Source organism: Amblyomma mixtum, chromosome 3, assembly GCF_055824585.1.
Source record: "Amblyomma mixtum isolate Tamu chromosome 3, ASM5582458v1, whole genome shotgun sequence".
In the NCBI taxonomy this organism is placed as follows: Eukaryota; Metazoa; Arthropoda; class Arachnida; order Ixodida; family Ixodidae; genus Amblyomma; species Amblyomma mixtum.
The window spans coordinates 310228282-310432439 of record NC_143014.1 but is presented as its reverse complement, the minus strand read 5'-3'; the positions used below and the strand labels follow the sequence as shown (position 1 = coordinate 310432439).

The 204158-nt window shown below is 45.8% G+C and overlaps 5 protein-coding genes, 1 non-coding gene and 1 pseudogene across 9 annotated transcripts; 4 read left to right on the top strand and 3 right to left on the bottom strand.

Moving 5' to 3' along the window:
- Nucleotides 1-22078: 22078 nt before the first annotated feature.
- On the bottom strand, nucleotides 22079-75527 carry LOC149355578 (peptidyl-prolyl cis-trans isomerase-like 3). The gene is made up of 7 exons (XM_089583913.1): nucleotides 75518-75527; nucleotides 69628-69698; nucleotides 54547-54621; nucleotides 51422-51515; nucleotides 47375-47442; nucleotides 38312-38430; nucleotides 22079-25185 (listed from the first exon to the last, which is right to left on the bottom strand). Exons 4-7 carry the CDS (start codon nucleotides 51507-51509, stop codon nucleotides 25059-25061), a joined length of 402 nt encoding a protein of 133 aa, XP_089440039.1. The 5' UTR covers nucleotides 51510-51515; nucleotides 54547-54621; nucleotides 69628-69698; nucleotides 75518-75527; the 3' UTR covers nucleotides 22079-25058.
- On the top strand, nucleotides 28758-28829 carry TRNAT-CGU (transfer RNA threonine (anticodon CGU)). Its single transcript has one exon. It is a non-coding gene; the product is annotated as a tRNA-Thr (tRNA).
- O-fut1 (O-fucosyltransferase 1) lies at nucleotides 62100-101128 on the bottom strand. Its single transcript, XM_089583912.1, has 9 exons — nucleotides 100684-101128; nucleotides 93500-93615; nucleotides 90636-90759; nucleotides 86208-86376; nucleotides 83846-84038; nucleotides 81563-81694; nucleotides 77679-77780; nucleotides 75518-75759; nucleotides 62100-69698 (listed from the first exon to the last, which is right to left on the bottom strand). The coding sequence occupies exons 1-8, from the start codon at nucleotides 100796-100798 to the stop codon at nucleotides 75544-75546; spliced, it is 1167 nt and encodes a 388-aa protein (XP_089440038.1). The 5' UTR covers nucleotides 100799-101128; the 3' UTR covers nucleotides 62100-69698; nucleotides 75518-75543.
- A 1478-nt stretch (nucleotides 101129-102606) lies between these two features.
- LOC149355576 (uncharacterized) lies at nucleotides 102607-103768 on the top strand. The gene has a single exon (XM_089583911.1). It carries the CDS (start codon nucleotides 102831-102833, stop codon nucleotides 103608-103610), a length of 780 nt encoding a protein of 259 aa, XP_089440037.1. The 5' UTR covers nucleotides 102607-102830; the 3' UTR covers nucleotides 103611-103768.
- A 502-nt stretch (nucleotides 103769-104270) lies between these two features.
- LOC149355575 (serine/threonine-protein phosphatase 2A activator-like) lies at nucleotides 104271-143311 on the top strand. Of its 3 annotated transcripts, none has more exons than XM_089583909.1 (11): nucleotides 104271-104418; nucleotides 104836-104901; nucleotides 104988-105070; nucleotides 111858-111944; nucleotides 113187-113312; nucleotides 116419-116536; nucleotides 126372-126471; nucleotides 132905-133029; nucleotides 135022-135122; nucleotides 137762-137869; nucleotides 142949-143311. In XM_089583909.1, exons 2-11 carry the CDS (start codon nucleotides 104895-104897, stop codon nucleotides 143036-143038), a joined length of 945 nt encoding a protein of 314 aa, XP_089440035.1. In that variant the 5' UTR covers nucleotides 104271-104418; nucleotides 104836-104894; the 3' UTR covers nucleotides 143039-143311. The 3 variants fall into 3 exon arrangements, with proteins under 3 accessions (XP_089440035.1, XP_089440034.1, XP_089440033.1); XM_089583908.1 differs by having other exon boundaries at nucleotides 104276-104418; nucleotides 104831-104901; XM_089583907.1 differs by lacking the exon at nucleotides 104271-104418 and having other exon boundaries at nucleotides 104451-104901.
- Nucleotides 143312-167408: 24097 nt separating this feature from the next.
- LOC149355574 (ankyrin repeat and SOCS box protein 8-like) lies at nucleotides 167409-181764 on the bottom strand. The gene is made up of 3 exons (XM_089583910.1): nucleotides 181039-181764; nucleotides 173109-173357; nucleotides 167409-168041 (listed from the first exon to the last, which is right to left on the bottom strand). Exons 1-3 carry the CDS (start codon nucleotides 181276-181278, stop codon nucleotides 167655-167657), a joined length of 876 nt encoding a protein of 291 aa, XP_089440036.1. The 5' UTR covers nucleotides 181279-181764; the 3' UTR covers nucleotides 167409-167654.
- A 349-nt stretch (nucleotides 181765-182113) lies between these two features.
- LOC149355573 (peroxynitrite isomerase THAP4-like) lies at nucleotides 182114-202019 on the top strand (annotated as a pseudogene). The gene is made up of 4 exons (XR_016291543.1): nucleotides 182114-182362; nucleotides 182445-184760; nucleotides 189030-191176; nucleotides 192424-202019. The product of XR_016291543.1 is annotated as a peroxynitrite isomerase THAP4-like (transcript).
- The last annotated feature ends 2139 nt before the right edge of the window (nucleotides 202020-204158 follow it).

Below are 204158 nucleotides of genomic sequence, written 5' to 3'. Positions count from 1 at the left end.
TTTCATCCGGGTCTTCAGATAACCCGAAAACCATGAAGTTTGCGCGCCTACTCCTGTCCTCTAAATCAGTGACTTTCGCTTGAAGTTTGTTTAGTGTCTCTTCAATGCTCGCGATTCGTGCTACGCTGTTTTCTGAGTCAGCGAACTTGGAGGTGAAGTCAGACATAAGTTTTTCCAGATTTGCCTGCTGTGCTCGAAGGGCTGCAACATCATCTGTTAGCTTATTCTGACCAGCCAGCAGTTGTTTTAGAAGATCTTTGGCACTGGGGTCCCCCGTATTTGGGCCGGGATTTAACTCGACATCCCCGCACAGAATGAGCTTGCACACGCTAAACACTTCACAGGCAATAGAAATGCACTGACGTGGGCACGGCAAAACCAAGAGACAGGCGCAATCACTCTTAATAGTGCCATAATAATCACTGACCTTCATGAAGCAGAGGAAGCGCATGTTAGGCCACATGCTAGTTCTTGGCCCGCCGTGCCGACCGAACTCGAAGGCTTGCAGATCCTCTTTTATAAAAGAGCTCGATCACGTCACGCCGCTGGTAGACGGCGCTGAACTTGTGATGTCATGATGTACAAGAAAGGAGCAACAGGGCGTTGCTGATACAGACGAAGCAGCCGAGCTTGCACCATACTTTGGTTCATCTTGCTGCGATGGCGTTCCGGCAAAGCCAACCAGAAAAACGTACATGAAGCAGAGGAAGCGGATGTTAGGCCACATGCTAGTGCTTGGCCCGCCGTGTCCACTTTTAAACGCTAATGAGCCCGTGTTCGCCACTCTTTAACAGCACTCAGAAATTATGGCGCTACTGGCGACAGCACCCTTACTACAGGAGAGAATGTCTCGATCGGCGGTGATGCAATGGAATGCTCGAGGTCTGCGAGGCCGCCTAGCGGATTTCCGGCAGAGGATTTTCAAGTACCGACTTCCTGTGCTTATAATATATGAGCCGAGTATCACATCCCCTTTTGGACTGTCCGGTTATGAGAATTTTCTCTCTGAAGCGGCTGGGCATTTGAGCAAGGTACTACTATGCGTCCGCCGCGACCTCACTTACGTTCGGAATCAAATTCCTGGGGGCAGTAGCAACGAGCAATCACTGTAACTTTGAATGCGCGCCCAATCTCTATTACTTGGCGTCCTACGACTGAAATCGCTACTCGACAGGGTTTCAGAGCCCCATATTGTAGTAGTAGGAGTTTTCAATGCGCATCACCATTGCTGGGGAAGCGCCGTTACGAACGTTCCAGGACGGGATATCCCCACGTTCAAAGACAGTGCAGGTCTTGTCTCGCTCAATAATGGCACGCCGACCTTTTCGAGCGGGACTACCTACAGCAGCTGCCTGGGGCTGGAATCTGAACCCAGGCTCCTCTCGTCGTCCGCAACGTGGTGTGCTGATATTGAAACGTATGGTAGTGACCACATACCAACGTATGTGCAGCTGCGGTGTTTTCACCGTCTTCCCCATGCCAAAATACGCTGCACCGACTGGAGTGCTTTCAGCATTGTTCTAGAAAAGAGCTGTGAGAACCACGCTAACCCAACAGATGCGGAGCAGCCTATTATTGCGGGCATGCAAGACACAACGCACATCTCTGTGCCCAGTTCCACAGCTCCAGTGGATGTGATCGACGCGCCGCTTCGGGCGATTCGTCAGCGCGCAGAAAGAAAGTACCGAAGGACAAAGGATGTCTCAGAGGCTCCGGGCCTCTCGACGTGCCCAGAAGCAAATACAGCGCTATTTGGAGAATCTAGGCAGACAACGGTGGCGGTCATTTTGCAACAGATTGGATCCCCGTAAACCACTCTACAAAATCTGGCTCGTCGTCCGAGCACTCCCGAAATTTCCCCAGAAGCACCACCCTTTCCCTGCACTGACACTTTATGAAAAACGGCAAGGACTAGAGGTCGTGGAGGATTTTTGTTCCAGAATTGAAGGAAGCGCTTTTTCCCCTCGGCAGGATCGAATGGTTTCTCCCCCAAACGACGATCGCCTGCACATTTCCTTCACAAGTCAACAACTGAAAGCAGTGCTTTCTGCTTGTACGCATCCTGCGTCCCCAGGACCTGATGGAATCACATACAGCGCGTTTCGTCATCTGGGTCCACAGGTAATAGAAGCCCTCTTAACACTGTTCAACCAGTCTTGGGCCCCTGCCACAGTTGCAAAACAGTGGAAAAGAAGCCGCATTGTGGCCTTGCTGAAACCAGGAATATCGCCACTCGACTTAACATCCTACAGACCAGTACCTCTTGCAAGTTGTATTGGCAAGACGATGGAGCGTATGGTGTTAGCCCGTCTAGAATGATTCCTTGAAAAACGTGGACTATACCCTTCCACAATGACGGGTTTCCGCAAAGGCCGGTCTGCCATCGAGTGTATTTGATCTTGTGTCGACAGTATAGAACATCAAATACGCCGTCACAGGCTGAATGCTGCTCTTTTCCTCGACATCAAGGGCGCATTCGATAATGTTCAGCACGATGCAGTATTAAATGATCTCGAAGAATGTGGTATAGGTGAACGTCTGCACAATTGTATTGCAAAATATTTGACCAACCGAACAGTATATACATGGAGACTCATGAGGAACACCATGTTGCACATGGTGATCCTCAGCGAGCAGTGCTCAGTCCAACGTTGTTTAATCTCATGTTATCGGCCTTTTCAAACAACTACCGAACACTGTTTCGATATCCGCCTACGCAGACAAGATTTGCATATGGTCATCAAGTGTCACGCGTCCCCAAGTGCAAGCAAGATTGCAAGGTTTGGTTTCCATTACGTCTGCGTACTTGCGCCGTCAGGGGCTTGAACTTTCACCAACTAAAGGCGTAGCATTGGCTTTCACACGCAAGTTAATGGCGTGGTATCCGGTCACAAGCGGGGGACAAATTGTTGCATACGTAACGCCTCACAAATTCTTAGATGTTACGATAGACCGTGACCTGTCCTGGACTAAGCACAATTCTTTGCACAAGGAAAAAATTGGCTGTGCTTTGACCAATGACATTCCCGAGTAGATCTGCGGAAGCAAGGGCGCGGCAATCGCAGCGGCGGCGGCATCTCAGGGGGCACTTTCTGTCCAAAGTGCGTAGAGGTGAAAGCGTTTTCCGCACCACTTTGACTGCCTCTGTGGCACTGGTGACGTCACCACTGGCTGACGTCACACATAATCAAGTACTAATTATTAAATAATTACAAATTTAAGATTACCGGCTAATTACTGATTACTAATTAACTGCTAATTGATGAAGCTTAAGCTTCGCCTTTAGGAGTGGAAAGCGATAGCGTGTTGTAGCGCTGCCAGGGAGTCCACGGAACGCCACCACCCGTTCGGCGCGATGCCTTGCCCTTTGAACGCAACGCTTTTTGAGGAAAAGAAATGACGCAGTAATTCTCTGTCATCTCAGTGGACACCTGAACCGCACCGTACAGGAAGGAAGGAAGTCTTTGTGCAAGAAGAACGAGAGAGAGGGACCGTAATGAAGAAAATGAAAATTGTATTCGAGGAAAGGAAATTCCGCAGTAACTTTCTCACACTCGCTCCTCGCGCATGCGCAGCTTTCCGGGGCTCCGCGAAATCGCTCACACCTAGCGTAGTGTTGCTTCCGCAAAAAAAGCTCGACTCCTTTGCAAGCATTGTGATGCTTGCGGTGTATGGCAGGGAAATCCTGGGGTCCCTCTGAGCGATCTTTACTTCACGTGTACCAGGCGCTGGTACTCGGTCTTCTCAGATACAGTGCACCCGTTCTCTCGGGGGTCAGACTATCAGGCGTGCGTGCGCTTGAAAGCGCGCAGGCTCGTGCTTTAAGAGTATGCTTGGGTTTGCCACGTGCAACTTCTATATGGGGCACATTTTACGAGGCCCGCGCCTGCCCAGCAAGAATTTATTTTAAACAGGAGCCAATCGTGAGCATTTGCGACATCTGACCAGGCATCGCCATCACCCCCTGACTAATATTAGTGCTGTGCGTCCAGATTCAGCCTTTTCCAAAGTCCTCTGGATGCAGTGCTATGCGGTGCCTACGAACTACATGCCACACCAGATTCTAGAGGTGCCACTTTGGGCAGTATACCGAAACACTATATACGTACAATTCCAGGGATAACAAAGAAGACGCACGTCCCAATAGTCTGTCTAGAACAGGTGGCGCTGTCATACATTGCATCTATGTATGGTGACTCCCAGCTAGTTTTTGTGGACGGATCCGTGACGATCACCTCTTCAGCTGCAGGGCTAACAGTGCAAGGAAATGCCTTATGTCCCCGTTGCGGGCTAATACATAAAGCGTCATCTACGGACATCGAATTGACAGCCATACGACAGGCCGTCCGTTATATTGGTCACCAGTCAGCGCACCAATGGACTATATTCTCGGCATTACAGATCGGCATTACAGGTCATACAAACTTATGTAAGAGCAAGGGCATGCGAGCAGCTGGTTCAACAGATTGTGCTTTTGCTAGCTGAGACTTTTCACCGCGGCCATATGATAGAGCTTCAGTGGATACCGAGCAATAGCGGCATAGCGGGTAACGAGCGTGCTGATGCCGAGGCTCGGCTGGCACAGGATGATGGTGCTTTCATTGAAATAGCTTTTTCCGAATCTGACATTGGAGCCTTGCTAGCGCATCTAATGCAAGCCGCAATGCAGTTGCACTGGGACGATTCAAACCATCGACAGGACCGTGTCTGTAAGCTTGACGCCAGCCCACGATTTCATCTGCCATCTAATGTAATGCGATGTCAAGGGACTTCATTCTATCGGTTACGGCTTGGCGTTGCCTACACCCAACACTACGATAACAAGATCGGAATCGAAACTAACCCAAATTGCGTACAGTGCCACACTGCAGAGACTATTGCACACCTTGTTTGCGAGAGCCCGAACTACACTGATGAGAGGAGAACATTGGAAGCGACCGTGAGACAACTGGACAATCGCCCTCCCTCTGAAGAAACTCTTCTAGGCGCCAGGGCGAAACGTGCTGATTAATGGCGTGTGACGAAGGCGGTGCTAGAGTTTTTGTGTAAAACAGGTTTTGATACCCGTTTGTGACCCCCCGTGAACTACCTACGGTTTACTCAGTTTACATGGTTTACATTTGTGTTTTCATGTTAATGACATGCATCGGTGTGCGTGTTCAAGACATAAGTTTCACGTGCGTCTACTCATCGCTATAGGAGTGCCAGCCAGTATGGGTGTGCTTGTGGACATCACCAATGAAACTTATTGTAATATGCCATCATCAACCTTCATTCACACATTCCCTTTCCTACCTTTTCCCCAGAGTGCAGTAGCAGGCCTGGGCCATGTTACCATCGGCCGACCTCTCCTTCTTTTCCTCTCATTAAAATTCCTTTCACTCTCAAATGCCTTCTTAAGTTCATCAAAACACCATGAGGCCAAGGAGTTTTTTAAAGCAGTAGTTGATCACAGGCATTCTCTAATTCTCCTGACACGAATTAAGCGAGCTGTCGAACCGACATCAGCAGTCCTTGAAGTGGCTGCAAAAAGGCGAATAGTGTTTTTTGAATTCTGAAAAAATTTCCCCTGTGCTTCTCGACAGGGCACCAGAACAGTAGTGTTCCGAGATTCCTTTGGCAGCCGTGTGCCGGCGCACGTCCATGCCGGTAAATAAGTATCGGCGGCCTTGGCAAGTGGAAGTGGTCCGAATAGGTCGACCTGGACCGTATCAAAGCGGCCGTCGAGTGGAAGAAGTCTTTTTTTTTTAATTCTGACCTCATCGAGCCAACCCAGAGCTCGAGCCTTTCTGTCACGCGGCTCGTGTCACTTCGTCTTCGTTGCGCGATCTCATCGTCCAGACGTGGCGCTGCTACAGACCATTCTGGGCCGCTCCTTAAGTGCTCTGGTCAGAACCAGTTGACCACCGGACACCGCATGCTGACTCGCCTGGAGGAGCTACGCGTCTTCCACAGGCTGCTGGGGGAAGCCCAGGGGATGCAGATGGCCAACCCAGGACTGGTGGCAGCGTGCCACGACGTGGCGTGCCAGCTGTCGGTGCTGCTCCTTCTGCTGCAGTTAGGGGTGCTGCCAGACCAAACGGTGAGCGAGCGCTGCCTAGCCTACCCGTACACCGCCCTCCAGACCTGGTGCCAGAAGGCCAGGAGTGACCGGGGCAGGGAACTGCTCGTGGGCATCGTACATATACAGCCGGCCCTTGGAGATGGGGCCGGCCCCGGCAGTTCCGTGCGACTCGGCTACCCAACACCAAGCATTCACAGGGCCACTGACGTCTATCTCGTACGTGGTTTCGAGCCTTGGGCGGCGCACGTCCTCACCTACTACCTCCTGCTGCACATCTGCGCCATCATCTTCCACCACCATCCGCCGGTGAAAGAAAAGCTGAAGCGCTTCCCGTCTGCGTCTGACCTCAGCATTGACGTTGGGAGACTTGTCCAGGGCACCTGGCATCCCGATCATGGCAACTATGAGGAAGGGAGGAAGAGCCTGCTCCAGGCGCAGAAGGAAGCCAGTGCTGAACTGCGGCTGCTTTTGGGCGCCCTGTGGGGCCCCACCGTGCACCTGCTCCTCCAGAGCAAGCCCCCGCTGGCCATGCGCTGCCTCGACCACCTGCAGGTGGCCTCCACACCCGAGCAGATGGCACTGGAGCTGGACGTGCTGCTGATCAAGTGTCCAGTCGTCGAACACCTTGAGCTAGTCCGCACGCAAGGCCACCTCCCTAGCCTGGAGCAGCTGCTGCGAAGTATTATGGCACTGACCGGGAAATCGAAATTGCGGGAAGCCCGTGAGCAGGTGGCGCTTCTGCAAGTGCCATTATCTGCCACGGACGAAGAGCACCTGGTCAGCTGCTTCCGGGAACTGGCCGAGCCTACCGGGATTTGCCACGTGGTGCTGCACTTTCCGCAGTGCCGACGTCCCCATTCCGCTCTGCCACTGACCGGCTGCGTTCTGGACCTGTTTCTGGAGGGGAGGACGCAGCGTTCATGCCCTCCCGAGGTGCGACAGAAGGTGTCCACCACGTTGGAGCTCGTGCAGAACTTCATGCAATCGATGCCACTGCGACCATCGCAGCTGAATACAGCAGCACGCGGGCGAAACCAGTCTGGTGCACCAGTGCAATACCTCGGGATTGTGCCCACTCGTGTGCCTCACAAGGGCACCACTTCCCACCTGACAACGGTGGTGGCTGCTGTGAAGGTCACCATGAATGCTGCAGAGGCCTCAAAGCCGCCCGCTACGGCGTCTGCTCCCGACAGGGTGGCTGAGAGTGAATCGTGTGCCTCAATGTCTACCCCGGCTGTCAACCACTGTACCCCGCAAAGTTTGCTGGAGGACGCGGTATCGATTCTGTGCACGTTTACCGTCACTCTGTGGGAGGGTCATCAACGACGGACCATATCCACGGTGAATCCATCAACAAGCGCACCTGGCTCCATCCTGAAGTGGCGACCCGTGGACTTCCCACCTGTTTCCACGCCAGTTCTTCGTAGGGGCTCCAGTGAAGAACGTGCTCACACCTCTCCGACGTCCACAGAACTCTGCAAGGACGTCCAGCCAATGCCAGCAGATCTATCTATACGGAGGCTCAGATTTGCCATGTCACATTCGGACAGTTCGAGAGCAAGCCCTGACCTCCACACCACTTGCCAGACCCTAGAAGACTACTCCATGCTGTCTATGCCTGAAGTGCGGGCAAGTGGCGAAGAGGAGGCGAGCCATTCAAGGAAGACAGAAATCTCCAATGACCGATCCAGCCAGTTCATGACTCGCAAGGACACAGGTAGCGACAATTCTGGCACAGATATGCAAAACAGCACTCCGGGACCAGCAAGCTCTCCAGAGTCGACGCCAAAGCAGCCTCGTCCCAGTCTGCTCCCAGTGTGCAACCCAGTAGTGCCGACCGGAACGCAGATGAGAACAAGGATCCGGGACTGGGAGCTGGTCAGAGACCTTCACTCGAAAGCAACGCGCTGCTGCCTGAGTTCCTGATTCAAGAGGCTGTAAGCTACCTGCACTCGCCCCCTGCATCCATTTCAGGTGTCGCCAGGCCTGCACATCCAGAAACCAAGGACACACTATATAAGCCAGCGTCTGCAGCTGTAGCACCGAACCCTGCAGAGAGTGTGGAGACGCAGGATAAAGAAGACCCGGATGGAACGCCACTTATGGACAGCTATGAGGACACGGTTCCTAAAGCCAAGGTTCGGCCACATTGCCCGCCACATGGACCAGAATTGAGCAGAGTCTATGTGGTGATGGCGCCTCAGGAAGAAAAGGCAGTACCGAGGTCGGCTGCTGCTGCCGCTACTGCTGCTGCTGTTGCTGCGGCTGCGGCTACTGCTGCTGATGCTGCTGCTACTGCTGCTGCTGCGGTTACTGCTGCTGCTGCTGCGGCTACTGTTGCTGCGGCTGCGGCTATTGCTGCGGCTATTGCTGCGGTTATTGCTGCTGTTGCTGCTGCTGCTGCGGCTACTGTTGCTGCTGATGCTGCTGGTACTGCTGTTGCTGCTGCTGCGGCTACTGCTGCTGCTGATGCCACTGCTGCTGCTGCTGCGGCTGAACACGTTGGGACTGCGAAGTTCAGCACTGCACGTGTCGACACTGTGCAGTTTGGCAATGCACAGTTCGGCACTCCACATGTTAACGCTTCACACGTCGGCGCTCCGCACGTTGGTGCTGAAAACATCGGTTTTCACTTTGAAAACACAAAACTTTAAAGACAAATCTCTACCAGTCAATGAGCCTTTTGGCTTTGTTCCAACTGTGGAAAATACCCTTCTTGAAGCTGGGGAGGACTTTTAGCGCAATTCATATGTTTAGAATATACGCGGCATATTACATTGTATTTTAAGCTTATTTTCAACTAATATCTAGGAAATACGTTCCGGAAATTTCTTGCTCGGAATTCGTAATATATTCTTAAAATTTGTTGAAATATTTCACCTAAAGCATGCTTCTATCGTCATGTTTCAAATGGTGAAAAAAATATGCGGTTTTAGCATGTCAATATAATAAAACTACTTTCCTAATCATGAAATTAAGTCGTCCGTAGTATACCTCGGGTCCAAAAATGGGCAGTCTTCGTACACATATATGCAGAACGCTTCAATCTGCCATGGAGCAATATAGCCCTCGAAATCTTGTTTCGAGAAACAGAACTTGATAGCAGTAGACCGGCGATTCCGTGTTTGGAACCTCCGGGCCCGAACCTGGCAGCGAAAAGGAGCCCGACTCGCAGGGCTGGCCGGCTCCAATAGGCACCCATGTAAGATTGGTTGACAGTACTGACCGATGCCTTACGCAAGCTGCGACGAGCAGTACGGTTCTAGATCGCCCGCAGATTCGAACCCGACCAGCGTCGTTGAAAGGGCAAAGCCGTGCTGCCTCTGCGCCTCTTCTGGCCCATAGACTGCAGGGCCTGCTTGCGGGCGACTCACTCAAATCCCGCGCCTCTCGATCACCCTTCCTCTCCTGAGTGGGACAGGGGGAACCGGGTTACGTGGTGGAGCCTATTTAAGGGAGAGCCTGACCGCCGAGGTAGCCTCTTGATTCCTGCTCCGGAGACCCCCTGACCCTCTGCCACGACGACACCTGACCTCCCCCCTGCCGCGACACCACGTGAGAATAAACCACTTTATTCCTAAAACTTGGCTCGAGTCCCTGTCTGTGCGTCCTCGCGCCAGGGAATCGCCCAAAAGAATTACGCTCCCATTCGGGAGCTGCTAGACTCGATCCCCATTGCTACCCTGTGCCCAGTGGTCTTCTGATGGGAGCAAGACTCCCCCACGCCTGGTGCTCGGCTTTCCTGGGCTGAAGTGCTTGGGAAAAGGGTCCTGGAAGAAACCGTAGCGTTGAAGGGTCAGTTACTCGTTCCACCATCAAACTGAAATCCGTCCTGTGCGGTACAGCCCACTTGTGGCCCTTTTAGAGCGCAGCTCTTTGGCGTCCGTTCCTGGGTTTCGCGTCGTCGTCGGCCTCGTAACCAGCTCCGCCCCCAATGTCACGCTTTTCAATTGGTCGAAATGCTCGTGACGTCACAGTGCGCGAATTTCAAATGGGGCCAATTGTACTTTGGCTAGTAACCATGCAACCAATCAAAGGGATCGTATAGTGATGCTGCAACTAAGTTGGACTGAGTTTAGTTAATTGCTTAATTAATCAATTAGCCTAATTAATATAGAGGAGAATGAAGAGGTCAGAAGAAAAGAAAGACGCGCGCCGCAGCGACAACAGCGTCCGCGGAAGGAGACGCTGCTGAAAAAAAAACAGACAAGTACGAAGCCGCGTTCCCTCCACCACCACGCACTTCCCCACTCAGTAAGACGTTGCTCGTTTCATATACGTTGTGTCGAACATCCTAGACAGTTCCAACAATTGACAGGTTAATGACAGAACACGATGGATAGAAATACAATAATATAAATATGAAATAGCCTAATTAACCTTTCTAGTTAGACCGCATAAATCAATAAAACCGAGAACGAAATTGGTCGAGTTGGGGAATCGAACCAGGGTCTCCGGAATGCGATACGAGCACGCTAGCCACTCCGTAATGCCAGCTGAATGGTTTGGAATGAACAAAGGCGCGTCTAGCTAATACGGCGTCTTCGTTCACTCCCATCTTCCCCCTTTCCCTTACGGCGAGGTGCAGGTGTCCACCCAGATATGCGAGAGAGATACATTTCCTTTCCTCAAAAAATAAATTTACCGTCCAGCAAGGCGTACAGCCGAATTGGCGATGGCGCTCTGTGGACTCCCTGGCAGCGTTGCAAGACGCTGTCGCGTTCCACTCTTACAGGCGAAGCTTAACATGTTAACCACACATCAGTAACACACGCAGACAGCCAATGGACGCGTCATTCGCTGGCAGCACTTGATTCATCATTCACAACCACATTCGTGACAGAATGCTGTACTAAGGCTTTCGCCTTGCACCACTTTAGTCGCCAAAGTGACTCCTAATTTTAGAGCGCAGCTCTTTGGCGTCCGTTCCTGGGTTTCGCGTCGTCGTCGGCCTCGTAACCAGCTCCGCCCCCCTTTCATCCCCCCAGCGCTAGCAGCGACCGACTGATAACGACCGACTGATACCGCTGGATGCCGCTGACGCCGCTAGAGAGTCAAGATAACGTGACTGCATAGAACACCGTCGCCGCCATGCAGAAAGAGGAGGAAAGGGTCCCCCCCCCCCCTGTTCTTGTGTGGCGGATAGGGTGCTCTTCAGTTGCCGACGCGCCGGTTATTTCACGTAGGCCCCGGCACGTCGACGAATACGTGACCACCTTCCCACGGCTAGACCTGGTTCTTAGCGCTGCGGAAGCGAGGGTATCATATTGTTTGTGTCGGCATCGGCGGCGTTGTCCCTGAAACCAACTCCGCAGCTGGGGTTGACTCACTATCGAAAAGGTGAAACAGCTTATTTGCTGCGCTCAAATTTCGCATTAGGAAGTAACGTAATCGTCGGTAATTTTATTTTATAGCATCGCTCATGTGGCATTTAACACAATATCCGTAACTACCGTCTCTTTATTTAATCATGTCGCTCAAAAACGAGGCCATGTTTCTTGCTGTTGGGGCGGATTGAAGTGCGAGAAGGAAACCGAGCAGACAAAGTGTGCGTGCGTGCGTGTGTGTGTGTGTGTGTGCGTGTGTGCGTGCGTGCGTGTGTGGTTCGCGCTCTAGTACATGCGCTGACCGCAGTGGCCCGGGCCGCAAAGATCAGAAATAAATCAGAGAGCTGTTGGAAGATTAGCACTAAGGGCCCACGGCAAAACCACAAACGAGGCAGTACAGGCGGATATGGGCCGGGCATCGTTCGAAGGACGGGAAGCTCAGAGTAAAATATTATACGAAGAATGTCTGAGGAAATTGGAGGATAACAGGTGGGCAGCTAAGGTATATGAATAGTTCTATAGAAACAGCGTTGACTTACAATGGCTGAAAAGGGCTAGGAAACTAACGAGTAATAATGCAGGACACTGGAACGGATAAATAAAGGGCTTTAAAGGACAGGAATCGTGCATGATGGAGGATTGAAAAGGTGTTAAATAAGGATGGACAGCTGGACGACTTGGTAATAATTCATTGTGGGTGGTACAGCGCCACAGGGTGGGCTTTGCCACATGTCAGATGAGTGGCGATAGTTCTACTTTCTTGATTTTGCTTGTCAAAGTGCTCGATGCTCTGTCATATCACGTGGTTTTCATGTATAGATGTTTGATCTTCTCAATAAAAAATTTTGTTGCGGGTCACCGCTCGTCTGCGTTCTTCTTGCTTTTGTCCGTCCTCTAGTTCGCGCTTTACCACCCACAATGAATTGGAAAGGTTACCACAGAATGGTAAGCTCACGAATTAGCTTAGAGTCGAGGAGGGAACGAAAGAAACTAGTGAAGCGGAAGCGTATTGACGAGTTAGGGATAACAGGGAAAGGGATCCAGGATATTGCTGCAGGACAGACAGTCGGCTTTAACACAGGAAGGCGATATTAATGTTCAAACAATTAACGATAATCTCGCAGCTATCATTAGGAAGTGTGCAGTAGAAGTAGTCGGGTTCGATCGGATATCGGCAAGCTGTCTCAGGAGACGAAAGATCTGATAAAGAAACGCCACAACATGAAACCGCCTAACACTACGGACAGAATAGAACTGGCAGAGCTATCAAAGTTAATAAATAAGCGCAAGGTAGTCGACATCAGGAAGTTTAAGATGGAGAGAATAGAGCATGCTCTAAAGAACGAATGTAGCCTAAAAGCGGCGAAGAGAAAACTAGGCGTAGGTAAAGCCAGATGTATGCTTTAAGAGACAAAGACAAAAATTTCATTAGCAACATGGACATGATAAGTAGAGCAGCCGAAGAGTTCTACACAAATAAATGTAGTAGCTAATGTAATCTGAACGTAAATGAGAGAGGCAGCAGCGCACGGCAATGGGACATCTCTCCAGTAACGAAAGAGGAAGGAAAGAAAGCCTTAGAAGCAATGTAGAAGCTCGATTTCCCTCGATTTAGAAGCTCGATTTCCCAGCTAACAGGTCCCCTGTCGTTGCGTCGTCCAATTTGTCAGAATATACCCCACTACTACTCCTTTTCTTCTATAAATGCTCCTCTTTCCAGCAGTTCACCGCCTGTGCCTTGGCCACTCCCCCGTAGTGGGTATGTGCCATTTTATTTGAGGCCAACCAACCAACCAGCTGGTGAGGATAAGGTAACAGCAAATCTGTTGAAGGACGGAGGGGAGATTGGCTGGGAAAACTAGCCACCCTGTATACGCAATGCCTTATGATCTCGAGCGTTCCAGAAGGTTGGAAGAACACTAACATTGTCTTAATTCATAAGAAAGGAGACGTCAAGGAATTGAAAAATTACTGACCGATCGGCTTACTGTCCGTTGCCTACAAGGTATTTGCTAAGGTAATCGCTAATCGAGTCAGGACAACCTTAGACTTCAAACAGCAAATGACGAGGCAGGTTCATATACTTAAAAATGCAGTGAAGAGGAATCTGAACTCGTCTTTTTGCCGCGGGAACTCTATCTATATGTTCCGAGCATTCTTAGAAACTCCGATTTATTGCCCTGTGTGGCCGATTTCCCTAATTAAATCGAATTAACGTCCGGCTCCCGCCTTTATTTTTTTTAATTCTCCCCGTACGGTGGGCGGAGTGGACCAACGCGTGGGGTGCCTTTCACCCAGCTCCGTGGAGGCTTGCCGCTGTGCCATTGGCGGAGTAATGCGTAGTAATCCGTAGACGCAAATAGTACGCGCGTATTTTTATTTCTGCGGGCTTATTTTGCGGCTATATTATCTGCGAATGAAACTATTTATTCACGGATACCTAAAAAACAAAATAAAAGCGAAAGCAAAGCCTCCACGGAGCTGGCTGCAAGGCACTCCACGCGTTGGTCGACTCCGCCCACCGTACGGGGAGAATTCAAAAAATAAAGGCGGGAGCCGGACGTTAATTCGATTTAATTAGGGAAATCGGCCACACAGGGCAATCAATCGAAGTTTCTAATAATGCCCAGAACGTGTAGATCGAATTCCCGCGGCAAAAAGACAAGTTCAGATACCTCTTCAGTGCACCTTTAAGTCAAGCGAAAAACAAGGACAAAGTGAGCGAGAAAACAGCCCACGTCTTGTCTTCTCGCTCGCTTTGTCCTTGTTTCTCGCGCGACTTGAGTACGAATCGCCACCAACTTGCCCCGTTCTGATGAGGCAGGCTTTCGTATAGGATACTCAACAATATAGACCATATTCACACTATCAGTCAGGTGGTAGAGAAATGTGCACAATATAAGCAACCCCTATATATAACCTTTGGTGATTACAAGAAGGCATTTGACTCAGTGGAAACAGCAGTCATGCAGGCACTGCAGAATCAGGGTGTGGAAGAATCTTATGTGAAAAGACTGGAAGATATCTAAAACGACTGCAAGCTATCATAGTCCTCTATAAAATCATTGCAGCTGTAACAGGCTTCGTGTTTACATCATGTAATTACGTAAACATAAGAAAACAGAAGTGAACGCAAAAACTACAAAATAAATTCTATTGCATCTCAACCTCCAGAAAGTTCCGCGGTGAGCGGGGCAGCGTCCGACTGACTCTGAATGGCGTTCTTGTGCGCTCGGCGCGAACAGGAGATCACGGACGGCAGCGGCAGTGGCTCTGTCTCGTATGAGCTCTTATATATAATATATCACAAATAAAATTCCAATAAGGAAAGGTGTCAGACAGGGTGACACGATCTCGCCAATGCTCTTCATCGCCTGTTTACGGGAGGTGTTCCGAGGCCTGGATACAGTTGGGGATAACAGTTAATGGAGAACACCCGAGTAATCTGCCATTCGCTAATCTGCCATCGGCGGCCTTGGCAAGTGGAAGTGGTCCGAATAGGTCGACCTGGACCGTATCAAAGCGGCCGTCGAGTGGAAGAAGTCTTTTTTTTTTATTCTGACCTCATCGAGCCAACCCAGAGCCCCAGCCTTTGCGTCACGCGGCTCGTGTCGCTTCGTCTTTCTCGCGCGATCCCATCGTCCAGACGTGGCGCTGCTACAGACCGTTCTGGGCCGCTCCTTGAGTGATCTGGTCAGAACGAGGCGTCGACCCGACACCGCATGCTGACTCGCCTGGAGGAGCTACGCGTCTTCCTCAGGCTGCTGGGGGAATCCGAAGGGATGCAGATGGCCAACCCAGGACTGGTGGCAGCGTGCCACGACGTGGCGGGCCTGCTGTCGGTGCTGCTCTTTCTGCTGCAGTCCGAGGTGCTGCCAGAACAAACGGTGAGCGAGCGCTGCCTGGCCTACCCGTACACCGCCCTCCAGACCTGGTGCCAGAAGGCCAGGAGTGACCGGGGCAGGAAACTGCTCGTGGACATCGCGCATGTAGAGCCGGCCATGGGTGATGCGGCCTGCCCCAACAGTTCCCTGCGACTGGGCTACCCGACACCAAGCAACCACAGGGCCACCGACATCTATCTCGTACGTGGTTTCGAGCACTGGGTGCCTCACGTCGTCACCTACTGCCTCCTGCTGCACATATCAGCCATCATCTTCCAGGATTATCCTCTGGTCAAGGAAAAGCTGAAGCGCTTCCCGTCTGCATCTGACCTCAGCATTGACGTGGGGAGACTTGTCCAGGGCACCTGGCATCCCGATCATGGCAACTATGAGGAAGGGAGGAAGAGCCTGCTCCAGGCGCAGAAGGAAGCCAGTGCTGAACTGCGGCTGCTTTTGGGCGCCCTGTGGGGCCCCACCGTGCACCTGCTGCTCCGGAGCAAGCCCCCGCTGGCCATGCGCTGCCTCGACCACCTTCAGGTGGCCTCCACACCCGAGCAGATGGCACTGGAGCTGGACGTGCTGCTGGCCAACTGTCCAGTCGTCGAACAACTTGAGCCAGTCCGCACGCAAGGCCACCTCTCCAGCCTGGAGCAGCTGCTGCGATGCATTATGGCACTGACCGGGAAATCGAAATTGTGGGAAGCCCGTGAGCAGGTGGCGCTTCTTCTGCAAGTGCCATTATCTGCCACGGACGAAGAGCACCTGGTCAGCTGCTTCCGGGAACTGGCCGAGCCTACCGGGATTTTCCACGTGGTGCTGCACTTTCTGCAGTGCCGACGTCCCCATTCCGCTCTGCCACTGCACGACTGCCTTCTGGAGCTGTTTCTGGAGGGAAGGACGCAGCGGTCGTACCCTTCCGAGGTGCGGCAGGTGTTCACCACGTTGGAGCTCTTGCAGAACTTCATGCAGTCGATGCCACTACGAGCATCGGAGCTGAATACAGCAGCACGCAGGCGAAACCACTCTGGTGCACCAGTGCAATACCTCGAGATTGTGCCCACTCGTGTGTCTCACAAGGGCACCACTCCCCACCTGACAACGGTGGTGGCTGCTGTGAAGGCAACCATGAATGCTGCAGTGGCATCAAAGCCAGCCGCTATGGCATCTGCTCCCGACAGGGTGGCTGAGAGTGAATCGTGTGCCTCAATGTCTACTCAGACTGCCAGCCAGTGTACCCCGCAAAGTCGGCTGCAGGAGGATGCAGTATCGACCCGGTGCACGTCTCCCACCACTCTGTGGGAAAGTTATCAACGACTGATCACCTCCGCGGCACAGCCATCAACAAGCACACCGGCCTCCTTCCTGAAGCAGCGTCCCGTTGACCTCCCACCTGTTGTTGCCACGCCAGTTCTTCGTAGGAGCGTCGGAGAACATGCTGACACCTGTCCGACGCCCACAGAACTCGGCGAGAACGTCCAGTCAACACTAGCAGATCTATTGGTTCGGAGGCTTAGATGTGCCACGTCAGATTCGGGCTGTTCGGGAGCGAGCCCTGACCTTCACACCACTGGCCAGATACTAGAATACTACTGCATGCTGTCTCTGCCTGAGGTGCGGGCAAGTGGCGAAGAGGAGGCAAGCCATTCAAAGGAGACAGGAATGTCCAGTGACCGATCCAGCCAGTTCATGACGCTAACGGACAGTGGCAGCGACGATTCTGGCATTGATCTGCAATACAGCACTCCGGGACAGTCTCGCTCTCCAGAGCCGATACCAAAGCAGCCTGGCCCCAGTTTGAAGCCTCCTCCCAGAGCGCAACCCAGAAGTGCCGACCGGAATAGAGATGAGAACAAGGCTCCGGGACCGGGAGCTGGTCAGACATCTTCCCCCGAGAGAAACTCGCTGCCAGAGTTCCTGATTCAAGAGGCTGCCAGGTGCCTGCACTCTTCCCCTGCAGCAATTTCAGCTGTCGCCTGGCCTGCTCAGCCAGAACCCATTTACACACTATCTCAGCCAGCGCCTGCAGCTGTGGCACCAAACCCTGCAGAGAGCGCGGAGACGCCAGACGAAGAGGACCTGGATGGAACACCACTTACGGACAGATATGAGGACACGGTTCTTGAAACCAAGATTCAGCCAGAGTGCCCGCCACATGGAGCAGATTTGTGTAGAGGCCCTGTGGCGACGGCACCCGAGGAAGAGAAGGCAGTACCCAGGTCGGCTGCTGCTGCCGCTACTGCTGCTGTTGCTGCTACTGCTGCCGCTGTTGCTGGGGCTGCACACGTTGGGTCTGCGCAGTTCAACACTGCACAGGCTGTTAGTACTTCACGCGTTGGCGCTCCACACGTCGGTACTGAAAACATCGGTTTTCACTTTGAAGACACAAACTTTAAAGACAAATCCCTACCTGTCAACGAGTCTTTTGGCTTCGTTCCAATTGTGGACAATCTTGAAGCTGGGGAGGACTTTAAGCGCAATTAATACGTTTAGAATATACGCAGGATATTATATTGTATTTTAAACATATTTTGAAGTAATAATATCTAGGAAATATCTTCCATAAATTTCTTGCTCGGTATTCGAAATATATTAAAATTTGTCGAAATATTTCACCTAATGCATGCTTCCACCATCACATTTCAAATGCGTGAAAAATATATATGCACTTTTAGCACGTTGGCAATATAATAAAACTGTACTTTCCTAAACATGAAATGAAGTCCTCCGACTTGGTCCCGACTTGCAGGGCCGGCCGGCTCCTTTAGGCATCCATGTAAGTATTGGTTGACACTTCCACACCTGACTGATGCCTTACGGAAGTTGCGACTAGCAATACAGTTCTAGATCGCCCACAGATTCGAACCCGAGCAGTCCCGCACTAGTGCGACAATTTGATGTACTCAACAGTGTGTACTATCAGCGTCAAATGAAACGCGAACAAAACACCTGAAACGCGAGCACAAAAAATCAAGCATATTAGAGGCTGGAGGTGAAACACAGGCGTGGCCTATTAACATTTCAGAAGAGCGGTCTTTTTGGCTTCGATGGGAAAATCAACTGGTAATGTATTTTGCCTCCCTAGTATATCTGCGAGTTGGCCTGTTCGCGTTTCAATTTGCTTTTTCGCGTTCCAGTTGATGCTGATAGTACATGTGCGTTTAAAAATTCTTCGCTGAAACAACCAGTATATGGATGCATAGCACATGTCAGATTTATAGTAGTCAAGAAAATGTCCTTTAGTTCTTGGCTAGCTATTTCAAAACTGATAATCTTTATGGGCGATCTTATATATGCAGCCCGCTGGCAAGGTGCAAGCAAGAACGAAGTTTTTGACAACAGGCACTGTTTCCTGTCACTGCATTTATAAACACTACACAAATTCTCAAGTCCGCGCATTACAAATGACAACCTGCATGTTAAACAGCGAGTACAAAAAAAAAGTCTGGGGAAAGGTAGGCACTCAACTTCAAATTAAATTTTATTCTCAGACATCACTCACTGGCGCAGAACTCTGATTAAAATTCAGTTCTCAGTCGAGTGTTTCTTGTCGGCTTTGCAATAGCTGCATGCATTTTCCATGCTAGCACCAAGAGCTTATGTACAAACTCGCTCTCCAACTAGCATATTTTTCCTTGGAAAGAAGCCATATATTTACTCAGTTACATAATCTTCTTTAAAAGCTTCACTAGAGGCTTTCACACACTAGCAAAGCACCTTGCTAATGAAATTCATATGTGCCCTTTGCAGCAGCCAGCCTGTCCGGCTTCCCTTGTGCAGCCCATTTGTGCAGCCTGCCAGTGCATGCAGAACCTCCAAGACACGTAACCCGGTTGAGAGTTATTCGGTAAAGGTTTTATGTACGAAGCAATAACGCGCTTGGAAAATTACAGTGCAACATGGGACAGGACACCAACGTAAGGGCAGCGCCCACATATTTTCTGCTCTTGTGTCCATTTAACTCCATATGCACACAACAAACTCTGTGACAATACCTGTATTCAGAAATTCAGAGAATCAGTGCCAATAGACCCTTACCTCAGCCCAGCTACTAGCAATGCTCTAAAGGCAGATCGGTTGGGCAAATTGTCAGGCTACACTTTCCTACAACTGCAAAAGAATGAAGCAGGGTCAAATCATTTGTGTTAGTTTGTTCATTACGCAGCCAGGCAAATTTAACAGTAATATAATGCACACAGAAATGACAGCCACATATCTGGTGAATGTCCTATTTCTTGCAACAAGCAATGAAGCACAAGGAAGTGCATGTTGCGGTGCGCTGGTGCCAGCAGTTTGAGTTGGGTGTCAATATCACATTACACTGAACTTCCTGCACCCCACATGCGCTTTGTTTCGGTTTCTGGGCAGAAGACAATGTACTTTCTCCCACTGCAGGCCTTTAGAGAATGACTTTTTCTTCATTTACAAAACTGACATGGCATAGTATTATCCATGGCTGCAAAATACCCATTGAGACTAACTGCCTACTCTTGATTAAAATATTACTGATGAATTTATTTAAATAAAATATAATTAACATGGTTTTCAAACAAGTGACATCTGTTGCAGCTGGCAGTTTGTTCCTAAAAAAATTTTGTTTCAACCAAACTATTTTGAGAAACTTGAAAGCACTGCCCTGTTGTTATGAGCAAGGGTAGACCTATAAGCCAGTGAACAAACTCTTGGTATTGGGAGGATGCCCACTCTGGTGCGAAGCAGCATGGCCACTTTGCCTGAGTGACTCCAGTGGTGATCATTAGTTGCCAGCAGGCCTGCAACCACCATGCTCAACAGCATGTTTCTTCTTGTGCAGTTGTTAATTAGCTTTTCCTCTGGACACATGCCAGCATTGTGCATAAATTCACTAATGCCTGTGGAATTCTTCAAGTCAGCAAGGAATCTACTAGCTAGGAAACCGGCAATGTTATTGATTTCCAGACAATGACATATGCTGTCACAACAGTTGCCACGCCACCTTCCTAGTGACATCACACTCTGGGGTCAATTCATACCCAGCAGTGTCTGATCGTACTTTCAGTAGTCAAGATGGCAGCCAGCCTGCAATCATGCTCAACAAGCACGCAGTTCCTCTCTGGCCTTAAGTTGACCTCAGTTAATCTTCTCCCTCTCTCTTCTGAAGTTAGTTACTATTTGGTGGATGCCAGGTTGTCAGAGTTACAGAGTTTGTCCTGTGCTGTTGTCTGGTCCAAAATGATTGAAAATTGCATTTTCTGCTTACCTATCCTTTTTGTTAACATAGGGCAAAATCCTAGGCCTATTGACCTGACCTGCAGTGACAGACACCAATAGTAAAACATCTGTTACAACATCAACTGAACATGACCTCCTTCTCAGTATCCTCGATGGCTAGAAAGAAATCATTAATCATATAAAAGGATCCACAACAAAAGCTGTCCTGACAGACATATGAGCGCAATACAAAGCTAGGACTGCTTGTCTCAAATTGACCTCTGCTTGCTTGTAGCCACTAATGAAAATGTCATGGCTTTACACCTTTGGTTCACGAATATGAAATTCACGTAGATACTATCACACAAGGATCGATAACGCCACAGCTTCCATCCCACATAAAGATGATGTACTTTGAAGCTGTGGAAACAATATTACCATTTATGGCCTTGAAGAACTAGCAGATGGAAGCCTGGCGTTGCTGCGTGACACTATAACCAGCAACTTTTTAAAAGTAAATTGAATGTAACAGTTCATGGAATAGAGAGATGCCACAAGCTTAGTGTGAATTACTCTAACATAATGCGACCAACTATTGTCAAGCTTAGCGGTTACTATGAAAAACTTTTTCTCTTAAAGAACTGATCAAAGCAGGAGGATTCTGGGCTTATGTTACGGATTTCTCGCAGAAAGTGTGCCATTAAAAAAATGTCGTGGGACAGCACTAAAATACCGGGTGTCCAAGCTAAATGTAACCACCCTTTTAAAAAAGATGAAGTGTTCTAGTCCCGGGAAACCAAGTGAGTGTTGTTCAGTCGTGTGGCCTAGTCTTCAGTATTTTTCGTTCTTCAAAGTTAATTAGTTAAGCTTAATTAGCTAACTTTTTAATTATTGACTTCAGGAAGAAAGTGTCAGTGAAAAAGTTTTAGATCGCCTCAAAAAACTAGTAGTAGTGCCGTTTCCGTCAAGGTACGATTTACGTAGCTTTACTTATTGGCCTTAAAAGATGGTTGTGACGTGACCAGCTGCTCACTCACATCTCTGCCCCAATGTGCACCCAAAGACTCATCGACGAGAGGACTTCAGAAAAAACAGGATTTTATTCTCTAAGGCGCGTCTTGGGACGCTGAAGTGGTGCCATTGCCCCGTGGAAGCTTTTCCTTATTATGCGAGTTACAGTTAAAGGCCGGTAAAAAAACTACTTTACGTAAATAGTACCTTGCTACAAATGTTTCATTCAGATGTTTTTCAAAGCGATCTACAACTTTTCCATTGAAACTCTGTTCCTCAAGTCAATAATTAAAAAATGAGCTAATTAAGCTTAACTAAGTTAACCTTGAAGAATGAAAAATACTGCAGACTAGGTCACGCGACTAAATAACCCTCAGTTGGTTTCAGATGGCTAAGACATCCAGTGTTCTTTTAAAAGCATGGTTACATTTAGCTGGGATACCTGGTATATAGGAACTATAGTGGCAGCGAATGGAAAGCTTTACGTGCGGTATGAAGGAAGACAGGGTAGCCACTTAAAACCATGTAAAAACTTACCCGTTGAAGTTCTTGAATGCTAAATGTATAAGCATTGTAAATAAAGCTGCAGACCTAAAATACATGACTTCTGTTCATGACTATGATGTGATGGCATTTATTGCAACTTGGCTGCACAGTGCGGTTTATGACAGTAAATTTTTCCACCTGACTGTGGTGTACATCATCGCGATCACAGCAGTAGCAGCAGCATTGTGCTGAAAGTTGTGTGCATGAATGGTCCAACTGGCATTGAGCGTCTGCTTTTCAAGATACTCTATAGTTAACACTGCAGAGCGGCTGGCATTGTTTACAAACCGCCAGGTTACAATTTAGAAGTGCAACAGCATTTGAAAACTTACATTACCAGCAGTGTGAACAACACCAAGCCTAATTTGTATGGCAATTACAGTCTTCTAGGTATTGGTTTGGTTTATTAAGGTTTAACGTCCCAAAGCGACTCAGGCTATGAGGGACGCCGTAGTGAAGGACTCCAAAAATTTCGGCCACCTGGAGTTCTTTAACGTGCACTGACAATGCACAGTACATGGGCCTCTAGAATTTCGCGGCCGGGATTGAACCCGCGTCTTTTGGGCCAGCAGCTGAGCACTTTAACCACTGAGCCACCGCGGTGGGTCTTCTGGGTATTGGTTGGTTGGTTGGTTTATGGGGTTTAACGTCCCAAAGCGACTCAGGCTATGAGAGACACCGTAGTGGAGGGCTCCGGAAATTTCGACCACCTGGGGTTCTTTAACGTGCACTGACATCGCACAGTACACGGGCCTCTAGAATTTCTCCTCCAAAGAAATTCTAGCCGCCGCGGCCGGGATCGAACCCGCATCTTCTGGGTCAGCAGCCGAGCACCATAACCACTGAGCCACCGCGGCGGCCCTCTTCTTCTTCTTCTGGGTATTGATTGGTCTGTTTTCTGCTGGCAGTGATATCTCCTACAATGAAGAGCTCACTAACAGTGCCTTTTGCTTTGATTTGAATCAGTTGGTCAATGATTACGCACATATTCAGAGTAACAGCATGTATGTTTTAGATCTCGTCTTCATAAGAAGTCCAGTGCAGTGGCATTGATAGTATTTTAGTTCATAAAGCTGTCTCAGTTCAATTTAGCTCAATGACAAATTTGCTCAATGTAACGAGCGTGCCAGTTTTTGTATTATAGATAGGTTGAAAATATCATTTTATCAATTTTTATGCAGTGCTAGTATCATTCTCATGACACTAGCACTTAATGTAATTGAAGTTCAAAAACATAGTTCGTGCCTGTTTTTCTCTTCGTACCTTTCAAGCTGAAGAAAACAAAAGACTCTAATCCTTGGATTACAAGAGAAGTCGGCAGAAACATATCATGGTGATAAATTTCAAGCACTGATTGAACTTTGTTGAGATCTCTTACTGGGGTGGTATTCTCCCGGTGTCGCCTTTTGCGACATGTCGCATTAGGGCGGGGCCTAAAAAAGTGCGTACAGTTGCTCGAAGAAACGCAAAACGCCACCGGCACTTTCGTCGGCGGTGCTTTCATTCACTCCGAGAAGCAACAATATACCACTGCTGATTCACTAGCAGCAGTAGTTTCGTATCTTTGATAGCAAGAATATTTGCCATCACATGACGTCTAATGTTCAAAAAATGCTTGCAAATTTAATATAAACTCGCTTTACTTCATTGAAGTCTAAAAACACCGCGAAAAAGCTCCAAATCTATTTTTGTTTCCTTCCGGATGGTTGTCCTAGGTTTCGGCTGCGTTTCGGGCAGTTGCAGACGGTAGCAGTGTAGCTGAAAGTCCCATTAGGCTTGCGCGCTCCATAATCGAGAGCGTATCTCAAAAACTAGGCTGAATTGCAGCTTAAACTTTATCGTCGAAGCAAGGTAAGTCATAGCGAAAAGCAACAACACCAGCAGTTGCCGGTAAACATGCCGACCGGAATCGCAAGGACTGCTGAGTTGGCTGAAGCGGGCGGTTCTCGCTTGGAAGGACGGCGCCATGTTTTCACGCTAAGGGCGCAAAAGCCGCAACTGCCGATTGCGGTCATACGCTAACACTATTTCCCCATTAGCATTCTGCGCATGCGCACTCGGGACCCGCTATTCCGCTATGCACGCAATTACGCAAAGCTCGCAATACTAAAACTCCCTTATGTTCAGTTGTAGGTTTGTAAAAGTCGTCACATTGCTTTAAATCCTCTTTGGCTCGTGCAGACACTGTTTCGTTGCACTGACGTGCATTAAAACGCCTTGAAGGGTCATGTAGATGCGAGCGCAAGCGCTGCCAAGGCCATCTCGTCGCAGCGGGCAACGTCTGCTTCGTCGTCTGTTTACGACGGTGCAAAGTAAGTTCGCATGGCGAGTGGCAGTCCGGCTCAGCAGACGGTAGCCACAGTGCTGTGCTCTTCGACAGCCGGTAATGCCGCCGACAAGATTCGCCGGCCAAGGCAAACTGGTCGCGATGTCCGCGGACACGCCACTCTTCTTCGCACCTCAAAAACCAGGCAAGGAGAGTGGGATCCATGGCGTCTAGTATCAATTTCGTAGCCCGTCGCCCGCGCGAATCGCTTCAGCGCATTCCGTTGTTTGACTAAGCGTAGTTAATTGGGGCGACGTCATGATGACGTAGCAAGAAGGCGGATCCGTGTCGTCACGCCGCCGTCACCGCGGCTCGAGCCAATCAGAGAAGAGCGAATGCGACATGTCGCAAAAGGCGACACCGGGAGAATACCACCCCTGTAGTTTGGTTGTTCAGAGTTCACTGCACCTTCACCACTGAGTTTATTTCATGTATAGTTTCCTTTTCAACGCTGCCTTTGATCTCAGACTTCTGGAATTTGCCTTAATGAGTGCTGATGTCATTTCCATCCTGTTACAGCCCCTGTATTGAGGCTAGCAGTAGAGTAAATAAATAAGTGAAGTAAATAAATTTCAGTGCTTCTGCTGTATTACAAAATGGAAGTAGAGACTAGCACCCAAAAGAGGCACACACAAGAAGCACAGAACGTGACGCATCAATGCAAACAGATTGGGAATGAACCCACAGCCTTCTGTATGCCCTGTTCCCATTTCCTATAGTGCGAAAGGGTTGGCATGAATAGTGACAGAGTTGAGCTTCACATCACGAAGTGGACAGTAGTTCTTCGGATTAACGGGAACCTTTTCAAGCTCTTCGAGTGTGTCCATGCCATCGATGACTCTGAAATGTGCAGGAAGTACAGACATTTAGAATTAGAAAACTGGAAAATCACTTCTTCAGGGCACATCTGAACAGTGGAAAGTGTTCCTGTCATCTCCATTTAAAATCCTCACAAAACAAGAGGCAACTGCTGCTCCTTACAAAGCAAAACATGCCAACTTCTTCACGGAAATTCTCATTACACCAGCTAAGTATATATGCCGATGACCCAGCAACTCTTTGAAATTGAGTTTTAAAACTACAAATCAATAGTCTGCATGCTCCATGCTCTAAAGTTGTCAGCAGACACCATCTCAAAGAGTTTTAGAGTCACGGGGCTGTCAGACACCATGAATTGCACAGAGGACGACCGACCAGCTTTGGGAGCGCGCCAATGAGGCAAGCTCGTCCAACAGGGGTGACAGTGCCGATAAGCTGAGCTCATCTGATGGCGATTAGTGCGAAAGCGGCGATAATTGGTTAAATAAAATGTTCGCATCTGTCGCCAGCTTTTAAATTATCTGACACAGTAGTTGCAGTGGCACCACAGTGTGTTAATGTGTAGCTATAAACCTGATTCGTGTATAACCTGTACCTGAGAAAATTTGATGAAAAAAGGTGCAGCTTATACACGAGTACATACGGTACATCCCTGTTGGCTGCTCGTAGCAAGGGTCTCAGCAAGAATATGACCGCCCTGGAGAGCCTGAAAATTGCCACGGCAGGCTCTCCTTCAAAAAAATAAATGTGCATCACACAGCTTTTAAGAAATAAATGACACTTTTGGTGGACTTAATATGTCTGGCCGTTATAGGGAGAGTTCACTTACTGCGAACTTCGGATATAACGAACAGTATCTGCATGACTGTCAGGTTCGTTACAAGTGGGCTCGACTGTACTTTTTTTTTTACTGATCTTGTACAGTGGCTACAATATTCATGCCACTATTGGAGTCAATAGCAGTTGTGTAAAGAAATCTAATATAACAATGGCAATGGAAGAGGAAGTAGTAGAGGAAAATGAGAGGTGAGGATCAAGTAACTGGAGATACAGTGAAGGGTGATGCAGATTTTGCTTATGAAACCTTGCAACTTTGCGCACACAATGGCTTGTCACCTTAACCCTTTGTGGCGTGTGGGGTCAAATTTAATCCACCTTCTGCGTTGGCTTTCAGTACACCTAAATAAATACAGGATACATTCTAACTGAGTTTGTTTGTTTGGTGCTAGCAGCTCATGAATGAAATGAAGAGCTTTTTTTATAGTTCTTAGAACTTTCATTTGATGACAGCAGGATCAAGAGCAGTTTGACTTGGCACGGCTTGGAGTTTGGCAAGCGCAAGTTTATGTCTGGACGCCGTCAGTTCTGCTTCTTTTCAGACATGTCTGGTAAGCTTCTCCATATCCCGTTTTTGACGTCAATACATCTAAGTTCTAAAAAAAAATTAGCACCACGTGATGACAGGTACAGACTCACTGGGCTAACACGTGAATTGATGCATGCCAGCAGACAACCTACATGCGATTTAGATTGCTGCTGGGCCATCAGCTAATAAATGAGAACACATTCAGGCAATGAAAAAATGCTGAAGTATTCAGGAACAACAAAAATGGTGCACTGCCTATGCTTAGGCACGAACCACTACGCCCCGCGCAGCTCGTCGGGAAAAAGGCCCCGCTGGTGCTCCACTAAATGGAAGGAAGCACATGCCAACTATGAGTGTGAAACATGCCACGTCCCACTCTGCATCCAGTGCTTTACACCTTTTCACAAAGGAAACTACTGGTTTCAACACACAGAGATGTATATGTAAATACAAGGAGAGGCAAGAAGAGGCTGATACTCGTCAGGCATCCGTGCCTTTTTGCAAGCCTCTTGGACAAACCTGTACACTTGTATTTCGTCTGCCTGGAATAAACTTTCAACTTTCAACTTTAAATGATTTTTCATGGTACCCTGAATGCAGCCAGGAATCATTTTACCCCCACTTTTTCAGAGCCACTACTGCACTAAGGGGTCATATTTGACCCACTCTCTTTAGTGCTGCTACCTGACATGCGAGGTTGGGAATTGTGCTAAAAGTATTATTTTGGCCAAATGTTACTCATTGGTGTCCACTCAAGCGCAGTCATAAAGCTACAAAGGAAAGCTATACAGCTTCCTCTTTTGCTTTGCATAAATCACGGGACCACAATTCATACAAAATTTTTATGCGAAATTTATTGCACCCTACAAGGGGTTAAGTGAACCCGATGCATGAAAGAATGCTAACATAATATTAAGCAATCAAAAAGGGCAATGTCAAATATGGAAAAAATTATATACTGATTACCTTACTATCAGTTGCTTACAAGATATTTACTGAGGCAACTACTAATAGGATTAAAGAAATAGTAGGTTTTAACCAACCAAGGGAACAGGTTGGTTTTTGGAAAGGGCATTCTATGACAGACCCCAATAACGCCACTGATCAGGTTGTAAAGGAATGCACAGAATGCAGAATGCAAGACGTCCCTCCATAAAGCATTCTCAAATTACAAGACGACATTTGATTCAGCTAAAACATCAGCAATCATGTAGGCATTGTAAAACCAGGGTGTGAAGGAAGTCCATGTCAATACACTACAGGGGTGGTCTAATAAGATTCCCCAACCAATTCCATGCCACTTCTGAATTTCCTGCCCTTCAAAATTAGCTGAAGTGACGCTGCACTTCATGTTTGCTCTTGGTCATTGGCTGAAGCCTTCAGCGTGACGTTCAGCCAATGGCAAAGGGTGGGAAATTAAAAAATGTAATCAATTCAGGAAGGAATGGCACAATATAACAACCCAGATTATCTACAGGGACTCACTGCATAGCCACCCTAGCCCTTCACAAGAGGCATGAAAGAATGCTTTCCAGAAAGGGTGTCATGCAAGGGGGCACAATATCTCCACTGTCATTCACTGCATGCTTACAAGGTGTATTCGAGGATCGGATTGGGCAAAAACTAGGTGTGAGATTGAATGCAAAAAATCTTGGCAATCTCCAATTTGCTGATGACACAGCTCTCCTAAGTCATTCAGGGGGTGAACCGCAGTTCACGCTTGAGGACCTGAACAGAGTGCAACAGTAGGCTTAAAAGTTAATATTAACAAAACTAACGTGGGTTCGGATCCCACCAGCGGCATGTGGTTGTTTTTTCTTCTGCTTTTCTAATCAATTAGCTTTAAGCGATGACATATTCAGTAATATTCTAAATTGATCAACACCACAAAATAAATTAATTAATTTTAAAAAAAATCCCCTGTGCCCCTTGGTTTCTGTGGCTGTTGGCTTCTGTCATATTTTCAACGAGCCCCTCATTCCCCTTCCTTGTTTGCTTAATTGCTTAGCGAGGGCCTCGATTCTGGCAGCCTTGATGCCTTAGGAAGCATAAGAGGGTTCTCACACAGCTTCCACCCTCTCCGTTCGATGACGTTCTACGTCACACCTGCGGTAACTCAGGACGTTCTACGTCCGCCGCTTATGAACGTGGGTGGCGCTGATGAACACTCTCAAGGTTAGGTTATTTGTAAACATAAATACCCCCGAAAGCAGAAGGTTTGACAGCCGTCGCCGTAGCTCAGAGGTAGAGCACCGGACTCGTAATTCGGAGGTCGTGGGTTCGGATCCCACCGGCGGCATGTGGTTGTTTTTTCTTCTGCTTTTCTAATAAATTAGCTTTAAGCGATGACATATTCAGTAATATTCTAAATTGATCAACACCACAAAATAAATTAATTAATTAAAAAAAAAAATTCCCCTGTGCCCCTTGGTTTCTGTGGCTGTTGGCTTCTGTCGTATAATAGTCTGGGTAGGCAGTGATCGATTACGATTAAGCAGTCGGAATTAGTAAGGGGGATTTATTTAGTGCAGATGGTGACAAGAGATCCCAGCCACGAGAAAGAAGCCAACAGATGACTAACAATGGGTTGCAGTACCAGGCAAGTTATGAATAGGAGCTTACTGATATCCCACGAAATATAAGTACATAGCAGCTTTATGCTGCCAGTACTCACCATACAGTAGATTACAGAACAAACTCCACTTAATGATATCAGAGCAGAAATCGAGAGAAACGAAATAGACCTGGGTTGGACATGTAATGCAGCGGGCAGGCAACCAATGGTCTGTCGGGGTTAATAGAGTAGATGCCAAGGGAAGCATAACGTAGCCACGCCAACAGAAAGTCAGATGGAGAGATGAGAATAGAAAGTTTGCAGGGATGGGCGGCCGTGTCTCACATGGGACAGGGTTAACTGAAGGGATATGGGAGAGGCCTCTCTCTTCCTGCAGTACACCACACAGATGGGACAATGATGATGATGATGATGAAGCGGCATCTTGATTCAGTTGCACTTGTTTTTGTTTCTTTGTTGCATTCCACTGAGGAGGAGGCACACAAAAGCATACCTCACAGTAAAATTTAATTTGTTATTTTGTGCATCATCACCCTATGCCACCTCTTACACTTGCATCTTGTACATGTTTCCTTCAGCAGCAGAGCCATGCAAAGGTAGACACCACTCACCAACAAGTGCCAAAATGATACAAGAAACGCTGTACTCCCAATCAGTCTACATCTGGCATGCAAAACATACTCAGCAATGCAAAATGTACCCAACTGTTGCCCACCACGAACACAGCTACACTGCACTAAAATCACTCTTGAGGCAGTACCAACGCAAGCAGCTATACAACACAAAAACATAGCCCAAGTGACTTTTCCATTTCATATCAATACAACCTAACATGAGTGTTGTTCATGTAGCTTTTAACGCAATAGTGTTAAGGGTCCTGTTCAGCGGAAGAAGCGGCCTCGTCCTGCCAGCATTGGGCAGTAAAACTTTTGCCACACATGATGCCACGAGAAATGAGACGCCATGCAAGGATCTGTGGAGTGAAAGTGATTAAAAAACATTCCATGTAATGCAAATTGAAGGTTGCCGCATGTCTCAAATGATGTAACTTTAAAAAGTAAATGATTTCCGCTTAAAGAAAAGTTTCAAGAATTTTAGTCGGGATTCGAAACTGCAACCCTTGGGTTGCGAGTTAGACACACTACCCTTAGGCCACGCAGGCACGTTTGCACGGCTTGGGTGCAAGTCGGGGGTTTATATGCATGCCATGCAGTCTTCCACGTGAAGTGCTGTTTTATGACTGTACGGTAACGGGTATGTGTGTAATTACAAGAGTTATAATTAAGGAAGCAGTAATTAAAGAAGTAGCAAAGAACATGTTGGCATTTCATATCCTCTTTGCTTGATGCGGCATAGTGGTGGCCACTGGAAAACCCCCGCAATTTGATGTATGCCGCTGCCCCAACAGATGGCGTGTGAGCAGTGTAAAGTGTGCGTCGTCTTTGTTTGATTTCTCAGTGTGCGGAACCTGTGTCCAAAAGAGCACAGTCCGTGTCTGCGAAGTGATATGCAAAGAGGACTGCAGGCTGCTGAAGGGACCCATTAACGCTACCGCGTCATATACTTAAAGTGGAGCTTAAGTGTCCCCTGAATTTTTTACGCAATGGCAATGCAAAAATGCATGGTCAGCAAAGAAGACAGGCACTTGCAGAGATACATCGCCAATCAGCCAATGCACTTTTGCCTTCTGCGTGTTTTGCCACAAGGACAGTGCAGAGTTGGAGGCAATGAAACTGAGGAGAAATTAAAAGCAGCGCTCACACAACGGAGCTCACCAGAACTCCCTCCCCAGCACCGAGAGGAACGTCACTGTTACAGATAAACAGCTGTCTAAAAGTAGTGAGGCCTGCAAAGTTGCCAGGCGTACAAAGAAAACGCTGCTAAAAGCAAGGAGACCCAAGCCAGGGATGCTTTGCACTGGCTAGGTAAAAAGGCGTGTTCCCTCCTGTGCCAAAATTTAAGTCAGTGCTACATCTCTTGATTAATTGGGTTGTTCATAGAAGGTTGCGGCCAAGTACTACACCAGGGTGGCCAAATCCTGCTCTGGTGAGGAAGTGCGCTGTCGGTTCTGGTCACGGAGATCAGGCTGCACTCCAGGCCTGGTTATGCAATTCCATCGACACGCGTTTTTTTTTTTAAATCCGGTGGAGAATTGCATGGCACCGGGATTCGAAACCCAGTCCTCTTGCACGCGAGGCGGATGCTCTACCTCTACGCCACCGCTGCCCACTTGAAGGCTAGCTTAGCAGTGCTGTTGGAGGAATTAGCAGGTATTAATTGGGATGTCATAGGGCTTAGCGAGGTTAGGAGGACAGATGAGGCGTATACAGTACTAAAGGGCGGGCACGTACTGTGTTATCGTGGATTAGCAGATAGGCGAAAACTAGATGTGGGATTCCTCATCAATCAGGATATAGCTGGCAACATAGAGGAGTTTTATAGTATTAACGAGAGGGTGGCAGCTATCGTAATTAGGCTTAATAAGAGGTACAAGCTGAAGGTGGTGCAGGCCTACGTGGCTACATCAAGCCATGATGACCAGGTCACTAAATGCTTCTATGAAGATGGGGAATCGGCAATGACCAAAGTAAAATCACAGTACACTGTACTGATGGGCGACTACAATGCGAAGGTAGGCAAGAAGCAGGCTGGAGACCAGGCAGTAGGCGACTATGGGATAGGTTCTAGGAATAGCAGGGGAGAGTTAATAGTGGAGTTCACAGATAGAAACAATTTACGGATCATGAATACCTTCTTCCGCAAACGAGCCAACAGGAAGTGGACGTGGAAGAGCCCCAATGGTGAGACAAAAAATGAAATAGACTTCATACTGGGCACTCACCCTGGCATCATAGAGGATGTGGAGGTCCTCGGAAAGGTCCGTTGTAGCGACCACAGAATGGAAAAAGGTCTCGCATTAGCTTAGATTTGAAAAGGGAACGGAGGAAACTAGTGAAGCAGAAATCTATTAACGAGTTAGCATTAAGAGGGAAGGTAGAGGAATTCAGGATTTCGCTGCAGAACAGATTTTCCGTTTTAACTGAAGAAGACGACCGTAGTGTTGAAACAATGAACGATAATCTCACAGCTATCGTTACAGAGTGTGCCGCAGAAGTAGGTGGTAGGATGGTTCGACAGGATACCGGCAATCTATCTCAGGAGACTAAAGATCTGATTAAGAAACGCCAAAGCATGAGGACGTCTAACTGCACAGACAGAATAGAACAAGCGGAGCTATCAAAGTTAATAAATAAGCGCAAGGTAGCCGACATAACCACCTACTTCTGCTACTTCTGCTACCACCTACTTCTGCGGCACACTCTGTAACGATAGCTGTGAGATTATCGTTCATTGTTTCAACATTACGGTCGTCTTCTTCAGTTAACCCTTTCACTGTCACGGACGTACCGGTACGTTTTCGCGCTTCCCCCCCACAGTGTCACTGACGTACCGGTACGTTCTCTATCGTGCGTTCAAAATTTCACGCTTGAGCGCAAAGCTGACGCTCTTGGACTAGCTGCGCCATCTGTTGAATCTTTCTACAAGTTCGTATTTTCGCCCCTTACTGTTTTGGTACTTGTACTGAAGAGTACGGAGCGACTGCGATCCCACCCCTCTCTCTTTGCTGAGTGGCGCGGTCGCTCCGCGTTCGCCGGATCATGACACGCGCGTGTGGTTATGGGTCCAAGGGTTGTTCTGCCATCTGCCGCTGTTTTGGAGGTTTTTATTTTTCTTCTGTCGGCGTGTGAGCTACGGCGCTTCAAGTTCAAGGGCGCGCGCCGTTGCCACTCCGACAGTCAAAGAGACTGACACATGACTCAATCGCTGCTTTCGCTCTCTCGTTGCACCCTCGCTTGCGGCTGGAAGCAGCAAAAGCAAAGCTCCTCAACTTTGTTTTAACCTTTTTCCATCTCTCTCTCTCTTATCTTTATTACACAGCGTCCCATTTCTCTCCGTTTTGTGGGCCACTGAAAGCACACCCCCGCTGCGCGCGGTTACTTTCGGATATGGCTGACCGCGTGGGACTTTCCTCTGTGCATTGGAGCGGTGGCTCTTCCGATTCTAAATACGAGCCGAGCTCGGATTCGGACTCTGACAGTGTCTCATCCGAGGAAGAGGCGGGTTCCGCATCGTCTGATTCTGACGTTGAAACGGCGGGACCAGCATCCCGGAAGTGTGCGACACTGGGGGTGCGTCATGGGCAGAAACACCCGACAGCGAAAGGGTTAAAACGGAAAATTTGTTCTGCAGCGAAATCCTGAATTCCTCTACCTTCCCTCTTACCGCTAACTCGTTAATAGCCTTCTGCTTCACTGGTTTCCGCATACGGTGATGTTCTCCGAACTCCCCGACTAGCTATCAAAGAAGCCAAGCACGTGTTCCTAAATAACACACTGCCATCACTCCTTTCTACTAATCCATCTAAGTTCTGGAACATTATCAGGCCCAAAGAACGAACAATCATCCAACTTTCTGATAGTGCTGGGAATACAATGACAACTGAAGAATGCTGTACTGCCTTAAACCTTGCCTTTGCAAAATCGTTTTCTCATTGTTTCTTCGATGTTGCTCCTGAAGTGCTTAAGTACGACTTCTTTCCTATGGACCCCATTGTCATTGATTTCGCTGGCATTGTGAAGTTAATCCAGAGCCTCAACTTATCGTCCAGTTGCAGTGTCGACAACATCAATTCGAAGTTTTTGAAGAACACTTCTGTTTATTTCAGCATATATTTAGCGCACCTTTTCACCCAGTCTCTCGAACACGCCACAATGCCGAATGACTGGAAGGTAGTGAGGGTGGTTCCACTCTTCAAGCAAGGTAATCCGAATTCTCCCCTTAACTACAGACCAATTTCATCAACAAGCATTCTTTGCAAACTTCTAGAGCACATTATATATTCCAACCTCACTTCTTTTTTGGAAAGTAACTCTTTCTTAAGCTCCTGTCAGCACGGGTTCCGAAAACATTTTTCTTGCGTGACTCAACTCTTATCTTTTACTAATATCCTAGCGTCGTCTTTAGATACTGGTTTACTAACCGACTGCATCTTTCTTGACTTCGCTAAGGCTTTTGATAAGGTATCTCATCAATTACTCCTCCTTAAAATGAGTTTCCTAAATATTGACCCTAATCTTCTTAAATGGATTGAATGTTTCTTGACTAACCGCACCCAGTTTGTATCAGCTAACGACTCTCTATCATCCCCATGTGCTGTGACATCTGGTGTTCTCCAAGGCTCTGTTCTGGGTCCTTTACTTTTTTTGATATATATTAATGACCTTCCAATTGGCATTAACTCTTCCGTTAAGCTTTTTGCTGATGACTGTGTTCTTTTTCGTGCAATACATAACATTAACGACAGTTCCCTCCTTCAGTCCGATCTTGATAAAGTCTTAATTTGGTGTCAGAGATGGTCTATGGTTCTCAATCCATCAAAGTGCAAAATTATGTCCATCTCATGCCAATCTAACCCGTCTAAAACATTCGATGGCAAGATTAATGGAGTTTAATTAGAGAACGTTTCATCTTATAGATATCTGGGTGCTCACATCACTAACAACCTGTCCTGGCGCATGCACATAGAATATGTTATTAACAATGCAAACCGTGCCCTTGGCTACATACGCAGAAACTTCACTCAGGCTCCATCCCATTTGAAGTTACTTTTATATCAGACACTAATACAGCCAAAGCTAGAATATACATCATCAATACGGGACCCCGCACAACTCACTTTAATCAATGCTATAGAATCTGTTCAGAATCGGTCAGCTCGCTTCATCCTTTCCAACTATTCTCGCACGGCTAGTGTTTCTTTAATGAAAACTAATCTTGGTCCGACTAACCTCGCAGTTCGCAGAAATATTTCACGCCTCAGTCTTTTCCACAGCATTTTCTTTCATAACGAGACACTAAAAGAGGAATTTTTTTTTTATACACCATCATACGTGTCATCACGTGTTGATCATCCACATAAAGTTTTCATCCCACTTGTAAAACGAATGTGCTTTTTAATTATTTCTTACCAAAGACTAGCACTGCATGGAACCACCTTCCACCCTTCCACCTTCCGCCTGCATTGAAGACGCGTCATCTTTCAGGGCACTTATCACCAAGCATATCATCGAACAAGCGTCTGCATCATGATTTTTTGCATTTTGCCTGTACTTTTTACTATGTATTTTGTTTTCTTTTTTCACCCACCCCCTCTATAACTGTGGGCCCTGTGGGTATTGTAATAAATAAATAAGTAAAGAAATAAATAAATAAGGAACTTTGACATGGAGAAAATCAAGCATGCTCTAAAGAATGGAGATAGCCTAAAAGCAATGAAGAAAAAACTTGGTATAGGTAAAAACTAGATCTATGCGCTAAGAGACAAAGAGGGCAATGTTATTAGCAATATGAATAGGATAGTTAAAGGAGCCGAAGATTTTTACACAAACCTATACAGTAGCAAATGTAATCAGAACGTTACTGAGAGAAGCAGTAGGGCACAGCAATGGGACATCCCGCCAGTAACGAAGGAGGAAGTAAAGAAAGCCTTGGGAGCAATGCAAAGGGGGAAAGCAGCTGGTGAGGATCAGATAACAGTGGATTTGTTGAAGGACGCAGGAGAGATTGTGCTAGAAAAACTTGCCATCCTGTATACGCAATGCTTTGCCACCTCGAGCGTACCAGAAGCTTGGAAGAACGCTAACATTATCTTAATTCATAAGAAAGGAGACATCAAGGACTTGAAGAATTACAGACCGATTAGCTTACTGTCCGTTGCCTACAAGGTATTTGCTAAGGTAATCGCTAATAGAGCCAGGACAACCCTAGACTTCAATCAACCAAATGATCAGGTAGGCCTTCTCGTAAAGGGTACTCGACAATAGAACATATTCACGCCATCAATCAGGTGATAGAGATATGCGGAGTATATACTAACCAACCCCTATATATAGCCTTCATTGATTACAAGAAAGCATTTACCTCGGTGGAAACCTTGGCTGTCATGCAGACATTGCTGAATTAGGGTGTAGAAGACTGTTAAGTGAAAATATTGGAAGATATTTATAACCATTGCACAGCTACCATAGTTCTCCATAAAGTCAGCAATAAAATTCCAATAAGGAAAGGTGTCAGGCAGGGAGACACGATCTCGCCAATGCTATTCACCGCCTGTTTACAGGAAGTATTCCGGGGCGTGAAATGGGCACAGTTGAGGGTAAGAGTTAATGTAGAATACCTAAATAATTTGCGATTTGCTGATGACATTGCTTTGCTAAGTCACTCAAGACATGAACTGCAAAGCGTGATCAATGAGTTAGACAGCCAGAGCAGAACGATAGGGCTAAAAATTAACATGCACAAAACCAAAGTAATGTTCAACAGTCTAGCAAGGGAACAGCAGTTCGCAATTGGTAGCGAGGTACTGGAAGTAGTAAGGGAATATGTCTGCTTAGGGCAGGTAGTTACCGCTGATCCGAATCATGAGAGGGAAATAACCAGAAGAATAAGAATGGGGTGGAGCGCATATGGCAGGTTCTCTCAGATATTGAATGGCAGTTTGCCAATATCCCTCCAGAGAAAAGTATACAACAGCTGTATCTTACCGGTACTCACCTATGGGGCAGAAACGTGGAGGCTAACAAAGAGGGTTCAGCTTAAGTTAAGGACAACACAGAGAGCTATGGGAAGAAAAATAATAGGTGTAACGTTAAGAGATCGGAAGTGGGCGGAGTGGGTGAGGGAACAAACGCGAGTTAATGACATCCTAGTCGAAATCAAGAGGGAAGAAGTGGGCTTGGGCAGAGCATGTAATGCGAAGGCAAAATAACCGGTGGTCCTTAAAGGTGCGCTGAAGAGGAATCTGAACTCATCTTTTTGCCGCGGGAACTCGATCTACACGTTCCTAGCATTCTTAGAAACTGCGACTTAATGCCCTGTGTGGCCGATTTCCCTAATTAAATCGAATTAACGCCCGGCTCCTGCCTTTTTTTTTTAATTCTTCCTCGTACGGTCGGCGGAGTCGACCAACGCGGGGAGTGCCTTTCACCCAGTCCCGTGGTGGCTTGCCGCTCTGCCATCGGCGGAGTAATACGTAGTAGTCCGTAGAAGCAAATAGTCCGCGCATATTTTTATTTCAGCGGGTTTGTTTTGCGGTTATATTATCTGCAAATGAAACTATTTATTCACGGAAACCTAAAAAACAAAATAAAGTGAAAGCAAAGCCTCCACGGAGCTGGTTTAAAGGCACTCCACGCGTTGGTCGACTCCGCCCACCGTACAGGGAGAATTCAAAAAATAAAGGCGGGAGCCGGACGTTAATTCGATTTAATTAGGGAAATCGGCCACACAGGGCAATACGTCGAAGTTTCTAAGAATGCTCGGAACGTGTAGATCGAGTTCCCGCGGCAAAAAGACGAGTGCAGATTCCTCTTCAGTGCACCTTTAAAGGTATTGGAGTGGATTCCAAGGGGAGGCAAACGTAGCAGGGGGCGGCAGAAAGTTAGGTGGGCGGATGAGATTAAGAAGTTTGCGGGGACACGGTGGCCGCAACTGGCAAAGGACAGGGTTAATTGGAGAGACATGGGAGAGGCCTTTGCCCTGCAGTGGGCATAGTCAGGCTGATGATGATGATGACATCTCTTGAATATGTGATATTCCTGTCACGTGACGCCCCAGTGTGAATACTGCTTCAGAAGTTTGTTTGAAGCCGCACCTTTCCAATGGGTTCACAACAGAACGGCTGCTGCACCACTTTTCTCCTGAACATCATATGCAGCACAGCCAGTTTCAGCTGCAGCCCACAGCCTGGCTTCAATCCATTCTCGCACAGCTTTGGGGCCAAGTACTTAGCACACTAGGCTGGCAACCTCACAGAAATGGGCTTAGTCCTCACGAATAGCTAGTATTTTCAGTCATGGTTGTGAGCTGACACATTAGGCTCCTGAGTGGAATCACATGCAAACATCTCAAACACACAAGAGAAATGAGATCAGCCAGGACCCCCCACGTGTTCCCTCTCAAACATTATTCAGGTTACGTTCTGGAGGCCTACTTGCCCAGCTGAAAAATTATTTTGAGGACCAGCTCACCATGACCACAAATTCAGCCCCAAAGGAGATGAATTCCTCAAACTTTCAACCCTACGGATGCTGTTTCACACAAATCAAGCTTTATAAGGATCTGTGCAAGGATTTGAAAGAGCATACTTTCCAAAGACGGTGTACTTGAGGTCCAAATGTGGCTGCTTGGCGTACGTGATGAAGAACTGTGATGCATTGGTGTTGGGCCCATTGTTTGCCATGGAGACCACTCCCCGCACATTGTGCTGCAAAGTCAACAAGCGGTCAGCATGTCTCTAGGTGCTGGCAACATTGTCGGACACTCCTCTAAGAGCAGCACAGACTACTCACACGTCCCACAAGCAGTGACTAGAAAATGGGGGTACAGAACATTTTAGTGCGAGTTGAGAGGATATAGAGTAGTGCCTGTTCCATCTTATCTTACTCATGTGACATGTGCTGCGGTGTGTTACTGCCGAAGCACAACACTCCTAGCCTGCCTATGTACAGAACTGCTGGCAAATTCTTCAGCTACATGCAAATGAGAAAGTTATATTTAGCAGCATGCCACAATGTCACAAATTTCATTCAGAAAGCGCAACTACCTGAGCTGAATCCACGAAAAACTGAAATGAAAGTCAATATGACCCATTAATTTTTCCTGCTTTATGTGATTTGTAATGCTCAACTAGCCAATAAACATTAAACAAACAACTCTGTTTCAGAAATGTATTTTCTTACACATGAAGCCATCCAATATACACATTAGGTGACTCTGAAGGTGTCACGGAATTATCAGTCACCAAATGGTTGAACACATCCAAAAGTGGGAGTGAACAAACAAACACAGACAGTCCACTAGCAAAACAACCTGTGTACATGACGCAAATACTTTATGTAGAAATTCTAAGAGTGAAAAAAGGAAATACAGAGCAGCTATAGCCATAAATGTAACTATCAACCAAGTTCACTACCAACCAAGTTCACTGCTACTCCTGTCTGTATTATCAGATACAGCCTAACTGTATTAATTTTACATCAGTCAAATCAGCTGCTCCTTTCCATAGTAACCATGCTTTACAGGGCAGACAAAGGCTTCTTATTTCATCTTAAAGCATCAAATATCGAATGATTTGAGCCAGAAAGAATTGGGTAGATTAGAAGATTGACCAGTTCCATTATGAGGACACTGCCTGTGCTGCACATCCCACCTACTACGCCACCTGCGGCAACAGCAAAGAAAAAATTATTCTGAAAAGGGCACAGCACATATGCCTACTGTGCACCATTGTCAACTACCGTATTAACTCGCATAATCTGCACACTTTTTTTCTTTAAATTAGGGCTTCAAAATGTGACTGTGCAAATTACACGAACATTTTCTGAACATGTCCTAAAAAGCTACAAAGGTCATAATGCACAATACATACTGCATGTTGCAGTTTATACGTAGACCCCCCATCTTGCACCCTTCATTGGGAAAAAATAAAAAAAGTTGACTCAAAATATAAGATGCATACCCCCTCCCGCCCCGCCCTGCCCCAGGTTATGTAGCTCCCCATGGGATAGCATGACGGCGTGTGCATAGCTCAAAGCAACAAACGCACAGCAATACAATCACAAAGCCAGCAGTGGGAGGCAGAGGAGTTAACGGGCAATAAAACGGCACTGTCGTGAGCGGCCCAGCTGACTAGCGGCAAACCGAACAGCAAACGGTTCAGTAGTTTTGGTTTTGGGCACGTATGCAACTAACTGTTCGTCTCGGAAAGCAACTGCCAGCGCAAGCGAGCCAGGTAAATGGCGCATAATTCGTGCCTTCGCCACTCGCGTATTCGCAACCGCACCTGGCGATGCGGCCATGCCGATCTTCCCAAGCCTGCCTCGCGCACACCCACGTACATGCTGGTGATTTGGTGCAGCAAAGAGCGTGGAATATGTAGAAGTTTTTTTTACAAAAATATGGGTAAAAAGTACAGCGTGCGCAAATTACGTGCGGGTGCAAATCACACATACAAAAGGTGGCTGTGTGAACTTGTTGGTTCATGACTAGGGCACTAAAACAGAGGAGAAGACAAAACGAAGGCAACGACAGCACCTGTTGTTTTCTTCATCACGTCTTTAGCCCTGTTTTCACGCCCCAACCATTGCGAAAGCTGAGGAAAGGCTTTTAAAAACATTGGGGAAGCTTTTTTTGTTGTTAATCAGGTATGGAATGCATGAATTATATTATACCAAACTTTAATGTGATCCAGGTCTCAATATATGAATGCATTTTCAGATCTTGTGCGGTTGGGGTATGAGTTGATTTTATCAGCCGCATTTTGCATGCTTTTAAAGCGAGGTAAACTTGCTTTAATTTGGTCTAGTTGAGGCATGCAGAAACGGCTGGAATGCCTTCGAATCGAGGAATGTTTCAGAAATTTGCTGCCCCTGTTTTACTTCAAATGAAAGTCTTACTTTTCTTGCGACGTTAGTAGTAGTTTGTAGTAATGGTTTTGCACTGTGCAATCTGGTTAGGATCGTGAACAGCAACCACAGGCCCTTGCTCACAGTTTTGCCTGAGCTGCAGCTGGTCGTTACTGCAGTGGAGTGTTGTAGTAGTAAGTGCTCCATGTCCAGACTCACATAGCTGCTCATACGCCAGGACGGTTAGTGCTTATATCAGAGTAACTAGTGGTACTACAGGCAGCTGTGTTCCTCTGTAGTACCACTAGTTACTCTGATATAAGCACTAACCGTCCTGGCGTATGAGCAGCTATGTGAGTCTGGACATGGAGCACTTACTACTACAACACTCCACTGCAGTAACGACCAGCTGCAGCTCAGGCAAAACTGTGAGCAAGGGCCTGTGGTTGCTGTTCACGATCCTAACCAGATTGCACAGTGCAAAACCATTACTACAAACTACTACTAACGTCGCAAGAAAAGTAAGACTTTCATTTGAAGTAAAACAGGGGCAGCAAATTTCTGAAACATTCCTCGATTCGAAGGCATTCCAGCCGTTTCTGCATGCCTCAACTAGACCAAATTAAAGCAAGTTTACCTCGCTTTAAAAGCATGCAAAATGCGGCTGATAAAATCAACTCATACCCCAACCGCACAAGATCTGAAAATGCATTCATATATTGAGACCTGGATCACATTAAAGTTTGGTATAATATAATTCATGCATTCCATACCTGATTAACAACAAAAAAAGCTTCCCCAATGTTTTTAAAAGCCTTTCCTTAGTAAGCACATAATCTGAGGCACCCCATTACACAATGACAAATGCTGAAGTTCTGAGGTGTCAGCTTGTTAATCACAACAGCGATACTTGGCAACTAGAATTACAAAGTTCAAGAGGAAGTGCAAGGTACGACTATAATTTATGCCAACTCCAGTATTGACGCTATTACACACCAACATCACAGCAATCAGGAATACACCTGGAACCAGTGATCAAAAATAGTACTAATGCATTTTTCATGAGCCATGTCATGTGTATAAAATAGAAGGAACAAACAAATGTCTGGAGTTATTGTCTTTGTGGCTTAAGGGGGGACACTGGTCAAAAAATAACCGAAAAATTGATTTTCAGAAAATGACATTTGTGGAATCTACAGCTATTATTTTCGAACTGTACCAATTTTTTCCTTCAAGAAATCAGCATTTTTACCATAATATCTAGTTCAGATCATTGTGTTGGCTGAATTTATGCAGGAGCAGACAATTTAATGCTGTGAAAATTTTGGACATCTGGCTGTCTTAGTATGTCAATATCTCAACATCTAGGACAGATAGAGATGTCATATTCTTTGCTAAGGGAAGCTGAAGGCACAGTGTGTGCAATAATCGAAGCAGATTTGTTCAGTCGCACTTCAAGAATTTATAATTTTGCAATGTTTATCGATGCATTACATTCACACCTTGAATATTGATATTCCAAGTGCTGTAAAATTACTGAGGGTAAAATGGAAAAATGGTTTTGATTACTGCACTCTTTACTCATCATACTATATAGCCATGGATTAAAAATGATTTTTTATCGAGCAGTTTTTTTTGCACCAAGGTACTAATGAATGACTAATTAAAATTAGTTATATTGGGAACAGACTAATTTATGAGAAAGGTAATTTCATTGTTGAAATCAGTATAAAAAACTGAGCAAGGTGGTACAGTTTCAGTAGGATTGGACTAAAGATAAGGAAAATAGGTCTAAGACAACTGTCCCCCCTTAAGTTGTAAAATAAAAACTGCAATGTATATAATTTCCAGACCTACAGACAAATATACAAGCATGCAGGTAGAGCAATGCAACCTGAAGACCGGGACCTAGAACACATAGGGGCAGAAAAACTGTGATTCAATGAACACCGGTAAGAGGTGCAGCCATCCTTCACACACTGTTGGATACTCAAGACAGTAGAGCACCTCTCTGCGTATCATCCAGAGCAAGCCACATCCCTCAAACAAACACACTCAGCACTGAGGTCATGGGCAGGCGTTTTATGAAATACGGAACTGCGAAACTCTTTCATATTTTTGTTAGTTCAGGCGTTTAAAAACAAACAAAAATAGTCACATTCTTTCCAAACAAAATTAATCTGCTTGATGGGCTGGCACTACACACCTCATGCAAACTTTTGGTTTGGTTGGTTTGGTTTGTGGGGTTTAACGTCCCAAAGCAACTAAGGCTATGAGAGACGCCGTAGTGGAGGGCTCTGGAAATTTCGACCACCTGGGGTTCTTTAACGTGCACTGACATCGCACAGTACATGGGCCTCCAGAATTTCTCCTCCAAAGAAATTCCAGCTGCCGCGGCCGGGATCGAACCCGCGTCTTTCGGGTCAGCAGCCGAGCACCATAACCACTGAGCCACCGCGGCGGCTCATGCAAACTTTTGCTTTACCGATTAAACGCTAATAAAATTTGGGACTGCCAGAGAATTTGTGCAGGCCAGGCTGAGTAATAAGGAGAATGCCAAAAGAAAGCTTCAGTGAGAAAATAGAGTCCCAAGATTGCAAATACGCTACCCTTAACCGAAAACAGAGCTCAGGTAAGTCAGAAAACTGCATAAGAGAAAAATACTGTACCGACACCGCTTGAGAATTCCAGAAAAGGCAACTGGTCAAGTGAATTCCCTGGCCCCGACTGGCTCATCACTTTCATATGGAACACTATTTTGACGAGGATGGGAAGTACAGCATTGAAATGAGAAAGCAGCACAGTGGGTGCCGTTGGGATATGAAAATGCAAAGTGCAAATGGCTCTGCATGCCACCTATTTGGCCTGCATGGAGCCGTCACGCACAGGAACTTACAAGCCAAGCACAATACCTCTGGGTTATTTGTGCTCTTTTGCAAACAGTGAGGCCCCTGTTGTAAATGGAAGGCGATAACTGGGCTTCACAGCCAACAGTACGCTGGCAGTATCTCAAGATAAACATCGTAACAAAAGCGCGTGTGAATGGTGGAAAAGCCGATTTCTTTTCACCAGTTTTCTCTTACTGGTCAGGATATTTGCTGTTCTGTCTGACTCACCAGAGGGAAAACATTGTAAAAATGATGCGAGAGCACCAGTGTTTTGTGGGGCTGTGGATGGGAAAGAAATCGGGAACTTCATTCGCGATTTTCTCCACAATGTATGGTCACCTTTCAAGCTGACAAAACCCTGGCAGTGTTCCGGGCGGGTAATCTAACAATCCAGCATACTTTCTTTCTTCTGATTTTTACCTGTAGTGCCCTAACGGCCAAGTTCATAAAGCCCATATTCAAATTCCACAGCTATGTAGACAGCGGCGGCAGCCGCAATTAGGTTGCATGAGAATGGTGAGTGTGGCCAGTTGGCAAGTCATCCTGAGAAGGAATAGCACACATAAGTGACAAAGAAAGGACGCACTGTTGCTGTGTGCTCCGCCCTTTCTCTGTGTGCACTGTTCGTCCTCAAGGTCTAGAGTCGCGCTTTATTTGTCTTGCCCGTGGCAAAAGAAACATCATGAAGTGACACTGCGTACTGTCTGCCTAGAAAGGTTTAAGGGGGTATGAGGGGATCGAAGGTGACTTTTCTATTTTTCGACTTAGAGCAATGAAATTTGGCAGACTGGCTTAAAACAGCATCAAACAATCAGATGTAAAGTTTCACAATGACAGCTTCAGTAGGTTCCCTTTTATCATTGTTATATGTTGTCCCCATGTTGCTTGCTTGTGGAAAGCCTAGCATGACAAAAAAAAAACAGGCTACAGGTCTGCAAATGCTTTTAATATTTACTAAGAATATTTGCTCTTTTTTATAAAAGACACAATATGCACCTTCTCTCTATGTTTAGAATGTATCATGCCATAATTACCATGTAATAAAAACATGTGAGCCTAAATGGTAAATCTGAGTCTGTCTCGATGCAGACCACATTTCAGTGATCACAACAAAACAAATGGGGTAAAAATCCATGCACCCAATGCTATGCTATGCTTTCCACAAGCAAGGTATTAAGCTCAAACAAACTTTCGAGAAAACAAGCCTGAAAGTTTTAAGCTAGCACACACTGTCTATGTGCAGATGCCGACAAATATATTAATTTGGAGTGCTTAAAGTTTATTTTTGGGTGAAATATTTCAGGAAACAGTGTTGGAGATGACAAAAAGTGTACTTTTCAAAAATCGTCTTTTTTCACAATTTTTGCGATCTGATCCCCACATCCCCCCTTAAATGTGCAAAGCAATGCCAGCACCACTTTTATGTTCAAAATTACTAAGCAAAAATCATTTCTATAGCTCGAGAGTCACTCAAATTCATAACTACTATAGGCCACTCATTGCAGTGCCCATGCCATAAATACTGTAAATTTGTTGTTGTTGTTAGTGCCTATCTATTAATAAAATTAAATATGGAAGGAACAGATGTTGCCAGCCACGGCATCTGCCATCGAAACCTGGAGCACCTGAGCTGTGGCTAGCGGGAACAAAAGGACAGGGAGAGGGAAAGAAAGGGGGGAGCAATAGTAAAGAAGGGTAGAGGCAGGGCAGCAATATACATGGTGAACAAATACAGGATATTGAAATACAGTAAATTTGTGCCTTTTACCGTTTTTCGTACATAGTTATGAGACTAGGGCTCTGACAACTGTTGCAAGTCTAAGGAACTGTGTCTGCTTACAGCGGCTAGCTCTCTGCTTAGATGTCACAGCAACCTGCTGGAAAACTGTAGCAATACTAGGAAACAGGCTTCACAGACCATTTAACCCCAACATGCTGTCAACACACTAGAGGAAAAGTCGGTGTCCTAAATTCCACTGGGTGCCACAGTGCAACAGCAGAAATATAATGGCACCCTCTGCGATTACTAGTTCCCCACCTTGCCACTGCCACAAGCACAGCCACACTACTTAAATGCAGCAATACAGTGGGTAGTGATATTAGTAGCCACACAAGTGTGAGGACACAGTCAGAGGAAAGGTGCCGATGACTGTCTAATGAGCAATGTCATGCAAGCTGGACCACTGCAGCATTTCTTTTGCCCATGGAGCAATGCACACACAAGGCCCTATGCACACGGAGTGAATAAAGAAAATGCGACAGAGGAAGCACACACGGCAGTAAAATACGCACTACTGTGACACAGAGCCAATACGACAAAGGCTCTCAGTTTCTCACAATTCTGTGAAAAATCGCAGACTCAAGCATTTTTCGTGCAACTGTGTTTCTACAGCCACATTCTCTTTTTTAATGCTACTGTCACAGGCCTCAGCAGGAATGACAGTACGATGAAGAAATTAATGTTTTACCTTATTTGCACAAATATAACACTAGGGGGAGTCTGGGAACTCATGGGAATTTTAGAAGAACTATTATTATGACTATAATTCAATCTTAAACTATTCAGGCTAACACGAGGTCCCCCCCACCAAGAAACAAAGACAGCGCACTAAAATACAGAATCGGCAGATAAAACACAGAAGCAGCAGTAGCTGCCGCTACTTGGTGTTTCGAGCTGCCCAGTCCTACGCGCACCCTTCTCTCTTTTCCCTACTCCATCCAACTCCTTCAGTACCTCCTCTTCTTCAACGACCCAGACCACCTTCTCCCTATATTCATAGCCACCTCCTCCTTAGCACTTGCACATAGCGTGCTTCACCCCAAGATCTCTGAAAAGCTGGCTTCTCCTACGAGCTCTCATGACATGTGGTGAAGGTCCCTTTAGCTACCTTGAAAAGCTCGGGAAAAAAAATTCGCACAACATCGATACCATGGTTCACATTCTGAAGCATTACGAATTTAAAACTTTCCGCCTCAGAAAGTTAGGGGCCTTAAATATGACTAGGAGTCAGCTGAGCCTACATAAAAGACATGAACGAGTGTGCCTTCCTCAACGTGCTTCTTTGCAAGAGCAATCTCTATAGGACTAACCAAAAAGCAGCTAGCCAATACCACTCAAAACAAAACTCTAACTGTAACCAATGCACCTTACCAGGACTCACCTATAAGGCCAAAACTTAGAGGCTAACAAAAGATTAGAAGTGGAATTAAGAGCACCGCAGGCAGAAATTAAAAGTAAAATGGTTTATGGTTTTATGAGGTTTGAACGTTCCAAAGCGACTCAGGCTATGAGGGACACTGCAGTGGAGGGCTCCGGAAATTTCGACCACCTGGGGTTCTTTAATGTGCACTGACATCGCACAGTGCATGGGTCTCTGGAATTTTGCCTCCATCGAAATTCGATTGCTGTGGCTGGGATCGAATCCATGTCTTTTGGGTCAGAAGAAGAGCACCATAAGGACTGAGCCACCATGGCGGCCATTAAAGTAAAAATGACAGGTTTGATGTTAATGACAGGTTTAATGTGTTAACAGCATGGAGCTTAGAACAAATGGTATTTTGATTATTTCGGTTGAAATTAATTACAGGAAATAGACATGGGCAGGACATCTAGTGCACAGAACTGACGACCAGTGGTCTGGACAAGTGGGAGAGAGGTACAAAGAGAAAGAAGACGTTAACCGAGAGCAGACACGAGTGAGGAGGGACAGAGACAATTCACAGGGACAGGGACAGTTCAGGGCAAAAATAAATGGCAGGACACTGCAAGAGGTCTCCGCCCTGTAGTGTGCTACTCTTGGCTGATGAAGAACCAGAAGACTAGAAATGGTAACAAGCAACCAGACTGAAAAGAATCCCTTACTATCAGTGCAGCTTCACAAAGAGAAACACAAGTTGGTAAAAGGAGTAGCAATACCTTTAGGTCATCACGAAGTTCATCTGCAAACTTGACACCCCAAATGCTTTCGCCTCCTTTGCCAGTGCCTGAAGGGAAAGACCAGCATCAGGCATCAGTCACTTTTTCATGCAATACAGCCAAGCTATTTTTGCATACCACATTTCATACAGATGCTACTCATGCCATTTATTTTTTTTCCTAGTGAGTAAAAAAGATATAAAGCTGTACAAAGAACCCACTTTACAGCATATTTCTCAAACTGCAGCCACATTACCAGCTTTCACACCGGTGACTTACTGCAAAACCTAATTTTCATAGCTAACCAAGCCAAAATTCCACCATGTGCACTACTTGGTCACTGGGTAGTAGTGCCTGACATTTACCTTCTACAAGTGCATGCATATGCTTGGCTTATTGGGGCTTAACGTCTCAAAGCGACTCAGGCTATGAGGGACGCCGTAGTGAAGGGCTCCGGAAATTTCAACCACCTGGGGTTATTGAACGTGCACTGACATCGCACAGCACACGGGCATCCAGAATTTTGCCTCCATCGAAATTCGATTGCCGCGGCCGGGATCGAACCCGTGTCTTTTGGGCCAGCAGCCGAGCGCCGTATCCACTGAGCCACCGTGGCGGGGTATGCATATGCAGTCACAGCTTTCAGACTTCTGCACATTATTTTGAATTACTAGTTTTCAATTACTCACTGACTGTATTTTCCAATAAATGCTTTCCATTTCACCAATAGTCAAAAACTAACGAGTTCAGAACATTTAATGGCCCGGGAACCACCCAGCAAATCCTTTCACAGCAGCAGTTCTTAAAGTGGGATCCATGAACTCTTTAGGGTCTTGAAATTAATAACAGTTGAAAAAAAATTAACAGTTGTACTAATATATACCTGGACTAAAGATTTTTTTATTTCAACAGTTGTACTATTATATATCTGGACTAAAGAATTTTTATTGCACATACCTCAGTGCAGGAACTTCCAACTGCAACAGCACTTCATCTTTCCTCACATGCAGACTAAATGTGGGGAACGTATACATCCTTCGTTTGTTTCGTTGTATACATCCTCGTAGCCCGAGTCACTTCGGGCTACGAGGGACGCCGTAGTGGAGGGCTCTGGATAATTTTGACTACCTGGGGTTCTTTAGTGTGCACTGAGACTGCATAGTACATGGGCCTCTAGCATTTCGCTTCTGCCGAAATGCAACCACCGCAGCCGGGATTGAACCCGCATCCTTAGTTTCGGGTCAGTACCCAAGCACCCTAACCAGCAAGTCACCACAATGGCATGAATATGTCCTTTAATGTTTAACAGTTTGCCTAATGAAATATTTCTTTTAACCAGCCAAAAACTTGTGAAAAAAACTATTCATGAACTGTAGTGTTCATAGTAGCTTTTTGCAACGGTTGAAAGTTTTAATTAGCTGTTTGGTATGAATGGTTGTTTCTTCTTGCATCTGAAAAACATTTTGTATAACAAGTGTCCCAGCTAAATTTAGCCAAAGATTAAAAATACACCGAGGCAAGATAGGTGGAGGCGACTTCAACTGTGCTGTTGATCACTGTATGTAGTTATTCAGCATTTCTGCATTTTGTTCAACTAAATAATTAAATAAATCAAAAAGAATTAACTTTTAAGCTATTTGTGAATTTGTTAACATAGCTGCATTCGACTATGCCCCTTTCACAGTTTTCGCTCTGTCACATTTATGACGCCATCGAACGTGGAGACGTTCACGAGTTCCACATTTGAGAGCGCTGCTGTCGCGGCATGCAAGCACATGGTCATGTGGGATTTTTCACTTTCTTTTCACCACTAAAAAAACACATCCAAAGCAGACATCGAAACAAAAACTGGTGGATTGGGCATTTTTCGGCACGCTGTACAATTTGGCACCAGAATTTTCTCCCAAAACGCAATAGCTAAAACGTTTTTCTGCAATCTATTTAGTTTGTTGAAAAAAATATACAACTACTCTGAGTAACTACCTACAATGGTCGACAACATGGTTGAAGTTGCCTTCACCTATTATTCGTCGATATATTCAAGAGCTCTGCTAGAGAGTGCGGAACTGGTATCTAATGCAGGAGTTAACGTAAATGACAATAAAAATGGCATCACAAAAATTGACTCCACACTTCCAAAATAACGACTCATTAATTCCGGGATTCTGTACCCAATACAGCAGAACTTCATCAAGGCACATTTTGCTTAAGCAACAGGGCCACTTAAGACGTAGTTGCATGAAATCTCTGGTTTGGTTTCCATTAAACCTCATACATTTGGCGCCCGCTTATGGCGTACTGGCTTATTGCAAACGTCCAGGATAGCGCTTAGCTAAAATCGCGCACCAGGCTGTACGTAAAGCATCCTTAAAACTACTGCAGCTGTCATTGCTGTGTTACTGGCTGACTGGCGCTGCTGTACAGCTGTGATTCAGCTGCATTATGCTGCACTGTCGTGATTTATAATTTATCTGATACCCACACCGTTATTTGGCATTACAATGATGAGGGGGGGTGGGGGGTTACAAAGGGGAAAGTACAGTGCACACATTAAAAGGCAATGCAAATACACACCACAGTCAGCTACACGAAGAACTAAAAGCTTTGGGTAAATAAATATAAATTAGGCAGAGAGTGAAAACATGAACACTTTTCCATCACTACACCATTGGTGTCATTGGTGGCATTGGTTTGGTTTGGTTTATAGGGGTTTAACATCCCAAAGCAACTCAGGCTATGAGAGACGACGTAGTGAAGGGCTCTGGAAATTTCGACCACCTGGGGTTCTTTAACGTGCACTGACATCGCACAGCGCACGGGCCTCTAGAATTTCGCCTTCATCGAAATTCAGCCGCTGCGGCCGGGATCGAACCCGCGTCTTTCGGGCCAGCAGTCGAGCGCCATAACCACTCAGCCACCACGGCGGGTTATTGGTGGCATTGGTGTGATTTTGGTGTTGCCATGGGTTGCGCTCTTTCTGTGTGCAGTCCTTCCCAAGTGGCATTATTCCCCAGCACATCTTGTGTCGGACTGAAGCTCCCAAGTGTTGAACATGAAGAAGCTTGGCATTATCCAGAATATCAAGCATGGGAAAAAGAAATGTGTGGTGGCTCGTGGGTGGGACCTTCCACTAACATCAGTGTGTGGAATGTGGAAGAAGAGAGAGCCTTGTTCCACACTACACACAATGCTAGCTAGTGCAGCCTCAAAGGCCGCACTATTAGCTGCGATGCCATCTCAGAGGAAGACAAAAATAGCGGAGGTCTCTTGTCCAAAGTGAATAGGTTTGGTTTATGTGGTTTAACGTCCCAAAGCAACTAAGGCTATGAGAGACGCCGTAGTGGAGGGCTCCGGAAATTTCGACCACCTGGGGTTCTTTAACGTGCACTGACATCGCACAGTACACGGGCCTCTAGAATTTCTCCTCCAAAGAAATTCTAGCCGCCGCGGCCGGGATCGAACCCGCGTCTTTCGGGACAGCAGCCGAGCACCATAACCGCTGAGCCACCGCGGCGGCCGCTCCAAAAGTGAATAAAAGCTCCCATTAATCCGTAGGTGCCTTCCTTAATGTATGGCATGTCTCATGCTTTATCAGGTAGGTGGAAATATTTAAGCTATTTTCAGCCAGGGAATACTAGGGCTTTGCGCATAGTTTTCTGCAGTCCCGCGAAGTAAGCCTTAATGAGGTTTCACTATACCAGTTAAAAACCTCAAGCCCAGTAAAGTTCTCACTTTTCATCTGTCTACACAAATTCCTATTCAAACTTTTAGAACTGATGCAACTTGTAGAGCACCCAATGAGAACAGTTTTCCTTTCCCAATGTCATGTTACCTGTTTGTAAAATACAAGTGCAACAATAACCCCTATTGTGAAACATTTACTTCTGTAGGCAATTGTTGTCTTGCCTTGAACTTTCTTTATGCATTGCTTCCATGAATACACTACATATAAGGAAAAGTGTGCTATCTTGCTTGAATGAGAAGGCCACACCTTAGTGGTGATAATGATTACGAGAGGTGAAGGACAACTTGTTCTTGAAAGTTCACCTGTGGGGTCACCTGTCTGTACCATGAAGCCCTTGATGTTCCGATGAAAGATGCAGCCATTGTAATAGTCGGAAGCACATAGTGCCATGAAGTTCTGCAAGACACAAATGGTCAGACAGAAACTCTGTTACACATGCAATTCTGCTCCTGAGGATTATGGTCTGAACTAGTTGGTTCATTGTTTTTCGCCGACAGATTACCACAGTGCTATGGAACACGGACACAAGAAGAATACACGCGAAGGAACCATGATGAAAAGAATTACTCAGTGCCTACCGTAACTGCATCTACTTTGGAGCTGCATAATGCAGCAAAACTACTCATTCAGGCAACAATTACAGTATTAATTGATGAATTTTGATGCGCACAATGAGCTGTGTGGAACGCCATGGCGACGAGCTCCAGATTAATTTTGGCCACCTGAAGTTTTTTACTGTGCCCCAAAATCACAGTACGCAGGCATTTTTGCATTTCTCCCCCACTAAAAGCAGCCAAAATCAAACTCGCATGTCATCAACTACATACGAACGCAAGCTACTGAATTATGTTCACTAGGTTCTGCAACAGGTACATCCAGCAACACTCCTTTCCTTTTCCTTACACATCTGATGTTATCACCTCACTGCAGAAAACAGTTTCTACAACCACTACACTGTGACGCCAGCACTAACGCTGCCTGTATAATTGGGAAGAGGTTGCCACATGATGCCGTTACTATAGACGGTTTTGACGCTTGTAAACAAACCCGCCTTTTCTGATGATGACAGTGAGCCCCAAAGGGCTTCTTCTGGCTGACGAAAATCCAGTGCTGCTGGCACTGTGTTTGAATTTGTCCATTGCAGATGTGACCGGGCCTGAGGCTTTTCTTTTTCCTGCGTTCATCATCTGCTTGAAGTGCTGAGTGAATATTTCTACCAACTTGACTACGCAGAGCAGAGACGCTACCGGGACTGCTAATGTGTCTGAAACCTTCCACGGCACAATAACACTACAGTGAACCCACAGTTTGGAACACAGTGGGGAAAATAATGCCTGCTTGAAGATCACCACCACCTGTGATGTGGAAGGTGTTGCCGTACCCTTGTATCACAGTGTTTCTCGGTAAGCAGTGGCCATGTGTTGCTCCCCTAGGTTTCTTCTCCTTGGTTTTGAAAAATTTCAAAGCATGGCCCTTTCCACTCTCACAACAAATTGAATAAATGCACCTAGGTTGTCACTGACATTACAGATACACATTGCAAGCCCCTTTCCTGAATACCTGCCATGAACGCTGCGTTGCTGCACACTAGTGTTGGGTTTGCTTGGTTTTGCCTGTACAAAATGCATTCTGCAACAGACAGATGCAGCAGGAGATCTGATAAAGTAATTCCATTTTGTTTGGCTGAGTAATTCACGCTCGATTCACCTAATGTAAGGTCATCAAGCTGGACGCAGAAGGTAAGGCCATGCAAAACAGCAGCATTCCATTTGCAGTCATGTTTCTCTGACTGATATGCACACTACTTATATGCAGTGTTGTCGTGGATTTGCCAGAGAATCTAATACACAATGTGTTTTAACCTAGCGGGTGTTACATCTGCTGCAGAGTTTCCAAAGTGAAGTGGGGGAAAAAGACGCAGCAGAGACGTCTACATTTATCAGTGCAAGTGCCTCAACCTGGAGGACGTAGCTGTGCCCACTTGTTATACCCAACCTCATATCAGAAGTTAATGGGGGCATGGTTGCACTGTTGCCAGAGCAAAAAGCGTTTGTCAAAACAGTCTACAGATAGCTTGCACATGATGTCATAGGTGCCATGATGGCGAACCATGCATAGCTTCAGCAGTGCAGGCCAGACAGGTTTTGATAAGCGGATTTAGAAATGCGCACCTTCTCACAGTGCTCCTGGTTCGCCAGCACAGTGGCTGCTCTGACAATGGTGCAAGCTATGTACTGAAGTCGCATATGGGACGCATTTTACACAGTAGCTGGCAGTGGCACTTCACAAATCTCCATGACAGCTGTCGCACTTAACACATGTAAAACCTCACACACATCAATGTCATTCCATTTTGCTGTACATATTATATTTGTATTATTGATACTGCAACCCCGTTTCTGGGACATTAGCAAGGTGTGGGAAGAAACATATACACAGTAACACAGTGGCAAAAAGTACAAACTAAACACAGAAGTTGAAGCAAACAAGATATTTAAAAGTACCACATACAAGTACAACTATAGAATAAATAGCAGAAATCTAAAAAAAAAAAAAAAGCCTATACACAGAATACAGAAGTACAAAAGTGCAAAATAACCATGCAAGTTCAAGCAGAGAAAAATGCAGTGTCATATTTAATCCATAGGTCTATTTAGGTGAGGTGTGAAAATAGTGCCAGGTTTGGCTGCAAAATGACACCGTTCACGACGTGAACGCAGTGAATCATTGTTCTAAGACAAAAAGGGTACATGAAACAATTACTGTGTGTGGAAGGGTGCTATACTTTTTGCATGCCTTTGTCTAGTGACACCGAGATGAGCAAGGAATTACCTTTTTTAGGTCTACCGCGTAGTAACCATTAACTGATACGCGAATTTTAGCCGGGAAACGCGACTTCTTCGTGGCACTGGCGGTAGATTAGCTCTGGCCTCAAGATCAGACACAGAAGATCGTCTCAAGTTTTTGAATACAAACGGAGCAGCCCTTCTCTGTACACCCTCGACCTTACGTTAGTGCCAGTAACGAGATCCCATATAACAGCAGCATAGGCAAAACAATTTTTTTACATTCGAGGAGACGAACATAGGCGGTCGAAGGTTTGAACCAACTTCTAACAGTGCAAAAGTGAGGTTGTCATGTAATTCTCATTAAAAACTGCTTTCTTAAAGTTAATTTTCATTTCCCATGCATATGACAGCAAAACATACTGTTTAACACCTGTTGATTAGAAGCAGTTGCAATATCAGAATAAACAACACAATCACCAGCATACAGCTGAGGTGGTGAGCTACCTTTTCGAGCATTTTTTTTTTTAAACGAACGATCAGCATACGCTACAACCTTCGCTTTGAAACACAAAAGATGTAGATCATAAAAATCATTAAGAAGTAATCGAAGGCTAAACTCTGTGCCTGTAAACACCTACCTCAGCTGCCTTCGGACATGCTTCGCAAAACAGCTCTATCTTGATGTCACCCAGATCAGTGTGCAGTGTAACTGACTGCAATGAAAGAACAAAACAAAAACTTAAACTCTCTGTTTCCAGAATAACACACTGACGAAAGAGTTCACGGCCCACAACTGTGCCACTTAAATTACGCACCATTCTACTCCAGCATTCATTCAGACGAAAACGAGGAAGGAAAGAGCATGGAAAGAACTATGCTCTGTACCGTGTACGTTTCTGCGCATGCGCGAGGAGAAAACAGCGGGAGAAAAAGCCTAAAAAACTAGCGAACATAACAAAGTGTTTTTTTTTTGTGTTGAAAGTTTTTTTTTGCACTAACTAAGCAGTCATTCCTTTTTTATATATAGTTAGCGATGCCGACCGCAGCTATTTTTCATTTTATGCTTTTCCGAACACCCAGTTTCGCAGCTCCGCAAAAAAAAGTGGCTTCAGTGGCGCTTACGCGAACTAACGGCGCTGCAGTCGAGTCTTGCTTCTGGCACAGCGCATCGTCTGCTACACGCGGAGCGCACACTCTTCTTTGGAACGAAGTAACAACTTGGCTGTACAGCAGTGGTAATAAAAGCTATGGTCATAAAATTTGAAAGGAATATTAAAGATAGACGCAGCTTGCATTAGAGTTAAAAATTAGTTTTAAATTTTGAAGCAATATTTTTATTCTTGTTTTTTACTTTTTTATACGTTTGTACCTTTTCTTTAAGATCTACTACCCACAGAGTGTTCCAATTTTGTACAAAGGTAGCAATAAATGCTTCACAGAAGTGGAACTAGAATTATGTTCCGCCAACAAAAAGCAGACTTGTTACGTATTTTTGCTTTTGCCGATGTGTGAAATTGCCACTTATGACTGGTCTTTTTATGCTAGGAAAAATAAAAATGCACCTAGGCTATTTATTCTAGTTCCAGTTATGTAACTGCCACTAATTAACACAGCAGAGAAATTTTGTTGGCTTATGCTTTACAGTTCGTGAGAAAAAGGTACACAAACTTCCAAAAATGTTATGAGAAAAACGCCGGTAAAGTCTTTGAAAACATTTTTATTCTTCAAAAATTCCCTGCTGTAATCTCTTGAAGCGGCAGCATCGCCATACTCTTTCTCTTTTTTTTCTTCGGTCCTATATTTCCTGTTTTGCTTCAGATCTCAGCTTGAAATTATTTTTTTTTTACCCTCCGTCTGTCTATAGATGCTAGCGTTGACACACACAAAGGTCCAGGGGTGGCTCCCAAATGTTTCAGCAGCCTTACTCGTGCTACATTTCCATCATTATAGCGTGCAGTCGCATTATCGACAGCTGTCTCAACTGTTTTGAGACTGACAGAGATGCTTTTGGGACATCACACCCAAATCAATTGTTAGTACATTGATTGTAAAACATTTTATTCGCCGGGAAGAGCTTGGCAAGAGGTCGCGTTAAGTGGTCGAGAGTACATAGCCCTCGACGACTTTGTCAGCCCACTCCACCGCCAAAACTTGCGTTCTGGGGTCAGAGCTAGCCAGCACGGTCTCCCACCGCTCGAGAGAAGGAGCTGTAACTAGATCACCCGGAGGTGGCTCTATTTTGCAGTCCCACAGGATGTGATCGTAGGTAGCACGTTGGCCACAGTGTTTGCAGTTTGGGTTGTAAAGATCTGGATAAATGCGCGCGAGGAGTGATGGGGTGCGTATCGATCTCGTCTGTAGACGACGCCACGTAACCTCTTGTTCTTTACTAAGTCTTTTGTCTGGAGGGGGGAAAATTCTCCTCTCTAGTTTCGACAGCACAACAGGACAGCGTCAAAGCTTGGCGCGCAGCTATAAACAGAGGAGCAACAGGAGGAACCCTAGTGGCATAAAAATGTACTACTCACAAGAATAAATTCAATACCGAAACCGGAACCTTCAGACTTTCTGCACGTAACGGAAACGAAGAGACTGCGTCGAGATACATCACTTTTCCTGTCAACGTGTCGAAGAAAAAGGACAACAAAAATATTTTTCTAACAGCGAATACCAAAGTGTAATATATTTTCTGAACGATAAAGAAATTCTCTATCAGATGGTTGAAAGATCTCAAAAGTGAATTTTTTGACCAAACAAAGTCTCACCCCACCTTAACACGAATGCCGCGAAAGTCCTCCGGTGTCCTCTTTTACGTGTGTCTCGCGAACCTGAAGGTGATCGCTTTCGTGACGGCCGAATAGAGCAATAATATTTTCCCTGGTCAGGCAATCCCTCATTCTCCTTAAAAAGTGGAGTTGAAGGATACAGGATGAAAGAGCGAAATAACCTCATTCGCTTCGTTTGATTGTTTTGCAAACATAAACTGCGGCAGAGCATTTTATCCGAGTACATTCACCCTAAACTGACTATATTTATTTATTTATTTATTAGTTACCTGCATCGCCCCGCAGAGCATTACAGCAGGGGGGGTACAGACTTCATCATAGGTATAAAAACAATTATTGCAGTGCATGGAAAAATGCATCATTAGATGTGGTACAAACACCTTCATTGATTTCGATTGCACATTTCTGTCCGGCGCTTGCGAGCATTCGCATGACGCATTTTCTTCCTTGCGATTCTCTAGATGAGAGGAGGAGTGTGTGGACATGCGATTTAGAAGGAGGCCTAGGTACTGGCCTGGCTCACATGCAGTGCTTGCCGGTACAGCGCGCAGTAACAAGGCTTTTGAAACCGGCCGAGTCCCTCCGCTCTGTCCCCGAGTTACGGTAGAGGTGCGAATAACGAATGTTGTTGAGAAAGCAGTAGAGATTAGGTCATTGTTGATTTACCAGAAGCGTTTGAAGTTCCTCTCGAAAGTATATGTATTGAGTGAAATTAACGAATTAAAATAATTTTCCTGGCAAGTTAATTGTACAGTTGGGAACATAAGTAAACGGAGCCCGCCATTCCGTTTAAAGTGCAATTATGCCTTCACTATTGGAAATGAAACATTAATCTTTGTCCATGAGAAAGCGCACAAAATTAACATCCGCTATATACCATAGCTGCAATTGCAGTTCGGAACTCGCGAAGGACGTTAGAAGGCATGCTCCGTCTACCTTTGTCCACACCTCCTAATGCTTACTACCGCGTTTTTTTCGTTAGTGCTACCCAATACACGTCTCGGAAAGCCAGCATCCATCTTCTTGTGGGAGCGTTTAATTTTGTCTTCAGAAAATGTCAGCGCTTAGTGACGCGTTTCTATTCTTCGCGCCCAACGACTGCCCTAATCTCCGGTGATAAGTTCGTTTTCGCTCACAAACCACTGAGACGTTGCACCGAGAAGACAAAAGTGGATGTTTATAATTGTTGTCGCACCAGTATCAGTTTGCGAGATCACTAATTCCGGGATTGACGCTTAGCAGCTGAGGAACTGGCCGATTAAAATAAGGTTCATTAAAGCTAGTGCAGTATGAAGAACATACGTATTACAGCTGGGAGTTATATAGTGACGGCGGCTGCTTGTTCCGATTTTAAACAGCAATAATAGCTTCCTTCCTTCAATCACATTTTGAAGATGTTGAAACCAATATCGGATGCCTAGGTGTGAAGGGAAAACATACATTATGTAGTGCAAAAAAAACATATTACAGTTCATTTCACACATTTAGAAGAATTAGAAGATATCAGAGTAGCTTTTGTCTTCCTCCGGAATGGTTGCAAAGTGCGCATGGAAGACGTAGAAGATGGAAATGGGTCCTAGAGTACGCAGGCGAAAGCTAGTCAGCCGCGCAACGTCCTACAGGACACTCGATATCTGGCACCAGCTGATTTTGGGAGTGAAAGTGTAGAGGAAAAATTCCACTATGGCTCATTTGATTGTTCAAACAAATTACCGAAATTTCCTCGGCAACATACAACCATATCATTAGACTCCTGTCATTAGCTCCTCGCCCTGGGAGCTTTTGTGATGAATTTGGCATCTTTGATCCACATAGAAGCATTAGTCGTGCAGTTTTCTAAGAATTGTACAAGGAACTATACGCACTGCGTGCATACAGTGAGCGCACGCTTTAAAACCTCTACAGCGGCAGTTCTCTCATACACACGTCCCACTTACACGAACTGCTGTTCTATGCATGTTTGAGATTTTCACGGTGGTCACAGCGTGCATTACCTTAGCATTACAGTGCATTCTGCACCTTTCTCTGAAGGTGCAAGATACCCAAAGAACATGTCTTTGACCCTGAATGATAAGCAATGAAAACGGACATTAGGCTCACAGCCAGAGCTGGCAGCAAATACTCACGATTTAAAAGCATCTCTTCGATGTAGGATAGAGGAGAGCTAAATGAAAAACTAGAAAAGAAAGACCCCCCCGCGAGCATGGTTGGTTTTTTTGGGATAAGAGGTGGCGCATTATCTGTCTCACATATCTCGGAAAGAAAGGTGGAAAGAGGTGCCGTAGTGGAGGTCTCTCGACCACCTGGGGATCTTTAACGTGCACCGACATCGCACAGCACACGGGCGACTTTTGCATTCCGCCTCCATCGAAACGCTGCGGGTGCATGGTTACGCTGCCTCTCCTTGTCAAGTTTTGTTAAGGCAGTAGCAGACGACAGCACTTAACTGGAAGCAAGACTCGACTGCAGCACTGTTAGTTCTCATGACCTCCACTGGGGCCACATTTCAACCGCTGGCCGGCGAGATGGGAAGCAACGAAAAGGGTTATGCGTAATTCGCCTGCTAGCTACTTCCTGTTCCAATTCTTTTCCACTGCTCGCCTGTTTCATAGCAGTCGCCGTAGTACAGTCTCTGCCAAAAGTAACCAGGCTGCATGGCTTGCTTCTCATCCGTATAGTAGAGCCCTCACGGCTTCCCTAAAGATAAAAAAGTTATTTGAAGGTGAGGACAGGGGTTCTCCTTACCATACAGAGATTTAGAGCTTGTGGACTGGCACAATAGCTTTAATATAAGACTGAGATGCAAACCGTGCAGCCTGGTCACTTTTGGCAAAGACTGTACATGCTGGCATCGTTTATTCACTAATATCTGTGCTTCAACATCACTAATTGCACCAGAGCTCTCTAGACTGCACAGAATCGTCATAAGACCAGTGTGTGCTTCGTATGTGCATGATAGGAGCACAGAAATAGACAATCCCCAAAGGTCGGCGTTGCCTGTTAATTATGCATGTGAACCAGTCCAATGCATTTGACGCATCACGATGTAATGAAACCTGTGCAATCGAGCGCATGGTTGTTTCACGTGCATTTGAATGAGTTAAACGCATCAGTCAATAGAAATTCGTTGTTCTGCACCCCAGCGCGATTTGGTGAATCGAGTTAACGATAAATATATTTTCCTCACTACCCGTCGGCTTGTAAATGACTCGTATACATACCACAGCGCGCACTGCGCATCTCAGAAGTTTGGTCCCACTGTTGTTTTGGTTGCACTGCAGCCCACATTTTGTGTGATAACAGAGGGGTTGAGGAGCTCTGAATCTTGGGCTTGTTCATTCGCAATAAGCTCAGTCCGGGAGGAAGGCCACAAAACGAGTATACTGAATCTCCTGGTTGCCACCTCTAACGCGAGGTTGTCTGCACTAGGGGTGCTCAACTCCTACTAGGAGCTACAAGCCCACCTCGTGAACCACGCTTTCCCATGGTAGTTGACATCTGCAAACCCCGACATTGCAAGCATGATGACTGCTGTCTTCTGACTGTTCATAGCAATAATAAGCGCGGCATGAATTGAAATGCATACGTTTCCTTAAAAGCTATAGTTTAACCCTTTGCGGTCCCTAGTCCGGCCCCTCCCAACAGCATAACACGGCCGTTCCAGTCTGCTGTCGGGCACCGCCCGACACCGCTTTTCCACAGTTGAATTGTGCGCCTTTTCCTCACTACGCACGATGCACCATCTCTGAAACTGCGTGCCACTCAAATATTACTGAAAGACTTGGACACATAGAGAAATACCAAAAATAAACACTCCATGAGCTGTAGCGCAGTTGTTTTCTTTCGTGGTGCTGAAAACTAGCGAAATAATTTCAGACCGGAATGGTCGTATAGTAGGTAATGCTGCAAAGGGCTAAAGAACTATGGAGGTTTTAAAAGCTATCCACAAAATAAGAGTGCCGACATTTATTGCATATATCCAAAACTGTTTTTTTGCCTGTGACAGCACTGCACCACTGTTAGCGTAGTGGCCATCCGTCTTTCCAAACCATCCCAAAAGATAATGAAAATTCTCTGGAATAACAGCAAAGTGCAACAAAAATACACATGAGTGAGACACACTCGTGAGCATTTTTCATGTTGCACTAAGTTGTTATCCCAGAGAATGAAGCACCAACTAGTCCAGCAAAAAAGTTTTACATGAGGTTATGAAAAAGCTGGGTTAAACTGTGCGAGAAACAGTGGCTAGCTGCAAGAGAAAAAAAATTAAGGCACCTGGAATTTATACCAACAGAAATCTACCAAAACTGCTAGCTCTGCACTTGTTCCTGTCACCACAGGGGTACATCTACAAGAATATGCCAGTTTTTTTAAACATATCTTGAAACAGTGCAAAGGACACCAAAAAAGACACAAGAGGATATATAATAAGGGAGTAATTACTCATTGACATCCACCCGAGTGCAGCCATACGGCTACAAAGGAAAGCCACACAGCCTTCTCAGAATTTTTGTAGTTAAAGAAAAATTCGTCCTAGTCTGGGGTTCGAACCCGGGACCACCGCTTCACCGGAGCAGTCGCTCTACCAACTGAGCTAACCGGGATGGCAAGCTTACAGTACGGCGAGAGCGAATTGATCAATAACTCAAAGTGGGAACTGTGTTGGTCCATTATTACAAATCTACTCCACCTTGGGGGATTCCCCTAAATATTTGACCAACAAGAGGATGTACACAGCACTGTGTCTGTCCTCTCATGTCTTTGTCCGCGGCCTTTGAGCTGTTTCAAGATATGAAAGACCAGCTAGCAAATGCTTCCGACAGAAGTATCCAGGTGACAAGGCTTGGTCTTGAATGCAGCCATGTGTGAAATTTTTGGAAAACAAAAGCCGGGTAAATCTGCGAGTAAGAGCAAAGAATGACCCAGTGATCAGTGCACAACAAGACATGAGCGGCTTTTTTTTTTTTTTTTGCGGTAGAATGCTGCATCAAGAGCAGGCACGCTCAACTTCGAATTTCAATTCATTCTTTCTGCAAGTTGGTTGGTTTATAGGGGTTCAACGTTCCAAAGTGACTCAGGCTGCGAGGGATGCCGCAGTGAAGGGCACCAGAAATTCTGGCCATCCGGGGTTCTTTAACGGGCGCTGACATCGCACAGTCCACGTCCCTCTAGAATTATGCCTCCATCGAAATTCGACCGCCACGGCTGGGATCGAACCCGCGTCATTCGGGTCAGCAGCCGAGCGCCATAACCACTGAGCCACCGCGGCGGCTTCTTCTTTTTGCAAGAACTGCCGTATCCTAGTGAATGAGTATGTTTGCTAAGGCGAGCAGTGCTGAGAGATTTGAATAGACCATGTATTATACTACAAACACTCCTTGCTAAAGAAATGTGGACCTAGTGACTAGCTTACAACAGATTATCTGACAAGGCGAGTGTCTTTAATTTGCATGGAAGCACTTTGGTACAGAATGATGCCACTTTGCACACAGGCTAGCCACTGCAATTTCATACAAGGAAAAAAAAAAAAAAAAAAAACCTACAGTGCAACGACAGCAATTATAAACTTTTGCAGACAAGCAAGCTGAAGGTCAAATAAAATCCAGTAGCAAATATAAGAGGTAAGAACACTGTATCAGTCTTGGACAGACAGCACCAAACCCACACAAGATGGAAACACAAAAATAGGTTCGAAAAAAAAAAAAAAAGTTTACACACACATGTGCAGAACCGGAAAATACCCATAAAAACGACATGGTGAAACAAAATTAAGATAACCTTGCTTACCTTCACGAGTGGGAGCCAAGAAGAAATTTACCTTCCACTTGGCCTTTGCTCTTGAAGGTAAGTCGAAGGGAATGCTAAAGTAAAGTCATGAAACGCGGCCAAAGAGATTTTTAAAAGCTGAGAGGTTACGTAATGTGACCGCAAAACAGCAGTAAAGCATCACTCGATATATGAGTATTTGAGCAGAAGAGACTATGAAACTAGAAATAAAAGCACATGGAAAAGTGCCAGTCATTAATACAGTCGTTGTGCTAAACCACTTCACAGCTGCATGAACTTCAAAATAACACAGAAAACAATTATCACTAGTACAGTACACCACTCAAAAATACATAACAGGACCAGAAAATAGAATATGTCAGTCATCTTGGAGAAGCACTGTAAACATCTGCAATTCCACACAACAGTGTTCCTTTAAACACAAGAAAAAACAGTCACCACTTGCCAACTAAGCTCATCAGCCGGCTCTTCGCTCTTTCTGCTTTAAAATATGCGACACTCGTCTTCAACTAAGCTAATGTTTTTTGTAAAAGGTCTAACCAGCAAATTTTAAGGACCCAAATTTCTTACCGCCACAATATCCATTATTATGATACATCTGTTAAACATGACATGAAAATTTTTAGGATGCATTTCGCAATCTGTGGACATTTGTTTTTCCGTACCCCAATGCTTCAGAAACCATGGCAAGTGCAGCCAGCAGAGATTTGACTCCAGTAAAAAAGACAAAGTGAAAGCAAATGTGGCTCCAGCCGCAAGAAAGCAAGTGCCTACTCAATAATGGATTGCAATCGTGGCACAAGCCTTGAGGACTATATTCCATTGCTAATATGCTAATATATACAAAGCAGCAGTGGGCCTAGTGGTGTGAGCATCCGCCTCGTATGTGGGAGGTGTGGGGTTCGATCCCCAGTGCCACCGGGTATACCCACCAGTTTCTGATGGATACAAGCTTTCCCTTGGCCTTGTGCTTGGCTTATTTAGGGCGAGATGCTTGGGAAATGGGTCTTTGACCCCAGTTTCTGTAGACAAAAATACCTTGTGCCATGGCATTCATTGGCCAAAGTGGCCCTCATTATCATCATCATCATCACCATGCATACAAAATCCCTGGAGTGCATCACCATGCAACGACGCCTGCTACTACCCTGCTGTTTCAATCACTGATGCGAAGGCATCGCCATTTTTTGAGCACAAACTCTCTTTACACAGCACAGAAGAGAGAACGGATGCTAAAAAAACCATGACAAACGCTTTTTAAAACAAATACCCCAATGTATTTGACAAGAGATAAGCAATGTATATGGTTATGTAGTCACATGGTGCAGATACACTGTTAGTGGAAAAGTTTTATGCAGAACATTACAGGAATTTATGCAATGTGTGGCGTAAACTTAAAATTAGAACTGCTCCTTGAACCAGCAATGGTGTGCCTGATTTTATCAATATATACCACAACATCTCTTCATTTACACCGTTCTCTTGCAACATGCTTTGGTAGCTGTCAGTTAGTTTAGAAAGATCCCTATCTTTTGCTGCATCAAATACAGCACTAGAGTTCTTTTTTTTCTCAGCTGGAGCTTCTCTACTAATGGCAGTTCAATACTGGGATGTCATGAGCTTTACACCGTCTGGTCATAACATCAATGCAACACATCCAATAAATACAATATATCAAACAACGATAATGGCCGCTCAACAAACGCAGGACAATGGAGGTAGCTGATCACTGACTGTGCATCCAAGTAGCTTTCAAGCTGCTAGAGGATAATTCTCGCCCAAAAGCCTAGACATCCACAAATCCTAAAAGTGCTTAATTCAATCTGCTTCAATTCCCTCCTTGAAAGACTCCCAAGAGCATGTTTTCTACAAAGTGCGCATGTACAGCGTAGAACTTCACCTAACATGCCCGCCATGAACAGAAAATTTCAAGTGTGGGTCTCAAGAGTGAGCGAACGGCCAGAGGTGCTTTGTGAAGCCCGGAGAAGTGACAGCCACAAAAACCTGGGGAATACAGTTTCATGTTTTTATTCTATTTAGTCCACTTCTTCAGAGCGCCAATATTATGCACCAACCCTCCCATCTAACAGCTCTTCTGAAAGTAAGATATGACTGCTATATGTCAACATCAAAGCCTTCTAAACAAACGAGATGTGCGTTAAGTATACCACTCACAAGAGTGCTCCTTTGGCACAAGCTCTTCTCAATCCACTCTTTCGATAAAGTCAGAAAGATACCATACTCAGCACAGTACAAAGAGATGGCACGCACAGAGCAAGCCTCACAAGTACAGTACTAGTTAAAAGACCAAGGGTAATGTCTACAGTGGCAAGTAGTAAAGCAGTAACATGAATTTCGTGCACAGCTAATACTATGCATTTCATCTGATATCAAGTGGCCTTAATAAACTGTGCAGAACACTTTACACCTAAACTCTCAATCTACAGTAAAAAATTTAATTCAGTAAGTGAAGGTTAGCATTCGTCAAATCACAGCACATTTGGCATTAAAAAAAAAACTTAGCAAAAAAAAAAGAAAAAAACAGGCTAAACTTATTATGCGTCAATTGCAATGCTGAAGATAGGAAATATTCGGAGTTTCTGTAACAGTGATGAAAGAATATTTTCACATTTATGATATCAAAATGAATGAATAATGCCATTTTTAACTTGGGTTTGAGCTGAATAGCACTATTCAGCAACGTTTACGTAGTATTAAAGTGTGACAGACAGCATTTGCTCTTCTGCATTTATGAAAAACGTGATGGAACCTTATAGTATAAGCTAACCCAAGCTGAACAGAACAATCTAAAATATAGGAATGTGCACAAGCATACAGACACGGATACCGAATAAAAATTGAGACAAACATAAATAGGGAAACTGAAAAAAAAAAAATTCCCCTCTCTTTAATGCCCAAATTACGAAGAAATTAAGAAAAAATTCATTACCCCCGCATTATGCTAGCTAATGTACCCACAATCAAAAACAAATCTGAAAAATTTGTTAGTGCTGCTAAAATTTGACAAATCAGCATGTTATGGATTCTAAACAATAGAGAATTTGTCCATTCTGTGCATCTAATTTGAACTGTGGAAGAACCAAATGGAAGACCTTGAACCAACCCGAAGGCCCAGAGACAGGAGACAATTATTTCATTGAACAAATGTCTTCCCCTTTTTCCCACAAAAGTTATCAGAAAACGAGAGACAAGTTGTTGAATTCTGGCTGGAACATGCACCCTCTTCACACAGACTTCTCACAGTGATGCCAAACAATTTGATTAGAAAGTGCTGGCTACTGAGAACATGTTGACATTAGCGAATTCCATGAACTACAGTGCGTATTAACAGATTAATTATGGTATATACGCGAGTTTCAGCAGATGCCACAGCTCACAGTCAGAGATCCGTGCAGTGGCACATGTGCAGAGTGTTGCGAGACAGACTCCTGACAACTCTCAGCCTCTTGACAAAAACTTTTAACTGCGTTTAAAAAGTCCTATAAAATCCAATAACCTGCCAATGAGCTATCCACACCGCTGAGAACAAGTGGGCTGCTACTAACCAAGTAAGCTCTAGGCCATGCAGCGCATGTAGGGCCCAGGGGAGCTCTTGGGCTTAGTGCTTGAGCAGTGCACTGCCCTGGAAACAGACCTCCCCCGTCAAAATAAAAAATTTGGATCCCACTCTGGGAAGCAGATTTCTGTCGAGTGGGGTTGCGCATGATTGCTACTGAAGCTGGTCACGTAGCAATTTTAAATCTGCAGAGATCTTTGACCCTTGTTGACTTGGTCAGGGTCGAAATTGCACACGTGACAGTGGCATTCACATTGTGCTATATTTCCTATTACGGCATATCAGGTGGCCTCGACTGGCTGCAATGCAACATGGATGAGTTGCACAGCCAGAGAGCCAGTCAGCAAGCCTGCGTGCAAGAACGAAACTACGGTCGATTCCCTTTGCAGAGACAATTGTATTGAAACGTTTGTTTTTTAGTATCAGCCTTGTTATATTTTGAAATGTACAATTTGTCTTTTAATACCGTCTATCACAACACATACTATTTGTGACAATTTGTGTTACATTGTTACTTCCACTGTTGTACCCCTCCTGTGTAGTGCCCACTCGGGCCTTTAGAGTAATTGAATAAATAAAGCCGCCACTGTTGCTGCAATGGCCGCTGCAACAGCAAATAAACTTTTCACCTTGAGAGAACTCCAACAAAACCTGCGTGAGTATATTTTTTGAGGAATACCGTATTTACTCGCATAATGATCGCACTTTTTTTTTTTTAAATTGACGCAAATTTAGGGGTGCGATCATTACGCGGGGTAAATTATTAACAAAAAATTTTTGAGCCCTGAAAACGCAAACAAGTTGCAGGTCAGACTACCCTTGTCACTCGGGGAACTCGGGCGCGCTACCCGTGACGTCGCCTAACACTGTTATCGCGAGCTCGGCGAACTCGGCTTACCTCGTTAATCGATAAGATAAGAGTGCGAAGAGCGCACGAGCTGGCCCGCTTCAAGAGCGTACTTTCTTCGCACTAAATCACATTCCAAGAGCAACGCATCAAAATAGGCAGTGTGTGTAGTGCTGCGCGACGGCGCTTTTATGCAGCCTTCGATCTCAACCAATGGCGCAGCAACAGCGTAACAGCAACGTCCCGCGGTGCTCAAGTTACGCATTTTACCGCCGTTACCCTGAAAAATGTCCGGTCCCTGCCGCATCGTTAAAGTAGGCGACAAATTCGGAACGCTCGCAGCACCAGATTCAATGAGCGTACCGCAATGATGCCGCCCGCGAACGCGGCGAACGACAGCGCTCTGTACTCCCTAGTCGTCGCTAGACCTAACTTGTTTCGTATCGAAGCCACAGTGGACGGCGCTTCTGAACTGACCAGCGCTATAATGAATGGTCTACTTATAATGCTGCCTTACTGACAACCTAATTGCTTCGTATTAAAAGAAATACATACGATCGATTTCAGCGACGCCTTAGCAGCGGAGCTGGCGTGCAAGCAGATAGGGTCACTCGCGCTGCAATGGCGGCAGCTGCTACGCGGCTGCAAACGTAAAACAAGCTTGTATTGCAGTTATTACTCCTACCAGCAACTCTGTACAGGCCAGCAATCCTCAAGGCAGATTCATTTTTGACGTTGCCGTATCCAAAGGCTTATTATTTACGAGAACAATAAAGTTTAACCGGATCACCGCGTCACTTCGTTGCACCGCAACCCAGAACGGTGGCGAGCCTTGCGACAACGGCGAACCGTGATTCGAGATTACCGCAGATAAGTTTGGTATCAGCGATTAAGCATAACCGCATTTAGACTGCCCGTGTGACTGCAGGTCCGCCAACAGGCGGCTACCGCTGCAATGCTGACAGAGCAAGATGGTCATCTGCACGTGCCATCAGTCAGACAGATAGTAAGTACGATCATCGTCGGCTAGACTCGACATCGTCGACAAATTGCAGCGGCAAGTTCAGAGTGCGATCACTATGCGGGGAATAAAAAAAAATTGAATTTTGCGAACAAAATTTGGTGGTGCGATCATTATGCGAGTAAATACGGTAACTGCCGTGTAGTTTTCTTTCAGGCATGCGTGAACAAACTTGCCCATTAGACTTCCGGAGGTCCCCACATTTTTCACTCCAAATTTTACTGAAGGAGCCGAGTGTCCAGTATGCTGGTGGCCAGGTAATATGTTGGCTTTGGTTGTGGCCTCAGACACTCCCAACACGTACGAATGCTGCACCAACTCTGAGCTCATCTTTCGGTGGACTTAAATTTACTTGCAAGTTTTACTGCAGCAGTGATGCAATTACTCCACGAAAAATGCCCCAGTATAGATCATTGATTAAAAGCAGACCTGAAGGTATCATCATCATCATCAGCCTGACTACGCCCACTGCAGGGCACAGGCCTCTCCCATGTCTCTCCAATTAACCCTGTCCTTTGCCAGCTGCCGCCACCGTATCCCCGCAAACTTCAGAATCTCATCCGCCCACCTAACTTCCTGCCGCCCCCTGCTACGCTTGCCTTCTCGTGGAATCCACCATCCGTTACCCTTAAGGACCAGCGGTTATCTTGCGTTCACATTACGTGCCCTGCCCAAGCCCATTTCTTCCTCTTGATTACCTAACTAGAAAGCTAAGAACTAAGAATTTCATGTGCCCAAAAGTGCACCACTCTGGTCAATGAGCAGTATCCACAGCGTCGCACGAATGGCACCAAGTGGGCAAGCTGTGCCCGCAAGCAGTGACAAGCTTTGCCAATAACTGCGTTACATTGACAGAGGTGCACAAACATACACCAGAGGCATTAAAACTGCTGAAACCAAAACTCCAGTGCCCACGACTAGTATGTCCAAACTCCTGCTAGAGCAGCTGAACGTTCACCAACCACATCAGTGCTGAGTGCAGCGGTGGCAGCTCCAAAGTGCTGCGTGTGGGTTGACAAAAATTTCCTGCTTTCTTTTACCATTTTGCTTTTATTTTGGATAGTTTGAAGGCTTGCTAAAATCGCATATTTCTCTCTGTCCAATCTCTTCGATGCATTTTTACAACTACTGCTGCAAACAACGCTGAATGCAAATGCAACAAGTGGTGCAAGGCGCATCCCCCCATCTCTAGACATGTCTAGAAGGCCTAACGCTTGCATCATCACTGCCCCAGCCCTTAATTTGAGTGCATACTGATGCAATCTCGGTTACCGTTATCAGGATGACGTGGCAAATCTTGTTTCATGCATAAGTAGAAGCCCTGTTTGCTGCTCACCCACTGAAAGCCACTTCCCTTGTGGTGTCACCCCTCTCTCACGTGCTCCCACAACAGTTGCAAAAAAACAGGTTTTGGCCACGAGCAACAGGCTGTCATCCACAGAGCCAAGAAAATTCAAACCCCTGAATGCCTCTGTCAGGTGCGAAACATTCTGGCTGAGACAAAATGAGTTCACAAATGTCCCACGCTCACTTCAGTACAATGCATAGGGTCTCGTGTCGCAATACGGTGCTGGACACCCTCCCAGAGGCACTGTGGTGAGAAAAACATGCACACAACCGGGCTGGAAGCTGCTACGCTGAAACGCCGCCATCACAGTCCAGGGAGGCCAAAACAGACGCTGCTGAAAGTGGCCCACACACCTCTGGGGTGGGAGTAGCTGACTTGGTCTGCTCCTCGGCACACACCACATCACAGTGAAGTCCTCCAGCACCTGGAAAACAAAGTTCAGGCCACAGCAGCTTATGTTCAACATTATGTACAGCGCGAAAAACGAAGACAGGGGAAGAAACATGCAAACAAACAAGCGCTGACTGGGTGAGTTGGTGAACGTTCAACATTATGTACAGTATTATGTATTCCACACAACTGTGGAATTATTTTGCTTAGTTTTGCTATATACTTGTGTTGCTATAATGTTGACAACGCTTGTTTGTTTGCGTGTTTATCCCCCGTCTTTGTTTTTCGCGCTGTACATAATGTTGAACGTTCACCAACTTGCCCAGTTTTCGGTTCTGCAGCCTATGTGTAACTAGCCACACTCAAAAATAATCGTTAGTTCCACTGTACTGGCAATCAGTATGGTGGTGCAATCTGTTGAAACACATAGTGACAAAGGGCTGTCTGGCCGGCGAGCCAAGCAGTTTTACTTTCGTTTGTTTCCCCTGGCTTGCCAAGAGCTTAGAGGTTTACATGGCACAAAGGAACCAACAGCACTCATGCTACGAGCCAGTGCAAACTGGGGCACAAGCTGGGGACTTCATTTGTGATTTTCTCAGCAAATGCAGCCACTCTTTTATGCAGAAAAATGTTCCTGAAGGCTAATCTATCAGTCTAGCTTAGCTTCTTGTTTCCATTGAGAGGGAACAATACCCTGAAGAGTGAACTTTTGAACCGCTTGCTCGATTTCATTGAAACTTGCTGGGGATAGCTTATATCACTGCTGGGATCATCCCTACCAAATTTCATTATTCTGGAATAAGTATGAAGCACGCTATGCAGCCTTTACGACAACGATGACTATGCCTTTTTAGGAAAAAACTATCGTTCAGAAAATAAGCGCAATTTTCCCAATTATCTGTGTTATGTGGCCTCAAGAATGTCCACAGCACACAACTGTGGAATTATTTTGCTTAGTTTTGCTATATCTTAAAAGAATCCTACTGTATACATAGGGGGTGGACTTTTCAGTATTTATTTTTCGACAATTAGTGGACTTTTTTTGGCCTTTATTTCGTAACACCATTTTCGGTTTTTGTCAGTGAAATATGTGATGCCCCTGTGCCGTTGAAAGTGACGTGCAGCTTATATTAACTTTTTTTTTAAAACCAGCTGCTCATGTAGTAGTACGTACCACATAAATGGCCGTCTTAAAAGCTGCCTCAATTTGCACAAGAAGGTCATACAGTTTCAACAAAAAGTAAAAATGCCAAAGTTAAATGACTAAGCAGCTAGACAACAAGACGTAAGTGTAAGTTCAGTCTTAAAAAGGTCAATTTCACGTTCTGGTAGCACTCTGCGCTAAACGAGAGGACCGTGCACCCTGTTCTCCCCCACGCTGAGGCAGCGATGCAACTGCTGCTTAACACTTTCAATACCGCGCCCACTGGGCATCGTTAGCCCGCTAACGATCATTTCATGCCCAGATTTCAGAACCTTCTGCGTTGCTAATGACCACGCTGCAGATACAGCTTGTAAGCAAGGAACTAAAGTGTTGATTCCGATGTAGTTTTCTTCTGTCCCGCGAGGGGACACTTCCTAACTCGCTGTGAAGAAATGAGGACGCAGACCTGTGCTCATTGCCCGCCATGTTGCCCGCAGATGACGGCTTTGCCGCTCGACTTTGGAGCCTTCCGTGTTGCTTACAGGCACAATGCGCATCTGGCTTGTAGCCAGAGAACTGAAGTTTTGTTTCCGATATATTTTTTTTTGCCCCTGCAAAACGACATTTTTTTAAACATGCTTCGAAGGTGCGGTACCATCAAAGTCGCTTGGCAGCCTCGAAATGTATGCCACGTGCTCTTAAACATAGCAAATCTCAGGACTCCGTTTCATCTGCGAGTGATTTAATCGACGACCTGTGCAACAAGCCTGAAAATGTTGCAAGGCGCTGAAGATGATTCAGTTTTCACATCGGTAATGATGGAAACCAGCCTGAAACACAGGCGGCCACGCTCCGATGCACAACGATAGCGTTTCCAGTTATTGTTTTGAAGCAAGAATACTATTCAGGATAGAAATGATTTTTTTTCGCAGATAGTGGCCAATAGAGTAACAAACCTTTTGCATATTTCAGAAAATTTTAAACATTTTGTTCTTTTTAAATACAAGCGTGTGTTTGCAAGTTTTGTTCAATTTTTTTCTTACAATCTCGTATTTAGCAAATAAAACTTTTTGCTGCAACATGCAATTTGTTGTTTCAACTTATATGAATAGAAAGCACCATTATTCAGCTCTGTTTTTGGGTACTGCAATAAATATTGAATGCAATAGTTTTACAGAAAAAAAAAAATGTACTGAAACCTTCAGAAAATGGTCATTTTTCCCATGGTATGGAAAGAGTTAACCCTAGCAGAAGCCAGAACACGACACCTTCGTGTCGTTTATGCATAGTTTCAAATTGGCGGTTGCTTGTTATGGTTCCAAAAGTTTTCAAAGTCCTTACATGCAATGTAAAAACCTACTTAACGAAGCGACGGCCCCAAGTCGGTGATAATTCTCAGCAGACAGCACTATGCTAGCCAGTAACAGTGGCTAGGAGTATTTTTCAGCAAGGCTCTTGATTTTCTGACATGTGCAGTCTAGTTGTTCCCTGCTGGTTCCACCACAAAGCATCATGCCTGTCGCAACAGTGCGCTGTGTACAGTGCGTGTTCCTGTCCCACGCTCGGTAATGATGTTCCCATATACCTCATCAGGAACTCATGTCTTCCCTGCACCTGTCATGCAACTCTGCAAATGCTTCAGGAAAGTGATTTGGCACCTAGTTCGTTTGTGATTTGGTGCAAAGGTATGGCATTAGGTCAGACGCTCCTATTTGCAACAGCGTACCAGAGTTCATGAATCAATGCCTTATAACTCACAGCCACTGTAGTACTAAATTTTTAAAACATCTCTGTCTCACCACGTTCCTGATTCTATCACTTTCTTAATGATCTACTGTGACCTTGAGACTGGTATTGAACAGCCAGTTATTTGTGACATGCATGCCAGAAATCCTGACCTTTTTCGGTTAAAACTGAATTTCAAAAAATTTATTCGGCGTACTTTTATCAGTGTTTTTCAGTTTAAACCAAAAAGTCCAACTCCCATGTATCAAGAATTACATTGGTTTTTCATTTCCACCACTTTCTTATAGCTCATTGTCTTAGTACGAAGAACAGGAAAAAAAAACAGACAAACTGAGCGCACAGTTGTGTTCCTAACAAAATTTTGCTTCAGAAAGCCTACTACAATGCTAATATTATCAATACTGGAATGATAGTTTTCCCAAGCTGACAGTTTACTGAAAAAAAAAAAAAAAACACAGAAAACGAGAACAATGGGCTCACAAGATTAGAAATCACCCCACTTTAATTGCAGCGGTCCACTGTTCAAGAAAACCCACTGGCAGAATAATGTAAATTAGCAGGGATGGTCCCAGCAGTGATATAAATCAACCCTGCAAGTTTTAGTGAAATTGAGCAAGCGGTTCAAAAGGTCGCTCTTTAGGGCAGTGTACCCCCTTCAGTACTTCCCTTCAGTTTCTCTTTAAGAAGGCTCACCACCTGCAAGACAACTCAGATTTGAACTTTTTTTCTGCCGATAGACGGCAGCACTTAAGTACCACAAAAAGGAGGTAACTTCTATTTCCCCTCCAGGTGTGTAAATTCCACCGCGTTACTAAAGTATTAATTCTTCCGCGCACAAAAAGTAGAGCCCAGAACTTTCTACGGACATGCGGCCAAAGCTGGGGAACCGAAGCACAAAAGAATGAACCCCTCTCGAGCCATTAAGCAAAGAACGGGTGCGGGGTCAGAGAATGGACATTCTTCCAGTAGTGCACCATTCTAGCTGCCGCCAGGCGAATTACATTTTCCGGTTTGGGTCCCCTAAGCTCCCTCGCATCTTTTCTGCGAAAATTCATTTACAATGGCAGAGTGGGGTACACAAGCTGTAGTACCCGTGCTGTTTATTGCAAGTTGTTCGCTATACATCTTGGAACAACTAAACAAAATATGAGCTCATTTGGTGCAGTGGTGCAGTGAGTAAGAACTGTGTGGCAGTCAGGCAACACTGGCACGCTAGCATAGACCGACAGTCACGTGCTTGCTCGCGACTGAACGGCGCGTAGTCAGCATGGGGGAGTGAGTTTTTCGCCGTTCAGGATGGGTTGCAGCAGGGTGAAGGGGGGAAGTTGAAGGGGGACGAAGGCAACAAAGGCTTGTGCCCTTCCATTTTCTGTCTAGTTTCTGCCTGGTCTCGTGTCACGAATGCTTTCTTTGTTTCTTTTATTTTTTTTAACCAAGCCCTGGGCTTGAGGCTGTGCCCAACCTTCCAGGGCTGTGGCTATTGTTTATTAAAATTTCATTGGTTAGCAATGTCTAGGGTGAGCCTTGAAACATGACCGCCCTAACTTCTTTATTTGTGAAGCATATAAATATGCAGGCAAAAGCACTGGACACCAATCTTAATCTTGTCTAGTCCTGTCTAGTCTAGCTAGAGGCTTCGTACCTGGCACGTACTTCTACAAGTACCTAGGCTTTAACCGAGACCTTCGGTCGATAAGTAAGGTCACATAGAGCGTTTTCTCTGTGTGAGAATTTTCCTTTAAGTTACAGTTTGCTCAATTCGTCTGTGTGACTTTGCTTATGTAAGTTTAAGTTTTGCCCTTGAAAATTCTGTAAACATATTTCCTCGTTTTCATCATCTTCTACATTCGTCGATTGTCGTCTCTTTCATCATCGCCGAATAACAACATTTGGAGAGTCCTGTGCCCCACAGAAGAAAGGAAAGAATCCTCCAGAATTTACTTACACATTCCTATGAGGCGTGTGACTGTTCCTCAGCGTGTCCGAAATATAGCGCAATTCTGAGAAATTATTATTCTTGGAGTTCGAAAAATTGGTTGGTTACTGTATGAATCAAATAAGAAAATGAGGAAAAAATGGATTCGAATTTTTTAAAAATTTCAGAAAGCAAGTGTTGTCATCCTTAGCTTCTCAAAAAGGTGTATGGTCTTGTTAGAATATTGAATAGGGACAATTCCACGCAGTAAGAGCACATTTTTCTTACAAACTGTCCCCGTCCCAGAGCGTTCGGTGCAGCGAAACGGGAGAATGAGACCCACTATGTTGCCAGCAGGAGCTGTGTCTCCATCCTGAACAACCTCATGTTATCGAGCCACCTTATGTTTCCCCATCCACAAGCATGAAGTGGCGGCTCTTGATGGCTGTCAATGAACTCTTTCATGCAAAGCCTAGCACTACCGCAACCGCAGGCAATTGGCCATATTAGGAAAGTGCAGGTTCCTTTACGCGACAAGCGTGAGATCATGCATGTCAGTCTAGTGAGGGCTCTTAGAAACACCACATTTTTTACTGCAAGTTCAGAGGAGCAGGAAAATCCACGATTTTCGGATATTTACCCAACACTTAGAACGGGATACACGCGGTACAACTCAAATTCAACAGCAGACTCTATTTACAAATTATTCGGAATTTTTTAACATTTCCATACCCCCTACACTCTGTGACAGTGCTGTCAAAGGAGCATGCAGCCATCATTTGAAACACTGGCTTTGGTTCCGGTTCTGTACTCACCAGAGATTTTAGATTACCTTCAGGCACAACTGGCACAGCAATTCCACCAATGCACACACATACACAAGGCTTCCATGCCCAATGCTGTGATTTTCCACGACAAGTTCGGCCATTGCAGCAGCCTTCTAAGCTCAGCAAGGCTTCCAGCAATGCCACTGCAGTTGCTGCTGCCAGGGTTTACGTAAATGGCACGGGAGCTCTCCTTGACACGCTCCCGCACAAGCAGGACGAACCTTTTTTGCCTGCCAGGCGGGTGCCATCATAGTTCCTGGTGGATGCGCTCACTGGCACTCATGCCTCCGTCCCCAGCCAGGGGCTGGAAAGCCCAGAACGAGGAAGGCAGGCCCTGGACATCCCGGTGGCGCTTCACAAAGGCCGTGAAGGACGACACACAGTTGCCAACAAAGTGGTTGGCCAGGCCAAGGATGGCCAGGTCCACGTGTGGGTCACTCGGCTCACGTTGTACAGCCACTGCCTGCACGCACACAAACAAGCACCAGGTGATGTCCTGTGGATATAAGGAATTAGAGCACAGCACGGGGCCTCATTCTGAGGCCCAAGACTCTAAGCTGTCCTCCCCGCTACCAGCTGTCCTCGCTGCTATATTTTCTGCGGCGCTGTGGGCAAATGCAAGATAAAGCGTGCACTGTGGCACGAACACTTGCCACACTGCGCTAGTCACCCGTGTAGTCCATCCAAACAGGCAGAACTTGGAACTCGGCAGTTCTGATATATCCGCCTTATGGCGAACCACGTTCAATATATAAAGTAAGAAATGCATACGTTTCTAAAAAATGTTTAGGAACAGTTCGATATAGCCAATAATTCATAATATTCGTGTTCGTTGTAACAAGGCATGACTGTATGTTAATTAATTAAAAGGCTGCTTGCACCTTGCAATGCATTGCTTTGATCATTGCTGCGAGCTACGGCTTGATAAAATCACTATTACGTTCCCACACTCCGAGCAGGTCACACGTGAAATCGCAGAAGCCTAGCCGTAACTATGAAAGAGAGGATTTGAGTATAAGCCAGCCTCTTGATCTCTCTGACAGCAAAGGAGATACAGTGCCCTTACAAGGCACACTGTGCATAACGTAAGACTGTGGCACAGACCGGGTGCCAGGTTCACAGGATCTTGCCAGAGCAAAGCTCCTCAAGTGTGCATTAATAGTGGCTCAGTGCGAGCAGTCACTTTCATGGGCCAAGAAGTCTGCCAGCTACCAGTAATGACAGCCTAATGTGCTGCATGTGCAACTTCTTTCAGTTGAGTGCACCAAATTACGTGTACAGCTATGCTAAAAGTAATATATTTAAGGAGACAAACTCCAGGACAACAATTTTTTTGTTGATATTTGTGCCAGGTGACTGAAAATTTCACAGCTGAGAGATATTTGTGAGTTCATTTTACATCTGTCGCCAAAATCTGCCTGTCTTGCTTGGTTCAATTTTTGCAAGCCATGATTTTGAAATATAGGGATGCTTTTGTGCACCTATTCATTGCCAGTATACAGATACGGCACCTCTGAGAAATATCTCGCTTTGCTCACTAGGAGTCCTTTTATGCAATGAGAAAAAAAGCTTGCCATGTATAAAATTTCTGAAATTTTCAAAAATTAATACACTTTAAAATGTCTTCATGACAAGGCTACAATGGCTGTAACAAACTTAACCCCCATTTCCGGCCTTAAATTGCAATAAGAATAGTGTAGCTGCATTCTGCAAATAGTAAAGCATATCCATATAAAATTTCATTGTGATACAGCCAGACTAACCGCAATAATGTCACGCACAAGCACTGAGGTTGCATGAAAATGATAAACAAAGAAAAATGTGACCCAAGTGATTTAAGGGACAGTGGCAACGCAGGTTCTGGGGACAAAAAAAAGGACGAAAATGAGTCTGAAAAAAAAAAAAAAGAAGGCTTCCTTCACCTGCATGTAGCACTGCAATGGCAGGAAACGCTGCTACTCATTGCTGTTGTGAAAGCAGCTCAATTGTGCTCGTTTTAAGATCACTTAGCATGTTTGGATTGCATGTTCTAGTAGTTTCACGTCTGTATTCAGTGCTGGTGGTGTTGGACATAAAAAGGAGGCCTGCACATAAATACAACAAGCACAAACCAAAAATGTGATTTTTCACCAAAAAAAAAGAAACGTTTTTTTCACCCACATGTACCCTGTAAGTTTGCTGGTCCCGGTAGACAGTCTGCACCAATAAAGCTGCAGTCGTTGTTTAAAAAATATTACAAAAGAAACTTGTGGTGCAGCTTAAAGCAGTGCACCCTGACCACAGCAGGCAAACTGACTGGCACACGATAAGTCTCCATTGCTTACGAGCCACAAGGCTCAATGTAATTAACTAGCAGATTGCGCAATGTCTAAACGTGCTCACCTGTAGAGGCTCAAGGGCACGGTTTAGTTGGTCAAGCATAGCATCATTATCGGTGGCCACAAACACCGAGCGCGCTCGCAAGGCCCGAACAACACGCACAACCTGCAACAAGAGGAATTGAGGACACCATTACACATGATTCAGGAGCTGTGTGGTGTCCCTTCTTCATCTCTGTCCTGTCGTTTGCGCTGTAGTTATGGATGATTCAGGAGCAGAAAAAAACACAGGAGCAGGCAGGAAACACTGCTATGCCTCCCTGCAATCACCCAGTGTTCAGAACCCACACCCTGGCCAGAGCTAAAACAGCCAGGAACAAAAGCTGCGCATAAAATGTGAGTGTCAATTAAACCAAACTAAACGTTGCGTTTGCTACACGAGGGGAGATTAAATTTTATTCTGAAGACATATAAGTTTCCAGTCATGCGTAGTCTTACTGAAAATGCTGAAAACACAGCACTGCAGTGCAGCCTAGTCAAAGCCCACACACACACACATAGAGTGTACCCCTTTTGCTCCCATTACACAGTGCAGTACATTACACATATGAACAGATGTTATACAAAAGTGAGTGAACACATACAGCTGAACAGAACATAACAAACCTCCATACAGCTAATCCCTCAATATTTCGAAGTTTGTTCAATTCCCCAACACAACCCCCATTGAAGCTCGTGTATTTGAGACCTCCGTGCAACGAAGTTGTTGCGGCGGTTGGCCTTGATAGTACAACGAACTCGCTACGCTGACTGAATACTAGTACTACTGAGTACTGAGTACTACGCTGAGCTTGTACTGAGTTGCGAACTTTGGCAGAAAAGTTTCATGATGATAAAGCACGAACTAACATGCAAGGTAGGTCTACGATCGCAATGAGTGACCGCAGTTACAAAACGTGCCACGCTCCAGTGCCGTCGGCGCATCTTCACTGTTTTCCAATTGGAAAGTCACAACACGTGGCGCTAAACAGCTCACTCTCAAATGCAGCGTGAAATAATACAACATAAAAAAAATGGTACGGCTTTAAAGTAGTTAACCCGAGTAGGACATGCGAAAGCACCTGGGGCAACACCGCCCCAAAGGCAACCGCATGCAAGATCTTATCGTCAGTCGCATGTGGGGAGTGGGGGCAGGGGGCAGTACCAGTTCCGCGCGTTGACAGAGCAGCTGAGCAGGACCTCCGCCGCTGGTGCTCTGTCAAAGGTTGAGGCTTCACATATACCTCGGGTTTTTCAGCTCTGCTAGTGAAGTAACGCTTTCGTGCTAAAAGACGTGTCACAAACAGCACGCGTACGTTGCCACCGCACGGTTGCTCGTGTGATTCCAGAGCCGATAGCTATCCGGCGTCCATCGGGAGCAGGGACGGCGGAGCGCGCAGGCGACGCGAGGCGAAGAGTCCGTTTCCTGGGAAAAAAGTGGCGGTAGACCAAGAGAGGGAAAGAAGCGTGTGCTTTCACAGCTGGACTACCGGTGGTGGTGCGACCACGCGCACTCTCCTCTGGCTCGGCCATGATGCCTTCGCCTTCCCCACTCTCTCCACCCCGCTTCGCAGCCGCACTGCGCGAGCCGTGATGCAGTCACGCTATCAAAGTGACTGCAAAATGCTACTCCGCGCTAATGACATCGAGTAATGGGGTTTTTTGTAAACATTTTCAAGGTGATTTCATCTACATTTATTTATTATTTTGGTTTCTGCTCTGCATTGTCCTCTCAAGTCTTCTCGCGAAAACTGTATGCAACGAAACCCTAGATGTAACGAAAAATCCCGGACTTTTTTCAATTTCGTTATATCCAGGTTTAACTGTGTGTGAGCCCTGTGCTACACACGCGGCCAAGATTCCAAGTCTTAATTTCAATGAAATGTCCTAGGCAGTTTTAACATTATAAATTTTCATATGCTTCATTGCTATACCAAATTTGCAGAAAGCCTGGCGTGACAAAATATTGTAGCAGCCTACAGTCACTCTTAACTTTTACCCAAAGAAATGGTAGATGCAGTGACATTATCCAAATATTTTTAGTAGCCTGATTTGTTTCTCCACAGAATTTTATATCCACGTCATATTAACATCATGTCAAATTGCTGACAGAGTGAGAAAATTAGTAAGTAATTCAGAAATATAGGAAAGTCACTGCATAAAGAATTTATTACGAAAAACAATGAAACGAACCACATGAAAATCCGGGAAGCCCTTGTCATGTTATGCTTTCTGCAAGCAGGGCAACGAGGTCAAAAACTCTTTTTGAGGAAACAACTGGCATTTTAACAGAGATTTCAGCCAGTTTTTCGCTACATACAATCACAAAAACATTTTTAAAACACACTCCTCGGCCATTCTCGGGGAAAATTTTTTTTAAGGATATCATTAAAACGACCTTACAGATAACGAATTTGATGTTTCTAGTCTGTTCTTTTTTTCAAGATTTTTGCGATTTGATCTTCGCATCCCCCTTAACACTTTGATGGTTTTTGACGTACATGCACAAAGGGAGATTTCCAACCCAAATGGTTTTTGCCATATCGGAACAATGCTGACATTCCGTTTGAAATTTTGCGCTCTACTGAAAACACGCGCTCATGGGGACGTGCTGCCGCCTGCTAGGACTTACAAGAAATGTTAGAAAATTGCTCATGGTACCGTCTCGTGGAAAAAAACAAAAAAGAGGACTGGTTTCAACCTGCAACATGCAGCATGGTTTGTGCGCTTTCGGTTTCTCTGCGTGATCACAACAGAGGCACATGAAAGTCGATTTTTATCTTTACTGGTACTCTCTTGCTGAAGCTCGCAAATCTCATTAGCTCCCTTCTTAGTTTATTACTCATGCCTACAGGGTATTATTGCTCTCTCGGTTTACCGAGTTTCCGAATGTTGATTTCTATCTTTGTTGGTACCCTCCTTCGTTTAGTTCTAGCCGATGCTGAAACGGTTTTGCTCTCCGGGTTCACTGAGTTTCAAGTTGTTCAGAGGCCTGGCAATGTGGTGTTACAGCAGCATGCAATGTCTTGTCTCTTGACACTGACAGTGTCAAGAAGCAAGACATTGGTCTTCTGACTTTTTGCACTTTAAGTGATTCTGGAACCAAAAAACTGCCCGCAATTTTTTTTTTCCCCGCATTTTTTTCCCCGTCTGTACCCACTTTGTTTATTCAAAACCTGCAATAAAGCACGTAATCTGACTATCTGGGAAAGTTTTTTTTCGAAACAATTCAACCACCGAAGGGTTAAAATCAATGCACATGCATGCTCATTATGCTAAATATAAAAGCTTTCCTTATTTTCAACAACAAATTCAGTCACCAGCACTGTGCCAGTGTGCCCCGATTGCAGTGTTGCATCATTTCATGTGACTGCTCCATGAGCAACTAGCCTAATCTTCTGCTCTATTGATGACGCAGCCTGCTGATGATCAGGCACTTGTCGGAAGTGCACCAATGATGCACACATTCTCACAGATTCATTTCAATGAATGCCTCGACTGCGCTAACTCACTGGACATGACATGAATATCTGCGACCTAGCTTTAGCTACGTGGAATTTAGGTTACTGTTGCAAGTTGTGGTTTGAGACCATGACCTCGAACTACCAACTTCACACCGGAGGTGAAGACATGACAATCACAGGCAGAGTAAGGCCTTAGCACCCATGGAGATAAGACCCCGGTGTTTTAGAGATGTCCTAATTTTTAACCCAGCGTTTGGTGCATGACAGCCACAGCTGCTTCTGCACCACACAACAGTAAAACATTTCAACAACTGTCTTTTTTTGAGACAACAAGTTTCTGCACTGAAATTTAAATGTGTCTTGCAGCTAGAGCTTAAGTTGCTTGCCCCAAATCCAACCACAGAGACCACGACAAGAAGGTGATGAGCACAGCATGAGCAAATACCTGCTGTGTGACGACTTCAGCAGTGGGGAGGCAGGCCAGTGTGGGCAGTGGGCCCCGCTCGCCCATGTAGCCCACACACTGGGGCGCCGAGAAGAGCAGGGGACTCGACTCAAGGTGCTCGCAGGCACGAACCTGTTTATAAATACAGATGCAAAGAAACGCAGGCCGTTCCAACTAGCGCAGGTAAATGGTGCTTCAAAACATTTATTTTGGGAACACAACATAGCTGCCAACTGTGCTACACCATACCATCGCTCAAACAGTAGGATTTAAATCATGACGCCAACACCTGCATTGCCCTGCAAGGGAGCACTATCACCCAGATCACAAGAACGTATTTGCTGAAGTCAAGCACATGCGGTCAGCTCACAAGTATAGGGAAAGACTGGTGACTACTCTGGAACAATGAGAATGTTGGTTCACTGATCAGCCAAGCATTTGCAGACCATTTTACCATGAGTACTGCCATGCTGGACAAGTAGCACCACTTTGTTTTTGACTGGATCACTTGCACCACCCTGGCTTGTGTGGCTGACAGTAGCTGCGCTTGGCAGTGCAAGAGCACCTGTTTTTTTGCACAATGGAAAACTGAGTTTACATTTTCTTGCTTCAGTGTTAACAATGAAACTGAGCTTACATTTTCTTGCTTCAGTGCTGAGTCTGCTGGCAAAATCATTGATTTTTTCTGTGATTACCAGACAAGCCTTATGTTGGAATGATATGATAACACAGTATGCTGGTTGCACAACACGGCCTCAGAGGAAACAAAACATCAGGTTAGGCAGAAAGCAACAGGATAAAATGTTAAGCTACTTGCAGTGTTGACAGAGCAGGATTGTGGAATGCTGCATAGACACGTCCATACTCTCGACAGCTTCGCATCTGGCTTACACAGGTGCATACAAATCAAGAACACAGAATGCACACAAACAACTTCCTCTTTGTATCCTGGCTCTGATACTTGACAGCAACATTTAATTTCAACATCTCGTCAATTATCTGCCCTCAGCTGGTTTTAACACGGGCCAAAGTTCTGCTACACTTAATGCTTTCATTCACTGCTACACAGTCATCATCATTAGCCTAACTACGGACACTAAAGGACAAAGTCCTCTTCCACTCTCCCTCCAATTAACCCTGTCCTGTGCCGTCAGTGCCTGCTCATCCCAGCAGACTTGCTAATCTCATCTGTCCATTTGACTCTCCGACGCACCCTGCTACACTTGAATTACTTTCACCCTTTATAAGGCGCAAGCTGTGTGCATGTCTCACATGCATACAAATGGTAAAATTGCACTCAGAATGACACTAGGAATAGAATGACATCCCTTTCAAGCTGCTTCATAGAAAAAAAAAGGGGGTAAACAGTGGTACCTATGACTTCGTAAAAACACCTCAAATGTGGTATGTATCCTCACCTCAGTTTTTTATACACATTAGGCAACTTGTATTAGAACTGAAAGTTGCTTCAAAAAGTATTCTGAGGCAACTGACAGATGAAAAAGGCTTGAAAGCTCAACGATTTTTCAAAGTTATTTTTTTTCCCGCCAAGATGGGTTTTGTTGAACTGCACTCCTGCACTTTCAAAAACACACAAAACACCAAGGAGGCCTATTAGCAAACTATAAATTATAAACACACTGAATAGCTAGTTTGATAGTTAAGTAGTATTCTCTACACGAAAATATGGTATGCAGGTGTATCATTTTCCGTTTTGCGGCATTTGAAGCACATGGGACACGTGTGTCCCCCTGCTCCACAAAGGGTTCACTTCACATTACATGCCCTGCCCATGCCCATTACTAGCTCTTGATTTCGATTGGAATATCATCAACTCAAGTTTGTTCCCAGGCAGATTCCACTGTCTTCCTGTCCCTTAATGTAGCATTTATAATTTTCCTTTCCATAGCTCACTGTGCTGTCCTCAATTTAAGTTCAACCCTTTTTGTTAGCTTCAAGTTTCTGCCCCATTTTCTGCCCCATAAGTGGGTACCGGTATGATAGAGTTATGTCATTTCTTCTTGACGGATATTTGCAAACTGATATTCATCCCCTGAGACTGCCTGCCAAATGCGCTCCACCCCATTCTCATTCTCCTGGTTATTTCGTTCTTGTGCCCCGGTTAACGCTAACTACGGTGAAACCTCGTTAACTAGGGATTTCAAGGAAGCAGGCTTGCTCTGTGCGTCCTACAGCCGCTTGAAATCTGGGAGCATATTCAAATGCAGAGCTTGAATTGTGCATGCGCAAGTCCACAGGCAGCAGCAGCAGAGCTGTACTGACCCAGTCAATGCCATTGCGAAGGTGGATGCCGATGTAGGGAACGCGCAGGCTGGTGCGAATGAAGTGCCGTGCCTTGTTGAGAACTGCATCGCTCCACACTAGGTACGACTGCAGGGCCAGGTTCTCCTGCTGCACTGGGAAGGTGGCTGGAGCACCGACAAACGCCAGCACCGGGTACTTGTCACTCGGGTACCTGGGGTCAGGGAGGAGCACCTTTTAGCACCGGTGCATGCCACCAGGGCACACGAAGTGCAGCTGGAACAAGGGGCAGCTCACTTCGCTTTTAAGCCCTCACTCTCCGGCAGAGCACCAACGATTTCACACATCAGCCCAATGAGAAGCTCTTGTTCTCATTCCGTGTAGTATGCGGGAAAACCCACATGTGGAATTTTGCATGAGATTCAAGCCCGCCAGTGTCCGACGACCTACACTGCGGAATGTGACGGGCCCACAACACAAACAACAAAGAAAGCGAAGAGGCCGCCTTTGTAGTGTTTTCCTGACACTGAAAACTTTGCCTTGGGAAAATATGTCCAGATATTGTAGTACAGTCTAGCCCAGATATATTGAACCCGGGTATTTCGAATTGGCTACATAAAACACACAGATTATCCCCTCGAAAATCCTGTGTAAAAGTACAGTACAGTCGAGCAGTATATTAATTTCGCCATTCATTAGATATATTCCAGTGTGCACCTCCAAGTGACACTTCTAACTGTGCTCCCGCAATCAATTCTCGTGTGAGGAGACAGACGGCTGCCAGGCCTTGGGAACCTGCTGGCAGCGCTAGCACTAAGGTGGCTACTAATGCTGTGAAGCTGCATGATGAGGTGAACGTAAGAGTGTGCTTGAGGGTGGCCTTTGGTCTCCTTTTACTCGCTTTCCACGCCACACCGCTGTTACAGGGTGAAGCCAGCCTAATTGATTAGAGCCCAGCAGCAGCCATCGCCAGGCATGCTTCGCTGCTGAAGGAGTCGCAGAAACTGTCTGTACCTACGTTTTAATGTTTATTTATGGTGCACTATAAAAAAGATTAGACATCTTATCACAGGCAGTAGCTAGTTCGAAGCACCATCCACTGCGGCTTCGTTGCGAAGCAGGTTAAGCCTCTTGATGCCTAGAGGGCAGTGCACTGCCAGCCAGCAGGCAGGCAGGCAGACTGCATGTGGCTGCAAAAAGCATGGCACTACTATGGGTGCAGTGTATCCTTGCTTCGAGGCTTCCGATACGCACATCCATTGCCATTTCTGACATGATTTGAATTACTGATATATCAAACTATTTCACAATCCCCTTAAGGGGGGATGAGGGTCTTAAAACTGACCTTTTTATTTGAGGCTAGAATCTGATGAAATTTTGCACACAGATGGGTTTTTCTCTTCTGATTTCATAAATGTAGTCATAATTGAGCTGGTGGTCCTAGATCAAAAATTATCTTAAATTCTAGAGTGTAATTAGGTAATTTCTTACGCAGCTTTAATGAACTTTCTCATTGCATTTTGTTGCTTTTAATTACATGAATTGATGGCCAGTGAATTCCCATACCGATGACATTCTTACTTTTTTTGTTTAGGCCACATATAAATAGCAATTTGCAATTAGCTTAACGAGTTGCAGTGTAATATACTGCAACCTTCTACTGTCGACATAGTACGTCAGGATGACATGCCTTTAGAGAAAAACGAAAAATGTCATCGGGTATAGGAATTTGCTGGCTATCAATTCATGTAATTAAGAGCAACAAAATGCAATGAGAAAGTTCACTGAAGCTGCGTAAGAAATTACCTAATTGCACTCTAGAATTTAAGACAACTTTTGATCTAAGACCACCAGCTAAATTATGATAACCTATTTGGAATCAGAAGAGAAAAATGCATCTGTGTGCAAAATTTCATGAGATTCTAGCCATAAACAAAAGAGATAGTTTAAGAACCTCGTCCCCTCTTAAAGTTCCGTATTTCCGGGTTCGAGTGTGTTATCATGGCGGGATTTATACTGTACAAAGTAGAGCGGTAAGCTGGACTAGTTGGTGCATCTGCATCTTTTGAGTCAAAGGTGGGATTTATTAAAGTTGGCAGTATTCAGTTCCCGCAGACTTCGAAAATTTTCGAACATCCATAACCCCAACCGATTATAAACGAATGTCGAACATATTCGAATTGTACTTGAAATTCCGAAAGTTTGCACACACAAACAGAGACTCGCGGGACTACTCCAAGAGTCCAGACCAACCAACCACATACAGGACGGAAGGGGGGGGGGGCATCTTCTGGCTGTTTACTCGAGCCAATTAAAAGTGTTCTGCTCCTCTCTCTGAGTCAAGTAAGGTCTCCCTCCACAAGACCCCAGCTGCAGCACTTACTTCTCCTTCCACTTGCGTGCCATGTCACGGTAGTGAATGTCGTACTGGAGGGGTGAATAGAACTCGGACACATCGAAATCCACGCCAAAGGTGTCCCAGAAGGGGCCAAATGGGTTGCCTTCTTTCGCCTGGCAGCCCTGGCCAGATGACCGTGGCTGGTAGCAGAACACTGCACACAAGGCAAGAAATAAGGCAGCTCTCAACAGTTTCACCACAGTGGCTTAAACGACCCTGCTGTCAAAGCAGTTTGCTGGGTAGCCAAGTAGTACCACCACAGTTAGCAATATGGAAGCCATACAGGCAAGTGCAACTATGAAAAACAAAACTCAAGAATCAAGTCTCAATGATACAAAAACTTCTGCTCTCAGTTTTGGGACAATACAAACGTTTAAGAAGTCCTGGCCAGAAATGCTATTGGTATGTGAGGTTTAACACCCCGAAACGACAGATGGACTATGAGGGACACCGTAGTGGAGGGCTAAGGATTAATTTAGACCGCCTGGAGTTCTTTTAATGCGCAGTGACATTACACGGCATACCGGCGTTCTTGCATTTCTCCACCATCTATGTACGGCAGCTGCGGCCATCATCGAACCCGTGACCTAGGGATCGGCAGCCGAACATCAAAGCCACTGAGTCACTACGGCAGGCCCTGGCCAGAAAACCTAAGGTTCAATTCCACTCTTGGGATGAAGCATACAGCTTTTCAGGCTGCTATGGGCAACGCAAATGGGCAAGCGACCAAGTGAGTGCCAGCAGGCAGAAAAGGCTAGCCAAAGCAATAGACACCTTGGAAGTATGCAACCAAGCCCCCGTACGGAGTGTACTACTTATAAAAAGGCAAGCAACCTTTGCAGTGCTGCTAGTATGTGACATCCATGCTGTTTTCAAAGCACTTCGCTGGCAGGGGCAAGCATTTCAGAAGTGGCTCATTTGTGTGTTTTTGTAACAACACAAATGCAACAATGATACATCTATGCATCAGCACACAACTCTGCCATCAAACATATAGTGATCTCCGAGATCAATCGAGTGCCTAGCCATGAAAGCACTGAAAAATTTTGACAAATGCAATGTAAATGGCAAAGAATGAGACAATCAAGCATCACTGATAGCTCATACTTAAAACTGATGGCCACAACACTTCATGCCCTCCCTGTGAGCAAGGTGTTGCGAGCTCAAGAATTGTGAGTCGTGGCATGAATGTATGCTTTTACACATTTCAAGAAGCCTCCTTGATGACAAAATGAAAGGAAGGTCCACGTGTGCCTTACAGGCGGCAATATTCGCAAGTGATGTAACAAAAAAAAAAATTAGAACTCGCTTCAACAAAAACAGCACGTAGAAACAAGACAAAGAGGACAGTGTCCCCTCTTCCTTTGTCCTGTTTCTACGCGCTGTTTTTTATCATGCTACCGTATTGCCGACGAGCGGACCTACAAATGGTTGCCAAGAACACATTTCTGTTACTCTGGTGCTCACATTCTTTTTTTCATTTTGGATCATACAAATGCTTGGTGAAAAAAAAAAAAAAAACTATGCAGGTTTGACTCAAACCTTCCACAAATAATTAGTGTTTCCATCCTGATGCAGAAACACTAAACGTTTCTTGCCGCTCTGTCATAACAGCAGGGAGGTGAAAAAAGCAACTCGGCCAGCATCCCAACACCTTGCCACAATGACACCTTCCCTTCCACATTTTGTGGCAATTGCTTTCTCTCCCTCCTAGTCCATGTCAGGTGCCCTCTTAGCCTTCACCTGGTCAAAGATGTGCAGCATCCGTGCACGAGGGCCAAAAGTGAGCGCAACATTCTGATCTGTTTGTCCCTCCCTTCCTGTCTTTTGCTTCAATGAAACAAGAACCAACGCCACATGTCCCCACTCTCCTCAAACCAGTGATCACACCAATGTGACAGAGGCAAGAAAGTGCACCAAATGACATGCAATGCACCCGGATTAGTATGTTCAATGTGAAATTGAATGGAACTCTGAAGTAAAGTATAGACAGCCCTGCACTTTTAGGGGGTTTTTATGGAGACAATTCTAGCTTCCAATGCAGACGGTATTTGGAATAACATATGCACTGCTGCACAAAGTGCACAATGTCCCTCAGCAGCCAATGCGCAACCACCTCCCCCACAGCGATCAGTCATGCACCTTACACTATCATGAATGACAACGAAAACATTGAGGTCGGTGCATAAGTGATACAGGAATGATCAGAGTGTTCATCAAGCAATGAACAGGAGCGGACTCAACAAAGGTTGTGTCTACATAAAATGAGACACTGTCATGATTTTACCTCCGATTCTGTGCAGGCCTTTTCATCTGGGATGCACAATTTAGTCCACTGCACAAGCCAAACAGAGGAACAGAAGTTGGAGCCCTTGAGAGAGACTGGTACATATGACAGTGAGAGGAAGATTCCTCGCTGCAGTGAGCTTGGTCTCCCTTGCACTGGCTTCTCCTTGCCCAACAAAAAGCTCTTAGGTAAAGGTTTGGTTTATGGTTTTATGGGGTTTAACGTCCCAAAGCGACTAAGGCTATGAGAGACGCCGTAGTGGAGGGCTCCGGAAATTCCGACCACCTGGGGTTCTTTAACGTGCACTGACATCGCACAGTACACGGGCCTCGAATTTCTCCTCCAAAGAAATTCCAGCCGCCGCGGCCAGGATCGAACCCGCGTCTTTTGGGTCAGCAGCCGAGCACCATAGCCACTGAGCCACCGCGGCGGCCTTAGGTAAAGGGTCATACAGGACACCAAAATTTTCTGCAGGCATTATTGGACTTAGTACATTGTCACTGTGATAACGCAATGTCAGGAGCAAGCTAGTACCATTTTTTCTGGGGGGGGGGGGGATTTGTACCACCTTCCCGTCCAGACGATCAAAGCAGCACCAGATTACCCCAGCAACTGCTAGCAAGAGCGGCACAGGATGCCACTCCTCCTTTTTTTTCCGGCCTTGAGAACTCTGTCACCAGAGCTCAGTCACCAGAGCTCGCAGTTCCTACAAGTGAATCCTTTGTGCCTGAGCAGTGTGAGCTCTACACTGGTGTGGACAAAACCTCACCAAGATCCCTAGATGGTGAACTGAACACGTAGAACGTGTTGTCGGGCTAGTTGGTTCAATACTTCAGACATGGTAGTTGCGCAAAACACACACAAGACAGGGTACAGGACGAGCGCACCCTGTCTTGCACCCCGTACCCTGTCGTGTGTGTGTGTGTGTGTGTGTGTTTCGCACAACTACCATGTCTGAAGTATTGAACTGAACGCATTTTATCCTGTACCAAACCCTTTTAAGAGAACTTATTATTGCTTGCTATAACTGTCACACCTATGAAACAGAACAGCTCCTGTTTGTTTTGTTCCCATGAGCCCAGCCCTGTGGAACAGACTTGAACCAAGCCGCACGTGAGTTCATGAGGTGTGAGCGGCAGCTTGGGAGGTAGCCATGCACTGCAACAGATGACAGGCAAGTCTTTTTGCTGAAGTGATCCAAAAGATTAAAATTGCCACAGCAGTTCAACTAGCTGAAAATCATAGAATTAAGTGCAAGCTCCAACATCTGTTAGGCAAATTACAATTGATAGTGGCTGACACCTTCACATACAATCAAATTAAGCCTAAAGGCCTGCAACACCTACGGTGACAAAGCATAACAATATTACAACATGTCTTGTCACCAAAAAGCAGTAAGGGTTAAATTTAACATAGTTAAATCGAGTAGACATGCGAAAGCAGGTGTTCATTCTTCAATTGGAAGGGACACTTAAGTTCCACCTTAAGGGTACGATGCGGTCTCTTTAGTGGGTTAATGCACAAGTATGCAGAAGCAGTCATTCTCTACTTAACATTCATAGACAAAGGCGAGTCCTCATACCACTACCAGCGCAGAGGCGCAGCGATTAAGCGATGCGCCACTGCACTAGCATATGGCTGTTTCTGTCACAGCCATCAGCAGCAATTGTCGACCCGACTGCTCTTCTCGAGCAACTTCTCGTGACCAATCATTAATTTAACTGGCACCTGCCACGGCAGGTCGTAATGACGCCACAAGGTTACGTGACCTAGGTGGCGTGACGCCCTTCTCCCATTGGCTACTGCTGATGTGATGCTCCTCTGAACTTACCCGAGTAACTCGAGTAAGCTTGGGTTAGTTTGGAGAACAAGACAAGAAAGATGACAAGATTCTTTCTCGGGGTTGGTACACCTGGAGTAGTGCTTTCATACTAAAAGCAACCTTTCAGGTGAAAGGTTGCTTTTAGTGACAAAGTGTGACACAGTACTATGGCCTCCATCATGTGAGCACTCAGTAATGGCCATGTACTTCCACTGAGATGAGTCCTGACCTTGGGCAGTCCCCAACAACACATCTGCCACACTATCCTGCTGGTGACTGCAATGCCTTTCTGGCAACAACTTACCAGTGCGGTTTCCTGGTGGCCAGATGGTGGGGGCCAGGTGTTTCATGAACTGCTCCATGGTGATCACACGGTGGTACTTGGTGAGCGGTTCCACTTTGAAATACGTGTTGAAGGGAACTTGAACCTGGAAAGCACATGCAGCCAACAAACTCAGCGCTGAATTGGAAGTACAATTCCACTGACCCAAGTGGCTCCCAGAAATTGGAAACCACACACTGCCTGTGCTTACAAGGCATGCCATTTGCAAGAGGAGGAAGAGGTCATGAGAAAAGAAAAGGCATGGAAACTTTTTCAACCTGCCTTGGCACCTGAAGTGCACCGTGAAGGGTGGGACACAGAGGATAAAATAGGGTAAGCAGAATGTGAGAAGTACACTGCCTAATTCTGGGAAAAAGTAATACCCAAATGATATCAGCCAGTATTAACAGTCAACAAAGCCTGAAATAACAATCACCGGCTTTCTATTCAAAATGGAAGCTCAAGCTAAGTAATAAAAGCCAAGGCTCAACAGGAAGTTGGTTAAACGTGTTATACGCAAGAGACAATTTAGCTCGAGTCAGAACGACCGGATTAGTACCACATAGAAGACAACTGAGAGCGGGTAGAGCCACGGGAGGACAGAGTGCTCGCGCTAGGCAAACAGACAATGTGAACAGACAACAGACGATTTTGCTCGGGGTTGGTACCCATCATATTAGTGCTTATGCACTAAAAGATGCTGTGGAAAAGCATTTTTTTTTTTAAATGGCAACTACAGCAGTTTTTCGATGCGCTCTGATTTTACTCACTTTCATGGTATGCTCTTCGCAATTTTCTGGCCTTTTGTGCCAAGTTTCGCAGTGGAGCGGTGTTTTGTAGCAGCGTAAATGAATTTTAAAATTTCCCATTTTCTGGCCTCAACTGCGGAGATTTCTATGGGCAACCTTGCGTGTGTGACATCACTGGATGCACAGCTATTGATATTAACTCTGTGTTTGCTGAAGGACAAAAACTTGAGCTGCCTTTTTGTCATTTCAGACAAACAATGACCCATGCTCTCCCTTACATTCGCCAGTTTAGCCAGTCAACGCGCACACGAGAGGACAATAGTACAATAATTATTTGCATCATGCAGATCACGAGACTTGAACAAAGGCACAATAATTTCACTCTTCTACAATGAAGGGAAAGAGTGTGGAGACAGCAACTGGTTAAACAAATGAGCTAGAAAAGGCGCTAAAATTCACCACGTCATTTCACAACGAAGCTAGGGATACTGTCACAGCCAATCGATAACTAGGCTTCTGTCTTCTTATAGAGCAATTACTTCCTCTGTCGTTACTGTACTAGCAGCGAGATAGTTGTACCTAGGAACCAAAGCAAGCAATGACAGATAAAGCGAAAAATCAGATTTCTTTCGAAAGCAACAAAAATGTTAGCAAAAATATCAGCATCAGACAGTGAATAGGACAAATGCCGGTCAGGATCTTCCCGCAGCAAAACCGCTCTTGCATTAGGCCATGAATGCAAACGAACATGCTGCCAGAAGCTCCTCAATTGTTTTCTGAGTGAGTGCTCTAACTCAGCGAAATATGATGATTCGTCACATTCTAAAAGTTGCTTTACAACTGTCTTGCATATTTAGCATTAATATCAATAGTCGTTGACAGTTTTCTTATGCAGTCTATGGTAATGAAGTGTCTATATCAGGAATTTTTTCAAGTCTAAAGAAAACTAAACTAGATAATGCTAACGATGCAAACAGCACTTTGGCACAAATTTGACAATAGTGTACTACCGGCAATAGATTCCAAGGAATAGGAGCTCGAATTTGAATCCAAGCCATTAAGTCCACTGGACCAGTCAAAATCCCACAGCTACTCATATAGCCCACGGTACTGAAGAAGTGCTTCAGTATACGTCTGCTTTGCCTAATTTTGCATGAAGATTGAAAACAGATTAAAAAGCAGGGCTGATATGAGTCTTCGTGTACAACGGCTTTATGGCTATGCTGAAGATCACTCACGGGAATATTCAACAACGCAAGATCGAGTGTGCTTCCCACAATGTTGACTAAAGTATTGAACTGATAGAGATAACTGAAAGCAGCATAATGAAATAGGAACTACGCTTTTTCCTGTGTGCATGTGCAATCACTGGCTGAAACATGAGTTTGCCAGTGGACTGTAGGAAGAATGAAGACCCCTAAGATGAGAACTTTGCACCAGCTTACGCTAAGATGTTGTTCATTGAGTAACATACTGTCTGATGCAGTGTACGTCAAATGGCAAGATAGCAAAATATGAATACACACTGGGTACAAGACACAGATGCACAGCTGGTTACATTTCATTCACAAATGACAAAAACCATTTAACTGCTGCACTCCCCTCTACATGAATAGCACATGCATAAAGAATACTTTTAAAGTGAGCCTCTGCCCAAGGATAAAATAAGTGGGCAAAAACAAGAAATGGCAAACAGCTGGTGGCAAAAGCTGACCTACACCGCATTACATAGCTGATCACACGTTTAACAAAAGGCGTTTTATGCATGTGATACGCATGAATGCTTCAACCAACTTTTACAGTAATTGTACACAGCTACTCACTCATAGCTGTAGAAGAATTTCCTTCCAACAGATGCACCTTGTCAATCAAGTTTTAACCCATAAACAAAGCCGTCTGAACCAGGAAATCATCCTCGGAACACACCAGATCTTTAGCTGGCAGTGCACACTACTGTCTACGGAATGGAGGCATTCCCCCCCCCCCCCCCCCCCCCCCCCATTTCTTCCGTTTACTGTGGCATGTGCTGTTGCTGACAATGTATCCGCAACTAGCAATGATTGCCAAAAGCGATGAGTCGAAGCAAAATACACCAACCGACTTGGGTTCCCCTGGACGATATTCAACCCATGGTGGAAGGGCCAGGGTCCTGTCCAGTGCTCGGCTGAAGGCCAGTGCCCCCAGAAAGTGGTCCGCCTGGTTCCCAAAGCGGCCTGCGAGTGTGCCAAGAGCCTTTGCTCAGCTCAACCCTTCCTTCCAAGCATGGGGATCAGAAAATGCTCCAGTTGGTGGTGCAAACACGCTTCAAGTCATACCAAAAGAACAAAAAGTTCCCTGACAGTGAGATAACCATGAGTTAACTCTGAAATATGGTGTGGTGCCACACAGAAATTTATAGCTTCCCATTCTAGCCACATGTAGAAAATCTACAAGGTCAGAACATACCACTGCCCTGTCATTACCCTGTTGGCTCTGTACTGGCACTGCCCACACCAGCAACTCAAAAACAAAATGAAGTCTGGCTTGGTTTATGGGGGTTTAACATCCCAAAGCGACTCAGGCTATGAGAGATGTCGTAGTGAAGGGCTCCGGAAATTTCGACCACCTGGGGCTCTTTAACGTGCACTGACATCACACAGCACACAGGCCTCTAGAATTTCTCCTCCACCGAAATTCGACTGCCACGGCCGGGATAGAACCTGCGTCTTTTGGGTCAGCAGTCGAGCGCCATAACCACTGAGCTGCTGCGGCGGCCAAAACGAAGTCTAGCACAGCTCAAACATAAATGCGCATAACGCTAACGGAAATGACAACCCTTTCTGTCGCCTCATTTAGGTGACTCCTGCTTGCTTTCAATGTTGTACCTGCCTACAAGAGAACACCTAGGTATTTCAATAAATAAAGAACAAAAAAGAGCAAAAGGACCACCTGTACAAGGCTACAGAATGGAATCATGTACTCTGTTCCAAGCTGGCTAGCTAGAATCATCAGACTGAAGGAAGACAGTGCTGCCTGGTATATTTATAAGAGATGCAACAGGGAATACATAAGTATTTCTATGAACTGGTTAATTAAAGAAAAAAAGCACAGGAAGAAATGCATACACAAACAAGATGGAAACAAGTACCCATATTCAGATCCCACACATCAATGGGTAGCGCATGTAAGACTGCACGTGTGTCATCTTAGTGCTTAGAAAAACAATTTCGCCACAGACCTCACTGAGACTGCATACTACAAAGTATCCGTGCACATTTCTAGATGTGCAGACCATGCCGAGCAACCAATGGGGTGTTTTTCATGATTGATATACTTCTCTGTGAGCATACTACAAGCTTTGAAAATCTCTCCCTCCAACCCCGCCCCTCCCAGCTAGTCTTAGCTCCATATAAACGCTTGTTCCTTCAAGGTGTGGGCACATTTACTCTAGCATCGCTTCATTGCACACTAGCCCCAGACGGTGCTCTACTCACCAGTTGCCATGTTCACTCATGAGTGCACTCATTTTGCCTCATACGCTCACAGATGTAACAGTGTTGTGTGTGTGACTGAATGACTGAACATGAGCCCTAGTAAGGGAATAACTATCAGCATGAAATGAAACACAGCAGAGCATGCGACTTTTAGTACAAGCACACAGAGGAGAATTTGAAACTATAAATCTCCCATTTGTGGCGACGTCAGCCGAACATATTCTTGAAACTGTAGTAAAATTTAACGCCAAAGGGCGCCAAAACTTCTGTCAGGAATTCATGTACGGGGACAGCACTCTCAAGCACTCAAACTGGATTTGAATCAACGCTGATGCACAGCGTGCAGCCCCAATGGTGAATGCCATGGAGAAGACCACTTGGCCACCAGCTGTGAATCCTTTGCTCTAAACCGTATTTACTCGCATAATGAACACACCACCTCCTTTGGCTCTCAAACAGTGAGTTCTTTTTTCCCCTCGCACCCCATTCTTCTGGAGTGCAGTCTGGTGCTGATGATAGCGAATGCTAGCAAGCACCCTTTTTGGAATGCTGAAACAACTAGGCAAAATTAAAAAGTGCCACCTGTTGAATGACAGGATTATTACATCTCTCACTACTGGACAAACAGTTAATAAGAATGTTCCACGAGGAATCCGGACGCCAATAAACACCATACATGATCGCAAGCAGTTTCTGTGTTCGATCCGACACATTAAAGATTGCAGCAACTTTTGCAGTTGAGCTTCGTGTTGAAAGCTGTGAGTTGTGCTGGAGTGAACTCTAGTTCTGGTCACTTTAAACATCATTATGGGCCGCCATGTGAATTATATGTGCGGCTTTAAGATGAAGGTTGTTGACTATGCTCTCAACCATGAAAACTGTCCTGAAGGGTGTGTTTTGTTTCATTTTGAAGGAGAGTCATACCAAATGAAGTATTTATTCTGTCATACTACTCTTCAAGCAGTTTTTATTGCTTAAAATATTTTCTTAATTTTCTGTACCACATAACGAATGCGCCCCCTAAATTTTCAGAAAAAGTATGTTCATTATGCGAGTAAATATGGTAACGTGTGCTGACACCGCACAGCACATGAGTGTTTTTGCATTCCACCTCTATTGAAAGAAAGCTGTTGTGGCCGGGATTAAACCCGTGACCTTCAGCCAAATGCCAAAGCCGCTAGGCTTCCGTGGCAGATTCTCGTGGCAGAAATTACACAGTGACCCAGCATAGTTTCAATCTTCTGATGTTAGACATACTGAAGTGGTCAAATCCAATTACTATGCGGCAGAGACTTAATGTAGGATTTGCACCACTGTGCCAAAGATGCCATCATGTGAGATGGCCAAAATCATAGGGGAGTCATCATATTTTGAATTCCTTCGTGTGGGGAAATACATTGATCATGGGGTACTAAACCGATCCATCCTACAAGCTCTATTGGACAGACACTGTATAGATTTTATTTATTTATTTATTTAACGTCCTTTATTTTGAGAAGGCACAAGACCACTGTGGGAAGAAATGGGGAATTTGTGGGAATCATCAGAATAACATCACTGATGACATTATATGACATATTAAGGTGACAGCATACTTTATATCCTAGTATTGGGTACCAAACTGATAGGGTATGAATGCTCTAGTACAAGGTTTCCGAAATTATTTTAGCCTCAGGGAATCCCACCAGCTTTCGAATGGTGCTGAGGAAACCTGTGCGTCTTAACTTCCATCTATTTCTGCCTCACATGTAAAAGCATGCCTACGCAAGACCCCTAAAAAACGTCTAAATTCACTTAACAATGACTATACAGATGGCTTGCACTGACATCCCACTGGCTGCCATGTTGGCGGACCAGAAGAACGGTGAAAGTCTATTCATTCAGCCAATCTGCTCGTCAACCCCTGCCCCATGGAAGCATGGTGGAAGCGGTGGAGGCTATGCGTGGTCCACCATCATGGCATGCCCCTAATGTCACGTGCAAGCCATCTATAGTGAGACTGTCTGCTATGAGCAATAACAGTATAATTAGTTTCAAATTAAGTGGGCAAAGGAAAGGCAAGGCTGGAGGTACGCATGGATTTAGGTACTCAGGGAACCGAGGACTGTGCAGAACCCGATCTGAGAACCCCTACTTTATGGGACAGACACGCGATGGAAGTCATGCAAATACATGACTTATGTGTCATGCAACGTCACTGAAATTCCAGGGCAAGTCAGCATATTTTAAATTGCCTTGTCTTGAGCATAAAACTGATCACATATGAAAGCTCCATTAGACATACTCTGTGTGAGTACCATGGCAATACATATCGGGACACAGAGAGAAAAAAACAATGATGCACGTAAAGCCAAAGTCGTCAGTAGCCTCATCTGATGGCTCCATATCATGTCTATCCAATTATTATCTGCTTGATACCCCACACAAGGGGACTCAAAATTCCTACGACTCTTATGTCGTTTTTATTCAATGGAGTATTTAAACCAGATCAGTTTGACACCAAATATAAAAGGACTCGAAATGTGCAGCATCATCACGTGATTGTAAACATCGTCGATGAAGTAACCTTATGGCTCCTTCGCCGTGTCTATTAGAACATTAAAAAGACCCAGCCACTTCGATACCCTCCACGAAGGATTTAGAATATTCAAAACATACTGAATTAGGCTACATTTTCCATCTTGACAAGTGAAATCATTAGCAAGGTAATCCCATCAATCCGAAAGTTTAAGAGATCCATGCCCCCCAATTACGATAATCCAAATAGTGCATTCAGAATTGACCAATTTTATTCCAAGCACAGAGGGGCCCAACATATGCAGATTCACCCTGTATGTGAGTGTGTGTGGGTGGAAGAGAAAACATTTGTAAGTGAGTCACTCTGCGTAGTACCAATGTAAGGTCATAATAATCAACTGTTGCTTAACCTTGTTGAGAGTCTGTGACACACACCGCATACAAGACGTCACTGACCTAGCAAAACTGATTTTAGGATAATACCAGCAAGTAGTTCTACTATTTAATTTTTCTGAATTAAACACAGATGGCGGTGCGATTTTGTTCAGTAATTTACTCTGCTGTTCCCGACGGTTTGGAAGAAAAAGTATGCCACAGGCACTGTGATGATTACTTCGGGTAAGTAGCATTCTGGCATATATGCCAAGTGAATCAAGCAACCAGACCATTGCACTGCAACATCTGCTTTGTGCATTGAAGAGTTCTAACCTCCCCAGGAACACAAAGTCGCAGCATTCCAACAAATAGACTAGCAGTATCTGAGCGGAATGAAGGAAACATGACATGGTTTACGCAAAAAGCATACTGGCGCTAAATGACGGAGACAAGACAGGACTGGTGCCAACTCCCAACTAAGTTTATTCATGGAAAAACTACTTAATAACCACACGAGCAGGCAAAAAGATAAAAGCAAAACAGAGAAAGGGTCCTGGCAGCTGTGCGTAGGCCGTTTTCTTGAGCGACATTTAAAGTCCCTACCTATAGACGACCCCTTTCTTATCCGCAGCTCTAATGAGGTTGTTCAAGAACTTAGAAATGGGTTGCCTGGAGCACAGTCTGCTTTTTCAGTTGATGTTACTGACCTGTACTATTCCAAACCGCATACCGAAATGTTAATTTCCATCAGAGAGAAGATCGCATGCATAGGCGAACTGTCATTTCAGGATGAGGCAGGTATAGCTGTGACGATTTCTTCACACTTTTAGAATTTGACCTTTCATCGACTGCAGTTTTTTTCAACCATCAGTTTTATATTCAGCGCGATGGCGTTTGTATTGGGTTGTCCCTTGCACCTATATTGAGTGACATTTATTTATCGTGTGTTGACGAACGTGTCAGTGACCGGCTTTTATTGAACTCTAACGTTAGGGTATTCAGATATGTGGATGACTGCATAATTTGCTAACCGATCACGTAGGTTCAAAACCAAGTGCCATCCTTGAAGACATTGTCACCATTTTCATCAGTGAATCTAAGGGGCTTCTTTTCACGCAAGAAGTTCCCCCCAACAATAGCCTGCAGTTTCTTGACTTGAGACTGGTGTTTAAGCAGGACATATGTTTGTTGGTCCTACAACCCCAGATCGCGCAAAGAGCTACTGCCTTTCAGTAGTGCACATTCCAAGCTAAGCAGGCGGGGAATCGCTGTGACATGCCTGAATGCAGCATTGGAAAAATCTTGTGAGCATGAGAATGCACAGAGCTTTGACGCGCAAAGTGAACGCAGTCACCGAGCCGGGTACACAGAACACCTCATCACTAGTATTGGTGAGAACCTGGTCAAGAAGCGCAAGCGGATGTCAAAGGGTGAACAGGGTCAAAAAAAAAAAACAACCGATGGTGGTGATTCCTTATATTCATCGGCTTTCGCACAACGTGAAGAAAGTAGCCAGCAGGTATAAGATCAATGTTGTGCTTTCTGCTCCTTGCAGGCTGTAGCGCGTTTGCACCTTGAACAAAGTAAGAATGTAATAAGGGAGTAATTACTCATTACTCCCTTATTACAAATCTACTCCACCTTGGGGGATTCCCCAACAACATTTCACCAAAATAAGAATGGTTAGGCAGTGCAAAAAGAATCAGCAAATCCGCGCCACTGAATGCACGGCTGATGTTGTGTACATTGTGCAGTCAGGAATATATCGGCCAGACAGGTCAGTGCTTCAATGAAAGAGTGAGGCAGCACAAGATTGCTATAAAAAATGGTTAAGGCAGCCACATGGCCACTCAATGCAAAAGCTGCAAATGCCGTCCCAGTTTCGAAAACACTAAATTCATTGAGAGGTCTAAAGACAGAACAGAGCGTGACATGAAATTATAGAAGCATATTACATCAAGCAAAGGGGCCATATCTGCATAAGCAAGCCACTGTGTCACTGTCAGATGAAGAGATTAGTTTTTTTAGTGGGTCTTTGTCAGCGTAATAATCACTGCTTTGGTCCTTTTGGCACGTGTGCCTTTGTTAAATCACCCCTTGTATCCACTTTGCTTTTATCTTTTTGCCTGCCCGTGTGTTTATTAAGTGGTTTTTCCATAAATAAACTTAGTTCCATAGGAAGTCGGCGCCAGTCCTGTCTTGTGTGTGTTGTCTCCGTCTTTTAGCGCCAGTACGCTTTTTGCGTAAACTATGGCATACTATTAATGGCTCTGCACTGAACTGTCCAGGCATATCCGTACCTACGGCTGATGACAGAGATATCCGGACACAAAGGAAAATAAACGAAAGTTAAAGGCAGGCGTGAACAAGCAATATTTTGTAACGACTGTGAAGCGCGGCATGAAATCGAAAGTATACACGCTGAATGCGCCGTTTAGTTCTACGCTGTATTAAGGCTGTATGCCTGGGGTGGCGAGAAAATCGTTTCACTGAGTCTGTCGCGTACCGTGAACTTTTGCGGCCGACTTCACACATGCGTACTGAGTAACGACGCAGCTAATTATCCCATCTGTAGCCCTGCAAACTCCGTGATAGGGGAGCGCTGGTTTACAGCATCGGAAGCGGTTTAAGAGCACTTCCCGACCTTTATAACCGGTCAAAAGAGACCTAGTACGCGCATGAACTTGCACAATGCGAGCGAATAAATGAAATCAACGTCTCCCACGATTCATTGAGGAGACGATCCGCGACATCTACCTGAATGAAACATCTTCACCCGCTAATGGCAAGTGATTTTTTTTTCTGCTCATGTGACATTGCAACTCGTTCCCATAAACAAGCCAAAGGTAAAAGGTAACCAGGTCAAAGGTAAAAGATGCGAAGGCATACAGCAGTCATCAAAACGGACCAACATACCCATGCATGGACAGTAAAGAATGTATCCCTTCCTGTCGACGCGTGGCTTGTCACCACAGATCGCAGCTAGCGACAAGAAGAACGCCAGCGCTCGAAGCACACCGTCAGGCGCCATGGCGCATAATCCGGTCCTCCTTTTCGTTGTTCCGTTTCAAAGCGCCGCCGGAGACGCGGCCTAGCAACCACGCGAGATGCCGGCACTTGCGACAACGTCCTTCGGGCAAGGACCGTTGGCCCGTACGTCTCGTCGGTCCAGCCGGGTACAGCCTGGAAAAACACCCGACTACGTGAAAGCCGCCGGCGTCCGCGCACGCGCCGATTTGAATGGAGAAGCCGTGGCCGCACGCCGCGACGCCGTCAGGAGCCGCCTTTGTCGCAGCTTGAAATGCGAATTTTCACAAAAGTATCCAGGGCCCACTTCAAGACTGTTTAGCATTTTTGCTGGCACACTGGATTAAAATGAGGCCCCTTCATGGATGATTGCGTCATCGGAGATTAGACTCGGCAGGCTAGGAATCCCTGGGCGACGCGCATCATAGCCTCCGAGATTTCCAACAACTTCGAATCTCAGGGGCTACGGTTTCGCACGGGATGTTTTCGATAGCGCTACTAGCGCTAGGGGCGCTAGCAGATGACATGTACGATGCATGTACGCACCTTGGATGATACGCTGAGGAATGCCAGTGCATAGGGGGTTTCACAAGCATAGGAAAACGACGAAAATAAAAAAATCAGATTTGCAGAAAGTGACCGCAAGTTTATTGGCAACCGCATGACGTAGCGTGCACTGGCTTCCAGCAGTTGGCAAACAGCTATGCACGAAGCAAAATATTTCAATCTCTGTGTCCGCACCACCCACACACAGTGGACTCATATGCGTAGTGTTCTACCCATGCGTTCATGTTTTGACGTGTAGAGCACGCGACATGCCGGTAGCCCATCCGTACGGGCTCAGCGCGACAACCTCAACGGATGTTGTTGTGACATGCTGCTGCTTGCCCAGACAAAATGTTGCTGATCGTGGCATGGTAGGCCGAGTGTGAGCTGGCTGAATATTTACGCATGAACATATATTTCATGTGTTGCGAGTATTGTCTAAACATACAAACGCGGTTACGGGTGTAATTGCAGGTTTAACCAAGCGCACCCCCCAATTCATACCATGTCGAAGTATGACGCATATAAATGTTTCAGGTAGCTTTGCTAGGGACATATATTTCGATTCAATACTTAGTCGCATCAAGGGCACTCATTTTTTCGCCTCGATCGTAATCGTACACGATCGGTCGCGATATATCCTATCTGGGCACTTTGCAAACAATGAGTCAACAGTTCCGTACTCGCTGCTATCTCTGCAGTTGCAAAGCTCGTCTTGCGTCATTCAAGGAGCGACGAAATCGGCTGTTTACGTTTGCAACGTGCTACCACGCGCGGAACTGCCGCCGACAGCTGACATCTCACGATACTACGCGCCCCAGAGAGGAAGAAAAGGGTGAGCCGCGCGCCGAAATCTCGCCCACACTTGGCGAACCACGACAAGTTTGTCGACCGCCGCCGCCTTTTCTCGCGAAGCGGCAAGCAGAAACCAAAAGGAAAACGCGCGACAGTGCGCAACCGACGCAACAATCGCGTCCGAGGCGCCGGTCGGCTCCGGTCACTGACGCGCGCGGGGCGAACGAGCACGCCAGCACGCGTTCTACGCCGCCGCTCGTTGTCTTTTTTTTTTGTCGATCGTTTTTGCTTTCGCCGCTACCTCCGCCGCCCAGGTCCGCAGGTTCTTTCCCCCCACGGACGGAAAATACACAGCCAGAAAAACGCGTTCGTCACCTCCGAGCACTGACGTCACGCGGCCGCCATTGGAGAGAAAAAGCCCGGCACGATTCCTGGAGGTCACAGGCGAGGCACGCCATTGGTCAGCTCGCCTAATCGCAGACGTCACTTCCTCCAGCTTGGCCGTGGCAGCGGAGCAGCGGGCACCACTTCCTCTACTACAGGGTGCCCTCCCTAACGGTTAGTCTCTTGTTCGGCGCGAGGTCGTCGTGGTGTCGTGTGGCGTTGCTGTCGCCGTACTGTGAATTCGGCGGGTAATACAGTTCTTCCGAGACCCTCGACGCCCGCGGCTAATCCAGATCGCCCGGCCGAGGAACATGGTGATGGACAACGACGCCCAGAAGGTTATCGCCATCTCACTTGGGAAAATAGCGACATCTCGAGTTCAGCGTGGTGGACCAAGCCTGCATCGCAGCCTTCTTGTGGCTAGTGTGCTGTACAAGGCGCGTACGACCTACTTCGACGATGCATTCCAGGCGAATGCTGCCTCGTTTTCCAACTCTGTGATGTGCGCGCCGTGCCAAAGCGACGCTGATGCGGGCGACAGCGACACCGAGCAGATCGACGTTGAACAAGATTCGTCGCCTCTCGCTAAGCCTAACCGGACGGTGACGTCGCCCGTGACGTCAGCGTACGAGGATTGCGCCAGCACGGACGGAGGTATAGACGGAGGCGACGACAAGGAGAATGTGGAACCGCCATCGGCCGATCCTCCAGCCCGCTGCCTGAAGCGTCGCCGTACGCATTCCGACGACGAGGAGAGCAGCGTGAAGCGGAGTCGACTCTGGAGGCGGTCGGCGTCCTGCGAGTCGGACAGTGGGGAAGCTGAGGCGGACTGCTTCCCTGCGGACTTGGACCTGCAATCCCAGCCGGAAACGACGGCCAGCACGGACGCTATGGAAGTAGAGTCCATATCGAACTTGGTTCTGGCTTTCAACTCCGGCCTCAAGGGCTTGTCTTCCTCGTGGGATAACTGCCAGTCCACGCTGGAAGAACCTCAGCTCCGGCGCGGTACGTCGCTGCCTGACCTGTGTTCCGCACAGTCTGATGTGCTCCGGACCGCGTTTACACCTCCCGTGCTGGCGCTCACTGTCTGACAACCATCCTCGATCATTGTTCGCCTGTAAATAGCTGTTTTCCATACACAAAACGCATCGCGGTACTTCGCTATGCTTTGTACAAATTCCCCCTGTTCTGTAACATATTTTTATACGCAGAGTTAATTATTGTGGTTGTAATAAATGTTTCTGACATACCCGCTTGTGGTGTTTGTGTTTTGCCTGTGGTACGCAGCCGCAAAGCTTGCTGCCTCCGCGCAAGCTTTGCTGTTTCGAGCCATGGGGTGCATGGAACGGGTGCTGGTAATTGTGTGCAGTGCCGCCGCGTGGCAAATGCGCGGCAGGGCATCGCAGGGCTTTCCGTGCCCTGCACGCAACTTACGGGCCGTATTGCAACATCTGCTTTTCGGATGGCGGTCAAGCAAGGAAACGGGGTTAAGCCGACGCATAAACGAACACTATGCGTTGGCTTGGATAGTCGCCACGCTTAGCTTGTCGTGCCCGTGACAACAAATTTTGTGTAAAAGAAGGTATGTAATACGGACTACTGACTTTCCGCAGTTGCAACAATTATCATAAAATTGAAAAATGCGGTAGGCTGTAGGTTCATTTTACTGAGAGACTTCGGTGGCTATAGCCAGAGTGCATCTTGCACGGACCTTCGTGGCACCTGCAAAAATTCCGCGCAGTGCTTGTGCAACCTCGGGTTCGTCTCTCTGCTGCGTCAGAAGTGATGCAATGGTAACCTTCTTCGCCTTGCCAACCATCCTGTAAAGAAGAGTCGGGTATTGGCCAATCCGTATTCATTCACTATGCGTGCGGCGCAAAAGAACGGACTGATACATAGGTAAGAAACAGCGCGAAGTGGCAAAAGGCAGCGTCGCGTCCTGTTTCTTGCGACTGTGTCCGCATTTCGCGTTGCGTGATGAATCAAACCCCCCAGCCGTACGCAGCGCGACGTAATCTTGCGGTGCCAGTAGATTAGCGTCGGTGCACGAGTGTTTATCTCTGCAGGCCTTTTGGCAGCCAGCTGCTTGGCGTATGACTACGTTTGATGCATGATTCACTGCGAGGACCGACTCCGTAGTAGTCGTAGCGGAAGCCAACCGGAGGCCGCGTCAGAGACAGCAGCATTTCTTGTTTTTTTTTCGAACCTGCAGCTTTTCGTCGCGGCTTCATGCCACGAACAGGCCGGCGTTAGGGGGTTGAAAACCAAGGCACGCTTACATATTCGTTTTTGCGATATCTCACACTCGAAGCACAGCATGGACACTGCCCGGTGATAGGACGCCTCATTGCCGGTGGTGACGACTCGAGCTCATCATGACAGGTAAAAACGAAGGATCGGATGTTTGCGAGCGAGTTACTGCTTCATGTTTCGATGCGAGCGGATCAGTTATGTTGTCTTTGACGCAGATAGCGGCGAACAACCCCGCTATGTGGAGCCGAGGCGGCAGGTGCAGGCTCTAGATGATATGGCACGCTGGATAAAGACCGAGGTACGCGCGCCGAGTTTTCTTCTTTCTTTCCTGGTTGGTTTGTCGTTTCCTAGGAATCAAGAATGCCACGAGAAGTGCTCGTATCAGCATACCGCCCGTCTGTGCAACCGCCAATGTTTACTGAGTCGCCCGTGTGTGCCACGGGTGCCGAAGTTGTACAGCCACTTGCGAGTGTTTAACAAAGCTTGCGCCTCCTTCGCGACGAAAAATACGCTGGTGATAAAGGCTAATTGGTTTGGTGACATCTTGGTGCGCGAACAGCTCGCTGGATGGTACACAGGCCAGAAGCAGTGTCTTCTCTGACCTGTGTCCTCAACGCTGTCCCCACACCGAGAAGCGAGTGACTGTGTTTCGTGTAGTATACCATGCGGTGTGCGTTTGGGCCGGGTGTTGTGAGCCGCGTAGTCGAAACGTGGTCAAAGCAGTGTGGTCAAAACTTGGAAAGCACACATTAACCGTGTGTACCTCATCGCCTTGTCGTCATCATTTGGCCCCAGAGATATGTGGTTAACTTTGCAGTGCCGTAATTTGGAGGTTTGAATGGCAGTGACATCGTACTGTGCTGCGAACAGACGTTCGCCTCGTGGAAATTGTGTGGCTGCACCAATTTGCAATATGCTCAAGAGCATATTGCATGCAAGGAGCCATGAGATGAGCATCCGCTACTGGCACAGCCATCAGTCAGTGTTTTACAGTGCAGAACTTCAAACATATAGATCACATTGCAACTGCTAATGTTTAGTTGGACCTAGTGTAACAGAAGGACACAGGTTTGCTTGTATCGTGTGGGAGGAAGGTTGTGTCGTAGGGCCTTTCTTGACAAGCTGTGTGTGTGTACACCGTCTATATCAAAAAGGTAACAGTCACTGCTTTATTTTTCTGTGACAGATGGTTTTTAGCTTTTCACTGTGTAGTTTCGTTGTGACTTAGTGGTCACGGAAGCAGTTCTGTAACTCAGTCATCATCAGATAAAATAAACTTCCTTGCATCTTGAATACTGAACACTAATTTTGGACTTGAGCCACCAATCTAAGCGTAAGTCTTGACTGACTGGATGAACCAGAAGTGGTTCTGTGTATATTAGTGCGTTTTAGTGGTACTGAGATAGGTAATATTTTGCTGCTGCATGGAACACTGGCGGTTGGGCTGAAACGCATGACAAAAGCTTGCTGTATGCCATAGTTCGTGCTGGTTTTTAGCACGGGTCTGTCTGCTGGAATACCTAAAGGGTGTATGACACAGTGGTCATGAAGAATGGAACTGCATCATGTGACCCTCAGAGGTGCTCCTCTGGTCATTATGCTGAATGTAACAGCTGGCTGGCACCGTTGTATGGCGTTGCAATGCACCATACATGGCATGCTCTTTGCCACTTCATGTTCAAACTTCTCTGTGGCCAGTTTATGTGCAGTGCGAATTATGCAACAGAAACTGGACACACTGGCTCCACCAGTGGTAGAGAAGCATGCTCTACTGGCACCAACTTGCAACTTGTTTTTTGAAACACCTGCATTGCCAAGCAGTGCGACAATGCATGCACGGAGCTCAGCACAAATGGGGCCAAAGGTTTGAACAATTGAAAACATCACAAATCACATTGAAGGTCACTTTACAGGCTAATCGGATGATCTGAGCACTTAGGGTAAAAAGGAGAAAAAGCAGCAAGAAAGTGCCATCATAGTGCACGTTAAAGAACCCCAGGTGGTCGAAATATCCGGAGCTGTTCACTACGGCGTCCCTCGTAGCCTAAGTTGCTTTGGGACGTCATACCCCCATAAACCTAACCGTAAGACTGCATTGAGATGGTGAAGTGGCTATTCAGAGCACAAGCATGTCATGAAATGTAAAAGTGATTGTAACGAGCTGTGGAACGAAGGATAAAAACATTTGAAGACCAAAATGGGCAGCTGAGGAGACAAGAATGGCAGTGTGTAGAAACAGATTGGAGAGGGGGTAATTAGTGTGTGGTGGCTGGGGAACAGTCTCTGCTGGAAGCACTGTCTTACAACCGCAGGTTTATTAAAAACGTGAATGTTGCATAAGGAAGCAGCTTAAATGGAGCGAGTGGTTGCAAGCACATTGCATTACTGAGGAACATCAGCTCATCTTCAAAGCCAAAGCTGCCTGCTGCAAGCATTTTGAGGGCAGAGGGAATGTTCTTCCTCTCCTGTAGTGCACCTTTGCACAACAGCAGGCGCAGCTCTTGATGTGAGCAAGCATTTCTTTGACAAATGGGGTGCCGCTACTTGACATAATGTGTTACTCTGAATATCTCTGTTCCCGCCGCAGTGGCTCAGTGGTTATGGTGCTCGGCTGCTGGCCTGAAAGATGCGGGTTCGATCCCGGCCGTGGCGGCCGAATTTCGTTGGAGGCGAAATTCTAGAGGCCCGTGTACTGTGCGATGTCAGTGCATGTTAAAGAACCCCAGGTGGTTGAAATTTCCGGAGCCCTTCACTACAGCGTCTCTCATAGCCTCAGTCGCTTCGGGACGTTAAACCCCAATAAACCAAACCAAAATCTGACTCTGTCTGCTATGACACCAAGAAACCTCATTTTACTCTCTCCACTGGTGAAAGCAACCTGTTCAGCTTACAACCTAGTTGTGCTGGCTAACTGGATTCAAAGTACTGCCGTTTGATGCAGCAAAGGTTCCCTGCTGATTCGATCTGCGTTGTCTGAGAGGCATGTAACAGAGGAAGGCAGTTTCGTCGAAAACACTTGCTGCTGGGCTAATTTTCCTTTTGTTTTCAGGAATAGACATAGTGCACGACAGATGGGAAAAGTACTCATAAGCAAGAGGGACTGCAGGTACAGTTGTGTGAGGAGAGGTGCATGCAGAGCATTGCAAGTGAAAGAGGAACCCTTGTAAAGGACAAAGAGCACCAGAATGGTCTTCAGTACTACTCCCGCCCCTTTGTCACTCATTTGTAGCTAGAAAGTGGGGCTGTGGAATGCCGCCTCAGCCACCGCACAGTCAAATCGGGATGAGGCCGTAGCGCGCACCCGTGTTTTCTCATGCAGTAGGCCCCATTGAAAGCCCATTTATTTAAACAAGAATTGGTTCAGTGATTTTGGCTGCAATTTTTCATTTGGTTAATACCGTGCAGTTGTGTTTGAACAGGTAGCAGGGTACACACACATGTACTGCAACAAACGGAACTTTTTTGCATGAGGCCAAGCCCCAAAGGCAGAATGAGAGGATCTTTAGAGGCAGAAAAGCCCAATCATTTTAAGGGGTGGGGCACATTGAAACCTGCAATTTTCTGCTCTTTCAACTCTCCTGCAGAGTAATAGAGTGAGTGTACTGTGCGTTTTCTGTCATGTGACTTCCTGAAGGAGCACAGTGCAACAGGAAAACATTTCTGCTTGCTTTCATAACTGTCACTGCTAAGTTCATGTCTTCTCCTGCCCATAGCGCAGTGAGCTCCCAGATTTTTGACAGATAGTAACCAAGTGGCAGCTGTTAGCCGAGAAAAATGCTTTTGAAGACCAAATAGAGGCCTTGCAGAGATACATCAGGACTATAAATGTGGATGATAGTATACACACTTGCCCTGGTGGCTCAATGGCTGTGGCGTTTGAGTGCTGGGCACGAGTGTATAGTGTTGACCCTGGCCACACTGCAGCGCAGACAAATGCCTGTCTTGAGGTTTCAGTGCATGCTACAGAATTTCAGAGGGTTGAAGTTGATACAGAGCCCTTCACTGTGGCATGCCTCATAGTCTACATTGTTGCTTTTGTTAGTAAAAACCTATTGACCATAAGCTAAAGATGGGCATGAAGAAGTACCATATGTTCGTGAATACAGTCTGCTGGTTAGACATGTTGAAAATGTAGAATTTTGTGCTGTGGGGACTATTTACACGCAAGGAAATATATATATATATATATATATGCTTTTCTAATTAATTATCTTTAAGCGATAACATATTCAGTAATATTCTCCATTTATCAACACCACAATAAATATAAATAAAATCGGCCGTGTTCCTTCGTTTCTGTGGCTGTTGGCTTCTCTTTATATATATATATATATATATATATATATATATATATATATATATATATATATATATTGCTCTTTCGAAATTGCCCAATATGGCTTCATACCAAATGCAGTTTTATCAGTTGCTGTGGCTGCAGGTTTATGGAATCAAAATACGAAAGATGCCCATGTGCTGTGCGATGTCAGAGCACATTAAAGAACCCCAGGTGATCAAAATTAATCCAGAGCCCTCCACTGCTGCCGCCGCGGTGGCTCAGTGGCTATGGTGCTCGGCTGCTGACCCAAAAGACGCGGGTTCGATCCCGGCCGCGGCGGCTAGAATTTCTTTGGAGGAGAAATTCTAGAGGCCCGTGTACTGTGCGATGTCAGTGCACGTTAAAGAACCCCAGGTGGTCGAAATTTCCGGAGCCCTTCACTACGGCGTCTCTCATAGCCTTAGTCGCTTTGGGACGTTAAACCCCACAAAACCAGAGCCCTCCACTGCGGTGTTCATCATAGCCCAAACACGCCTTGGTGGCTCAATGGTTAGGGCACTCAGCTACTGAGCTGGAGTACCCGGGTTCAAACCCAGCTGTGGCGGCCGCGTTTTGATGGAGGTGAAACACATAAAAGCACCCGTGTGCTGTGCGATGTCGGTGCACGTTTAAGATTCCTAGGTGGCCTCAAATTATTCCAAAGCCCTCCACTACGGCAGCTCTCTCCTCTTTCACTTCCATCTTCCCCTCCCTCACAGCGTGGTTGAGATGACCACTGAGAAGTGAGACAGTTACCGCGCCTTTCCTTTCCTCAAAGCCAGTTTTCCTTTTTTTTTTCCATTTTTATAGCCCATGCGCAGCTTTGGGGCATTAAACCTCTCATTGCTTCCCATGTTATTTTTATGGTCATACTTGCGCTTTGCTTCTGTCTCCATTGCGCAGATGACTGGTTTTACACGTGCTTAGTGGCACTTACTGGGATCTTGATTTCAGATAAGATTAGTCTGCGTGACTTGTACCGAACATAAATATGAAGCAGATGTTGGATTGCAGGCACCTGACCTCCGTAATGCATGTGCCACTGGGTGTTTTGCTCTGCAGACAGGATCATAGGGCAGACAGTGCAAAGAGAGTCCCCTTGGAGAGAGGACCGGCCACCATGCTCTCCTCCCTCTATATGTTTTACTTTTTAGCTGCTGCTATTAACACTTTCCTACAAGTAGCACCTGCAGACTAAGTAAGAAAACAAAATTTTTTCTCATTGAGAATTAAGCTGTGCGGAGTGCACCAAATGGAGATTATAGTCCTGAAATTATGGTAATCGTTAGAAGTGTAAAGCAGCAAGGAGAACCGGAGTGGGTAAACACTAGGGAAAGAATGCAGTATTTTATGTTTCTGAACAGAGCAAGTGCTCGTAGTTTATTCTTTTTGTCGATGAAAAGAATGAGTGAACACGAAAATTGGAGAATGGATATCAGAAACACCTTGTTTCTGCATGCTGTTAAAACTTGAAGGGCAACTGAAGAAGTTTTAGCATTCAACGAGTTTAAAGGGGTCAAATGTGTGTGACACTTGCAGGAAAGCATGCAAAGTCTTTTTGTGCTAGCATTTGAAATGGTGATGTAATCGCCGGATAAAGCTGTGTCAGCATTCAGGCTTCTCTGCAGTGCATAGTGACTGGCAGAGGCAGCAATGGTGACGTCACATACTGAGGTGCTATATTTCTCGCATAGAAGCGGTTGCTTCAAAGATGAAAGTCGCAGGTGAAGCCCACGAAACACTGTTTGGCGGCATCGGACAACGCATGTGGGCGAAGGCAGCCGACATCTTAAATTTCAGTCACAATGACGTCGTCCCAAGTTTCCCTACACTTCTCCACTGCAGTGAGGAGAAGCCGTTGTTGCGGAGAAGTTGTTGCGGTTTTAACTGGCACTTACGTCACCATTTTAAATGTTAATGCAATACTACTTGACTTGATTTACCTAGAAGCTTCATACATTCTAATTCTTTAATAACCCCAAATTCTCCAAAAACCATTTCAGCTCCCTTCAAATGAATGAAAAGCCTGCTTTTTTTTTTACTTCCCAGCTGCCGCAAAAAAAATGAAACTCATGGAAGGTACACATGCCTGGTTGTGCATAGTCTCGACTCCTGTATGCATGCTCATGGTGGGACTGAGAGGTGGTGTTGGTAAATGTGCAAGAGAAAGTGTGCTCACCTGACAAAATTTCCTTTTTATCGCCTTTGACATGCAGCTTCCGTTGTGTTACACTACATCACTGTTATTTTGCTCGAGTTTCCTTCGTATTTTTTAGGTTCTTTACAGGTATTGTGTTGAGGGTTCCCATAGTATTGTCTTATTAGTGCGTATTGACTTGTTAACCTTCAGTGGGCAGTATTACATCACCATGGCAGGTACTGTTTTAGGTGCCTATTCACCCCTGAAGTCTGCCAGCACTACCCGCAAGCGTAATCCGATTACCTTAGCATGGTGTGTCAGTTCGAGTGCTTTGGACCTGAGATGTCTGGCGCAAAATTCCAGGTTTTTTTGCCAGCTGCTGCCATGATGCATGTTTTTGTCGAAGGCGATAGTTTGGTGTGTGGTAGACAAAGTGTGCATTTTGTGATGCTGTATTAGACAGCCTAATGGTTGCACTAGTCAGCCGAGCTTCTCTGTCAGCCACATTCCCATGCGTTTCTGCGTGAATAGATGCATTGGTAGCTTGATTCTTTGGATTTATCTTCAAAACGAACCTCAACTGACTCTCTTTCATTCCCTTTGCTTTCTCCATCTTCGTTGCACCAGGCTTACACCGAATATGTCGGCTTCATCCTGGCGCTAAATGAAAAAATCAAGGGCAAGAAGATAACTGATGACCTTTTTGTGTCTGAGGTGAGTCGGTTTCTACTTTTGGTGTGTCGGAGGCACAAGCCAGCTGTCATTCCTTGTCGGTTTTTGCATTTGTTGTGTTTTGCACTTCTGCCTCTTTAAAAAAGGCATTATAGTTGTGTGATAAATTTTGAATCTTATTTCCAGTCAAGATATGCGCCATGCAGTAAAGCATAACAGCAGGTCCTAAAAAAGCTAACCAATGGGGGTCTTCCTCCTGTATGTTCTACATTTGAGGTGATTTTCACTCAGGGACTTGTTGCTGGCTAGTTGGCGTGCACTTGGCAAGAGGAGTCTGGCCTCTTTCTTTGTGCGTGTGTGTCCCTCTTTGCACCAAATGTGCTGTGTGCTGCTCTAATCGCTTGTGTATTTTGAGCGGTTGTGTGCATTTATTTATTTATTTATTTCATAATACTGCAGGCCACTGCTTGGCCCAAGCAGGAGTGAACTTACATTGTTACATAACCAAAAGAATCAAATTATTCAATATTAGCAGCACACGGATACCAAAAAAATAAAACCAAAAGAATAAATTTATACAATGTTAGCAGCGCATTTATACCAAAAGAATAAACTTATACAATATTAGCAGCACACGGATACAAAACATACATATAAGCAATATTAGCAGGTAAGTAAATGATTTAATGCATCAGAAAAATTTTGCGAGGAAAAAACAGATTCCGGTAACGAATTCCAATCTTGCACTGTTCTAGGGAAAAAACTGTATTTAAAACTGTTAGTTTTGGCGAAAAGGGGAGTAAGTGAATGTTCATGAACGTTCGGAGTCCTTCTCACTAGAGGACGCTTAATGCACTCCGGAAGCTTCAGTTTATTTTTACCTGTTAAACTATTAAACAAGAATACCAATCTATTAATCTTTCGGCGGATTTCTAGTGTAGGAATGTTATTTGACATCATTAACTGCGAGGGAGAGTGTTCCCTTTTGTATTTTCTGTATATAAACCTAACCGCTTTCCTATTGACTTTTTCAAGGACCATTATGTCCTTTTTCGCGTACGGGTCCCACACGACTGAAGCATATTCAAGTGAAGACCGCACACAAGTTTCGTAAGCCAATTTTTTCATGTGTGCTGGGGCAGTTTTTAGCTTTCTTCGTAAAACCCATAGCTTTCTCAATGCGATATTTTGCGATATTCATTGAGTACGGTGTTATATCAATATTTGCACCTGCCCACCCACTGCGATGCCCTGATACCGTTGCCAATTTGCACATGGGTGCAGGTGACCACAAAGATGCTGTCGGTGCTGGACACACTGGACACCTGGGTTCATGAGACGCCGCCTGTCAACGAGCCGCAGCGGTTTGGCAACTCGGCCTTCCGTACCTGGCTCAAGAGAGTTCAGGACGTGAGTGTGCCTCAAGTGATCTCACTTGGTCATTGTTTGGGTCATTGCAACAAAGTGAGGGGGGGTTTAAATTCCCAACCACACTTGAAATTAAGAATTTATCGCAGATATCAGTGTATTCAAGTAAGCAAGCTTACTTCTTTGGCACTGTCTGTATGCAGTGTTCCTGTAGCTCATGACAGTAACCTGACTGTGGACAAACACTATTTTTGTCCTATTTTCGCCCTATCTTTGGGGTAGCCTTCATCACTTGTCTGGGACCTGTTGTTGCTTCCAGAGAGGTCTCACTGTGTTTTCTGCTGGCATAGGTGCAGTTGCTTTCGCAGTAACGCACACGTCCTGAAACAGCAGTGAAACGTGTTTGCCTTTTGTGCGAACAGTATTCATAGTGGAACGTTGAAAGTTCTGAATTCAGTTTGAAATGCTGAAAAGCAATCTGCATTAATTTAAAAAATAAACAAAAATGTGTCACCTGCAGTTGAAATGCCCAGTGTATGCATTGGCAGTGTGATTTATGGCTGGAGGAATGGCACGAACATGGGCAGGTCCACACTTCTGCTGTTGCAGTGGTCAGTTGAAAAGCTATTTTGCCATATGCTGCACATACAGGAGCAAGGGGGATGTGTTTCAGTGGACATTTGCGCAAAAACAGTGGTCATTGTGTGGTATAGTCAGAGTGTAACCACAATTTAGTGGCCATAATCACATTTAAGTACCCAGTAGCTCTGCCAGGACTATGAGACGCAGTCAAGTTAAATTTAACTGTGGCCCTGCACAGTAGAGTACAGTAGGATCTCGTTAATTTGGGCTTGCTTAATTAAGGGGACATTGAGGACAATTCCATTCAGGTTTTGTTCTTAGTGAAAAACGTTTCAGTGGCTCTTTCTGGCTGTGTTAAATTCAGTTTTCATGGCAAAAGAAGCATTTATTGCTAATAAAATCGCATTTTAAAATTTTTCCACCGTTCGGTTCAAGCTTGTGATGTGTACATTAAAAAAGGGCTCCATGATCACCATTTTGGCAGTGAATAGGTAGCCTAGCCAAGAGGATCAGTGCAAGAAAAAAAAAAAAATTCTTGATGCACCACAGTTTGCTTGTGAAACGTGCTGGTGGTGGAGGTACCAGTATTTCAGTTTCCAACCTTTTCTAGCCCAGTTTTGAGTGAAAGTAGCGTTTTTGCCATTGGAATGCGGTAGTCTATGCATACAGCCCAACTTCAGTTTGTCTTCAGTGTCACTTTAATTTAGGCATCTGGTTCGTATTCGAGTGCATTCGGATTCGGATTCGAGTGTGGATTCGAGTGCATCAAAAAGGCTTCCCTGGAATTCGCACTTTGCATAGTTTAGAGATATTTTCAGCCCCCTTCGAGTCTGGGTTTTATCTGTAGTCAACCATGGCACCTATTTCTGAGTTTTGGCATGTTAGCAAGAAGGGTGCTGGTTTCTATGGAACTATCTGAGCTTAAATCAGAGGAATGGATGTCATATTTTCATGCGTCACTGTCGCTTGCATCTGCAAAGCCAAGTGTCAACGCTGGGGAATCGCGAGAACAGCGCCTTTGCTGAGCTGTCGGTGTGAAACGATGGCACCACCTTGAACACCATTCTCTCGTGATCGCCCTGTGTTGAAAGGCTTCCCAGGAAGTTTAAAAATACTTCCTTATACTGCTGACAAAAAAAAAGGAATCCGAAACCAAAGTACAGTTTTTAAAAAATATACTGGATGGTGCTACATGTTGAAAAAAAAGGCCATGATTACTCCTTATGGGCCATTTCGCGCTGTCAATCGAATCGATCGATTTGAATAAGCGTGGTAAGGAGAGTTAATGTGTTGATGCTAAGTGGGTTCGTGGTATTTAGTTTTGATGGCATTTCTCAGTTTAGAATAACACTTTACCATCAGCTGTTCTAAGTTATTTGCTGATGCTGTTTTGTGGTCTTTCTTCTTTGTACACTTATATTCCCTGTTAATGAATAAATGAAGCTAGCTTTTCCATTGAGCTGATTGCTGCAACTCTGCACATCTTTCAAGGTGTCCTGAGGTGAAGTGTCAAAGCCAAGACGCCGTTGTGATTCACGTGGCAAGTGTGTGTTCGTGCTGTCCGCCATATTCCACTGAGATGTTGCCTTCAACATATTGGATTGTAATGCAGCCGGCCAACTTTAAAAATAGTGTGTTAGCAATGACTCCTGCTGAACAGTGGTATGCCTTTGCTGATCCAACAGATCCATCTCAAAGAGCAGTGACGAGGAGTAATAAAAAATTCTAGTCGGAAAGGACATCAGGCGAGGGGACACAATCTGTCCTTTGTTATTCACTGCATGCTTATATTCAGAGGGCTGGATTGGGAAGAACTAAGGATAGGGTGGAGAAAGCCTTTGTAACCTCCAATTTGCTAATGATGTCGCGTTGCTAAAGTAACTCGGGACGAATTTCAGAGCATGATTGGTGACATCGACACAAAGTGCAACTGTAAGCTTAAAGATTAATGTGAAGATAACTAGTGTTTGACAGCCTGGGAAGGAAGCAACAGTTTACGATTGGTAGCTGGGAACGCATCTGTCTGGGGTAAGTAGTGGCTGCTGCCGATTTGGACTATTAGGAACAAATAACCAGGAGAATAAGAATCGGTTGGATTGTATTTGGCTGGCACTGTCATGTTGTGGACAGCAGCAGCTTACCACTGTCCCTGAAAAGAGAAGCATAGCAGCTGTGTCATAATTAAAAAGTAACGTTTAGATTAAGGGCAGCGCAGTGAGCTGTGGAAAGGAGAATGATAAGGGTAACATTGAGAGACAGAAGGAGAGCTCAAGTTAATGATATTCTGGCTAAAGTGAAGAGAAAGTGATGAGGCTTGGGTGGAGGGCATGTAACACAGAGCATAGATAGCCAGCCATTGGCGCCTTAGGGTGCAGAGTGGATTTCAAGGAAAGGGAAACAGCCAGGAGCAGCAGAGTGAGACTGGGAAATTTGCTTGAATAGGGAAGCTGCAGTCGAGGCAGGCAGTCTGGGAGAGGCCCTTGTTTGGCGGTGAATGTGGTCTGGCTGGCAGTGACCAGGGCTGCAGCACTGAGAGTGTAATGTGGCTGCCGTCTCGTTTTTGCAGGAGAGCGAGCGGCTTCTGAGCGAGGCACTGCCCAGCAGGTTCCATCAAGCCCTGGTTGAGCTGGTACCTTACTTTAAGGACAGCTTTGGCAACATGACACGCATTGACTATGGAACAGGTGCGGATGTTAGTCATGGCCATGAGCGCTCTAGAGGCTCTTGCCTGTAGCTGGCGATTGCAACTTCGTCAGCGCGAGTGGTTGTACAGGCTATTTCATACCTGGAGGAAAACTGCTGCTGCCGAGAGCCGGCGAAAATGGGTGGTACCAGGCGTATGCGGCGAAAGAGCAACTGGCTGTGCTTGTTGCGCATGCGCCGTCAGCGGTCAGTGCTCTGCAAACCGCGGCGGTCACGCACTCCCAGTTTTCCTTTAAGTGTGAAACAGCCTGTACATGTGCTGCCTTCACTTGAAGTGCATTTGGTAATTGACACCTCACTGCGATGCGTCCCATTTGCATATGAGCCATGGACACATCCCACTGTCATGTGGCATTCTTTTGATGTATCCTAAAGTTTGTGGAATGCAGACAGGGCACAGCACAATGTACTCCTGCAAGGCTGACCACCTGCATGGTGTTTTTTCTGCATGACATGAGCACATCCACCATTGCGAGGTAGAAGCGTAGGGGGAAATAATGCTTGCTGCATTGCAGTGGTGCACGCCAAGTTTCTTTTATGGCCGTGTCAGAGCCACTGCCCAAATCCCAACAGAGGACAACAGCAGGAAAAGGTGTGCTTGCATAGGCACGTTAGTGTGTGTCGTGGCTGCTACCCTGGATATGCGAAAGGCTGTTCTTCAAAGAACAGCAAATACTGTATTTACTCATGTAACGAACCCACTTCTTTTCCGGAAAAGCTGACATCGATTTGAGGGGAGGGTTCATTACACAAGGAAAAAAAGTTTCGGGGTAATTTTTTTGCTAGAGTCGAAATTTCATATCATACATCCGCCTGTCCGCCGGCTTGGCCGTCTGTCCATTTGTCCATTCATCACCAACAAAAACACACGGTCAGCCATGTTCGTGTCGTCGGTGTTGTGTAGCATAGTTTGTAATAGCTGGCAGTGCCAGTTACCGTATAAACGCGTGTAAGGGCCGCACTTTTTTTTCCAGATTCGGGGGCCAATTTTCGGGGTGCAGCCCATACATGCGACGTACGAAAAAAAAAAAATTCTTAAAGCAAAAACACACCAATCAGGGAATGAGCGGCATTTATTCTACGTTCAGTCGTCACTCACGGAGTATTTCTACTCTGAGCTGGTGCTGTGCTCTGGTGCACGCTCATCCCAAAGAAGCCGCGCAGCATGTCCGCTGTCAACGCGCAGCCGTTGTTCCGCATTTCCATCACATAGCAGAGCAGCTCTTCTTCCAGTTCAGGAAACTCACACGGCTCGCCTTGGAAAGCACGCTTTTTGCAGCTTGTTTTCCTCAATGCACCCTTTTGATTGCACTATCATCGGACGCACTTCTCGGCCACGTCGAATTCCCTGTCCGCCGCACGCTTGCCGCATTCGAGAGCTAACTCCCAGCCGTGTAACTGATAAGGTGCTTGCCCATCGTGCTAAAACTGCATTACCCGGCGGCAGCACGCGAAAGCCACAACTACGGTGAACGCGCTAACATGCCATAAAAGGCTGGAGCTGGCGATACTGATGCCGATGTAGATAACGCATGGAGGAAGGAAAGATAACGGGAAGGCGCGGGGGAGAAAAAATTGCCGATGCTGATGGCTGCGGCCTCGGGCGCCATCCATGGACGGTTTTTGGAAGCTCTTGTGCGCGTGCTTGGCCTCCGCGATCAAGCGCTCCGCGATCGAGCGCACCGTTGTCCACAGCCGGAGCCGATCGTGGAGGCCACGGCGCGTGCATTTACTAGAAGGCTATTCCCGCCTGGGTCATGGAAAGTTCGGGTGCGGCCCTTACACGGATTTATTTTTTTTTAAAGATTTCCTTCGGGAAAACGGGGTGCGGCCCATACACGGGTGCGGCCCTTACACGCGTTTATACGGTAACTGCGGGGAGATAGAGCAAACGTGCCGAACACCGGCCCTGAAGGTCATTTGCGAATTTTTTACGCGAGGTTAAAAAAACTCGCAGGACGGTTATGAATACATAATGCAAATGTGAGAGAGGTTAGGCATTTTCACTCCTGATCTCCAGCTCGTGAAATTGCTTGGGGGATCTGAAGGTCCTGCTTCCTCCATAGCATATCAGCGCAGAGGACGTTTTGTAGCACTCTGGTTTCAATTGCTACGCTACCCTCCTATACTCGAGTGCTCGCTGACTTTCTAAGCATACACTGGTGCAGCCGGGTGCTGACGCAGCCACTGCCACCAGCGCTCTCATCAAGGGCGCAGAGTGTCTTAGCACTCTGCTAAGTTCACTGAGCGCACCCCCCTTCCCCCGAAGGAATCAGCTCTTGGTCAAAAGATTAACATGTCATGATGTTGTTGGCGCACTGTCAAGGTCTGTGCTGTGGACGGCGTGAAACTGAGGAATGCGCTGAAACGCTTTAAAGAAAAAAGTAAATTCTCAACAACAACAGTAGAGGGTGGGTTCATTACGCGAGTAAACACGGTATAGATTTATTAGAGGGTGTGTAGTCTTAAAGCGTGGCTCATGCGTAGCAGACAGCCTTTTTGCTATCAGGACTGCTTTCTCCTCTAGCCCCAGCTGTTCTGCAGTAAGATTCTGCGAACTCATAAGAAAAAAATCTGCAATACTCCATGGTAAACATAGCACATATATTTATTTTTGAACCATGCCTTGCATATTTCATATGTATCATCTTTCCTAAAAGTAACTAGGCAATGAGGTTTGCTTCTCAACCATGTAGTAAAGCAGAGTGGCTTGCTGGGCGAGTTGGTAGAGCATGTCATAAAGTCCTTACGACACCGCTGAAAGCCAGAAAGTCCGGAAAGGTGAGGACAAGGGTTCCTTACCTTGCACAGATTCAGAAGTCAAGGATAGAGATGTAAAATTTCAAGAAATTTTGAGTGGCATGAAAAAAACTGTTTTTTCAGGGGTTTTTTCATGGAAAATTGGAAATTTTGCAGAACGTGAGAAAAACAGATTTATTTGCAACAGCACAACAATCAATAATAATGCTCCAAACTTCAGTCAAATATGCAGTTACAGATGTCATATTGTGAAATGAACTTCTTGTTCTCTTGCACAGAGAAGATAAATAATGATTTGCACTTCAGGCGAATATGGAGATATAAATATCATATTTTTGGAACAAACTTCTTGTTCTATTGCGCCGAGAAAGGGAACATGAAAACTGATCTATAAGTCACTCCATATCGGACTCAGAGTCACTGCCGCTGGATGCGGCACTACGCGCAGCAGCATGGATTGAAGTTGTGTCCACAGCTAGGTCCACACAAGCTTTCGAACGCGTTCACCTGAAAGCCTGTTGCGAATCCTTGTACGGACATTTCCGAAACGTGACCAGTTTCGTTCGCAGCTGGCGGATGATGGTGGTATCTGCAGCAGTGGGCAAGCCAGAGGAGTTAGCGGCTGGTTGGTGCAAAAGCCTTGCCATCAGGTAGGTGGGGCCACATGCTTCACTGAGTCCGAGATCCCTGTCCTGGACCAAATTCCTGCGGATGTCCTGTACCCTGCTACGTTGGAAATCAATTTACCGATGTCTAGTGAAAGGTGCCCTGCTTGCAGAGAGATCCACATAAAGCTGTCTGCAATCTGCGCATCGTCCAGGTGTTTTCCTCTGTATCTTGCATCCAGCAAATTAGCAGCAATGTGGACTAGTTGCAAACAAAGCTTTTCGCGCCTGTTGATGATTTCTTTCGCTCGAATCTGTTCCTCGCTTGTCAACACTGAGGTCGCCAGGTTTGCTGCAAGTTCAGTTCTAATCTCACTGGAACGTCGGAAAGCAGAGCATTGTCCGACTCTAGTGAGGTTATGGCTGACGCAATTGGTTTAATAAGGAGCAGGCAGCTTTGCACGGACTTCCAGAAACCGTCTTCATCCAAAACAGCTCCTCGCATGGAATTATTTACTTTGAGGTCACTTAATATCACGGTCTGCTAAAGGGCTTCCTTGTTTCTCAGGAGGCTTTGAAGTGACAGAGCCATGCCTCCCAACCGTGTTTTGCTCGGAAGCTTTAGAGTTTCGGATCTCCCTTTACCATCTATTGACTCTTGTTTCTCCTGCAACGTCGCAGAAACCATGTGGGTATGCTTCACATACTTTATAACTTGCCCTGCCGTATGATGGACATCCTCCAATATCTTTAGTTTCATCAAATCATTCAAAAGAAAGTTCAGGCCGTGAGCCGCACATCCAATGCATGTGATACTATGCTCATATTTGCTTGCAATAATACTGCAGGCTGCTTGCATGTTGCTGGCATTGTCTGTGACTAGCGCCCCTACTTTATCGCTTCCCAGCGATTCAATCACTTGCAGATCTCAACATACACCGCAGTGTGGCGATTTTGGCCTGTTTCAACAGCTTAGTAGAAGAATGGCTTTGGCGTTGCCACGACGAAATTCATGACTGCCTCGCCACGAATGTTCGTCCGTCCATCTGTCAAAAGTGTCAGACACGAAGCGTTTCTCGCGGTTTCCTCGACGCGTTGCTTTACTCGCGTGTACTCCGAGTCCAGCAGAGGTCCACTCAGAAGGTGTCGAGAAGGCAGAGAATACAATGGTCGAAACATCCTAAACGCTGCTCTCCAATGTTCATTCTCAGTCACAGGGAGAGGCACATTGCTTGAGTAGATCGCTCGAGTCCAGGCAGTGTCGATTTGGCTTTGCTGCTCTGGAGTGATGCGGTCTACAAAAGGCGCAATACTCTTGATTTTTTTGGCAATGGCTGGTCTTCATCGTGTTTGCAGAGTTCTGACTCACTTGTTTCAATTGATGACTGAGTTGACACACCATCAGGATGTTTGGCGTTCGTTTCTTTGCTGCAAATTTCCTTGATGTCCAGCGGGCATTTCTTACACGCCAGCAGATGCCTTGTCAAACGTGTGGCATTCGGAATTGTTCTTGCGTTTGTTTTGTCAGAGTACAGATGGCAGCACTCTGCAGCCCTGTCCACTGTAGATGCTACAGGCCATAGTAGTTAAAGGTGCACGGAAGAGGATTCTGAACTTGTCTTTTTGCCGCGGGAACTCGATCTACACGTTCCTAGCATTCTTAGAAACTGCAACTTATTGCCCTGTATGGCCGATTTCCCTAATTAAATCGAATTAACGTCCGGCTCCCGCCCTTTTTTTTTTTAATTCTGCCTCGTACGATGGGCGGAGTCGACCAACGCGTGAAGTTCCTTTCAGCCAGCTCCGTGGAGGCTTTGCTTTCGCTTTATTTTGTTTTTTAGGTTTCCATGAATAAATAGTTTCATTCGCAGATAATATAGCCGCAAAATAAGCCCGCAGAAATAAAAATACGCGCGGACTATTTGCTACTACGGACTACTACGTATTACTCCGCCGATGGCAGAGCGGCAAGCCGCCACGGGACTGGGTGAAAGGCACTCCACGCGTTGGTCGGCTCCGCCCACCGTACGAGGCAGAATTCAAAAGAAAGGGCGGGAGCCGGCCGTTAATTCGATTTAATTTGGGAAATCGGCCATACAGGGCAATAAGTCGCAGTTTCTAAGAATGCTAGGAACGTGTAGATCGAGTTCCCGCGGCAAAAAGACAAGTTCAGACTCCTCTTCAGTGCACCTTTAATGGTTCCACTTGGTTGCGCCTACATTTCATTAGATGGCAATGCGAGTCCATCACGCTTGATCTCGATTAGTGTTACCAGAATTTCAGGTGTTACTGCGTAGCCGTCCTACCCAATCTCTGTCGCCAAGTAGCTAGGCTTGTATTTGGCTAAAACCGCTTTCATGGCCGCATTTTATCTTCGTTTTTTTTTTTACCTCTTCCACACTGCTCTCCTTCTGTCTTTATCTCCCAAATTTTCCTCCCTACGCAGAGTAGCATGCCAGCGATTTTCAAACGCCGGCTAAATTCTCTGCTCTTCATTAAAGAGTCTCTCTCTCTCTCTCTCGTGCACAGCAGCCTATGTTATTTATGCCGTGTGTGTCGCGCTGTAGAATTTGCAGCCATTTTGTTCTACTTCAGCCGTGAGTTCAAGTATTAGTGTGTTTTTAAGTCAAGCCTGGATCTTGTATGTGACCTGGCCTTCAACCCACGTACTCGCAGCATAAACGTTTTAAAAGCACTACCTGGCACCGGCGATGACGACTGCTCTCTAATTGTTCAACGATGCACGCTGTAATGGTTTTCAAAGCAAAAACAAAAAGCTAAACTGAAAGCAAGCAATCATAAGACCTTGAAATTGCAGTGTGAAATTTTCGATGTTTCTTTCCATTTTTTCTCGTCTGAAAAAAAAAAAAAAAAAACCCCGTTTTTTCCCCCCCAAAATTGCAGTGTTTTTTTTTTCAGGCCTTCACATCTCTAGTCAAGGGGTGCCATAAGTGCTCTGCTATACGTGGCTAAGAAGCAAGCCCCATTGCCTGGTTACTTTTGGCAAAAGGGTACCCTCATTGAAATCGAACACGACTGTCGCAGTTCAGCATCAGGGAGACTGGCACCTGTTTGACATAATGCCCCCAGCAACTGAAGTACCTCTCTCTGCCCTGCTTCACAAACCCCCTCACCTGCTGTTGTTGTGTGCCTGTCTGCAAATGGGATGGAGGCCTACAAAAGTCTGGCACCCACCTGCCACTCTCTTTCATTCCTAGACGGTACCACAACAACAGAGAGCCCTCAGAATGGAGCATTATTCCTTACCAGAAGCATATTTTGCCATTGCTGTTAGTATTCCTTTCGAAAAACACGAGTATTGTGACTCTTCCCACGGAAGAGCCTCCAACACTTCACCAGACCCACCGGACTTGGCGTGCTAGCTTGCTTGAGCGTACAGGGGAGCAAGTATGTCATCGCGTCAGCAGAACTTCGTTTGTTACCAGATTCTAGCTTTCAAAAGGGCTCAGATAATAAAACTAATCACATTTCCATCGTTCTGTCATTCGTACTGATTCCTGCAACAACCATAACGTCAAAACAAGAGTATAGTTGATAATACACAGTTCCTTGAAAAAATGCTCAAGTCTGAAATTTTTTTGCATAATCTCTAGAAATAAGGGACCTTAGCTATACTGCTCCACAGTCGGCTTCTTGCTGATCATTGTCGTTCCTCTTGACTTGGCTGTTTTTTGTCGTCACACTGTGCCCTTTGCAGTGCTGTACTGGGCCTTTTCCTTTTATCCTGCCATTCTGTTGTTGGTGCACAAACTTTACGTAACCTTGGGTACCAATTTGCATGATATAATAACTTGGGTTGCTCAAATTATGAAATTTCAGCTCGAATTGAGGAGTGCCAAAAAAAAGTGGAATATCGAATTTGAATACAGTAGAATCTTGATCATATGAATCTCACAGAGTAGCATGAAATATTCGTATCTGAAATTTCGTTTCATCGAAAGCGAATGAAATTTGTATGCAGAAGCGTGGGAAATGCATTCACACAGATTTGTTTACAGCTCAGAGGATTTATTTACGGCCGTGTGACCACAGCTCACTACTTGGGGGGGGGCGTGTGCAGCGTGGCTGGCAATTGCGACGTCAGTGATGTACGGGCCGCGTGCTGCCACTCACTGCCGCTCACTGCTTTCGGTGTGTACTACACAACCAGCAGTTGCAACATCAACGGTGTATAGGCAGCATTTAGAGCTTGAGGATTCAGTTGCAACTCGAACGTTTGGAACATCCGAAATTTTGTACATTGTGTACACAATTCACTTTGCTGGCCAGGGAATTTCGCATATTCATATTGCCACGTATCATTGTAGTGTTTGTTCGTTCACGCTCAAGGCTGCAGGAAAGGGCTGTTATCATTTTTCTTCGTGACGCGAGAAGCGACCAGTCTAATCTCGATTGAGCGCAGCCATGAAAGGCTGCATCTAGGTTTTTCCAGATTACTGTAGATGATCTTGTCCTGCTATCTGGAAGTTTCCTTGCCGGCTTTAAATTGAGCGATGCCGCGAGCAGCGGACATTCGTAGTTCGACGACCGACGAGCACGTTTGTTGCTTACGCCGCCGCCGAGTGATTCAGTTCTTTTGCGGGCGCAAGTCAGCCCAAATAAAGAGCTTCGTTTGCAAGTCTTTCTGGTGTCTCCCTGACCGCTGGACTGCCGTCACTACAACGTGACAATATCAACCAGAAATTTGTGTTAGCTGTGATTACATTATCGAGTATCTACAGTAGTGACATGAATTGAAATTTAAACTGGACTGCTGCTTATACACAGAGAGGTCTTGTCCATTTCTTTCATAGCGGCAAATTCACCACATCTTCCTCTGCACTCCATGCGGAGCTGGGATAAATGGTTGAAGGCATAAAAGGCAGCTGAGATCAGAAGACAAAATTTGAAACGCTTTTCATGACATTTCATTTGCTCAGAATCTGTGTAGAGGTATTTCTGTGGATGTTTCTCAACACAGTGCTCAGCTTTTTAAGGTGAAAGCCTTTACTGCCTCATCGTTGTCGACAGAAGGTTGTCAGGAGAGGGTCACGCTTTTCGGTTGGCCGAAATGGCTATGACGCCAGAGTGCGCGTATTCGAAGTAATGAGGTCACCCACGGATGTTTGACGCCCCCTTTTGAAGCACACGACAACTAATAAAATAGTTGTCGTCCGCTCCGACAGGAGGTGTAAGGTGCCCGTGGGCGACCACATTAAGTACCTCATTACTTGCGAATAGAGCCATGGGTACAACCGAACTCATCGAAGCAGAGAGAGAGTTGTGCTTATCATCATCATCATCATCATCATTTATTTTACCCTTAAAGGCCTCTGTTGAGGCATTACATAAGGGGGGGACAAAGCAAATGCAACTGAGAATAATGCTTAAGAAGCAGTCAAAGTTGGCAGTCAAAGTGTGTAGTTGTAATGTGTAGTCAAAGTGTGTAGTCAAATAAAGCACTAGTACAGCACAAACAGTCTCGCAGTCAATGCCAAACAGTGCACCAGGGAATGCTTTCGCCTTGCAGCACTTTAGAGAGCTAAAGTGCACCCTGAATTTTTTGTTGTAACTGGCTGACAGCATGGTTTGTGGGGAAGCTAGTGCTGAGGTACATCTTGCAATATATGCAGCAGCCAGTTGCAAATGACAGTTACTGTCATTCGGTAAGACAAGTGCCTTCGTAATTTTTTTCATAACTATACCATGCAGCTTTTCTGTCTAGTGTAGTGAACATACGTTGCCTCATGTTCATTCCTGTCTGATGAAAGTGGTTCAGTCCTGGGAACCGATTCCCTGGGAGTGCCTCTGTGCAGTCAGCACGAGGTTGCATTCTAAAAATAGGGCTCCGTAAAGCTCCTTTGGCAGTGGGAATGGGTGCTAAGTGGGCCCATGCTGGGAGAACAAATGCACTGGTGTGCGTTTTTTGGCTTGTTTTGTGGGAACTGTACCTGACCTGTCGGGCCTAGACGAAAACAAGCCTGCTTGTCGAAGCGTTGGCTGGCGAACTGAGGCTGCCTTCCTGACCCTTGTTCATTTTATGTTGTCAAGAATCCCACCTATCTTCTCTAACCTGTCTCTACAGACAATTTAATAAAGAAACACCAGCAAAGAATTCAACATGCAATGTCACCAGCATAGCCTGGTGACAGACAGTGCCCTTTACAAAAAGTTTGTAGTTCTTGTAGTGCTTTTCTGTTTAATATTTAAGTCAAGATAGAGGACAGTACTGTGTCAGCTGCAGAACAGTGGTGGGACCTATTTCTGAGCATGAATAAAACTAGGAAATGAGAGCAAATGCCCTGCTGCGCTTTCAGTTTCCCCAAGACAAGCATGGGCCTTAAGCCTGGGTGCTGGTCAGGCATTCTTGATCCTTGTGCCTGACCACCATCCTTAAGCCAGTAGCAAACTAGAGTGGGGCATCCAGTGAATGTGTCCCGTGTTTGTGCAGGTCACGAGATGAGCTTTGCCATGTTCCTGTGTTGCCTGTTCAAGGTGGGTGCTTGGACTGAGGCTGATGCTCCAGCTGTCGTCTTGCGTGTCTTTGAGAGGTGAGTAGTCTGGCTGCGTGCCTTTTCAGGACAGTTTTTGCATCTTTCGTCTTTGTCTTTTTGGTTTGGGGGCATGCAACGTGATGGCTACATGTCACAATTCAAGTTACACCAGTCGTCTTTTGTAATTGTTGTGTGTTTGTTTAATGTCATTTGTGGCCTTATAGGCATAATAACAAAACAACATAAAAAGACACTTTGCAAAGGTGTTGTGAAAATTAAAGCGTGATCGAGTTCATTTATAAATGAACTTTTCTAGTACAAATGAAGATGGTGCGACTGTCATGCCCGTGCCACACAGATAAATTTAATGCCATTAAATCCTTAAAGGTGCACTGAAAAGGAATCTGAACTTGTCTTTTTGCCGCGGGAACTCGATCTACACGTTCCGAGCATTCTTAGAAACTGCGACTTAGTGCCCTGTGTGGCCGATTTCCCAAATTAAATCGAATTAACGTCCGGCTCCCGCCCTTTTTTTTTAATTCTGCCTCGTACGGTGGGCGGAGTCGACCAACGCGTGGAGTGCCTTTCACCCAGTCCCGTGGCGGCTTGCCGCTCTGCCATCGGCGGAGTAATACGTAGTAGTCCGTAGTAGCAAATAGTCCGCGCGTATTTTTATTTCTGCGGGCTTATTTTGCGGCTATATTATCTGCGAGTGAAACTATTTATTCATGGAAACCTAAAAAACAAAATAAAGGGAAAGCAAAGCCTCCACGGAGCTGGCTGAAAGGCATTTCACGCGTTGGTCGACTCCGCCCACCGTACGAGGCAGAATTAAAAAAATAAAGGTGGGAGCCGGACGTTAATTCGATTTAATTAAGGAAATCGGCCACAGAGGGCAATAAGTCGCAGTTTCTAAGAATGCTTGGAACGTGTAGATAGAGTTCCCGCGGCAAAAAGACAAGTTCAGAATCCTCTTCAGTGCACCTTTAATGTTCGAAGTTGTGTGTCATCCGTGTGGTGCCACATGCACATATTTATTGGCGTCAGCCTTGCTGCCATTCGCGGCCTACTATGTTCACCAAAATTCATTTGCCTGTCCTTAGTCCTCGTGCAGAAAAGCGTGCAACTTTGCTATAGTAACATCCTATCAAGTGGCTAGTGTTTTATTCATGATTTTCATTTTCAGTCGTATAAGGCGGCTGCACTACATTTTCATAGCAGATGGCGCCACTCTCTCGGCCTGTGTGCTTCAGTCACTTGAGTTTATGGCTGCTTTTTTTTTAGACTTGTCAGCCAACAATGAGGGCATTTGTTGCATGGCAATTTTAATATTACAGTTAGACGGCACTGATGAGTCATCTTCATCGTGACGTGCATAATCATATTAAATAATGGTATTAAGCATTTACTGCCATTTCTTGTATGCGTATGGCGCAGATATCACAATGCCCACTAAAGGGGCTCCCAATAAAGCTGCGGTATGCCTAGCCTAGGATGTTAAAAGCACGCCGCTTCACAAATATCCTCCATCAAGAATTTTTTTTAATTCGTTTTGTGAAAGCCGAGTTATGGGTAGTCAAAATTTGAATTCACCCGTCTTCGTGCCTTTCTCTCTCTCCTCTCGTCACTTTTTGTGTGCTGAAATGCCGGCGCTCCTCTGCCGGCATACACCCACTCGGTCCCTCCGCTGGCTGCTGACGCACGGTACCACTTATTTGCTTTCAAGAAGGGCCGGCAGTGGTATATTTCATTGTTTTCACCTTTTCTAGCTTATGAAAGCTAGCTGTTTTCAGCGCAAGCAGTGTCTTTGGGGTGCAGATGCGATAACCTATCGATACAGGCCAACTTTAATTTGTCCTCGGTGTCCCTTTAAGGTTGTGACACACGTCCTCAGACAGGGGAGTGTGAACATCTGCAGAGACAGGGATTGGCTAGAGTAAACATGCAGGTGCACAAAGTCACGTGCGAGGATGTGCTGCACGGTTGTGGCCTCTTACTGCAGACATACATGAGCATCTGGTGGCTTTCACTTCTTGCACAGGGAACATGAAAAGGGCACGGGTGACATGAAAGCAACAGCGAGACGAAAGAGAGAATCCATCACATGTACACCGTACCGCGCTGGTGTACACTTTGATGTCACTGCCTTGAGGCTAACCCTTTTAAGGGGGGGACGTGGCTTTCTGCAAAATTTTTTGTATTGATGTATTTGCGTGAAATTTTTTGAATGTATCAGAAATAATTTTATGACCACTCTCGCACAATTTCACTGTTATAGCTCTGCAGAAAATTGTTTTCTAGTATGTATTTTTCCTCTGAATCTTGTGAAAGGGCTACAGAGTTAAGAAAGTGTAGCAGAAGGCTGCTTCAACATTCACTGCATTCCTGCTGGCATGCTACAAGTCAAGATATTCTTACAATTTTTTTTTCTGCAAAGCGCAAATTTTGGTTTCGAGTTTTTTGCGATGCAGTTTACATATCTAGTTTACATATCTAGAATGAGAAGAAAATTTCATACAAGAAATCTAAAATATACAATTTTGAAAAGGAAAAATGCCTTGACGTGCACTGTGGTACTAGGAACGCAGCAAAGCAAAGCAAGCGGGGTCAAAATGGTTAAAACAGTCTGGAAGAAATCTGCTCCGCAAGGTGAGTGTCTGGGCAGAAAACCGTAACGGAAAAAATGCACATTAAAGTGTTCATCCACAGTGCACAGCCACCACGGTGCACAAAAGTTCTTTTTAGAGTACTTCCGAGTCGATTTCAGCAGTGAAACTTTGGGAGACCATAAAAAAAAAAGCAAAATACAAGCGGATTAAACAGATATCAAGAAGTCAATGTTTATTCCATTTTTTTAGGGATATCAAAGCCACATCCCCCCCTTAAAGGGGCTCTGAAACACCTTCTGAGGAGAGTACATAAACTCGCTAAATCACTACATTCTGTCGTCATGAACACCATGCCAAATAACACGCTTCTACACACAGTAGAGAACTCATAATCACGCACGAAAGTTGGCGAGTCCTTTCCAGTGACTTTTTCATGCTCGCACCCTCCTCCGTGGCACGCTCCTGTGCGTATTTCTGTACAGAGATGGGTGTTGGTTAGATTCCTTCAGGCGTTGCACAGCCACCGGCTGCGGCCAGCCAGCAGCGTTGCTTCAGCGAGTCGGGAAGCCCCCCCCCCCCCCCCCCCAGGGAATTCCTGCGCTTGTCAGTGTTGGGGCCGATGGAGGAGCGCTGACCTTTGAGCGTGCAAAAAGTGATGAAAGGAGAGGTAATTGCGCAAAGACGCTGAAATTCAAAGTTTGACTAGATGTAACTCTACTGCTACTACAAAACGAATCGAAAAATTTCTGTAACTCCCCAGGAATACTGTACCTTTATTGAGAGGCCCTTTCAAAGCCCCTTTAAGAAAGTGCTCCCATGGGATAGAAGAAAAGATGAGCATGCTGGCGAGGGGTAGATAGCGCTGCCTGACCTTCTCCCCTTCAAACACGGGACCCCTCTCTTTTCTTTAGGGATGGTCGTAGTAAAAGGATTTGTATTGCGTGCCACATTCCTCAATCATGCTTGCTCTTACCTATGCCATATGCCCTGAAGCCAGATGCAGCAAAGCTTAACTTAACAAGCAGCCGCCGCGGTGGCTCAGCGGTTACGGTGCTCGGCTGCTGTCCCGAAAGACGCGGGTTCGATCCCGGCCGCGGCGGCTAGAATTTCTTTGGAGGAGAAATTCTAGAGGCCCGTGTGCTGTGCGATGTCAGTGCACGTTAAAGAACCCCAGGTGGTCGAAATTTCCGGAGCCCTCCACTACGCCGTCCCTCATAGCCTGAGTCGCTTTGGGACGTTAAACCCCATAAACTAAACTAAACTTAACTTAACAAGCTTGCAAGTCTGCTTATACTTAGCCAAAGTTGTGCATATGCATGGTCCTTGGTGAGAACTGGTAGGTGGTCACTTCTGCGTATGAGCAAAGCGGGAAATGCCTTTCAAAGGAGACCCTCGAACCAGTGGCTTTGATCTCTTGTCACAACATCGCAATGAACTGCCCTGCACCTGCTGGCGGCCTCGGCAGTTGCAAGGCAGTTGGCCACAATGTCACGACAACAGCTCAGCGCGCACCTTTGGTTGAATGGTCTTCACAAGTTTAAATAAAACTTGCGTAAATGATAGCAATAATATAATAGCCCAAACCCCCACACTGCATATAAAAACTTCTATGCAAAAATATTTGACACTATAGTTAGACGACAGTGTTTAGGAAAACATGAAGTTTGTGAAGAAATGCTCTGTATTTTCTGGCGGAAACACAATCAGCCAGTAGATGATTTTAATAATATATAGCAAAAAGTACAGTATAGAACCTTGATTATAAAACTCTTGAGGGGGCCACACAAAACAGTTGTAAAATCTGGCCATCATATAATCAGAAATCTTGCATATTGGACACATTCGTTTAATAAATGCGACCGCCGATATGGCTGCAAAATTTAGTTATATTTCTTTTTCCCACATGTTTAAAGTGCTCCTGTTTTCATTCTGAGAGAATCACCACTGCGACCGTGCTGTCAGGAGGCATTTTGACGTCGACGAGGCGGCTTAGGTGGGGCATGTGTGTGTGCTGCTGTCACTGCATGCTACGTATGTGTCGCATGCGCCTCGGAAACGATTGCAAAATGCTCCAGAAATATGGCTCCTTGGACTTGTCGAAGATGTTTCATGACACGCAACACGAGCATGCCAGTGATGTGCCTTTCTGTTGAGACATGTAGAACTGCTGTCACTCTGCCATTTAGGCAGCAGTTCCTGTATTAGACGTTCGCGTCCTTAAGGAAACAACATAATCATGACGTTCCATCTGCGGCACTAGTACGGAACTAGAGGGCATCTGTGCTGGTGATGCGCTTCCCGCAGTGATGTGTGGTCTGCAGGGTCCGCACCGCTTGCTCGGTGTTGCTAGGCCTAATGTGCTCCACACTGACAGTGCAGCAAAAGGCACTTCCCAACTGGTCTCTGCTGATCACAGAAAAGCCTAATTTTGTTACAGGTTGGCCCTAGCACAATAGGCTCATGCTGAAATGAACATACAATTGGTTCTGTAATGCCTTCATCAGCGAAACAAGCGGAGAAGTGGGCCATATGAGAGCCATTTGCACTGACGACTACAGGTTATAAATGAAATGAAATTTAAGCGCACACGAAAAACGCACACAAGAGGAGATACACACAGGACAAGCGCTAACTTCATCTGATTTATTCGCAGGTAAGAGAGCGAAAATACATACATAAAACGAGACATGCGCAGTAAAGAAACAGATCGTCATATCACAATGCGTGCTCAAGGTATCTGTATTCCGCCTGCAAAAGATTAACTGATGTGTCACTCACACAGTCATGCCCCCTCTTCCTGATGTGAAATGCTTCCAATAATTCACGTGCCGTCTTATCACCGTGTGCGCTTAAATTTCATTTCATTTATAGCTATGCACCATCTAGCCCAAACTGAAGTTTTGTTAAAATAGACTACAGGTTGCACAGGTAGAGTTTGAGCCGTCGACAGAACTACCGTTGCAGGCAGTCATGCGCTGGATCGCATCATTATGTGCACATGTGCATCATTAAATGCACTGTAAAGTTGACTTGGGGTTGAACAGATAGATGGTAGTTCAATTTTCAACTGGTGCAGCAAAGAGATCTGTCATGACCAGGTATCAGCGCCACATGTGGATCGCTTCCACTGGATGGAAAGATGTGTGATGCACATGCTCGTAGAGTTGGTAACGCTGCGCTTCAGAAGAAACAAGAAGAAAGAAAAAAAAAAGACAGTCATGATTTCAAAGTTTGTACCCCATGGTTTATGAACTGGGCATATTCTGAGGATTTTGGAGCCAGAGAGAAAGCAAAAGTCCGAAAAAGAACACAAATAGCGGTCATTGCTGAAGAGAAGAAGAAAAAGTAAAAGAGCTGTGAAAAAAAAACTGAACCAGGGCCGTTTTTAAGCAGGATGAGACAAACTTGCTTCATGTTCTCAATGTTCATCTGGATGGTGTAATGGTGAAATTTAGAAACAGAATGAACTAAGCCAAGGAAGTAATATGCAGCCAGAAAATATTTCAGTGCATGCATCATCAAGTAATGCTCGAAATGTATTTCACTTTGGCCGTAAGGTTGTGCAACTGGCCATCTTTCATAGGCACTGCATTGAGGTGCAGTACACAGGAGCTGGATGGATGATGTAACATTGTGCAAGCTTACGTGATGTATACAGAGAAGAGGTACGAAGAAAAGCAAAGATCCACGTGCTGTGCTGTATGCAAGGACATGAGGCCACGTGATTGTTTGCCATGTCAAGGCATGTGCCCTCCAAGCTGTCAAAGTTGAGGCCACTGGCTACAAATCGTGGACATTTTTGCACTGCCTCTCCAGTACTTCAGTGACCCCCTTTTAATGCCTCGTAATGCACACACTGGCTGGCTTCGCATTGTTCACAGGTATATGCAGCTGGTGCGCCTACTGCAGCTGGAGTACCGCATGGAGCCAGCAGGGAGCCACGGTGTCTGGAGCCTCGATGACTACCAGTTCCTGCCGTTCATTTGGGGCAGTGGGCAGCTGATTGGTAAGAGGCACCCCCCCCCCCCCCCCACACACACACACATCATATTCATTTCTTGACCACCCACGGATAAACTTGGCGCCCCTGCGAAACCTGCGTGTGAAAGTGCCTACTGTGGAGTATTGCTGAAAACATGCATACACGTTCTTCACATTCAGTGCTGAGCACATTCTTTTGAATGACTTTTTTTTTCTAGGGGCTTGCAAATATTTAAAGCTTGAGATAGTTTGCGAATAGTATTTGCCGTCTGATTCAGTTCACTCTGCACTTTCAATATTGAAACTATTCGAACCTCAGAAGCGGTCAGATTAGCAAATTTCTTGATCTAAACTCTCTGTGAAACATTGCAACATAGTTTTTAATCAACCTTATTATGCTGTTTACTTTTCTGTGTGATATCAGTATATAAATTAAAAACTGCAAAATTTGGTGAGTGCGAGATGTTTTGACTTTACCCACTTTTTAGTTTACTGTCCATGGCAAGATATAAATTTATGGCAAGAGCTGTGAAATCAAATGAACTCAAAATTAGTGCACATTGGCTATGTATACGCTACAATCTATCTGATGAGGTCCCCGCAGGGGGGCGTCTGCAGCATGCGGACGTTGGTGAGTGGTGACACCACGGGGTATCCCAAGCATCCGCAGGGACATCCCCGCAGGGGGATGATGGTGAGCAATGCGTCACCACGGACCCGAGCATCCGCGCTTAGCCGTGCGTGGCATCGCCGTGTCCGGGGAAAAGGGGATCCTGGTGGTTGAGTCGATGCCAAGCGTTTGGACCCTTAAGGCCCCTCGGCGGAGGCAACACACCACTTTGGCCCCAGCTTCCTGTAGACGGCACCTCCAGCCTGATCCGACCGGGGGAAATTGGCAGTCGCCTTTTCCTGTTCTCCTCTCCATCTTTCACTTTCCTATCTCCTTTCTTACAACTTTCCTGTATCCTCCTCCCTTCTTGGTTTTTTCCTTTTTTCCTGGCGGCGAGGGTTAACCGTGTGTGACCAACTACCCTGAGTTGAGTCATATTGGGTTATAGTTGGGGTGTACAGCTGGCGTGGGCAGGGCTTGTTTTCCAAGTTCCTGTCGCATCCCCTTGTTGGACTCCGTGGTGGGTGGCTGGCACCATGACCGAAAAACTAAATCTTTTTATGGCTCCCCCCCTTTCCAAACCAGATCGCCCTCTTAAAAGAGGGCGGACCGATGTGACAGCTGAGTACATCCAGAAATCTAAAGAGACTTTCACCAAATTCCATGTGCTTCACAGCGAAGCGACTTGTCAGCGCTTGGCTTTTCTTTAAAGAATTTCAGAATGAACTAACTTGTAGGCCACTGCAAGGGTGTTTTGTAGGTAATTGCTTTCAGTTGGGTCATTCTAAAATATTGTCAAGTAGGCTTAAGTAATGCTGGCTTCAATGCATGTTGAACACATTGCCTATGTGACAAATAATGCTTTCTTATGGTGCTTTAAGTGGCAAACACTGCGGTATAAGTATCCCTTGGTACCCATCAACTTTCTGTTAAGTGTCTTTTTAGCTTTCAATGTGAAGTGCATTGTTAAGAAAGCAGATTTGAGCAGAAAAGCGGTAACTTAGCGTATCTGAGGTCAGGAAAGTGGGATAAAAGTGAATTTAATGCATTGGTCGCATGTAATGAAAATCACATATATGCGGAAATTCAGAAGGCTGGAAACATGTCCATGAAATTGTTGCTGCTCGGTGATGCTGATAGCTTCCCAAGGGGGTGCCAAGAGGTGATATTGCAGAAGGTCCACTCACGTGAAATAGTTTAGTGGCAAGTTCCTCCATGGAACCTCAGCAGTCTGGGTTACCACCCCAGCCGACCACCAGACGCTCGAATCTGGACCCATGGGCCCCAGTACCGGGCCTTGTTGGCATTTGTAGCCGACACCAGCCTGCACATGTACATATAACTATATATAAAAATATATTAAAAATAAATATGTATATAAAAAAAATGGTCGCTCTTATCTTGCAGACCACATGTCCATTGGGCCCAATTCCTTCGTAACGCCAGGCTTTCCGGAGGCCCACTCACGGGACTACATGTTCATGGGCTGCATAGAATTCATTAACAAGGTGGGTCCATGTGCTGGAAAATGTCACATGTTGCCATGCCTGGCAAGTGTTATTTGTCATTTCTGTTTCTCAAATGAATCATGTAGTGGTACATTTTATTTTCAAACTTTCGGTGCAAATTTTCCTGTTCCTGGTGGCGGTATTTTACTTGACATTGATTTGACTTAAATGGTGTCAGCGGCAGGCTCCTCCCAAGGCTGCAAGCAACAAAAAGAAGCCCCGATCGTGACAAGCATTGCTTGGAGTTGCATGCTGCGGCATGTCCAGCAGTGCTTTTTTTGCTTGGGTAATGAACTGCGCCTGCACGACGCTTTTATTGCACCTATAAATGTCTACAGTTGATTGCAGGCTTATCAAGTTATTGTTTATATATCTGCCAGACAAAACACCCCCTTGAAAATCTCGTGCACAACTATAGTAGAAAACAGCGGCCCGTACCCCTGCGAGTGGCACTTCTCCTAATGGCTCTCCTGCAGTCACTTTTCGCGCATGGAGCTGGGTTGGTTGCATGGCCCTGGGCACCTGCCTGTAGCGCTAGTGCTGTAGAACCGCTTCACAAGTTGTGTCTAGGAGTAGCCTTCTATAGCTCATTTTCCACACAACACCGCTGTCATGTGGAAAAGCGGGCATTTGGTACATCACCTGTCGTGCTGTGAAGCCAATCTAGCCGATCAAATCCTTGTGGCGCTTCTCGCGTGGCCTGCTTCGATGTTGAAGGCGCTGCGGAAATAAACTGTACCTTCGTTTTAATGAGATGTTATGGCGTTTTTAGTGTACCAGTAACATGACTGACTGGTTCCAAAGCATCATTCCTGCAGCTTTGATGCGAAGCCAGCTAGGCCTAACGACACCCAGCGAGCGCCATGTTGCCAGTACACCAGCAGGCGGCGTGTCACTGCAGGATATGTGCCACTAGCCTAAGTGCATCGTAGTCATGCTTCTGGATTGCATACGAGCTTACATATTTTTTCATGTTTTAACGTTTCGAACTTTCAATATATCAAACTATTTTGCAATCCCTCACGTGTTCACTGTATGCAGGATCAGCCGTGTTTGCATGCCTTCAACCGACAAGTAGCAGGAGTGTCAGCCATGCTGTGTGTACAATTTTGGTGTTTTTTCACTTTCACCATGTGTGTCTTTTGCTAGCAAAGGGACATATAGTCTGTTGCAAGCACATGCACATTGCAAGGAAATTTGGTTCATTGCACTCATATCTTTCGTGCAAACCTCCTGTAATTTTGTCGCCATCAGTAATTCAGATAGGTCCTCATTTTGTGAGAGTGTTTGGCTGAAATGTCGTCTTCAGCTGCAGATGAGTGAATGAAAGGAAGAGTCTATTCACTGTGATCGACTGAGGGAAAGTAGGCTGGGTCAGAAGCAAACATCAGAACCATAGCAGTTAATGTAAGGCTGTCTGTGAACCGAAAGCCACATTTTCATGCTCAAAGTGTTTACGGGGGCAGTGTAATTGCAGTGCCTCGCAACTACAGCCACCACATTACGTGTGTCTGCTAACTTTCTGATGCGGCTGTGCTGTGTGTCGCTTCCTCTTTTTCATGCCCCTTAATTGGGAAGTGGGGCTGGGCAGCAATGTGGAACTTTACTACCCGGAGTATTTTAAACTTTACAGGAGTGTATTCCACTGCTTGTGCGTTCTCCACACAACCAGGAGCCTTTTCGTTAACTGACATGACTGGTTCGCGTGTAGTAGTCCACAAAATCGGATGGGGATATAAGACCCTGTTTTATCTCAGAACCTCGTAATTAAATCCAGTGTGTTTGGCTGCTAGCTGAAATGTACACCATTCCCATTTCTTTTCGCAAACTTTATCCTCCTCCTAAGTGGCATTCTGATCATGCTTCACTTTTTTTTTTTTTTTTTCAAGCCAAGTACATGTTCCCACTTTGAAAGAGTGCTGTTTAGTGTAGATGGCTCATCTTTAGCCTTGTCCACTTGTATAGCCAGTCTGCAAGTTATTCTGGAAAAACACCGCTGCTGGGCACTGTCAGTGAACGTTCTCTGTAAGTTGTCTTTTTTTTTTTCACTGGCAAAGGTGAGCTCAGCTGTGTTGCCTGACACTGAGCCGGCAGCTCTTAGGGCTGTAGCTGTAACCTGATATTGCAGTGAGGGAGGGAGCTGATAATGTGCCATTTTAGTGGATTCCATTTTGTTGAACTTGTTAACATGAACAAGCGATGTAGTGTTTAAAAGGTGCATACTAGCCTACTCATGCATGAAAAGTTGGCAAGTCATGATGGGCATGAAAGGATGCTAAAGACTGTGGCCGAGTGCCTTTAAATCCAGCACTAAAGATGCAGAGGTTGGGGACACATGGGACTTGGAGATGACAGACCTGGACGTGACCCCACTGGCAAACTGTTGCATGCTTCATTGGTGCTCCGACTGTGGACAGCTCATCCCCCACGTTGAGCAGTGGAAATAGAAAGGGCTTTGTGCGCGTAAGCAGCACTTACCTGCATCAGAATTTCATTATTTTGACCAGGTAACATGTCGGAAGAGGTTGACCATCAAAGCATGGTTCATGTTGTTCTGTCCGCGCAGCTGTACTACATGTTCAGTGTGCTTGAAGCTTCTGTTGGCGCAGACTTGTGAAGGGATTTGTGTCTGCCCCCAGGTGAAAACTGGTCCCTTCCATGAGCACTCCAACCAGTTGTGGAATATCAGCGGAGTCCCCAGCTGGGCCAAGGTGAATGCAGGACTCATAAAGATGTACAAGGCTGAGGTGAGTGTGCCAGCTGTTCAACCTTGTGTTTGTCTCGGCCGTAGGTTCAGTGTAGTCTGGACAGTGGTAGGCTCGGAAGGTGTGTGCAAATATTAAAGCGTAGACAGGATGGGGTCTGCGTTTGGCCAGTGCATCCTTTCCTGCACTGTAATGCAGCGTACACAAACTCGAGTGGAGGTGTCATAGTTGAGGCCCTTATTAATTGTGGGTGTGTGATGGCTGAGCAGCTTGCTTTCACCTCGGGTGTACAACCATGTGTGGCACAGTTTTCCGGGAGCTTTGCATCTGCAGCTTCAGAACCTCCTATACATGTGGCTTGGCTTGCACTTGAGTTAGAGACATGTCATTGCTAGAAAGCAAATCAAATCCATTTCAGACTCCAAAAGCAGGCTCTAAGAGCTGGAATTTAAGCAGCAAGCATGCAGAAATAGGCAGAATAAAATGTGCCACAATGCGTGAGCTCATTCAGGGACGTGCCCAAACTGTATTCACAGCAAAAAAAAGGTAAGGGAGTGATGCAAGGAAAACCAGCAGTACACAAGGCAGCTTGTTGATGAGCTTTCTACCAGAGGGCGGGTAGCATTGCAGAGCCGAGTGTGAGCGACGAGCGATCAACATACTGCATTTACTTGCGCAATTTGCACACTTTTTTCTTTCATTCTGGCTTCAAAAAAGGGGGTGCGCAGATTACACGAAAATTTTCAGAACACGTCCTAAACCTCTACAAAGGTCATAACGCGCAATATATACTGTAAATTGTCTCCTATAGGTGGCATGCACTGGCGCCCAGCCGCGCCGCGGCGCTGCGGTGCGCCGCCGCCGGCTGCCATGATTGAGGTGCACGTAGTATTTCTAGGGACCCTACTCCTGCTCCGCGAGCACGTTTTCTTCGCGTGTCGCGTTCAGACTGCCGTTTGGAACCCGCGTGCATCGCAGATTCGGCCGGTAGTCGCTGGGCGCGATAGTCACACGTAACTACTTCGTAAATGAAAGCTACTTCGACTGAGCAGCTGTGCTTGTTATTGCGCTGCTCGAGCCTGTCGCCAATTATGTCCTGTGTGGGAATCCTCTGCCGAAGCAAGGGAGTCCTCAGGAGCCCTAATCCTTTTTACCGCTCAGGAGCAGTCTTTCGTCTGCATAAAAGTAGTCATATTGTCACAATGGCCGCTCATGCACAAAGCAGCAAACTGGACTAGGTAGTTCACTTTTGCACTGTGCTCGCCGTGTTGACGAAATTCCCGAGAGTACCTGCTAGCTTACACTTGAAAGTCTGCGTTTCGTCAGTGTCGTGTCTCTTTTTCTCGTCAGCATCTGACAGCACAGCGCACGGTGCTAAAATATGTGAGCCGTTCTGGTAAGGGTCGAGGTTGCCGCGCCGGCTCGCGAGCTTGCAGTATCAGCCCGACGCAAGCGCAGATTTCACATCGTCCACGATAAAACGATGCCGCCTGGGTGGCCACGGCTCCACCCAAAAACGAAGCGCATGTCCCAAGAATCTATTTCAAGATAAGAGAACAGACGAGGTCACATCATTTCATTCAACATTTTGGCAAACTTTTGTGGCCGTCTTGCGCTTTGTTAGGGTGTGCTTCGTGCAAGAATATCGCAGGTCAACCTAAAATTAAAATCTGAAGCATTATATCAAGGTCAGATATGTAGTGCATTTCGGAAATCAACGGCTCTACTTAGGTATACGCAGTCTCCAGTTATGCAAAGAGAACCGCAGACGCGCCGCAGCTGTCCAGTGGTGCCGGGTCCCCGATCTCTCCACCGCGAATGTGCCTGAACTACATATGCGGCTCTCCGGTTTCACAGAAGCGCTGCCGTCATTGACTGCTATCCGAGCTTATATCCCAGAATCGTGGGGAAGCAAACCAGCGACCAACTTTTGTCCCTGCACCCGTTTCTTCGACAGGCTCGAGCAGCGCGACAACAAGCACAGCTGCTCAGTCGAAGTGGCGTTCGTTTACGACGTAGTTACGTGCAACTATCGCGCCCAGCGACAACCCGCCGAATCTGCGATTCACGCGGGTTCCAAACGGCAGTCTGAACGCGACACGCGAAGAAAATGTGCTTGCAGAGCAGGAGTTCGTCTGCTACGTGCACCTCAATCGTGGCAGCCGGCGGCGGCGCGGCGGCGCACCGCAGCGGCTGCGTGCCAGTGCATACCACCTATAAGTAGACCTCCCATCTCGCGTCTCTTGCTGGCCAAAAAAAAGAAAAGTTGACTCTGAATATAAGCCGCATACCCCCTCCCGCCCCGCCCTAGGTTATGTAGTTCTCCAGAGAGCGCAAAATATGCAAGTTAAAAAAAAAAAAAATCCGGGTAAAAAGTTGGGGCTGCGCAAATTGCGCGAGTAAATATGGTATTAATGCAGATTGCATTTCAGGGCTGCCCCCTTAGATTTGTTGGCCGCAGTTTTCAGACCAAAGATTTTCTAAATCAGTGCTTTGATCCCTCATAAGGAATGGAAAGAATGCACCTAGGAAGCTGTAATTAGCCTTCCTGTAATAATCACTCTTATCACTATCTAATGGGGCAATTTTTAAGTCACTAATTGCACTTGGATTTCTTTGGCAGTCTGTTTAAGACGAGGTGGCAATAACGAAATGACGTGGGATTTTAACTTTTTCCTCTCTTTTCCTCCCCTCCATTTGTTTCATGGAGCAGCCACTTTGGGGGATGCTGCCGGCTGGGCACACTCCATCTATGGTTTATTTGTGATGAAAAATTAGCGACATGCCCCCTTTTCTACTGCCTATTATATTGGTTGCAAGCGCCCCCAGTTATAGTCGAAACTTGTTGGCGAACGTAAAGAAACATGAAGCTTTGCCATTATTTCGTGCTCGATTTATAATCAGGTTTTCACACAAACCTTGTTCGACCCATTGGATAATCATTCGTGCAATCACCCATGTAATTGGCTATGGTGGGCCATGTTTGGGCATGTGCTCAAGTTTTTAGCATTTTCTGAAGCAAAATAGAGACCAGTTGCGGATGCAGAAGGAGAGAGAAAACAGAGAGCAAGTGTAAAAGCAAGGAAAGCGTCATCAACGTGAGGCAGTGGCACTGTATACAGGGACTTCAGCTGCATCACAGTGCTGCTTGCTCTCTCCTGCCATTTTTATTTCCTTTTCAGTCCCACTGTGTAGTGCAGTAGACTACCGTTTAGACGAACTTGTTAAGAGGAATTGTCAGATAAGGTGAACATGCGAGACCATTTGGTTGGTGCTCCATAGGTTTCAGTGTAAAAAAAAAAAATCCGCTTAAAGGTGCACTGAAGAGGAATCTGAACTCGTCTTTTTGCCGCGGGAACTCATTCCACACGTACCGAGCATTCTTAGAAACTTCGATTTATTGCCCTGTGTGGCTGATTTTCCTAATTAAATCGAATTAACGTCCGGCTCCCGCCTTTTTTTTTAAATTCTCCCTCGTACGGTGGGCGGAGTCGACCAACGCGTGGAGTGCCTTTCAGCCAATCCCGCGGCGGCTTGCCGCTCTGCCATCGGCGGATTAAATGTAGTAGTCCATAGAAGCAAATTGTCCCCGCGTATTTTTATTTCTGCGGGCTTATTTTGCGGCTATATTATCTGCGAATGAAACTATTTATTCACGGAAACCTAAAAAACAAAATAAAGCGAAAGCAAAGCCTCCACGGAGCTGGCTGCAAGGCACTCCACGCGTTGGTCGACTCCGCCCACCGTACGAGGGAGAATTAAAGAAAGGCAGGAGCCGGACGTTAATTCGATTTAATTAGGAAAATCAGCCACACAGGACAATAAATCGCAGTTTTTAAGAATGCTCAGAACGTGTAGATCGAGTTCCCGAGGCAAAAAGACGAGTTCAGATTCCTCTTCAGTGCACCTTTAAGACGAACTTTTATGGTGACCCCACATGACGGTACTCGTGCGGTGTCCGCATGGCTCTGTCAAGGAAAGAAAAACAATGTAAAACGCTTCCACACAAGAAGGCGTGCCCCCCACCCCGAAAACATAGCTTATGCGCATCTTTGTGCCAAAGTGCGGGGAGGCTTTCTTGCCGGTGCAGAAAGCACCTTGGCACCTACCTGCGCTCGGTGCAGAGATCTGACATAGCCATATCTCGCCACTGTGTGTGTGCATCATGTACAGTGCATTGCCTTCAGCTGACAAAAAGGCACGTAGTGCTGGAGTGCACCCGCTTATTAAATGGGGACTTAATATTGGCACCGAATTTTCAACCAGTGCGGCGTCGCAACACACATTAGCGTCGTGCGAGCTGTAGGTGAATTTTTCGAATAATTTTGAATACTTCTGGCACAAAAAAAGGTTTGAACAGCACAATAGGCGTTTCGTCTTTTCCAACTACCACTGTCTGGTGTCACCTCCATGAAAGCAGGCTTAAAGAACATTCCGAAACTTAAGCACACGCAGCAAAATTTGCCGACTTTGCCTCATTCACAAAATTCTCCACCGCCCTATATTCGGTCATGAGTTTGTTTTGTCACTTACGTTTATCTCGATGTCATCATGCATTCAAAATGAAGCAGAATGCACTATTCATCAAAGTCTCCATCCTCGAGGGCGCAGTCAACAACTGTAACCTTAAATCCGAATCTCTGACTTGTGTAGTGGCCCATAATGCTGTTCAATGAGAGTGCAACTAAAGCTCATTCCAGCACAGCTCACAGCATTCAGTGCAAAGCTCAAAACCCTTTTTGACTAGGTGCGGTTTCTATTAGTTATCGGATTCCTCATGGAACATTTTATTGGCTATTCGTCTCGTAGGGCGAGGTATGGCAGTCTTGACATTTGACAGATTGCCCTTATTGTATTGTGTAGTTGTTTCGGCGTTCAAAAAGGACACCTGCTAGTATTGCCTGTCATCAGCAGATTGCGGGCCGAAAGAAAGGGATGCGTTTATTGCATGAGGGAAAAAGAAATTGTACTTTGTGATGGTGGAAGTGCGGGGGGTGTGTTCATTAAGCGAGTAAATACGAAATTCCCCTTTAATGTCCCCTTGAAAAATAGAAAGTTCGTTTTACGCAACCGTTCAATCATCTCGTATTGCCATTAAATATGTGTATTCTTTGTACGCAGGTCCTGGGAAAGTATCCAGTGGTTCAGCATGTGGTGTTCGGCAACCTGCTACCATTCCGGCCTCACCAGAAACTGGCCAAACAAAATTAAGCAATGTGCGCCAAGTCACTGTTTGCGATGTTGGCATCGTATGATGTCAAACAACATTAGCCATGCTGAGAAACCTCCACCGTAGTCAATGTAGTTTTCGAAGACTGTGGAATCTGTGGTAGCATGCAGGATGAATTGTTCGCAGATTTTCTGCAAAACACAAAAGCTTTGCCCTTCTTATTTTCGTCAGCATTTTTGCACGATGTCTCTCTCAATTGTCGGTTCTTTGTTGGAACAAAAATAAAGTCGGAGGGAGGTGTTTGCCAATTCAGAGCTACTGGTGCTTGTGAAATCAGTCTTCTCTCCACACCATGGAGCGCACTGCGCTCGCATACTCAAAGGAACATTATATAATGCACCATGCCAGTGCCACAGCATGGACTGCTGCTCTTCCCATAACAAAAGAGAACAGGTACTAGCAAAAAAGCCTCTCACCTTGTTTAGGCTACATTTATGCACTTCAAGAAGTATTGCAAGAAAGCAGGCATGGCTCAATTTCCATTTTAACTGTGCCGCCTGCCTGTTCGTGTGTTGCGCAGATGGAACATATTACAATAGAAAGTCAAATTCTTTCGAGCACTTCAAACCAGGTAACACAGCATTGGACCAGTGAAGCAAGGCACATCAAGCTGTCTTTATTTACTATCAAGGGCAGCGTGTAGGCGCTACCAGTCTTGATTGCCACCACATTCTTGAACATGATTCAGTGCCTCGCATGTTTTTCCATCCTTTATTAAGGACTACAATAGTTTGGTTTGGATTGCGGGGTTTAACGTCCCAAAGCGACTCAGGTTATACGAGAGACGCTGTAGTGAAGTGCTACAGAAATTTCAACCACCTGGGGTTCTTTAACATGCACTGACATTGCACAGCACACGGGCCTCTAGAATTTCGCCTCCATCGAAATTCGACCACTATGGTCTGGATTGAACCCGCGTCTTTTGGGTCAGCAGCCGAGCACCATAACCACTGAGCCACTGCGACGGCTAAGGACTAGAACAGCCTAGCTTTCGAAACCAAGTGGCAGGTCACCTTTTTTGGAGCTTGCAGTTAATCGCTTTTCTGCTGTAAAAAATGATTTTGAGAGCAAAACTTCTAATGTCTCAGAGTTTAGTTGATATGTGGCAGGAGTGTGGTGATGCAAAAACGTTACATGGTTTTATTGAATGCTGGTATGTTTTACTCAGTGATTTTTTTACCACGCCTAGGGTGCAATTTCTTACATCCTACGCGGCTACTGTCTGTCTGAATATATAAAATTATTGTTCGTATTGAACAGTCAATACATCCCCTTCAAAATCTATAGCACTACTGTATAGCACTACTGTTCGCGTTTATTGAACTCTCGTTCAGTGGAACATTCGATATAGTATCAAACAATGCCCCACACCCCTGCAAGTGGCTCTTCTCCTAATGGCTCTCCTGCGATCATTTCTCGTGTGCGGGACAGCTGCCCTGTAACGTGACGCCACAAGGTGAACGTAGGGTGCGCTTGATGATAACTTCCAGTCTCGTACTCGTACTCGTTTTCTACACGATACAGCATTCAGTACACCGCTTGTTGTGGTCAAGCCAACCTAGCTGATCAAAGGCTAGCGCTTGACGTACCTCGCTGCCAAAGATGTAGCAGAAACATACTGTACTTTAATTTAAATGAGAGACATGGGCAGTGGCTAGTTCCAAAGCACCGTCTGCTAGTGGCTTCAGTGCAAAGCAATCTAGGCCTAACGACGCCTAGAGAAGCCGGCAAGTGACATGACGCTGCATGAAACTCTCTGGTTGCATGGGTGCACCGTATTCTAGCTTCTGTGTTACAGATGAGCTTATCTGTTGCCATTTTTTACACCTCGAATGCCCACCCTGCCTGGATTGATTGTCCGCAGTATTATATAAAAAAATATATCGGAATTGGTTTGTGGTCTCTTTCGATATATTTGAGAATCGACTATTTCGAAAACAGCCTATTATAACAACCATTTGAAGGAGTGCTGGAAACTTAAAAAGCATGCGCAAGGCTTTTTGGGCCACCATATTTCCAATGTTGTCTACCAATAGTAAACCATGTTATGGGCTCTCTCTGAAAGGTCCCGACACTTGGTGTGCGCATACAACAACTAGCTGATGTAACCTTGCACAAAGACTAGCTAACCACCAGTGTTCTTCCCTCTATAAAACCTGTTCTCCGCCAACTAGCTCAGCCAGTGCTTCTAAACTGAACACAAAATTCCAAGTCCTTCAACCACGTTCCCTGGGAGGATGTGATTAACTTGTGGGAACATGGGGCAGGGAAGACAAGGGAATGTGCATTATGTGGGGCAGTGTGAGCAGATACACGACACCACAGCCCAAGATGGCTGCCCCCGGGATTATGTTGGGGCAGCTAGGCCTCTCTACATTTGGACAGGAAAAGGGGGCTCAAGCGATCCCTGCTGTTTATAGTTCTTTATTGTTCGCTTTATCAGAAAAACAACACACTAGCAATTCCTTCTGTACACGAGAGAATATGAGAGTATGTTCACGACTCATGACTGGCAAAGGAATGTGTATACTGGACATAAAATGCACCTTCTGGCATATGGTGTAGTGACAATGATCGCCACCACAGGCATAGTGGCAGCCTTAGGTTCAGCCCCAAATCGGGCCAAAATTTTCCTTACTAGGAAGACTGGACAAAGTTTTACAGCTTGCTTTTGTATGACAGCATTTAGGAACGCAAGATATCATTTGTATCTAAGCCTAGGTTTAACATAAGCACAAAACATGCAGCATGAGGCTGACCATGTCATAAAACTTGTCCTTTATAGTTGGCTCCATGGTCAGCCTCAAAACAAACCTGCAAAAGTCATCTTTTGAGAAATAACCATGTAGTGGTTAAGGTGCTTGACTTGAAATATGGTGACATGACAAACTGTTGTGCACTTGAAAACATGCTTAATAACACTTGCTCATCAAATGCAGCCAAGATGGAATGTAGTGCCACAATAACACATCTGAAAATTGATGACCACATGATGCCATACTTGCATGGCTTTTAGGAGAAGCACATGAGTTTCAGTTAGTTTGCAGTGACTAGAAAATAAAGTTATTTCAGCTAAAACAAACAAACAAAAAAAACTATGCACACACTCCTAGAAATTTTCATAGCGAACAAATAAGCTGCTCAAAAATTATACCAGCTACAAGCTAGCGTACTCGGTGGTCAGGCCACAGAAGAGATTATAGGCTTGTACTCTCACTGCTGCAAGAAGCTACACAAGAGAATTTTGGCACTTGACTGCTGCCACACTGTAGCCGGGTACAACTCAAGAATGTAGTGGCTTTTCCTTGTCAAAGGACCCGCTTCCAGCCTGTGGCGTAAGCCGACTCTCATCACTGCTAGTGTGACAAAACAAGGAGTGGTAGATAAAAGGCAATAATCCCTTTCCCTATAATCTCCAGGATAGACCCCCTCTCCATTGTGGTGCCGCTTCCTGCATTGTCATGACGCCATTGGCTGGAAGGGGGTCCTTTGACGAGGAAAAGCTGCTGCATTCTTGAGTTGTATCCCACTACAGCAGTATTGTACGTTCACAAGAACAATGGAAAGTCTTTTGTAAATGCTCCATTTTTCAAGCAAAAAGCAGTCACCTTAAGAAATGCAGCATTTTGCTATGAGGCATAACTACGGCAGGAGGTTCAAAGGGGAGCGGGAGGCCCCGTCTTTTTGAGAGAAGCAGTAATAGTGCCGGCCATGTGTCCAGAGACTTTAAGGAATGGTATGATGAGATGCTTCCAGTTCCCTACTACAGCAACGTGGGCAATATACACATCAGCTTCAGCGTGCATTCAACATAGAGTTTCTTACTATTACCTAGAGGGAAAGCTGGCAGCCCGTCTATGGGAGTTTGCATGGCGACCCCTCGAGACCACTTCAGCCACCATGGGCGCTCAAAGCATCATGGGGCGGTGAGCTACTTGTTGCGGAACTGCAACTTTTGGCCAAAAATAATAGAAAAATAAAGCTGTTTGATAACTACAAACGTCCTAACATTCAATATCTTGTCTAATGATTGCAACAAACGAGCAGAAAAGCATTTAAGTGCAAAGTTTGTCCAAAATAAGAGACGACTCGCTCTCCTATTGGCCAAGTAGTGAACACTATAAAAACTAATATTTCATAATTAACAGGCGAACTTTTAAAAGTAAATATGTTTTCAAAAAAGATGTTGTTGCTTAAATACTATAAGAGGCTTTTTAATGGCATTTCGGAAAAGTGAAACCTTTTATTGGCGTCGTGTGTCGTCGCGTTTCTACTACTATGAGTTTTGCCCACTGCGTTCGCGGGAAAGTCGTCTGCGCACACACGAACAGAGTTTTCGGAATGAAACGTCTTAGTAGTGCCACTTCATGTTTCCGAAAAATTACGACTGTGCCGCAACAAGTAGCTCACCGCCCCATGATGCTTTGGGCGTCCATGGTGGCTGAAGTGCAGCGCCGCCAGCTTTCCCTCTAGGTAATAGTAAGAAACTCTATGGCATTCAATGACTGCAGCTGCTAAACCAGCCATGGTGCAAGAAATCCGTGAGCGGGCACTTACTGTCGGGGTGTTACACAGTTCATCAGTGAGTGCACAGACACAAACAGCCTCCCTCAATTTTCATTTAAAACATTCCACAGTTCTGCAAACCATATATTCTTGCCAATCAGTATGGTGCTCTTGTTACACCTGCACTTCACCTGGCACACCCAGAAGAGCACTGCGATTCAAGTTTCAAGGCTGAGGGTGATTGAACACATCAGGCACTAGGCATTCCGTCAACTAAGCAAACATCAACAGGGTGACATAACTGCAAGCACTTCACAGGGGTGAGGCACCAGTTAAGTGTGCCCCAGGAAAGGGACATCTTGAAAACATAACTGCTAGGTGTGCCCGACAGAGTGCATACATATCTGGTCTTGGGCATGGCATGACATATGTTTAGTTAGCATTGTTACCGCTGTTACTGACATGGGCGCAATGTGAAGCACAGTGTTGCAGACAGAGGGAATGCCTTAGTGCAAAAAGACTGCTAAAGCCGCACAGTTAAGCATTCGAGATTTCAGCAATGTGATAAAAAAAAATGCAAGCTATCTCGCCACATGAGACAAATACATGCACACTAAGAGAACTTGAAGCAACAGTACAGCACACTTTTGCACTCAAATCACAACTGTAACAACGACCCCTTTTTATTGCAAAGCATGCAGCTTGCTTAAAGCGACACTGAGAACAATGCCATTGAGTTATTGTTCTCAGTGAAAATTGATTCGCTGGCTCTTTCTGATTATGCCAACGTTTGTACGGCAGCAAAAAAAAAAGAAAACGCTTATGCCCGAGAAAATTTAATTAAGAAATTGTCTTGCCACTATTTTCGAACATGTGACGTCCACACCAAGGAAAGGTTGGTTGCCATTTTGAAGTGGGGCAGTGTAGCATAGCCTTTGGTATCCTCACTAGGAATTTGGTATCGATGCACGCAGTTTACTTGTGAAATCGGCTAGAGATGGCAGCACCTGTAATTTCGATTTTTGGTATTTTCTAGCTTATGAAAGCTCTGTTTTTGGCGAGAGTGGTCTCTTTGCCATTAGAATGCCACAGTCTATTGATACAGGTCAGCTTCAATTTGTCCCCAGTGTCCCTTTAAGCAACTGTGGCCAGAAAAAACAATAACAATGTGACAGGCATGGCGTTCAACCAAAATCATGTTGTTCTGGAATTTGTTCTGGGTTCAGAAGAAACGCCTGGGCTCTAGGTTCAGCTATATCACCTCAATTTTAGTTTAGCTGTGGAGTGAAAAAAATAACTTTCAACATGGCTTGAAATGGTCCATGTTCGTTTGTCTACGTTAAGAAAGCAGCAGATTCTTATATGTTCAGTAACACGTTCTGCTGGGCGAGTTGGTTCATCCTGGTATGTATTTACGAGGGGGTACCCAAAAGAAACCGGACTAAATTTTTTTGTCGGCAAAGCTTCTGTGGTACCGCATTTTGCCACTAGGATCGCATAGAACGCACATTCCAGAGTCAGTAAGCCGAGTGCCGTCGTTGAAGGAGGTCACACTAGTTTAGGCAGAGTTTTAGAGTGACGACTGTTTTGTGTGAACGTCGTTTTTGCGATGGCTGATTTTCGTGAACAGCGTGCGCCGGTGAAATTCTGGTTTTTGCTCGGAAAAAGTTCAATGGAAACTCTTGAAATATTAAGAAAGACGTACAAGGACGATGCTATGGTGACAACTCAAGTGTTCCTGAATCGAATCCTGAATCAAAGCAACAATCATGCCAATGGAAAACTTCAAACTCACCTCGCCTCAAGAATGCTCGCCAGGTGAAACCAAACCTCAAAACAATGCTGATTTGTTTTTTCGACGTGAGAGAAGTCGTCCATTGAGAATTTGTTCCGCAGGGTCAGACAGTTAGCCAGGCTTTCTATTTGGATGTTTTCAAAAGATTGGGCATCAGTGTGCGGTGGAAGCGGCCAGATTTGTGGCGGTCGGGTGACTGGTTTTTCCATGATGGCAATGCCCCTGCTCACACAGCCCTGTCTCTACGACAATTTTGGACCAAAAATGGCATGACCCCTATTCCTCAACCCCCATACTCTTCCGACCTTGCCCCGTGCTACTTTCTTTGTTTCCTAGAATGAAAAAATAGGTGAATGGAAAACGTTTCGCTGATGTTGCTGAGGTGAAGAAAAAAACGACGGAGGCACTGTCAAGCATCACAAAAGATGAATTTAAACAATGTTTTGAAAAATGGAATGAAAGATTCGACAAGCGTATCATTGCAAGTGGGGAATACTTTAAACGAGATTGAAGGTCTGTGCTTAAAATGTGAACAAATAAGTTCAAACAAAAATAAGTCCGGTTTCTTTTGGGTACCCCCTCGTATATGTATATCTTATATGTATATCTTAATGAACACAGGTAGCAACTTTGTTCATCTACACATAAAAATAATGATGACATTCAGTATGCTTAACAGCTGTCTGTGGTGACACACCAGGGAAGCAGCATGCTGTCCAGCTTGTAATGGAAAAACTTGCCCTGCACTAACCATGTGCAAGCCTATTACACTCAAGTGGCATGGGCTTAGGCGCTTAATTTTTAAATTTTAGTTCCACCATACTAAAACTAGCCTACGTGCATACCTGGGGCAACATGTGATAGTTTGTCATGCTTATCATGGTGCTCTTTCTTTTTCTAAATTCCTGCTCGACTTGTGCAACCCTTGATTGCCCATAAACATTGCTTTGACCATGTGGCTGTATGCATAAAACAGGAGCACAATTAATTCTTCCAGGACGTGCTCAAATGGCACACGACAGTTTTACAAACTACGAAGTGTTGACATCAATGATGGATGATGGATACATGATTGTAATGTGGAGACATCACTGATGTATGCCCCGGGGTTTCCGTTAGGTCACGTGTGTGCAGCCCTACAAGATTCATCTCTTGATTTGAACTGCACCGGTGCAAACAGATCAGCTTCACTGGCCGCTGCTTTAGACCACTCGGCCATTGCCGCAACCTCGCATCACATGTGCAGCTGCTAGGCTCTCGCGCCATGCTCGCAAGCACTCGCTTGCGCAGCTGCGCACAGAGGGTACCACATATCCATGGCACATGCACTAGTTTACGTCTAGAAGGTGCCTGGAGCGGTTCGCAAGTGATTTGCCTTATGAAGTGTGGCAGTTTTGTGCTTTGTAGAACCAAGGATCCAGCACCTTCTACTATGCATGCCAGATGCAAAGCGACAGCAAAAGAGAGCATACAGAAGCAAAGGAGTGGTAATGCTAACGCACTGTCATCTCATTGTGCGACCCAATAATTTTTTTTAAGTTCAAGCCTACCAGTTACATTAGCCTCCAAGTTTCTGCCATGCTGATGAGTACTGGCAAGATACTAGTTATATACATTCCTACTGAGGGATATTGGTGAGCTGTTATGCATGACCTTAGAGTCCATGCCAAATGCACTCTATCCCATTCTTTATTCACCCAGCTATTTCCTTCTCATGGCCTGTATCTGCGGTCACTACTTTGCCCCCTTAGATAGATGTATCCCCATTTCCAATACGTCACCACCTATGATAAGCTATTGGTCCAATCCCCTTTGTTTAGACTCCACATGCAGTCAGTGCACAACTAAGAGTGTCATAGAAAAAACACGTGAACTGAACTGGAAACTTATTTTTTCCGGTTTCATTCCAGAGAAAAAAGTTTGTTAAGCACTCTGGTTCAGGTCCAATATTTACAGACAGCTTTTCTTTCTCCTTTTGCTTTTGGTTTGTTTCCGGTTTGATACCCTGGTAACCAAGCACAATGCCTTCACAGAGTTGCATTTATTCACTTCCCACAGCATTAACTTGTGCTAAGCTAAATGACTTGCAGAGTATACAATCTTAAAGCCAGCCTTAAGACATGAAAACAGCCATTAGATTGCAAGCTGAGGAAGTTGACTTAAGTTGGAAGCACCAGAGCGGTTTGTGTGGCTTTGACTCAACTACAGGATCACTTAAAGGTGCACTGAAGAAGAATCTGAACTCGTCGTTTTGCCGCGGGAACTCGATCTACACGTTTTGAGCATTCTCAGAAACTTCGAATTATTGCCCTGAGTGGCTGATTTCCCTCATTTAAATCGGATTAACGTCCCGCTCCCGCATTTTTTTTTTAATTCCCCGCCGACGTTGGGAGGAGCCAACCAACGCATGGAGTGCTTTCAGGCAATCGCGTGGCGGCTTTGCTTTTGGTTTTATTTCATTTTTTAGGTTTCCGTGAACAAATAGATCTAGTCAGAGACTACATAGCTGCAAATTAGTCTCTTTGCAGCTATGCAGAGACTGCATAGCTGCAAAGAGACTAAATAGCTGCAAACGGAAATAAATATACGCGTGGACTCTTTGCTTTCACCGATCATTATGTATCACTCCGCCGATAGCAGAACGGCAAGCCGCCATGGGACTGGTTGAAAGGTTGGTTGACTCCTCCCACCATCTGTGGGGAATTAAAAAAAAAGAGGGGGGGGGGGGGGGGGAGCCAGGACATTTAATCGGATTTAAATTAGGGAAATCGGCCGCACAGGGCAATAAATTGAAGTTTATAAGAACGCTCGGAACGTGCAGGTCGAGTTCCAGCGGTAAAAATACAAGTTCCGATTCGTCTTCAGTGCACCTTTGACATCGTGACATAAAAAAACGTTTAAAAAAAATAACAGCTATAGGTTTATGAACAACCTTCTGACCTTAGCATTACTCAAAAATATCTAGGCAAATGGGAAGCAATCGAGACGAAGACCAACCCTGTTTCACATATGGCTTATATTTAGAACAAGCACTCAGAAATGCTGAGATCATTCAGGAATTTGCACTACTTGACAGAACCAGGAGTACACCACTTGATTAGGTGAAAGTAGAAGAAAAAATAATACAGCCACAATTTTGCAATGCAACACAGAACATGCTAACAATGATGATGGTTGTGCATTCAAAACCAAGACTGAGGAATGCTATTTAACTGTTTACGACTGCAGAACAGTGCTAATACACAACAGCAATGCAAGATTGTACCTCAGCATTTGCACAAGGCAATGACTCAAGCATCATCTGCCCTGAACTAAACAGCTGATAAAGTGAGGCCAGACTGATGTCTCAAGAGTGTGTTAAGGCAACATACACTTAGAGCACTACGCAGTACATCACGTGGCCTGCAAAGCCTAAAATTTGAAAACCGGTGCCTTTTTCTTTTGTTGATAGAAATGCAGCACTTTTATTAACACTGCACTTTTGCCCATTCTCGTGGCTCAGAATATATTTCATTAAGAAAGAGTAATCATTCAGCTTGTACTTGTAAACAGGCAAAACAAGCTAGAGAACAAAAATTTAGCGCTCGACTTATACGAAGCATACCCACTCATCTCTCTGAAGCTTTGGAGAAATCATGCAGTCTTGGAGGATCTATTGGAGGATCGCAAACTCAAGTGTTGCACTTTTGGAAGATCCAACAGCAGGTGAGCAGTTTAAAGAAACTATGGCCAAAAATGTCATTAGATATTTGGAGCTTAATCGTCCAGGTCAATACATATACTGGAACTTACCTGCTGTACACTGAAGCAACACAAGAACATAACTGCTCATGCATTACCTTCCTTATGCTTTTTTCAGAAAAAATGAGCAGCTCCATAGTGCATTAATGGAACAGTTGCTTGTATTGGCTAATTTAAAAGGTCAGAACTCCAACGTAATGTTATTTCTGAAAAAGTAATCTTGGACAAACATGCTCCACCATGCTGGACCAGAGCAAGCAGCAAGGAAATTTACCATGCGATGCTAACATAACGACTGCATAACTCTGAACTTGTTCTTCCACCTGGGATACCCACGAAGCCAACAACCATAACTACTCCCGTGATGAGCACTCCATTTTATTGAGATAAAAGAAGCATAAAAGAAGTGTCATTATCTTACATCAATGGAAGTTATCCTGAACAAACACACAGACATGCCCCAGTGCATGACTGGCTGCAATGATGGTTTGGACAATAGTTGTGAATGGCATCAATGGTGTGCAATGCGCGGCAATCGGTGCGAAACAATTTTTGCCTGGTCTGCTTGTCTGCTCACTTCACCGCCAAAGGTGTTATGCAGGAACCGACTGTACTTTCATTTTCATGAGACATTTTTAATGTGCTAATGAAAAACTGGTAACAAGTTTAGACCTTTTATGATAAACGGTGGCTAGTTCCAAAGAACTCTCTCCCCTGGCTTTGATCCAAAGCAGGATAGGACTATAGTGATATTCAGTGGCGGCATGCTACCATTCTGCCATCGACCAGCATGCCAGTAGGTGGTGCAGCGATGCAAAAAGCATGCCACCAGCTTGGGCCAGATGGTTGCTTGGAGCACAGTGAGACACACCACCAGTGCTACAAGGTGAAAAAAAAAAAAGCACTAGATATGACACCACAAAACTTGGATGTAGATTCTTTTGCATGACAGGTTGACACAGCAAAACATCCTTAAGAGACAGCAGTTTGTGATGTGCGCAACAGGTTGCGCCACTAGTACTGCTGCCATAGCTAGCCTTCTCAACTGTCATTTGGCGCATATTGCAAACTGCTTCTCTGCAGCTTGAATTTGGATGTTATATTTTTTTTTAAGTGACATGCACCTTAAGCAGAGGAAAACATTCGTGTGAATGCCCACTCAAAAAAAAAAAAAAAACGAGTCCAATTGGGCACTCTAACTGGTAGCTGTTGGTTTCAATTGGAGATCTGAATTTCAACTGGTTTCAATGACTGCAACCAGAATACCAGTTGGGCTCTTCAAATTGAAATTCGGTTTCCCAACTAGTATCTAAAACGAAACTGTAGGCCCCTGTTGGACTGCCAGATTCCAAATGGATGCTTCATTTCCAATGCGTGAATCCCCAACTGGCTTTTCATATGCCCATAGGACTTCAATGTCAGATGGAAATTAAACAGAATTACCGTATTTTCCGGTGTATAAGACGCACCCTTGTATAAGACGCACCCGCCATATATGAAGGCTCTCATTGAAAAAGTTGGTATATAAGACGCACCCGTGTATAAGACGCACCCCAATTTACCCACTTAGTCTAGTGAGGGTTAATTAAACACGCTTGCTCGACCATCGCGAAATGAACCATGGATGGACTCATCTGATCGCATAAAAGCTCCGTAGCTCCGTAGGCCTGCAGCCCGATTTCCGTTTTCGGTAGCATACTCGACCGCAGATAATTTGAACTTTGCGGTGTAGCTCTTGCGCAACTTCGGTGGCATACTGTAGTAAGACCGAGCACGACAGGTGTAGGTAGTGGAAAACACACGCCGAAGTCACCAATACAGACGTAATACGTACACGGTTGCGAAGTTGCAAAGAATGACTAAAAAAGAACGCCGGCTTGGCTTGTTTTGACAATGGCGAGAAGCACGACTGTCGCCATCTTTTGGAATTTCACATTACTTTTGCTTGCGCCTCCGAAACGACCGCGTATTTGCGATTCTGGAAGTCGTCATCCCCGCCGTTTCATGATAAAGTTCACCTAAAAAAAGTTGCGCACAGCGGTCCCCGTATTGAAGTATTAACCGTGTTACTACCGCATCATTGGTAGTGATATTTTTTTGGTGAAAAAAGCTTCAGCATGAACCTGAGTAAGTTCTGAACTCGTAAAAAAAAACGAAAAATTCGCATATAAGACGCACCCTTGTATAGGACGCACCAGCAAGATTTTTGACAAAAAACCGCGTCTTATACACCGGAAAATACGGTAAGCCGCCTTGCTGGCTCACTGGCATTATGGATAATAGGCTTGTACGAATATTCGATAATTTGGAATATTCAGTAATCAAAATCTCTAAGTACCTGTCTCAAGTGAATAATGTTTCTTGAATGCTTGCTTCGTGTGGTTGTGGTTCAACGTACCCAGCCAACGAGATTTTTTTTTTTTTTCAGTCACATAGTGGAGCAAGCATGGCCCCACTTAAGCCCTAAATCTGTGCAGGATAAGAACCCTTTTCCTCCCCTTGCGAGACCTTAGGTCTTCAGGGGTGCAGTAGGGGCTCCATTATGCGGCTGAGAGGCAAGGCCTGTTAACTGGTTACTTTTGGTCCTCCCTGCAGGATGGCATTGCGGCGCGTGTGCAGTTAACAGCAACACCCACAAAGTGACGCAATTGCAACTGCAATTAGGACCAGCAGTCGGAGGCAAGCTGCAATCAAAAACAATGGGCAAACTTCTATGCCTTCCAGCCGCACGCAACCCAGCTAACTATCAAAGCTGAATACCGAACTGCCAAGGTTCCTGTAGTTTTGGATCCCGGCACGACGCATGCTCCATAGTTTACCGGAATAATCGCACGTCTCCTCTTGCGCCACCTATCGCTCGTTGGAGAAAGCGTCCACCAGCGTGAGTGAGCTGGGTATATGGTATGCTGTTCGAATTTTCGTTATCGGAACCAATTAGTGTGTAAATTTGGCGGGCGGTAAAATGGCTGTCCGCCATTTTGCGCCCAGGTGGATGACGCTCACCTTGGTCAGAAGCTGTGAGTGAGTACGAAGTGATGTTTTGTTTTGATTTTTTGACATACAGAGCTCCACGAATCGTGGCGGGAACAGGCACTCGCACGAGGCACATAATACCCGCATCTCGGCCAAACCTACCTCAGAACCTGCATATAGGTTGTCTTCCCCAATTTTGCATGGTTGTGCCATTCATCTTTCGTGTGCAACAAATATTCTGAGGATTTGCTTCAATATTATTCAAAGAAAATTACTATGCTCTTCGGATTCTCTTCAAACCAAAACAACCACTATTCACACAAGCTCGATGGAAAACTTACCCGGCTGGCCCACCACTGAGAGGAATAAGGTCAGTTGCTTGGCTTTTTCAGAGGTGGAACAGCTGGAATAGATGCTACCTCCCTAACCAACCTTCAGCCAGTTGTTCTAAAACATATATAATTTATATACACAGTTTAATGTTCCAAAGCGACTCAGGCGCCGTAGTGGAGGGACCCAGATAATTTTGACCATCTGGGGTTCTTCGACAGGCACTGATATCGTACAGTACACAGGTCTCTAGGATCATGTATTTCCAATTGTTTCACAATACAAAACTAATATTTTCCGACTAGGAAAGTCTAAGTGGAAGCCAATGTTGTTTTTCGAGTGGGATCTGAACATAGCTCTCGACAAAGAACCGTGAACTAATTATTAAACCTTCTACTTTGGCTAATTAGGTCACATTAACTAATTCGGTGAATGTAAAAAAAGAATTGCACAGGACGATCACACTAAGAGTGTTGCAAGTGAGAGTGGCAGCTGTGCCCTGATGTAGGTGTTTCAGCAAATGCTTTCAGAAACTTTTAAAGTTAAGGAGTTCAAAATACAAACAAAATCTTTTTAGGGACTAACTGTCAACCATGACGAATGTCAGTTAGTATAAAAATTGTAGTTAGGTAGCTAACCGACCAGAATTCACTACATATTTAGCTGGCACAGTCTGGTCGTTAGTGACAATGGGGAGTTTGAAGCCACGGACAAGACTATGCCATGTCAGTTTTTGAAACGAAGAAAAAGCCATTTTGCAGTGAGAGGAAATCTGACACTTTTTTTTTCTCCTCAAAACCAAAACTCGGTCCATGAGGCTCACACACTCCTTTGTGCAAACGCGATGTTCTCAGGTGACGTTTTGCACTGCCAATGGCACAAAATTCGAACTGCATGTGCTGTTGTACCATGCCATGCACATTCTTTTTCTTCCCCACTCGATGCAAAGAAAAGGATAGTCATTGCCAACTGCACGGTCATTGTTTTTGAGAGTGACCAAGCAAAAGAAAGTGCATGCCATGGTATAATAAAGCAGGCAGTTTGAATTAGGTGCCGTAGTCACTGCAACACACCACTGGCGCATATCACCCTTGCACCAAGCTCCGAACCCTCATGCACCGAGTTTAAGTTTTGTACTGGCTTTTCAGGTTTGTGCTGGAAGAAGACGCTGGATTTCCTTGCACCACAGAGCATTAGATAACGGGTTTTTCTTTAAAAAACTGACATGGCATTGTCTTGTCCATGGCTTCGAACTCCCCATTGGCACTATCCACCAGACGGTGCTAATTAAAAGCTAATTAGCAAATTTTTGTTACTTCACTACCAAGTTGGGATGATTTTTATAGTAACTGATGTCCACTACAGCTGAAAGCTTGTTCCTGGAAAGATTTTTTTTCCATTTTCAACTCCCCATTTTCAAAAACTTTGGAAAGTGTTCGCTGAAACACCCGGTACGCTTTAGAGGGACGCTGAAAGAAGCGGTTGGGATGTGCTTTTGAGAGATGGAATGCAGAGGGAAGAGATGACACTGAGATGTGGCTGTGAACTGTGCATAAAAAATGCTTTATTGAAAAATTCTTATTTCATTACTTTGTATTACAGGACAATTACGAGGGCGGCCTCCCGCTTCGTGTAACATGAACAAGCTCAGGTTCATGAAACAGCTCATGTCCTCTTCATGCATGTTTTTTGTGGACCTCAAGGAGAATGTGCATTTAATGCATACATGCTGGTTCCCATGCATGACAGTTAGGCTTTCCTTGGTTCTCAGGGCGCTGCGTCACTTTGCCTTTCTGCTCAGTGCATCTGCCATTGCCAGTCCACAGATGGCGCGTAAACATTGTGTGCTATATCTGATGAAAACTGCATGAGCAGCGTGCCCTGCCCCCCAAGCAAAAGACGTAGCAGAGCTATCACACTTTCTGTGTTATTCGTGGCAAGAAAGAAGAGGAGAGAGAGTCTTTCCAACCGAGCACAGTCACCGGGCCAAGCATCTGGCTGCTACAAAAAACAAGCAACAACACACTGCCGACAAAAGAGGACAAAACTAGTGCATTCACGTGTGAAAAACCTTTTTTTTTTTCCTCCTTTCATGCATGCACAGTTTGTTGGGGCATGTGACACGCTGTTGTGAAGCAGCAAAGCGGCACCAATGAAGCAGCGAAGAAAGGGGAGGAAGTGAGTGCATTAGTGTTGTGAGTGGGGTATCTTTTTCCTTTTCATGCATGCGTAGTTCCGAGAGAGCATACATTTTGTTTTTCGCGCATGTGCATCTTGTCCGAGTGTACAGGCTTGACGCGAGGGTCGGATACTGTTTCACCGTGACCTTACAATTACAGCTGCAAAAGACACTAGCGGTTGTTTTCATTGTTTGCTCCATCATTGCTGTCGTGGTTAACCAACTTTTCTCAGTGGGCAAGTGCCACTGGCTCCAGCAGGATAATTTGATTTTATTTATTGGTGCTTAACATCCCAAATCAACTCATGCTATGAGGAACTCTGTAGTGCCGGAAATTTCGACCACTTGGGGTTCTTTAACGTGCACTGACATCGCACAGTACACGGGCCTCTAGAATTTCACCTCCATCAAAATGCGACCGCCGCGGCCAGGATCGAACCCGCGTCTTTTGGGACAGCAGCTGAGCGCCATAACCACTGAGCCACCGCGGCGGGTTCCAGCAGGATAGTCCCATAAATAGTTTGTATAAGTTTGAAGAAAAAGTGCACTCTGTGGGCATACAGTAGTGAACAAAAAGATATGATAGTATTTCCAATTTTTTCGCATAAACTCAAAATATCACGCATATAAAAGACATATTTGTTATTTCTGAGCATGTTATGATGCGATAATACCCTCTTCGTCCACCAGGAGTTGTTGGGAGTGTAAGCATTTCCCTTCAGTTCGTCTTTCATTTCTGTCCTTTCATGGGTACTTCCCATTATGTTCATTTTCTGTCTGTCCTAAATAATTATTAACTTGTGTCATTTTCAAGTGACATATTCTGCAGTTAGATGTACTACTGCTGTAAGAAAGAGAGTTGGGGTTTGCTGCCCCAGCGGCTAGCGTCGACAAAGGAGAAAAAGAAGGAAGACGAAGCTGATGAAGTTCGGGTTTGTGCTTCCGAACGCTGGCCTGCTGAGCAGCACCGCTCGAGCAAGGACTGTGGCTGTCCACACTAATTGTGCGAGTCGCCTCATTACATTGCATATTCTTATAAGCACTGGGCGTAGTGTGAGGTTAACATCATCAAGACTGTTCAAATGGCAATTATCTGCAGCCACAACCGTAGAATGAAACACCATCAGCCTTCACTAGATTTCAGGTTAGCACAGTCCACACCTTCAAAAGTTTTGAAGAGAGAGAAATTCAGAGGAGGTTTGGCTTTTTGATTTTGAGGAGACATGCCCGAATGACCATCCAAGTTGTTGAGAAAGACACTGTTTGTGCGAGCCTAAAAAAACTCTAGAGAATCTGTTAATGACATTTTCGAGGATTTCACCTTGTTATAAGGATCAGCAGTGACTTCATGAACTGTGAGATGCCACATGCAATGTGCTGAGCTAAACGACAGGATCCCAGCATCAAACCCGCACTCCTCCGAAAAGAGTTGGGTTTCCAGTGTGATGTAAGCAAAGGAACGCCTGGTGTGGATAGGTAACAAATGAAAAAAGAGTGATTTTAAAACACGAATTGAAGTTCTTGTTGTGCGGGAATCATGTTCTTCGTTGCATATGTCACACTAAACTTAAGGGGAGATGCTGGTCTTGAAATAGTAAAAAATACAAAAATTTGGATTTTTCAGAAATGGCATATTTGGGTTCAATATACTCTAAAGTACCTACCTACAAAGCTTAAAAGGTCTAGTTCAACCTCCAACTACTAAAAAGTTATACAGTCAAACCCACTTATAACAATACTGGTTATAACAATATATCGGATATAACAATGGTCAGTTGCGGCACCATCAGCTTTTGCATGTGTTCTATGGTATTTTCGGCACAACCCTGTTATAACAATTATTGTTTATAACAATGGTATTTCCATGGCACTTCAGTATTGTTATAAGTGGATTTGACTGTATACTTGACGCCTCCGAAGCGTAGAAATGGCGATTTCGAAATAAAATGCGGCAGAACTCCGTGCCCGTCGCTTCACACAGCTGCAACCTTGGCCTTGTTCAAAAGCTGGCACCCTTCTCAATGTTACAGTATTACTCACTACTGTGCAATCCTCATGGGAGGCCCATATTTCGCTGTTTTCTGAGGCCTCTACAATAACCTCCGGATGGCTGTCATGTGCACTTCAAACATGCTTTCCTAAACTTTGTTTCTTCCAACAGCACTAGCCTTACAGAAGTTTTCGTCATGTTTTTATGGCGCAATCTCAATTAATCTTATATGCTGTATTCAGAAAGAACTAAGTTATCGAGCTATGCTATTTTTTATGGCCGAGTCAAACATATCAAGTTTTGTGAACAAAAATGTCGCCTAATTATATTTCATAATTAAGGTGTTTCAACATAACTGAACATCTTATATGATGTTGTACCTCAATAACAATATACCCTATATAGCATAGATTCGCATGCAGATATTTGGCTAGAGCCATTCCAATTGGTAACAACAGCTATTGATTTTTAGTGTTTTAATGACCCGTTAAGAAATTACCTAATTAAGCTTTAGTTGTTTTTCCATCATATGAGAACTAATTGAGATATACTGAAACTAATTATATTTCTGAAAACAGGAGAAAAAGTGCATACACATCCAATCTCATTAAGATCTTGCTAATAATAACATTTTCATGTTAAGGCCAGTGTCTCGCCTCATTTTAATTGGATCTTGTTATCACCTGCCCACGTTAAACCAAAGAAGCGAGAACACAATGATTCTCCGCTCATGGAGTTTGTCTCCTTGACTAAATTCAAGATACCATGAGTAAAAAGGTTCATCAAGGCAATCTTGAAAAGGTTAAGCCTCTATACGCGTGCCAGCATGCAGGATTTGGATATGTGTTTCAACAGAAATACGACCCCAAGCACTCTTCTATGCCTGTGAAAAATTGGAAGAGGTTGGTGGACCATGTGGTCTGCGGAAATTATCTCAATTGAATACCTTTGGATAAGCATCACGCATCGTCCAAGGGGCAAAAAAAGCCAGTAGCGCTGAGCAGAAAGTCGAGAAGTTGCTGCAAAAGTGGAAAAACATGGACTAGACGTTCATTGGCAGCTTCCTGAACTCCATGCTATGGCGGAGTGAAGCGGTGATTGATGGAAAAGGCATGGCAATGCAGCAGGGGTGGATCCTCCTCACACACAGTGGTGTTCAAGAAAGGAGGGTTCACCATACACTGAGTAGCTTGTATGAGCGTGCATTATCGATGCACCATGCAGATGAAAGTGAGGGAACGAACATTTGTGCCCGAAAGGAGAGATACCTTCTAAAAAGAAAAAAGAACTGCCTGAGGTTGAACCCGGCTGAACTTAGTAGATGAGCAAAAACAAAGCCGGCAGTATTTACAGCGAAGAATGGTGTGACGTCATTGCTACGTCATCGCGTGACGTCACATCAGGCAATGTGAATCTCAGCTCTAAAGGTCAAGGTCTAAGGTCAAGTGACCACTGGTCATCGGTCATGTGGTTGCTGGTCATTAGCTATGACCATACCATACACGTGTATCATGGCTATGTGCAACAAGACACATAGTCATACACTGTTAGTATTGGGGGTGTGTGCTTGATTTGACCTTGGTCGGGCTTCAAGGTCAAACCAAACGTATATGCGGCTGACATCGAGGTAAAGTAACATAGACACAAAGATTCACCAGTGCCTGCCACTGAAGCTTTCGCTAGAATTTGTGGTATAGGTGAGAACCATCCTGTGTGTGTGTGTGTTTTTTTTTATGAAAAAGCAGTACCAGTGTCAAAATGGGAAAATGCCAGCATCTGCCTGTAGGTTGAGAGAGTGGAGCCTCCACCATCCAGAAGTCCGTCCCAACAGCCACCCAATCACCCACTGCCACCCATCACCAACCCACCCACCTATACCCTCCAACCACTAAAAGTGCACACAGCAGCGGAACGAAAAAGCAACATTGAAATTGAATTAAAGACGCAGCGGGAAAGCCAACTGCCCTCCCCCGTCAGACACCTACCCATCCCACTCCCCTAGCTAGAAGGCTCTCCTGCCACCTGCCACCACTCATCTCTGCCCTACAGAAAAATTCTGTCACGTGTGTGAAGGCCCGGCTCAGGGTAAAAACATTCATTAGAGTAAAAGTATTCATAATCATCGAGGGTAAATTTCACTTCTTTTGCAGAATTGTCGCATCAGATGTCTTGTCGTCCCGCAATTTTCTTTTTTTCAAAGATGTTTTGTGGAAGCCGTTCATGCGGTTAGAGTCATGATCTGGACGGCAAGTCACCAAATGCATGCCCCGAATTTTTAAAACACTGATATAATACAGCGAATATAACTGAGGTGTCTAGAACCATGTGCATACATCACACAGCGATAAAATTTCATACGATGTGATTTTGTTTATTTCAGCTGATTCCAGCTGACTAGGTATGCAACTGCAATACCTGAACTCCTGTGCAAGTTTTCCCAGGCTTACTTTCACCAGAAACGAGACGAATGTTGTACAGCAACTAAACTGTGCTTTGAGCGACATGCGTAGTCTTCACCTGGAAGTTGCAACGTTACTGGAAAACCAACCAATACCTCGGCAAAGAGTGAACTGCCTCATGAGCACATGCAGCATGCTCAGTTCTATTCTGTCTATTGCTCAGTGGGGAGAACATGCTCAGCGAGTGCCCATTCGCCTCCTTTAGGCAGAGGCCCACCACAAACATAAGATGATGGATTGAGAGCAAGAAAAAAAAGAAAAGCATACTCAGGCCGATCCGGGCAGTCTGCATGCGACACACAAATCAGATGGTTGCGTCAAACCTTCTTTGGGAGGGAAACATTTTCTGTGCATTTGCACTACTTTTGTGTCCACTTGCTAGCTTATTATCCTCCGTGAAAGCTGGACAGCACCTTCTGGGAGTGCGACAATGCAAGCAGCTGTCAAATCCAGAATGTCTGGATGACACTTGTGATCATGTGAAATGGATGGGAAAGCAAAAATGCTTTCCCCTTCACCTTTCAGCACTGGTAGTATGTCTCATCATGTGCACTCTATACTTACTCTTGCACCGTAGGGGAGGGTTGAGGTAACGTCCTGATGTGAACACGAAGTATTTGTGACACTGTGCACCTCTAAAGTGCTTTTCGTATAGGTGCTCCCATAACCATAATGAGGGCTTTTTTTTTACATGAGGGAAAAAAAAATTTCTTTTTCCCTACCACAATACGTACATCAGGCAAGGAGAATGGCATACTTTGATGCACACCTAAAATAGCATGTGTACCTTTATGAACGCAAATATGACAACAAAGAAAAAATAGTAGAGTGCAATGTTTTCAAGTCTTTTTGCCAAGGACAAAGCAATGTCAATGGCACAGGGCTGACTTGCACTGACACTGAATACATCGAAAACAACCAAAGTGTTTTATTTCTCCTGCAGAGCACCTTAAGAAATTACAACTGATTGAAAACTACAGCTGAAGTGGTAGTACAAATGATAAACATGGATAGTGCACTACAGAGCTTTATCCTGAGGTTACTTGCCAGGGACAGCGAGAAGAAAAAAAAGAACTGGAGGGGTAACCTAAGGTCCGGTCGATTCGCCTGCACACCCTGCACCAGTTCTGTAAAATTCTGCAGCGGTGCCATGTCGGTGGCGTGAGCGTGCAGCGCCAGTTCCTGCAGTGCAGCTTGGCATTGGCTGCTTCCAAAACGAATGGTCGAGTGCAGGCCTGCTGTTCGTCTGCTAGCCTTGGTGTTGCCACCAAATTACAGCCAGCAGCGTGGCGCCCACATCAACGGGCGCCAACATCCTATATCATGGGAAGAATTTTCAAACAGCACATCGCAGCGAAGTGTTGCCATGAATCAGCCTCGATGCAACCTTGCGGCAGCTAAGCGAAATGCACGTGTGTTCTTTTACTGAACACGACTGAGGTGTGCGCGCGCCAACTTGCATGTTAAGCATGCTGCATGCACGTCTTTACTTTTTAGTTAGCATAACTGGCTTCGAGTACTGTTATAACTTTATTAGTCCAATGGAAAGACGCCGGTGACTGGTCTCTCAAGAGCAGTGTGGTCGACAGATGTAAGGTGCCAGTGAGGGTCGCCGTCCCCACCTCCGTTGCCACCTTCTCGGGTGGCCAATCATGTTCCATAAGAGTCGGGCCCGTGTGGGGCACCGTTCTCATCGACCAGTGGAATAATCTCCGCCGTTTATCACGCAAGCTGTCGTCTGCTTCCATGGTGGCTGCAGCTGCACCATTTCAGCACTCGACCACTGAGGAGGTGCACAGTTTTCCTGAACTAGACCTGCACAACTTTTTTAAACGAATGGCGTCGTGCAGACGGCGCCATCTTGCAACACTGAAACGAATGGCGAAGTGCAGCACCACGAGAAACAGTTCACGTAGTGCAGGCAAATCAAATGGATCTTTAAGCTCCGCCTTAAGGGTATGACGCGATAGCGTTAATGGATTAATGCCCATAAACAGTGAAACCTCAATTATGCGTCCCTCGTTGAAGCAATGACCTGTATTTTATGAAGAAATGGAGCGGGCCTGGCGAATGTCCCATAGGGATAATGCATTAAAAGCCTCGATCGTGTTCTTTCCTTCCTCCATGGCCTCGATACATGATGGAAACTTTCGTACGATGGATGACCATAAACGTCCAGAATGAGGAACGCTGGTGGACCACTTCATGCTACGCAGGCATGAAGTCAATCAAGTTGGTTCCAGATCGGAATCAAGAAGGAGACGCGCGTGCAACGATGTGAACGAGCGCATGACGGCCTGTAACGACGGTTCTGCCGACGGCTCGGACTCTAACTCACGCACGCGACCCACGACCGTCGTGGTGTGAGGCTCCTCGCCTGGCCCGTTTTTCTGTGCACTTTGACGTCGAAGGGGTTAGGGAAATCAATGTACATTCATACTAGCATTAAGTTATTGTAGCGGCGGTAACAAGCTTACACATTTCTATGATCACTGATGGCTAGTTTGAAAGCACTTTCCACTGCGGCTTCAGTGCGGACCACGTTAGGCCTAGCAACACCGATTGAACCAGGAGTGAGCCAAGCGAGTGGTACGCTGCAGAAAGCACGCCAGTAATGCATTCACATCGCAGGTGAGCATCATGTTTTCTTTTTTTCCTTTGTGATGCAAATTCCTAATACAGACACTGTTGCCGTGGAGTGACAGAAGTTGTAGAGGAAGTCTGAACAGACGGACATGTCACTGGCATGATTGTACTGCGTGTCGCGAAACGTCTTCGAGGAGTCGTAGCCGCCATAATTGTGGCATGTCGTCCAAATCATCATTTTCGAGGTGTTTGTGACATCTGCTTAATGCACAGGGACGGGAGCGCACGTGCGTCTAAAGCTGCCTCTTCCGATGCTGAAAAGCCAGGCTGTGCGTGGTCCGAGAACTAATGCTCGCAGAACGAAATGGGCGCTAAACAGGGAAAGGGACTTGAATCAATTTTTGAAAGCCAGAGGAGTGGGCACATTTAATTATTACGCAAACGCATCACTTGTGAGAGATTTTCAACCACAGGATGCCCGGATGATACGACGGTTTCATGCGGTCCCCTGAAAGACGTATAACAGAGGTTTTACTGTTTATGGAATTGGTCATTCATTATTTTACATTCATAGATCCCTGGCAGTCCTCCTACCACTCCTGGCGCAGTGGTGCAGCGGTCAAGTAATGCGCCACTGCCCCCTGGTGGCAGGTGCTGCCACTGGTGGGGCTTGTGCGACCCAGGTTGCTCTTCCCAAGCAACCTCTCGCAACCAATCGTTAATTAAACTGCCACCTGCCACAGTGGTCAATTTGCTCACAATCCAGTGGGCAGGTGAAGAAGCCACAACATGACCAAGGTGGCCCACATAGGTTGCTTCTCCGGGGGTTTTTCGTTCACAACACCGATGGTGACACCAGATTTTCTGCAGAATAAAAGCCTTAACGCTATTGCGTTAGAGAATGGGGGGACACTTAAGCTCCGCCTATAACAGTATGATGTCATAGTGTTAATGGGTCCAATCAGCGGCTCCTCTTGCCCACGCAGACATGGACACTGTTTCCATATTATGTGAAAGACCACATGACATAACATACAAAGGTCCGCTTTAACCAACTTGTACGAATGCGCCTGCGTGGCTTAGGGCCAGGGGTTCAATTCCCGACTAATTACCCCAATTTTCTTCTCAGCGCAATTAATTTACTTTATATACATACTCACATGTCCTAATGGCATTTGAGTCATGCTACGACCTTCTAATCACCAGTTTTACAATGTTTTAATCACTTTTCATTCCACAGCTCCACGTGTGACGTCGCGACTCCCTAGGCCAATCCAACTTTTCCGCACACACCGGTGACGATGACTACGCCAGGTTCTCTACTGAACGGGACCCTTAACGCTAAAGTGTTAAAGAAAATAAATCTTCAACTGCACAGCATAAGGGCTGCAGTACCTGCTGGTCTACAGTGTCACTTTTTGACTGCTTATAATCAGGGGATATTAACCAAAGCACTGCTGCAGTCAGGTCACTGCACTTGTAATACAAATATCGACGAAATGAACAGTCGCTTGATTCCCTGAAGGTTTGATTTAAGCATACCTCAAGAAACATATTTTGCACACTAGACTAGGCGGTTATGGAAAACATTTACTAGATGCGGAAAAAAAAAATAAAGGAAATGAGGAGGAGGGGGGGGGGGGGGGGGGTTAAGGCAACATTTTTAGCTTAGTCTATCCTTTCATTCTTTTATTTGTCCTCCAAGTTTGCCTTTTATTTATTTTTTTGCTTTGCAGTACTGCAAAACAGAGCTGCAAATTCAAAAGAGGTTCATGAAGACATAAATGTGCAGTGCCAGTTCACAGCTACATCATTCATGACAAGCTGGTGCCAGAGTTTAATTTTTGCTCCAGTGCGAAAGAAGCTCTGCTGGGCTTCCTCCTTTAGCTTGCACTAAGTACTCCAGGTGCCGGCTTCCTTAAAAACCTGCGCTGAGAATGGCTGGCAGCCATTCTCTCAGAGCAGCAACGCAGACACAGTGAGAACCTACTGCCACAAAGTGAAGGTGGAAGCTCTCACAGACACGACAAGGTGTGATTTAAAACTCAAGCAGGAGAAACCTCTGAAGTCGCTCTGGTATTGGCAGCAGAGGCACAACGGTGGGCAGGTGTTGTGCACCAAGGTATCGCCGCACAGCACGCCGTCCCAGCTGTGCTAGCGATCGGGGCGAGCAGCACACGGCAAGGAGCCGTGTCCGCAGCTTGTTGTCGCGTGCAAGCACAGCTGGAAGCTCACCATCACGGTCCCTCAGTTCAATGTGCCCCATTCCCCGCAGCAGCAGTTCAAAGGCCTTCTCATCGTCCGCCGACTCCAGTCCAGCTGCAAGGAGCACAGCAATGCGCGCCAGGGGCACCATGCCGCCATAGTTGCGCACGTCCGGAGATGCGTTGTGTTCAAGAAGAATGCGCACTGATGGGTAGTTTCCCTGCGCACAGACACCAGAGATGTAAACTGGAACTCAAGCACTGCCATCACTGATGCAATTTTCTGGCTGTTCAAACTGTTGGCATAACAGCCTGTCTTGTGCAAAAGTTCTCGCTGATGTATACCCGACACCGTTAAAAGTAAAAGGCTTCTCCATCTATTCTCACCCTGCCACAATAGCGACTCCATCTGCCTTATCATGCCTACCATGAAGGCTCAGTGGCTACGGCAGTCTGGTACCAGTCTGTGGGTTCAATCCTGGACACAGCATTCTCAATTCAATTGAAGTGAAATGCAAAAAACACTTGAGTGGTGAGATTTCACTGCAAATTAAAGGGACTAAAAACTCCAACTGCTAAGTATTTCAATTTAGTGCGGGTGAATAATCAGATCAACTATATAACCCTTCTTTCTTGGTGCCGCAAGCTGCACTCTTGGGTAGAAAATTCACAATTCGACAAAAAATATGACTTGCACTATGGTAGACAAACTTGCGACATGATGGCTTGATGTCACAAAGCTGCACTCCATAATAGGGCTGACATTGTGACGACTGCACCATTTCTTTTTTGCCGTTTTGATGTTTTTGATGCTCTATTAAACACAAACTGTTCCAAAATAACCACCCCAAGTCATTAACAATTTCGTTTCATCACACCCTGAGCACTGTCATCTCTTAGAAATGATTTACGCGTTGCACCGAATGAATTTGCTTTGCTCACAATCACCACCACTTGCAGTGAAGAAAAACGTACAATGATGTGCCATGAGTTACTTGGCATTTATGCAATTCTTTTAAAAAAGCTCCACTACCGATGGCACCTGTACATCTAGCATTCTTTGAAGGTACTGTACACATAGACGCTCTTTATTTTTAAGTTTATAGTCCCTTAAAGAACCGGAGGTGGTCAAAGTTAATTTGAAGCCCTCCACTGCAGCGTGCCTCACAGCCCAGGAATGCAAAAAGTATGTCAAATTAGCCTCCCTCATTACCGAAAGTAACAGTGGGACATAGCAGATGCTAGGGTGTGGTGTAAGTGCTCCCAACATCTTATGTTTTACAGCTTGCTGAGCAGCATGCTGAATTATTCTGCATGCCCTTTCTTCTTTTGCAATGTTCCACAGGTCTGAGCATTTGCTTTAGACGCAGGAGCACAGCAAAAAGAATGGACACTGTTGCTCACAGAGCTCCTTCTACACAACCACTACGGTTCAACTGCGTGACAAGAGGCACCATTTTGCCCTTGAAACTGCTTCATCCCAAGACTACACACATTTTCTAATGCATGATCCTCTTTGCACACTCCCTTCAAGCGCCACACGAGAATGTAGACAAGGCAGTGTCACACCAACAGTCCTGGCTACACAAACAATTCAGCCAGCCAAATTTCTGAAAAAATACTATTCATACAGTAAAAGCTGGCAGCTACAAGCACTCCCAGCATGGCTATTTCAGGATGACATCACAGCAGCTCAACTGGTCCCACCTTCCTAGGCAGCAGCAAAAGCAACAGTAAAAATGGAGCACACCTGCATGTGACCACTTAAATTACCCAACAAGAAAAACAATCAAAAAGAAAACAATAAGAGAACATCAACATAGGTCAGTTTATTATCACTGCATCTTCAAACAAGTGATGTGGACTTGCATGAGCGGCATTAGTCCAAATTTATTCAAAGGGGCTCTCAATAAAGGTGCAGTATCCCTGGGATGTTAAAGGACGTCGCTTCACAAATAACCTCCAGCAAGAATTTTCTTAATGCACTTTGTAGAAGCTGAGTTAACTGAAGCCCAAATTTGAATTTCCGCATTTTCGCGCCTTTCCCTCTCCTCTCGTGAACTTTTGCATGCTGAAATGTCGGCGCGCCTCTGCCACCTCCACCTACTCGGCCCGTCCATTACCTCCGCCAGCTGCAGACGCGCACGGGAATTCCAGCTACTCCGCGTGGAGTGGCTGCGGACATGCTAGCTGCGTGACATCTGAAAGAGTTTGTCATGGGGAACCAATGATATCCCCCCGGCTGCTGACACCACTTGCACTACATGACATTGTGTGTAAGGTTTTGGGCGAAGGCCCAGCACCGCTGGTTGCTGTGAGGTGCAAAAGAGCGAATTTTTAAAAATGTATTGTAAATTATCTGCTCACTTTTGAGGTCTCAGATGCACCACAAGTGCTCAGTGGCACGCACTCGACATAATGCAAGCATTTTATAGCCGACCCTGAACACCCTTTTCAGGGACCCTTCAACGCTCAATCAATGAGAAATATCAAGACTGCATTGCTGTGTAAACTAATGTACTCACATTCAAAAAATAAGTGCATAAATATGTCAGTGCCACCTTGATTCCAAATACTGAATTCTATTTTCGTACTCTGTCTCTACATTCTACTGCTGCTCAGGAGACTCTGTAACCCCTATATCTACATATGTAGAAAGATAGAAATCAATGAGATATTTGAAAACATGCATTTTGAGCACACGAGGGCTGAGAAAACAGCCAGAACAGTAAGAAAACCTTTAAAATAATTTTCTGCAAAATGAGAAACACATATCTTTTGGAAATTAGTGAGCAATCACACATGTGAATCCTGAATATTATTTTTCTTCATACAGCAGCCTCAAAGCATTGCCAAGCATTTCAAATTGAAAGAATACCATCTGCTGGAAAATTTTTCACTTGAAATATGAGCTAAAGCTCACATATGTAAATGAGAACATAGCATGCATTTAGTGCGTCACGAAGTGACACATGGCATTAAGAGGTTTAAAACTAGGGGCGTGCCATTATCGAAATTTTGGTTGCAAAGCAAACATGAATAGTAAAGGTTGGAAGTGCATCGAATAATTTCAAATAAAAATACAGGTAGTTGAGACTAAAGACGAATGTTTTTACACAAAACGTGGCTATGAAAAGGAACAGAGATATTGCAAACAAATTTTTGCAATCACCTCGTATCAGCAAATTTATTATACCTGCAAGCCCTACCAGGCATTAAATAAGGGAGGGGAATCATGTAGTAGCCAGAGGCAGGCAAATTCTCTCATTTTTGCTTCTCCCAGTAGTCAACAAAGGCCGCAAGAAACAACACATGGACTACGCTCATGTTGTAGCCAAACACTGACAAGAGCCGGGTCAGTCTGGTGCTTCTGGCAGCGGGTACAATGAACAGTGCAGAGAGGATTGGGGCCATAGAAAGCACCGAAAACTGCTTCTCATGACACTCAAAGTAACCAATCAGAAGCGAGTGCTCAGATAATTTCAGCCATTAAATTCCTGCGGCTGCTGCTAGAGTAGTCACTACCATAATTAGTCAAGCCAATGTACCCACTGCTGCACTGCTGCGCACTCCCTAAGTTTGGAGAGGGAGGGGAGTGACCAACTACTACTACACCCCACATGCGGAAGGAGATTCGGACTGCTGACCGGTGAGAGGGGTCATGCCTGATTAGCCACTGACTGATGGCATGGGGCATACGTGGCAGATCGGACAGTAAAAAATTTTTACCCTGAATCAAGTTGCAACAAATATCATGAACAGTGATAACAACATGAGTTCTGAAAGGCAGGGGTATGAAGGGTACACAACTGAGGAACTGCAATTTGTAAGGGGGCTATGGGGTTCCGGGCGAAGACCAGAAGGCAGTGGCAAGGCAGCGATCAAGGCAGCGTCAGAGCGACGTCCAGTCAGTTAGAAAGGCAGTTCAGCAGACATGTCTTGCGCATTGGTCACAACCGTCTTTGTCCTCTTTGGTGGTTGCCTGCACTGGGCCCGCGCTGGCCTCATATTACAATCACCCTCCGGTGAAGAAGGAGCCATCCTGGCGACCCATGGCGAGCACACAACCTGGGGGTCGCAGTAAGGCGTTAGGCGGTCGGTGTGGACAATTGCATGCCCACGACGACGCCGATCCGATGAGGAGGCAAGCGGCTCGACAAGGTAGTTAGACGCAGTGCTGCGCAGTGCTGCACTTGGTTTTTCAACCCACAAATGCGCCACAGCGGCTCTCAATGAACGTCAGCGTATTGATTTTACACAATCTCCAGCATTACCGCGTGCTGACAGTTTGTTCTATGATGAAATAGTGCGTTAACTAATGCGACAAGTGCGAGATACTGCCGTTTGGAAATGTCGCGATGTTTAGGCACGAGTTGAGACCAACAGGAAATTCGTAACTTCTGAATATTTAGGAGGTTCAAATAGTTCGAAGAGTGAAAGTGCGAATCGAATAGTAAATACTGTCCGCAAATTATTGCAAGTTTCGAATGTTTGCACACGCCTACTTAAAACCCGTAATTTAAATATGAACAGGAAATGTACACAGTGATTTGTGGCAAACTAAAGCAGAGACAAAGTTAGGTTGTGGCTAGCGTATTACACATATGTGAACTCTTTTACATAACTATACATAAACCGAAATTAGCACTCAGCCATAAAGAACTCACGAAGTTGTCACATTAAATTTTATAAAATGATTTACATTTATTATTCTATACAGGGGACTATGACCAAAATGTAACCCATCTTTTGTAATAGGCCTCAAGTCCCCACAAGATTTTTCAATACTCTCAGCCAAAACCAAATGACAGAAGAAGAAATGGGAATCAAATAAAGCAGTATACACTAGAAACTGCTGCAAAACTAGCAGTATTTGCTAGCACCTAACAACCTGAGTACAGCGTTATCTCATTAGTTTGAACATGTTTAATTCAAACTACTAGTTAAATAAAACTTGCACTTTGGTTATGTCAACATCAGGTATGTTAAAATGCCTGCCCTTAATTTTAACAAACTTTCTGGCTCCCTTCAAGTATGAATTACTGAGGGTTGCCAGCATAGTTTGAGCTTGGCAATTTTATTCTGCAAATATTCAGCGTGCAATTCCATTGCATACACTGAAGAAGGACTTCAAGTTGAGCATATTGGAACAACAAGTGTTGGCATAATGCATACTCTTAACTGGCTCCAAGTAGCCTGCTTCAGTTTGCGTGCTTTGAAAGTGACAGTATAGTCGCCACCAATCGTCATGGTCACAAATACACAGGCTAAGCCAAGTTCGCCCTCACCTTCATAGCTGCCCAGCTGAGTGGCGTGTCGTGGTTGAAGTCAAGGCTGTCAACGTGTGCCCGGTGTTCCAGAAGCAGCCGGCAGCAGTCCGCGCGGTTCCGGAAGGCCGCCCAGTGCAGTGGTGTGTCCCGGTTCACATCAACGCTCTCCGTGTCCGCGCCTGCTGCCAGCAGCAGAGAGGCACACTGAGGACTGCGCTCCACCGCATGGTGCAATGCTGTCCGGTGGTAGCCATCGTAGCGATTCACCTGCACCAGACAAAATCCACATACAAACATGGGCCTCCTGATGCGTGCCTCCTACGTAGAGGTACTGCTCCAGACACCACCATACATGAAGACGTGCATAAAATTCCAAAGTGCCCACATACTTGCACGTGCGAGACACATAAAGCACTGGCAACATTTTTCATTTCATTTTATTTCAACATCACAGATGCCGAGGACCACGAACAAAAAGCCACTAACTGGGCTTGACTGTTACAGCTGCACTGTTGCAAACAAACCGTGTATGCTGAAATGCAGAAAAAAGGCATAAAAGTGCCGGTATTGTCGCTACGATACATTTAGCAAAAACAGTATTGTGGCCATGAAACATTTCCCTTGTTTAGAAGCATAGTATCTGGTAACCATAGTTTGTGCATGCTCGAGGTATTTCTCAGAGTTCAGTACTGCGAGTATTACATCTGTGTTGTTTACGAGTCAGGTTTGCTATGTCACCTAAAATGTCCTTATTTTGTTCAATTCCCTTAGTATTACGATTAATGAGCATTGTTTTATAAATGTCAGGAAGTGTGATAATGTTCACCTCCTTAATTAGAGGTCCGTGTTTGTAACTATACGAACTGCCTTTTTTTGTAAGATGTAGAGTTTAGTAATATTTGACAAAGTAGTTGTACCCCACACTAGGTGACAGTAGTTCATAAGTGAAGTAAGGCATTGAAAATTAGGCGTTTAATACTAACAGATGCGCAATATCACAATATGCCCAGGATACCTGTAATATGTGATATTTTAGCTGCAACTACGTCTATGTGAGCGCTCCAAGACATGTTTTCCTTTTTTTTTTTCCTTTCCTTTAATAGCCTCATTAAGGAATGACACCATCAAGCATTGGTAGCATTACAACTGCCATAGCACTGTTGCAACAGAGGAGGCAGTTGTCAATGATCACCTGATACCTTCCCCAGTCCAATCCACTGCACTGTCAAGTCCAGACTATCAACTCACTCACTCTTTCTGGCACCGCTCACAGCTGCTAGATGGCACAAGTTATTACAATGCACAAGAATGGTGTTAGGTGCCTCATCCTTTCCACTGCAGTACACTCAAGCTGAACAACACCCACTAAATGAAGCTTGCTTATGAACATAGATACACAACGTCTATTCACCCCCCTACTGGCCTAATGAAAACAAACTCTGGTAAATTGTGATTGATCATTTTGTTGAGCTGCGTCAAGCGAGCGAGCCTTTTCATGTTTCCTTACTATTTTGAATCAAAATTCCCTAACCAGTGAAGAGGCAGAAGGAACGTAGTCTGGCTGATGATCATGGGCGGTATACATAATTCATTCATAACAAAATTTACGAAAACTTCAAATGCTACATTAAAACAAATTTGCTCTTCCTCTTCAAGAGAGCTTATTTTTTTTTTTTTGAATAAAGTAAAGTTTCAAGCTGTGACTTATGAAGTCACTGCTGCTTCTTCTCTTCAAACTCTTTAATACATGCCTTTCCACTAAACACAGTGAAAAAAGAAATAGATTTATTGCACAGAAACATTTTATGCCTCCTTATCATCATATGTTACACCTTTAATGCCTATCAAGCGTTGCATAATGGGAGAGGAGGAATCATGCAGCAAGGGTTCAGTTCATACAAAGCATGATTCTGTTCACGGGAAAGTGCCACATGACCTCATGACTTAATGCCTACAAGGAAACTACTGAATGTTGTCATGAAACACTGCAAGCTGCCCAACATACTCTGCAATTACAGGTGCTAGTCACAGTTGAGACACACAGAAGGCATATTTCCTGCAAGTAGCATTTTCCTGCTCACTGGTGAAGTGACACTTGCTATAAGAGAATCATGACACAGCGCATTGCTACGAAACACAAGATGGCTCACAAAATGGGTGAAGAGTGGCAGCTTTGGCTCCAAAGCGAGTGAAACATTGCTATTAGCAAAGACTAACCCTTCCATGCTCTCTCATGACATCTGAAGGTGTGGATTGGAATATGGAATGACGCCCAAATGTAACGATCTTGACGGGGCATGGCATGCTTGACCCTCTGATATTAGCTTCATCATACAGTAAGCTCCGACCATCATGGCCCATATACGCTGCTGCATTTCAGCAAACAATCAGTGCAGCTATCACGGCAGCAGTTTTTTCTTCTCAGCACAACAAATGCACCCGACTGTTTTGAACTCTTAGACTTGGCAGTTTGTTAAAATTATAGTAATGATTTTTGCGTGCTGCCTTAGGAGTTCACAAGGGTGGCAGTCACGTGTCATGTTATTACGTAAGCTTTCACAAGAGTGACCAACAGCTACAGTTAAAGGGACCGATCACTGACCAAAAGGTGTCACGAGTTTATGGAAATGAAAAGATTGCATCTCATATTATAAGAATTGGGTGTGGAAACTGAAATGGATTCTACTCTATATTAAAAATGTCCAATTACTGCCTGGGGGATGACATTTATATTAGTCTTTGGTACATCACTTCTGCCAACATACAATCACTATCGTTTTTGCTGATCATGGTTTCCAGCATCGACCTACACAAAAACAGGTGCACGCACTGATCGAAAAATTTTCGGTAAAAATCGTCTACCTACCACATTTCTAACAAAACCATTGCAGAATCCAGCACCTTAGACAGCAAGCTTTCCACTGTGCCGAAAAAAAATTGGGTGCTTAAAATTTCTTGCTCTGCCATTTCAAAAAAACTTCCAGGAAATTTTAAAAATGACACCCCATGTCCTATAAATAGGAGCGTCGTGACTACTCGCTATGCTGCCAGAGTTTCTTTCAAGCTTATAACAAGGCACCTTTTGTTCACTGGAGCGCCCTTTTCAATGGCAGCACTGCTCAGGGACAAGCACAAGATGACTTTCACAAAAAGTATCGGCTTCTTGTCACCTTGTCCCTTGAACTACAGAGCAACTAGCCTGTATTTATTTCGGCTTCTGCATGGCCAAGGGAGAAAGCTTTCTAGATGAACAATGATTCTGATCCCATGGCAGGCCAGTGTGGCAACCGGCATGAGAAATCCAAAAGTACACGAATTCTGCACAATTCTGATACTGGCTTTTCACGCAGGAAAATATTTTAGTATGTATAGCTACATTCATTGATCTGCACTAGTCCACACTTAGCGAGCAGTGCAGTATGAGCAGTACAGAACGCAAGAGTATGTGCGATGCTCACTTTGTGGACAACAAGAAAAAGAAACCTAAACTCAATGCAGAATGGATGTTATGCCTTAAAATCCGTGCAAAGAGAAAATGTTATGGCATTGAGCACGGACCACGTACTGACCGCTCGCTATACCATTGCAATTCACGACAGACCATCAAGTTAATTTCAGTCGAGCCTTTTCCCTTTGCCACTTTTCCAATGATATCCCCGACAATTTACCGATTTCTCCAGGCACACAAAATTCCCCTGACAATTCCAAGTTTTCCAGGTTGCTAGACACTGTAGCTTGATGGAACAAATGATTCTGACTATTATGAACTGCAAATGAGTTCATCACACTAGTGCGAAATTATGTGCAGGCCATGGAAGGAGCCACCCAGTAATTTGCAGTGAACTAGCCCAATCAACATCACTGAGGAAATTCGATTGACCAATCACCTCTACCATATTAATGAAGTTTTATGACAGTGATGTGAGCTAGACTGCAAGGATTTTAGCAAACAAAAAGCAACAACTCTAGCTAGCAACAAAGATAGATGCAGAAGATAACCGAGGCAAACTGACAAAAGGTGGGATTGCAAAAAATTCAACATCCCTACATTCAATGCCCACAGACCTCATTCATGAGACACGGCACATCTATGCAGGTAGCCATGGTGCAGAGCAAGGGAGATAATCCTGTTGTCCGATAATGACTAACATCCTAAGGCATAACGGAGAGGACTTTAGTCAGTGCCCTTTGGCACACTTATTCGAGGAGAAGGGTGCCTTTCCCCCTTTTCCTAGAGTCACTGGGAAAAATTTCAGAGTAACACATTCATTTTGCTCTTGCTGCCAGGCTAGGAAGGTATATGGCCCAGTGTTGCCAGAATAGGTGGAATGAGCCATAACAGGTAAACTGCATACAGCGGAGCACTTCCAACTGCTCTGGGCTGTCCTCTAAAATGCTATGTGCACCAGGTGCTGCTTAAACGAGGTTCAAAAATCTACTGTTTCTTGCAAGTGTTAGTTCAAGTCATCAGTTTGAACTGTGTTAACTGTGCAGGGTTTTAAACTGTCACCTGCAATAACGAAGTTGCGAGAGCTCATACTCATGGCATCACAAAGGTGACTGCTCTACTGAAAACACTAGACAGTGGCTGCCACATACTTTCCAAATCCGGAGGCATGAAGATGAGGAGCGCGGTGCTCTGGCAAAGCTTCCAGCGGCTCTACCTCCTCAAGACCTTCCCTTGTGCAACAATGAGCAGCCCTCAGGTTGACCTTTTAGTCTGACAAAAGGAAGATAAAAAACTGTTCCCAAACTTGCCATTTTCAGAATGGGTTTGATACAAAGGGCAATACAGGGAGATGGAAAAGATTCAAGTACAAAGCCCTAAGCAACCTACTGCTACTAAACCCATCGGCTTAGTTTGGAAGAGAAAGGCACAAAGACCACTTCTAAGCTGGGGGAGTCAAAAACTTTTGCATAAGAAAAACCTGGCTTGGCCATTTCAAAAAATGGCATGGACTTCCCACAAAGTTGTTCCTGGTGAAGGTACACTTGTGAACATGGATGTCTGCAGAACAGGCAGTCAAAATGGTTGCAAGAGACCATGCAGAAACAGACATAACATGAGACATCTTTCATGACAGAAACATGGAGAAGCTGACGAAATAGGTTCGTTTTTAAAGTTGCTGGGTAACCCACCCTTTCAATACTAAGGCGGACTGCACACATTCAGAAGGCAACGGAAGAAGCAAGCACATTCCAGTGCTTGTGTTTCCAGTGCACACGTGAATGGAAACTCTTCCCAAAGTGAAGTCAGAGAAACCAAGCTGCATGGTGGTGGCTGCTATACAAACAAAAAAGGCTTCGGCAACACTGGCAACAAACACGGCACAAAGTTTGCCAGAAAGGAAAGTGGTCATGCAAAACTGCACAACCGATGGCCAAGTGAAGACAGCCAAGCCCATTAGCTTGGGATTCTGCCAGCCAGTGCAACTGTTGTCACTGGGCCCATGGACCGATCTGATGTCTACATCATGGTGCACACCAGACCTGTGCCAGCTGCTTTTCTCTCCCGACAGTGATAGAGGAGTGGCTACCATCACTTGATATACTGAAGATACGCTGTGCAAAGCGCTGTTATCCTGTACTCTTCTCAAAGGAATAAGCAATTCCAGATGAAGGTGAGCACTGCTGGCACCAATACACTTTGAGATCCCTCCTCTTTTGTGACAGGACTGCAAAACATTGGACTCATCTTAGCACCTGCCCTAGGATTCGCTCCTGAGGTTCCAGATGACTTGTGAGAACAATAGGTTTGGTTTGGTTTGGTTTATTGGGGTTTAACGTCCCAAAGCAACTGAGGCTATGAGGGACGCCGTAGTGAAGGTCTCCGGAAATTTCGACCACCTGGGGTTCTTTAACGTGCACTGACATCGCACAGCACACGGGCCTCTAGAATTTCGCCTTCATCGAAATTCAGCCGCTGCGGCCGGGATCGAACCAGCGTCTTTCGGGCCAGCAGCCGAGTGCCGTAGCCACTGAGCCACCGCGGCGGGGTGAGAACAATAGGGATCCGATGAGCATAGCAATGCCGGAGAGTGAACTGGTGAGAAGCACTATTATGAATGGAACAGGAGTATCAACTTGTTGGCCAGCCTTTCACACAGGTGTGCCCAGCTGGCATGAAACACGCTGGCCAAGCAGACTGCCACCGCCTCTTATTTTGTCACTGCAGGACATTGTGCAGGGTGAATGGTGTCACCATTGGCATAACTGTAAACATGTGCAATCCCCTGCTAGCCAACAAGAATGTAGGTCTTGCAGTGGGTGCTCTATGAAGCAAAGTGGGAGGGGTAGAAAGTGGTTTTCTGTTGTTTTTTTTCCACTTCAGTGTCACTAACGTCCTGCTTCTGACATAAAAGCATGCTGTTTATACCGGGGGAGTGAACAAGTCAAAATGGTCATGTAGAACAAATTACTCTATGAAACCTCAGGTACGCCTCATGAGCTAAGGTGGAAGTTAGGGCGAGTTGGTAAAACATATGCGGCATGAATCAAGAACAGAAGCAAAAAAGAAAAAGGGAGACAGAACAACGCCCCAAGGTTTTTGTCCATGTGCATGCCTTCCAAAACTAATTCTCCAGTCACATTTATATGGATGCTGCAGCAACACCTTGGACAACTGCAACAGGATGATGATGAATTTTTATGGCATACGGACAGGCTTGGCCAAAGAGTGCCATGGCACAAGGTATTTTTGTCTATACAAGGTGAGGTAAAAGACTCAGTTTCTAAACATTTCACTCCAGATATGCCAAGCACCATGCAGGGAGAAAGCTTGTACCCATTGTATTACTGGTGGGTACCTGACAGAACTGGAGATCGAACTCTGCACCTCCCACATGTGAAGTTGGTGCTCAAAACCACAACTGCAACAGGAAACGACAGCATACACTGCACTGCACCAATGGTTCGAAAGTGCAGGCTACAGGCAATAGTGAATAGTTCTAAATGGCAGACCAGGACAACCTGCTGTAGTGTGTGTCCTCTGAAGGCTCAGCTGGCACCAACACGGCAGCTGACGTGAGGGAATTGGTCAAACACATTATTGTAAAGGGCACAAGAATGCACTCCTGACAGTCCAGTATTCACATGCTTCCGAAGGCTACCCGGAAGCCTAAAAGCATCGATCTTTGCAGCAGGAGAAGAACAAGACCTAACATTAACTCGATCAGTCTGCTCAGGTTTTATCACTTAAAAGCACCACTAACTTCAGGCAAAAAATAACCTCACATACTCAAAAGGATAGACATTCTACCTAATGTAGGTCACGCCTTTTGTTTATTTGCAAAGGGCAGCATATGCACAGCGTAGGAGGCTGCACTTGAAAAGCACCGCACATGCTGGCGTATCCTCTCAGACACCGGACGTGCACTGGATTTGCACAGCAGACACATGAGATGTCAACTGGGCCTGCTGTGTGGCAAGCGCAGGGCAGCAGTAAAGTGTAGGTAACCAAGTGCGGGCGAAACTGCACAGGGCATTCCGAATACTGAAAGCACTGTTAAAGACAAGGGACAGAACTGTACAGGACTGTGACTGTACAGGCAGGTTGTCAACTGGAAAAGGTTCCCAATAAACTTAGCTGCAAGGGGTGCTTGTCCTGTCCAATTCAATATTCGGAATGCCATACCAACCAGCCCCACAGTACAGTGTTATGCAGTGGGAATGTTGCACTATTTATTTCCACAGGAAGCCCAAGCACCATCCTGCAGAGCTAGTAAGGAATGGCGTGTGGCAGTGAGGCCAACATGATCGCGCCATCCCCCAACTACTCAGCCCGCACAGAACGACGACTCGAATTTGGATGCAGTGCTGCATGCAGGGCGCAAAGCAAGCTCTGTCAAGAAGGGGGCCTCCGCAGCAAAACAGCCCACGAACTGCAAGCAGGGCCGACAGACAGCCCTGCTGCACGGCGAGAATGGCGGAGCACAGGAAACGCTCTCACATCGGCGCCCCACTTGAGGAGCACGGCGACGCTGGTCGCGTCGCCCACCATGCAGGCGCAGTGCAGCGGCAGGAACGTGCCGTGCGACTGGTTCACGTCGGCGCCCTGGCGGATCAGCTCCTCGATGTCTTCCTGCTCGCTCCGCGTGCCGGGCGACGAGTGGTGGCCGACGCCGATGGCGCGCAGCAGCCTCTCCGACAGCGTGTACGACCGTTGAGCGTTCTCCATCAGGTACCACATGGCGCCGCCGCGGACACGCCGGGCCGCGGCGCGCCGCTCGGGTCAACGGCCAGCGAAAAGTCAGCGCGGCGGCGGCGGCTACGCTCACAGCAGAACATATCCGTCACGAAGGTCTCGGCGAAACGAGGCCCATCGCCAAGAGGCCGCCTTCGAGACGGAACACGTAATTCAGCCAGCTGACAAGGTGCCGTTGACTTCGCGAAACGAACAGCGCATCCGCCGTCTTTGAAGCCAACCCGCGAAACGCTCAAGCCTCCTTGGACGTGTAGCTAGCGCTAAATCCCTTTAGCGCATTTTCTGCTATCGTGTTCATGATTCGTGACACCACTAATACTCTAAGATGAGTCATTGGTGCGTTGCGGTCCGCATGATTTCGTTCACTGACACCTTTGGACGTCTTTAGACCAAGGTAGGTAGCAACGGCGGTAACGGTACAGCTGGGCGCCCGACGCAGTCTACAGCGTTTACGACACAACGCACGCTTGGATTGACTTGTCTGGAGAAATACTTCAGGAGGCATTGTCTGGCGTGTCGGTACTTCCCCAGCGTCGTATCTGAATTTTGTATTTGTAGACTTTAGTAAAAGTAATGGGGCCTCGGCTTTGTATGGTAGGTTAATTAAATTGTTGCATGCTATGTTTGTGATGTTTGTGGCTTAGGTAAATGTGCCAGGCGCTCAAGGTGGCACAGAATGAGAAGTCATTAATTGAGTTTTTCAAATTATAATTTTTGTCCCCTGAGCTTTGTTTTTCAGTTTGCAGCGTTTTCACACCCAAGCATTTCACCCTCACATCATCAAGCTCACCTAGAGCCGCTAGAGCCAAGCCAAGCTGCGGCCGCAGCGGCTGCCAACGTGGCATGTGCGCTGCGGCGTGTGGCGAGCCGTGCTTGGGTAAAGTGAGCTTTAGCTTGGGTGTCTAGCCGTGCTACTCTAGCAGTGCTAACGTTCATAGAACCCGTAATATTTCTATTAACGTTGGCTGCTGTCGAGTTTCTCAGAGTTATTGACTGACAGTCTAAATAATTTTGGGCTTACCCGGGCTAGGGAAGAGGAAATGCGACATAGGAAGGCCCACACACCAAGGTGCGCATGGAGGAAGGAAAAATTTTTTTTTTCCTCCTTCCATGACCGTAATAGCTGCTGCTGTCGCCTTGGTTCGTTGCAGGCGCGACACTTCCATGGCTGCATCTGCTATTTGGCTCTCTGCGCTTTGGGCCTGGTGAAAGCCGTCGCTTGGTGGACAGGGCCGGTTCGGAGTTCATTTCGTCCGTATGGCCTCAAGTGCGGTCAGATTTTGCGAGCTGCGGCGCTTACCGTGCAGCCATCGACAGTATGTGATGTGCACGGTGTTGTTAGAAGCAATGAATCTTGGGCAGTGCATAAAGGAAAAGAAACGTGACAGAAGGGCGACGACACACGGCGCTCCACTACCGACAGCTTTGGAAAGAGGCGTCCGTAATCGTGTAAATTCTGGTCGCTGAGCCATAGAGTGGCTCAGCGCTTGTTAGAAGGGGCCAAACACTCAAGCCTGAACGCCCACTGTCGTCGGAGAAGCGACAGGGGCATGGTAGCCGTCCTGTTCCACATGAGTAAACTGTCCCACAGTATAAACATGCTAATGTCAAAGGCGTACTGTCAATGGATTTTAGCGCACCCAGCTGTTGGTGAAAGCAACTGGCACACAATTCTTTTGGCTTCACTGGCGCAAATTTCGAATTGCTTGCGTGTTACCCAGGTTTGGCTCTTGCCTGAGCTGGACAATGTCCCGTTGAATTCCTTCTGTGAATTTCGTTGCACTGAAATTATTTCAATGTAAGTTGTAGAGAAAAGTGTCCCTAATATAGAGGTAGGTATGCCCTCATTAATCAACTAGGGCTCTTTCTGTCTGGCGCTTGTCTCCTGTTTGGAGCAAGTGGTCATTCAGCATGCATATTTAATAAACAGACGGAGTGTCGAGGAAACTTTTTCCTGGGCAATATAAAAGAATGAGCACTTAAGGCTAGACACAAACCAAAACCATCATGAAAGAAAGATTACTGCGTTCCTTTAAAGCAAATCTGAATGTTTTATTGGAGAGAACAAAAGACGGGTAGTCGGCACATCGTCAGTGCTGGCAGAAAAAAAAAAAACAGGCCGGACGTCCTCAAATGGTGATGCTTTGCAGCTGGCGCGCAAAGTGAAAAATAAATAGTGCTTCAACATCGGGAGGCAGTTTTCCTCCCTTTTGCACCACCCTATCACAAGTTTAGAATATTGTGTGAGTTCTCAGTTGTCAACGGTCTAGGTATCAAAAAGGCGAAAGGAACTGTAGACCTCACTCCTCCGGAAAGCCCTTTCCGGATTTGAAATAGGCGCTGCGTGCGCAAGAATATGGCATGTAATGCGATTCATGACGCACAGAACATTATATATGCAATTGTCAGAGTAATAAATAGGCCTAAGGTTTCAGGAATGCGCAAGACTTTGGCTTAAAACTGCACCACACATTGAGTGCGTGCTGTATTCATTCGTGCTCTGGCCCCCCCATCCCATCCCCTTTGTAAACAAACCGCTCACATGGGCGCTGCACGGCTTGCGCTGTATGTGAACAGCTAACTGTGATGTAAAAAACAACAATAGCCTTTGCTGACTCTTTGTGTCGGTGTTTTCAAGCTGCATTGTTGTAAAAACGTGTCTCACCTGCTGTCCAGCACGTGAAAAGTCGTTTGGTACCACATAGCAACACCGACGCAACCGACACCCACAGTCGCATGCTGACAGTGCAGACGACTGACAGTGCAGACGAAAAAAGCTCCGCAGTGTTTTTCAATAAACTGCATCTTCATATATATGCTAAAACAGTGGAATTGAAGCACAACATAATTATTTAGCAACAACAAGTTTGTACGCTTGAATATAACATTTCTTTTGACGCTTGCATCCTCTGGCATTTGAGAATATTAGACGCTTGCGTAGTCGTCACGTACTTCTTGGGGCCAGTTTCAGCCGAGTGGCCTCTCTTTATATTTTCTTTCTCTATGTAATAGGGGGTTGGTCGTTTGGTGCCCAGCTTTTGCCGGTCGCAAGCCAGAGAATGGGTCAGAGCCAAAGGTTCACAAACTAAACAAGGTTTATACAGCAAAGAGATGATAAAAAGGATTTCAGAATTACTTGTATGAGCACATACAAAGTGATTTACAATACAATGCAACTTGTGCAAAGTAACACTCGAGAGAGAATGCAGTACAAAAGAAATATTGCACCTAAAGTGCACTTACACAAAAGAGAGGCAAGCAAACAAAACACATATTGTTCACTGGGCACTGCGATATTCCGACGACCAGAGGTGCATGACAGGGCCGTACCGCAGGTTGGCGCACGCTGCCTTGCTGGTCCATGGCTGGACGAGTCGTGTTGACCTGGGAGTCAAGCGGGCACGCTTCTCTGAAGCTTGAACGCCAGCTCTGGTTGGCTGACAGCGGTCAACGCCCTTCATATATTGGTGCGTTCTGCGTCTGTTCGTTCTTCGTGCCAGTGCAGGCATGCACAGTATCAGCTGTACAGTTTCTTTCTCCTCCTTGTGCCGGGCACGCGTCCCCATTGGTCAGGGGCGGTGACTGGCGTCGAGAACCTTCCAGATCTTTCTTGCGTTGAGCCGCTGCCAGCGCATGAATGAAGGATAGAGGGGATCACTTAGCACACTGAAGGCTACACCTCTCCATCAGCCTTGAATAGAATTTACTCAAACCTTCTCGAACAGTTCACGACGCGCACTGATGTCATCCCTTTGGCACCGCGCCGGTGAGTGATGTAGAGAGGGCAGCAATACACAAGGTTCGGTGCTCTCCGGGGGTTCATTCTCCCTTGTTCTAGCAACGTGTGCTGGTGAGATTGCTTCCGCGTGGCACCAGGTTTTCGAATATGCGCCGAATTTTGTGGCACCCATATAGCGCTGCCATGCGTTCTGCATGCTGTGGCTTTAGTAGTTTTGCAACTTTTTGTTGATGTTTTTCAAGTTTATGTTCAGTTGTTCCCACAGTCTTGGATGTATACTACATAGCTGTAGGGTTTCTTTGAGTCTCTGAAGGCTAAGCATAGTTGTAATTTGACCTTATGCATCGTTTAACATGTTCACTGTGTCATTTATTCATGTTGTACGACCTCGAATACGTGGTCACATAATGAAGCCACAGGTCAGATTTTATTTTGAGGTCGAAGGAGGGGGACCTTAGTATAAAGTAGAACTTTTTGACGGGTTAGTTGGTACATTGTCTTGAAAGAATGTCGTACGCCAAAAAAGGACGAAACAGGAAGGAAAAACACAGAACAGGAAAGAGGCGCAACTTCCAACTTTAATAACAGGAAAGGAAACCAGGCGCTCTTTTATAGCCGCTGAGCTGCATGAGGGTGCGTGAACTAAAAAACAAATGCGGTGGTGGACGAGTGATAACAACACTGCAACACAGTACAACAAGTCATAGGGAGGTCGCTATTACAAAAGGCATGTTGAAAACTCATGCGAGCGTGAATGATAGCACAGGTTGAACGATTATGAAAAAGGATAAGAACTACCTCTAAGATATTAACAATCATGAAACCGATTGAAGGAAGCAGGCGGACTTTCCTGTTCTGTGTTTTTCCTTCCTGTTTCGTCCTTTTTTGGCGTACGACATTCTTTCAAGACTTAGTATAAAATCTGATCCATGGCTTCATTGTGGGACCCAGTGTTCGTGGCCACACAGCAAAAAAAGCGTGACCCACTGTTGGCCCACGACACAGTGAACGTGTTAAGCTCCCTGGGCAAGAGCAATAATATCGTAACTTGTCTGTCATTAGTCAGAATCCATTTTTCACTTTGGGAAACATTGATTTTTATGGCAGTAGTTTCACCGGCTGTAGTTCGGAATGTTAGAAGGATCAAGACATCGCTCTGCACTGCTATGGAACAGTAAGCATTGATGGCACTCAGTAATTTTCTTTCTAGATTAGTTTCGTACGAGCTTCTTCGCACGTTGAAGGCATGTCCTTTGTTGCGAGGGCAAAGTTGAAATAGCTGAGTACTTTGCTTTTGTCCTCGGCGATTTCATAATTTCATCTGCAGCATGACTGAGCCCTGATGACTTCTGATTTCTTAAGCCAGTAAAGCAAGAGGTTCTTCATTTCCAGGTTAAGCTCACTTTCACCCAACCATTCAAACCGCGCAGATTGCTTAAAAATTGGGTTAAATCTTGTTGCTATCCAAGAGTTCACCTTCAAGAAAAGACGCCACACAGAAACTAGTGGATGTGTTATACTTAATTTTAGAGACCATGGTAGAGAGAGGGTGTGGTTGATGGTCCTTTGCGATCACAAAAATGAACAAGGGAGGGGAAAACCTCAGGTTGCTGGAGCCAACGTTTCGACAAGGGGACTTGTCTTCGTCTGGGCAAAGCGTTCATCATTGGCAGGGATTAAATAGGGCCTTCACTCCGAGGAGGAAGGCCCCGGGGGTGGGGAAGGAAAGTGGTGTGAGAGGGGATGCGTGTCAGGAAGGGGAGGGAGGTGAACCTTGATTCGTTAAGCTGCAATAGTGGAAAAACTTATATCCGGGGGGCGTGTAATGAACAAAGGCTTTGAAGGGGCTGCGACGGGGGGAGGCGCTGTAGGACCTGAAAAATTTTAGAGAGGTGTTTTCAATTTATTATTGATGGTTTTTAACCTCTTTTAAAGCTTCTGTTGTAGGGCTAAATTTTTTAATAAGTTTTAAAGGTGCATTTTTAAAGCAAAAGGCCAGAGCACAGCTACCGACTAGACGTAAAGTGCTACCCTTATTAATAGCAATGTGTTGAGCCAACGTCGGTAAGTACTTCTTTTGCCAAGGTCTGGCCGAGCATTTTTAGATCGCACTGTGAGGTTGGCCCGACTACATTTTTAGATCGAATGCAGATTATTTTTATTCAACATTATTTTGCTGTTTACTTTTCTGTGTGATATTAGCATAAAAATAACCATCACGAAATTTCCTTAGTGCAACATGTTTTGACTTTACCCATTTTAATTTACTATCTGCGGCAAAAAGATAAAAGTTTACACAAGAGCGCTGCGAAATCGTATATGAACTCAAAATTAGTGTACATCGGCTATGCATACGCTATAATCTATCAGATGAGGTACATAAGGAGAAAAGCTGATAGATTTTGCATTTACTAAACCCTTCAGCTTCAGCAGTTCCGGAGTCCCTGTCGCGCGAGTAGTAGGTCTCTCCTGAAGCTCGTGTCATTCGAGAATTTCTCCTGCGCAGAGTATACTTATGCAGACGCCGTCAGCACTGCCGTATACGCCCACTGTGAGAGGAAGCTGCCCCGTAACGGCGGGTGTATACAGCCACGACATCTTTCCGTCACTGCTCTCCCCGGCACACCAACATACGTCTCAAGAGCTTACCAAAATATTTTTTTGCATCACCTGTTCTACATTGCCTTTGTGACTGGCGTTATATTTCTCGACCATCTACAGTTCAGTTTCTACAAAAACACAGTGAATCGTAGCTTCTGGTAGGACAGTGTAAAAAGAATATGATAAAAAAATTACTGGCAGTTTAGCATTGCTACGCACGGAATATTGAGCGAAAGCAGGTTTTTGTAGGGTGACACCTATGCCACGTACATGAAATCGAGATGGAGGTGTCCACTGACCCAGGAAGCCAGCTGTACACCTTTCCTTTCGTCAAAATCGATGGACTACAATGTTGTCAATGCCAACGAACGCCTGCGGCCCACTTGGTTTGTTTGGTTTGGTTTTTGAGGAGAAGAAAGGGTGCAGTAACTGCCACATCTTGGTGGACACCTGAACCGCACCATAAAGGAAAGAAAGGAGGGAGTGAAAGAAGAAAGAAAATTTGAAAGTGAAAATTGGTTTTTGAGGCAAGGAAATGGTGAAGTATATATCTGTCATATCTCGGTGGACATCTGAACTGCGCCTTAAGGAAAGAAATAAAGAAGGGAATGAGTATATCACATGTCTACCACACCACCACCACCGCTCCTCCACTTGAAGGTCAAACTGCGGCGCCGATGACCTTGGCTTGACTAGGCCAGTAAAGCTTTCACTTCAAAAGCAGGCTTAAATTGGTTGGGACCACTTCGTGTCTCTACGGACACAAATTTGCGACATATTTTTTTCCACGTTGCGTTATGATACTGCTGCATTGTGCTGGGAGTAACGTAAATTTGTTACATAGAATTTCTGTGACTTTTCTGGGGCGCTTTCAAAGGGAACTTATGCGTGGGCAGAATTTCTTGCTACATTAATAAGTTTATGTTGCACTAAAAAGCTCAATCATATCACTAATTCCGGAACTTTCTGGGGCAAACGGTTTTCATTTTTTCATACGCGCTTTGCCGACAACTTGAGCGACGAAGCCAGCGGCTTTTCAACGGAACAGGCTGTATCAGATACTGCGTAAAATTATTTCTAGGAAAGGAAATTTTGTCGTAACACGCAGTAACCTTCTTACCTGACTTGTTGGACAACGGATCCACGCATAATACGCAGCCCTGGATTAAAGGTCGCAAGTTTGAATACCTGCGTTGAGCAATGCTCTAACTGAATTAATCAGTTTACGTTGCACGAAAAGCTGAATCGTATTACGAATTTCGGAACATTCTGGGGCAAACGGTTGTCATATGGTTTTTCCTACGCGCGGTGCACAAAATTTGAGCTACGAAGCCAGCAGATTTTCGAATGAATGAATGAAAAACTTATTGTATAAGGGTTCTTTCTCGCAGCGTAGGTGGAGCCCTCAGTCCAGGGCCCCAGCGGCCTTTGCAGTCTTGCAAGCCCTGTCGATCAGCTTGAGCTGCTCTTCAGGCTTCGAGCTGGACAACGCAGCCTGCCACTGCTCCGGTGTTGGTTTGTTGTTTATCGGCGCTGCCTGCAATTTCTGCCAGACCCATGTAACGTGGTAAAGCGAACACACAGATTTTCGACTGAACGGGCTGTATAAGGTGGTGCGTAAAATTATTTAGAGGAAAGGAAATGACGTCGTAACACGCAGTAACACTCTCACTTGACTTGCTGGACAACGCATCCACGCTTAGTACGCAGCCCTCGATTATAGGTCGCCATTTTGAAACCCTGCCGTGAGCAATGCTCTGACTGACTGAATAAGTTTATGTTGCACGAAAAGCTGAATCATATCACGAATTCCGGAACATTCTTGGGAAAACGGTTTTCATGATATGATTTTTTTTTGCTACGCGCGGTGCCGACAATTTGAGCTACGAAGCCAGCGGATTTTCCACTGAACGGGCTGTATAAGGTGGTGCGTAAGGGTATAAGGTGGTGCAACGACGCCGGCAGCTTTTCGACCGAGCGAGCTGTATCAGCTGTCGCGTAAAATTATTTAGAGGAAAGGAAATGACGCCGGTACACGCAGTGACACTCTCACTTGACTTGGCTTGTCAACGGAACGACGCATGACAGGCTGCCCCCGATTATAGGTCGTCCGCTCGAGTCCTTGCGGCGACCTTGGCTGTTACTTGACTGGCAAGTTCATGCTGCACGATAAGTTGAATCGTATCCCACCAACTCGAATACTCTGCAGCAAATGATTGGCATGACAGGATTTTTTCGGACACGTGGTTCCGACAAATTCAGTAACCACGCCGGAAGCTTTTCGACCGAACGAGAACTAATCTGTGAGCTTTCCGGCACTAAAAAAAAATTAACTGAGACGAGTTTTTGAGAGAACGCGCTTTTGAGAGAAGACAATATTATGGCAGCATTACACCGCCATCCATTCATATAAAGCCTAGCCGGACGTCTAGTCGTACGTCGTAGCACTTCCTATTTGCGGAATTAATTTTTGATTAAGATTGGGCAAAAGACGCCTGTCGAAGAACAACATTCCGAGGATGCTCACTGATGCGTCGCGAGCTCGTTGGCGCATGCTATTTCCACCGTGTGCACCGCAATCAAAGCAATCGCAGTACAAAAAGTTCCCATAAAGCAGTGCAACATAGGTCGGGGCAGTTGTTTGAGTATACCTGTAATTTTTTTTATTCTCCCATGCCATGATCGCATTGTGGCTGAATCGAAGGCAGAAATTACAAACAACTAATTCAAGGGCGCGGTTCCTCTGCGCGCCAAAGCGCGAGCGTTGAGAAACAACCCTCTGAGGATATTCTCGGCCGCGCACGGCACCTCCACCGCTTGCACCGAATCAAATCGATCGCAGTACAAAAGTTTCGATAAATGAATCCAACGCTTCTGGGCGCAGTTATTTGAGTTACTAATTTTTTATTCTCCCATGCCATGATCTCATTTCGAGCGAAGCCAAGGCAGAAAACGCACGAGCGGTCTACTGCGCGCCAATAGGCGAGCGTTGGGAGCGTCTGCTAGCTTTACCCGGCTTAGGTGCCGCCACCGTCGGCGCTCGGGCGCAGCCTGAGATGAAGCGCCGGCATACGAGGAGGAGGGACGAGATGTTACTTTTAGTTTATTGAGGGGTTTTATGGCGGACTAAAGCCCCTTGATAGTATGAAAGGCCCGCCATTCATTGAACTTTGCCCACGCCGCGCGATTTCCTCGCCTCTTCCCTGAGGGCCCGCTCTAGAACCGATTTCCTGCGCTACGATTGGTCTCCCTGCCGTTGCCCCTAGAAACGCGGGGGTGCGGCGTTTTGCTAGTGTTTTTCTTTTTACTTCGCGCCATTTTTCTCCTAGGCTCGGCGAGCGAGTATTACGCTCTGTGCTTTTATTGCAACGTGCATGCGATATGCCGTCCTGTTGCGCGTGCAACTGCAGCAAACGGCCTGAAGATGGTTATGCGGTATTCATGATACATCAAGGCAAGCGTGACTGCTTGCGCAAGAAACAGTGGCTTCACAATATTGGCCGAAAGAACTTTATTCCTACAAAGAACAGCGTTGTTTGCGAGGCAAGGCGCCTTTCTCACTGCCCGTAATAACGCGCCACCTGACGCTGCGTTTTCTATTAATGCGAAAGCCTTTAATGCCTCATACTGTCATTGCCAAGGAATGTTAGCAAGTTTGTCCGCGTTTCGGCGCCACCACTTAAAAATGAAACTGTGTCGAGGCTGGGAATCGAACCAGGGGCTTTGGCATTTCAAGTGGACATGCTACCACTCCGCCACGAAGGCTCAGGGTTTGGGCATGAATAAAGGGGCGTCTAGTGTATCCATTGGTTTCATAAATAAAATGAAAAATATAAATAAAAAGAGAAACAAATAAAAATTAAAAAAATTAAATGAAAAAAAAATATGACAAATAAAGAACAATGCGCCAGGAAACGCTTTCGCCTTGAAGCACTTTAGAAAGCCAAAGTGCCCCCTGAATTCTTCCTGCTGCCTCCTTAATGTTTTTGCGGCGGCAACTTGTTCGTTGCATAAAAATGAGGTTGTCCTTTGCCGCACGCTGAATATTCTGTGAGGCTTCATCATATGATACGCTGTCGACATCTGCACAGTCAGAAATACGGCAATATGGTCTGTTTTCTGCTGTCAATGATATGTGGGAAGGTACAGCCTCTCGATTGCATTTGTCGCAATATGCTAGGATCCCTTGCCTCATTTACTAAAATTCGAAATTGTGGTTTGTAGAGGAGCTAGTACTTCCAGCTTGTACTTGTGTCGGTTACTAAGGAACAATGAATGTTCGCCCTGAAAAACTCATTGGCAAGTACACCCATGGTATTGCGGGTAATGAGCGCTAGCTAGTTCGTACTGCATTTTTTTTAACTCTTCAATATGTCTTGCCATGCTTCCACGCATGAGTGGGTTAACAAGTATGGTTTGGTTTTATCAGGGATACGGCCAATGTGCCGGGGGTGTTCCCATGATCACACAGGCTTCACTTTGATCATGGCTACTAGGCGTTGGCCGCGAACCTTCGCTTTGAAAGCTGGAGCTCTAAAAGCGCTTCCGCGTTATCTGTTCCTGCGGGAAAGCTTTTCCCATCGATGTAAAATCAGACGGAATCATTGTATCAATTTGCTGTATTTCCGAAGCTTAAACAATCAATAATGATTATGGTTATGACGTAAAATAGGGGAACATTTTGCGAGCAACAATTCCTAGCACTGTGACATATTACTCATTTAAATTGTATGCAAGCAGATTTTTTTTTCATCTTGCCTGAGTGGTTAACTCATCGCTCTATGTTCTAGCTACATTTCACTGAAGACCAGTTTGAGCCACGAATATTACACGAACTGGGGAAAAAAACTGAGGCCCAACGCAGTTCCGACAATTTTCTCTCACCGACCTGTCCCGAAGCGAAGGAAGGAATTTTTAAGAGACAAGCTTTTAGCGTAAGATCCCATTGTCTGTCAACTTTCGGTTGCATGAAACTGCTGTATACACGTACAAAGTGACGTTGATTTGAGCAATAACATAAACCATCTTTTGTATTTCCTTCAGCAAATTTTTCTCAACTGTGATCAGTACTGCATACCACATTCCTGCACTCGCGTAGATGCTGAATATTATGTGATACTCCCGTCTGTTACGTGTACCTTGTCAACGTTTTTGTGCATGCGTGAAAATAAATCATCCTGCTGACCACGCTCTCATTTTCTTTAATATCCCCTAATTCGGTGTCAAGTATAGTGTTACATTATCGAGAGGCGTTTGTCTTCCCTAGAGATATAGAATGCATTCTCTCACAGGTATACTGGGTATGTTCTTAAGCTTCGTTGAGACCAGTGCCTAATAATGTTCGATGAATGGTTGTCCGCGCTCCTTGATCGCATAGAAAGTGCGCAACTGTTTTATGGAGTGAACAGACTAGAGTGCAAAAGCCATTTTCCCCACTGACGAGACAAACCTATGGGCGGAAGCTGCACTCATGACTTATTTATTGTAAGCGAGTGCACGCTAAATAAGACCTACTGCACGGAAGTATCCACAAGCAAAGAAAAACATTTCGAAGCAATTCGTGCTAAGCCTAGTTAGAGCGCTAGCTCTGTTATTGTGAGGTTTATCTTTAAGTTTGACTAGCTAGCATAATACGTTTACACTTGCCCTTAATTAATTCGGTTCGATAACTAGCACAGCTCATTTGCACTCGACCTAAGCTTCCGAAAGGTATACGAGGTCTGTTAGAAAAGTATCCGACTTTATTTTTTTTTGCGAACACCTGATGGATATGAAACCAGCGCGCTTGCATCGCGTGACCTTGAACCTTCGTGCGCATGCAAGAATTTTTTCCCGCCTGCCGATAGCGTCAGTCGCTGGGACGCAGCATTTGAGTGAGGCGGTGCGCAGTGCTATCGTCGGTTTTTTATTGCAAGGAAAATGGCGGAGTGACAGGAGCAGCGCTACTCCATCAAATTTTGTCATGAACTGAGCGACAGCCAAGTGGAAACCATTCGGAATATTCAGACGGCTTTCGGTGAAGATGCTATGAGCAGCACACAGATTAAGCAGTGGTACAATTGATTTAAAGATGGCCGCACATCGGTGGAGAGCGAGCCACACTCCGGTCGGCCATCAACATGCCGAAATGACCAGGTCATTGCCGAACTGAACGCTGTGGTGATTCGGGACCGTCGCGTGACTATCCGAGAAATTGAGGAAGAGGTGGACATGAGCAATTTTTCCGCACATCCCATTATCACCGAAGATTTGGCCATGGAGAGAGTTGCGGCGAAATTCGTGCCGAAGCTGCTCACGGTGGAGCAAAAGCAGCTTCGTGTTGAAGTCTCACAGGACATGCTGGATTCCGCAAACAGTGACCCCGACTTAATCAACATCATAATAACTGGTGACGAGTCTTGGGTGTACAGGTACGACCCGGAAACCAGATCCCAGTCGTCACAGTGGAAGCATTCCACGTCACCAAGACTTCAGAAGGCCCGCCAAGTGCGCAGCAATGTGAAAGTGATGCTGACTGCTTTCTTTGGCACCCTCTGTGTGGCAGACCACGAGTACGCACTCCAAAGGGTCAAACAATGACCAAAGAGTGCTACAGGGATGTCCTTTGTTGCCTACGTGATGCTGTGCGGCCCAAGAACCCGGAGTTGAGGTCAACAGGAAAGTGGCGCATCCATCACGACAATGCTCCCGCACATTCCTCGCACTTGATTCAGACTTTTTTGGCGAAAAACCAGACTCCTGTAGTTCAACAGACTCCTTACTCTCCTGATATGGCCCCTGCGATTTCTGGCTGGTTCCCAAAATCAAAAGGCCATTGAAAGGAGCGCGATTTCAGACAAGGAAGAACATTATGGCTGCAACGACAGCTGAGCTAAACTCCATTCCGAAAGGGGCCTTTTCGGAATACTTCCCAAAATGGCAGCACCGCTGGGAGAAGTGTGTGGAGTCCCAAGTAGACTACTTTGAATGTGACTAGGTTTGGAACGCTCCAGTTATGCAAGTTTTTTTTCTACGGCCAAAGGTCGGATACTTTTCTAACAGACCTCGTATGACTCAATGCTATAATGCAAATGTGGTTTTGATTGCATATAGCTCATTAACGCTAGTTAATAGTTATCGCTAACTAATTCAGAGCATTTTCATTCATCCTAAGTTTTTCAACGGTATATGACTTAATCGTCTAGCTAAAAGTTTGGTTTACATAAAATTAACTAATTAACGCAGATTAATGAGGATCGCTAATTAGCACAGTGTCAGTACACTTGGCCTAAGCTTTCCAACGGTATATGACTCGATGCTGCAGCGCAAGTTTGAGTTTTAATTGCAATTTACTATCAATTATTTGGCCCAGTAATTGGTCAAAATAAGTGTATAATTAACCAATGATCCAAACTCACCTTCGATCACGTGACATATACGATGCTTAGACAGATAGCTTGACAGTAGCGAAATAGACTAAGTCCCGCTTTGAACTTCTCTGATCTTGAAGTTCAAAGCAACAGCCTGGGTTGTTTTCCGAAGTTTTAGCGTGGTGTCAGACTTCACGCTATAAACAAAAGAAAAGCAGAGTCGTACTAGAACAGGTGCACAAAGTAAAACACCTAGCCATGTGACTTAGAAAGTGGCTGCAGTACACAACTCGCCTGAAAGCTTTTTTTACATCAGTATTCCCCATTCAAACAGTTCAAAGAAGAAACCAATTTCTCATGAACGTTAATTTCGGCATTCCCAAAGCGTTTCTCGAAATTTTTTACATATTTAGTGCCATTCTGGAGCTCATAGCTGGCCCAAAAACACGCGCATCACTCAGTGCTGCGGCTGGCCTGCGTGCGCCAAGGAGAAAAAGAGTGCCGTGCGCAGAGCTCGCAGCCGCAGCGCGGGGAGAATCGAGGAGGAAAGCGCGGCGCGGAGGAGAGTGTCGCTACTTTCAAATTATCAGGGGGCTTTATGGCGGACTAGAGTTACTGTATATGTAGCATATACAGTAACTCTATGGCGGACCTCCTAGTGACGCCATCTGTCGTAGACAAAGCAAAGTGCTCGACGCCGAGTGGATCCTGAGGGAGCCTGACAAGAACACGCAAGCCAAGCTTGCGGACAGGGTGGGACAGGTCGCCCTCTGTTAGGGGGCCATTCATTCCACCCCATTGATCTTTTAGATCAATAAAGTTTCTCCAATCCAATGCCGCGCGATGGATGGATGGATGGATGGATGGATGGATGGATGGATGGATGGATGGATGGATGGATGGATGGATGGATGGATGGGAGCGCCCCCTTTGAAACGGGGGTGGTGGCAATTGGCGCCATGCTCAGCTTTTCTTTCTCTATTTTTGTTCAACTTTGTTGTCAATTCTCATTTAGATTCGCCATCTTCATTACCTACTGTATCCTACACTTCTAACCTTATGTCACATCTCTGCTTTTCAGCCACCAAACCTCCAATCGCTTTTTGCTAACTTCCACTGTATATTTATTTACGTGACCATTGTTATCTTTAAACCCTAGAGCCTCAGGAAGAGTGACTGTGCCTGCATCGACATCCGGATGGATACCATCACATTTGAGTATGAGGTGTTCAATTGTTTCCACAGATCTACCACACACTGCACATGTGTAATCTTCTTCGTTAAAGGGGTGGAGACACCAAATTTATGGTTCGCGCGTTCTTAGTTGCAAACGTTTCTTATGGCTCCAGGAAGCATGATACACACTCAAAGATTCATATATTCACAGTGAATAATTTATTATAGCATTTTTAGGTGAACGATTTTCGGTTTCGGTTTCGGAACGCCGAGTTGTACAGTGACGTCACAGAGGGGGAAGATCAACTGCTTCGCTTGGTCACGTGGGCCCACAAAAGTTGTGACGCACCTACTGCTGCATCGTCTGCTTTCCCACACACGTGCTGACCAGCGCATATGAAAACAAACAACTGCACGTCTAGTCCCAGCAGCTCGGATTCTGACAGATCTGATTCCAACGAGTGAGGACATCGACTTTTTTTTTGTTCGCACGCTAATATCGCCTTCGCGGGTTCGCGTGAGGATGCGAAACACTTTGCAAAATGCCAGTAAGCATCGCTGCGCCGCTCTACCCAAGCTGCGCCCACAACCGGTGTCACACTTCGCTGCCGTGCAGCAGTACCTGAGCGCTGCTTGGGATGGTGTACAAATATCACAAGACAAGATCGCCTTGTTATCAGAACTGCCAGCTAAACTCGAGCAGCGAGAAAGCATGTCTGCTTATGTTGGGAGCTTTCGGCAACGGCACCGCTCGCGGGCGCTCCGGGCGACGAGCTCTGCTGCTGCCTGGCTGCCGTGGTCGTCGCTAGGCCTATAGCCTGTTTAGCAAGCGGCCGGCGCTTCGGAAGTCGCCTGCGCTATAATAAAAGGCCTACTTTTCACAAATAGCTGTTGTGTTAACAGAATCATCTCACAATAAAATAATAGTATGGTCAATCTTCTCGACGCCTTCGGCAGCGGAGCTAGCGGGCGCCAGGCGAGCCGGACCCCGACGTCGCGCCAGCGGCAGCTGCTAGGCGCGGTTGTGAGAAATTTGCTCATATCACAGTTGTTACCTCTACTAGCAGCTCAGTATTGGTCAGCGATCCTCAAAAATGACACTTTTTTCACATTTCTTGTCCAATGGTTTATTATTTACGTCAAGAACACTCTTTAGCTCGCTTTTATGACGTCGGCAGACAGTATCCAGGCTGACCTACCGGCCGGCAGACTCGGCGTACTTCACGTCCGCACAAGAAAATACAAACAGCCATGCCACCAGAAAGGATGCTTTCTAGATTCGAGATACGACAGCATGCATCTGTGCTAAAAGTGGATCTTTCGGCAGCGACACTGCCTGCGGCAACGCCGGCCGACGACCTGCGCGCTGGTCCCAGACTGCCCTAGTCGTCGCTAGGCCTAGCTGCTTTCGATATCGACTCCGCAGCTGAGGGAGCTTCGGGACTGGCCAGCGCTCAGAAACGTGCTCCGCTCGGCACCCCTTTACTGTGAACTCGTCCCATAATAAAAGATATGCTCGATTTCCACGACGTCTTCAGCAACAGAGCTAGCAGACGGCAGGCGAACCGCACCAGGTAGCAGCAGCACAAAACCGGCTATGGGATGAAATTTGCTTGCATCGCAGTCATCACTTCTACCAGGAACTCGGTATTTGCCAACGATCGTCACAAACGATGCATTTTTGATATTCATATATCCCAGGGTTTGCTATGAACGTGAACAAACAATACTATCGCGTTCTTCAGATGCCGGCGTTCGGCACGAAGACTGGCGCAGGCCGCCCGGCTCCAAGGAGTGCGCCCTATGTCATCATGACGCTGCCGCTCTCCGCGCTCGCATTGGCTGCCGCTTCCCGTCGTTGTTGCCGCGAGCGGCCCGCCGTTGACATCTAGCAGGCCGGACGCAGGCAACGAGCTGCAATCGGACGTTGCGACGCTGTTCGCAACGGCGCGCCGCAAACCGAGCGAGTGGCGGTTAGCAGCAAACGCGGCTCGCTGGTGCGTCGACTGCGCTCACGCGGCTGTGCCCCGCTCATCGTACGTCACTGTATTTTGGTATGACGTCACTAAAACTTTATTTTTCTACACCCCTTGTGACGTCATGGTTGATGGCGCTAGCGAATGGGTCTAGGTCGTGAGAGTGAGCATTTAGGTAATCTTTGGAACCGAATTAAAATATTTTTTAAACGTTTGCTGCGTCCAACACCTGGCAGTGACTGCCCTTGCATACATAGGAATCCCATAGCAGGCTTTTTATAGCTTCAAAATTTGGTGTCTCCACCCCTTTAAATTTCTTTTTGTAGCTGCGCGTTCTAAGACACCCTGACCTAGCTTCAAAAAGTAGGGCACTGCCTCTTGAGTTATCATAGAAAATTTCTTTCCTGATCTGCCTTTTCTAGTATCCATATAGTTCTACACTATGCTTCTTTTGCATTGAATTAATCCAATTTTTAACTTCCGCGATTTTAACTTATTTAATGCTCTTTCTTTCTCCGTCCTCATGACCGGCATACTTACTGGGTAGTTTTCAAGTTCTTTTCCGCCACTGTGAGTCAACGCTCTTTCTGTATAAGTATTTAAATACCTTAGCTGCCCACCTGTTATCGTCCAATTTCCTCAGGCGTTCTTCGTATAGTATTTTATTCTTAGCTTCCCGTGCTTCGAACGATGCCTAGCCCATATCTCCTTGTACTGCCTCGTTTGTGGTTTTGCCGTGGGCACCTAGAGCTAATCTTCCAACTGCTCTCTGACTTACGTCTAATCTCGACTGAACTTCTGCCCTTAAGCACAGAACCGCATTGCCGAAAGTAAGCCCCGGCACCATTATTCCTTTCCAAATACCTCTCAGTACTTCCTATTTGTTGTACCCCCATAATGCTCTATGTTTCATTATCCCGGCGTCTCTTCGTCCTTTTGCCCTAAGAGCCTGTTCATGCTTTTCCGTGTATATGTGCCCTTCGTTTAGCGATATCCCAAGGTATGTGTATTCGGCCACTTTGGGTATTTCGTGCCCTTGTATTGTAAGCACCTGATCAGTTGTATCGTTGAAAATCATCACACCTGACTTAGTTGCGCTAAAAATGAGTCCTGGAGCGTCTCCTCCGTCTCCAGAACAATTAATCAAAGTTTGTAAATGTTCCTGGCTACCTGCTAACAGTACAATATATTCCGCATACATTAAACCCGGGAGTCGCTGCTCAACTACGTTTAAGCCTCATCTGTACGACAGATTATAACCTAGATTACTTTCTTGTAGCCTTCTTTCCATATTTATCACATAAAGCATGAACAGCAGCGGTGATAGAGGACAACCCTGCCTTAATCCTTTGTGCACCCCCACAGTTATGGTACTTTTTTTCTCTTCCCATGTAATTTCAACTTTATTATCTCGGTAGATTTCCTGTAGAAAATCAATTTTTAAATATGCTCCACAGGAGTTCCCTGTTCACGTTATCGTATGCACCGCTTATGTCCAGGAAGGCTAAATACGGAGGTCTGTTTTCCGCCTTGGCTATTTCTATGCATTGGGTAACCACGAACACGCTATCATCTAAGCAGCTACCCCTTCTGTACCCATTCTGAAGTTCTCCGTGTATCCGATTACGTTCAACCCATTAATTCCTTTTTAATTTCACCGCCTGCATTGCCAGCCTGTACATAACAGAGGTTATCGTAATCGGACAGAATGATTTTATGTTCAACTTATCTCCTTTTTCTTTATAAATCAAATTCCTTTTACTCTGTCTCCAGCTGTGCGGAATTTACTTATTTGTTATGACTATCTCCAATGCTTTCATCAGTGCTTCCTTTTTTCTTGGGCCAAGTTCATTAACCAGCTTAATTGGAATTTCATCTGTCCCTGCGGATGTGGTTTTAGGAATATTTGCTTCCGCCTTTTTCCAGTTAAGACTAGTCAGTTCTAAGCTTTTCTCTATTGTGCTGTCCTGTGTTGCTGCTTCACTTGGGGAGATTGCCCCATTGTCGTTGCTAAAAGACGCAGCTATAAATGACGTAATGTTGTCCACCACATCGTCTCCCTGTAAACATTTTCCCTCAGCATCTTTAATCTGTTCCTGCTTTCTTTGATTTGTTTCTCCCAACCAGCTTACATGGTTCCAGAAATAGCTTATATGGTTCCGTCAGCGCGGCGCGCTGACGGCGCTGCCATCTGGCGGAGCGTGGCTGAAGCAATGCTGTTCAAGGTACTATCAGGGACAAAAGTGGTATATTCCACGCGGCGGGAGCCGGAAAAACGAAAAAATGCGTTTCAACGCCATCTGCAGGCGGAATCTCGGACCCAGACAGCCAATCTGTGACCTTTATTATCAGCAGGCATGTCCCTTGACTCGTTTCAATGTTTCGTGCCTTTCCTCGCCAAAATGGTGAGCGGCGCCGCAGCAGTAGCAATCTGGTGGCCCTCTTTTCATTTTGTGTCTTCTTTTCTTCAACGCGCGTTCGAGATATGGCTTGAGAGCCGGCGCAAGGTAGATGTCGCTAGCACTTGGTTCTGGACCGCATTCAGGCTCCGGCTTCGCGACCTATTTCAATTGACCTTGGCCGGCGCGCGCACCGTCATGATGGGATCAAATGCCCGTGCGCGCGTGGCTAACTTGTCGTGGAAGCAGCGCATTTTTGAAACATTCAAGCGAGCCAAGCGACATGCCTGCGGATCATAAAGCTATCTGGGTCAGAGATGCATCCTGTAGATGGCGTTGCAACGCAGTTTTTCATTGCTCGGCTCCGGCCGCGTGGACTATACCACTTTTGTCCCCGATAGTACACCGTGGCCACCGCCGGGGCCCACGGGACGGCTCGAAACCTGGCGCAGTATTGCTTGCGCAATAAAAAACAGGGAGAAGGGGCGGCTGACAGTGGTCAGGGGCCGACAGTGGCCAGCATAGCCCTGGACTGAGGGCAACCGACCATTGATGAGAGGTCGACGACGTCGACAAAGAAGACTCCTGGGGATACAACCAAGGATAGAACGTCTCTGAAGATTCCCAAAACCGCGCAAAAAGTACTGAAGTAAAAAAAACTTTTGCCTTCCTTCCAGTGCCTCTGTGTAGCGCGCCGCACGTGTGGTGGCCTCCGGGCGGGAGCGGAAAAACTGGAAAATAATTATTCTGGAAAGGAAAGGGCGCCTAAATTGTCTCTCATCCCGGTGCACACCCGAACCGCGCCGTTCGCCTCCTTGCTGTGCGGACAGGAGCTCCTCATTCCTGAGGAACGATGTTGTAAAACCTGTGCAAATGCTCTTTAAAGGAGAAACTTATGCACGCGTGTTTAACACATTACTAAAAGGTTTGCACAAAAGCGCCTATTTAATGCGAGTTTTGCTTCTGCACGGATTTTGTCTCGCAAGAAAATTCACGCTCTTGTACAGAAGTTACCAACGACGCTGTGCAGCTATGCGTGTTCTAGAATATGTCGTGCTGGCAGCTTTCAACACAGTAGTCGCTCCAATCAACCCCTAATGTCGGATTCCCAGTTTTCTCTGCGTAAGTGTTTCGTAACCGAGGGAACATCTGAATATACGTTCCCAAATGTGACATGAACGACAAACAATGATCAACGAGTTAGACAGGCTGAGCAGAAATGTCGGTCGGAAAAGTAACATAGAAATGCAACGCAATGTTGTAGCACGTGCAAAGCAGTTCGCAATTGATAACGGGGTACTGGAATCCGCCTCATGAGAGGGCAATAACTAGAAGAATAAGAATAGGATGGAGCGCATATGCCAGGTGAATGACAGTTTACCGATATCCCTCAAGAGAAAAGGCACTCACGTATGGGGCAGAAACGTGGAAGCTAACGAACAGGGTTTAACTTTAGCTATGGACAACGCAGCGATGTATGGAAATAAATATGATAGGTGTAACGTTAAGAGATCGGAAGCGGGCGGAGTGGGTGCCGGAGAGAGAGAGAGAAACCTTTATTTACACAGGAATTCGGGGCACGCCCCTGGGTCCCCGCACGACCCCACTGCACTCAAGTGTAGCAAACACGGTTTAATTACATCCTAGTCGAAATCAAGAGGAAGATATGGGCTTGGGTAGGGCACGTAATGCGAAGGCAAGATAGCCGTGGTCTTTAAGGGTAACGGAGTGAATTCCAAGAGAAGGCAAGCGGCGCAGAAGTTAGGTGGGCGGATGAGATAAAGAAGTTTGCGGGGATGCGGTGGCCGCAACTGGCAAAGGACAGGGTTAATTGGAGAAATATAGGAGAGGCCTTTGCCCTGCAGTGGGCGTAGTCAGGCTGTTGATTATGACGATGCAGCTAGGAAACCGATGAAGAGCTTCGAAAGCAAAGGAAATGCGCACAAGTGGCCCCCTGGGACAGTGACGCCCTCAGTTGTGCTTTAACCTACATGGCGGTAGTGACACATGTGCCCTGCTTGCGCTGGCATTGGCAACGTTGTGGCAGAAACGCGGCACTGAAGCCATAGGCCGTCGGTGTTCATTGGCGTTGGCGTTGACAACGTTTTATACTGCGATGATTTAAAGGAAAGGAAATGGGCATAACTGACTACCTCGGTCAGTGGGTGCCTGGATCACGCTTTGAGGCAGGTGGGGTGGTGAGAGAGATGTGGGCTGCATGCGTTAGCGCTGCAAACGTTATGGCAGGCACGCGGCACTGCAGCAATGGGCCGAATTGTTCATTGAGTGAGCAAACTCTCGCGACCAACCATTAACTGCCACCTGCCAGGGTGGCAGGGCGTGCGCGCTGCCTGCGCAGTGTCCGGAACGCACACAATGTTACAGACGCTAAGCCGCGTGTAGTGTCCCGATACGCCATAGCTTTCGCTCTTTAACCAGGTTCAGAAGTAGTTAAACCGCAGCTAATTTTTTCACTCTCACTTTCATTCCTTCCCTCATGGTGCTGTTATAGTCTCTAGATGAGCGCTGTTGAGGTGTCTACCGAGAGGTGAGATAGTTGCCACGCCTTTGCTTTCCTGATGACCAATCATTTTTTTTATGAACGCGAACGCATTACTAGGCTAGGTCGGCGGTTTTCTGTGATGAAAGGCGTGTCTGCAGCGATTGCGGGCAACTATAAATAGATTATAGCGACATAATAGCGCAGAGTAGGACAGGACACACGAAGAAGACACGAACAACACGAGCGCTAACTTCCAACAAAATTTTTATTTCACACATGCAACATATGCAACATAATCTGAAAAGGATTGGACAGCGGGCAAACGCAACTGTCGTATTTTCGGCGCCAAAAAACTTGCCTCGTTGTGCAAGATTGGGAAAAGCAACAGCAACAGAACACGTGGATGCACGACTCGTCATCAGAAGGCGTATGTGTCATCCATTGAAGGTGTCGTGTATAAAATACCGTTATCATGCGGGGGCCATTACATCGGCCAGACGGGGAGATGCCTCAATCAGCGATTGATGGAACACGCACGCGACGTCAAGAACGGGAAAGAGAAATCACTTGTTGATCACATTCATTTATGCGAATTTAAAACATGCAAACCATTTTTTGAGAAAACTGCTGTCCTTGCAAAAAGTAGGGACATGACCACGCGGTTAATAATTGAAGCAGAGAGGATAAATTCTTCGAGAGAGACATGTATAAGCACTCCTTCTATCTTTTTATCGGATAAAGAGCTATTATTTATCAGACAACGTTACTGATAGCACAGATGATGACGTGGTTTTGGTGTTAAATATGTTGCATGTGTGAAATAAAAATTTTGTTGGAAGTTAGCGCTCGTGTTGTTAGTGTCTTCTTTGTGTGTCCTGTCCTACTCTGCGCTATTATATCGCTATGATCATGCACCAACAAGCCCAAAAAGCTACGCTTTTATAAATAGATATCGTCTCAGAAGTGGTTATAATCGAAGGTGAATGATGCGAGGATGCTACGGAACAATTTTTGGTGCCGATCGGATGAATAGGTAATTAGAGCCAAAAAAGTTACCAAATATAGGCGTGGCATGGCCGGAAGGAGCGCGAAGTTTGAATCGCCGGAAGTGCGGTGCCACAT

Coding starts and splice junctions, on each gene's coding strand:
- LOC149355575 (XM_089583909.1), top strand. Junction 113,313..116,418: donor GGCTCAAGAGAGTTCAGGAC/GTGAGTGTGCCT, acceptor TCGTTTTTGCAG/GAGAGCGAGCGGCTTCTGAG. Junction 133,030..135,021: donor GGGCAGTGGGCAGCTGATTG/GTAAGAGGCACC, acceptor CTTATCTTGCAG/ACCACATGTCCATTGGGCCC.
- LOC149355576 (XM_089583911.1), top strand. CDS start 102,831: ATGGTGATGGACAACGACGCCCAGAAGGTTATCGCCATCTCACTTGGG.
- LOC149355574 (XM_089583910.1), bottom strand. CDS start 181,278: ATGTGGTACCTGATGGAGAACGCTCAACGGTCGTACACGCTGTCGGAG. Junction 173,358..181,038: donor TCCTCAAGTGGGGCGCCGAT/GTGAGAGCGTTT, acceptor TGTCTGGTGCAG/GTGAATCGCTACGATGGCTA. Junction 168,042..173,108: donor TCAGCTGGGCAGCTATGAAG/GTGAGGGCGAAC, acceptor GTCTGTGCGCAG/GGAAACTACCCATCAGTGCG.
- O-fut1 (XM_089583912.1), bottom strand. CDS start 100,798: ATGGCGCCTGACGGTGTGCTTCGAGCGCTGGCGTTCTTCTTGTCGCTA. Junction 90,760..93,499: donor GTCCAGGGGAACCCAAGTCG/GTTGGTGTATTT, acceptor TGTGCTTTCCAG/GTTCAAGTTCCCTTCAACAC. Junction 86,377..90,635: donor GCCACCAGGAAACCGCACTG/GTAAGTTGTTGC, acceptor CCTTGTGTGCAG/TGTTCTGCTACCAGCCACGG.
- LOC149355578 (XM_089583913.1), bottom strand. CDS start 51,509: ATGGCACTATGTGCTTCCGACTATTACAATGGCTGCATCTTTCATCGG. Junction 38,431..47,374: donor AACTTCGTGATGACCTAAAG/GTATTGCTACTC, acceptor TTGACTTTGCAG/CACAATGTGCGGGGAGTGGT. Junction 25,186..38,311: donor AAGTACACCGTCTTTGGAAA/GTATGCTCTTTC, acceptor TGCACATTTCAG/AGTCATCGATGGCATGGACA.